This window comes from Panthera tigris, chromosome D2, assembly GCF_018350195.1.
Source record: "Panthera tigris isolate Pti1 chromosome D2, P.tigris_Pti1_mat1.1, whole genome shotgun sequence".
NCBI lineage: Eukaryota > Metazoa > Chordata > Mammalia > Carnivora > Felidae > Panthera > Panthera tigris.
Window position 1 is genome coordinate 17,451,949 of NC_056670.1, and position 251,330 is coordinate 17,703,278.

At 48.6% G+C, this 251,330-nt stretch overlaps 1 protein-coding gene, 2 long non-coding RNA genes and 1 pseudogene across 4 annotated transcripts; 2 read left to right on the forward strand and 2 right to left on the reverse strand.

The window, feature by feature from the left end:
* Window positions 1-10,084: 10,084 nt before the first annotated feature.
* On the reverse strand, window positions 10,085-16,080 carry LOC122231847. Its single transcript, XR_006209105.1, has 3 exons — window positions 15,779-16,080; window positions 11,740-12,269; window positions 10,085-10,965 (listed from the first exon to the last, which is right to left on the reverse strand). It is a non-coding gene; the product is annotated as an uncharacterized LOC122231847 (long non-coding RNA).
* A 46,527-nt stretch (window positions 16,081-62,607) lies between these two features.
* LOC102964538 lies at window positions 62,608-64,510 on the reverse strand. Its single transcript, XR_006209243.1, has 3 exons — window positions 64,416-64,510; window positions 63,986-64,092; window positions 62,608-62,802 (listed from the first exon to the last, which is right to left on the reverse strand). It is a non-coding gene; the product is annotated as an uncharacterized LOC102964538 (long non-coding RNA).
* A 48,356-nt stretch (window positions 64,511-112,866) lies between these two features.
* PGBD5 (piggyBac transposable element derived 5) lies at window positions 112,867-219,240 on the forward strand. 2 transcript variants are annotated; one of them, XM_042960947.1, is made up of 8 exons: window positions 112,867-113,188; window positions 186,197-186,624; window positions 194,037-194,171; window positions 209,534-209,714; window positions 213,617-213,814; window positions 215,640-215,745; window positions 217,194-217,313; window positions 218,897-219,240. In XM_042960947.1, the coding sequence occupies exons 1-8, from the start codon at window positions 112,867-112,869 to the stop codon at window positions 218,898-218,900; spliced, it is 1,494 nt and encodes a 497-aa protein (XP_042816881.1). In that variant the 3' UTR covers window positions 218,901-219,240. The 2 variants fall into 2 exon arrangements, with proteins under 2 accessions (XP_042816881.1, XP_042816880.1); XM_042960946.1 differs by having other exon boundaries at window positions 217,194-219,240.
* Window positions 219,241-223,494: 4,254 nt separating this feature from the next.
* On the forward strand, window positions 223,495-231,533 carry LOC102967134 (annotated as a pseudogene).
* Window positions 231,534-251,330: the final 19,797 nt, after the last annotated feature.

Sequence of the window (251,330 nt, forward strand, 5' to 3'; positions counted from 1 at the left end):
AGGTCTAAGGAATTTTGAAGCAAGGCTTTTAGGACCTTGAGGGGCGAGCTGTTATTAAGATAAGGTGACTCGGGGTGCTGGGTGGCTCAGTCGGTTGAACGTCTGACTTCAGCTCGGGTCATGATCTCATAGCTTGTGAGTTCGAGCCCCGCGTCGGGCTCTGTGCTGACGGCTCGGAGCCTGGAGCCTGTTTCAGATTCTGTGTCTTCCTCTCTCTCTGCCCCTCCCCTACCCACGCTCTGTCTCTCTCTCTCTATCAAAAATAAATAAACATTTAAAACAATGTTTAAAAGATAAGGTTACTCTTAGCCTTTAATAAAATATAGATATCAAGGCACGAAGGCAGCCGTGAGTTGCTTGCGGAAGGTCACGCTCTGCCTGTTTCAGGTGCCTGTGGGCTGCAAGCTGGAAGGACATTTCATTTAAGCTACATTTCTCTTGCCTTTGCTTTCCTCATCAATACATACCACTTCTTTATCCGTTCATCAGTCAGTGGACACTTGGGCTGCTTCCATAGTTTGGCTGTTGTAAATAACGCTGCCATAAACATAGGGGTGCACATATCGCTTCGAATCAGTGTTTCTGTATTTTGGGGGTAAATACCCAGTAGTGCAATTGCTGGATGGTAAGGTAGTTCTACTTTTTAACTCTTTGGGAAACCTCCATACCCTTTTCCACAGCGGCTGCACCAGTTTGCATTCCCGCCAACGGTGCACGAGGGTTCCTTTTTGTCTACACCCTCGCCAACCCTTGTTGTATCTTGTGGTTTTTATTTTGGCCATTCAGACAGCTGTGAGGTGACATTGGCCTTGTTAATTTTAAAGTCCGGAGCTAGGGGAGGTTCTAGGAAGCTTGGGAAGTCCGACTGGTTCTCGCACGGGCCCCAGCTCTCTGCAAATAAACAGAGCACGGAGTGAACGATATGGGCGTTGGGAAAGAAGGATGTGTAGGCACAATCGGGGTATAAAAGAAAGAGAAATCAGATCCACTTGGCGAGAAGTTCAGGAAAAAGTTTTTTCTATGAAAAAATTGTACAAGAGTCTTGACTGAGTCTTGCAACATGGATATACAATCTTCAAGAAGCCAGAGGGCCCAGCAGAGTAAGAACGACTTAAAACTCAGACAGGGGCGCCTTGGTGGCTCAGTCGGCTAAGCGTCCGATTTCAGCTCAGGTTGCGATTCGGCGGTTCCCGAGTTCGAGCCCCGCGTCCGGCTCTGTGCTGACAGCTCAGAACCTGGAGCCTGCTTTGGAATCTGTGTCTCTTTCCCTCCCTGCCCCTCTCCCCCTCTCAAAAATAAATAAACATTAAAAAAAAAAAAAGCTCAGAGGCAGTCCTCATGCTTTTACCCATAGAGTCCTCCAGGGTTCTGTGAAATATTTGTAAAACATATAGAGTGTCAGCGGGATGTCTGACACCTAGTAAACACTCCGTAGATGTAAGTTGAGGCTGCTGTCGCTTTTGGCTTGCCATTATTGTGGTTACCTCCGATCCCCTTGAAACACGCCTCTGCTCCAGCCAGCTCAGCCTTCCTATCTCGCTAGTGGCCTGGCGGATAGCGACCCCCTACCTTCTACCTTATCATCCTCTATCACATAAGACTCTGAGACACGTATTCTCCTCCGCGCCCGTCACATAAAACCCAACTCTACCTCCCACACCCCCGTCAAGGTCAGATGAAACCAAGGTGCGTAAAGCTGCTCACCCGGCAGAAAACCTTCTTCCGAGAGATCTGTCTACTTCAAAAATCACATAGGATTACTTCTCGGGGGTCAGATGTCTCATACATGCTGTGGTCTGGGGGCACTTTCTTTCGGGCAAGGAGGTAATGCTCACAAAATGGGCCTCTTGTTCTCAGGCCCAAGGCGTTCAAGAACCTTGAAAGTGTTCTGGCTCAGCCCCGGGTGATGCACGGCTCACTCTCGTGTCCCTCCTTTTCTTCCTACTTCCGTGAGGACATCTGTGCCCGTTCCCCTCTGGGAGTTGTTATTCATAGCTCTAATGTGGCTGATTGTTTCTCTGTCCGGAGATTTGAAATACACAAAACATCCATACCTTAGATGTTTACCCTCTGGGGAGAAACTGTCTGCCATGTAACCTTAGGTGAGTCCGGTGGTCCCAAACCCCAGACAGGGAGGGAAGACCCAGGCTTGAAGTGGGTTTGCTTCGTGCTCTGGGGGAGAAGAGGTTGGGCCGTAGAGTTTTGCAAACAACGTTCTAGGGTCTTGGCTTAGGATACTGGGATTATCTATCTGAAATCTACATTTATCCGTGGGCACACACAAAATAAGTTTAGAGTGCCAACGTAGCTGGAAATCTCAGCTCCATGTTAAGGAGCCAACCTTAACTTCCATCCCAAAAGGTGAGGTGGTGATAGAATCCAAGCTTACTTACCCCAGCAGACTAGTTGCACCTCTCTGTCTCTCTGTCTCTGTCTGTGTGTGTCTCTCTCTCACACACACGCCCCTCTAGACATAGCCTTCATTTCCTTTCAGCCTATGGTTATTTTTCAATTTAACATTGATAGTGGTCCTCTGAGACAGTAACTTGACTTATCTCCAAAGAACCCCAAAGGACAGATGGAAAATAAAGATCGATAACACACCCAGATAGGCTCATATTCTCTAAAAGCAGAAAAGTGATGGGTTTCGTCTGTAGCCACATGAGTGGCAGGAACGTGTCCACACCCTGACTTGCCTGTTGCCCCGTTTCCAGTCCCTTCTCTCACAGGGACTGAATGTGAATTTTTGGTGCATGAAATTCACTGAGCTTATCTTTACTCATCTGATAAGTCTTTAAGCTTGCAAATGAAAAATCATCGCTTCCCAGTGAAATTATAGTTCCATAAGAAGCCCTTATTCATTTTTAGAATTTTGATATTTTGGAATTTGTGGGCTATGTTTTTCTTTACCGACGGTAATCCAAAAATAGCTACGCACGTTCTAAACAGAGCAGGTATTCGTGGATGCTTATTACTGAGGATGACTGCAGTTGTGTTTCTGGAGCACAGTGGGAAGGGTTGGAAACTTCCCTGGCCCGAAGAAAGACACACGGGACCTTGAGAGAACAAAGAAGAAATGTGTTTCTCTCCTGTATTCTCTAAATAGTAGAGGGCACCATCATTCACCCAGTTACCAAAGCCAGACAGCCAGAAATCACAATAGTTGCTGAGCGAATCCCTGATTCGTCTCTATTCACGCCACAGGCACTGAATCACTGGCGTTCATTGATTCTACCATTGCATAATGGTCCAGTTCACCCCTCTGTTATATCTCTTGCCCCTACCTCTTGGAGTTAGGCTCTTTCCCCTCTCTCTCTTGAAGACAAGGGCAGTCAACCTTCTTGAGCATTGTCTGTGTACCAAGCACTGTGGTCGGTGCAAGGCATACAAAAAAATAAGAAGAAGAAGACATGAATTTATGCATTCAAAGGAAAAGAAAAAAGTACTGAAAACATTACTCAGGTATTTAGTATGTGCCAGGTGCCATGTTAGATGCCAGGGGTGGAGGGAGTGAGGGGACAAGCGCCACAACATTTCTCTCCTCTTTTTAAGAACAATAAACCCTCCTCCCCAAAGCAGGCAGACAAACCTGCAAAACCCAGCCTCAACTCGCTTGGGCTCACAGAATCTGGGGAAAGTCTCAGCAGGCAAAAAGCAAGAAAGGTAGGTTGTATCCAAGCCTCAGGAATGCAAATACCCCGCACAAGATTCTCCACCTCCTTTCTCTACGTGTTGGCTTCATTTGGAAGCCTCCACGTGGCAGCCGCATTCTCTAGAGTCTCATCGTCTACGCCCCTCTACCCCAGAAAGCATCCTTCCTTAGGTGACCCGGTTTGTGGCTTGGAGTAGGTCTCTAACTGGCCTCGCTTGCCCTGAATGCCCACCCCCGGCAAATGAACTGTGACCCGGGGGGCAAGGGCAGAGGAGCACGGCAGTTCCTGGACAGCCACACACGGGGGTGGGCGGGGGGCCAGCTCCTAGCAGAAGAGGAGGGGGACGTGGTGGACACAGACGTCCGTCACACTGGGGACCCAGAGGGCTATAATGCCGTATGGTGGGTGCAATGGGATGGGTGTTCCAGGACACCAGGGGGTAACGAACGAAGGAAAACCCCGGGGTGGTGAGGTCTGAACAAAGACCCGAGCTGACATTTTTGCAGAACGTCCATGTGGAGATCAGGGAAGGTTTGGGCTCAAGATAAGGACCTGGAGTCATCAAAGCCGACGTCCTCAGATATTAGCTGACTCTGGGGGGTAATGAAATTAGCAAGAGGGCAAAGGAAGCAGGGAGGAGATAACTACCTGTCAGTCTAGTGTTGGGAGAGCCCAGACCTAATTTCCATATGAAACCCTGTAAAAGTGCTTCCTCATTATTACTTTTCAGAGAAAGCAGAACTTTGACATTTTAGTGGCTAATAACCATTCCCGGAGTTCTCCTTGAATCCCTTTATTCAATAAAGTAGGCGATTCAACTGGAAAAAAAAATTGCACTTTTATGAAGCTCGGTGAAGTTATTTTTATTTTTGGATGAAAAAAAGAAATCTCAGCCTTAAGCCAGAATCTAGGCTGAAGGAGGTGACTCCCATGGTCCACTGGAACCCAGGAACGGGGGGGGGGGGGGGCTGTGGGGCGTGGGCGCAAGGGCCTGGGGGGGTGATGACGTTATCGGCAACGGAGTGTGAAATAACCCGAGGTCCAGCCAAGACCCTCTCTCGAGACACAGTGAAGGGCTGTGGAAAAGCTAATCGAAGGAGGATTTAAAAAAAACGGTGGAGGCATAGGAGTGTGGGAGGGACAGGGTGTGTTAGTCACACTTCTTTTGTGCTCCCCTGAGACCGTGTGGCTCTGCTGAGGAATGGAAATACACTGAGGGGGGCGCCCAGTGGCTCAGTCGGTTAAGCTTCGACTTTGGCTCGGGTCATGATCGCGCAGTTCATGAGTTCGAGCCCCGCGTTGGGCTCTGTGCTGACAGCTCGGAGCCTGGAGCCTGCTTCAGATCCTGTGTTTCCCTCTCTCTCTGCCCCTCTCCCACTCATGCTCTCTCTCTCAAAAATAAAATAAACATTGAAAGAAAGAAATGGAAATAAGCTGAGCTGACTGATAGTAATCACTACTGTGCAAACCATACATTCCCAAGGGTCTCTCTCCAGGTAATAAATGCTTCCCCACCCGGAAACGGGGGAGCCTTGTGGATTACCTCGGGAAATATCCTGGGCTTCGGTATAAGGGGAATTATGACTGGTGTTTCAGAGGTTATATCCCAAAGGGCGAACCTTGGTTCCCTCAGATGGAAACCCTTCCCAGAGGACCCAGGATTTACTAGAAAACAGCCTCAGGTGGAGGGACAAATTTCCTGTCGTCACATCCACAACTCTGTCCCTGGTCGCCTTGAAGCAGCACGTACATTCGCTAACCAATGCCACGTTCCAGCCGAGAACACCCATCAGGCTGGGCGTAGCCAGCGAGCGGTATTTGGTGGTCAATTTTCTCAGCGTTCTCCTGGAGGTAAACTTCCTATTTTCCAGACTGATGGGCTGCAGGCTGTCACTCTAAAGAGACGTGACAACTTGTCGCAGGCAAGTCTGGCATGTTCAGCAACCCACAGTGACAGGATGGTTTGCACTCAGACGCTGGGCAGACGTTTTGCTCATAACTGAGCGCCGTGGGGCGCTCGCTCCGAGAAGGTCCCCTCCCCAGGGGACAGCAGGGAGCAGCAGCCTTGCCCCTCCCCTGGCTGGTTACTAAGGGCTTCTGGAAAGACCTAGTGAAGGTCTGGCATCCGGATCCTTTGAGATGCCTTAGACTTTTCCTACATATGTGGTTGTGAGAACAGAAAATTGAGGGGGACCATGTGTGGCTTCTATTGGGAGCTTGAAGTCCACCGCAGAAAAAGGACAAAGTGTTTCTGAGGAACATTCTCACCCTCCCTTCACCCCTCTAATTTCAATATGCAGAAGGTGAAGGACAGAGAAGTCCAGGTGTCGCACAGTGGGTGTCAAGGGAACAGTCAGAGAGAGCAATGGCCCCGACTGGGGGCTGGTGGGCAGGGGCTGGGTACTCTTGAACTTCGGCAGAGGCCCGGGCACCCACTGATTTCTGAGATGCGCCAGCCCGTCGGTGACCTGGGAAACCAAGAGGCACGTGGGCCGTAGGGGAGACAACATCAGGCACGTTACACCTTGCAGCCCGAGGGCCACATCCTTCTCTTCTCCTCAGCCATCGTTCTCTGCCATGGGGAGGGCTGCGTGTGGAAGGGACACTGGCAGGCCAAGCTACGATCCAATCACTTCACACATGGTGACCAAAGAATGTGCCAAGAAACGTGCCAGGCAGTGGAATGTCCTGGTGGCCATTCCCGTGGAAATTACGTGTCAGTGGGGCGATTTGCTTCCAAACCCCAAATAAATAAGTACATTAAATAATCATGAATCACAGTAGGTCATGAAGGAAATAAACAAGGTGTGGTGGAGAATAATAGGGGAGGGGTGTCTCTTAGAGATCTCCAAAGGGTTGTGGAGACAGAATGAGAGGGAGCACACTGTGCAAGAGAGAAGGGGGAGGGGAGGGGAGAGGGAAGGAGAGAGCAGCAGGTGCAGGTGAGAGGAGAGTGGGAACAGAGCCCTTGGTGAGGTCGCAGAGAAGAAAGCAGTGACTGATGGAGAGGGAGCTGGGGTAGGAGTGGCTAAGATGATGCTGGATAGACGGGGGCCGGGTCGTGCAGGACCTTGGAGCCAGGGTGAGAAGTTTGGGTTTCATTGTAAAGGCAGTGGGATGCTGCTGAAAGGGGGTCAGGCTGGAGAGAAACTCCGTATGGTGCATGAAACAGAACGTAAGAAAAAAACCAGGGAGATGGCAAGGGCTGGTGTAACAATGGCTTCGTGTTGATATCTCAATGACTTGAGACGCTGCTCACTTCTTCCGGTTCCTGGTGCCTACTTTATTCTTTGCACCGGTGGCTCTCAACCCTGGCTGATTAGAATCGGTTGCTGGAGCTCTGAAACATTTACTGATTTTGCCCACCCTTTACCAATTAGGTCGGAGTCCCCATCACGGTGGGCAGATAAAGGAAGAACCGGAATAAAACACCGTGACTTAGGGAAGACAAAGGTTTAGCATCCATGAACTAGACACGCGCCTTCTCTTTAGAGTCAGTAAGAACGGGGTTTTTAAAACCTAATAGATGAGGCCAGGAGATCTTTCATAAGGAAGAAACAGATATGGCCAGCAAGGTTCAAAAGACACTCAATTCCTCCAGCGATTAGGGAAATGCAAAACGAAATGGCAATACGGGGCTGTTTTTCACCCCCAAGATGGATTTTTAGAAGGAAAAGGAACACAATGGGTAAGGAGGCATGGGAACTGGTGTGTTTAGATCCTGTGGAGGCATAAATTGGTCCAGCACTTTTATTTTATTTTTTAATATTTATTTATTTATTTAATGTGTGTGTGTGTGTGTGTGTGTGTGTGTGAGAGAGAGAGAGAGAGAGAGAGAGAGAGAGAGAGAGAATCCCAAGCAGGCTCCAAACTGTCAGTGTGGAGCCTGACGTGGGGCTCGAACCCACGAACTGGGAGATCAGGAGCCAAAATCAAGAGTCGACGCTTAACCGGCTAAGCCACCCAGGCGCCCCAGTTCAGCACTTTTGAAAGAGTTGGCAATACTCATTTAATGACAGAGAGCATATGCCCACCAATCTAATCTAGTCATTGCCCTCTGGGTCTCTCCTCTACAGAAATACGTGTGTGTGCACTTAGAGGTACGCGGAAACTGCGGCATAGCAGGTGTTTTTTCTGAAGGAACCCCCACATCCCCATTAAGAGAGAAATGGCACAATGACTTAGGGAATAAAAAAAAACTGCTCGTTTTGTTTGAAAAAGGAGATGTTGATGTAAAGATACTGGCAGAGAAGCATGTCTCGGATATTCTTCCGTGAAAAAAGCGAGCTAGAGAATATTACGTACAGTGGGAGCCCTTTGTGTGATCCCGTTATATTCGTGTGTGTGTGTCCTCGGCGCCTGGGGGCCCCAGTCAGTTAAGCATCTGACTTCAGCTCAGGGTGTGATCTCATGGTTTGTGAGCTCGAGCCCCGAGTCAGGCTCTGTGCTGACAGCTTGGAGCCTGGAGCCTGCTTTGGATTCTGTGTCTCCCTCTCTCTCTCTGCCCCTCCCACATTCTCATTCTGTCTCTCTCAAAAATAAATAAACATCAAAAAAAATTTTTTTAAAAAGAATTAAAAAAAAAAAAAAAAAGAAGCAAGAGCCGGCACGAACTTTCCCGCCATCTGAAAAGAGCAGAAGGTAAGGGTTTGGAAGCAGAGGAAAACCTGATACTGCCCCAGGGATAGCAAACATCAGCAAGGATGGATCCCCATGGGCCCTGCGGGGCTCGACCCAGGGAGTGGGTACCTCAGTGTGCCAAAGATGCCAGTGCTCCTGAGACACAGAATCAGCGGGCCACTGGATCTGAGAGGACCCCTGGGCTCACGATGGGGGATGTCCTCCTTGGCTGGCACGGGATCCCGGGATCCCTGTGTCATTCTTGGGGCGAGGAAGCCCCAGTGACGGAGGATGAGGGCTTGGCGTCAGATTTAAATTTGATTAAAAAAAAAAAATAAAGGAATGTAACATTTCAAGTGACCTCTGATTTGGGAGGAAGAGGTCTCTACATGTTTCCAAATACCTGGAGAAAAGACCAGAGGGTATGTGTTTACTGCTGGTAGCTCATAGTGGTTACCCCGGGGAGAGGAGAGAAAGGAGAGAAATTGCTTGAACAGGAAGGCGGGGACTCAACCCCTTCCTGTTTTACTCTCCCCCTTCTCTGTTGTTTGAATTTTTGACATTGAACATCTATCACTTTTGTGTGTGTGTGTGTGTGTGTGTGTGTGTGTGTGTGTGTTACAGTTGAGAGTTTTCCAGTTCTGGACAGTCCCAAGTTACCCCAACAGGCTGCCTGGCCCCGGAGACGCTCCTGACCCCGTCTCTTGGGGCCCTGAGTCCTGAGATTCGTTTCGTCTCTTCTCTAGCGCCCCAGGTGTCTCTCCGGGGTCTCTGGTCCCCTGTCCTCGGCTGTTTTCTGTGCCCACACCTGCCGCGACAGCACCAACCGCAGCCGCCACCGCTTGGCATCCTCTCGGTGTCTACTCTGAGCCACAGAGACTTGACTGGCTTGTGTTGGCAACCTCTCTCCCTGGGTCTAGTCAAGTTAGTTAACAGCTGCTTTCTCCCGCTTGGGGGAAAACATCATCTGCACAGGCACTTCTGGAAAGCAGTCGTGGGGAAAATACGGGATTGGGAGCTTTGATATCAGAACCCCAAAGATCAGAAGTCAGGGCCCTTTGGGGCTTGGAGTAACTTAAGGAAGGCAGCTATCAGCTATCATATAACCTCCTCTGGCTCCCAGTCTCAGAGAGGATTATGTGATATCACTTGTTGGGGTGGACATGATTGGACCTAGGGTTTGGATACTTGAGGAGGTATTCTGAAGTCAAGTACGTACGAAAGAGAAAGCCTACTCCTTATTTCCTCTCCAAATACCACGTCACTATGAACAGCGTAAGCACCCGCACTGCCCGACGCCGTGCTAACAACCTTGGGAAGGATCGGAGAGGGTGGCCTGGGAACTTCGCCTTTCACTTAAAAGCGTTTGTTGTGGGAGATTCCTTCCCAGCTTCTCCTGGGGAACCCTTGCTTTCTGGGGATATTCAGCCTGCCCCCTTGGCATTTGAGTCTGCCTTGTAGCAAATTTGCAGAATTACAGGGATCCCACATTACCAAACAAGGGAAAGGGTCAACATCCTTTGCAGAGGCAGGGTCTGTGACGGGGGCGCATTTACGGAGGAGGAATGAAACCGACAGGACTGGAGCACGTTCAAGCCTGGAATAGCTGTGAGGGCGGATTTTGCTGCCCCGTTTCTGAGGGGGCCAGCCTCAGTAGCATCAGATTTTTTTTTTAAGTTTCTTTATTTATTTTGAGAGAGAGCACATGCGCAGGAGAGGGGGGAGAGGGGGCGCGGAGAGAGAGAATCCCAAGCAGGCTCTGCGCGGACGGCGTGCAGCCCGACACGGGGCTTGAACTCACGGACCTGAGCCGAGATCAGAAGTCAGATTCTCAACTGGCTGAGCCACCCAGGAGCCCCATCATCAGACAGACTTATGGTTGGCCTCTACCTCCTAGCAGGTGTGTAACCTCCAGACGGTTCCTCAACTCCCACAACCTCAGTTATCTTAGCCTCCTGAGATAGGTCGTGGGTACGCTTCTGGGGTGTTTGAGGGTTAATGAAGAACAAAGAGCCTGCGTGCCTACGTCTTTGATTGCAGTATTGAAACAAGAAAGCACCGATTGTTTCCTTCAAATCCCTGATGGGCTGGAAGGCTCTCACCATCCGTCTTTCTTTCTTCATTTTGTTTTATTGTGGCCGATACAGACAACAGACAATTTTCTAATTTGACCCTTTATGTGTACGTTTCAGCGGCATCAGGTACATCGTTGGCCACTGTCACCGCCGTCCGCCTCCAGGACTTCTTCTCAAACTGTAATTATGTACCAGTCAACGAGGATCCCCCTGCCCCGTCTCAGCCCCTGGCTTCCACCATTCCACTGGCATCTCTATGAATTCGGCTCCTCTTGGAAACTCATGTAGGCGGGACAGCACAGCATGCACCCTTTTGTGATGGGTTTATTTCACTCAGCATAATGTCCTCCGAGTTCATCCAGCTTGTACCGCGTGTCAGAAATTTTCTCCAGCCACTTTTGCAAGGAGAAACTCCCTCCCCTCCGCATTAGCTCTCTGTTCCCTTGAGCAGTCAGGAAAGAGGTGTGGAGGAGGAGGGTGGCTGATCCGTGCAGGCCTGTCCTTTTTTGCCAGTTGTGAAAGGGTTACCTTGGCAACGAATCACTTCTCTAATGTCTTTAAGGTTGTAAACAGATGATCAAATCACAAGAGCCAAAGATTATGAAAGCTGAGCGTACCTATAGGGAGGGGAACATTGAATTAATTAAACAAAACAAAACAAAACCAGAAGGCGATCGTGACATGGTTCCTACACTTCACCCTGAGTCCAAGAAATATATTTGAGGGGCGACTGGGTGGCTCAGTCGGTTAAGCGTCCGGCTTGGCTCAGTCGGTTAAGCGTCCGGCTTCGACTCAGATCATGATCTCACGGTTGGTGGTTTTGAGCCCCATGGCGGGCTCTGTGCTGACAGCTCGGAGTCTGGAGCCCGCTTCGGATTCTGGGTCTCCCTCTCTCTCCGCCCCTCCCCTGCTCATGCTCTGTCTCTCTCGCAAAAATACATAAACATTAAAAAATTTTTAAAGAAGAAATATGTTTGAGCACTCCACTACGTCCCAGGCACTGTGCTGGATCGTGGGGTACAATGGGGAGCAGAATGAGACGCAGCGTCCATGGAGCCCGCAATCGGGGTGGGGGGGGAGGGGGGAGGGACACTGACGCAATAATTACAAACACAGCTAACTCTTGGAGGGAAAAGATCATGTCTTCACAAAAGCAGAGACCAAAGGGGCCTGACCTCCACCGGGGCCCTGAAAAGGTTTCCCTGGGGAAATTAACACGTAAATGGAGACCAGAAATATGAGTAGGCTTTGCGCTGGCAGCTTGGGGAAGGGACCCGCAGTCTGAGGCAGCTCAGCGAGCCCCCCCCCACGCCCGCCCCCGGCACCCGAGAATACTCATCCACTTCTTAGATCAGCGATTCCAAGTCCTCCGGGAACAAAGGCCACCTTACCTCGCCCGCCACGGACGGAGGCCAAGGTAGGAATAACACTTGGCTGGAAAATCTCTTCCTGAGGTTTGAGGTTTAGTCGATGCTGCCCCTGGCTCCGTATGTTTCAGAGGAGGGGCTCCGGGCTGGTTGCCACCAAGGCAGGGACCTGGAGGCATGTGCTAGCGGGCAGCCTGGATCAGGGGCGCTCAGACGGGGATGCATGTCACTGGCCAGGAGGTCCCTGGGGACGTGGAGAAGAGGGTCCGGCTCTCGGGGAAGACGGGAGCCACGGAGTAAGAACAGAGTCTGGAGGTCAGGGCGCAGGGGGCGGGGTAGACTTGAGTATAACTAGAAAGTCAAAGAAGAAGCCACCCGCCTGACGGACGGGCTGTGCCTGGTGGGACATGGGTGCCCTGGCCTCACAATATTATCCTTGGGGGGCGAGATTAGGCTCGCTCACAGCAGTGCACGCAGACACCCTGGCCGCTCGGTCAAGGCTGACGCGGGCCTGGAGGGGGCTCATCTTTGATTCTGCAGGATCCGGAGGCCAGCTGGACAGCGTGGAAGTGATGAAAGAGAAGGAGGGAGGGCAACGTATTTCACGGTTATCTGGGGGGCTAGTGGGAGGAAGATGGTCTGTGCTGGCGATAAAACAACATCGTGGTCAGGGGTCTCCGAGACCACCCTCGAGATAAATGGAAAGACCACACCTTTAGACAGAAGGTGTGCCCGCGATTCGCCAGGAGGACTTAACGGAACCCGGCAAAACTGTTAACTGTTGCATCCACACGACTCCTGAAACAGAATGCTACGGGCACCAGTGACAGTCACAACAAAGTTTATTGCAACGAGAGGCAAGGCCGACCGATCGGGACCAACACTCTTGATAAGAGTGCGGCCCAGAACAGCCGGGGGACAAGAGTTTTTATAACCGATCACATCGTTTTATCACCTGGGAACAGAACAAAGAAACAGGTTCCAGATGAGTTAACAGTTGCCTAATGAGGTGTTTACTTTAGACTTTCTGCCTCTAAGTTGCAACCAGTGGATCTCCTTGACCCTGCCTCTGATGCTCTTTTCTTTGAACTTTTGTTTCCTTAATTGGTGAAGCCTAATTTACAAGGGTATGAGGCATAGTTTACCAGAGCAAAGCAAGGCTGTTATCTCTTAACCTTCAGTGTCAACACAAAGCTGTTATTTTTCAAGCTAAGCATTAGCCCTACACTACAATTTAACCCTTACATTAACAGTCACAGTTATGGTTCGCTGCGGTGAAAAGATGCAGATTCAAAGCAGCAAAGGGAAAAGGCGTGAGGGGATGAGGTCCAGGAGGAGCCAGATTCAAGCTTTCAGGTGTGCTCTGTCCCCGAGCTGTGTAGACAGCAGTTACTTCTGCCAGCGATGACCGGTGACAGCACGCATGGAGCACTGACCGTGGGGGCTGGTCACATCAGTGTGGGACACCCACATGGCCGACCTTAGTCCTCCGTCTCCAGGACTCAAACTGATATGGCATGGCCCAAGGTCCCCACCACAAATCCTGCTGTTACTACCATGGACTATCTGCTGTGGCCAAAGCTCTGGGTATACAAAAGTAGTCTTACCAGGCGGCATATCCGAAGGGGCTTAGAACCCGTCTCCAAGGGCTAGTTTCTTTAGAATGTGTGAGGTTCGAGCCCCCTCCCCCCCACCCCAGACCTGCTGAACGGCCACAAGCATGAACAGCCAAGTCAACAGACTGAAGAAAAACCTCCGCCAGAAAAAGGAAGAATTCTCATCATCACTTTCAAAATTTTGCTTTGCCTCACCCTTGAATCCTGGCCCTTTCAGGCCTCCAGAATGCCAATCACAACTTCCCTGTGACTTCGGCCAGGTGCCCTCACCACCCGTGCCCTCCCCTTGGCCGGGAACTGGGCCGGGCTGGGGTGGGGCAGGGAGGCATGAAATCCACCAGGATCAGATATTTTAGGCCCCCGCTCTCCGAAGTCACCATCAAACTAGCCTGGCTCTGCAGGGATGCATATGGAAATCTGTGGGTTTCTCCCAGGGTTCATTCCAGCATTTGCCACACCCACACAGATGGTGTGAGCGAGGTGTTTTATCCCCCACCCCGTAATCACTGCGAAGCTGGGATACGCACTGTCTGGCCACCTCGCCCAGCATGCTCTCCCGTCTCCCTCCCCCGACCCCCACCAAATAACGCTTATTTTAGGATGAAACAGATTTCTTCATTAACTTACAGGCCTCAGCATTTTACCAAACTGTTTCTACTTGCAACTTCTTAAAGGCATCTAACCAAAGAGAAAGTATCTTCCCTGGGAAGGTTTCAAATATATCCAAGCAAAACAAAAAGGGTTTCAGACGGAATGAAAAGTAACTTTGCCCACCCCACCCCCCCCAAGGTGATTTTTACCAACAAGCCGTGTATCTCCTCGTGACAGGAAGCCACTTTACAGTGAGGTCCTTTTCGGTAGCAAACATGCCCATGACTCTGCCGTGGACTTTATCCTTTCTTTCAGGTCGAGCTTTCTAGAGATGCTGTAAAGGTTAAATTGTAGTGTAGGACTAACCTGTAGCTTGAGAGATAGCAGCTTTGTGTTGACACTGTAGCTTGGAACATAACAGCTTTGTTTTGACACTGAAGGTTAAGAGATAACAGCCTTGCTTCCTACTCTTGTAAATTAGGCTTCACCAATCAAGGAAACAAAAGTTCAAAGAAAAGAGCATCAGAGGCAGGGTCAAGGAGATCCACTGGTTGCGACTTAACGGCAGAAAGTCTAAAATAATCACCCCATCCGGGAACTGTTTCTAACCCATCTGGGAACTATTTCTCTGTTCTGTTCCCAGGTGATGATAAAGCAATGTGATCGGCTGTAAAAACTCTGCACCCCGGCTGTTTGAGGCCGCACTCTGATCAAAAGTGTTGGTCCCGGTGGGTCGGCCGTGCCTCTCGTTGCAATAAACTTTGTTGTGACTGTCACCGGTGCCCGTAGCATTCTGTTTCGGGAGTCGTGTGGATGCAACAGTGCGATGCCATCATTGACACTAATGACTGCTGTTCCAGGAATATCTGGGCTAAGGACTTTTGGTATTTATCAAATCATTTTGCCTGTTCCGTCTAAAAGCCGGGGCCACAGGTCAGCGCTGAGTGGAGACGATATTCAGCAGGGGCACACGAGGCTCCGTGCTGGTCCGGGTCGGTATGCCCGGTGACTGCTCACGCCAGCTGATTGTTAAATGCTTTGAATGTCACATCAAATTCCACGTGGGAAGTGTGAGCATGGGAGGCCCTGAGTCATACCCTATTTGGCGGAGCATATTATAAATGGATAACAAGATTTTCTTAACCAAAAGTGTGCAGAACAAAAGGCTTAATTCTGGGCACCATCGGCAGATCCCAGAACAGTAACACATCCGAGCGCTTTCATGAAGCTAATCTTAGTATTTATGATGGCCTACTTATTCCCGTTTTGTTTTAGAATCTTTGTTCACCGCTCGCAAAAATGTATATACCCGCAGCATTTGTTCTGTGATCAGGGTGCAATTTCCTCCAGGACACGTTGCTAATCAGGGCTTTAAGTTATAAAGGGCAGAAGGCTGTGGGTATCTCCCCCCGCCTCCCCGTGAAGTGAATATTTTTCTGTACCAGCCTTTCTCAAACCCATGCTCGGTAGGATGACAGGTAAACCGAAGAGAAAACTCACACCCAAAAGTGTTTGCAACCCAGAGCCCCGTGTCACGGCCGGCTCACATCTGCCCACGCCCCAGACCTTGACTCTGCAGGTACTGGTCACATGCCTCTGCCTCAGATCCCAACACCAAGAGGGGTCTCCTTGGCTGTGACTACCCCTTGCCGAAGAAAAGGGGTGCAGGAGGACCCCGGCAGTCCTCGCCTCCACCGCAGACACCCACAGCCTTGGCCACTGAAGACCGGGAGGCTGTCCGCAGCTGATCGAGCTACCCCAAGTCTATACTGCTGAGTTCCTCTGGACAGGGGCCCCCAGGCTCCCCCCCGAAGCGGGACCACATGGACCTAACAGGCCTATACAGAACTTCTCACCCAACAGCAGAAGGACGCACATTCTTCTCAAACGCACATGAAACATTCTTCAGGATAGGTCACACGGCTGATCTCAAAACAAGCCTTGACGAATTTAAGAGCTAAATCATTCCGAGCAGGTTTTTGGACCACCGTGGAATGAAACCACAAGTCCAGTGGGAAAATTCACAAATACGCAGAAACGAAATACCACACTCTTGAACGGTCACTGGGTCAAAGAGGAAATGGAAAGAGAATTTACAAAGTAGCTCGAGACAATGGAAAACGGAAACACATGTATCAAAGCCTAGGGGATGCAAGGAAAGTGTTCTCCAGCCCCCTCGCCCCGACAAAAACATTCCACCAACAAGATACAGGAACATTTCTACATTCCTAATTCCAGGAAAACAACTCCAGGCTTTAACCAAGGATGCCCCACAAAGGGCCATCTGCAGGCTGGCCCTGGCTGGATGTGGGTTTGACAGATACAGTTGCCCCCTTCTGTATCTTTTATCTCTTTCCCTCCTATCAGGGACCGGACTCATCAAATCCTGCTGGAAGGATCTGGTATCAGACCATTCACGTCAGTATGAATGTAAAGCCATAAGCCCCTGTTAGTTCCAGGTGTATCTTCACCCCCAAGCAAGTCCTCAAATTGCAACTGAATGGTTCTTACCCCTGGAAAGGAAATCCTCTGTTGTCCAAATGCACAGCTTTCCCAGCCCTGCTGAAAATGGCTCGGACAAGACCATTAGTAAATAGGACGATACTTTAAAACACAGAGACCGGCTTCCCTTCTCCCGGACTTGTTTATCTTCAGCCGGGTTCACTAGCACCAGTGCTGGCCTGTGCCGGTGTGGACGAGGGAATAAGGTCAGGGGACAGATGTAGCAGATTCCCCCGTGACCTCTGACGGTCACCATGAATGTTCCCAAAGTTACGTTTTGAAACCTACACCAGGGACGGGCCAGACACACGTTACACCAGGGATGAACAATTTCATGCGTGAGCTCGCTCCTGCACCCGCTTCTGGCTTTCTGATTTAAAATTTTTTTTTAATGTTTATTTACTTTTGAGAGAGACAGAGTGTGAGCAGGGGAGGGGCAGAGAGAGAGGGAGACACAGAATCGGAAGCAGGCTCCAGGCTCCTAGCGGTCAGCGCAGAGCCCGACGCGGGGCTCGAACTCGTGAACCGTGGGATCAGGACCTGAGCGGAAGTCAGACACTTAACAGACTGAGCCACCCAGGTGCCCCGGTTTTCTGTCTTTTTCCGCTTGGTGGCAGAACATCCAGGACAGGAAGTTCTGTGGGAATAGAAGACAGAAACATTGCTGCATCCTGGAAAATGCCGTTGGTGGCACAACGTCCGTGGTGTTTCTCTTGTGGGCTTGAGGAGAGCGGGAGCTGTGTACCCCACCCCTGCCCCCCGGTGGAAAGGGCTTCCCTGGGCTTCCCTGAAGAGGCAGACAGAAGGGAGTCTGGCCGAACCCCTCCTCCTCTCCTGGGTGGAGGTCACCTCTGGTTGGAAGCGCGGCTCTCCCAGTTGTTAGCGTCTCCAATCAAAAAGGAGAAAAATGGGCAGACAGAACACGTATGTCCTGATGGTAATAGGAACAGAGGCTCAGCGATACGGGAGGGGGCAGGGCCGCCGCGGGGTTGTTGACTTGTTCCAAGCCGGGGTCCCTGATCGCTGGGCCCCAGATGACTTGGGCACGTGGTCAACAATTTCCTGCATTCTGTTGATCTTTGCCAAGGGGGACGCACGCGCTGTCGTTCAGAAACACAAGCCCGGATGAGCCGCTCGATGGGTGAGGGTGCGCTTCGAAGGAGGCCAAGGAGGAGGCTGGGTCCTGAGGGGACAGCGCTGAGTCTGTGCCACCCCCCGTGCTCACCCCTGCTCGGACCAGCGCTTCCTGACAGCGGCTAAGCAGCCGCTGTGGGCACACGTCTGCGCCAGCCCGTGTGCAACTGCATCGTGGTCCCCTTCTGTGCTTGGTGCTGTTCCCTCGGGCAAGGGAGGCCATGCGGGCACCGGAGTCCTGGGATCTGTTCCGAAGTTTCCCCAGGGAGTGTCCCCCCACCCGCTGGCCTTTGAGGAGCGGGGCCTGCGATGCCCTCCTCTCTCCCCGTGTGCTGCCCAGCGCACCTGGCTGCCTTATCCTCATCCGGCTGCCTTATTTAATCCCAACCGGTGACGGCTATTTATAGCTGCTCCGAAGGGCAGCAGCCACTTTCCTGGGAAAGTGGATCATGGAGACATTAAAGAGTATTTTCAGAAGAGAGAGAAACGTTCTCTCACGGACTCAGGAGGTGGCTGTCCCCATGCCTCCTCCAAAAATAGGCCTCCCGGCTCGTCTGGTGCCAGTTCTCTCTCTCTCTCTGCGTATCTCATCTGCCAGCCCCAGGCTGAAAGCGCGAAATCCATGAGCCACTTTGTCGCTCTTCCAAAAGGGTCACTTCCAACGTTCCAGCTCTCCTCCGAACCCAGAAAGATCCCAGTGTTCTTCCCTGAGTGGATGCCCATCTGACTGAAACGGATGGAACCAAGAGAAAGAAGAAAATGACAAACGTCCCTTCCGCTGCAAGGAACCGATGATTCTGGATGCTCTGTACCTGTGCCCTCCGTAGGAGCCCAAACCCATCTTGCTTATTTATGTTTTTAAATGGGTATCACTCTTATAACCGCTTCATTATGTGCGTTTTTAAATCCTTCTCTCTAAGCGTCACAAAATGGCTGTTCTATCCATCCCCTGAAATAACACTGTTCTCAACGTAGCAAGTAGCGAAACCCATTTTAAATATCACATCTGTAAGGTTTTCAGTCTTCTGGGAAGAAGCCCAGACGCAGAGATTTGCCTAAAGTCTCACAGATTCACATGATGCTGAATCAGAAGGCCATGAGTCCAGACGGGTTCTCAGGCCGGAGCCAGGGAGCCCAGGCAGCTTGGGGCTGGCCGGAGCAAGCGGGGCTGTGGAAACAGGGCCGAGTGTAGACATGGGGGCGGGGTACGGCTGTGACTCCACCTGGAGATTCTGGGGCAATATGTTCCCAAAGTCCAGGGGTCCTTACCGCACACGCATCACATTGTTAGGGTACTCAGGAATGATGTAGGTGCTGTGCCCGATCCACGGGAAGCATGCGTCATGGCATTCCAGATGAGGAAATAGGTGCATTGAGGATCCAAGAGACTGTCTACGGCCACACAGCCCAGGGATCAGAGCCAGGACCCGTGATTCACAGCCTGGGCTTTATTTTTCATGATTGATCGATCGATCGATTGATTGAGGTACCAAGCATCTCCTGTAAGAGGGGAAAACAAGACAGGTGGTCGAAAGTCCCAGGTATCAGTGAGCCCTAAGGAATGGAAGTAATAAGGAAGATTCCAAAAAGGCACCAAAACCAAGAAGGGTCTTAGCAACTCGGTGTCAGCTTAGGATGGTCTCCTCTCTTTCCTCTCGTGGAGGGAGACAGTCCCCAGCCTGACTGATCTGAGGCCTGCAGGGAAGTAGAAGGGAGGGTTCCTAACTGCAGAGAAAAGGAATGCCAGGAAGCTTGACACACAGGGACCCTGACAAAAGTGGGGCATCAGGAACGCCTGGTCCTCAAAGTGCTGATAAGCTGGAGAAGACAAAACATGAAAATCTAAGAGAATAATGCAAGATCGAAACATGCACAGAGGCATATGACACAGACAGTCGGAGAGGAGGATCGATCATCATATTCGGCTTCATAAAGATAGCAAGGCTTGAGTTAGACTTTTGTGTTAGCTAGGACCTCTTGGTTACAATGCTCAGAGCCTCGATGCAAACGAGCTTGAACACTAAAGGGATATTTTTTTAGGACAGGGTGGTATCTTACAGACTTGTGATATAAATGAACCATAGAGGGGCACCTGGGTGGCTCAATCGGTTGAGCGCCCGACTTCAGCTCAAGTCATGATCTCGCGGTGGGTGGGTTCGAGCCCTGCCTTGGGCTCTGTGCTAAGCTCGGAGCTTGGAGCCTGCTTCAATTCTGTGTCTCCCTCTCTCTCTGCCCCTCCCCTGCTCACACACTCTCTCTCTCTCTCTCAAAAATAAATAAGCATTAAAAAAACATAAATAAAATTAAAAAAAAAAAAAAGAAAACTGAACAACTAGATCCAAGGAAGGAAGGAACCAGAGGATCTGGGATACCCCAAATAATGACTTCAATTAAGACTCTTTTTAAAAAATGTTTGCTTGTGTCTGTGTTGCCTTCATTCTTATTTATTGAAAACTGGCTTTCCCTACAAGCAGGAGACAACAACTCTCTATTTTGGGGTGCCTTTACACCTCCCTATTTCTGGCACCTTTGTGCCTCCCTATTCTCAAAGTGTCTTTGCACCCCCCCCCCCATTCTTAGAGTGCCAATCTGGTTTACCCAAAGTTGGGTGTGAGCATTTTATGACTTGGTATTTCTTTGTGCCTTGTTAACCCATTGGTGTAAGCCCAGGGGATTCCTAAGCTTATCCCCTACGCATTAGAACTGGCCACAGAAGAAACAAGAGTCTCCCTGTAGAACACACAGATGCTGAGTGTGTTTTCCCCTGCTCTCTTGTGCAACATTAGTCCTACCTCTTCCTAATGACCACATCAATAACCCCTGCAGGGATGGCGACTCTTTTCCTTGCCAGGAGTAATGGAGGCGGGAGGCCCAAACTCCCAAGGTGGGTCACTGAGAGTGTTGGTAAGTGTGGCCACTCCTATTCAGCCTTGTGGGACACATCACCCTGTAATGGTGATTGATTTAGGCCGTACGTGCTCCCTGGAGAATGACACCCAATCTCACAGGGTGTCATCTACAAGCAGCATCTTCGAGAGGCATTCTCTCTCAGGCTTCTGGGTGGCACAGTATGTAACAGGACAGGTGGGTTATTTGTGACCAGACCTTCCTTCCTTTTCTATAAAGTAAGTCCGTTGGCCTGCCGTAATGTTGATAGGATTCTTTGTAGGCGGATGAAATAAATGCTTTGTAAGCCCGCAGATAATGGCCAAGGTCCCACGGCCAGGCCAGGCCAACCCAGACTGATGATGTGTGTGGTCCTGGTCAAATCCAACTGTACCAAGTGGACAGCGGCCTCCTCATGTGAGGGTGCTGTGTCAGGGCTCAGGGCCGGTCTGTGGCTGGCAGGATGGACATTCGGCAGCAATAGCAGCTAAATGAGAACTGGTGAGGGGAAGCTCTTGCTCTCGCACCATGTATGACCTCCATCTTTGTTCATATATCCCTTATCCCAGCTGTGGAGTGGTTAACATGAACTTGTAGAGTCATTCGGTCTAGTTTGTTGTTCAAACCCTCTTCCACAGTGGACACTCTTTGGTGGGCATCAGGGTGTGACATTCTTTTGTGGTTCCATCCAGATCTCCTTGTCCCTTTCTAATCTTTCTCCTTCCAGGCCCTGACTAACCAGCTGGGCCACTCGTGGTTGCCCAAGATCTTTGTATATTCTTGCCTTGGGCCTCTTCTTTGTCCATAATTGGGTGACCAGCTGCGCTGCCTGGATCTCTCGATCCCTGAGAGAATTTTCCCTCCCGGCTATTTCAGGGATGCTCCCAAAGAGCGTAGCTGCCATCTTGTTTTTGACGCCCTCTGACGTAAGCTGAGCCATCCAGGAACTCGGCCCTTTCCTCTCCCCTGGTCATAAGGATCCTCCCATGCAGCCCATGGAGGTGGAGGAGAGCCAGTGTAAATGGGATGGACCCCAGGGGATATGGACCACCCGTTCACACATTCGCACAACCTACTTGTACCTTCTGACCCTACTTGTGCTTATCTAGATGTATAATTTCCACCTTTAAAAACGTTTTTTAAATGCTTATTTATTTTTGAGAGAAAGAGAGTGACAGAGCGTGAATGGGGGAGGGGCAAAGAGAGAGAGGGAGACACAGAATCCCAAGAAGGCTCCAGGCTCTGAGCTGTCTGCACAGAGCCTGATGCGGGGCTCGAACTCACGGACCGTGAGGTCATGACCTGAGCCAAAATCAAGAGTCGGACGCTTCACCGACTGAGCCACCCAGGCGCCCCTATAATTTCCACCTTTTGATGGATTCCTGCTGGCCCACCGGACCTTATGACTCGGTGAGTCCACAGAATCCAGTTCAGGATGGGCAATTCTAGCCGTGTGGTCACTTGATCTCCATGACCAGATGTTCCATTCGCCAAGGGCCAAGAGTGTGCCTGAATTGTGTTCTTGTGTGTGTGTGTTTTTCCCCAAATGGTGTTGCATTCTCTACTGCGTGTAGCATGGCCATGTTCCAAAATCTTAGAGATCTACCTTGTGATTCTCCTAATAAGGACTAGCATAAACTCCACAAAAGCAGCCATTCCCACCATGAATAACTTTAGTATCTGGGCCTTTTGAATCACATGGTCCAAGGAGCAGAGCTACATCCATTTTGCCTGGACCTGCTACAGAGCCCTCTTCTGCCTTGGGTCCTACTCAGATCTCACGGCCCTCCATGTCACCCAGCAAATGGGTTGGAGTGTGGTATTTTCTCAAGCTGCCAAAAGAACCCCAAAGGGCCTACCAAGCATTGTACTTCTTTAATAGTGGGAGGCACGAACTGCAATAAATCATCCTCTGCTTTAGAGGGTACCCATGGGTGGGAGGGGACTGGATCTCCCTATAATTCTTTGCCCGTTTTTTGGAATGAACGCCCTGCTGAGCCCTCCCGTGCCACTTTTTTTTTGCTCACCTGGTCGAACTAACATTATGCCATCAACATAGTGGACTAATGAGATGTCCCAGATCCCTTTGGACTATGTTCTGATAGAGAGCAGGGAGGTTAACATAACCCTGTGGCAGGACAATGAATGGAAGCTATTATCCATCCCATGTGAATGTGAGCTCTTTCTCATCCTTTTCCCTAATAGGGGTGGCAAGAACTCACCCAGCAGCTCAATGGCCACATACTACATGCTGGAGGTCAATCCAGCGAAGAGGCCACATTCAACACAGCCGGTGCGCTTGGTGAGACTTGTGGTTACCTGCTGTCATTGGCCACGATCCACCGACTTTTTGCGGAGGACGGACTCGTGAATTATATTAGGTTAACGCAGAACCGTCACTCCTGCGTTCGTTACGTTGTAAAGTTAGCACTCGTCTCTGACAGTCTCCGTGGAATGGGGCGTTCTTTGCCACCTGCTGCCCTGGCACGAGGTGGGAGGAGTTTAGAGCTTCTTGGTCTTCCCGACGTTAACACCTTTTACCGTGCAGGTCGAGAAACCAATCTGAGGGTTTTGCCACCCACCAGGGGCCCCAGGTATCAATGTCAATCCAGACCCTGTGTCCAACATCCTTGAGTTTTTATGGTTGTTTGACTTTACACTTCCCTAGTTATTATGGTTGGAACACTTCTTTATACATTTCTTGGTCTTTTAGGTTTCCTTCAGTGAACTGCCTGTTCACATTCTTCCTTGAGCTTTCAACCAGGTTCTTTTTATCTACTGATTTGCCAGAGCCCCTCGTGTAAGCTGAACATCCATCCCTTCTAATAGCTTGTTGGGCACACATTCTTTTATTATTTTTAAAATGATTATCCTAAATAAATATATACCCTTATTGAAGTCTCCTATAAATTATTAATTTTGTCACTTCCTGGAATGTGGAGACCTTAAAATATTTTAGCTACCTTTATCCATCTTCTGCTTTTCACGCTATTGTTATTGAGTATTTTCTTTCTTTCTTTTTTTTAGAGAGAGAGAATCTTAAGCAGGCCCCACACCCAGCATGGAGCCCAGTGCAGGTCTCGATCCCACGACCGTGGGATCATGACTTGAGCTGAAATCAAGTGTCAGATGCTCAACGAACTGAGCTATGCAGGCACCCCTTGAGTATTTTATTTCTACTTGTATATATTTAAATCCCACAAGACATTATTATTATTGTTAGAGTCAGTGTTCATTTTTATTTATGTACATTCTTTTTCCATTGTTAACCTCTACCTGGGACCACTTGCTTCCTGCCTAAAGACTCCCTGTAGTACATCCTTCAGTGTAAGGTCAGCTCAGTACATGTATATGTGTGATGTGTGTCTTAAAACATATTTGTTTCACTTTTATTTTTTAAGGTTAACCTCACTGGGCATAGGATTCTAGCTTAGTAGTGTTTTCTTTCAGCAATTTGAGAATAACATTGTCTTCTACTTCCATTGGTTTTGTGATTAAAAAAAGCTGTCAGTCTTACTATTGATTCTTTCAAGGAAATCTGTCTTTTTTAAATGTGCTTTAGGACTTTGTCTTTTTTCTCCCCCCCCCCCCGCCATAGTTCCAGGAGTATTATTTGCCTATGTGTGGCTATCTTTTTATTATTATTATTACTAATTTTATTTTTTAAATTTACATCCAAGTTAGTTAGCATAGAGTGCAACAATGATTTCAGGAGTAGATTCCTTAATTCCCCTTACCCATTTAGCTTATCCCCCCTCCCACAACCCCTCCAGTAACCCTCTGTTTGTTCTCCATATTTAAGAGTCTCTTATGTTTTGTCCCTCTCTCTGTTTTTATAATATTTTTGCTTCCCTTCCCTTATGTTCATCTGTTCAGTGTCTTAAAGTCCTCATATGAGTGAAGTCCTGTGATATTTGTCTTTCTCTGACTGACTAATTTCACTTAGCATAATACCTTCTAATTCCATCCATGTAGTTGCAAATGGCAAGATTTCATTCTTTTTGATTTCCAAGTAGTACTCCATTGTCTCTCTCTCTATATATATATATATGCCACATCTTCTTTATCCATTCATCCATTGATGGAAATTTGGGCTCTTTCCATACTTTGGCTATTGTTGATACAATATGCTGCTATAAACATTGGGGTGCATGTGTCCCTTCGAAATAGCACACCTGTATCCCTTGGATAAATACCTAGTAGTACAATTGCTGGGTCATAGGGTAGTTCTATTTTTAATTTTTTGAGGAGTCTCCATACTGTTTTCCAGAGTGGCTGCACCAGATTGCATTCCCCTGTGTGTGGCTATCTTTATATATATCTTGCTTGGGATACATGGAGCTTCTTAACTCTGTGATCTGATGTTATTCATCAGTTTGAAAAATCCTTGGTCATCATCCCTTAAAGTATTTAAAAATTTTTTTCTAACATTTATTTATTTTTGAGAGAGATGGAGAGAGACAGAGCATGAGCAGGAGAGGGGCAGAGAGGGAGACACAGGTTCTGAAGCAGGCTCCAGGCTCCCAGCTGTCAGCACAGAGCCCGATGCGGGGCTGAAACCCACAAACCGCGAGACCATGACCTGAGCCGAAGTCGGACGCTTAACTGACTGAGCCACCCAGGTACCCCTCTTCAAGTTTTTTTTATAAGTCTGTTCCCAGGGTGCCTGGGTGGCTCAGTCAATTAAGCATCCAACTCTCAGTTTTGGCTCAGGTCATGATGTCAGGGTTTTGTGAGTTTGAGCCCCACATCGGTCTCTGTGCTGACAGAACGGAGACTGCTTGGGATTCTCTCTCTCCCTCCCTCTGTCTTTCTCTACCCTTCCCTCGCTCGCACTGTCTCTGTCTCTCTAAAAATAAATAAACTTAGGATAAAATAAGTCCATTCCCTCATCTTCTTCAGTGACTTAATTTACATATATACTGTGAACCAAATGACTTTTGTGTCTTTCTTGTATTTTTAAAATCCACCTATCTTTTTATACTCCTATCTGGTTACTTTCTTCTGGTTTGACTTCCAATTCACTGTTTCTCTCTTCAGCTTTGTCTAAGGTTCTGTCCAGCCTATTCAAGAAGTCCTTAATTTTAATTACTATGAATTTCAGTTATAAAATTTCCATCTTATCCTTTGTAGCTTGAATTTATATGGACTAAATTCTCCATATGGTTTTTAAACTTTTTGAATGTATAAGTCCTATTAAATGAAAGTCTGATTCAAATCATTTCAATATCTTGATCACCTTTGAGAATATTTCTATTATGTGATTATTTTTTTCTCTTGGTTTTTGGTCTATTCTTGTATTTTTGCATGCCTGGTTATTTTTAACTGAATGTCCACATTTTGTACAACAAATGTTTTGAGGCTCAATGTGTTATCTTCTACTTACTTATGCTAGGGCCAAGCAGGTGGGTAAAGGGCAGATGACTATAAAACAACTCAGAATTGAGCTGATCTGAAGTTGAAGGTTAGCCCTTTTGAGAACTGGTCTATTTCTGATTCACTCTTATTTCTAGGTGTAGTCCTTCAGGGTCTCATGTGAAAGTTTGGGGTGTTCGTTGATGCCTCTCTTTCTTGGTTGTTCTTGAACATCAACTTTTTCCTCAAGCCTCATGTGTATGTCATAAGTTCTGCTTAGCTTCCCGGGCTCAAGTCACTGCTTTCACTTTTGGAGTAATTTATCACCTCAACGGAAGGTACAGCACCAAACAGGGCTCGTCTTTCTGTATTTCCTTTCTCTCTGGAGTTTTGGCTCCTCAAGTCCTCATTGTTTCAGTATCTCTAATGTTAGCAAACCAATTTCTTAAAAGCATTTTCTTTCTGGCCTTTTCCTTCTTGCTCAGTAAAAAGGTAGGTTTGAAACAAGCTACTCTAGGGGTTCCTGGGGGGCTGTTGGGTGTCCGACTTTGGCCGAGGTCATGATCTTGTGGTTCGTGAGTTCAAGCCCTGCATCAGGCTCTGTGCTGACAGGTGGGAGCCTGGAGCCTGCTTCAGATTCTGTGTCTCCCTCTCTCTCTGCCCCTTCCTCACTCGCACTCTCTCTCTCTCTCAAAAACAGAAACAAAAAAACAAAAAACAAGCTACTCTACCTTTGCCAGAACTGGAAGTCCCCAGCATATTTTAAATATTAAACAGAATACCAAAAAATATCTGAAAATATTAGAATATGTCATATGTAGAAGTGTTAGCCTTGCTCCATATAGCTTTTGTTTCAGTTATGCATTTATTTATGTATTGTGTATCAGGTGAAGGTCTAAAACAATTCTTAATATGGGTCATCATCAGGACAATCTGAAACATGTGATTTTATGCCAGACCCAAATTTGGGCTCTGTGCTTTATAGTCAGTATGACACGTGGGAAAACACACTGGCCCCGGAATAAAAGACTTGGGTTTATATCCTGACTCCGTCTTTGCAGAGTTGTGTTAAGTAAGCAATACACTTAAGGTCTCTGGCCTCTATTGAAGAATTCGGATAAAATGTTCTGTAATGTTCTTGCCGTCTTTTTTCTCTCACCTTCTCTAATTCAAAAGTTGCTTAGACTCTCTGTTTCTCACCTGCAAATGCAAGTAATAGAAATAATAATAGCTCACACAGAGGCACATTTCTCACATTTTGAGGTCCCTGCAGCTGGTGTGCCTTCCCTGCTACCCATGTTGAATTTAGTGGCCGTTTAAACACTCTTCAGAGAGATAACAATCGGTTTCGGTGTTGCAACTCAAAGTCATTATGAGTGGAGAAAGGCCCGGAAAAGAAGAGTGGCGTGTACATTGGATATTAGTGTAGGCAGCGGTGGGCTGAATCACACTAAGTGAGAAGTATGTGTCCTAGAATCTCTAGCCCTGGGAGGTTTCAGGTTACAAATGACCGAAAGAGGAATCTGCAGGGGATTTGTGAAGTGGAAAATGAAGCAGCCGCCATTACTGTTGGATGGTCCTTGTGGTCAGATGCAACGAAAGGTAGATACAGAAGAGCCTACAGATCCCAGATCTTTGTTTGCTCAGCTCCATTCATGTTTTTTATTCCTGCTACTGACCTTGCTGATCAACAGTGGCCGTAGTCCGCCATTCAGCTGCAGATGCAATCACTATGCAGAGGTGATAGCTTCCTGCAGACTTCTCCACTGGCTCCCATCTGTGGTGACCTAAAAACTCTGACTTGTCCCTCCGAACTGGCATTTCAGGTGGGCTGGCTACAGAATCTTCTCTGATACTGCTACTCTTTCTGGACCCTTCCTTCCTCAATGTCTCCCAGAACCGTGAAAGGTCTTCTGCCATGCTTCCTCACTGGTTTTGCTCTCCTAATTGAACCTGGACTGGTACGTGCAGCAATCCCAACATTGCACGAGTGTTCAAAATTCTCTATTTGCGTGCGAAGCAACAACCAAGCGCTTTACAGATTCTAGGAAATGAAGATGCCCACAGTGGATGAAGCTGTGCTACGTTTTGTACAGAGATTTATGCAAAAGCCTTGGCTCTCTTCCGCCAACACCACAATGGAAAGTGGGAGAAATTACCAAATCCTTTTGAGTAGACGCAAGATGTGAGCAATGAGAGGCTGCAAGGACCCACGTGCATATCCTGTGGGTCAACCCTTAAGGTAGTGACTATGGTAGTCAGAGACAGCCAAGTCCTTTGTCCTTATGCGTGCATGCTGTTCTCGCAGCAAGAGGGGAGTCTAATTTCTCCCTCTTGAATCTGGGCTTGACCAATAGAAGGGAGTGGAAACGTTGCTCCGGGATTTCTGAGGCGACATTATAAGAAGCCTACAACTTCTTCCTTTCCAAATACTCATTCTTGGGGCACTCCTTCTGGAAACACAGTCACCATGCTGCGACAAAGTCCAACTCACATGTGGAGGCCGGTTGCAGCGTTCTAGCCAACGGCTCTGCTGAACTTCCTGCCATCAGCCCCCTCAACTCCCAGGCGTGTGAGGGAGCCATCTTGGATGCCCAGCCCATCCAATGTCAGAGGCCTCCAGCCCCCAGCTGACCCCTGACCCCAGCGGCACCACATGAGAGACCCTGAAGGAGAGCTACCCAGATGAACCGTGAGATACCATCACACGATGATTGTGTTAAGCCACTGAGTTTTGAGGTAGTTTGCATTTTGGCTGTGCAGCAATAGAAAAAGCAAAACAGTGTCAAAGTTTAACTGGCAATTTTTTCCTGTTTTTAACGCTAAAAATAATGTGCATCTTAAACTATTGGCCTCGTAACATTTGATGAAATGCAGTATTAGCTTTCTCACTTATTTCACAGGGTTGCTTTGAGAACCCAATCTTTTAACTAATAAAATCTATTATTACTTTCAGAACTTCTAAGACTATAGACTTAAAATAGATTTCCTCCATGCTATTCTCCTGCCTCTGTCCTCACTTTTCGTGGACCTCTCTTCTCTACTCCCCACTGTGGCTTTCTCTAGGGACCCGATTCCATTCATGTTTCTGGCTCTCTGTTTCCTTTTCCCTTCGCCGTGGCTCTTTTCCTTCTCTTCATGAAAATGCCACCATCCGCCGGGCTCCAGGAGTCTGTAACTTCAGAATCAGGTCACAGACCCAAATTTGACAGGCTTACGCACTCCCTCACTCACACAGCATCTTCGACCGCCTTCCTGAGTCGTCACGGTGTTTCATTCACTTAGGAGTGGGCTCCCCGCAGCCTCCCTTGGTGACCTCCTTATCCAAGCACACTAATATCATCTCACCTTTGAGGGACCCTGTCTTGCTGATGACAGCTGTCTGCCAGTGCCACCAGCCTGGACCGTCTCGGCCTTCACCATGGGACGGAGACATCTGCTGTACCCCTTCTGCTCCAGCTCACAACTATGCTTCCTGTTCCCCAGCACAACTCAAAACAGGCTGCCATTTCTCTCCATACGGGTGGTTTCTCCTGCCTCTTCTCTTAATGTCAAATCGACTTTATTTTTATAAGAGCTTTAGGTTCGTGGCAAAGTTGAGCAGAAAGTACAGAGAGCTGCCATCTCCCCCCACCCCCTACACATGCACAGCCTCCCCCCCCTCCGGAGCGGTGCACCTGTTACCCACCTGATCGACACATCATCATCACCCAAGGCCATAGTTTACATTAGGGCTCGCCCTCTGTGTTGTGTGTTCTACGGACTTGATAAATGTATAATGACATGTATCCATCATTATAGTATCACACAGAGTCGTTTTGTTGACCCCAAAATTCTCTGTGTGCTGCCTACTTCCCCTCAACCTCTGGTGGACCACTAATCTTTGTACTGTCTCCGTAGTTTTTGCCTTTTCCAGAATGTCATATAGTTGGAATCATACAATACGTCGCGCGTCCAGATTGGCTTCTTTCACTCTGCAATATGTATTCAAAGGTTCTCCATATCCTTTCCTAGCTTTTCAAAGATAGTTCATTTCTTTTCAGTGCTGAATAATAATCCATTGTCCGGACAGACCACAATTTATCCATTCATCTGGTGTCTTGGTTGCTTCCAAGTCTGCAGTTATGAATAAAACTACTATAAAACATCTGTGTGCAGGTTTTTGTGCGGACATAAGTTCTCACCGCATTTGGATAAACACCAAGGAGCATCACAGCCGGATCGCGGTACAGATGTTTGTTTAGTTTTGTAGAATTCCTCTGGCTCCACGTCCCCATCAGCGTTAGGCGGTCGGTTTTGGGGCCTGGGCACCAATTCAAAACACATAACTATTTTCCAAAGGTCTTTCTGTTCCTTGAACCCTCCCAGAATGCACCCACAAACAGTACAGAAATTGTCCCGTGCGTCAGCCGTGGAATGCGGATGATGCCAAGGTTGCGGGAGCTCAGAGGATGGCACCACCAACTTCAAAGGGACCAACTCCTATGCAGAAATTCCTAAGTTTGCAGAGATTTCTATCTGCCCAAAGCCAACCCTCAAGCAGGATACAAAGGCAATGATTCAGTGCTTCCCAAACCCAAGTGGCTGAGCCCTTTGCGGGGGCGTCAGCGGGGGGGGGGGATTGGTTCTTTACACAACAGCCACATCTACTTCTTAAGAGAGTGTGCTCATGCTGTGACCTCAGGGACAGCCAACAGCTAAGGGGACCACTTCCCAAAACTTCCTGCAAAGCCACAAACTCATGCTCAAGCACCTGAGCGGTTTATCACAATATACAAAAAGAACTAAGACACCCAAAGGGGAAAGACAAGCTTTCCTCCTGCTTCTGGCTTCTCTCTCCTACACATCAAATGTTGACCACATCTATTGTGAGTCATGCACTTGCCCTCCCTCACTGGCTGTCCTCTAAGGGACTGGGAATTAGGATACAAATTATACCATTCGACTGGATTTGTCAAAGGGTTTAGATGGTGAAGAAAAGGCACCGGGTTTGTTTCCTTTTTTTGAATCGAGTCACATTGCACGAAACCTCTTTTGTTCCCCCAAAGACTGCTTTTTAATCACCCCACCCCCACCCGCTCTGAGCTGCCAGGGAGAAGTGTTTTCCTGCCATTTCATGATTGTTCTCTCCCCCCTCCCACCTCCCCTAGGGAGGCTGCCCGGGCCAGCGTCTGTTTCCAGCTGCCACTCAGTTTGGAACAACTCAGCCAGCCCAATCCAGGCAGCGGGGGTGGGGATGGGGGGGTGGGGGGGTGGTCAGGGGAGGAAGGAAGAGGGGAGGTGGGGTCACAGTGGGGGGTGGGTGTCCAAACAGATGGCAGGGGTGGGCTGGGATCGTGGGAGTATGGGCACCCTGTTCATGCCCCTTCCTACACACGGCCCTTCAATTACAACACACACACACACACACACACACACACACACACACACACACACAGTATTGGTTTGCTGGGCGGTCATAACAAAGTACCACAGATCAGGTGGCTTCAACAGCAGACGTTTATTTCCTCATAGTTCTGGATGCCAGAAGTCCAAGATCAAGGTCAAGATCAACATCAGGGTTGGCTTCTCCTGAGGTCTCTGTTCTCGGCTTGCAGATGGCTGCCTTCACCCTGTGTCTTCGCACCGCCCTCCCTTTGTACACATCTGGGTCCTCACCAGCAGGACCCACCCTCACGACCTCATTTTAACTTTATTAGCTGTTTAAAGACCCTATCGCCAAATAGAGCCACATTCTGAAGCACCGTGGGTTAGAACTTCCGCATGTGGATCTGGGGGGAACACAGTTACAGCCCATACCTCACTCATGTCCGTTTAGACACACACATACACACAGCGTTTCTTTCTTCCAGGATTTCGATATTGCTAAAGCCACGCAGGGAAATGTCACTTTTGAACTGCAGTCTGTCTGTGGCAGCACTTTAGATGCTATACTCAGGGGGTCACCAAACTGTTCCTATCCCCAGTTAACTTGAGAGCTGAACCTGGCTCTGGGTTTTGAGGGACCATCATGTGTTTTTCTGCACTTGTGATTTGAACACTGAGGGAATGAACAGGGTGGCCGTGTGTTTGTGTTGACGGGGTCTGGGGTGGTAGGCTACAAAGTGAGGCCTGGGACTGCTTGTCTTGAGATCACCAAAGATGCTTGTTAAAAATGTGTTCTTTTTACGGTAATAAAAGGGAACAGAGTATTGCCATACTTAGCAATACCGATGAATCCCTCTAGCGTAATGCTGAGCCAAAAAAAAAGCCAGTCACACAGTAATACATTCTGTATGATTCCATTTTTACAACAGGGCGTAACTAATCTATGATATCAAAAGGTCTAGACATGATCGTGAAGAAGTTCAAGGGGATTCACGGTGGTAACAGTCTATTTGGGTGGTGGCGATAGACATTTTCTCAAACCACGTACTTCTGACTTGGTACACTTTCCTTTGTGCATGTTATTCTTGAGTTTTGAAAAGTTTAGAGAAGAAAATATCTCCAGGGGCACCTGGGGGGCTCAGTCGGTTGAGCGTCTGACTTCAACTCAGGTCATGATCTTGTGGTTCCTGAGTTCGAGCCCCATGTTGGGCTCTGTGCTGATAGCTTGGAGCCTGGAGCCTGCTTTGGATGCCGTGTCTCCTTCTCTTTCTGCCCCTCCCCCCGCTCGTGCTCTGACTCTGTCTCTCAAAAAATATAATAAAACGTTAAAAATCTGTTTTTTTTTAAAAAAAGAAAATACCTCCAACATTTCCCCTTTTACTTTCCAAGCCACCATTTCTTTTACTTTGAATCTTACTACCGTCAAGCCGCAAGGCAATCACTTCTCTTTCTTTTCCTTTAGCAAATTGAAAACTCCTGAAGTTTCCAAAAGAACTTCACCAAGGACTAGGACGATGCCAAGCAAATATCAGCAAAGAAAACTTAGAAGGCAGAAAGACCCAGGTTTATTTAGAATGATATGGCTTTTAGCACAGTTTGGGGGTCTCCTGCCCCCTTCATTTTGTCAGCCAGGGGAGGAGAAGAGGAAAGAGGGAGAGAGACGGGGAGAAAAAGGGAGAAGAGAGGGAGGGAGGGAGGGGGGAGGAGGAGGAAGGGAAAAAAGCCGACCTTTGGTGAATTCTGTAAAGTAGGAGAGCCTCCCGTCATGATATAAATGTGCAACACCTCACCATGCTGGATTTCAGGGGATGGTTTACTTCCCACAGCAGTGCACCTCTCTGTCTTGTTAGTCTCTGGCATTCCTATTTCCCTTAAACTTGGCAAAATCTTGCATTTTGCAGGTGTCCCTTGGAGCGCGGATGGCAGAGCATAGGGCTCTGAAGGGTGGTTCCTGGGGGAACAGCCCAGGCTGGGAGGAGGGCAAGGGGGGGGGGAGGAATGAGTGCCCAGGCCACACAGCTCTCTCTCCTCTCCAGACCTGGGATTCTGCATTCTTGAGGACACAGGCATGAGAAGGTCAAGTGTGACATCTTCCCTCTCCCCCAAACAACCTGTACTTATCACCCCAAAGCAACTAGTCCCCTCAAGGATGTTCTAAGTTCTGTTTAATTGAACTGAATGACTCTACTAAGAAAATGCATGGACCCATGAAAGAAATCAAAGATGGCACGAAGAAATGGAAACACATTCCATACTCATGGATAGGAAGAACAAATATTGTTAAACTATGTATAGTGCCCAAAGCACTCTACACATTAAATGCAGTCCCTGTCAAAATACCAAGAGCAGTTTTCACAGAGCTAGAAAAAATAATTCTAAAATTTGTATGGAACCACAAAGACCCTGAATGGTCAAAGCCATCTTGGAAATGAAAAGCAAAGCTGGACGCATCACAATTATGGACTTCAAGTTTTATTATAAAGCTGTAGTAATCGAAACAGTATGGTACTGGCACAAAAATAGACCCATAGATCAATAGAACAGAATAGAAAACCCAGAAAACCCACAACTATATGGTCAATTAATCTTTGACAAAACAAGAAAGAACATCCAATGGGAAAAGGACAGTCTCTTTAACAAACGGTGTTGGGAAAACTGGACAGGAACATGTAAAAGAAAGAAACTGGGCCACTTTCTTACACGATACACAAAAATAAATTCAAAATGGGGGCACCTGTGTGGCTCAGTTAAGTGCCTGACTCTTGATTTCAGCTCAGGTCATGATCTTGCGGTTCATGGGATTGAGCCCCACGTCAAGGCCCCCAGTCAGGCTCTGTGCTGACAGTTCAGAGCCTGCTTGGGATTCGCTCTCTCTCTCTCTCGCTCTCTCTCTCCCCCTTCGCCACTCCTGCATGGTCTAAATAAATGATCTAAATGTGAGACAGGGAACCATAAAAGTCCTATAAGACAACACAGGCAGTAATCTCTTTGACATTGACCATAACAACTCTTTTCTAGATATGTCTCCTGAGGCAAGGGAAATAACAAAAATAAACTATTAGGACAGCATCAAAATAAAAAGCTTCCACACAGCAAAGGAAACAATCAACAAAGCTAAGAGGAAACCCACAGAATGGGGCAAGATATTTGCAAATGACATATTCAAATATAAAACTCCACGCTCAAAAACCAGATAGTCCGATTAAACAATGGGCAGAAGACGTGAAGAGACATTTCCCCAGGGAAATACAAATCAAAACCACACTGAACTGCAACTACACACCTCTCAGAATGGCTAAAAACGACAACACAAGAAACAACAGGTGTTGGTGAGGAGGTGGAGAAAAAGGAACCCTTGTGCACCGTTGGCGGGAATGCGAAAAGGTGCAGCCACTGCGGGAAACAGTTTGGAGTTTCCTCAGAAAGTGAAAGGTAGAACTACCCTACGATCTAGCAATTTCACTACTAGGTATTTACCCACAGGATACAAAAATACTGACTCAAAGGGATACATGCACCCCTGTGTGGATATCAGCATTATTTACAACGGCCAAGACGTGGAAGCAGCCCAAATATCCATTGATTGATGAATGGATAAAAAAGATATGATGTGTGTGTGTGGTATTCAGCCAAAAAAAAAAAAAAAAAAAAAGAATGAAATCTTGCCATTTGCAACAGCATGGATGGATCTAGAGAATATCATGCTAAGTAAAATAAGTCAGTCAGAGAAAGAATAATACGGTATGATTTCACTCATATGTGCAGTTTAAGAAACAAAACAAGCGAGCAAAGGGAAAAGAGAGAGAGAGGCAAACCAAGAAACAGGCTCTTAATTATAAACAACAAACTGTGGTTACCAGAAGGGAGGAGGTGGGGAGTTGGGCGAAATAGGGGTGGGGATTAAGGAGGGCACATGACATGATGGGTATCAGGTGTTGTATAAAATTGTTGAGTCCCTATATTGTATACCTGAAACTAATACGACAGTATGTTAATTAACTGGAATTGAAATCAAAACTTTTAGAAATAAAAATAATTAGGAAAAAAAAATGTATGGACCCTAACAAGCCAGCCATCCTACCCCAAGCAGTACGATACTGACAGAGGCAATATCCATAGCTACGTGACTTTTTGCAATTTGGAAATCCTATATTCTTTTTAAAAAACTGTTTTATTGAATTTTTTTTATTGTGAAGTAGCCTTTCCATGTTTCTTTTTTTTAATTTGATTTTATGCTTTATTTTTTAAAATTTACATCCAAATTAGTTAGCATATACTGCAACAATGATTTCAGGAGTAGATTCCTTAGTGCCCCTTACCCTTTTAGCCCATCCCCTCTCCCACACCCCCTCCTGTAACCCTCAGTTTGTTCTCCATATTTATGAGTCTCTTCTGTTTTGTCCCCCTCCCTGTTTTTATATTATTTTTGTTTCCCTTCCCTTATGTTCATCTGTTTTGTCTCTTAAAGTCCTCTTATCAGGGAAATCATATGGTATTGGTCTTTTGCTGACTAATTTCACTTAGCATACATAATCCCCTCCAGTTCCATCCACATAGTTGCAAATGGCAAGGTTTCATTCTTTTTGATTGCTGAGTAATACTCCATTGTATGTATATATCACTTCTTCTTTATCCATTCATCCACGATGGACATTTGGGCTCTTTCCATAGTTTGGCTATTGTCGATAGTACTGCTATAAACATGGGGTGCGGGTGTCCCTTCAAAACAGCACACCTATATCCTGTGGATAAATGCCTAGTCGTGCAATTGCTGTGTCGTAGGGTAGTTCTATTTTTAGTTTTTTGAGGAACCTCCATACTGTTTTTCCAGGGTGGCTGCACCAGTTTGCATTCTCACCAGCAGTGCAAAAGAGATCCTCTCCGCATCCTCGCCAGCATCTGTTGTTGCCTGAGTTGTGCATGTGAGCCATTCTGACAGGTGTAAGGTGGTATCTCATTGTGGTTTTGATTTGTATTTCCGTGATGATGAGTGATGTGGAGCATTTTTTTCATGTGTCGGTTGGCCATCTGGATGTCTTCTTTGGAGAAGTGTCTATTCATGTCTTTTGCCCATTGCTTCACTGGATTATTTGTTTTTTGGGTGTTGAGTTTGATAAGTTTTGTATAGATTTTGGATACTAACCTTTTATCTGATATGTCATTTGCAAATATCTTCTCCCATTCTGTCGGTTGCCTTTTAGTTTTGCTGATTGTTTCCTTTGCTGTGCAGAAGCTTTTTAATTTTCATGAGGTCCCAGTAGTTCATTTTTGCTTTTATTTCCCTTGCCTCCAGAGACGTGTTGAGTAAGAAGTTGCTGTGGCCAAGATCAAAGAGGTTTTTGCCTGCTTTCTCCTCGAGGATTCTGATGGCTTCCTGTCTTACACTGAGGTCTTTCATCCATTTTGAGTTTATTTTTGTGTCTGGTGTAAGAAAGTGGTCCAGGTTCATTCTTCTGCATGTCGCTGTCCAGTTTTCCCAGCACCACTTGCTGAAGAGACTGTCTTTATTCCATTGGGTATTCTTTCCTGCTTTGTCAAAGATTAGTTGGCCATACGTTTGCGGGTCCATTTCTGGGTTCTCTATTCTGTTCCATTGATCTGAGTGTCTGTTCTTGTGCCAGTACCATACTGTCTTGATGATTACAGTTTTGTAGTATAGCTTGAAGTCTGGGATTGTGATGCCTCCTGCTTTGGTTTTCTTTTTCAAGATCGCTTTGGCTATTTGGGGTCTTTTCTGGTTCCATACAAATCTTAGGATTATTTGTTCTAGCTCTGTGAAAAATGCTGGTATTATTTTGATAGGGATTGCATTGAATATGTGGATTGCTTTGGGTAGTATCGACATTTTAACAATATTTGTTCTTCCTATCCAGGAGCATGGAATCTTTTTCCATTTTTTGGTGTCTTCTTCAATTTCTTTCATAAGCTTTCTATAGTTTTCAGTGTATAGACTTTTCACCTCTTTGGTTAGATTTATTCCTAGGTATTTTATGGTTTTTTGTGCAACTGTAAATGGGATCGATTCCTTGATTTCTCTTTCTGTCGCTTCATTGTTGGTGTATAGGAATGCAACTGATTTCTGTGCATTGATTTTATATCCTGCAACTTTGCTGAATTCATGAATCAATTCTGGCAGTTTTTTGGTGGAACCTTTTGGGTTTTCCATATAGAGTATCATGTCGTCTGTAAAGAGTGAAAGTTTGACCTCCTCCCGGCCGATTTTAATGCCTTTTATTTCTTTGTGTTGTTGGATTGCAGAGGCTAAGACTTCCAATACTATGTTGACTAACAGTGGCGAGAGTGTGGACATCCCTGTCTTGTTCCTGACCTTAGGGGGAAAGCTCTCAGTTTTTCCACATTCAGGATGATATTAGCATTGGGTCATTCATAGATGGCTTTTATGATCTTGAGGTATGATCCTTCTATCCCTGCTTTCTTGAGGGTTTTTATCAAGAAAATATGTTGTATTTTGTCAAATGCTTTCTCTGCATCTATGGAGAGGATCATATGGTTCTTGTCCTTTCTTTTATTGGTGTGATGAATCAGTTAATTGTTTTGCAGATATTGAACCAGCCCGGCATCCCAGGTATAAATCCCGCTTGGTCGTGGTGAATAATTTTTTTAATGTATTGTTGGATCCGGTTGGCTAATATCTTGTTGAGGATTTTTGCATCCATGTTCATCAGGGAAATTGGTCTATAGTTCTCCTTTTTAGTGTGGTCTCTGTCTAGTTTTGGAATCAAGGTAATGCTGGCTTCATAGAAAGAGTTTGGAATTTTCCCTTCCATTTCTATTTTTTGGAACAGTTTCAAGAGAATAGGTGTTAACTCTTCCTTAAATGTTTGGTAGAATTCCCCCGGAAAGCCATCTGGCCGTGGACTCTTGTTTTTTTGCAGATTTTTGATTACTAATTCGATTTCCTTACTGGTTATGGGTCTGTTCAAATTTTCTATTTCTTCCTGTTTCAGTTTTGGTAGTGTATATGTTTCTAGGAATTTTCCATTTCTTCCAGATTACCCATTTTATTGGCATATAATTGCTCATAATATTCTCTTATTATTGTTTTTATTTCTGTTGTGTTGGTTGTGATCTCTCCTCTTTCATTCTTGATTTTATTTATTTGGGTCCTTTCCTTTTTCTTTTTGATCAAACTGGCTAGTGGTTTATCAATTTTGTTAATTCTTTCAAAGAACCAGCTTCTGGTTTCATCGATCTGTTCTACTGGTTTTTTTGGTTTCGATAGCATTAATTTCTGCTCTAATCTTTATTATTTCCTGTCTTCTGCTGTTTTTGGGTTTTATTTGCTGTTCTTTTTCCAGCTCCTTAAGGTGTAAGGTTAGGTTGTGTATCTGAGATCTTTCTTCCTTCTTTAGGAAGGCCTGGATTGCTATATACTTTCCTCTTATGACCCCCTTTGCTGCGTCCCAGAGGTTTTGGGTTGTGGTGTTATCACTTACATTGGCTTCCATATACTCTTTAATTTTCTCTTTAACTGTTTGGTTATCCCATTCATTCTTGTAGGATGTTCTTCAGTCTCCAAGTATTTGTTACCTTTCCAAATTTTTCTGGTGGTTGATTTCGAGTTTCATAGCATTGTGGTCTGAAAATATGCACGGTAGGATCTCCATCTTTTTGTACTTACTTAGGGCTGATTTGTGTCCCAGTATATGGTTTATTCTGGGGAATGTTCCATGTGCACTGGAGGAGAATGTATATTCTGCTGCTTTAGGATGAAATGTTCTGAATATATCTGTTAAGTCCATCTGGTCCAGTGTGTCATTCAAAGCCATTGTTTCCTTGCTGATTTTTTGATTAGATGATCTGTCCATAGTTGTGAGTGGGGTGTTGAAGTCTTCTACTATTATGGTATTACTATCAATGAGTTTCTTTATGTTATGATTAATTGATCTATATATTTGGGTGTTTCCACATTTGGCGCGTAAATGTTTACAATTGTTAGGTCTTCTTGGTGGATAGACCCCTTGATTATGATATAATGCCCTTCTGTGTCTCTTGACACAGTCTTTATCTTAAAGTCTACATGGTCTGATATAAGTATGGTTACTCTGGCTTTCTTTTTTTGACCATTAGCATGATAGATGGTTCTCCATCCCCTTACTTTCTATCTGAAGGTGTCTTTAGGTCTAAAGTGGGTCTCTTGTAAACTGCATATAGATGGGTCTTGTTTTCTTATCCATTCTGTTACCCTGTGTCTTTTGTTTGGAGCATTGAGTCCATTGACCTTTAGAGTGAGTACTGAAAGATATGAATTTATGGCCATTATGATGCTTGTAGAGTTGGAGTTTCTGGTGGTGTTCTCTGGTCCTTTCTAGTCTTTGTTGCTTTTGGTCTTTATTATTAATTTCTTTTCTTTTCTTTTTTTTCATCTTTTCTCCCCTCAGAGAGTCCCCCTTAAAATTTCTTGCAGGGCTGGTTTAGTGGTCACAAACTCCTTTAATTTTTGTTTGTCTGGGAAACGTTTTATCTCTCCTTCTATTTTGAATGACAGCCTCGCTGGATAAAGAATTCTTGGCTGCATGTTTTTCTGATTCAGCACACTGAATATATCCCGCCACTCCCTTCTGGCCTGCCACGTTTCTGTGGATAGGTCTGCTGCAAACCTGATCTGTCTTCCCTTGTAGGTTAGGAACTTTTTTTTCCCTTGCTGCTTTCATGATTCTCTCCTTGCCTGAGTATTTTGTGAATTTGACTATGATATGCCTTGTTGATGGTCGGTTTTTGTTGACTCTAATGGGGGTCCTCTGTGCTTCCTGGATTTTGATGTCTGTGTCTTTCCCCAGGTTAAGGAAGTTGTCTACTATGATTTGCTCACGTAACCCTTCTACCCCTTTTTCTCTCTCTCTTTCTCTTCTGGGACCCCTATGATTCTGATGTTGTTCCTTTTTAATGAGTCACTGATTTCTCTAATTCTTAAATCGTGCTCTTTTGCCTTAATCTCCCTTTTTTTTCTGCCTTGTTATTCTCCAATTTTGTCCTCTATATCGCTGATTCTCTGTTCTGCCTCATCCATCCTTGCCACCACTGCATCTGTCTATGATTGCAGCTCAGTTATAGCATTTTTGATTTCATTCTGGCTATTTTTTTCACTTCTTTTATCTCTGCAGAAAGGGATTCTAACCTATTTTCGACTCCAGCTAGTATTCTTATTATGATTCTAAATTCTGGTTCAGACATCTTGCTTGTATCTGTATTGGTTAAATCCCTGGCTGTCGTTTCTTCGTGCTCTTTCTTTTGGGGTGAATTCTTTTGTCATTTTGAAGGGAGAAAAGGAATTAATGAGGTAGAAAAATTGCAATTAAAAAAAATTGATATTAAAAAAATATTAAAATTAAAGATTAAAACACACATACACACACAAATCGAATAGATGATGCTAAATCCTAGGTGTGTTTTGGTCTGGGTGTTGAAAGTGGTTTGACAGATTAGAGAAAAAAAGCAGGGGGAGAGAAAAAAAAGGAAATCCTTTGAGAATTTGAAAAAATGAATACACTGAAGTAGACTAAAATGAGATGATGGGGGTAAAACAGAATTTGAAAAAATATACACAAAAGTAAAGAATATAGTAGAAAAAAATTAAAGAAAATATTTTTAATAAAAATTAAAAATAAATATGAATTCTTTCTTTTTCTGTATTTTAGAAAAAAGAAAAGAAATGAAAAAGATAAAAAAAGATAAAAAAGATAAAAAATAAAAAAAAAGAAATCATTTGAAAATTTGAAAAAATGAATACACTGTAGTAGACTAAAATAAAATGATGGAAGTAAAATAGAATTTGAAAAAATTTACATAAAAGAAAAAATATAGTAATAAAAATTAAAGAAAAATATTTTTAATAGAAACTGAAAGTGAAAATGAAGTTTTTCTCTTTCTGCATTCAAGAAAAAGAAAAGAAACCAAAAAGAGAAAAAAGAAAAAAGAAAGAAAAAGAAGGAAATTGTTTGAAAATTTGGAAAGGTGAATACACTGAGGTAGACTAAAAAAAAATGATGGAAGTAAAATAGAACTTGAAAAAATTTACACAAAAATAAAAAATATAGTAATAAAAATTAAAGAAAAATATTTTGATCAAAATTGAAATTAAAAATGAATTTTTTCTCTTTCTGTATTCAAGAAAAAGGATTGTAAAAGAGAAAAAGAAAAAAGAAAAAAAAGAAAGAAAATTGAATAGATGAACCTGCTAACAGATTGAAGTAGGACTGAAATTGCTTCATTTTCCCCTAGAAGTCAGTGTATGTAGCGCTTTCTAGTCCGTAAACCAAGCTGGCGGTGAGACTTGTGTTCTTGAAGAGGGAAGTTGGCCCAGTTGGGCGGGGTTGAGTGTAACGGCTCCGCTCTCCACTAGATGGCGCTGCGAGCCTACTGGGGTGGATTGTTGAGGTGCTCGAAGGTGCGTATGCGCATGCGTGGGAGTGGTAAAAATGGCGCCACCCAGCTGCCCAGTCTGTTCTCCCAAATCAGCAATCGCGCACCCATCCTCTGTCTTCAGCTCTTGTCAACTCCCTGCTTCTTTACTCTTCGTGACCAGGCCCCAGGCAGCACCTCTCTCCCGAGTTCTGTCTCAGATGCAGCTGTTTTCTCCAGCCCCTTACTTCCGAAGGACTGCGGCTTTGACCGGTTCTGCCCCTCTGCGGGAGGGTCTTACCGAGCAATGGCCAAATGAACAATGACCAAGTGTCGGCTGCAGCCAGGAACGCTTGCGGGACCCTGCTGCTGCCGGTGCCCCGAGACTGCGGCCAGGTGCCACCCGCCCCAGAAAAAGTTCGCGAGACAGTGTAGCAGCAGTGTTTCAGGCAACACACATCTGGCACCAGGCTTCAGCCTTAAGGACCTTGTCCCAGCACCAGCGAATGTGGCCGCCTTCCAGGGTCTGCTGGGACCAGGTGGCTTCAACGGTCTCCGCCAAATGTCCTTCCAGCAGTGGAACCGTTTCTCCCTGTGTGGCCCGAGAACCTCCCGGACCCCACTCTGCTCCTGGGGATTCGCCCTTCCCACCAGAGCACCGCCAGGTAGGGAGCTGCGGAGTCGCAGCCTTTGCGCTCCCCTTGTTTCCAGTCTTAATGGAATTTAAACCCTCTCCTTTCTCCCTTTTTAGTTTAGTCCCTGCGGCTGCTTCCAATTTTCCACTTTCTCTCCAGCTGCTTTTGGGGAGGGGTGCTTTTCCCATATTCTGCCCCCCTCCCCAGTCTCCATCCTCTCTCCGCCCGCAAAAGCAGTTCCCTACCTTTCATGGCTTCTCGCTCCCCAAATTCACCTCTCTGTGCCGCGTCCCTGCTGAATTCTGTGGTTCAGGTTGTGCAGATTGTTGTGTGAACCCTCCAGTCAGTTTTCTAGGTGTGTAGGATGGTTTAGCGTTGGCCTGGCGGCGTTTCACGGACGTGAGACGCACAAAAAACTTCCATGCTGTTCCGCCATCTTGGCCCCTCCCCCCACATTGAATTTTAATATACATACAGAAATGCACATAATCGTAAGCTTACAGCTTGATAAATTTTACCAACAGAGCCACCTGTTCCACATCGAGGAACAGAAGCCCACTCGGGCTCCCCACCACCACCAGCCCCTTCCCCAGCAAGGGCGTCCTGCTTTCTGACACCCTCGGCTACTTTTGTACCCAGTAGGACTCTGTCATGTGTGCCTTCTCCACTCACCATTGTGTTTGTGAGCATCGCCCGTGTCTGTGAATGGGGTGTGTTCATCCTCGGCCCTGTGTCGTATTCCGTTGTGAGGATATACCACAAATTATCTGTCCATTCTCTTGTTGGAGGACGTTTAAGTTCTTTTCAGGTCTGGCTTATTAGGAGTAATGCTGCCTTCAACATTCTACTACATGCATCTTGGTGCGTGTCTATATGCATTTGTTGGGGCTGCAGCCTATATGGAATTCTGGGGTTATAGGGATGCATAAATTCAGCTTTAGTGAATATCCCCAGGGTCTCAAAGGGGTGGTACCAGTTAACACTCCAGGGTATGAGTGTCTGGTATTCTGCGTCCTTGCCAATGCTTCATATTTTCCACCTCTCTCAATTTCGCCAAAGGCAGCTCACTTTTGTTGATCACTTACGATATGCAGGGAACTAAGCGTTCGCATGCATGGTCATTTAATTTTGCAACAGTCCCATGAAGCCCTCCTCATTTTCACAGATGTCTCAAGAGAAGTGTTCAAATCCTCAACCCGTGTGGCCTGCATGGGACCAGCGCTGGCCGATCTCCTGGCCCTTGCTCTCTCCCGTGCACTGTTTTTGACTTGGGTGCATAAAAAGCCAATGCCAATGCCCACCAGCCAGGAGCACGCTCTTCAGGAGTGCATCTAAGGTCACACCTGCATCTACTGGGCTGGTGCCAGGTTTCCTATTCAAGGGTTTCCGGCTTTTCGTGTAACCTGTGTTTGAGTGCCGGAACCATATAAGAAAATGTGCACTGAGAGGACAACCCAAGAGTGCAAAGGGGGACTCGTCCCCAGACTGCAGCTCAGTGACACCTCCTCCGGGTGGGCAGGGAGAACTGGGACCCCCACACTGGCTAGAACAGACACAGGACATTCTACCGCTGTTCTTCGGGCAGAAGGACATGCTGATGTGGTTTAACAAGCTCAGACTTTAACTTTTGTGTTTCACCCAGATAAAAATAGACTTCCAGATCTTCTTCAGACTATAAAAGTAATGCCTGCAAATTTTACATTTTGAAATAAAACCGAAAAAAAGGGATAGAGAGGATATAAAACATTTATAATCCCACCAAAAGATAATTTGTTTAATCGATATATTTGGTATATTCTTCCCAATGTTTTCCTGTTTTTCTAAATGTGTGTGTATACGTGTGTATGTACGTATATATTGAATATATTTATGTGTCTATGCATGTATATGCATATATATATATATATATACATACATACAGATATGTACATTTACGTTTTTTTTTTTAAACAAAAACGTTGTCATCCTATACATACTATTTTGTGGCTATGGCACTTTTTGTTTTGTTCCTCATGGTGGGAGCTGGGCCTTCTTTGGAGATGACCAGAGGTCCCTGAGACTCCTAACAGGAACTGCATCTGCCAGTGGGGGCTCTGTGTTAGGCCCTGAGCATGGAAAAATGGGACCAAGTCATCAGAGAAAAGGATCCCCTTATAAAGCACTGAATGACCTTCCAGTTGAGAGTTGAGACCACCTTGACCTCAGAAGATGGTAAGCTTCTTCAGGCAAGTTATAGTCTAAGATCAATCCAGTCGCACAGGGGCCCAACTGAGGGGAGGCATAGACTCCTCACCATGGCAGGAGAATCTTGTCATGTAGGAGGTTGACTTTATTATGAAGCCACTGCTCCTATGAGATGCTCCTCTGTGACTCAGGGGTAAATAGGCCCTTCATCTTTGCACTGCTCATCCAAGAAGCCTTAGTGGAAGCATCCAAGGACAAAAATGCCTAGGGGACATGTCCACACTGGGTTCCAAAGGCATAGGGAAAAGGTTGAGGCCCACTTTGGCTCCCTACTGAGGCACCCATAACAAGGGCTTCTCCAAAAAGTGACAACTCCCTACACCTGATGGTCAAATCTCTATCTCTAAAGAAAATTGTTTTTTTATTTTGCAATCATTATAGATTCACAGGAAGTTGCAAACATCATAAGAAGAGGTCTTGCCCCTTCACTCAGTTTCCCTAAATGCTGACATCTTACATTACGATGGTGCAATATAAAAACCAGGAGACTGATGTTTCATAATGTGCGTGTAGAGATTTCCACAATAACCATCACAATCAAGATACAGAACTATTCTGTCACCGGAAAGGTCTGCCTCGTGCTAATCCCTTTTAGTCATATAAACACCTTCAACTCCACCATCTCCATCGGTAACAACCAATAGTCTGATCACCATGTCAATAATTTTGCCATTCTGAGAATATTATATAAATTGAATCGTACATTACTTGATCTTTTTTTTTTTTTAACATTTATTTATTTTTGAGACAGAGAGAGACACAGCATGAACAGGGGAGGGGCAGAGAGAGAGGGAGACACGGAATCGGAAGCAGGCTCCAGGCTCTGAGCCATCAGCCCAGAGCCCGACGCGGGGCTCGAACTCACGGACCGCGAGATCGTGACCTGAGCTGAAATCGGACGCTTAACCGACTGAGCCACCCAGGTGCCCCTACTTGATCTTTTGATATTTTATTCACTCACTAGAATGACCTTGAGATTCATCCAAGTTGTTGAGTGAATCAATAGCTTATTCCTTTTTCTTGCTGAGTAGTATTCTATTCTGTGAATGTTTTGTTAGCCATCACCCGTTGGGGGACATTCTACTTGTTTCAGCGAAATGTCTCTTCATGTCTTTTGCTCAGTTTCAGACTGGATTGTTGGATTTTTACTGTTCTTTATATATTGTAGAGTCACGCTCATTTTAGATACATGTTTTACAAATATTTTCTCCCAGTGCATAATTTGTCTTTTTAGCCTCTTAACAGAGTCTCAGTGAAACATAAAAGTTCCTAATTTTTATGATGTCTAATTTATAGATTTTTTTCTTTTATGAATCATGCTTTCTGCCATGTTTAGACTCGATTTCCTCACCAATTTCCAAGCTCAGAAGATTTTTGTTATCTTCTACAAGTTTTATGTATTTTATTGAGTTCATTTAAAATCAATTTTTGTACAAGGCGTGAGGATTAGGTTGAGGGTGTTTTATTTCGGGTCTATGGCTCTCCAATTGCTCAAATATCATTTGTTGAAAAACAATCTTTCCTCCATTGTATTTCTTTTGAACCTTTGTCAAAATCAGTTGGCTGTGCTTATGTGGGTCTATTTCTGACTTCTCTATTTTGTTCCATTAATCTATATGTCGACCTCTCAGCCAACAACACCGGGTACCTATTACTGTGGTTGTATTGTAGTCTTTAATATTGGGTAGTGTAATTCTTTAAAAAAAAATTTTTTAGCTCCAGGAACGTGGTGTGGTACAAATTGTATGCATGTTTCCTTAGATTTATACCAAAGTCAACTTTTTGAGAGGTTGTAAATGATATTTAAAATGTAATTTTAGGGGCACCTGGGTGGCTCAGTCGGTTGAGCATCTGACTTCGGCTCAAGTCATGATCTCACAGTTCGTGGGTTCGAGTCCTGCTCTGTGCTGACAGCTCGGAGTCTGGAGCCTGCTTCAGATTCTGTGTCTCCCTCTCTCTCTACCCCTCCCCCCTCTTGAACTCTGTGTGTGTGTGTCTCTCTCTCAAAAATAAATGAACATTAAAAAAATTTTTTAAATGTAATTTTAATGAACCACAGTTTCATTGAGAATATGTAAAAATACAATGGATTTTTATATGATTACTGTTCATCCTGTGGCCTTACTATAAACGCTTAATGATTCTAGGGTTTTTGTATTTTGGTAAATTTTTTGGAATGATTTAAGTAGACAGCCATATCATCTGATAGGTTTAGCCCTTCCTTTCCAATATGTATGGCTTTTCTTTCCATTCCTTATTGTTTTGACTACAGCTTTCAGTATTATTTTGATTAACAGTGTTGCCAGCACTCTTGCTTTATATTTGACTATCAGAGGAACACATTCAGTGTTCTCAACATTTAATATGGTGTCAGTTGTAGGTATTTGATATGGAATAAATCAGTTTTCCTCTTAATCCCTTAACTAACTGCATTGAGTATTCATGGATGACAAAAGTGCTTCTTAACTGCATTCCTTTTCTTTCTCTAAGTCTCTCAGAGAAGCCACACTTTTGACTCTTACAATTTTGTTTTTAAAGTTTTGTTATTGGGGCGCCTGGGTGGCTTGGTCGGTTAAGCGTCCGACTTCGGCTCAGGTCATGATCTCACTGTCCGTGAGTTCGAGCCCCGCGTCAGGCTCTGTGCTGACGGCTCAGAGCCTGGAGCCTGCTTCCGATTCTGTGTCTCCCTCTCTCTCTGACCCTCCCCCATTCATGCTCTGTCTCTCCCTGTCTCAAAAATAAATAAACGTTAAAAAAAAATAAAAATAAATAAATAAAGTTTTGTTATTGAAGTATGGTGAGCACACCATGTTATACTAGATTCAGGTGTATAACATAGTGATTTGACAATTCTATGCATTTCTCAGCGCTCAGCATGATAAATGTAGCTGCCATCTGTTATATGATACGATTATAACCTTGAATCTATTCCCTATGCTGTACTTAAATCTGTATCTTTATATAAATGGCTTTCTTTCCCCTAACCTTTGGCGACATACTTAGAAAGCTATGCCTCATCTTAAACTTGTTCTATAATTCATCTAAATGAATTGTTACATAATTTTCGAAAAGCACTACTCTGACCGAGAGCGTATTATGCTAAGTGAAATAAGACAGAGAAAGACAAGTACCATATGATTTCACTTATATGTGGAATCAAAAAAAAAAAAAAAGACAAAACAAATGGAACAAACAAAAAAATGGAAGCAGACGCATAAATACAAAGAACCAACCGGTGGCCGCCCAAGGGGAGAGGGGTGGGGGAGATGGGTGAAATAAATGAAAGGGAATAAGAGACACAAGCTGCCAGTTCTCAAATGGTAAGTCATGGAGATGAAAAGTACAGCGTAGGAAATATAGGCAATAATACTGTGATAGCATATGGTGACAGGTGACTCTACTGACCATGGTAAGCACTATCTACTGTGCGGAATCACTATGCTGTACATCTGAAATGAATATAACATTGTATGTCAACCACACTTCAGTTTTTAAAAAGTGAATTTCTGGGGCACCCGGGTGGCTCAATCAGTTAAGCGTCCGACTCTTGATTTCAGCTCAGGTCATAATGTGGTTCGTAGATCAAACCCCACAGTGGGCTCCATACTGACAACAAGGAGCCTGCTTGGGATTCTCTCTTTCTCTCTCTCTCTCTCTCTCTCTGCCCCTCCTTGCCCCCCTCTCAAAATAAATAAACAAATATTACAAAAAGTGGATTTCTTATTTTTTTTAAAAAGCACTATTCTTTCAGAATTATTAAGTGATGGGGGTGGGTAGATGGGTCACCCTTACCCATCCCCTGCCACCCCTCCCCCAGATAAGCCTTGTCAGGGGAAAGGATGCTGGGGTGGGGTGAGGGTCAAGGTCTTCTATTGTGATTATTACTAACATTTTTTAAATGTGTTCCACATAGTATCTGCAACCCTTAGTTTCCTTGTGTAGAAAATTTTTTTACTGGCTTGGAAAATGTAATGGTTAGGGCACTTCTAGCTTTAAGATTCCATAAATTATATTCAGATTCTAGCTTAAAAATATATATATAAAAGCTGTTGCAGCCACCGATTAATTCTCTTCCACACAAAATGATGAAACCCACACAAAATATGCCTTAGCAGGAGTTTGAAATCTTACTAACAACAACAAAATATGATTCTACTCTGTAGTGGCCATTAAATCAAGATGGTTGCATGAAAATTCCCTGCCTCTGTCCATTCTGCTTCCAAACAGCAGTGAATAAACAGCAGCCCCCTAGGGTCCTCAGAGAGGGTGCCCCGGCCCGGCCACACAGCAACAGATCCAGTGGCTGAGCTGTGACTTCATCCTGGACATGCCCCCTCTGCCATCTCCTCTCTGTCAACATTCTCTAGGATTCCTCCGTATCCTCCCTAAAAAAAATAATTCTGTACTCCCACCATATTGATCTTGTCTCTTATTTTCTGTCTTCTGATGGCTTGACACCTGCAGTCTTGCTGACTCTGGAGGGACCGTCCCTACAGGGTTGATCCATTCCGAGATCGTGAACAACTAGCCTGAGCGCAAGCCCTTTACACACAAGCCAACCAATCCAGACCCACACGCCAACCACCTTCTCCGTGGGGATCTCACTGTCCCTCTGCCCTAATCATCCAGGACCAGAAACCAGGCAACCAGGTAAAGCCGATCTGTTGGCTTTACTACACCTAAATAATAATATAAGCCATAGGAAACACCCCACTTCCTTCCTGTTCCCCGAAGGGCCTATACAAGATGGATACCGAGGCATGCTCTGTCCCCACATCCCTAAGAGAGCTTTTGACACTGACCTCTACGTGGTCATCCCGTCGACTGGGTCTGCTGAGGCAGTGAACTCAGGTTGGCTGCACTTTTGCAGCTACCACTGTTAGTGGCAGTAGGAGACCTACACAGGTCTCTTCCTGGATTGTATTTCTCACTTTTGCTTCCACAGTAAGGCCAAAGCCCCCTCTCGAGTCTTACGTGGAATTTTGCCTCTACGTTACTTACTGCTTGGAATAAGAAGACAATACATTCACCCCCTTCTTCTCTCTGCACTTGCCTTCCTGGGTTTGCAGGTCTGGGCCCTCCATCTGAGCTGCAAATCCCTACTCAGTCCCTCTAGCAGGCCCACATGATGCCTCCTTGCAGGTCCCGCCATGTGCTCTGGGCCAGGCAAATAGCACCCAACACCCAGCATGGTAAAGAGGGGAGACCCCGCAGGTGGAGTCAGCTTCCATAGGCATGTCAAGACCTCCAAGTGGCCAGCAGGACTGAAACCTTGACTCGTTAGGCCATCAGTGAGTCAATCGCCCTCACAGAAACTCAAAGCACCAAGCACAGATCCTAGAAACACGGACTACTTGACATCCTACAGTCGGACAACTTGTTTCCATTTCTACGGCCAAAGGAACTCACACCCACCTCGTGTCTCAAGTCAACCTCTGCCCATGCTGGGGGGTGGGGGTCAGTGCACCGAGTCACTAAAATTTTACCTTGACAAGTATGGCCCTTTACAGACCGCAGATTTCTCCCAGATGCTGTCTCATTTCATCCATAGAAACAACTGGAAAACAGTCATGCGGCGACACAAAGCAATGGTTGATGACACTACTATAAAAGTTAAGTTTTCTGATGAGTTGGGCAAAATACTGAGGAAGAGAAAGAATTTACAGTAAAACCTGGGGTTGCGAGTAACTTGTTCTGCGATGTTCCGCACGATGAGGAAGAATTTCTAATTAATTTCATTTAATTTTTTAAGTTTATTGATTTATTTTGAGAGAGAGAGAGAGAGAGAGAGCAAGCACGAGTGGGGGAGGAACAGAGAGAGGGAGAGGGAAAATCCCAAGCAGGCTCTGCACTGCCAGCTGGTGTCCAATGCGGGGCTCACACTCACGAACCACGAGATCATGACCTGAGCTGAAATCGAGAGTTGGATGCTTCACCAACTGAGCCACCCAGGTGCCCCTCTAATAAATTTTTACTTGATAAACGAGGTGTCTTGCAATACGAGTAGTAGTTGATGCTGAATATCACATGATCACAATTGAGCCAATGGTTCTTCTCTCTCTCTCTCTCTCTCTCTCTCTCTCTCTCTCTCACTGCAGAGGAGGAGGAGAAAAAGGCAGAGGAATCCTTCACTTCAAATGAGATTAGGGAGATGTGTAAAATGTGGGAAACAGTGCAAAATTTTGTAGAAAAAGCGCCACCTGAGTAAGGCTGTAGCCGTGTGAGCGATGAATCTATTTAACGACAATGCAATGTCACATTTCCTCAAAATCTTCAAAAGGAGGCAAAAGCAAGTGTCATTGGATAGGTTCCTTGTTAAAGTTGCACGGAAAGAAAAAGATTCCATTGAGCCAATAGATAGCAGTGATTTCATTAGTGATAGTGAAAGTCGTCCTACACAATAATCCTCCTCTCCCGTCTCCCTTACACCAGCCACAAAAGTTTTCAAAGGGGGGCGCCTGGGTGGCTCAGTCGGTTAAGCGGCCGACTTCAGCTCAGGTCATGATCTCGCAGTTCGTGAGTTTGAGCCCCGCGACGGGCTCTGTGCTGACAGCTCAGAGCCTGGAGCCTGTTTCAGATTCTGTGACTCCCTCTCTCTGCCCCTCCCCCGTTCATGCTCTGTCTCTCTCTGTGTCAAAAATAAATAAATGTTAAAAAAAAACTTAAAAAAAAAAGTTTTCAAAGGTAAGTGCAGGTGAATTTGTTTATTTTTCTTCATGTTTTGTATTTCCTTTATTATTTTCTATTATGTTACGGTGTTGTAATCATTTTTATATGACTATTTTGGGGTTGTGGAATGAATCATCTGAGTTTCCATTACTTCTTATGGGGAAATTCGCTTTGATATACCAGTGCTTTGGATTACAAGCATGTTTCCAGAACAAATTATGTTCACAAACCAAGGTTTCACTGTATGTAGTTTTAAAAATCAATCAATTCATAATATGACAGTGGTTATCTTCTATGCAGCCCAAGTTTTTCTCAAGATCAGAAGAGTTCTTTAATAATAATGACTATTGGTTATATTTGCATAATCATTTATAGTTTACAAAGTATTTCCATGTACATTCTCTTATTTAATTCTTGCCAAAAAAAAAAAAAAAAACTAATGCAAGATTGGTGTTTTATCCTCATTTTATGAACGAGGAAATTGAGGCCCAGGGAGTCTGCATTCTTGGCTAGGCATTCATTACCGGTTTAATTAAAAGAATTGTTCTAAAGTTGGAAATGAAAAAACAAGCTCATTTATGGCCTCATTACAAAGTTCATCTCTGGTTACCTGTTTGTATGTTTGTTTTTTGAGTTTATTTATTTACTTTGACAGAGTATGAGAGAGGGAGGGGGAGAGAGAGAGGGGAAGAGAGAATCCCAAGCAGTCTCCGTGCTGTCAGTGCAGAGCCTGATGAGGGGCTCGATCTCCCGAACCGTGAGATCATGACCTGAGCCCAAATCAAGAGTCAGAGGCTTAACCAACTGAGCTACCCAGGCGCCCCCGGCTACCTGTTTTCAATCACTCCTCTGAATTCGGTCCTTAGGACCCCTTCCCCACTGCAGTGGACCAGGCACAATCTTGGGACACTCTTGTCTGAGAAGATGGAGACACGACCCCACCCCTGGTGGGAGGTGGGGGGCAGGAGAAGATGGGGAGGTGGCTCAGGCAGCAGGGGCACCATCTACAAAGTGTTCCCTCACTGAAACACACACCTTTGGGGAAAATCACACGATGCGCAAAACCCAGAAAATGCACAAAAGAAACCCAAGCTTCCAATAAAACCGAGTGAGAAAAGTAGTCTCACCCCATGCGAGTGTTTTTGGAGTATGATGTCGTTACTCGGGTTAAGGGCTTGTATCCAGAGCAACTCAAATATTTGTACATTACGCATTCATCTCCTCATCCCGTGACCGCTGCTGCCACCATCATGCTGAAGATTCACAAGGGCACACACCCTCCCCGCGGGTCACAGCGAGTGGCGATGGCAGACCCCACCGTGACCAGAGAGGGAGGATGCGTGGCCTGCCTTGACTCTCCTGTGGTGGGCAGGGAAGTGGCCCTTCAGGGTAGGAGCAAAGGTACAGAAAGGCTCAGGGCTGTGCTCACTCCCTGGAGGCGTCGCCTCTCCAGAGTTGCTCCTGGTTCAGTGTCAGGAAAGATTTTGTGTTTTGGCTTATTTTAGTGGACGGTTCCATTCTAGGTTGAGACCATTTCAATAGGCAGGCGAGCCTTGAGATGTTTGGACATTAATTATTTGTTCTCTGCACGCTTCCCATCCCCTCTGTGCCTGTAGCTATGCCAGAACCTGGGTGCCGGGAGAGATGGAGGTCAGACTGGATGAGAGGGTAAAAATCAATCCGAAATTCACATTCCCCCTGGGAGAAGGGAACCTATAATTAGGGATTTTTTTTTTTTAACAAGGTTGATTTCATGCATCACACACAGCCTGAGGCCGTGCGCAAGGTGGTTACAAGAGGGAGAGAACACACAGCCAGGGCTGTTGAGTCTTGGCCCCCCACCCGCACCCCAATCCCTCCCCACCAGCCACGGGAAAGCAGCTGAGCCTCTGGAAGCAGCAAACACCCTAAATAGAAAATTTCACACGTGTGGTCGGCAGATTTTCAAAAGAAGAAATAATAAAGTACTTGTGATAGCAAATAGCCTTCCTTGTATTATTTTTCAAAGCCCGCTGGATTTAACCCCCTGTGGCTTCCGGGCTGCTCCAGTGAACTCATAAACAATAACATTATTCTACCGCCTTAAGAGGCTTTTGACCATCTTTGTAGTAAGGTTAGGAAAAATACTCTTCCCTGAAGTTGAGGGCTTTAGCGGCCCCTGGTTCAATTTCAATTTAAACAATTAAAGCAATTGTACAGTTCCAGCTGCACTATTTGTTGGAGCGGCTGTAACAAAGTGCCACAGCCCGGTCGGCTGAAACAACGGAATATTATTGTGTCATAGAGCTGGTGGTTCAGGTCCAAGGTCAAGGTGTAGTTTCCTTCTGAGGCCTCTCTCCTTCGCTTGTTGATGGCTGTCTTCTCCCTGTCTGTTGATGTGGTCTCTGTGTATGTCTGTATCCTAATCTATTCTTTGTTTTTTAATTTTTGTAACCGTTTATTTATTTTTGAGAGAGATCAAGAAACCGAGTGCGTGTGAGGGAGGGGCAGAGAGAGAGAGAGAGGGAGACACAGAATCTAAAGGAGGCTCCAGGCTCTGAGCTGTCAGCACAGAACCTGACGTGGGGCACGAACCCACCAGCCATGAGATCCTGATCTGAGCCGAAGTCGGAGACTTAAACAACTGAGCCACCCAGGCGCCCGTAATCTCCTATTCTTATAAGGACACCGATCGTGTTGGATTAGGGCCCATCCGAAAGACCCCATTTTATACTTAATCACCTCTTTAAAGACTTTAGATCCAAATACAGTCACATTCTGAGGTCCTGGGGGTTAGAACGTCAACATATATAACTTGGGAAGGGACACCCTTTGGCCCATATCGCCAACCCTAACCTACTGTTTCACGCAATCTGTATGTTTCTCCCTCCATACAAATGGATGCCTACACAGAATCCTGCGGTTCCCCTTTGTATTATTATGAGTATTATTTGCATCTGCAAATTGCTCTTTTGCAACTTAGCTGCATTTTTCTTTGAACTATAAAAGTGGTAAACCATAACATATTCTTGGGCATTGGGGCTTTTCCAATTCCTCACCTAGTGGGCAGGCAGTCTGGCAGGGCTGTTGCCTGGCCGGGTGTCAGCCTGGGCTCTGCCAGGTGATACCGTGCAAGCTTGGGCAATCGGGACTTGGTCTTCCCAAGCGTCGGTTCCCCCTCTTCGGAATCACGCTACCCTATGAGGGCTTAAGGACCACCCAATGAGCAAGGCAATTAAAGCGCAGGAGGTGAGAGTCACATCTTTGTAAATGGCATTTTTCTGCGAACCTTCACAGTACCGTATGGCCAAAATCGACTCCACTTCCAAAAATGCTAAACGAAGCTTTCCTGCTACTGACCAGACAGGGTTAACCTTGAGACTTGCTTAGCCGTTCATCCCCAAACATAAGGTCCTCCCCAAACTGCTGTGTGAGACCGAAGTTCTTGATGTTGTGAGTCAGGGATGCCGCAGAGCACAGGGGGGATGATGTGTCTCTGCTCCCCGATGTCCAGGCCTCCAGGGAGACTTCAATGGCTGCAGCTGGAAATGTGCACAGCCATCCTCTCTTACTGAAAGTTGCCCTGCTGGAAACTTCCCACACCTCTGCTACCTAGACTGGGTAGACTGCGAAGTTCAGCTCAATGGGGCTCAGTGGGGGCTGGGTAGACACGGACTCCCCATGGGGCCTGGGCTTCCCTCGGCACGGGGGCCTCAGTGTTCCCAACCCAAGTGTCCTGGTGAACGGAGCGGAAACGGCATCGCCCCTCATCACCCAGCCACCCCTGCCATTGTATAGGTTGAAAAGCAAGAGTCACGAGTCGCTCAAATTCAAGAGGAGGGGCCATAGACCCTAACTCTCCGTGGGGGAAGTATTTACAGCAATATTTAGTAAACCACCACAAGACTGTTGGGCAGAAGGAGTGAGACGGACCAGGACACTGGAGAGAGGAAAGCTGCCGCCATCTTGGCTCGGGCAGAGGTGAGGCGAGCACCCCGGCGTTGAGGAGTGTTGCCCTGCTCTCCTGGAAACTGAATGCACTGTTTTATGCCTTCCAAATACGTGCAGGGTCCTCCACCATTCGGGGCCTCGGTTCCCCCATCCATTAAATGAAGGGGTTGAAATGGTTGATCTTTAAAGTCTCCTGGGAGGCTCAGTCAGTTAAGCGTCAGACTCCTGATTTCGGCTCAGGGCCTGATCTCAGGATCTGGTGAGTTCAAGCCCCGCAGTGGGGTCTGTGCTGACCACAAGGGGCCTACTTAGATTCCTCTCTCTCTCTCTCTCTGTCTGTCTCTCTCCACACCCCCACTCGTGCTCTCTCTCTCTCAAAACAAACTTTTAAAAAGAGCCTGGGGAAATACATTGTCTCTCACATATAGATGACATGCAGGATGCATAAGCAGCCCAGCATATTTTACTACTCGATTTGAGCACTGGGTTTCCTGTGTTTCTAAAACGCCATGCTGGCTTACCTTTTCTGAGAGATTCCAGAAAGTTGCTCACTTGGACACGGTTTCCCACTGGAGCAGCGCCCCCCATAAGCACCTATTATCTACCTCACGAGCGCAACAAATACAAAACTCTGCCGTCTGTCACAAGGATTGTCCTTTACAGGCCACGTCCCCCAGGAGGTGGGTTGGGGGGGGTAGGGTGGAAGGATCAAGCACCATGACTTCCCCAGCTTTTCAGTGCCCTCTTCCTTCCCTCTCAGCGATGCTCCCACCCCACCACTAGCATTGTGTTTATACAAGGAGCGAGACAAATGTGCATTGGATGATGCCATAGGCTTGTCACCCTACCCCTCCTCTCCTTCCCTGAGGCTCTCCCAGCCCAGCCTCCTGCTCTCCTGGTCTCAGGCTGCAAACGCCCCAGCAACTCAATTCCCGGGGCCCCGGGCTCTCACCCACAGTGAGAAGAAGCGAGAAGGCATGTACATTTCCCCCGCCACCCCGGCAGCATCCGTCACCCTGTCCGGGGCTTCCTTCGCTCTGCCGGCCACTCCTGTTTACACGGGGATAACACAGCCAGACCCTTTCTGGCACGATGCCAACACAACCACCTCGATTCTTCCAGCCCCCACTATGGATCAGCGTTGCTTGATTAAGCACATCCGTTTAAAGTCAAAGCCTCGTTAATATCCACGGTTGTAAGCCCGTTTCACTTGGATAACTGCTTGCCTTATTATTTGATTTGGTTTAGTCCTCTGCCCAGCTGCCATCCTAAGTCTCCTCTCCACTTAATTTAGCATCCAAACTAGATGTGTCTGTCTGGTCACACGTCAGGTCTAGAGGAACACCAAGTCTGGAGAGCCCTCTGGGCTCATTTTTGCCATCTTCCAAAAACGTCCGTCCTCTCTCTCCTGGGTGGAGGATATTTTAACCCTGAAAGAGGAAGGGAACAAAACAAGGCACGAAAGGGCCAATAGAGACTTGTCTCCTACTCAGGCCAGGAAGGAAACTGTCCTCAGTGCATGGAACTCAAGTCTATGCCGGGCCGGGCCTCTTCCGGGGGCTGTCACTGACACTTCACAAGATTGTTGGGACAGTCTTCCCATGGAGAGATGGGAGTGGGGGTGGGGATGGTGCTTCTCACATTCTAGTCTGATTCGTACCGTTGACGTCATCTCTGCAAGGTCACGGCTCACACCTGCCATCTCTGGTGGAATGCAGGATTCTGTCCATCTCCCTCTGGACGCCCACCCCTCTCGAACTTCTTTGGAGAACACCCCCCATGCTAGGCACTATCCTGGCTAACCTTCTCCGCACAACCCTGGGTGTCACAGTTTTCCAGATAAGAACACAGTGGGGGGAAGACTCACTCCTGGGCTGCCCCCCTGCTCGTCTCTAGACCAGTGACTCTCAAAATTATGGGGTGGTGGAGACAGAGTGCTGTCTCCTGCTAGAGGGGTCTGATTCTCCTCCCCTGGGGCTTTCTCCCTCCCCTCAAATCTCCTTAGGAAATGATTACCAAGGGGCCACCGTTCCAGGGAGAACCTGATGTGTCCTTCAAGAGTCTGGAGAACATGCGGGAGGATTCTGCAGGTGGTGAGGGGTGTATGAACTGGAGGGGCCTGTCTTCCCCCTTAGCCTGTACTCTCTAAGGACGTACTGGGGACAATGTGTAGGAAATTAATGTCCACCCATCTCAATTCTTCTGTTGCAGATATTGAGGTGAGCCCTAAAAGTCAACGTTCTACAGGAAGGGGTGGAGCACAAAAACTCTTTCTCCCTGCAGATCGATGCCACGGAAATCTAGGCAATGGAGTGGCAGCGTGTGTCCCCCCCCCCCCCCGCCCCATGCCAACAAGCCTGCCCCCCCGCCCCAAGGGACCCAAGATGGTGCTGGCGACTATGCATCATCGCAGTGCTTTCTTTCGTCAAACAATTTTTTGGCCGTTTCATCAAAATCTAAGTGCATCCATTGAGTCTCGCCACCCATGGGGACCCCATCCGTCCCGTGTGACCCAGCGGGGAAAAAGATGGTGAGGCGTGCTGGTCTAGGGAATTTCTGGAGGCTCTCTTCTGACCTGCAGTGGGGGAGAGGGGCCCGCCTTGGAGCGGGGTAGCAAGACGGTGCCCCTCACCCCCCACCTGCACACACAGCTTGAAAACCAAAACAAAAGGGAGGACTCTTCATCTCATCACAGAATCGCCTCCGGACGACCCTGAAAAGCTGCCGAAGTTGCTTCCCAGTGGTGAGGAGCAGAGAGCGTTGTATTGGGGATTGAAATGAGTCAGGGATGCTGAGACACAGCCCTGTGCTCTGCCAGAGGTGGTCCTGAGCACCAGGTCCAAAGAACCACCAGCATCAGGTTCCTTTTTTTTTTTTTTTAATGTTTATTTATTTATTTTGCGAGAGAGAGAGAGTATATGAGCAGAGGAGGGACAGAGAGAGAGAGACAGGGCATCCCAAGCAGGCTCCACGCTGCCAGTGCAGAGCCCGACGTGGGGCTCGGACCCACGAACTGTGAGATCATGACCTGAGCCGAAGTCAAGAGTCAAATGCTTAACTGACTGAGCCACCCAGGCCCCCCAGTCCTGTGTATTTTCTATGGGGATGAGAGGAGGTCGCAAACCTATTTCTCACAAACAATTCAGAAGAGATTTAGGTCAATTGTCCATGCCACTAAATGAAGCTGGGTACTGATGGAGATTATGAGAAAGCCAAAACTCCGAAGCCACAAGGCAATTTGGGATTCTTCTCTTACTGCCACCATGAGGTCTTTGATTTGACAAACATGCACTTTATGTTTCTAAGTATTTATTTAAATTCCCGTGAGTTAACATACAGTGTAATATTAATGTCAGGGGTACATATAGGGATTCAACACTTCCATACATCACCTGGTGCTCATCAAGACAAGTGCCCTCCTTCACCCCCCATCGCCTACTTTACCCATCCCCCCACCCACCTCCCTCCTGGTAACCATCAGTTTGTTCTCTATAGTTGAGTCTGGACAAATGTACTATACCCAAGAAACCACACTAAGGCTTATCCCAATGCCAAGAGGATTTGAGATTTTGCTCCATAGGAAATACGACCCTGATGGGCTGGTAGTACACCTATGCACCTGTCAGATTACCCTCTGCCTACAACCTTCCCCCCCGCCCCTTACCCTGGTAGCTACCACTGTATCCCATCTGTTCTAACACTTGCCTTTGGTCCTGAACAAGGCTTCCTGTACTGACCTTCACCACCCAGCCAGCAGGATTTCTCCATTAATGACCCAGCATTGTCTAGCATCGCTGTTGCTATGGTGACAGTCACTCATGAATACATTACAAGAAAAATAGCCCACACTCTAGCAGGTGCATAGTCCTGGCACGGCATACCGGTACTGGCTTGTAAAGTTTTCTAGTTTCCCCCAAGACTTTTCTTTCCCCCAAGACTTAAAATTAGGAACCAATGTAACTGCTAAGAACACGATTCTCCTAGCAACCAGAGAAATGCTATTCCCTCCTGTTGGGGAAGTTAAAAATAACATTGCTTGTACCACTGTAACCAGCTGGAATCTCCAAATTATGTCCCGGAACATCCTCCTGGTCATAGCAGATAGCACCTATCGTCAAGGTGACCTTTCTAAGGCACAAATGTCATTCGGCTGCACAGAATCATTCAGGCTTCCTCTTTCCCGAGTGGGAGAAAGGTCGTATTCACCTTGGGCCTTGTGAGCGGGGGCAGGGTTCCCTTCTTACCCATTCCCAGCAAGGCACCAACGTTCTAGGCATAAGCAATCGCTCGAGATTCTCTGCAGACCTTGTGCCTGCCAGCCTGGATGCCTGCCCTCTCCCCTTCCTCCCTCCCTCTTTCCCTTCCTGTTGATATAATTAACATACAATAAAATTTAAAAATCCTAAGGGATCAGTTCAATGAGTTTTGACAATTAACGTATGCAGGGCAAGATACCAAACATTTCCAGTGTTCTAGAAAGTTCTCTCGTGTCCCTCTCCCGTCAATCAACCATCCCCCAACCCAGAGGCAACCATTTTCTGACCTCTATTTCCACAGATGAGTTTTGTCTCTTCTGAAACTTCCTAAATGGGATGGTATAGAAAATATTATTGGGTGTATTCCATTGTGTGAATATGGCACCACTTAAAAATCGACTTTTCTGCTGATGGACGTTTGAGGTGTTTTCAGTTTGAGATGGTCATGAATAAGACTCCTTAAGAATATTTCTATGCCAGCCTTTTTGTGGAAAATCATTTATTTCTCTTGGGCAAATGCCTAGAAGTGGAATTGCTGGGTCATGGGGAAGCTGTACGCTTAACTTTATTACAGACTGCCAGATGGTTCTCCAAACTGCTTGTACTGTTTGACTCTTCCATCATCGTAGACAAGAGTCCAACTTCTCCACACCCCCACTAACACTTGGTATTGTCATTGTTGTTGTTGTCTTAATTTTGCCATTCTTGGTGGGTGGGTAACAGTATCTCATTGTGCTTTTAATTTGCATTTTTCTGACAATTAATAACCTGAGTATATCTGAGTACATTCTCATGTACTTACGGGCCACTTCCATATCATCTTTTGTGAAGTATCTGTCCGATGTCTTTGTCCATTTAAAAAACTGAATTGTTTATCTTCTCATTCATTAATTTGTTAATAATGTATTCTGGATATATGTTCTGCAAATAGATTTTCCCTATCTGTGGTTTGTCTGCTCGTTTTCCGAACGGTCACTTTGATGGGCAGGAATTTTTAATTGTGAGGAAGTCCACTTCATCAGTTACTTTCTTGTTACGGTTTGTCATTTTTGTGTCTTGTCTCAACACTCTATATCTACCTGAAGGTTGCAAAGAATTTCTCTTCTATTTTCTTCTAGACGATTTGTGGTTCTGTTTTTCTCATATAGACTTTTGATTCATCTCAAATTATTGTTTTATTTGTTCAGTGAGACAGGAGTTGACGTTATTTTTTTCCTCATAAGAATATTCAGTATTTCAGCACTATCTGTCGAAAGATTTTCCTGTCACCACTAAATTATTTTGGTGCCCTTGTCTAAAATGAGTTGACTGCAAAAGTATAGGTCTATTTCTGGACTCTCCCTTCTGTTCCATTGACCTGTGTGTCTATTCCTATGCAATAGCATGCTGTCTTCATTGTTGGGTTTATAGCAAGTCTTGAAATCATGTAGTGTAAGTTCCTCCACACGCTTCCACTTTGTCAAGATAATTTTGGCACTTCTGGCACTTCCTCTGAATTTCCATAAAAATTTTAGGATTAGATTTTCTATTTCTTCCCCCCAAACCTGCTGTAATTTTGTAGACACTCCATTGGAACTATAGATCAATTTAGAGCAAATTAACATTTTATTTATTTTTTTTTAATTTTTTTAACGTTTATTTATTTTTGAGACAGAGAGAGACAAAGCATGAATGGGGGAGGGTCAGAGAGAGGGAGACACAGAATCCGAAACAGGCTTCAGGCTCTGAGCTGTCAGCACAGAGCCCGACGCGGGGCTCGAACCCACGGACCGCGAGATCATGACCTGGGCCGAAGTCGGCCACTCAGGCGACTGAGCCACCCAGGCGCCCCCAGAGCAAATTAACATTTTAAAACATTGACTCTTCTAATCCATGAATATGGTATATCTCTCCACTTGTTTATATCTTCTTTAATTACTCTCAAAAATGCTTACAGTTTCCAGGGTAAAATTCTTGCTTATCTTTCATTAAATTCACTCCTAGATATTTGATTTAGTAAATGCTATTGAAAGAGTATTATTTTATTTTTCAACAAAATAAAATCATTTATTACTTCACCTGTGTACTTTGGCATGTACAGTTTCAGACACAGGGCATGCCTTCCTCCTTGTCTGCATACACACTTGCTACCCCTTCTTCCAGGCATCACCCTCTGTAGGAAGCCTGACTCTGTTTTCCTGGCCTGAGTTAGTAATCTCATTTCTGTGTTATGATAAAGATCTGTGTGGTTTCATGATAATGCAAAGATCCTGCCATATTAAACTAGGTGTTTATTGTCTGTCTCCTAACTAGACCTTGAGTTCTTTGAGAGCAGCAGCTGTGTCTTCAATCTCTTTTCACAATATCAAGTGAAACAGTCAGCCTATAGACTCACAAGTTAAACAAGGACATCTTAAAGTGGTAAAGAATCTCAGATGTTGTCATGTTCAATACTCTACATGAAACTCCACTATATTGTTGCATGGCCAGAATGCAGCGAACCTGTCTAATTTGGGCTATGGTAGATATGATGCACTTTATGTGCTCTTTGTGTCCATTAACAGTAGACCCATGGAAGAGGCTTCCATTGAAACTAAGAAACATTCTGGATTCCCTACTTGCATAGTAAAGATCTAGTGCCAAATCTACTTGGATAATACTGCCTCCCCTTTGTTCTTTGGTTGTAAGCACAGTTCAAACATTCTAATTCCTTATCTATTAACCGTGTCCAATTGGTACCATTTAATGTTTTAGAAAGTTTTATCATTACATTTCCACAATTAGTATGTAATATTTGCATGATTTTTTTTCAAATGTTTATTTAAATTCCAGTTAACATACAATGAAATATTGGTTTTAGGAATAGAACCCAGTGATTCGTCACTTACAACACCCAGTGTTCATCACCAGTGCCCTCCTCAATACCCATCACCCATTTAGCCCACCCCCCACCCACCTCTCTCCTTCAACCCTCAGTTTGTTTTCTATCATTAATATTTGCTATTCACACCAATTCTAGGTATGAGAAATTGTAGCTGCATGAAACTTCTTGTTCTGCCACTCATCAGGTGTTTAATTTTGTCTCTACATACCTAAGGAGAAATGTATGAGTGTGTTCATTGTGTAAATCACGCATTTATTACGTTGATGGAAATGTGGTTGTTCATTTCTAGGAACTGGAGGGGTGCAGTGTATTAAATGCATTTTACGGTGTACTAGACAGCAGTTAGAACTGGGGAATTAGATGCATACAATATGGATAGATCTTAAGAGCAGTGTCAATGGGGAAAAGAAATATATAACATACAAATTTTGTGTAAATTAAAAATTCATCACACATCAATAAAAACGCATCAAAGTGGCAAATTTCATTTTTGAAAAATACATTCAAACAAAAAGATCCACCAGAATTGTTTCAGGTATAGAAGGGTGCATTACAGGAGCAGAAATAGGGGATAAAGGAAAATCAATCCGTGAACCGAGGAAGAGTCCAGCAGGTCGCTAGCAATAATATGCCGTGAAATGAGGGGCTTGAGAAACTCAAGTTTCCATTTTTAACAGCTGAAAGAAGAGGAATTTAAAAAGGTAAAAATCAGATTTTGAGGGGATTAAGTGAGGTAATTCATGAAAAGCACTTAGCAAGTGCCCTAGCACATGGTAACTATTGACGAATTTTATTAAGCTAATATTAGTAGACTAATCTGTGCTAAAAAGCACCCTCCAATGGGGGGGCGGGACCTCCATTTTGTTCATGCCAGCATCTCGAGCACCAGAGCAGTGTCTGTCACGTTTGCAGGTGCTTGACAAATATTTGTCGAGGGAATGACAGGCACTGAGATACAACGATGGGCAAAAGCCACATTGCTTCCACCCTTACGGAGCTAACAGTTTGGAAGAGAGACAAACACCAATAAAAAACATACATAAATAAATACACAGTTGCAATTGTTTCTAAATGCAAGTGCTCGTGGTTCCCTGAGAGCCCATAATGGGGGTATTTAAATTGGTCAGAGCGATCAGAAAAAGCTTCCTTGAGCAAGGGACCTTTGAGTCACGGTGAGTAAGAATTAACTAGATAAAAAGAGGAAGATCATTCCAGACAGGAAATCTAGCATGTGCAATGTCCCTGTGGCAGACGAGAGCTTGGCAAATACGAGAGCCTGAAAGACAGGGCGAGGGGGCCCGGCTGGGCAGTGAGGCTGGAGAAGGAGGTGGGGCCAGACCAGGCAAGACCTCACCAGCCATGTCAAGGAACTTGCCTTTATTTTCTGAGCCGTGGAAAGCTGATGAAAGGCTGTAAGAGCAGAGAGACGCAATCAGATATTCGTTTTTAGAAGATGGTTCAGGCATCAGCTTTTAGTGTATGTGGCACTGGGCTAGTAGTGAAAGGACAGAGAAAAGTGACTAGATCGTCAACGTTGGCTGGGATTGTTAGCATTTGCGAACCATCGACCTAAGACATGGAACACACCTATTCAATGTGGTCGATTCCTAGATGTCAAGAAAAGTCTGAATCTATCTGGAATAATGCTGGGGCTCCTGGGAGGGGCTTATGGATCATAAGATGACCAAGACTGATTAAGAGCAAAGGCCGTTCCTCTGTCTCTCCTGATACTCTCCCACTGCTTGACAACTGGAAGGATTTGGGCTTGATGAACATTTTATTCCAACTGTATACTTTCCAACTAGTTGGTGATGCTCCTGGCCTTGTTGATATGCAAATTCCTCACGTTTATCAACTCACCTTGGCCTCTGGTGCTGCCAACAGGCCCTGAGGCACCATAGCCTCTGACTGCCCATTTGCAGGACTTTCTTGACCACACTGGTCCAACCCACAGGCTACACACCCACCTGCCAAGAGGAGGGAGAGAGCACATGTTCTGCAATCTGTTTGTCACTCACCCAAGGGCCAAGCCAAAGAACACACTGAGCCCCTTGAGCTCTGTACCTCCCACAACCATCCACATCTGCCCACCCTTGCCACACCCACCTGAGGCAGGGCCACACCTGGCCTCCAGAACAAAGCCCAACTCCAAGCTCTCTCAAAAATCAGATTGGGTGCCTGAACTTATGTTCTCACTTTTCTTGCTAAGGTACTTCACCCACCCCACCCTCCCCCTGAACTACACCCAGTGCAAAAAGCCGTCACTGTGAACCAAGCCATTGGCTCTCACCTTGCAACCACTCCATAAATGTTGGATCCTTCTTTGTATGCTTCCTACAGGGGAGACCCTCACTCCTTGCCACCGGATGCCTCAGTATTCGTTCTCATAGAAGGCATCTTATGACCCCGTCAGGTTCTAAGAATCAAAACTACATGTGACATCTCCTTCTCAAAAAGGCATTCCGAAGAAGGCTGGTCGCAAATAGAAAATATCAGTAACTAGGAGAGGGGTCCCCTGAATGCTGTATGGTCCATCAGATACTTCTTTTTCTTCTCTTGGGTATCAGCTAATCTTCCTCCAGTACGGAATCCATCTCACACATTCATACATTCATACCCTGCCCCCCACCCCAGGGTGTGTCATTTTCCTCACTAACTCGGTGAACACATCAGTCATTCAGTGAATCACTTGGCAAATTTCCTAAGGACCCACTGGACACAAAGCCACCGTCGTGGACACAAAACTTCTGCAGGAAGGGCATATGCCCCAAAGCTCGAGAATTAGGAGACCCCTATTTCTGCACGGCCTCTTCAAATGCAGAGAGAAACACGTTTCAAGTCCCTGCTAACAAGGACAAGTTCCAGCCAGAGCTGACCTTCAGCTCACTCACCGGGAATCCAAGTCTCTGTTAGCCATGGGAGTCAGGGGCCAAGTTCTCTGCCAAATTACTAGTACAGTCTGGCCTGAAATGCCCTCTCTCTACGTGGGGATTCAAGTAGCTCCTGTCCCACTAACATCCACATATTGCGTCCTACATTTCTCTACCTTGTACCCCACATTTGTCAATTTAAAAATGTTTAGGGGCTCCTTGGTGACTGAGTTAATGAAGCATCTGGCTGTTGATTCCAGCTCAGGTCATGATTCCAGGGTCATGGGATCAAGCCTCACGTTGGGCTCTGTGTTGAGTGTGGAACCTTCTAAGATCCTTTCTCTCTCCCTCTGCCCCTCTTCTCAGCTTGTGCTCTCTCTCTCTCTCTAAAAAAAAATTAAAATAAAAATTAAAAATTAAAATGACTAAAGTTCACAGCAGCATTATTCACACTCAAAAGGCAGAAATAAATCAAATGTCCATCAACAGATGAATGGAACAGAATGGAATATTATTCAGCCTTAAAAAAAAAAAGAAGGGGATTCTGGGGCCACCGGGGTGGCTCAGTCGGTTAAGCGTCCGACTTGAGCTCAGGTCATGATCTCATGGTTCGCGAGTTCAAGCCCCATGGCGGTCTCTGTGCTGACAGCTCAGAGCCTGGAGCCTGCTTCAGATTCTGTGTTTCCCTCTCTCTCTGCCTCTCCCCCACTCGCACTCTGTCTCTGTCTGTCTCTCTCTCTCTCTTAAATAAATTAAAAAAAAGGGGGGGGATTCTGACACAGGCTATATGTATCTCACATACACACACACATATAGAAATAGAGAGAGACCTCTATAAAGATACTGTTATATATATCATATGTATATCTCATAATGTAGATCATATAAATATATATATATATATATATATATATATATATATATATATATCTCCAGCCTCTGCCCCTTGCTTGTCGGTAACTTTCTACTCCAACGCTGAGAAACCTAGCTCCCATCAACTTCCATCCACTCACTGAAATAAGTGTTCAATTCCAGGGGCACCTGGGTGGCTCAGTCAGTTGAGCATTCCACCCTTGATTTTGGTTTTGGCCTGTCTCAGTTTTCAGCAAGCCTTCCTCACTGAGCTTAATCATTTCTAGCTTTTGATGTACAGTGAGAGACGTGTGACTCTGCCTTTCACTTGAACACTTAGAGGCCACTGTAGGGGAATTACTTGGCCTGATTTCAATATTGTGTCTCAGAGAGAGAGAGGGAGCCGTCAGAACACGCACAACATTTATCAACTAAGTTTGCCATCTGATATGGGCTTGGCGAGGCATGCCTGGATGTAACCTTTTCAGACTGACTTCTTTCACTTAGCGATATGCATTTAAGTTTCCATGTCTTTTCATGGCTTGGTAGCCCATTGCTTTTTATGCATTGTCTGGATATAATATAGTTTGTATATTTATCTTAAAGGACGCATTGGTTGCTCCCCAGTTTTAGTGATTATGAATAAAGACGCTATAAACATTCGTGTACGGGTTTTTGTGTGGTGAGTTGTCAACTCACTTAGGTAAATTGGCAGTGAGATTGTTGGACTGCATGGTCAAAGTACGTTTAGCTCTGAAAGAAACTACCACACTGTCTCTCCAAGCAGCTATACCCAAGTTCGCATCCCCGTCAACAAGGAACGAGAGTTCCTCATTCTCGCTAGGATGTGGGCCTGCCAGTTTTCCAGACTTGGAGCTATTCTAACGGGTGTGTAGTTGGATCTCATTGTTGTTTTAATCTGCAGTACCTTTAACAACAGGTGATGTTGAGAAGCTTTTCGCATGCTTTCTTTGGCCACCTGTATGCCTTGCTTGGTGTGGTGCCTGGGTGTCCATTCAGATCCTTTTTTCCTTTCGTAATTGAGAATTTTTAAATTTTTATTTATTTTTTTATTTGAGAGAAAGAGAGAGAGTGGTAGCGGGGGAAAGAGACAGAGGAAGAGAGAGAGAGAGAGAGAGAGAGAGAGAGAATGAGAATTCCAAGCAGGCTCCATGCTCATCAGCTCATCATGGGCCCGACATGGGGCTCAATCTCAAGACCCTGGGACCATGACCCGAGCTGAAATCAAGAGTCGGCTGCTCAACCGACTGAGCCACCCAGGCACTCCCATAATTGAGATTTTATTGGTTGTTCTGAGGGTCAATGCACAGACATTATGAAGAATTTGTACACAATTTCTAATGCAGGTGCCAAACATATAAGGAGCCTGTAGTTTTTGTTTTTCAACGTTTATTTTATTTTTGAGACAGAGAGAGACAGAACATGAACGGGGGAGGGTCAGAGAGAGAGGGAGACACAGAATCCAAAACAGGCTCCAAGCTCTGAGCTGTCAGCACAGAGCCCGACACGGGGCTCGAACTCACGGACCGAGAGATCATGACCTGAGCTGAAGTCGAACGCTTAACCGACTGAGCCACCCAGGCGCCCCGCCTGTAGTTTTTTTCTAAACCGAGGTTCTAGTGACATTCCAGCTTAAAATTTTCAGACAAGTTTTTCCTAAGAAGACGCTAGCTAACAATATCTTCAGGGGTTGATCAACGGTTACACTGTAAGCATCGGTAAATCACATGTCACTATTATGGATCCTACACACTCAAAATATCAATGTCTCAGGGCACAGTAACAGAGTTGTTAGGCAAACTGGACTACCATGACCAGAGGTCTTAAAGAATGTACACATCAGGGCACCCAGTGGCTCAGTCGGCGAAGCATCTGACGTCAGCTCAGGTCATGACCTCAAAGTTCTTGAGTTCGAGCCCCGCGTGGAGCTTTCTGCTGTCAGCCCAGAGCCCGCTTTGGATCCCTCCCCCACCTCTGCACCTCCCCCACTCTTGCACATGCTCTCTCTCTCTCTCTGTCTCTCAAAAATAAACATTAAAAAAGAAAAAAAAAGAATGCACATAGTTTGAGACTCAAGAGCAAACTAAGATCAGGCAGCAGTTGCTTGGAAGAAACAATTCTCCTGAGAACAACGTGGAAATAGAAGGGTCGTTTCAAATGTTCGGGACTGATGTGCGATTCATAAGGGGGATCGAGCTACAGGTCACAGGCCGGCTTATCACTTGGCTGGCTTTGGGAAAGGCAGCCCTCCACCCCCCATTTAATTACCGCGATAAGGGGCCGGGGTCAAATGTATCAGACATGGAGGCATAAGGGTAGGGGACTCCCTGACTCTCATAGGGGGCACAGTACACAGGCCAATTCAGGTTTTTCTTGGGCAAAGTTGATCACAGAGTTTCCTGCAATGGCGAACTCTCCTCCTTGTCGTCCCTGCTAGCAAATATCCACCTGTCCCACGACACAGGAACATTGGTATTAGAGGCTCCCCTAAAGAAGAAGGCCACGTGAAACCGAAGGAACTTCTGGTTTGGGGACCTGTCCCCTGCCATAAAGGCTACAGCCCATCCCAGAATTCAATACCCCAACTGAGCAAAGGCATTTGATGCTGTTGCCCTCCCGCTCTTGGTCAGGGTGGAGCATAGACACTGTGACTTGTAAAAGAACTTGTCGACAAGATCAAGAGTGAAAGAGGAGGAGGGGTCTACCGTGGGCCCATTCACTCTGTGCCTGGGATTTCTGCTATTCTGCTCTATAAATATGCTTTGTGCCCAATGATAAACTCAACTGACACTTGTATAGACTTTATTTTCACAGGCATTCCACCTTCTGACATCACATGGGGTAGATATCATTACGCCCATTGTGTAGAGGAGGGAACTGATGAGGAGAAAAAATTAGGTAATTCGTGCCAGGTGGCACAGCTGGTGGGTAAAACTAAAATTTAAACCACTGCTCTCTGGAAGGTCCCAGGGGAAAGTGATGCTATCATGGTCTCCTAAAGATATTTCTAACAAATGGTGTTTTGCGTGTGGGTTTGGATGTGTGTGTGTGTGTGTGTGTGTCTCAGAAATGGCCTCTGACAAGGGTACAACGTGGGATGTAATCTGTATGTGGATGTGAGTCTCGAGGGTGCCCCAGGATTCAATCGTGTCTTCTTTAAGTAGCTCACGTCTCCCAAAAGGAGGTGTGGCATTTTCGCGAAAGCAAATGCCATTTTCCGTGAATCATAGCTAGTTTTGTGCCTCTGAGAAGCCTTCAGAAATGCTCACCAGCTTTCTGCAGTCTCTTGAACAAGACACCGTTCACAGGATAATGAATATGTCCCCTTTACCTTCTCTGCCTGTGGTCACCACGAATGTCCCTTCATGGGGTCTAAAGCAAGGTATTTACCAGAGGGAAGGAAAAAAAGTTATGTTAGCCAAGTCTGTTCCTCGTGTGTTTCCCGCTCTTCTTTGTGTGTATTTTAAAACTCGCTTCAGTCTTGGGCCAAAATATTTCATTGCTGTCGTGGCCCACATCTTTCTCATTTCCACTTGAGGGCTGCGCCTCATGGTAAAAATCACAAGGGCAATTGTAATTACAGTGCAGACACATCTGCATTTCAAATGAACTCAATCCATTTTGGTTCTCATGATATTGGGGGATGAATAAGTCATGCTCTTTAAGTTGTGAATGGCTGCAATACCGAGTCTCAGGAGAGAGAGAGAAACTGCAGGCTCCAAAATGCTCTGAGCTATTCTGGGCAGCTAAGCTGTTGCTTTGAGGGCTCGTTATCAGCCTGGATATTATTCCCTTTGGAAAATTTTGAAATGGTCCCGAAAGGTTCATCACTGCCCTGGAGGAGTTGTATCAGGTTATCTCAACCTTCACACAAGAGCCACCCACTCTTCCCTCACTTAGAAAAGCATATCCTTCGCTCGTGACAAGACAACCTGCCAGAAATGCCACCAGCAGTGATTTATTATAAGTTGGTAATTTACTGCTTTGGTTTTCATCCAAGGGACCTGTCATGGAGGAGAGACGGAGCATGAGTTGTTTCCTGCGGGCCGTGGTAGGATTGTTTGTGTTGAGTCCCTGGGCCACCCAAGAGTTTCTGTCAAAACCAAAAGCCAAACTTCAGCTTCTGGCAGTAAAGCAGTTTGGGCACCCTGTCCAACCCTTCGGAATGAAGTGACCATATTCAATTGTGCCTTTTAAATGCATCATTGGATGGAACCAAAGCAAGGAATCCACAGAGACTCAGAGCAAAGCAAAAGCACAAACCTTAGGAGGTAAGCAAGTGGAAAGCTAGTTTTCACTTAGAAGGTTTCTCTTGAAACATAGAAAACTTGAGGTTCTGCTTGGATACGTACACAGATGTGAGAGGCCAGATTGAAATCTTAGAGACCATCCCAGGTAAAGAATCTGATACAGAATAGATGCATAAGACCGGGAACCCAGAGGGCTATAATTTCTTGTGTTAGGGTGAACCACAAATAAACCTTAACTGCAGACGGTTAAAGCCAGGAAATTACCTGTCTAGACTTAACTGCTGGGGAAAAGAACAAACATTCCCCTGAGAATACATAGCTCTAAAGGAGATATTGTCCAAGGGTTGGGACTAAATTCAGATGATCTCTGTAGCCTCTAAAAACCACTTGTAGATAATTTTATTGAAAGTAGTCCCAGATAGGGGCCCCTGGGTGGCTCAGTTAGATAAGCATCTGACTCTCAATTTTGGCTCAGATCATGATCTCATGGTTTGTGGGTTTGAGCCCCGCCTTGGGCTCTGCACTGATAGGTCAGAGCCTGGAGCCTGCTTAGAATTCTCTCCCTCCCTCTCTCTCTGCCCCTCCTCTGCTCACACATACTCTCTCTCTCTCTCTCTCAAAGTAAACAAGTAAACATTTTTTTAAAAATTAAAAAAGGGGCGCCTGGGTGGCGCAGTCGGTTAAGCGTCCGACTTCAGCCAGGTCACGATCTCGCGGTCCGTGAGTTCGAGCCCCGCGTCAGGCTCTGGGCTGATGGCTCGGAGCCTGGAGCCTGTTTCCGATTCTGTGTCTCCCTCTCTCTCTGCCCCTCCCCCGTTCATGCTCTGTCTCTCTCTGTCCCAAAAATAAATAAAAAATGTTGAAAAAAAAAAATTAAAAAAAAAAAATTAAAAAAAAATAAAGTAGTCCCATGTTTGCAGCAAATCCACGCTACTACAAAAAGCAAATGTGGGTCCTCTTTGAAAGAACTCAGCACTATCCCAGGACTCAAAGGCTTTTCGGGAATAATGGTCCAAGGAAATAAGGTGTCCGTGGCACAAGTCACAAAACCCACAAGGAAAGAAAGCACTATGTGCGAGAGCCAGCACGATCCACAGACACACACACAAAAAAAAAGTCCTGAAAGGGATCTTGAAAATATGAGCTAGGAACAACAGATCACACAAAATGAGTATGAAGATACTTTTTTAAAAGAACAATTGAAATGAAAAAACAAGCAGTGCAATGAAAACCCCATGGACAGATTAGCCAGCAGATTAGAGATGGCTAAAGAGAAATTCAGTGAACTTGAAGACAGGTCAGAAACATGTTCTACAAGGCAACTTGGTGCCACAAAGGGAAACAAAACATGAAAAAGGAGTCCGGAAACAGAGAGCCTACAATGATAGGTGTGACAAATGTCTTAACAGACTCTCAGCATGAGGAGGACAGATCATATATATTTTTTAAATTATAGATGAAAATGTATCCAGGATAGTGGACAGACACCAATTTTCAGATTCAAGGAACGAGGTGAATTCCAAAGTGACAGCAGCTGGAAGACCTATCATCTAAGGAAAAATGGCAAGCCAAGAAATTGACGAATATGTCGGTAAATCTAATGTACATTTATAATACAAGAAACATTAATAATATTAGACTTACAGGTCAAAAGCAATGTAGAATTAAACTTCTAGACAATATAAAATTCACATCGAAAGAGTATTGGTCATTTTTAAAGTTCTTGAAGGTCCTTGTATTTTTCAAGAGGAGGTTAAAGATGCTTTTTACTTTTAGTCTTTATAGGCGACATATGCGTACCTGAATATCTAAGCTTTCATAAGGCTAGAAGCTACTCTTTAAAAAGTAGAAATGGTAAACTCCACACCCAAAAAACAAATAATCCAGTGAGGAAATGGGCAGAAAACATGAATAGACACTTGCCTAAAGAAGACATCCAGATGGCCAACAGGCACATGAAAAGATGCTCAATGTCGCTCCTCATCAGGGAAATACAAATCAAAACCACACTCAGATATCACCTCACACCAGTCATAGTGGCTAAAATGAACAAATCAGGAGACTATAGATGCTGGAGAGGATGTGGAGAAAGGGAACCCTCTTGCACTGTTGGTGGGAATGCCAACTGGTGCAGCCGCTCTGGAAAACAGTGTGGAGGTTCCTCAAAACATTAAAAATAGAACTACCCTATGACCCAGCAATAGCGCTGCTAGAAATTTACCGAAGGGATACAGGAGTGCTGGTGCATAGGGGCACTTGTACCCCAATGTTTATAGCAGCACTCTCAACAATAGCCAAATGATGGAAAGAGCCTAAATGTCCATCAACTGATGAATGGATAAAGAAATTGTGGTTTATATACACAATGGAATACTACTTGGCAATGAGAAAGAATGAAATCTGGCCTTTTGTAGCAATGTGGATGGAACGGGAGAGTGTTATGCTAAGTGAAATAAGTCATACAGAGAAAGACAGATACCATATGTTTTCACTCTTATGTGGATCCTGAGAAACTTAACAGAAGACCATGGGGGAGGAGAAGGAAAAAAAAAAAAGTTACAAAGAGGGAAGGAGGCAAACCATAAGAGACTCTTAAAAACTGAGAATAAACTGAGGGTTGATGGGGGGTGGGAGGGAGGGGACGGTGGGTGATGGGCATTGAGGAGGGCACCTATTGGGATGAGCACTGGGTGTTGTATGGACACCAATTCGACAATAAATTTAATATTAAAAAAATAAAAATAAATAAAAAGTAGAAATGGTAAAGGCTATCTATTACAGTGCTGTGCATAATAGCAAAAGACTGAAAACAGCCTATATGTTCATCAGTTGGTGACTGGTTGAGTACACTATGATATAGCCATGCAGTGGAGTTCTGTGAAAAGAATGAAAATGTAATTTCCAAACAAAGTAGACAGAAAAAAATGAAATGAGTGGGTAGAAGACTTGCAATCATTCCAAAAGTAGGCAGGAAAAGGAGGGAAATAGAAATAGAAAAAGTAGACAAATGTAACCATATAATATTATAGTAATGAATAGAAACCTAGCCTATCAGTAACTATAATAAATGTAAAATGACTAAGCTCTACAGTTAGAAGGAAAGGGTGGAAGACTGAATTAAAATAATGCCGTGCATAGGCTGATTACAAGAGGCATACCTATAAGGTATTACCTTAAGTGATTAAAAGTCAATGAATAGGAAAATATGTACTAGTTGAATATTAACCCCCCAAAAGCTGACATAAAGAATTTAAAGATGAAACCAATTTGACAATAAACTTCATATTAAAAAAGAGAATTTAGGGGCGCCTGGGTGGCTCAGTCGGTTAAGCGTCCGACTTCAGCTCAGGTCATGATCTCGCGGTCCGTGACTTCGAGCCCCACGTCAGGCTCTGTGCTGACCGCTCAGAGCCTGGAGCCTGTTTCGGATTCTGTGTCTCCCTCTCTCTCTCTCTGACCCTCTCCCATTCATGCTCTGTCTCTCTCTGTCTCAAAAATAAATAAACATTAAAAAAATTAAAAAAAAAGAATTTAAAGAAAGTAAGTTTCATTGGGGATTCACTAGAGGTAAAGATAACGAGGAAAGGTTCAATGCATAAGAATGAATGCATAAGAAATTGATATTTAATTTCAAAATACGTATATCAAAAACTGACTATTGAAAAAGTGACTATTTCCTATTGAAAAAGAAATATAAAAATTCATCTTAATAGTGGGAGATTTTGATTTTAATATATCTCTCTGTAGATAATTGTAGTGGACAAACCATAACTGATAAATCGAACAAACCAAATAGGAATAAATATATAGACAATATATAACATTACACCTTGAAATTAAAGAAAACACATCCTTCTCAGGCACATATGGAATGCACATGAAAATTGACCATCTGCTTTCTGCATCAAATTTAGAAGGATTGGCATTACATACATATAAGGACCACAATACAATTATACTGGAGCACATAAACATTAGAAACTGCAAAAACCTAGAGAAAATCATACACTTAGACATTAAAAATAGTCTTTTAAACTGCTTGTTGGTCCAAAGAGATTTATAATGGAAAGGGGAAAATAGTTGGACATAAAAAATAATAAAAATATTAGATATCAAACCTACAGGAGAGCCAAAACAGTACTCTATTAGGTTAGGTATTAACATTAGGAAAAAAAGCAAGCCTCTCCAATAACGAGGTAAGCACCCAATTTTGCTTTAAGAACACAGCAGAATTAATGACAAGGAAGTAGAAGCATGGAATGATGAAAGTAGATGGTAATGATAAAAGGAACAAAGAAAAAGAAGGATCAACAGAACCAAAAGTTAGCTCTTCAGAAAGGTTAAATGAATAGAAAACCTTTGTTGAAGCTTATGAAGAAAAAGAGAGGACAAAGTCCCCAGTGAATTCTACTGGAAAAGCAATCAAGAATACATACCTTCTGAGACCAAATGGATAAGAAGATGTGATATATGCCGACACATTTAAAAATGAATTTTAAATTCATTTAAAAATGAATGGATTGGACATTTTAAAACTGAGTACATTTTAAAAATGAATGGACTGGACAAATTCGTTTCAAATGCAGTTATCAAGAAAAGAGGAATAGTCTTAAACTGATTAAGGAAATTGAGTCAGTAGTTTCAAAACATACCCTTGAAGAAATATTGAGTCCCATTGGCTTTACCACCAGTTTTACCAAACCTCCAGGAAGAAATAAGTACTATTAACTGCCAAATAATATTTAAAAAAGGAAAAACAAAATCCCCAATTCACTTTATGAGGTTGGCATACTAAAAACCTGATAAGAATGATATGAGAAAGTACAATTGTAGATCAATCTCACTCATGAGCATAAAGGCAAAAAGCCTCAACAGAACAAATGAAATCCTGCAATACATAAAAAGATTCATGTGGGGCGCCTGGGTGGCTCAGTCGGTTAAGCGTCCGACTTCGGCTCAGGTCATGATCTCACGGTCCGTGGGTTCGAGCCCCGCGTCGGGCTCTGTGCTGACAGCTCAGAGCCTGGAGCCCGTTTCAGATTCTGCGTCTCCCTCTCTCTCTGCCCCTCCCCTGTTCATGCTCTGTCTCTCTCTGTCTCAAAAATAAATAAACGTTAAAAAAAAAAATTAAAAAAAAAGATTAATGTATCATGACCAAGAAAGTCTAGTCCTGGGATTGAAAGGCAAATTAAGCCCACAATGAGATGTCACTTTACACCTGTCAGAATGGCTTAAATAAATAAATAAATAAAACCCAAGAAATAACAAGCATTGGCAAGGGTTAGGATTAAAAAGGAGTCCTTGTGCACTGTTGGTGGGAATGCAAATTGGTACAGCCACTGTGGAAAACAGCATGGAGCTTCCTCAAAAAATTAAAAATAGAATTACCATATAATACAGTAATTCCACGACTGGGTGTTTACCCAAAGAAAATGAAAACACTAATTGGAAAAGATATATGCACCTTTTTGTTTAGTGCCGCATTATTTACAATAGTGAAGATATACAAGCAACCCAAATGTCCATTGGTGGATGAATGGATAAAGACGACGTGGTGTATATACAGTATGGACTATTACTTGGCCGTGAAAAAGAATGAGGTTTTGCCATTTGCAATGACATGGATGGATCTAGAGGGTAAAATGCTAAATGAATTAAGTCAGACAGAGAAAGACAAATACCCTGTGATTTTGCTCATGCGTGTAGTTTAAGAAACAAAACAAACAAACAAAAAGGAGGTAAATGAAAAAACCAGACTCTTAAAATGCAGAGAACAACCTGGGGGTTGCCAGACGGGAGGTGGGGGTGTGTGTGAAATTGATAAAGGGGATTAAGAGCACACTTACCGAGCTAAGCATTGAGTAGCACATAACATTGTTGAATCATTACATTATACACCTGAAACGAATATAACATCACTTGTTCATTATACTTGAATTTCTAAAAAGGCTAATTTAACATTAGGAGAGTGATTTACAAAATTCATCACAATAATAAAGGATTAAAAACCATATGATCATCTCGATACATGCAGAGAGAACATTTGATAAAATTTCACTTCTAATCATGATAAAATCTCTTAGCCAATATAGTAAGGAGTGAACTTCCACAACCTCATAAAGGGCATAAAAAATGTATAAAAAGCATTATACTTAGTGGGGTCGCCTCAGAAGCTTCTTGAAGAGATTCCTAAGGGCCAAAGGCTAGGATAGTTTGAACATGAATAAAAATAATAATAGCTATGGATGTAAACACATCACATATATGTAAGTCCAGGAGTTATTCACGATGAAAACAAACAAATGAACATGTTAAAAATCTCTGAATTGGTTGCCTTTAAGGATAGCAGGACACTAACCCCTTAGTTCGAAGAGTGGTAAAGAAAAAAGGGCCAAGAGTTTACATGATCTTTTTTGCATGAATTGTTCCTCAAAGCAACCAAATAGTTGATGGGCAAACCTTTCCCTTTATCACTGCTTATAAATGAGGGAATAATAAAATTAGAATATCATGTATTTGGAGCCTGTAATGATCATTGGTATTTGTTAACATTGCATAAAGCCAAATAAGTAGATATTACGTGTCTTGCAAATTAGCAAAATCCAAAATGTGGCAAATCCTAAAGCCCAAATGACAAATAAAACTGTAAGAAAAAGTGTGGAGGAGAAAAAACGAGGACGGAGCAGCCGCGGGCCCCGATTTCATCAGTGTCCCAGATTTCTTCTCTTATCAGTTCCACTCTCCTGAGAGTGAGCTCCGCATAGTCGTGGTCAAAAGATGGCTGCCAAACCTCCAGATATCGTGCCCACATCCAGGAAGGAAGATCTGGAAAGCCTTTCTCTGATTAATGAAGGGCAGCCCTTTCTGGGGACTTCCAACCAGGCCACCAGCACAGTTAGGTCTCCTGGAACCCCCAGCTACAAGGGAGTAAGGAGAGACAACTGGTTCTCACTAGGCTCGTGGCCTCAAAGAAAACTGGGGTTAGGTCAGTTAGGGAGAGGGGGAGAGTAGATCCCGAGCAGCAGGCAGCCACTTGTCTCTGGCAGAGATAGATCTGTGTTGTCCTAGAGACACTGCTTCATCTGACAAGACAGAGAGATGACTGGGGCCCAGATCACAGCTCACGACTTGGAACAGAGGGACTCTCCCCACTTGTGAGGAAATCTGAAGCGTGCTTTTGTTAGTGCCCTAATCTAAACAAGGCAGCTGACCAGCCAGTGTGCGGTGTCATAACGAACGCAGTCACAAACTGGGCTCCTCTCTTCCCCCGATCCTGACTTCTTTGCACAGATGCTATAAGCCGGAAATTGTCTTCAAACTCTACGAGTTTTATTTGCTGCTTTCTAGACCTTGATATTCATCATAGCTTATGTTTGAGGGCAGTTTTCGTTTTTTAGTTATGTCCTATAAAAGAAGAATTGGTTCTTTTTTCTTTAGATTTCACTATTTCCCCTCTATTTCAATAGAATACTGAGAATGATATAAAATCATATTATTAATGCCATCAAGTCTTGGAGCCTATAGGTATCACTAGTCAAATATCTATGCCAGAGAATTAAGCCAAAGCCAGGAAAGTTACTTCTTCCTGTCTTCCTATCCAGAGAAGGAGAGGGGATTTTTAAAAATTAACACCCTTATTTTTTTTTTAATTTTAATTTTATATTTTATTTTTTAGGGCATGTTACAGCTTGCATTGTGTCCCCCAAAAAGATATGTGGAAGTCCCCCATACCTATGAATGGGACCTCAGTTGGAAATAGAGTGTAGGTAGATAATCAAACTAAGATAAGGGCATTGGGGTGGGCCCAATTCAATGCGACTGGTGCCCCTATAAAATGGGGACCTTTGGACCCAAACATCACATGCACAGAGCAAAGATGATAGGAAACAGGGATGTGGTGATGGAGGCAGAGATTGTACTGAAGCAGCTGTAAGCCAAGAACTCCAAGAACTGCCAGCTTCCCAGAAGGACTTCCCAGAAACTAAGAAGAGGCCAGGAAGGGGACCCCTGGGTGGCTCAGTCGGTTAAGCAACCAACTCTTGGTTTCAGCTCAGGTCATGATCTCAGGGTTTGCGAGTTTGACCCCTGCATCAGGCTCCGCACTGACAGTGTAGACCCTCCTTGGGATTCTCTCTCTTTCTCTCTCTCAAAATAAATAAATAAACTTTAAAAAAGAAGGATTCTGCCCAGAGTCTTACAAGGGGCATAGCCAGCCCTCCCAGTACCTTCATTTTGGACTTCTAGCCTCCAGAATTGCGACACAATCTATTTCTGTTGTTGTAAGTCCCCCAGTTTGTGGTCCTTGGTTACAACTGCCCCAGTAAACTAATGTATAGGACAATTTTAGGTTTACAGAAAAGTGGATCCGAAAGTGGAAGGAAGGTTCCCATATATTCCCTCATAACGCGCCCTCCCCCAACACAGTTCCCCTATTATTAACGTCTTGTGTTAGTGAGGGACCTTTGTTACAAGTGATGAGCCAATATCGATACATTACTCTGAACTGAAATCCACGGATTTTATTAGGGTTCACTCCCTGTATAGGACCTGCTATGGTTTTTGTTTGGACATAAGTTTTTGACTTAACTGGATAAATACCAAGGAACACAACTGCTGGATCATATGGTAAGGGTATGTTTAGTTTTGTGAGAAACCGCCAGGCCGTCCTCCAAAGTGGCTGCACCATTTTGAATTCCTGCTCGCACTGAATGAGAAATTATGTTGCTCGTATCTTTGCCAGAATTTGGTGGTGTAGGTGCGAAGCAGCATCTAATTTGTAGTTTTAATTTGCAATTCCCTAATGACCGGAGAGGGAGAGCAGCTTTTCATATGTATATTTGCCATCACTTTAAAGCTCAGATCTTTCCAGGTTCAGATCTTCTGCTTATTTTTAAGTTGGGTTGTTTGTTTTCTCAGGGTTGAGTTTGTGTATGTTGGATACCCTTCCTTTTTAGATATGCGTTTTGCAAATATTTTCCCCTACTCTGTGGCTTGTCTTTCATTTGTTAAACAGCGTCTTTCACAGAGCAGAAGTTTTTAATTTTAATGAAGTACAACTTGTCAGGTTTTTTTTTTTTCTTTCACTAAGCTTTGTGATCCGAAAAGCCATGGCCAAGCCCAAGGTCAACTAGATTTTTTTCGGCCATCTTTTGTGAGGTTTTACAGGTTTGCATTTTACACTTAGGTCTAAGATCCGTTTTGGGTTCATTTTTGTGAAGAGTGTAAAATTTGCGTCTCAATTCATTTATTTGCATAGACATGTCCAGCTGTTCCGGCATTATTCGTTGAAAGGATGATCCTTTCCCTATTGGATTGTCTTTGTTCCTTTGTCAAAGAGTAGTTGACTATCTGTGGGTCCATTTCTAGGCTTTGTATTCTGACACACGAGTCAATTTTTCTCTTCTGTTACCAGTACCACACTGTCTCAATTGTTGTAGCTTACATTAAACCTTGAAGTCCTATAATGTGAGTTGTCAAACTTTATTCAATATTGTGTTGGCTTTTCTGGGTCTTTGCCTTTCCATGTAAATGTTAAACTTTATTTTTTAAATAATGTTTATTTATTTTTTAAGTTTACTTATTTATTTTAAGAGAGAGAGAGAGCACAAGCAGGGGAGGGACAGAGAGAGGGGGGAGAATTTGAAGTAGGATCCATGCTGTCAGTGCAGAACTGGACATGGGGCTCGAACTCATGAACTGTGAGATCGTGACATGAGCAGAAATCAAGAGTCAGACGCTTAACCGACTGAGCCACCCAGGCGCCCCTAAATGTTCAACTTTAGAGTCAGCTTGTCAATATCCACAAAATAACTCACTGGGATTTCGACTGGGATTGTACTGAATTTATCGATTAATTTGGGAAGAACTGACATCTTGACACTATTGAGTCTTCCTATCCATGAACATGGAGTCTGTCTCCATTTATTTAGTTCTGCTTTGATTTCTTTCATCAAAGCTTTGTAGTTTTCCTCATACGAATCCTGTACATACTTTGTTCTATTTATGCCTAGGTTGCATGTGTGTGTGTGCGTGTGTGTGCGTGTGTGTGTGTGTGTGTGTGTGTGTATGCTAAGGAGAGAGGATTTTTAAAAGGTATTTTAAAAAGAAAATAAAATTAGAAAGCTTGGCAATTATAGAGAAGTAAAGTAAAAGAAGAACAATTAAGCTGCAATTCAAGGCATAATTCCAAATGCAAAATACCTAAGGAACAGAATATAGTTTGCTAAAAGGCATAAAGAAAACCCTGAAGACTTCTTTAGTGAAACAAACATGCAAAACACAAGCGGAGAGCCCGAGAACACAGTTCAGGGATGAAGCTGGCTTTCTACAGAGCGGAGAAAATTCCCCCCAGCCAGCAAGGCTCTTCTTACCACCCCCCTGCCCTGCACTGCGTCCTGAAGTTGGTCCCTGCAAGGCAAGGAGAAGAGAGAAAGGTATAGGCAGCGCCCCACAAACCCCCAAATCTCTGTTCCACTGGTCAGAAAACCAAGTCAAGCCTCTGAGATATCACCTCTGCTGAGAAAACACTGGCTCTCAGACAGACTATAGGGAAATGCCCATCCCCATCCAAAATTACACATCTCCTCTCACACATGAGGATAACTAGGACAAAAGAGAGATCATTTGTCAAATGTTTATCAAGTACAACTGCTGTAAAATTTCCTCCTGAAGAGGAAGGAGTCTTTGTTGAGAAGAAGCTTCGTGGCAGAGGTTCTGGGTTCTGAAACCCTGAGAGCCGGGGTTTCAGAAAGCAATAAAACAAGTGAGCCAATTGAACCACTCTCTGGAGAAATGAGCAGGAATTTGGGACTGTGGGGAAAATGCTGACAACACGGGGAGAAGAGAAATACGGCAGGGAAAAAAAACCTGAGGCTGAGAGCAGTGTGGTTTGTGTCAGAAGAACAAGCCTCCAGGGGCACCTGGGGGGTTCAGTGGGTTAAGCGTTTGACTTTAGCTCAGGTCATGATCTCGGGGTTCGTGGGTTCGAGCCCCATGTCAGTCAAGGCTAGGGGCTGCTAGCTCAGAGCCTGGACCCTGCTGCAGATTCTGTGTCTCCCTCTCTCTCTGCCCCTCCCCTGCTTCTGCTGTCTCTCAAAAATGGATAAACAAACATTAAAAAAGAAAGAAAGAAAGAGAGAAAGACTCGACTTCTGTGTGGAATATCCAATTTCATGGTATTTCAAAAATAAATAAACATTAAAAAATTTTTTAAGATAAAAAAAAGTCTCCTCTTTAAAAATAACGACAACTGACACAGTGTTTCTCATGTTTCAGTCCTTACATCCAAGCAATTTATAAGCATTATCTTCTTTAGCCTTAGAACCCTATGAAGTTAGGGCTCTTACGTTGTCTTTATTTGCAAATAGGAAACCTAAGACTTAGAGACAGTAATAACTTGTCCAAGGGCACTCAGCAAGTGACCAAAGCCAGTATTTGAGCCCAGACTGCCTGACTCCAGAGCCCAAAGGTCACCTACGATGGGTTAAAGCTGCTTCTTTGGTCCGCGGACAAGAATGACTCACCGCTAAGAGGTCTTATGATTCACTGAAATTCTTCTTGTCAAGGTCACCAAACCACCTTCTGGCTGCAAAACCCAAGGAGCCAACTTCTGGGTCACAAAAGAAACAGAATCCAGTTTTTGCGTTTTGGTTGTTTTTTTTAATGACACCAGCTAATGTGAATCTTGTCCAAGCCACGTGCTTCTTTCTCCCTCCTTTGAACTTTACTTTTCTCTACAGCACTTATCACCATTTGACATTTTATATTTAACTTATTTGTCCGTTGTGTCTTCTCCAGCTAGCTGTCCCAACAGCAGATATTTTTGTTCCATTTTGTTAGTATTTGGTCAGTATCTGTGGAATGAGCCCTAATATTTAACCAAGAGTATGACATTTTGGAGATGTGTTGGTAGTTCTTGAAAAAATTAAACAAGCATCTACTCTATGTCCTGGAAATTCTACTCCTAGACATTTACCTAAAAGAAATGCAAATATATGTCCTCGTCCTCCCCCCACCATAGAGTCCTATAAAAGTCCCATATAAGACCGTGCATGATAAGTCACACAGACTTATGCAGAGTCTGAAAAACAAAACAAACAAACACAAAGAGACTTACAAATTTTTTTTTAATGTTTATTTTTTCTTGAGAGAGACAGAGACAGAGTGCAAGCAGGGGAGGGGCAGGGAGAGAGGGAGACACAGAATCCAAAGCAGGCTCCAGGCTCTGAGCTGTCAGCACAGAGCCCAATGCAGGGCTCGAACTCACAAACCATGAGATCATGACCTGAGCCAAGGTCAGGTGCTCAACCGACTGAGCCACCCGGGCGCCCCTATAGGCTCTTAAGTACAGAGAGCAAATTGGTGGTTGCCAGAGGGGAGGTGGAGGAGGGGACAGATGAATACCCTATGGTATATCCCTTAAATGAACTAGCACTCAGCAATGAAAAGGAATCGATTAGTGATATAAAAAGCAGTATACATGGATCTCAAACACTTCCGTGTGTGAAAGATGCCGGACATAAAAAGACACCGACAGATCATGCGATGTATTATTTCATTCTATATGACCTTAAAGAAAGGCAAAGCTAATCTGTGGTAGTAAATATTAGAGCTGCGGTGACCTGGGGTGCACTGGCATTGCCTGGCAGGGACCGGGGCGGCGGGGGTGGGGGTAGCTTTCTGGAGTCACGGAAGTGTTGTGCTCAATTGAGTTTTAGGTAGTGGTTACAGAAATGTAAACAAAGTGCCAAGATGTATCACGTGAATCCCTTAAGAATCTTAGTAACTGGCACAAAACAGGTGCTCCAAAGATGTTAATTCTCTGTCTTGCTATTGAAAATAAAAGGCAGGACCCCTGGGTGGCTCAGTCAGTTAAGCATCCAACTTCAGCTCAGGTCATGATCTTGCGGTTTGCGAGTCTGAGCCCCGGATGGGGCTCTGCGCTGACCGCTCGGAGCCTGGAGCCTGCTTCCGATTCTGTGTGTGTCTCTCTCTCTCTGCCCCTCCCTCTGCCCCTCTATCTCCCTCTGCCCCTCTGTCTCTCTCTCTGTCTCTCTCTCTCTCTCTCTCAAAAATAAACATTAAAATTTAAAAATAAAATTAAAAAAAGACAATTCTTTATCCTGATCGCTTCGCTCCAACTAATTCAAGGTTTTTGTTATCTTTTATGCCCATTGGCAATTTTGTGAGCCTGCCCTGTGTTCTTCAGAAATTGAAAAATACAGTCCCTAAGACCGTAAGTGCTTTTGACCTTGACACAAGGCAAAACTGGGTCAAATTGAATCGATTTAGATAATGGCAAGGTTAAAAGTCATTTCGGAAATGTATTCCCTGAACGTCAGATCATTTTTTTTTTTTAAGGCAGTGAATGATAGAAGGGGCTCGTTGACAAAAGACTTTAAAAACTGCCATTTTGATTCTCAAAGTAAATGTCTACCAAAGGTCGTGAATTTGGTTGGTGCTGTCATTTTATTAGCATGGAAAATAAAAGTCATTATTGGTTGATTTTGCATTATTGACTTTCGTAATGATTTCTGTCGCTGTGAAGCGGTGCCCCAGGGATTCTGTGATCGTTACATCTTTGATGGGGCTCCCTTCATCCATTTCCCTGAGGGGCATCACGACAGCCAGGTCAGCAGGATGTCAGTTCAGAGTCAGGCTGCGGGAAGGGGCCGCTCTCCCCTGCAGGAGCCGCAGTGACAGCCCCGGGACTCTGGGAGGCTGTGGGTGGCAGGCAGATCCGAGGACCTGAAACCCACATCTGAGAATCTGCAGGAGGTAGGAGGTAGGAGGACGGCGACCGCTCAGAATCTGGTCGCCCCAGGCTGACCAGAGGTGCCCTGATAACCCACCTTCGGAGGTCATATTAAAGTGACAAACCAACACAGCCCCACCCTCCAAGACTTTGACCCTCCCTGCACCTTTGTCCGGGAAATCCCTGTCCGCGTAACTGACTGTGACCATCCAGCTGGAACAAGCAGTCTGTCTCCTTTATTCTCCCTTCATGATTAGACTTGATCAGAGGCTGGGAGCGGTCTGCGCACATCTGGAAGCAGCGAGAAGCAGCTAATGTTAAACTCCACCCTTTCCGGGTTTGCACGGCCTGTGTTCCCTTCCACCTGAACCAGCAGTCCCAGGACCCTCGGCCAACCAAAGCCCCCACGATCTGCCTTCTGCCTTCAGGTTTTCCTTGCAGATGGGCATCATTGGACGTTATTGGAATTCAAGAAGGGAAACGTGGGACGCTCCTTTCTCCCTGTCCCATCAGTGCCACATGGGGTATTTTATGGATTAAGATGAATATTATAAAGCCTCCGTGACCCTGGGCAAATCTGTCTTTCGAAGCCTCATTTCCTCTTCTGGGAAAGTGGGGATGCCACTACTTACCTTGCAGGGCTGTCCTGGGGATCGAACGAAGAAATGAATATAGTTCCTGGCACACCGCCTTCCGCGTAAGTGCTCAACAGATGGCAAGTATCGCTGAGTGTAATTAATTTTATGATAGTATCATAAAACCTCGCTCTCTCCTACTCATAGTCCCCAGTTAGAATGTTCTCCAGGCCTCGCTACTGCACTGGGTGTCTCCGTCCTGTTGGTCTTCCCAGGGTGTTTTCCCTGGACGCTTCTGCACCCGCTGTATCAGAGAATCTCACCTTTGCTTAGGTGTCCCTTCCGAAGAGATGGAAAAAAGGAGTCCGAGAAGATGGGATACTTTGAAAATTCTTCTGAAATCCTGGAAAGTCTTTGTTTTCTCCTATGACTCAGTTTCCTTAGCAAATCCTTAGCAAATGCAGAACTGCTTAGCACCCATCAGGCGAGCAGAAATGTGGAAACTAACAAGTTCACGTTAGTAAAATCGTTTGGTGTCATCGGACAGAAATGTTCCAAGATGACACGGGCAATTCTACTTTTTATTTACTTTATTTATTTTGAGAGAGAGAAAAAAAGAGAACACACGAGTGGAGGAGGGGCAGAGAGAGGGAGAGAGAAAGAATCCCAAGCAGCCTCCCCACTGTCAGCACGGAACCCAGTGTGGGACTCGAACTCATGAACTGTGAGAACATGACCTGAGTCGAAATCAAGAGTCGGATGCTCAACCCGCTGAGCCACCCAGAGGCCCCTTGCCTGTTGTTTTCTAATTCCTTTAGTAGGATGGTCGCCACAGAATGATCATGACCTCTTCTTGCTGGAATGGTCCACAGAGAGCTAGTCCATGGTGCCCTGACTGCGGTCCACAGAAAGCCTTCAAGCAGGGGCTGTGACTCTCTGTAACTTCACCTAATTTTTGTGGATATGCGTGTTTTTGGAGAGACGTCCACTGCTTTCATGGCTTCTCAGGGATTCAGGTCCCAACCTCCTGATCTTATACATGGAGAAGCTAAGGCCCATGGAAAATGGAGGGGGAGGGGCGTCCAAACTAATTTAAACATGGTTATATGTAAAGGAAGACTACTGAGAAAAGCCATAGCGGGGCGCCTGGGTGGCTCAGGTCTGTTAAGCATCCAACTTCGGCCCAGGGCACCATCTCACGGTTGGTAAGTTCGAGCCCTACGTCGGGCTCTGTGCTGACAGCTTGGAGCCTGGAGCTTGTTTCCGATTCTGTGTCTCCCTCTCTCGCTGCCCCTCCCCTGCTCATGCTCTGTCTCTCTCTATCTCAAGAATAAACATTAAAATTTTTTTTCTTAATTTTAAAAAAGAAGAAGAAGAAGAGCCATAGGACCACTGCTTTATTTCCCTGTATCTTTTCAGCCTGCCTATCGGGCAAATTGTTTCCAAAACCTCCCTGCTATCCATGTACTATGCTCTGCCTTGGAGAGAGGGTTGCCGGATTTCCAAACAAACCAGCAGCAATGACAACAACAAAAAGGATGCCTGGGTCTATTCAAACCTCACATACACAATAGATAATGTTCAAGTATAAACCGATCCCATATCTGAAATCCACATTTAACTGGGCAGCCCTCTGTGGGGATACCAAAGCCACAGCCCTGACCTGTATAGCACATTTAAGAGAGGGTCATCTGGGAGCAGAGACCGGGGCCCCTGAACTGGCCGACAAGTCTGGAAGGAGCCCAAGGGAAGGGCATAGATCCATGACCCAGGGGTTAGGTAGTAGTTTTCCTAGGCTAAGCGGGGTGAGGGAGGCCCCTTAAAACTGAGGAAGACTGAAACTAAGGAGTCAAAATACAGTCTCCTCCTGACCTAACGACAGCAAGAGGTATGGCAGGGGCTCCCCCTCTCCTGTGAAGGAAAGCTGGCAGAACACAAGGCTGGTATGGGGTCTCATGACACCTTGCAGGACATTAGAAGAATGCCCCTTCCATAAGGAAAAAGCCATAAATTATTGTGTTTTTTTAAATTTTTTTTAAATGTTTATTCATTTTTGAGAAACAGGGAGAGACAGAGCATGAGCGGGGAAGGGGCAGAGAGAGGGAGACACAGAATCCGAAGCAAGCTCCAGGCTCCGAGCTGTCAGCACAGAGCCCGACACAGGGCTCGAACTCACGAACTGTGAGATCATGACCTAAGCTGGTCGGACGCTCAACCGACTGAGCCACCCAGGCGCCCCGGTTTCTTAATGATAATAATTACCAAAATAAAGTCAGTCTGTGTAAATTTTGCAGATTTAATTATTAAATACAAAAGCATAGAAAATGGAAAATTTAATCACAAATAATTAGAAACTCAAGAAACCAGACTATTACATAAGTACACGTCAACATTTTGCTTTCGTGGTGACATCGCTACGATAATTTCATTGCCTAATTGTCCCACTATCTTGCGTCCTGTAAGAATCGTTGCTAGATTTGACTGCTTTAGTTGTGATATTTTAGGCCTTACGTCTTTGGAAATAAATTTGAGTTCTGAGAAACTATATTGGCAAAGTTAAATATATCCTGAGAGCTTCAGAAGTTTGCGCAAAGGCATCTGATAAGCTATAGCTGCAAATACATTAAAAGACACTAACAGATGACAAAGTGGATTTCAGAAAGTCACCTGAGGCTTTTGGATCCTCATATGTTGATATCCCCTGGATATCACACTGCTTATATAGATCAGATCTATTTCTTTAATAAATTACACCGTGAAGCACTACATGTTCATTATAATTCTCAAATACATGGCATTTAAATCCTTGAGAAGGTCATAACACTGAGCATCTAAACCTGTCTTAAAACATGATATTGTTGTAAGAAATATAAAGCAATTTTTTTTCAAATTAATTTGTAGTATAGTTGGGCTGTCATAGGATTTGGAGATTAAAGGGTTTTCATTTGCCTTTTTCTCGTATTTTCTACATGGAGTGATTGGCGTCAGTGTAAGAGACCCTACAATTTGTTTAGCATCAATAATACGTATTTGATAAATACTCTTTGTTTTTCTTCAAAACACTCCTGAATCCCTTTGATCCTTTGGGGATCACTATGTACATTGAATTTTGGTTCCTATAACTATCTGCTAATGATATTAATTCTACTTAAAATGCTGTGCCAGGGGCGCCTGGGTGGCGCAGTCGGTTAAGCGTCCGACTTCAGCCAGGTCACGATCTCGCGGTCTGTGAGTTCGAGCCCGAGTCAGGCTCTGGGCTGATGGCTCGGAGCCTGGAGCCTGTTTCCGATTCTGTGTCTCCCTCTCTCTCTGCCCCTCCCCCGTTCATGCTCTGTCTCTCTCTGTCCCAAAAAAAAAAAAAAAAAAAAATGCTGTGCCAAATCAATCCTGAGCAAATACATTTAAAAGTGGATTTCGAATTTGTTTTGAATTTTATTTTAATTCCAGTGTCGTGAACATACAGTGTTATGTTAGTTCCAGCTGTGCAATATAGTGATTCAGCAATTCCATTTATTACTTAGTGTTCATCAAGGTAAGTGTCCTCTTTTTAAAAATAAATTTTTTTAATGTTTATTTATTTTGAGAGAAAGAAAGAGTGGGAGAGAGAATCCCAAGGAGGATCCTCACCGCCAGTCAGAGCCGGATGTGGGGCTCAAACTCATTGACTGTGAGATCGTGACCTGACCTAAAACCAAGAACCAGATGCTTAACCGACTGAGCCGCCCAGACGCCCAAGGTAAGTATACTCTTTTTTTTTTTAAATATAATTTATTGTCAAATTGGCTAACATACAGTGTAGACGGTGTAGCCTTGGCTTCAGCGGTAGATTCCCATGATTCATCACTTGCATACGACACCCAGTGCTCATCCCAACAAGTGCCCTCCTCAATGCCCATCACCCATTTTTCCCCTCTCCCCTGACCCTACCCCCATCAGCCCTCCTTTTCTTCTCTGTCTTTAAGAGTCTCTTATGGTTTGCCTCCCTCTCTGTTTGAAACAGGTTTTTCCCCTTCCCTTCCCCCATGGTCTTTGTTGAGTTTCTCAAATTCCACATGAGTGAGAACATACAATATCTGTCTTTCTCTGACTATTTCACTTAGCACAATACTCTCCAGTTCCATCCATGTTGCTGCAAATGGCATGATCTTATTCTTTCTCATTGCCAAGTAGTATTCCATCGTATATATAAGCCGCATCTTCTTTATCCATTCATCAGTTGATGGACATTTGGGCCCTTTCCATAATATGGCTATTGTTGAAAGCGCTGCTATAAACATTGGGGTCCATGTGCTCTTCTGAATCAGCACTCCTGTATCCTTTGGATAAATACCTAATAGTGCAATTGCTGGGTCGTAGGGTAGTTCTATTTTTTTGTTTTTTGGGAACCTCCATACTGTTTTCCAGAGTGGCTGCACCAGCTTGCATTCCCACCAACAATTCAAAAGAGATTCTCGGGGAGCCTGGGTGGCGCAGTTGGTTAAGCGTCCGACTTCAGCCAGGTCACGATCTCGCGGTCCGTGAGTTCGAGCCCCGCGTCAGGCTCTGGGCTGATGGCTCGGAGCCTGGAGCCTGTTTCCGATTCTGTGTCTCCCTCTCTCTCTGCCCCTCCCCTGTTCATGCTCTGTCTCTCTCTGTCCCAAAAATAAATTAAAAACGTTGAAAAAAAAAATTCAAAAGAGATTCTCTTTGTCCGCATCCTCGCCAACATCTGTTGTTGTCTGAGTTGTTAATGTTAGCATTCTGACGGGTGTGAGGTGGTATCTCATTGTGGTTTTGATTTGTATTTCCCTGATGATGAGTGATGTGGAGCATTTTTTCATGTGTCGGTTGGCCATCTGGATGTCTTCCTTGGAGAACTGTCTATTCATGTCTTTTGCCCATTGCTTCACTGGATTATTTGTTTTTTGGGTGTTGAGTTTGATAAGTTCTTTGTAGATTTTGGATACTAACCCTTTATCTAATATGTTATTTGCAAATATCTTCTCCCATTCTGTTGGTTGCCTTTTAGTTTTTCTTATTGTTTCCTTCTCTATGCAGAAGCTTTTTATCTTTATGAGGTCCCAGTAATTCATTTTTGCTTTTATCTCCCTTGCCTTCAGAGACATGTTGAGTAAGAAGTTGCTGCAGCTGAGGTCAAAGAGGTTGTTGCCTGTTTTGTCTTCTAGGGTTTTGATGGTTTCCTGTTTCCCATTTAGGCCTTTAATCCATTTTGAGTTTATTTTTGGTATGGTGTAAGAAAGTGGTCCAGTTACATTCTTCTGAATATTGCTGTCCAGTTCTCCCAGCACCATTTGCCAAAGAGACTGTCTTTTTTCCATTGGATACTGTTTTCTGCTTTGTCAAAGATTAGTTGGCCGTATATTTGTGGGTCCAGTTCTGGGCTGTCTATTCTATTCCATTGGTCTATGTGTCTATTTTTGTGCCAATGCCATACTATCTTGATGATTACAGCTTTGTAGTAAAGTCCAGGACTGGGATGCCTCCCACTTCGTTTTTCTTTTTCAACATTACTTTGGCTTAGAATTGTTTGTTCTAGCTTTGAGAAGAATGCCGGTGCAATTTTGATTGGGATTGCATTGAATATGTAGATTGCTTTGGGTAGTATTGACATTTTAACAATATTTATTCTTCCAATCCATGAGCATGGAATGTTTTTCCATTTCTTTGTGTCTTCTTCTCTTAATTCCTTCTACCTATTTCACCCATCTACCCCCCCACCTCCTCTCTGGTAACCATCAGATTTATACTTAAGAGACTAGGGTGTTGGTTCATTGGTCTGTTTTGTTTGGTTTTTGGTTTTGGTTTTTGGGTTTTTTTTGGTTTGTCCCTCTTTTATTCCCCCCCCCCCCACCAATCAAACAAAAACTTTGTTCATTGTTTTGTTTCTTAAATTCCACATATGAACGAAATCATATTATACTTGTCTTTCTCTGGCTGACTTATTTTGCTTAACATTATACTCTCTAGCTCCATCCATTGTTGTTGCAAATGATAAGATTTCATTCTTTTTTGATGCCCGAATAATATTCCAGTGTGGGGGAGAGGGTATATCATATCTTCTTTATATTATCCATTCAATCAGTCAATGGACACTTGGGCTGCTTCCATGTCTTGGCTATTGTAAATAATGCTGCAGTAAACATAGGGGTACATGTATCCCTTCGAATTAGGGTTTTGGTATTCTTTGGGTAAATAACAGTAGTGCAATTACTGGATTGTAGAGTAGTTCTATTTTTAATTTTTGAGGAACCTCCGCACTCTCTTCCACAGTGGTCACACCAATTTTCATTCCCACCAACGGTACATGAGGGTTCCTTTTTCTCTGCATCCTCGTTTCTTGTGTTTTCAATTTTAGCCATTCTGACAGGTGTAAGGTGGTATCTCATTGTGGTTTTGATTTGCATTTCCCAGATGATGAGTGATGTTGAGCATCTTTTCACGTGTCTGTTGGCCATCTGTACGTCTTCTTTGTAGAAATGTCTGTTCGTGTCTTCTGCCCATTTTTAACTGGATTATTTGTTTTTCGTGTGTGTGTTGAGCTATATAAGTTCTTTATATGTTTTGGATACTAACCTTTATCAGCTTTGTCATTTGCAAATACCTTCTTCCATTGTCTTTTAGTTTCATTGGTTGTTTCCTTTGCTGTACAAAGGCTTTTTGTTTTGGTATAGTCCCAATAGTTTATTTTTGCTTTTGTTTCCCTTGTTTAAGGAGACATATCTAGAAATATGTTGTTATAGCTGATGTTAGGGACATTACTGCCTGTGCTCTCTTCTAAGATTTTTATGGTTTCAGGTGTCACATTTAAATCTTTAATCCGTTTTGAGTTTATTTTTGTGTATGGTATGTAGCTGTCCAGTTTTCCCAACACCATTTGTTCAAGAGACTATCTTTTTCCCATTGCATATTCTTACCTCCTCTGTCTAAGATTAATTGACCATATAATCATAGGTTTATTTCTGGGCTCTCTATTCTATTCCATTGATCTGTGTATCTACTTTTGTACCAATACCATACTGTTTTGATTAGTACAGCTTTGTAATATAACTTGAAGTCTAGAATTGTGATACTTCCAGCTTTGTTTTTCTTTGTAAGATTGCTTTGGCTATTCGAGGTCTTTTGTGGTTCCATACAAATTTTACGATTGTTTGTTTTAGTCTGTGAAAAAATCCTCTTGGTATTTTGATAGGGATTGCATTAAATCTGTAGGCTGCTTTGGGTAGTGTGGGCATTTTAGTAATATTTGTTCTTCCAATCCATAAGTTTGGAATGTTTTTCTATTTGTTTATGTTGTCTACAAGTGGATTTTTAAAAAAAAGTATACCTTTGGCTGAAATCTAGAATTTACATCTTTATTAAACGTGAAGAATTTCTAGAGCAAAATTGTGTAATTTGCTTTGCATGGCACCTAGGACATCAACTCAACCTTCCCACTTGGTATCCAATAATGTTTCAAATTTATGTTTGGTAAATTTGTTTTCAATACGCTCCAACATTTCATTAAAGTTGAAAAGAGTTACATAGTTTTTGGATAGTATAAAAAATGCCTATAGTTCAAAAGACTTTTTTTGTCTGCATCATTTCTTACCAAGTTTAAAAAATGTGTGGAACTTGACATGAAATGTCAGAGACCGAGTAGAGTGAAAAAGAGTGTTCCTCTGTCACCTCAGCCCAGCATGGGGCCTTGGACTGGAGCAAGGTGAGGAGGGTATCCGCTTGGGGTGTGATTGGAGAAGCCTACATTGGGGTAAAGTGGGAATCCCCACAGAGGGGAAGCCTAGCGAGGCATCAAAGTCTGAGCAGGAGGATGGGGTGTCCACATGAGTAGGGACAGCGCAGCACAGAGAATCTGAGCCAATGTGAGGTGAGGTGGACATCTGACAGGGGAGATACAAGTTTGGGCACATACAGGGTAACTGATCAAATCGTGTAAGAATATTAAGGATAATGAGAGCCAGGTTTCTTACATTTGGTTACAAGTATGGAAGGGGAAAGAGCTAGAATTAGACCTATGTGTTGGATTGGGATTGAAAGTAATTGTATGAACTCGATATATAGATACATAGAAGTAAACACAGATGGAAATGTGTGTAAGTATGCTCACAAACACACGTGTGTGTACATACACACATATACATATATTTAACATTGTTCGCTAACTTGCTTGGAAACAATGACATCCCAATGGCAATGAGCACACCTAGGGTGCACATCTTGGCTTCTAAACTCCATTTTCCACTTAAAAGAAGCAGGAGAAGTTAACTGATTCTGGGGCTGGGCAGGAAAAGTATGAGATAAACTTGGAACATCTCATGTTGAAGTGCCCAAAGAATGATAAATACTTAAGGACACGGAAGTCAGCTTACAGGGCCCCCTACTGGTCAGGTTGGGGACAACACAATCATCAGAATAAATAAGGATGGTAACTTTTTTAATTCATTAAAAAATAGAAAAACGAATGTCAATACAACTATTAAAAATAAATAATAAAATGTTGGATGAGGAATGGTATATTTAAGTAGTATATTTTATTTTATTTTATTTTTTTATTTTTTTTTCAATATATGAAATTTATTGTCAGATCGGTTTCCATACAACACCCAGTGCTCATCCCAAAAGGTGCCCTCCTCAGTACCCATCACCCACCCTCCCCTCCCTCCCACCCCCCCCCCCCATCAACCCTCAGTTTGTTCTCAGTTTTTAAGAGTCTCTTATGCTTTGGCTTTCTCCCACTCTAACCTCCTTTTTTTTTTTCCTTCCCCTCCCCCATGGGTTTCTATTAAGTTTCTCAGGATCCACATAAGAGTGAAAACATATGGTATCTCTCTTTCTCTGCATGGCTTATTTCACTTAGCATAACACTCTCCAGTTCCATCCACGTTGCTACAAAGGGCCATATTTCATTCTTTCTCATTGCCACGTAGTACTCCAGTGTGTATATAAACCACAATTTCTTTATCCATTCATCAGTTGATGGACATTTAGGCTCTTTCCGTAATTTGGCTATTGTTGAGAGTGCTGCTATAAACATTGGGGTACAAGTGCCCCTATGCATCAGTACTCCTGTATCCCTTGGGTAAATTCCTAGCAGTGCTATTGCTGGGTCATAGGGTAGATCTATTTTTAATTTTTTGAGGAACCTCCACACTGTTTTCCAGAGCAGCTGCACCAATTTGCATTCCCACCAACAGTGCAAGAGGGTTCCCGTTTCTCCACATCCTCTCCAGCATCTATAGTCTCTTGATTTGTTCATTTTGGCCACTCTGACTGGCGTGAGGTGATATCTGAGTGTGGTTTTGATTTGTATTTCCCTGATGAGGAGCGACGTTGAGCATCTTTTCATGTGCCTGTTGGCCATCTGGATGTCTTCTTTAGAGAAGTGTCTATTCATGTTTTCTGCCCATTTCTTCACTGGGTTATTTGTTTTTTGGGTGTGGAGTTTGGTGAGCGCTTTATAGATTTTGGATACTAGCCCTTTGTCCGATGTGTCATTTGCAAATATCTTTTCCCATTCCGTTGGTTGCCTTTTAGTTTTGTTGGTTGTTTCCTTTGCTGTGCAGAAGCTTTTTATCTTCATAAGGTCCCAGTAGTTCATTTTTGCTTTTAATTCCCTTGCCTTTGGGGATGTGTCAAGTAAAAAATTGCTACGGCTGAGGTCAGAGAGGTCTTTTCCTGCTTTCTCCTCTAGGGTTTTGATGGTTTCTGTGAATGGTGTGAGAAAGTGGTCTAGTTTCAATCTTCTGCATGTTGCTGTCCAGTTCTCCCAGCACCATTTGTTAAAGAGACTGTCTTTTTTCCATTGGATGTTCTTTCCTGCTTTGTCAAAGATGAGTTGGCCATACGTTTGTGGGTCTAGTTCTGGGGTTTCTATTCTATTCCATTGGTCTATGTGTCTGTTTCTGTGCCATTAAGTAGTGTTAAAATACCATCCCACAAACCACTTCTGAATTTTGAAAGGAAGAAGTGTACCTTCACAGGGTAGACTGGAAAAGTCTACCTTCACCGGGGGATCAAAATTAACATCATCAGTGACAGGAAAATCAAATCCTATGCCATCTACGATGCAGTGAGAAGAACACAGAGTCACTTATAACCTGGATCTAATTATGAGGAAACATCAGACAAGCCAAAATGGAGGCACACTCCAGAACATAACTGGCCTGTAATCTTCAAAAGTGTCAAGTTTACAAAAGTCAAGAAATGACTAAAAAATTGTTCCAGACTGAGGGAGACTGAGACCAACGAATGCGTGTATCCATCATAGGTTATTGGGACAATTGCCAGAATGTGAAGGGGGTCTGTGGATGAAATGATAGTTATCTATCCATGTAGATTTACTGATTTCAAAATCGGCGTGTGATGTGGTCATCTGGGAGACTGTCCTCATCTGTAGGAAATCCACACTAACGTGTGCGAGTGTGATAGAGACTTGGGTTATCAAGGAACTCTCAAATGGTTTAGGAAGTAAGCTCCTCATTATCCGAGTTTTTGATTGTTTCAAAATAAAAAATAATAATGCGTAGCCTTCTGTGGAATATAAAATGTCCCACAATATGTTTTAAATGTGTTTTAATCTACTGTGTTTTCTGTGCACATTTGCAGCACAGCTGTATTCCTGGCCCAAATAAATTTTTTTACTAAATTTAGTATCTGTGTTTCGCACACTTTGTAAGTGTTTTAACTTAGAATTTACAAACGTGCAAAGTAATAAAATTTTTAAGTAAATTTAATTTAATTTAAATATAATTTAAAGTAATTTTATATTTTATTATATAAAATATATATATTATATATATATATATATTTATTTATATACCAACCAAATTCCCATGTCATTGAAAGTAACTTCCATAATACAATTAATGAAGCATTTTGCAGGAATTTCTAACTTATTTCTGTGTAATAGTTTGTGGCTTATTAACGATCAATGAATATTAGCTACTAAAAATGATTGTGCCATAACAAAAGCACATACAAATTGGAAACCCCAAATGCCATTCTGTTTTCAGCAAACAAATCTCAGAAGATACGATCAACAAATCAACTTCAAAAGATCAAATTTAGCTAGTGTCTAATGTCAATGGTGTCTCATTTTTAAGTTTAAGATACAATTGGTATATGAATCAGAAAAGCAGCTCTCTGTCTAGAAGCAGCTTGGGCAAAAAGGTCTTTCCTTCATCCAACATGTTTTTATTTCACAATCAAAGCAGAACAATACAGAGACATCTCCCACTGAACATAGTTAATCCATTCTTGAAGCTCGGATGCTCTGAACCACAACAAAAATAGTCTTTGGCCCGTTATTTTTGATGGGGAAATTTATCATACATTGCACGTCAACAGAAAATCCCAAACAACTTACGAAAGACATAACTAAAACCCAGTAAAAATGCCTGCATGTAAGTAACAAACTCATGAAGGGATACGAAATGCTTAAAACATTTTTCCTGATCACCTAACAATTAATATGCTTGCCCTGTAGCCAACAGCATGTAGAGTTTGCATGCAATGTTACATTTGCAATGCAACCCAGCAAATAGCGGACATCGACAGACGAATCTAATAGAGAAAATGCAGACGGAAGTTTGCAATGAATTAAGGACATTTCCTGCCATGCTACTTACCAAGGGAGGCGGACACTTGGAGCTAACGAAACTTAAGCAGCTCCTGCTGTGGATATGCTTGGCTCCTGATATATTTTCAGAGAAGGTAGGTGACACTACGGGCTGGAAAAATTAAGGAGCGCGCGCTTACACTCTCGGCATTTATTTGTATAAATTTCACTATAGGGTGCTACTGAGACATGAGGCCATTTTTATTTTTATTTTTTTAGTATCTATTAATTTTGAGAGAGAGAGAGAGAGAGAGAGAGCATGAGTGGGGGAGAGACAGAGAGAGAGGAGAGCGAGGGAGAATCCCAAGCAGGCTCTGTACTACTTGCTAACATACAGCCTGATGCGGGACCCAAGCTCACCAACCGTGAGATTGTGACTGGCGCTGAACTCCAACCCTTAACTGACTGAGCCACTCAGGCCTCCCTGGAAGGAGGCACTTCATTTCCATCTCTCAGAAAATTGTTACAACGTACTGATTTTCACAACCAAGGAGGCAGTTTTACGCGATCAAAAAATTGTCATGATAAGCAATCAACTGCCTCTTTGGAGTCAACGAATAAAAAAATATATTTTTTTAAATATTTAAAATAACAAAGATATAAAGATGTCTGTAGTGTTAAGGGCATGCCTTTAGTTGAGGTGCATTGTGCCATGCACAACCCGAGCAGCTAGACATGGCTGCCGGTAATCTGATTTGTACATCAATTCGTTTGGCAGTCCGTTTAGAGAGCCTTGCCCATAGATGCTGACAAGACAGCAGGGAAGCCTCCTTCCCTGGCTTTTTTGGGTAGCCATCCATCTACCTAACTTACCTCACCAACTCGTGGCCGTCCTTACTGGAATAAATTCATTCTCTTTTCCTCTCCCATAGGAGATGGGGAGAAGAGCTGTTCACACACGTGTACGGGCTTCTCATTCCCTCTTGCTCTGACCCCACACAATGTTCTCCTCTCCACCCAGAAGTTCCCAGGGCAAATTAGAAAACTCAGACAGTTTTTGGTCGCCACGTCCCTTTGTTTTTTTCCCTCTACCTTAAGCCTTCCAGTAGGGCTCCCTAAACAGCTCTCTAAAACTAATCTTGTCGCCATATGCTATGATCCTGCTTCCTCCTTCCTGTAAAGTTAGGTTTTGTTTTTGTTTTTGTTTTTGTTTTTGTTTCCCTAAAGTTTGGTTTCTCCATATTGTTAACCCAGAAGGAGGCTGCAAACGTTTACTTTGATTTTTGGAGCACGAATGGCTACAAGAATTTTGTGATGATAACTGATTTTAAGTGAAGTGTATTTTTTCAAGTTTTGGGTTGGCGGGTCTGGGATGAGAGGTCCAATTCTAGATCTGTAGTTTCAAGACTCGGATGGATGTATCACGGGCCAGCAGAGCAGGAACTGATGGTCCCTGTCTTCTTTCAGAGCCGTTGGCGTATTTCTTAAGAAACCATCTCCATTTTCCATCTCTTTAGAGATTAATCCTAGGAATTGGTGGTACAAACTGAAGTGTCCTGTGTCTTTGAAAAAATCTTTTCCAAAGTGAGTGGGAGAGATATAGTCCGATAAAGGACAGGAAGAAAATACTAGATGGTTGATTTGTATTTCTTGTCATCCATTTAAATGTTTCCTTTTGTGGGGCGCCGGGGTGCTCAGTCGGTTGAGCGTCTAACTTCAGCTCAGGTCATGATCTCACTGCTCACGGGTTCGAGCCCCGCGTCGGGCTCTGTATAAGGAAGTTCTCAAGGGGCGCCTGGGTGGCTCAGTCAGTTGAGTGTCTGACCTCTGTTCAGGTCATGATCTCGCAGTTCGTGGGTTTGAGCCCCACGTCGGCTCTGTGCTGACAGCTTGGAGCCTGGAGCCCGCTTCGGATTCTGTGTCTCCCTGTCTCTCTTTGCCCCTCCCCTGCTCATGCTCTGTCTCTCTCTTTCTCTCTAATATAAAATAAGACATAAAAAATTTAAATGTTCACCTTTTGCATATCACTTGTAATGTACATAATTTAATATAGTACAGGCTATAATTTATAAATAAATATACTTACGTTGGTGTTATGCCCTCAAAACATTTTTTATTTTATTATTGATTGATCGATTTTTTGGCAGACGAGAGGTGCACAATAATAAATGTTTGGAGATCACGGCTCCAGGAACTCAGATCTTTCCCTAGGTCTGTTCATTCTGTGCATCATTAGACCCCCTTGACCACACGTCTGCTCCCCGAAATACGCCCTGGGCAGCACCCAGCTCTCACCCTTCCCTCAAGCAGTCACAGCGGGCTGCGCTGGGGTTAACTTAAGGGATAAGGGCGGCCTCCTGGGTTTGCTGTCACCCCCATGCATGGTCCTTCCTACGGAACAGTTAGTGCGGCCCACGTTTGCAATCACAGGCTCTGGAACCAAAGTGGGCGGAGATCCCAGCTGGCCCCTCGGTAGCAATGTGGCTTTTGGGAGTGTTGTGTGACTTCTCACCAAGGCTTAATGCTCATCCATAATATGGAGGAGAAAATAGTGTGATTCTCAGAGGGCTGTGAGACCCACCATTCCCCTCGGTGCTCAGCAGTACCAGGCACCTAGTGGGCCACTGATAAAAAAGAAAATTGATATAAGGGACAAAACATAAGTGACTCTTCAATATGGAGAACAAACACAAGGTTGCTGGAGGGGTTGTGGGAGGGGGGATGGGCTACATGGGTAAGAGGCATTAAGGAATCTACTCCTGAAATCATTGTTGCCCTACATGCTACCTAACTTGGATGTAAATTAAAAAATAAATAAATAAAAAAAGAAAGTTGATATTGTAGTTATTACTCGTACTAACAAAACTCGTAATCGAGAAGACTTTTTTTAATGCTTATTTATTTATTAAAAAATTTGTTTAATGTTTATTTATTTTTGAGAGAGAGAGAGAGACAGCGCGAGTCGGGGAGGGGCAGAGAGAGAGAGAGGGAGATACAGAATCCGAAGCAGGCTCCAGGCTCTGAGCTGTTCAGCACGTAGCCCAGCGCGGGGCTCGAACTCACAAACCATGAGATCATGACCTGAGCTGAAGTTCGATGTGCAACCAACTGAGCCTCCCAGGTGCCCCATAGTGTTTATTTATTTTTGAGAGAGAGAGAGAGAGGGAGGGAGGGGCAGAGAGGGCAGGGGGACACAGAATTTGAAGCAGGCTCCAGGCTCTGAGCTGTCAGCCCGTAGCCCAGCGCGGGGCCCGAACTCGAGAACCGTGAGATCATGACCTGAGCAGAAGTGGGATGCTTAATTGACTGAGGCACCCAGGCGCCCTGAGAAGACTTTAAAGCAAGGTCTCTTTGCCTAGATTTCCAAGATTAACCTGCTGCAGACTGAATTCTGCTCTCCTGCGAAGAATGAGTTAGCCAGCGGCCAGTGGGTTTCTTCTGGATCTTTTCTGAACTTTTTAGGGTCTTCCCTGGAGAAAAGTTCTAAAGGAAGACAAAGTGGAGAAATACTCTCACTCTCACTTCAAAGGACGTGTAGGAAGTGGTTACTTTTGCCAAAAAATTAGTGCCTGGGACATACAAGACACTCAGTGAAGCCTGCTGTAGACGGAATGTTTGTGTCCCTCCAGAATTCATATATTGAAAACCTAATGCACAAGGTGACAGTATCGGGAGGTGGGGTCTCTGGGAGATGTTTAGGTCATGAGGTGGAGCCCCCATGGACAAGATTAGCAACTTCCTAAAAGAGACCCCCGCAGAGATCCCTTGCCCCCTCCACCACGGGAGGTTACAGGGAGAAGATGGTCATCTGTGACCCGGGAGGTGGCCCTTGAATAGACATGGAGTTTGCCAGTGCCTTGAGCTTAGACTTCCGAGCCCCGGGAGTGTGACAAATAAATGTCTGTTGTTTAAACCACCCAGTCTATGATGCTCTTGTTACAGCAGCCCAAAGATAAGGCCTGTCTCTTACATCTAAAAATAACACAAATACCAACAATAATAAAAAAGGCACATTGTGGCCACTGACGTGTAATGAACATCATCTCTCCTCTATGGCGCCAAGAGCTCAATCAGGTTTGGACCAGGAGGCAGAGTACGATTAACTACAAACACCGGCAAGATGTCTAGATGTTCAATTCCTCTTCCTGTTACTTTTCTGCTAAAACAAAAGGAAAGTCCTAGGCAGGCTTAGGTGGCCACTGAGCCTAAAACAGCCAAATCCCCAATTAGAAAGCTTTGGGGTTTGTCTGAATTGTGGGTGTGTGAAGTTACCCAGAAGCTCTGTTTGATCATTCCAATGGGTGTTTTGCTACAAGGTTGCAAATACATCCTAGTCTAGCAACTAAGGTGCACAAAAATACACGTTTAGCGTTTTAAAATGTGTCTAAATTTCTGTTTCAGTTCCAGTTTTGCCTATTGTTTTGGGCTCAGTTGAATGTAACCTCCCCCCCCCCCCCCCCCCCCCCCCCCCCCCCCCCCCCAGATTCCGATGTTGAGGTCCTAACACCCAGCACTTCAGAATGTAACTGTATTCAGACCCTAGATCCTTGAAGGGGTGATTAAAGGGGGCACCTGGGTGGCTCAGTGGGTTAAGCACCTGACTCTTGCACTCAGCTCAGTCTTGATGTCAGGGTTGTGAGTTCAAGCCCTGCATCGGGCTCTGCCTGGGCCTAAAGCCCACAATCAATTAATCAATCATTCAATGATTAAGGTAAAATGAGCTCATTGGGGGTAGGCTCTAATTCAACATGACTGGTGTGCTTATAAGAAGAGGACACTAGGACACAGACAATACACACTGAAGGGCAATGTGTCGTCTGACGACACAGCAGAGGAGACGGTTATCTGCAAGCCAAGGAGAGAGGCCTTGGAGAATTGAACCCTCCTGACACCTTGACCCTGGACTACCAGCCTCCAGAACTGTGAGAAAATAAAGTGTATGTTGCCCACGCCCCCCAGCTTTTGGTATTTTGTTATGGCAGCCCGAGCAGGGCACCTATGATTCAGAAATTTGAGGACCTCCCCCCCCCCCCCACCCCCATACCCTAAAGCTCTCTTTTGTCTTGAGAGGCTTGTGTGATGCTACGGGGTCCGGGAAGGAGGCTCCCGGCATTCACGCCACTAGGTCATAGAGACGCTACACAGCTGTTCCCAGGGCTGGCTACATAATTTGCAGGCCCAGCACAAAATGAAGATATACGGCCTTTTGTTCAAAAGCACAGATGAAGAGTTGTTAAAGATACTAAAATAGAAAGCTCATTTCCTCCAAGGTCTGTCTTTCCACGTGCCATGGCCGGTGTTTTCGCTTTGCATTTAACGTCATTCCAAGTAAATAAACATTTACAAACCTAGTTAGGAGCATGAATTTTACCACCCATCTTTGTACGGTGCAGTGTCAGTTTTAAATAATCCGCACGTGGACGCGGCAGCTGGTCCGGGCACATGCACCCTGTTCTCACCAGGACGGTGGAAATCCTGCGCTCGGCCAGCTCAGCTGTCTTTACTCCACCTGGTGAGACAGGCCGTGTTCCACCAACCCTCCCGCCCTCAGCTTACTGATGGGTAAGGAACCCGAAAGGACGGGGGGCAGGGGGGTCGCCCCTTCTTTCCCTTCTTTCGCTTCTAAGTCACCGCTTGCAGCCTAAGTGCTTGGCTAACACAGGGAGGTAACGTGAGTGAGAAAGGGTATGACCCGGTTCTGGGTTGTTCACCAGAGGCCATTGCCTTCTGTCTGTGCTCAGAGCAAGCTCTGCTTCGTAGGGAAAGGGTGCTCCTGTTGACTCAGTCATCGATGTAACGCTTAGCTTCTCTTGCTGAACCCCAGGCACTGGGTGTCACCTTCCAGCGGCACTCGCCAGGCGGGAGACCAGTATTTGAACATGAGGAGGCAAGGGACGGTGGACACGCATACCGGGCGGTCTCCTCGGCTCATGCGCGTGCTCCGCTGTCCCATCCCCCCCACTCCCAAAACACAAGTTCAAAAATAAAACTGAAGAATTACCAGACAGTGACAGCAGAGCATTATATCGGCCATGGCATCCTTCCGGGGGCGGGGCCTTCCGGGGGCGGGGCCTCCAGGAAGGGTCCCTCAGCAGGCAGGGCTGTGCCCAACTGCGAGGCTTGGCCTGCGGTGAGTCTGGCCCAGCTTTTTCCTCCGCTCCCTTTCCCCAAGGACCTTCATGCTTTGAAGACCAAAATCGAAACCAAAAAAATGCACCTAATTGGTTAGTGTTTTTTCAATATTAATTGACTGGTTTTCTCAGTAGTTGTCAACCCCTCCCAACTGAAGCCTTTCTCTTACAAAGCGGTCCTGGCCGGGCTGGAGTCTGAGAGCAGACTAAATGCCCCATCACCAAGGAGAGCTGGTTTCTCCTTCATACAAACATCATTGGCTCCTCCCACCTGATAGGTTTCTGCCCACTAGTCATCACCCAACTCCCGCCCTGTAATAGCATTCTCGGGGAAGGGCTGATAAATACATTCAACCTGCAGAATTACAACAAAACATCTTGACCCATCCTGGGAGCTTTTGATTGTTAGGAGGGGCCGAGTCACGCTAGGGCAAATTCATACATTTCAGCACGAGTAAAGTGACTCCAAGAGTAACATAAGGGCTAGTGATCATTATTGGTCCAGGAACCAATTTCTGGGAGTCCCTCTTAACATCGCCACTCCCCGCCTCCCATCATTTCTTCTTGTCTCCAAGTGAATGCTACTTAGGTTACATGAAAGAAATATGGATGCCATAGTAAACCGTGCATGACCCCAGAAGCTTAATTCATCCCTGAACAACAATTAATACTGATGCTTTGAAGGATGGATACTTTCCTGGGCAGAAGAAAGAGCTGACGCAGAATGTATGAAGATAGAAATAATTAAAGCCAGTGGCCACCCCTCACGCACAGCCACTGTGCTTTAGGCATTACTGATTGTCCCGAAACGGGAGTGGAGCGGGGGAGCAGGTGACAGTCACAAAACTATGGTAGCGGCCAGGAGGGATCTGACCTGGAATTAGACTGCCTGCGTTTGAATACTAATCCCATCATATACTAGCTGTATGAACTTGGAAAACCGAGCTCACGGCTTGAAGCATTCGCTTTGCCATGCGTGGAGTTAGAACAGGGAGAACATTGACCTCAAAAGGCTGGTTTTTAGATGTTCCCAGTAAACCATTTAGCACAGCTTCTGGCATACGGAAGGCACACATAAAAGTTGACTGTCATTGTTATGGGCCTCCAACTTTTAGCCTTCTATAAAGAACCGAATGATATCTTTGAAAAATACCAATTACTTGCAATGTTATGGGAAAGTGGTATCTATGTTGACCTGATTAGAATAAAGTGGAAAATCCTTTTTGTTTAAACCTTGTTGAAAAATTTTCTACACTTTGTCAGCTCTTCTTTTTTTTATTTATCTTTGAGAGAGAGAGAGAGAGAGAGAGAGAGTGTGTGTGTGTGTGTGTGTGTGTGTGTAGCATGAGTGGGAGAGGGGCAGAGAGAGGGGGAGAAAGAATCCCAGGCAGACTCTGCATTGTCAACGCAGAGCACGATGTGGGACTTGATCTCACGAACGTGAGATCATGACCAGAGCAGAAATCAAGAGTCTGTCACTCAACCCACGGAGCCACCCAGGCACCCCTGTCACCTCCTCTGGTTTAGTAATTAGAACAAACGTTTGAGACTGTTTTTCTGATAACTGAGTTGCTCGTTGTAACTAAGGGTATTTCAACAGTAATGTTTATTTAAAAATTACTGCAAATAAAGATACAGAATTGGTGAGAGGTTGCACTAAGATTAATGAAAGCCCCGACATGAGTGTTTCTTCCCATGATTCTCTATTTTTTCTCCTACGATTAAAGTGCACATTACGCTCTCCTTAGGGGAAAGCTCTGCTGTGCTGCATGGTTCTGTAGGGCGCCCAGCCTTTCACAGACAATCTTATAAGAAGCATCACTCTCACTGTAAGAAAACTGAGGGACAGATGGGGCTTTCACACTAAGCCTACAACAATGCATCAGTTCAACAATCTACGTAGAGTTTGACCCTGAACGTCTAATTTATACTTTCAGTTCCGCCAGTGCCAGCTACAGGAATGTGACTTCAGAGATGCCGAGAAGGTCCCCTTTCTAGCAGGGAACATCCGCTCCCTGTTTCTTAGAATACCTGAGTTTCTGTGACTAAGCAATCCATTCTTTTGTGTAAAACACCAACTGCCCAGGGCTGTTTCTCCTTTAAAGGTGATTGAACTTCAAGGCTGTTACTTGGATCCCTTTCTTTTATTGGAGAACAGGGGAGTGGGGCTTGGGTGTGCTTCGAGAGGGAAAAGGTCACCAAGGGGGACAGAAGAAAGGACACGAAGGTACAAAATTCTGGTTTCTAAGAATGGGAAAAGCCCGCTTCCAATATGTATGTTTCTCTTTGCTCTAAATATCTCACAATGTCCACTTGTTGAGAGCAACTGATTGCAACCCTGGGAAGAAAATGTAGGTTGAAGCACTAATCAGAGTTGTTTGTGCTGCTTGCAGGGGTCTGGCTGCACTAAATATTTCGTGGAAATACTCATTAGCGAAACCACTCAGAAGAAGCCATTTACCTACATCCTTTTCAACGTCCCTTAATTCTTCCCCCAAATTCTCACATGCCTCCTTAGCTGACACCGAGCCCAGGTCCATGATTATAATCACTGTCCAGTACTCTCACCGCCATCATACATACCTGAGAAAAACCTACCTCGGTAAAACCCAACCCTCTGTCCACCCCGTGTCTGCCCCTGGCAGCTGAACATAGTTGGAGAAAAATGAAACCATCCTGGGACGCCTGGGGGGCTCAGTCAGTTAAGCGTCTGACTCTTGGTTTTGGCTCAGGTCATGATCTCATGGTTCATGGGTTTGAGCCCTATGTCCAGCCCCTTGCTCAGAGCCTACTTGGGATCCTCTCTCTCTCTCTCTGCCCCTCCCCTGCTTGTGTGCTCTTTCTCTCTCTCTCTCTCTCAAATAAATAAAACTTTGGGGAAAAAATGCAACCATCCTGGCAGGTTTCGCATTGAATTCTCAACCACAAATCCAAGTATGTTGATCTAATTGACTGAGTCTCCACTCTACTGGTGAAATATTTTGACTACCTCACATCTTCCTTCCTCAGACCCCTAACCCGGGGATTCTCAACTCTGGCCACACTTTTGAATCACCCGGAAGCCTTTAACACATTCCAGGGCCCAGGTACACCTCCAGAGAAATCCGATTAAATTGGCGTAGGGCCCGGTTAGGAGTGTTCTCTTAAGATTCTCCAGGTGATTCTCATGTACAACCAGGATTAAGGACTGAACACCTCTCTCAGATACAGCTGATGACCCCTCTGAGGACTTCGCTGAGAAAATCAAAGCAGGAAAGGAAGAAGAGTACCTTTATGAAAAGTGCAGCACGCAAAGCAATCTTGAGAAAGAAAAACAAAGCTGGGGGTATCGCAATCCCAGATTTCAAAATCTACTACCAAAAAAAAAAAAAAAAAAAAAATAGACACACAAATCAATGGAAACAGGATAGAGGGCCCAGAAACAAACCCACAATTGTACGGTTAATTAATCTTTGACAAAGGAGGCAAGAATGTATAATGGAAAGATGACAGTCTCTTCAAAAACAGTGTTGGGGGGCGCCTGGGTGGCTCAGTCGGTTGAGCGCCGACTTCGGCTCAGGTCACGATCTCGCGGTCCGTGAGTTCGAGCCCCGCATCGGGCCCCTGTGCTGACAGCTCAGAGCCCGGAGCCTGTTTCAGATTCTGTGTCTCCCTCTCTCTGACCCTCCCCCATTCATGCTCTGTCTCTCTCTGTCTCAAAAATAAATAAACGTTAAAAAAAATTAAAAAAAAAAAACAGTGTTGGAAAAACTGGACAGTTACGTGCAAAAAATGAAGCTAGACCACTTTCTTTCACCATACGCATAAACTCAAAATGGATTAAGGATCTAAATCTAACTGCATGGACCCCTACCCCCAATGCCTTCTGAGTGAGGACCAGCCCCTCCACTCGTGCATTCGGATTCACTGCCATCCAAGCAAGGAAGGACCTTGTTTTAGTAACTGTTCTCTCTCTGTCCAGCTGTCTGGCATCTCTCCTGCACCCTTCCTACTGAATCCTCCCCACCCTCATTCAAATATCACCCGATCTTCAGAAATCTCCTTCCAACTTCTAACCCACCTGTCACCTCCTTTTCTCCCTTCCCTTTGTAGCAAAAATCCTCAAAAGTTCTCTTTACTCAAAACCCCCGTTTCTTCTCCCAGGTTCTGAAACCCACTCTCGAATCCCATTTTTAGCCCCCTTTCGTGAAACCTAGTGGTCGTTTCCCAGCCCTCACCTTACCAGATCCCTCCGCCGCATTCACCGTGGTTACTCTCGAGATCCTTGAGATACTTTCTTAGCCCCTGCAATCTGGCTGGGTTCCTCAACTTTCTCAGTTTCCTTCGGGGTTTTCTTCTCATTTCCCTGATCTCTATGAATGTGCTCCAGGACTTGTCCTCAGATGTCTCCCCTCTCTATACTCAATCCTTGGGGACTTCATCCATTTTCCTACCATCGATCTGCTGATGACTCCACCTTTCTCCCTCCGATCCAGACCTGGTGCTTCAACTCTCTTCAACTGTCTGCTTTCCAGATCCACTCAGATGTGTTAAACCCAACATGTTCAAATCCAAGCTCTTATTTTCCTCCAACTCTGCTGCACTGGCAGTAGTTCCAACAAGACAACCATAGAGTCATTCTGGATTCATCTCTTTCTCTCGCTGCCCATATTTAATTCTTTGGTCAAAGCTGTGGGTTCTACCTTCAAAACGTATTCACAATCTGACTGGTTCTAATCACCTCTATCACTTCTAATCTGGCCCCAAACACTCCCTTCTATATAGTCTGGGCATTTGTCACGGTGTTCTCTCTGGCCTCCCGGATTCCATTCCTGCTCTGTTCTAGTTTATTTTCCACGCAGCCGTTACAGCGATCCGTTGAAGACCCGAGTCAGATCTCGTTATTTCTCTGCTCTAAGGTCTCCAGTGGCTCCCCACTTCGCTCAGAATAAAATCCAGCCTTACAGAATGGGGCACTCAACTTCCTTTTCAATTCATCTCCTACCAAGTCGCTCAGCTCTCTGCTTCAGCTCCGCCAGCCTCCTTGGTTCTATAGAGTCCAATGGGTGTGTGCCTGCCCCAGCGGCTTTGCACTTGTTTCCTCTTCCTAAATGCACTTGGCTCGTGCTCTTAAGCCATTCAAGGATTCTTATCTGAGTAACTTCCCTTGACCACACACACAAGCAGCATCACCACCACCACCATCCCCGTCACCACCAACGTAATGTCTGTCCCCTACTTTTTACCCCTTGTCAACAGTTGACATATTGCATATTTATTGTTTTCTTTTTCTCTTCTCTCTACTTGAGTATAGATGTAATAAAAGCAAGGTACTTGTGTTTTTTTCTTTTCTGATTTAGTCTCAGTGCAGTGCCTAGAAGAGGATTCGGCACATAATAAGTATTCAGTACGTATTTGTTGAATGAATGAGTGAATGAATGAACGAATCGATCAACCAATCAGTGAAGGGTATCTCAATCCCAACAAGAGAGATTTTTCCCAAAAGTTTTCTATAGCTTTGTCCTACTTTGTTCTCCCTCTCTGCATGTCTCTTTGACTAGTAGATACATTCATCAAAAAAAAAAAAATCATTTTGAGCAAGATTGGATCCTTAAGTTTCTATGTCAGATGTGACTCAAATGTCACGCTGTGCCATGCACATTTGTCTCCAGCATTCTCCCCCATATGTCGATCATGGTTCAGCAGCTGTAGCTCTTTCTTTTCCCTTCCCCTATCTCAGTTCCAGGAGATTCTGTTTGGTTCTGGCCCCCTCCTTGTGGGCAATGAAGGCACTATAGGAAGAAGCAGCAGCTGCCGTGACCCCCCCACCCCTGCCTTCGCTATTCATAGTGACCCAGCAACACAGAGACTTCCCAAGCCTGGTCTAGCCTGTGCAGTATGGGGCTGGCCAGGTCAGGCCCTGCCACCTTAGGATTTTTGTTCATTTTTGTTCCCTACGGTGGTTTGGCCATTTGCAAAATCAAAAATTGCAAAGTACAGACAGGAAGCAATATACTATATTTTACAGATTCTAAGATGCCCCTGCTCCCATGTTCTTTCACATTCACATCTCTATCTATCTATCTATCTATCTGGAATTGTCTTATAGTTGGTGCTGAGCAGGTGGAAGGGTCTATAAAGTTACCACAGCCTGAGCCTGTGCCAACTTAGTTACTAGTCCTAGGATGTGCCTGGCCATCTATACCTCTCAGCATGCCAGGCCACAGGCCTTTTGAGGACCATTTGAAGAAGAAAAACAAACTGGTTATTATATGAAAATCTTGGATAAGTTAAAAAAAAAAAAAAACCCACCAGCATCAAGCCAGGCAGAATGGAGGGACAGCAACTTGGATGACCACAGAGTACTTTTATAAAAAGTGCAGCATGCAAACCAATCTTGAGAAAGAAGAACAAAGCTGGGGGTATCGCAATCCCAGATTTCAAAATCTACTACAAAACTGTACTAATCAAAACTGGCAATAAAAAAAAAAAATAGACACACAAATCAATGGAAACAGGATAGAGGCCCTAGAAACAAACCCACAGTCGTAAAGTTAATTAATCTTTGACAAAGGAGGCAAGAGTATGTAAAGGAAAGATGACAGTCTCTTCGAAAACAGTGTTGGAAAACTGGACAGTTACATGCAAAAGAATGAAGTAGACCACTTTCTTTCACCATACGCATAAACTCAAAATGGATTAAAGAGCTAAAAGTGAGATCTGAGGGGCACCTGGCTGGCTCAGTCCATGAAGCACGCATCTCTCGATCTTGGGGTTGTGAATTCAAGTCCCACATTGGACACAGCTTACTTAAAAAAATAAGTGTGAGACCTGAGACCATAAAACTCCTAAAAGAAAACAGGTAGTAATCTCTTCGACATTGGCCTTAGCAACATATTCATGGATATGTCTGCTTGGTTAAGGGAAACAAAAGCGAAAATAAACTATTGGGACTACATCAGAATAAAAAGCTTTTGCACAGCAAAGGAAATCGACAACAAAACCAAAAGGGAACCTATTGAATGGAGAAGATAGTAGTGAATGGCACATCTGATAAGGGATTAATATCCAAAATATGTAAAGAACTTAATACAAAAACCCCCACAAATAATCCAATTGAAAAAATGAGCAGAGGACCTAAATAGACATTTTCCCCAAAAAGTACATATAGATGTCCAACAGACGCGTGAAAAGACGTCCAACATCAGTAATCATCAGGGAAATAAAATCAAACCATAATGAGATCTATCACTTTAGACCTGTCAGGATGGCTGGTATTAAACAGACAGGAACGAACAAGTGTGTTGGCCAGGAGGTAGAGAAAAGGGAACCCTTGTGCACTGTTGGTGGGAATGTAAATTGGTACAACCACTGTGGAAAACAGTATGGAAGTTCCTCAAAAAATTAAGAATAGAATTACGGGGCGCCTGGGTGGCTCAGTCGGTTAAGTGTCCGACTTCAGCTCAGGTCATGGTCTCACGGTTAGTGGGTTTGAGCCCCACGTCGAACGAGGCGAATGCGTCGAACGAGGTGAGCCCTGAGTAACGTGCAGAATTGTCAAATGACTATGTTGTACACCTGAAACTGACACAGCATTGAAGGTCAGCTATATGTCAATAATAAGAAAAAAATTGTTTTAAGTGCAGCATGACGGAAGCTCTGGGTGGCTAAGAGAAACATACTGTGGGGAAAACCTGGGCATTGAAAGCAGAAGGTAAATAAGAATAGAGAGGTTCTGAATGTCAAGTCCTGGGAAAACATTAACCAACGATTTTAACTTTCATTTTTATGTATGCATTAAGGTGATACATGATAAAAATCTAAATATTTACCAAAGAGACTTTCAATGCATTTAAATTAAAATGTTAATGAAAAGAAAACATTGTATCATAGTTTGAATGGTAGCATTTTTTTTCTTTCTTATTAAAACATACCAGGAAAGGAGGCCAGGACTCCATGAAAAATGGCTACCAGTCCCCGTTACATAAAAAGCACACACTCCTGGCTTAACAAAACCTAAGGACTCTACTACACAAATGGATTGCCTTTACTACCCGGAGACCTTTGTGCAGAGTAGAAACCATCTAAATAATATTCATCTAAAGTTATTTAATTATATTACAAAATTATATTATTTGGAAGATGTATTTAAATGACTCAAAGTTGAAAAGATCTCAGTGTAATACTGCTTCCAAATTATCCTTACAGATAACATTACTTAGAAAAGTTAATGATGTAAAATCATAATGGTAGTAGGTTGCCAAGCAGATGGGGAAGTTTTTTGGTTTTTGTTTTCCAGTTTTTTTTTTTTTCCTTTTTCTCTCTTCCTTCCACAAGGAGAATCAGCCACCTGTCTTTAAATAAAGGCTGACATATTTTTACTTTTCCTGGTTGGCATCACTTGCTTAAACAAAGTAACCCTTGGTTGCTGAACACCTGATTCTGAACTGAAATAGCCATCTGATTTTTGTTTGACAAGCACTTGGATAACAATTTGATTTCCCAGTCTGTTTCTTTTGTGACCAAATAATCCTCTCCCCAATGTTGCCTGCTGTATGAGCTACAAGTACTTACAACACAAAGGCTCTAAGGTTTCCTTGGGATTAGCACCATGCAAATGCAAATTTGAGACAATGGGAGACTGTGTCCATCCATCCTTGTAACTGTTATTCGTCTATTTTGTGCTTCCTATGGGTAGCAAAGCAAGCCATTGTTTTTAAAACACACACTCACTTGAGCTGCTGACTTTTTCACTGGCTACCTGGAGAGAAGGAACTCTTGCCTACAGATTTCACCCTCTAGATCCCATTCAATTATTTTTTTTAAGAGATAACATAAAATTTTACAGGAGTATAACAGAATTCCTAATTGCAGAATTCAAACTTGAGCTCTGGAGTCTCATTTTGTGTCTTCGATCTATGCCTCATTGGTCTTTTGTGGTAAGTCTGACTACCTGTATGTGCTCTTCAAAATCTTTCACTGGTTAGCACAGTATACAGATATGCTAGAAGCCAGTTTTTTTCCTGTGGCATAATTCTTCCAACAGAGTTGAAATGCTTTGCAAACAATTTCACATATATCAGCCAATCCACATAGAAAGCAATGCCATGTGAATCCCTTCCTTTCTATATATTTTCTTTCAGTGATTGTCAGGAATTCATGCCTGTACAGAGGCTCTGGTTGGGAGGAGGAAACACGGGCCTGGGAGGGGAGGGTAAGAGCAGAAGCTGCCGGCCTGCTGTTGAATTGACCTCAGTTGGTGGCAGAATGGTCCCATCATCTTCATCCTTTATGCACGCTTAGAAATAGCAACATGCCTTTCCCTCTTGTGCAATTATCTTTTAGTTAATACCCAGTAGGATTTGTAAGCCCTTCACATCTCTGTGGATTTATTTTATTTCTGAGTGCAAGTGACTTTATGGCCCAATTACCATCATCGTGACTTATTGCACCATTTGTGGGAGGGAGAGGGGAGCAAGGAGACAAGACTGATCATATGTAGCGCCATCAACAGAATGAATGCCACACACTCTTGGCCGAGGAAGAGGGGTGGATGAAGCCTTTCTGTGCCATTGTTTATCAGAGCCCTGACGCCTGGGTGATTGTGCTATATTTTAATAGACGAGTGTGTCAAATGTGTAAGTAAAGATGTGACAACAGTGGTGCCAGAGTAATCAATATTCGGGAGGTAATGAATATTTTGAGTTTAAAAGAGGTGAAACGTCAAAGATGAGAGGAATGACTAAGACCAGATGCTGCCACCCTCGAATTACAGGGCTACTCAAGCGAGACTGAGTTAGCATCTGACCCCAGAAATGGACCGGCGAGGCCGGCTCCTAATTAGAGCAAGATTCCCGGAAGCCAGACAGCCCTCGTGCTCATAGGAGCAAGGGGCGCAGCCGGCTGTGTGCCACGGGAAGCAGTAGCAGCAGCAGCGGCAACAGCCCAGGGAATTGTGAGCCTCGGGCCCGCCGCCTACCTGGAGTTTCTGCCGCGCCTGGTTCAGAACCACGGGGGCGGACAGCTCCCCGGCGCGGGGCGCCTCCTGCGTTAGGGGACGTGAGCGCCGGGTCCCGCTCGGGCGGCAGGAAGAACCGGCTGCGTCCCGTGCCCCCCGGCACCCCTTCGGCTCCTCCCTTCCCGGCGCGGAGCAAGCGCGGGGCCTGCGGGTGGCCGTCCCGGGCCGCATGTCCCTGCAGGCGAGGGGACGGGCTCGAGCCGCCGCCTGCCCTCCCCCTTCCCGCCCGCCGCCGCCGCCTCTGCCTCTCTCCTCGCCCCGCCCGGTGGAGGGAGGCGGGGCGTGCCCCGCGCCGGCCCCGCCCCGGCCCGGCTCCCGATTGGCCGGCGGGCCGGAGGTGCGAGGAGGCGGGGCCCGCCTCTGGCGGCTCGCGCCCGGGAAGGTCGGCCGGGGAGCGCGGGGTGCCGCGGGAGGGCGCGCGGGGACGCGGCGGCCGCCGAGGAGACGCAGCGGCGGCAGTAGCGGCGGCGCCTGGGCCCGGCCGCAGCCCCAGCCTCCCGCCCGCGCGCCCTGCCTCCAGCCGCGGCCCGCAGCCTGCGGCGCCCGAGCTCCGAGGGCGCTTCCCCGGGCGCAGGGCCCGAGGCGGCCAAGACGGCGGGCCGGCAGGGCGCGGGGCGGCGGGCGCTGTGCTGCGGGCTGCGCTGGTGGGGGGCGGCGGGCCGCGGCGCGGGCCCGGGGCCCGGCGCGTGCGGCTGGGAGGCGCTGTGGGGGGCGGGCGCGCGGGCGGCGGCCGGGGCTATGGCCGAGGGCGGCGGGGGCGCGCGGAGGAGGGCGCCGGCGCTGCTCGAGGCGGCCCGCGCGCGCTACGAGAGCCTGCACATCTCGGACGACGTGTTCGGCGAGTCGGGCCCGGACAGCGGCGGGAACCCCTTCTACAGCACGTCGGCCGCCTCGCACTCCTCCTCGGCCGCCTCCTCGGACGACGAACGCGAGCGCCCCGGCCCCCCGCCGCCGCCGCCCGGTGCTCCCGACGCGCAGGAAGCCGAGGAGGACGAGGCTGGCGCGGGCTGGAGCGCCACGCTGCGGGACCGCCCGCCCCCGCGCTTCGAGGACACCGGCGGTAAGGCGCGGCCCGCAGGGGCGGGGGCGGCCCGGGGAGGCGGGAGTGCCGGGCCGGGAGGACACCAGACGCTCCGTGGGCCGGGGGCAGCTGTGCGATTCTGGACCCTAAGGGGGCCGCGGCGGCGGGGATTTAAAGTGCTCTGACTGCGTGGGGGGCTCCGACTTCCCCGTGGGTGGAGAGGAGGAGGCGGAGGCCGGCGCCGGCACCCTGCGGTTGGCAAGGACGTGGAGGGTGGTGGGGAGTGTCTTCCCTCTCTGGCTGGGTGTGGCCAAGCCAGTCACACCTGTGGGGTCGCACCTTAGGGGTGCGTTTGAGTGAGTCTAGGTAAAGGGCTTCAGAAACGCTGATACAGCTTGGATGTGTGTTTTGGGGGGGGGGGTGGTGGTGGTGGTGGTGGTAAATCAGTTTGTATCGATGGCCCCATGGCAAGCCTTACTCAGGTGCCAGGGCTGGGACAAGTAGCAGTGAGAACCTCGGGAGAGGTCCTCCGGGGTGTCTTCACTGGCGTGTGTTTTCTCCAGTTAATCCGAGAAACTTTCTCTGTCCGTGCCTTTCAGGATCTCTTGCCAAGAGCAGGGAAAAGTGAAATGACAAGTTTCCCCCCCGCCTTAAGGTGTATGCTCTTATGCCGGAAGGCACTTTTGTGTGTGTGTGTTCCGCTTACCGCTATGGTCATGGTCAAGCTCCTGATGTCTGGAGGTCGCTCGTGCTGGCAGCTGTGGCTGCCCGAGGTCCCCTTTTACTGCGCCCCTTCCTGGGAGTTGGTTTTACAACGTCTCTACGTACCCTGCAGAAGCTCTGTGGCCTCTGTCCCCCGAGAGAGGTGGAGACCAGCCGGTTCCACCTGCCCCTGATGCTTTTGTTCCTTGCATCCTTCTGGGGCAGGCCCTCGTTTGTGCCCACCGTTTTCACAGGGGGAAGAGTGTGCAACCGGTGTTGTTGAGGACCAGGGAGTGGCTTACTGGGCATGATGCGGCTTTTCCCGTGGCTCTCCCTGATCATTGTTCAACCAGCCAGGAATACAGCAGGTACAGGGGACCCCCCCCCAACCCCTGGCTGGTGCCCTCACTTGGATCTGGGCATAGTGCTGCAGGCTGCTGGTAGGCTGGTGGGGTTGGCCGGACTCTGTCAGCAGGGAGTGGTCTGCAAACCTCCAGCAGACAAGCTGCAGTGTAGACAGGCTGCAGTGTGGACGCGCTGAGCTCCAGCTGGGCTTTGCAGGGTCCAAGTGAACTGTGCAGTGTTTTGGAACGGAACGTGTTCTCGTTTAGGCTTCGGTTAAGAGTTTGGGAATTTTCAAAGTCCCGTCCCTCTGCATAATCCTTTGAAACCCCCTACGTTTTCCAGAATGTCAGAAGGGCTTCCTGTCCCAGACAGCGGTTGTCCATTAAATTAGCTCTTTAAGAATTGTGTGTGCCCGGAGCTCTGGTTTAGCAGACTTTATGCTGTGAGTGCCGTGATCCAGGTTTCGATCTCGGAACATGAGCTACATGTCTGCTCGTTTCCCTGCATCTCCAGGAAAAACAGGGGAATTGTGTTAGGTGAAGCCTGGTTATGAATAAGATTCGTGACTGTGTTGGTGTGAGAAGGGTGAACACACCTAAGTAAATTTTAAAGCAGTATTATGTTTCTTGGTAACCCATACTTGGGAGAAATTCTGCATCAGAGCAATTTAATCTAGCCACTGCAGCACCGACGTGGTCCTCAAGTACCTGATCGTGTGTCATTTGGCATTAGGTTCAAATTCTGCTTCCTTCGGATGGTCACTGAAGTCCCACCTGGACCTAAGAATCACAGTCCTGCACTTTAATCAAAGACATTAGCAGTTGGTTATTTGATGGTTTTTAGACCCAGGTTTGTTTTTCTGTTTTGTGCGGAAGCTTGCTTTTCAAACCCAGCCCTAATTAAGAATTTGCTTTTCTCCTGGAAACCGTCTTTCCCTGAGGGAGATTTGGGGTGGTGGCAGAGGGGTGAGGTTGATGGTTTATTAAGCGTGAGTTCAGATTCCCTGAAACAATGGAACATGATTTATGGGGGCTGAAAATAGATGCTGGGCAGAGAAAACCCTTGTGCCTAGTGGCGGGGAGAGAGGCGGACTTGTTTATTAAGAGGCTCAGAGCTGCACCCTGGCCACTCTGAGAGCGAAGAGGTTCAGGCTCTGAGGTTTATCAAAGTATAGAATCTAACCCCACTTTCAAGGAATGCAGCTTGGGTCTCTCTTCCCTCTTTGTTCCCTGGATTGTTAACAGATCTCACTGGGCTGGTAGAGTGGGATGGGGAGGCACACCGGAGGGGTGGCATTTTGGTCTGGAATCGGTCCTCACAGGAGAAAAAACTCGTAGCAGAAATGGCTGTTGCTGCTAGAATCAGATGAGGAAAGCAAAGGATTCTAGACTCGGGGAACAGGCTTCCTGCCTGCCTTCTGCTGTAAAAGCATATGCATGTGTATGTGTGTAAATAGGCACATATGTAAATGTGTGTGTTTGTGTCTTATACGTACTTGTGTATTGCTTGTGCTGGTTTGGGCTGGTTAGGGTTTTTTGTTTGTTTGTTTATTTTGATTAGAAAGAGATTACAGCTGCTGTCTAGGGGCCCTCTGATGACTGAGAATCCCTGTGCCTGAGAGTGGTGTAGATACTGGGCACCACTGTGCTTTGATCTGCATTTGGAGTGCACACAGTAGGGAGCACGTGATGCCCAGCTGGGAGGAGGAAGGGAAAAGAGGCAGAAACATTTCTGTGCCTAAGGTTGAGATTCCTCTAGCTGCTCTCCAGGGTATTCTAGTCTTCCTAGGCTCTTTCTTCTGGTGTCCCCCTTTTATTTAGCTTCCTGGGTCAGAAGCCCAGCCAGCGATTATGGGCGGAAGGGTCCTCTCTGTCACCTCCCTTCTCTCCCCTCTCCCAGGCTCTGGTCGTGCCTGGAGCTGTGGGTCCCCTTGAGATGATTTAAATACAAAGACCATGCTTGCTGGGCTGGCTGACAGGCTCTTAACCCCTGTGTGAATGGAGGGTCAGCTTGGGAGCTGAAAATGCTTCCCGGGAGCTCAGGGCCCAGAACCTTCTCCAGGAGAACACTTGCAGCTGTCTCCCTACAACAACCCCCTCAAGCTGTCAGCCTCGCCTGCCGCCTGCCCGCTGTGCAGATCACCGACACAGCCTGCCAGCTCACTCTCTGGAAACAGCGTGAAATTCAGGCCCGGCTGCTTCCTGGGCTTCTGCTCTTTTGGTTTCTTATTCTGAGCAGTCTTGTGATCCGTCCTGTCCTCTCCGAGGAGGCAGAACAGGCAGATATTCACGGATGCTGGGGGGGGGGGGGCGGCGTGTGTTCGGCTTTGTCGGTCCTTTGTCGTGGCTGGCTGGCATCTGAGCTGTTTGCTCTTCCTATTAGAGGTTGGACTTCATAGGACTGTTTTTCCCATGTACCATGTCAGCACCCCTCTGGAATCATTCAGCGGGGAGGTGTGACCTTGAGAAGCAGGAGGGGAGCACAGGGCTTTGAAAATTAACATTGTTAGATGTTTGCGCTCAGGGTTTTGTTGTGGACTTCTTTGGCTGAAAGCCTTTTTGACCTAACAAGTAAGGAGAGAAACAGCTTGCGCTTTAAACCGGAACGAACCCGAGACTCTCAGGATGGATTTGTGAGCTAAGGTGCCCCCCCGCCCCCCCCCCCCCCCGCCCCCATCAGCGGTGTCAAGTTTGAGCAGACGCTCCCACCTTTAGCTCTGTCGCGCGTCCCGTGGCTCCAGGAGGAACTCCGAGGCTGGGTGAGCTACAGGGTAGATCGTGCGGTGCCACATAATAATGGAGCATGTGCTGCCACCAGCCGCCACGCAGGATTCGGAGAAGGGAGCTTCCTGGAGAAGAGGTTTTGTTCAGGTGGTGGGGGTGACGCGGCTCACCAGCCGCGATCCCCAGGTGCAGCGCCGTCTTCCACCGTTGTGCCACATCTTTGCGAGGACTCTGCCACAGAAGGGATCGCTTCCACTTGACACAGAAACACGGACAGGACTTCTCGGTCGGGGTCTGGGCTGAGAGATTACCTAGGCAGACTGGATCCTTCAGGGAAGGTCATGCCTTTTTTTTTTTTTTTTCAATTTTTTTAAGTTTTTGAAACATGTATTTATTTTTGACAGAGAGAGAGTGCAGGCAGGGGAGTGGCAGAGAGGGAGGGAGACACAGAATCCGAAGCGGGCTCCAGGCCCCGTGCTGTCAGCACAGAGCCCGACGCGGGGCTCGAACCCACGAACTGTGAGATCATGACCCCGGCCGAACGCTTAACCAGCTGAGCAACCCAGGCACCCCAGGGAAGGGGGTGCCTTTGTATTGGTTTCCTTTACAGCAACTGAAACCTTTTGCAGTCAGAAATATTTATTTTCATATTTTTACGTGGAATTACCTTTAACTGTTTTCAGGGGGAGGTATGAAGCTCTGTGTGGTTCCATGAATGTATGGGTTTGTGTAACCTATCCCACAATCAGACAGGAGACAGAAAAATCTAGAATTTTATCTTTTTATTTAATCCCTGCTACACCGCAGCCATTGTGATGAGACTTTAGAGTTCTTCTGCAGGTAGCGGGGCTTTGAATACATTGGCGACCTGGGGGTCGTGTGAGGTCTGGTACACAGTTTTAAAATCTAAAACTCACCTTTATTTATTTTTTATTTTTTTATTTTTTAAAACTTTTTTAACGTTTATTTATTTTTGAGACAGAGAGAGACAGAGCATGAACGGGGGAGGAGCAGAGAGAGAGGGAGACACAGAATCCGAAACAGGCTCCAGGCTCTGAGCTGTCAGCACAGAGCCCGACGCGGGGCTCGAACTCACGGACCGCGAGATCGTGACCTGAGCCGAAGTCGGACGCTCAACCGACTGAGCCACCCAGGCGCCCCAAACTCACCTTTATTTTTAAAAACTGTGATTGTATAATTTTTTTTTCTTATTAACAAGTACATATGTATATTTTAGGGGGGAAAATGATAGAAATTTTAAGAAATCCCATAACCTCTCATTACCCTAGATAATCATAGTTAACATATTGAGTGTACCCTTTGTTTACCTTAGATTACATCTTGTCGGGTGATCTGCTTTTTAATTCTAATTAATATATTGTAAATGGCTTCCATTTAAATTTAAAAATGTCATTTTAATGAATCCATAGTATGACACAGTTCCCTTTGGGTGGGCATTGAATTCAGTGCCCCCTCCCTCTTACATTTATTATGCTATGATAAATATTCCGGAAGCTTAGGTTCGTGTGTGCATCCTTAGCACATTCCTTAGCATAAAATGACCAGACCAGAATTGAATTAAGGACACATTGTAAGGTTTTTGATATCTGTTGTGAAACAGCTTTCCAGAAACGCACCTACATACATTCCCGCGGGCGGTATACCCGGAAGTCTGTTAGAAAACCTGGCTGATAGGGCAGCGTCCCTGTGTGTGATTCCTGCCGGTAGGGCGCTCTTAGAGGACTGTTCATTGAATAAAGCTTTTGGAGGCATAATACACATTCAGCGCATGAGTCATAGTGCACAGCACAGTGTGTGTGACTGACTGCTCCCCAGATGAAGATCAGGAACGTTCCCAGCACCCCAGAGATTCCCTCCTGCTCCTTCCCAGTCACCAGCCCCCTGTCTCCAGGGGTGACCGTTATTCTGACTTCCGTTCCCTCACCATCGATGAATTTTGCCTGTTACTTTGGTCCGGTTGTTTAGTTGGTCAGTAGATCTGTGAGATCCATTCTTCTTGCAGATAGCAGTCTTTTATTTCATATGGCCTGTAGGATTCCATCATTTGACTACTACGGTCTTTTACCTTGTTTCTAGTTTGGGGCTTCTGTAGGTACGGCTGCTACAGAGCTTCTTGTGTTTTGGGTTGTTTTTTTTGTTTTTTTACTTCATTTATTTTGAGAGCGAGAGAGACAAGGCACATGAGTGGGGAAGGGTCAGAGAGGGAGAGAGAGAGAGAGAAAGAGAGAGAGAATCCAAAGCAGGCTCCGTGCTGTCAGCGCAGAGCCTGACTCGGGGCTTGATCTCACGACCACGAGATCATGACCTGAGCTGAAATCAAGAGTCGGATGCCCAACAGTCCAGGCGCCCCGAGATGTTCTTGTGTTTTTGATGGACTTACACGTCATTGCCCTTGGGCACGTGTACCCTGGAGTAGGTTTCCTGGTCAGAGATTAGATGCGTGTCTCAGCCTCCGCACTACTGACCTTACGGGCTGGGTAACTGAGTGAGGGGGGCCTGTCTTGTGAATCGCCAGATGTTTAACAGCATCTCCGACCCCTACCCGCTGACTGTCCAGGGGCGCCCTTTCCTCTAGTTACGACAACCGAGCATTTCTCCCGGCGTTGCCACACGGCCCCTGGGGACCAAACTCACCTGCCGTGGGGAGCCACTGCTTTCGTAGGCACCGTCAAACACTTCTCCGGTCCGCGCGCCCACCCACGGCGTACGAGACGTGGCGTGTATTAATTCCGCGAGCAGATTGGACCCGGCTGGGCTAAAACGATAAAGAAGGCACGTCGCCTGGGGTCCAGCAGGAGAGACAAAGTGAAGAAAAGGTGGAAGAGTCTCTGGCAACCACTGCGATCCGGGTAAACGTGGGTATGGGATTCCGGAGGCGCGCCCCTGAGCCAGCTGGGCCGGGGGAGAACAGCACCTCTGGCGGCCGCGGCCCCTGAGCTGCATCTTGAAGAACAAATGAAGTTCAGTCAGGTGACGAGGAAGGAGCAGGGCACCCCAGACGAGGGAGTAACTGGGGCAAAGGCCAGGAGGGGAGAGAAGCCATTTTGCCCATGGGCAGTCCCACTCTTTCCCTAAACTGAGCGTCCTTCCTTGAGGCCGTCTTCGTGACAACGCCTTGAAACTTGACGGTGTGTAATTGTCACCGTTGCCATCAACGGTAGCTGGAATCTGAACCCAGTCGTGGATGTGGATTCACCTAGCAGATGCTGGATCCCCTGGGGAGGGGAATTTGGCGGGTCTGGGGAGAAAGGAGAACCTAGAGAGGGTTGAATCTGTGGAGAAGCACTGAGGCCTCTCCTTAAGGAAGGAAGAGGGAAAATGACAACTAAAGGTAAACTGGTAAAAACCTTTACTGGCCAGAGGAGGCCCGGTATTACCTTGGGGTTGGGGATGCATTATCCTGTAATATCAAGATGATGTTCTGCCTTTCTCCTTTTTGTGAGTTTCAGGAAGAATGATTACAAAACTATGAACCTCTGGCCATGTTTAGGTGTATATTTAATAAACCACTCTAGTAAAAAATTTAGAAGCACGAATCTTCACACTTTAACTGGGACAACATCACCCCTTACCCGGATGTTGGAAACTGCATCTGCTTGGATTTCCAGCTTCCAGGCTTGTTGGCACCCCCCCGCCCCCCACACCAATCCTGTTCCCATTTCCCTGGTAGAAGGAGAGTGATCTTTTACCAAGATTTAAACACCTCTGCTTAAACACTCAAACCACTTAAAACACTTAAAACATTTAAACCTTTGAGTGGCTTCCAACTCAGGCCAAAGGGAATCCTGGAGTCCTTCGCAAGGCCTCCAGCGCCCATAGGTGTTCTGCAGCCTTCCTTTTTAGTGACCCTTCTTGTCACCTGTCCGGCCACCCGCACTCTCTAGCCACAAAGTCTTTCCATCTCAGCACCTTTGTGCCCGTGGGACCCATGCCAGGAAGGTGCTTCGTGGCGGCCCTTGCTTGCTAGTTCCGTCTTGGTTCAAATGTCACTGTCGCCAAGCATCTAAAATCACTGCCTTCCCTCTGTCCCTCTTAGCAGCCACATAAGCTAAATCATTTTCCATGTGGGCTGAGACCTGGGACGTCGTGGTCACAGAACGTGGTAAGCGCTGAACAAAAATTCAGTGTTTGTTGAATAAAGGAGTGAAGAAAAGAACAGATGGACACAACTAGGTATTTTTTTTAAGTTTATTTATTTTGCGAGAGAGAGAGTGGGGGAGGGGCAGAGAGAGAATCCCAACCAGGCTCCCAAGCTGTCAGCACAGGGCCGGACATGGGACTCGAACTCACGACCTGTGAGATCATGACCTGAGCGGAAACCCATAGTCAGATGCCTAACTGACTGAGCCACCCAGGCACCCCGGAACTAGATTTTTTTTTTTTTAATGGGGACAGGAATCTGCACCATTGAAATGTCTACAAGGACATATTCCACATCCAAAATAGTGGAAGAGAGGTTGGGGCAGCTCTCGAGGGAATGAATTCTTTACTAGGAAGGCGCTAAATCAAGTCTGGGATGTATTTTACAGGGCTTTCCCTCCTGCATGGAAAACTGAACTTGCCTCGGAGGGAAGTTGCCTCTCCAACCCTTGGGCTTTTGCAGTGTGCCCTCTTCCCAAGAGACAGAGACCCCCAAGACAGGAGTCTATTAGAACTTTGCAGGGAACCTTGCTTCTTGTACCCCTTTATTTGTTTATCAGGTGCTTGTATATCATGTACCATGTGCCAGATCGTGTTCTAAGCTCTCTCTAATGTGTGTAATCCTCAAAGCAATCTTGCAAGGTGTTATCCCTATTTTTTTTTAAATTTTTTTTTAACGTTTATTTATTTTTGAGACAGAGACAGAGCATGAACAGGGGAGGGTCAAGAGAGGGACACAGAATCTGAAACAGGCTCCAGGCTCTGAGCGGTCAGCACAGAGCCCGACGCGGGGCTTGAACTCACGGACTGCGAGATCATGACCTGAGCCGAAGTCAGCCGCTTAACCGACTGAGCCACCCAGGCGCCCCTGTTATCCCTATTTTTAACATAGGGAACCGAGTCACGGGGAGGTTAAGTGATCTAGGGTAGACTGGTTCCTTTGATTAGGGGACAAGGATGCATCCTGCTTAGAGCATGGGAGTATGGAACACAGGATATGCTGGTCAGATCAACTTAATTAACGGGTAAGTCCCTTGCAAGGGGCTCTTGAATTGAAGACCAGTGTCCTTTTCTAAATTTATTTCACCTGTTCCCTCTCTTCGTGGGCAGTGGCTGTACCTAATTTCCCAGCACCCCTTGCAAGGAGATGGGGCCACTGCCTGGGTTCAGGGCGGTGGAAAATGAGCCAAAGTGTGGACCCCACTCTCAGGCCTGGCCATGTGGAGGCTCCTTTGAGCCATGTGTCAGAGATGTTGGGGGCCAGCAGATGAAAGGATCTTGTATCTAAATCACCATTGGGCATCCGATTTCGGCTCAGGTCATGATCTTGCATTTGGTGAGTTCGAGCCCTGCGTTGGTCTCTGTGCTGACAGCTCGGAGCCTGGAGCCTCGTCACATTCTCTCCCTCTCCCTCTCCCTCTCCCTCTCCCTCTCCCTCTCCCTCTCCCTCTCCCTCTCCCTCTCCCTCTCCCTCTCCCTCTCCCCCCTTCACCCGTTTGCACTCCATCTCTCTCAAAAATAAACAAATATTAAAAAAAAAATAAAAATAAATCACCATTTGGGGAAAAGCCACTCACACATCAATCCTGCTTGTCATGGACTAAATTTCAGTGGGCAAGAGATGAACTTCTTTCCTGTTTGATTCATCGTACATTTGTTGGGGGATGGGGGGTTGTTAGAACAGGCAGCTTAACGGGCACAGACATTAAAGAGGATTGATGGGGGAAAGCAGATTCAAGGCAGTGGGGGCCACATGCTGAATCGCTGTGTGAGGAGGACGCATGAGGGGAATGATGGAAAATAACCTGGAGAATAAAAATGAATTCTTTGGGGGCGCCTGGGTGGCTCAGCTGATCGAGCGTCTGACTCTTGGTTTCGGCTCAGGTCATGATCTCACGGTTTGTGAGTTCAAGCCCCACCTCGGGCTCTGTGCTGCCAGCGCGGAGCCTGCTTGGGATTCTCTCTCTCTCCCTCTCTCTGCCCCTCCCCTGCTCACACACAGGCTCTCAAAATAAATAAAAATGTAAAACAAAAATGAATTCTTGGAATGCTGTCCGTGAAATCCTCGCGGTAACTCTGGAAGCGGACAGGTAAGATGATGGTGGTAAGCCACGTGCATGGGGGTGTTCTAGATGCAGTTGCTGAATTGCACACCAATGGTTTGAAGCTGTGGATGGTTTGAAAGGGGCTTGATGGTCCGTTTGTGGCTGGAGGGGACCCGGGGCGGAAGGCCTGGGTTCTGCCGAGCGTTCGCCCTGTGATTTTGGGCAGGTGGCCCCGTGGAGTCTGGCGTCTATGCAGGGAGCTCCTTCCCCGAGTTGTGAGAATCAGTAAAGACGTGTGTGGAAGCCCAGAGCTGGTGCTTTGTCACAGGCAACTTTACCTCGATTCCTTTAAACTCCTTTTGTCTCGCGAGGCCCAAATGCACAGGATGGATGTTGGGCCACTTAGGAGATTTTCAAAACTCTTTAGCAGCCAGGAACTGTAGAAGGGACAAACCCAGGGTACGTACATGCACCAGTGGAAATCAGGCGGCTGTCTTTTTTTTTTTTTTTTTAATTTTTTTGAATGTTTTTTTATTTTTGAGAGAGAGACAGAATGCAAGCAGGGGAGAGGGGCAGAGAGAGAGGGAGACACAGAATCCGAAGCAGGCTCCAGGCTCTGAGCTGTCAGCACAGAGCCCGATGTGGGGCTTGAACTCAAGAACCGTGAGATCATGACCTGAGCCGAAGTCGGATGCTCAACCGACTGGGCCACCCAGGCGCCCCAGGCGGCTGTCTTTGAACTGGAGGAGGAGGGCCCCGGAGCCCACCCTCCCCGGCAGTTGGGAGGGGGGTGGGGGTGTACCGCGTAAAGATTGTGAGGTCCTGTGAGCGAGTAAACGTTCGCTTCAGAATTCGCATAACAAACAGTCTACACCTCCTTCCTCATTTGAAACTTGTTTTCCTCGGGTCCCAGCATTCAAGGCAAATAAACGTGTTCCCTTTGGTTTGCCCTTAATTACTAGTATTTCAGCAGAACGTCCGATGTGTTTTCTTGGGCTGGCTGGGAAACTGGACCCCAGGTTACGGCATCCTCGGGGACATGCTTGCAGAATTCCAGCGGAATCCTGGAACAGAACCTAATTGGAAAGCGCAGACAACTGTAGTGAGCAGCTTTTCGTCAAGATTGAAAGAGGCGCGTGTTATGCAAATATTAGCAAGAGCAAATTCCCGCTGTCGAAAATTTATAGGCTCGTTATCTTCAAGAAGGCCGGCAGATAAGAAGTAGGTTCTGGAAAAGATACAGGTAAATTCAGGGAGATGGCAAATGACACCAGAGAAACTGGAAGGGGGAGAGGGCATAGCCCAGACCTCTGAAGCCGGCACGTGGGATACTTTGGTGGGGAGGAATGAAGGTCTGTCTTTGGTTCTGCTTCTCAGAGGGCTCCGGAGACTTCCATCTGTAAGCACAGGAGCCCAGTGCGGGGCTCGATTCCCCCAACCGTGAGATCATGACCTGAGCGGAGATCAAGGGTCGGATGCTTAACCAACTAAGCCCCCCAAGCCCCCCCAGGAGGTGCTTTATTTTTAAACATTTTAAGTTTATTTCATTTTGAGAGAGACAGAGAGGGAGAGAGAGAATCCCAATCAGGCTGTGTGCTGCCATCACAGAGGCTGACATGGGGCTCGAACTCACAAAACGGTGAGCTCCTGACCTGAGCCAAGGTCAAGAGTCTGATGCCCAACCAGGCGCCCAGGGGGTGTCACTTTAGAAGCAGAGTGGGGACAGGCACCCGAGCGTGTGTCTGTCTCCACAGCCCTGGCACACGCTTGGGTGCCTGTCCCCACTCTGCCTCTAAAGTGGCAGCTCCTGGGGGTGCTTGGGTGGCTTAGTCAGTTAAGCATTCGACTCTTGATTTCAGCTCAGGTCATGATCTCACAGTTGGGGGATTGAGCGTTGCACTGGGCTCCAGTGCTGACAGCAGGGAACCTGCTTGGGGTTTTCTCTCTCCCTCTCTCTGCCCTTCCCCGGCTCATGCTTGCTTGCTCACGTGCGCATTCTCTCTCCCTCTCTCAATTAAATAAACTTAAAAATAAAGTGACGCCTTCTTGAGGGCGGCTGCTGCTCAAATCTCTGCTCCCTAACAGCTCCAGGTGTCCCCCGTCAGAGACCATCCAGAGCTCGGCACGTCGGGAGTCCGGCTCTGGGTGGGCGTGGGGGTGACTGTGCCCAAGTCCTGCCCCTGCAGCCCCTGGTCTGATTCACGTTCCATTGTGTTACGTAGCGCGACGTCCGCGACCGAGTATCTCACCCGGCACCTTGCTACGGGGAAGGCACCTGAGGGCTGTGGGGTTGGCAACAAGAGTATCTTTTTCCTTGGTGGTGCTGGGCCCGCGAAGGTATCCAGTTTTTATAAGGCATGGCTGCTAAACTTTGATCACGTGGCTCTATTTTCATCAAATGCATTTGTTTGCTATGGTCTTAGAGGTTTTTCACCGTTCATTTAGTGACGAAGTACATTTTATTGATTTTCTGGTATTGAGCGCTCTTTATTTTCCTGGAGTAAATCCAAGTTGGTCTCAGTATATATCCCTTCGATAGATGGCTGACTTCTGTTATTTGGTAATACTAGTTCAGTTTCTGTAACTAATCTATCCTAAGCCAGATTCGTTAATAGTTTTCCTTCTCCTTCCTCTCAGGTTTGGGAATTAAAATTAGACTCAGCTTCACAAAATGCATCGGCTTATTATTTTTTAATTGCCTGTTGCCATTTAACAGTAGAATGACAGGGTATGCAGCTGCAAACCTGTCTGGTTTTGGTACTTATTTTCTGAATTTTCCACTTTTTTAAAAAAAAAATTTTCTTTTAATATTTATTGATTTCTGAGAGACAGAGAGAGACAGAGCACAAGCAGGGGAGGGGCAGAGACAGGGAGACACAGAATCCGAAGCAGGCTCCAGGCTGTGAGCTGTCAGCAGACAGCCCGGCGTGGGGCTCGAACTCACAAACCATGAGATCATGACCTGAGCTGAGGTCGGACACTTAACCGACTGAGCCACCCAGGCACCCCTGAATTTTCTACTTCTTGAATCATTCTGATGATTTTGTTGTCCTAGGAAATGATCATTTCTTCTAGGTTATCAAATTTGTTAACATAAAATGCCATGAAGCTTAATGATTCTTTTATTTGCTTTTATATCGTGCGTTTGCTTTTATATCTGTTCCAATCCTCATTTCGCCTGTTTTGCACACATTTGTCTGTCTCTCCTCGAAACCCCTGTCTCTCCTTCTCTTTCCCTACCTTCCCTATCCCCCCATCTTCCGTCTCTCATCCTTAATATGGCGTATGTGAGATCTTTTATTATTTTGTTTGTCTTTTTACAGAACCAGCTTTGAGTTTATTTGTCCCTCATATTTTTTATTAGTTTAAAATTACATCTTTATTACAACCACTTCCTTTCTTTTGATTTATTGAGCTGCCCTTTTCTAATTGGTTTAAATGAGTACAAAGCTTCTTTTATTAAAAAAAAAACAACTTTGGAATTGAAAGCATTTGACACGAACATCTCCTTGGAGTATAACTTCTAGTGTCTTCTGTAAATTTTGGTACGAAATATTCTTTCCAATGCTTTCAAGATTTTCTTTAGTACCTTTGATTTCTTCTTTGATCTAAGAGTGGATGTCTTAATTTCTATGTAGTTAAGACTTTTCATTACCTAATTATTTAATTCTGGTTTGATTGGATTGTGACCAAAGAACTGTCCTTTAACTCTCTAATTCAAAAGGCTTGTAAAGGTTTTCTTTGTCGCCAAATAGGCAATTAATCTTTTCATATGTAGCATTCACAGGTATAAGAAAAAAATGTATGTCTTATTACTTGAAGAAGTGATGGTATCTATTTTATTATGTGTGTTTTTGTTTTCTCTGTCTCTAGTAGGTGTTCCCATTTGAAGAGCTAAATTGTTACCATGTTCTTGTAGTTTTTAGTCTTCAGCCTGCCATATTGTTTGGTGTATATATAACTATTCCTTTTATATCTTCTCTCCAAACTGTGCTTTTTTAAACATTTATTTATTTTGAGAGAGAGAGGGCAGGGTGGGCACAGAGAGGGAGAGAGAGAATCCCAAGCAGGCTCCACCATTGGTTCGGAGCCCTGCACGGGGCTTGAACTCACAAACCGTGAGATCACGACCGGAGCCGAAACCAAAGAGTCAGACGCCTAACCGACTGAGCCATCCCGACGCGCCCAAACTATGACTTTAATCATGTCACTCTTGACCTTAGCACCTTTAACCTTAGATCCAGCGGGTCTGCTGTTAATTTTGGCATTCCTTCGTTCTCTGCCGATACCGCCTCGCCTGCTACATTCAACACATTTGCCATTTTAAGTATGTTTCTTGAACAGCACAGATGTATATTTTCAACACAACCCGATAGGCACTTGCATTTAGTTGGAGAAATCCGTCTGCATACATCGAACGTAATGACAAACAGGCATGAGTTTATTCGTTCCATCATATTTTCTTCTGCTTTTCTTGTCTTTCCCCTATTTTTGACATTTTAATCCAGTTCATTCTTCTTCTACTTGATAAATGCAGAAGTTCTTTCCCTTTTTTCGCCTCATTGAGATATACTTCACATGCCGTAGGACTCACCCGTTTAATGTGTACGTACAATTTCGGGGCTCACGGGAGCAGGAGACTCTTGATCTCAGGGTTGTAGGTTCAAGCCCCATGTTGGGTGCAGAGATTACTTTAAAATCTTAAAAAAAAAACCAAACATGTCACATCATTTAATAGCTTTTATTAAATCACAGTTTGTGCAGCCCTCAGTGCAGTTGTAGGACATTTTCATCACCCCCTGAAGAAATATTTAGCCACCACCTCCAGCCCGAGGCAGCTACTGCTCTCCTACTTTCTGTCTCCATAGATTTGTCTATTCTGGCAATTTCGTATAAATTAAATTCTGCAATATGCCGTCTTTCAATTAGCATATAGCAATTAGGCTGGCTCTTTTCAATTAGCAGAATGTTTCCCAGGCTCATCCGTGTTGTCACATGTATCAAAATTTCATTCCTTTTTAAGGCTGAATAATGTTCCATTGACTCGATAGATCACATGTTACCTATCCGTCACTTGATGAACATTTGGGTTGTTTTTGCCTTTTGGCTATTATGAATAAACCCAAAACCTTCACATGCAAATTTTTGTGTGGACGTAGCTTTCATTTTTCTTGGACATATATCCATGCGGGGTATTGGTGGGTCCTATGGTCACTCCGTGTTCAACATTTTGAGGATCTACTGAAGCGTTCCTAAAGCGGCTGTTACAGTCCCCCCAGCAATGTACAAAGCTCCCAGTTTCCCCGCATCCCTGCCAACACTTGTTTTTTGTTTTTGTTTTTGGTTTTTTAGACAGTAGTCCTCCACATGGGCCACAGGTGGTGTCTCATGGTTTTGATTTGCATTTCCCTAATGGTTAGTGATGTTGAGTATCTTTCCATGTACGTATTTGTATATACCGTCTATATATTTGTATATCGGAGAAATGTGTATTCAAGTCCTTCGCCAATTTCTTAGTTGTGTTATTCGCCTTTTGATTATTGAGTTGTGTAAGAATTCTTTATGTAGTCTGGGTATGTGCTCCTGGTTGTTTTTTAAAAAAAAATTTTAATGCTTATTTTTGAGAGAGAGACAGCATGAGTGGGAGAGGAGCAGAGGGAGAGAGAGGGAGACACAAAATCCAAAGCAGGCTCCAGACTCTGAGCTGTCAGCACAGAGCCTGATACGGGGCTAGAACCCATGACCTGTGAGATCATGACCTGAGCTGGAGTCGGATGCTTAACCGACTGAGCCACCCAGGCGACCCTAGGTATATGGTCCTTGTATGAATAAGTTCAAGATCACTAACATTTACCCTTATGTTTTCTTCTAAGAACCTAATAATTTAGTTCTTACATTTATGTCTTTGATGCATTTTGAGTTATTTTTTCTGTATGGTGTTAGGTGGGGTTCCAATTTCATTCATTTGTGTGTGGATCTTGAGTTATTCAACCACATGTTGAAAGTTCAACCGCTTACTGAAAATACTGTCCTTTCCCCATGTAATTGTGTGGCATCCTGGTCGGAAATCAAGTGACTATAATTTACTTTTCCATTTTAATAATATTTTGTCTCTTTGTCCTTCCCTCTTTCATAATTGAATGTGTATTTCTCTACTCTCATTTGAAAACAACATACTGTTTTCCCACCTCTTCCCCAGAACAAGAGCTAAATTTGAAGAGCTAAATTGTTACCATGTTCTTGTATTTTTAGTCTTTAGCTGCCATATTGTTTGATGTGTATATAGTTATCCCTTTTATATCTTCTCTCCAAACTGTGCTTTTTAAAAAATTTATTTTGGGGGCGCCTGGGGGGCTCAGTCGGTTAAGCATCTGACTTCGGTTCAGGTCACGATCTCACCATTTGTGAGTTTGAGCCCCGCATCAGGCTCTGTGCTGACAGCTCAGAGCCTGGAGCCCGCTTCGGATTCTGTGTCTCCCTCTCTCTCTGCCCCTCCCCAACTCACACTCTGTCTCTCAAAAATAAATAAACATTAAAAACAAAACAAAACAAAACAAATTTATTTTGAGAAAGAGAGAGAGAGAGAGAAAGGGTGAGCATGGGCAGAGAGAGAGAGAGGGAGAGGGAGAGAGAGAGAGAATCCCAAGCAGGCTCTACACCAGAAGAAAACCTTTTGTATCAAGAGGCTTCATTTCACTTTTACTATACACAATGCTAAAGATTTATTACTATCCTTCTATTTTACACATGCATGCGCATGTGCACACACACACACACACACACACACACACACACACAAAGCACCAAATATAGATTTTGTCCAAATGGCCGAATGTTTGCTTACGACCGAATCCAGTTGAAGGGTGAGCTCGTAGGATAAAGATAACAATCTGAAGGTGTTCTTTAAAAAAAAAAAATAAATAAATTATATTTTATTAAAAATCCTAGGTGTCAGAATTCAAACAGTTGACCATATAGCACAGGAATAATAATTTCTCAGGCTGCTACTGTCTCTCCTGTACCTGTAGTCAGTCTGCTGCACATTTGTGGAATGACATGTCTGCTTTCAGTCGAGCTCAAGGAGGGGCAAGGTGTTTTTGGCTCTCCTGCCACTGGAGGGACTTCTGTCAGTGTTGTCTGGACCTTCCTTCCTAGTAGCAGCTCTGGAAGGTAAAGACTTCCCTCCTTCTCATCTCCTAGACTCAAGGATTTGGCCAGTCCGTGGGATAATGCCGTTTCATGGACACAATCCCATGAACTAAACCTTGGTTAGTAATACTCACAGGTGTTCTCTGGATATTTTCAGGAATAAGCTTCAGATGTGGCCCTCAGTTACAATTTTTAGTCCTTATTCCTGACTGCAGTTACTACCTCCTGCCGTCCCTTGAGGCAAAGCTAGGAACGTGGCATCGGGACAGTGTGTTTTGCTTCCAAGATAACAAGATCACTTCTTAACTTCCGTGTGCATCTCAGATTTTGGCATACGAACATGGGTTTTGGTGTCCTGCCTGAGGAGGCGATACGTATTGTGCAAGGAACACTTGTACTCTCGTGACACGTCCGTTTTGGTTACCCAGGGTTCTCTGAGCCAGCCAGAAAGGCAGAAACACGCATGAATTCCTCATTACTCCAGCAGCCTGTCGGCCCTCAAAGGCCTTCTGGATATGTTTGCACATCCAGATGTCTGCTGTACAAGATACAGAAAAGAGCACATTAATTCAGGGGGAAAACTTTTCAGTAACACATTTTCCAAGAGGATCATTGTAACCGGTATTCATAGTTTGGGTAACTCTTGACAATTTTTCATCCTCTGACTACTGAAAGTGGTCGTTAGTCTATCGTAATCATGTCAACATGCATTTGGAGTGTAGCATGAGTTTCCATTGACTTAAAACCACAAGGGATTGTCTTCTTCAAGGGCATTCTTAGAAGGCTTGCTATTTTAAAGTGTAATTAATGAAAACAGAACTTTCTGCAATCCTTTCTTCATACACTATATAGTATTTTTCAAGGCTGGATTGCAAATGATTTATCATGGATGGTGTTATACATGATTGTGGATTTTTTTTTTTTCTGTTCTCGGATTTTTTACGGTGACAGAGTTGACTTTCTGATGTTAATTTATCTTCACTAGATGAAGAATTCCCAAATAAGACTTTTTCTTGAAATACTTATACCCCAAACTAAATTAAATGACTAGAACATCAAATTCTTCAGGGTATTTGCCTTAGTATGATGAAAGCTAGTACATGAAGTAATTCTACAGAGATTATAATTATGATATATCCCAAACTCTATTATTCTGCCTTGTATCATTACTTAAATTTTATAACTGTCAGTTCTAACTTCTGACATTTTAATTACGATATGTCTTAGTGTGGCTCTCTTTGGGGTTCATCTTTTTTGGGACTGTCTAGGCTTTGTTAACCTGGATGTCTGTTTCCTTCCCAAAGTCATGGAAGTGTTTAGCTATTATTTCTTCTTTTTTAAAAAAAAATTTTTTTAATGTTTTTATTTATTTTTGAAACAGAGAGAGACAGAGCATGAACAGGGGAGGGGCAGAGAGAGAGGGAGACACAGAATCCAAAGCAGGCTCCAGGCTCTGAGCTGTCAGCACAGAGCCCGACGCGGGGCTCGAACCCACGAACCGTGAGATCATGACCTGAGCCGAAGTCGGACGCTCAACCGACTGAGCCACCCAGGCGCCCCTAGCTATTATTTCTTCAAATGAGTTTTCTGCCCCGTTTTTCTCTCTTTTCTTTCTGGAACCCCCATAATGTGAATGCCATTCCATTTGATGCTCTCTCAACCTTTCTTCACTTTTTAAGGTTATTTTTTTCTTTGTGCTGCTCTGTGGGTGAGTTCTGCTGTGTCTTCCGGGTCACCGATCCTTTCTTCTGCTTCATCTAGGCTGCTGTTGAACATTCTAGTGTATTTCTCAGCTGACAGTATTCATCGGTTCCGTGACTTATGTTTGGTAACTTTCTTATATTTTCTGTGTCCTTATTGAAGTTCTCACTGTGTTCATCCATTCTTCTCCCGAGTTCAGTGAGCATCTTTAGGACCATGACTTTGAACTCAGGCAGATTACTCATCTCAGTGTTATTAAGGTTTTTTTTTTTTTCCCTGAGGTTTTATCTTATTGGTTGTTTGGAACATATTCCTGTTTCCTCATTTCGCCTGGCTTTCTGCGTTTGTTTTCATGTATTAGGCAAAACAGTTCCCTGTCCTAGTCTTGAAGGAGTGAGCTTGTGTGGGAGGTGAATCTCGTAGGTCAGCATTGCCCTAGCTCTCTGTTGTCTCTCGAACCTTTGTGATGGCCGAAGCAGTCCAATTTGCACTTGATAGACCTGGAGCTGTTCCAAAGCGGGGCGGATCTCAGTCAGCTCCTACTTTCAGGCTGATCAGAACCTCAGACTGCAGCTTTTAAAGTAAGCAAATATAGACAGCCCCATGGGACTGCAACTGTAAACCCTGCTGGCTTCCAGACTAGGCAGTCTAGAGGTTTACAAAGCAGGAATTTCTCCCTGAGGAGTGGGGGGGTCTGTGCCCCACAGCAGGCACCCCAGCCCTTGGGACCTGAGTAGCAGGTGCAAAAATCGGGACCCCAGACGAACGTATCAGCTCTCTCCTGGGAGGTACTGGCGAGCTATAGCAAGGGCTAGGGAGAGTGCAGAGGTGGTGTCCCCGGGGCCATGTTCCCTGGGAGCACCTTCATAGCCTCTAGGTGCGTGGCAAACCTGAAGTCTGCCTCTCCAGCTGAAGCTCTAAGGACAAGGAAAGAGGCTTTTTTTCACAGGAAGACTGGGGGTGTGTTTCACTTGACTATATGTACAGTGGCCTGGGGTTGGTAGCCTGCCAAGGTTGTTTGATTGTTTCAGTCTGGTGGGAGTCAGAAATATAAGCAGCCCCCCCCCACCCCCACCCCGCCCCCATCCCGCCCTGGGCCACTAGAGCCAGGCGATTTTCAAAGCCAGACATTGTGGGTGCTCATTTTGGGCTTGCTCCCCCAGGAGAAGCTCCTGACGTGGATTCCTGCACTGGGGTGGGGTTTGGGGCAAGACCACGTCTCTGCCTCCCCTGCCCACCTCCACATGGCCTTCTCTCCTCTGCTGTGGACGGGCTGTGCAGCCAGTGCTCAGGTCTGTTTCCAAGGGAACTATTTTATACCTGGCTGTAGATTCAGTGCGTGAAGAGGAGGAGGTGAGTTCACGGTCGTCCTGTGCCTCATCTTGGACTGCCTGTAACGGTCAGTTCTAAAGGGAAGAGTGTTCTTTCTAAAGTGATCTGGACAACACACTCTTAATATTTGTCATGTTTGGATTAACTGTCATTCCGTCTCTTAATGTAAGTATTCGAAACCTCTGAATCTTCCTTCTCTGTGTGTAAAGTTATCGGCTCTTCCGATCTTTATTGCCGCATTTTACCGTCACCGCAATAATGACACGTTTATACTTTAACTTCTAGAACTTTAACATGGCACGTAAGGTTGTATTTTCAGCCCAAGTTACACCCCCGATGCCAAATGGAACGTGAAAGCGAACACTCAGGTATTAATAACACATCCGAAGTACAGGTGTTGGGCACATCACTGAGGTGGTTACTGCTCAGGCATGGTGGGAATTTACGTGATCAGATGCCAGTGATCACCTGTCAATTCTCGGGTGTCAGAAATGACCCTGAAGTAGGCACCAGCCATTCAACCTTGCCAAGGCCATCGGTTTTCTCTCCGTGAAGTCTTGGTTTGGGTAGATAGATCCTTTCCTTTCTTGTTTTTCTCTGCTAGGATGCTAGGTGCCTAGTGCTATATACTCTGAATTCTTTTCTTCAAATGTCTTCTCTTCTCTTTTCTTGATAGCGGAACATCTTGCCTGAGGAAGCTGTTCTCACGTTCTGTGGGTGCACAGAGCTGTCTTGCCACCGAGGGCTGCCCTCACAGCTTAGTGCGTTGTCCTCATTCCATCCTGGGTACGAGTTCATTCTGCCTGAAGGATTGTCTTTTGTTGTTGTTGTTTGTTTTCCCTTCCCCTTTATCCTTCGGCTCAGAAACTTCACTAGCATTTGCCTCCGTGTATTTTTCTTATCGCTTCTGTCCAGAACTGATGCCCTTTACTGCCTTTTCTTCATCTATCCCTTTTCTCTCGCAGGCTCGGGAGGTAGCCTGAGAGTCTCCCTATCTGATCCTTTACGATTTCCATCCCTTGATACTTGTAATCTCTGCTTTATTTCTTGGACCTGATCTTCTGAGTCAGTGATTCAGGAATCGTGTATGACTGCCTTTACCTTGTCTTTGTGTGAAGAGTTTAGTTGGAAATTCATGGTGTTTTTTCTTTCGTTTTAGTTCCAGGAAATTTTTTTTTTTTCCCCTGTGTGTGTTGCGCTTGAATCTCTTTGAGTCCTTTTATTATTGTGTAATTAAGATTCAAGTTGCCCATAGCTGTCTCTTGTTCTGTTTCTTCTGAGCCATCTGACTCTTTGCTGTGAGACCTTCGGAAGGGGGCTTATCTTTCTTTGTGCGCTCGTGGGGCTGGGTCTAGTGCAGTATCCGAGGGGGAGAGTGAAAGCCGCCCTCCCTCCCCGTGTCCACAGCTGACACCTGCAGATCCCTCCTGGCGCCCCTGCTCATTTTCTGAGGCTCCAGGGCTGGTCGCTCTAGCTAGGCAGCAAAAGTCTGCTGTCCTTCCTGTCTGGAGCCACAGCATAGGCACCCAGGTGCCTGTGGTTCTCAGTGCTGGAGAGGCAGAGTGGGGACAGATGTGAGGAGAAGGCCATGCTGGGGTCGCCGTCTTCTTTCAAGGAGAAATGTGAAAGCCTTTGTCTCCAGGAAAAGAATAAAGATTTATTAGGCAGCACCCCACTGGAATTATTGTATTTCACACTTAAATAAGTATCGTTGTCCCCATTATACCTGTGAAGCAGACCTGGGAGATGAAGTGGCTGACCCAATAGGTGGTAGCCGTGGACCCAGGAGGTGAACCCGTGGCCCTTTTTCAGCTCCCCGTGTCTCTGAGAGGAGAGGCCAGGGGGCGCCTGGCATTCAGGGGCCGCTTAATGTTAGCTGTTATGTTTTGTGGTACTCGGCCGCCTTCACGATTACAGACCCTGGGTGCTTTGGGGAAAATGCTGGAATGAGGAGTTTCTTTCCTATGGGATTTACGTTCAGGGCTTCCCTTATTTCAGACTTTCTAACAAGGACTTGGTCCGGTAGTTGCGTGGATGAATACAAGAAGCCACCGAGGGCAGAAGTCTCGGTGAAGAACGGTATTCTGGAATGCCACGTTCAGTGACCACGTAAGCAGATGCTTGAAGCTGCCGTTGGCAGGGGGTCACATGTGGTCTGCTCAGGCTGAATATTCCGTAACTGAGACGTGTTAAAACGTCGCTATTGCTATCACAAAGGGCTTTGGCTTTGGTCTTTTAGGACAGCTTGAAATTGTTCTTGCCCTATTTTCCTCACTTTCCACCTGGAGATTAAAAGGCCGGATCCTCAGAGCCAAGAGGAGATGGGCGTGGTTTTTCTGGAGCTGGCTCAGCCAGGCCCCGAGACCTTTGCCTCGCCCGTGCGTCGGCATCTGCCAAATAGCTTAGCAGGTGCCACATCTGAGAGAACCGGGGCGGTTTCTGACGTAATGTTGGGTTAAGTGTGAGAGTATAAAGAATGGACTTTTGAGTCAAAATTCCTGAGTCTCCTTTGAGTCCAGGCAAATCTTCGAATTCTCAGACTTCCCAGCCTCGGCTGAGTCACTTGGCAAAGTAACTTAACCTGAACCTCAGTTTTCTAATCTGTAAAATGGGAGAATAGTAGCCACCTCACTGCCTTGTTGGAAGGGATCACATGTTTGTAAAGCATCAATCATGTCGAACCCTCCATGAGCGTTAGTCCCTTCTCCTTCCTCCCCCCATCTGTCTCTTGGATCTTCTGGGCTTTTCTTAAGGGTGACGAGAAGAGGTGCTGGGCCACGTAAACTGTGTATACAGGGCTTGCTTGGTCAGTGAGCACACCGCAGGCTCACTCCCTTTGAGGTGGTTACTGATGTGTGTATGTGGGCGTCGCTGTCTCTCAGAGTCAGTTCTCGGGGAATCTGTTGCTTGTGAGGTTTGGTTATAGAACATGAGTAGGAATGGTTGGCGTTAATCATTTCTTTTTTCCAGAAACTGGAAAAAAGGGGGCAATCTGAGAAATCAAAGGTTTTCGCTGGGCCCCAAAGCACACCCCTCGCCCTCCCATCGGCAGTTGCTCCTGGCCCGAGCTGCGGTGGCTGGGCACCTGCTGTTTTACAGCGTGGGCGCCCTGGCCCCCACGCCCCACCCCAGGCCCTCCTACACCGTGCTCCTGTCCAGGTCACCTGTCCTGTCTTGTCTGGGGCCGCCAGGTGTTAGCGCCGTGCCGTGTGGGCGAAGCGAGCACTCTGGACCCGAGGGCTCCGTACCCAGGGGAGCCCCGGCGCCGAGGCGGCATGCCAGTGACTGGCGGCAGCAAATGTGGCTGGAGGCCTGACGCGTCTAGTTTGGGAGACGCCCGGGTCAGAAAGCGAGGAAGTGTGAAACCCGATTGGCGGTTTCTGGAGACGAAAGGAGAGTGAAAATCTCATCCAGTGTTGTTTTCCTCCTGGGTCCGGCAGCCACCTGCACCTTCAGAAGGAAAGTACCTTGTGCTGCAGCCGTGGGCTCACCAATGTGGACACCCCAGGCAGCCCCCCAGCCTGCCTGTGGCGGGGCCCGCTGGCCCTGACTGAGCCCCTCTGGCACTCCTGCTCTGCTCTGCCCTTTGACCTGGCTGTGCCACGGCGATCCGCTCTCCGTGCTTTCTCGGAGCCGCCCCTTAGTGCCCTTTGATGCTCGCCCTCCTCTCTTGCCCCAGCAGTGGGCGTTTGGTCCTGAGGTCCTCCCTGGGACAGTCAGGAGTCCCCTGTGAGAAGAGCCATCTCAGCGTCAACAGCGGTCACGGAGCACCTCTACGTGCCGAGGACTGTTACCCCCGTACCCCCCACGGGCGATCGGCATTGCCATGTCTAGTATGCGTTGTCTGCACCCTACAGTCGCGCACCGCTGTGCACCCGTGACCCAACCCACAGTGGGTGCCGCCAAGATGTGCACCCGTGACCCAGGGGCACCCACAACCCGAGGATGCTCGTGGCCTGGGGTGCCTGTGACCTACTGGGTTGCTCCTATGATCCAGGGGTGTCCGTGACCCAGGGGCACCTGTGACTTCGGGGCCAAGGCCAGCGTACCGTACGACTTCCCTGAAAGTGAGCACGGCCCATTCCCTGGCAGTCTGCACAGAGCAGACTACTGGTGGATGCCAGGAATCAGGTGGCAGGGACAGAAGTGCTGAAGGGGACAGTGGTGCTTCCAAGGCCGCTGTGGACAGTACGCATGTTTCTCAAGGTCACGATAAAAGCGCCTGGTCTGTGTCAGAATTTCGACCCTGTTCCCTCGCAGCTGGGTGACCTCCCTGAGCGTTTTCTCATTTATAAAGTAGGCAGACGCTAACCTCACAGGATGGCTGGGAGCATCAACTTGTCTAACGTTTATGAAGTCTCTTTCCTGGTGCCTGGCACGTTACGAGGTACTCAGTAAGTGTTGGCATCCGTGAACAAAGCAGGCTTCTTGCCTTCCAGAGGGGGAATAATCAGGACCAACAGATGGCGTCTTACAACGGAGGTGTTTCAGAGGAGAGGAACACTAGACAGGACTGGGGAGGGGGTCGGGGGGCTTGGGAAGGATGGAACAGGGCAGGTGGGTACTTCGTGGAATTAAATAGGGCACCCAAGATAGGCCCCATTGAGAAGATAAGATCTGAGCAAGGCTTTCGGGACAGGAGCGAGTTGGCCAAGAGGGTATCTGGGAAGTGGGTGTTCCTCCCATCCAGGTGGGGGCGTGGCCAGTGTAAAGGCCAGGTGGAAGTGTGCCTGGAGGGTCGGTGCCCGGAGAAGCAGGTTGCTGAGGAGGGGGGCAGGGAGGAGGAGGAAGAGGAAGAGGTCACAAGGGTAAGGGGTGGCTCATGGGGGACCTTCTGGGCCATCATAAGGACATGGATTTTACTTTGAGTGAAATGGGTGCCTTTGGAGTGTTTTTAGCAAAGGCTAACGTGGCCCAGTGTAATTTTTTTTTTTTTTTTTTTTTTTTTTTTTTTTTTTTGAGAGAGAGAGCGTGTGCATGTGCACGAGCGGGAGAGGGGCAGAGGAGAGTGAGAGAGAATCTGAAGCAGGCTCCACACCTCGCCTGGAGCCCGATGAGGGGCTCGATTCCACAATCCCGGGATCGCGACCTGAGCTGAACTCAAGAGTCAGACGCTGAACCGACGGGCCACCGAGGCGCCCCTCGGCATAACTTTTGAAGGGCTGCTCTGAGTGCAGGTTGAGAACAGAGCACAGGAGGGCGAGTGGACGATCTGGCCACTGCCATAGTCGGACGAGAAATGGTGGAGGGGCGGAGGCTGTGAAGCGTGCACATTCCAGATGTGTTTTGAAAGGAGATCCAGCTGGGTCCTCGGACGAATTGGGACGATCCACCCCTGGGAGCTGAGTGTTGGAGGCATCTCCACCGATATTGCCGGAAGAAATATGCCTCACTTTGCTGAAAGTTTGGATTTAGCATCGGGTGAAGATGCCGTCGGCAGCATCCAGCATCCCTCTCTGACACTGTCCAGTCATTTACCCTCTGCCTCCCGCGTATTATTATTATTATTGGTGATGGCGGTAGTGATACTGATCACGGCCGTCTGAGGACCAGTATAGAAGTTCTGGTGGACGTTGCCCGTTAAGGCTGACTCCCTAGGCATCAAGGAGATGGGCTTATCTTCTCTGTAAGGTGATCACATGCTGGAGTCACTGGACCCGTGGGAGGGGCTCTGGAAGAGAGGCCAAGGAGAGGGGTTAACTGTTGATGGACCTCTTCTGAGAAGAATGGGTCCCCTGGGCGTCTCTGGGCCGAACCTTCTGCACATCAGCAAGACAAGGAGGGTTGGTTTTTGTTGTTGTTGTTGCTGTTTTTGGATTAGGGTTGCCAGATAGAATATAGGATGCCAATTCGCTGTGAATTTCCGAAAACGAAGAACGTTTCATTGTGAGTGTGCCCCGAATATCGGGAGGGGCACGTTCACATGAAAACTTAACTGGTCGCCTGCCTGAAATCCACTTTGAGCTGGGCCTCCCGTATTTCAGTTTGCTAAATCTGGCCCCGCTGTCTTGGCCTGTTGTCGCTAATCGACGGGCTGCCCCTGAGACCGAGTCTGCCACCTTAGTAACCTGTCAGGGTTGCCGGGTAACGAGACCGAAAGAACCGTTTTCGTCTTGTGGGGAAGGTGTTCTGCCAGGCTCCTGGCTCAAGTCAGGCTCCATTGTCTGGGCTGAGAGTCAAGGCCTCGTCCTGAGCGCTGATTGGAGCACCGTGTGCGTCCTGCCCTTCCCCTCGTGTGTTTCCTGGGTAGGTTGCTCCGGGGGATGAAGTGTTGGCCCACTGCTGGGTTTTAAGTTCTACCGGCCGTGACATTGCTGGCCCCCAGGGAGGCGGTGCTGAGGGCTGAGGCTTCAGCCCCCCTGCAAACCCAGTACCGACAGCTGTAGAGGGTGGAGTCAGCTGCCAGGAGCGCAGGGGCCGTGGGCTGGCTCTGCCCTCAAAGGGCTTATGTCTGTTCTGCTGGGGAGACCTCGGCGGCTTCCAGTCCTGTCCTGAGCATTCATTCTGCTAGATCTCACCCTGCCGTCTGTATGGGCTGATTACGTCCCCCCCGCCCCCAGATTTGTAAGTTGAAGTCCTCTAATTCCCAGCACCTCAGAATACGACTGTATTTGGAGATGGTCTTGAAAGCAATGATTAAGTTCAAATGAAGGCATTAGGGTGGGCCCAGATCCAATACGACTGGTGGTGTTGTTAGAAGAGACTGGGACGCAGGCAGAGATGGAAGACTGCACAAAGACACCGGGGACAGACGGCCCAGGAGAGAGGCCTCAGGAGAAGCTACCCCTGCCAAACACCCGGATCGTAGACTTCTGGCTTCCAGAACTGAGGGACAATAAACTCCTGTGGTTTAAGCCCCCGCAGTCTGTGATACTCCGTTGTAGCAGCTCCAGCAGAAAATAGACCATCCTGCAAGGAAATGGGACAGACAGGTGAGTCGCCAAGGCAGGCAGGGCTGGACTCCAGGGTTGAGCTCAGGTGGCCTCCGCACCGTGTGCCATCCAGCCCTTTGCCGTCTGGGACTGTCAGGAGCCTGTGGGATTCCCCGGGACCAGACGCACCGTGTCACAGGTGAAGGTGATCCGTAGGAGGCGAAGGACTTCTGTCCGGTGCGCCGCCCCTGGCCCGGGAGGGGCTTTTGGGCGTTGGCGGTTCCTGACTGGAGAAGCCTGGTGCCTGTGCTGGGGACTCCGCCCTCAGAGCCGGCTCTGTGTTTCCACGGGCTCCCAGCGTTAGAGCAGGATTCTTCCTGGCAGCATCTTGAGTTTAAGCGCTACAGAAGGCAAGTCCCATAAGGAAAATGTCACCCAGCTCAGCTCTAACTTCTTTACGTGTTCTAGCTGTATCATCCCTGCAGGAGATGTATAATCTCAAGTCACAGCTCAGTGGATTTCTGCATATGTATACAGCCGTGTGTTCCTGGAGGAGGTTTTGAAGAAAAAAAAAAAAAAAAGATTATCCTAGAGCGGTTTCTATCGCAGTGACATCTTTGGGTAATTATAATTCATAAATACGTCCCAGCCAGTCAGAAACTAGGAATTTGAAGACTTGGGTCAATTTGAGGGAGGAAGAACACAACTTGATTTTAGGTTATTGGTTGTGTTACGCTTTAGAACTTGAGGGGCGCCGGGATGGTGCAGCCAGTTAAACATCCAGCTCTTGATTTCGGCTCAGGTCGTGATCTCACAGTTCATGGCATGGGATTGAGCCCCGTGTCAGGCTCTGGGCTCACAGCGTGGGAGCCTGCTTGAAATTCTCTCTCTCCCTCTCTTTGCCCCGCCCCGGCTCACGCACTCACCCGTGCTGTCTCTGAAAATAAATACACTTAAATAAAAAAGAATGTCAAACTATAGAATTTCTGCTTTTTCCACGTGAACGTTATTGGGGAGCGGCCGCTTTAGATTCCAGAGTTAGGGAAACACTCTCCCGAGCTTAAATCGGGAAGTTAGCTGGTGAGATTAGCAAAGCCGAATGGGAATTCTACTCAGCACATCAGTGCAGCTGGAAACCTGGGCCTCCCCGGCCTTACACAAGCCTGGGCTGGCACAACTGGTGGGGACGTCACCCGCAGAGGCCAGGTTGAAGGTTTCACGGGAGCATACAGGCGTGTGCGTGGGTGGGCAGCTATGTGGGTGGCTGTAGACCTCAGCAGAGTCTTGAATCTCTCTGTGGGCCATAACTGAAGATTTGGCATAAATCACAATGAAACTCTGTCTCCGGGAGCACCAACGTGTTCCCAGCCATCATCTTGCAAAGGACCCCAGAGTGTGACTGCAGACCCCTAGAAATGGTGCGTAGGTGCGTGAAGTTTCAGGACACCTTTCCAATTTACTGATTAAAAAAAAAAATTTAATGTTTATTTATTATTGAGAGACAGAGCATGAACATGGGAGGGACAGAGAGAGGAGGAGACACAATCTGAAGCAGGCTCCGGGCTCTAGCTGTCAGCACAGAGCCCGACGCAGAGCTCGAACTCACGAACTGCGAGATCATGACCTGAGCCGAAGTCGGACGCTCCACCGACTGAGCCCCCCAGGTGCCCCGATTTACTGATTTTAAAGCCTGAGTGATTGTTTTACATAGTACCTTATAAACACGCTTGCTACACTAATCTGTCTGCGCCTCACAAGGGTCCCGTGGGTAGGCTGTTTCGATGATGGAGGCTCACGTAGGCCCCGGCAAGTCAGGTGCACCCTGGGTTTTGCAACCCCGAAGCGCGGGGTCTTGTGTGACCCCTCGTGGGTGCTGCCCTCTGCCTGCGTGGAAGCTTCTCCGGGAGCGTGTGGAAGGTTACCAGCTCAGTGTGACTGTGTTTTGTTGTGGGCATCCCGAACACACCTTAGCCACGGAGGCTTAGCACCCCCTATTGCAAAAACAGCCCTTGGAGCCCTAGGCCGGAGACCCCGATGGGGGCGGGAGCTTGGGGACTGGAGGGGGAGTTTAGGGAGAGAAGAGGAGCAGTGCGGAGACCAGAGGAGTCGGGGAGGAGCTGAGGGGCCCAGCATCTGCCCCCTGGCCCTCAGAAACACTGGCCTTGAATTCGGTGAAGGATGGGGGCCTTGGGTCCCTGTGGCAGTTCTACAGGCAGGTAAGTGGGGGGGGGGGGGGTGCGGGCGGTGGGCGGAGCTCACCAGGCATGCTGTCCCGGGTCACAGGCGCAGAAGGGAGGGGGCACCTTACCTGTCATGCCATGGAAATAATCCTGACCAAGGGGTCAGGGGTCTCCAGGGGGAGAAAAAAAAAAAAAGCTAGTAGCATGTTTTGTTGAAGAGCTGGGTAAAGGATGTGGGATTGGCCCTTTTGAAGAGCCACAGGTCAGATTTGAGTAAGAGAAGTCTGAGATTATGGACGATGTATAGTCCAGCTGGGGAGACCGAGTAAGAGAGGAAGAAACCTGCGGAAGCCAGGGGCCCTGGGGATGGGGGCCAGGGGTGGGACTGGGGCTGCCTGCAGCCAGGAGCCTGCAGGGACAGAGCAAAGCCTTTATTATTTTCTTCATTTAGATTTATTTATTTATGTATTTATTTAATTTTTTTAATTAAAAAAATTTTTAATGTTTATTTTTGAGAGAGAGAGAGAGTCAGAGCGTGAGCGGCAGAGGGGCAGAGAGAGAGAGGGAGACACAGAATCCAAAGCAGGCTCCAGGCTCCGAGCCATCAGCACAGAGCCCAACGCGGGGCTTGAACCCATGAACCCTGAGATCATGACCTGAGATGAAGTCAGATGCCCAACCGACTGAGCCACCCAGGCACCCCTCTTAATTTAGTTTTTAATTAACAATAATATTTTTATTTTGTTTTAAATTACCATGTCAGCATGCTTCCGATTCTGTGTCTCCCTCTCTCTCTGTCCCTCCCCCATTCATGCTCTCTCTCTGTCTCAAAAATAAATAAACGTTAAAAAAATTTTTTTTAAATTACCATGTTTATCGTGGAAAAACTAATACAAAGATTTACTTAGACAAAATAAGTCACTCCTAATTCCCCTGTGTATATACAAACAAATAAACTTTGGGTGTCTTTCCTCCCAGACAAAATTTTCTGCAGATAGCTACAATATCTGTTCATAAAGCTAGGATCACAATGTATCATAATGCACTTTTCGTGTAATAGCCTCTGCCTGGGATCACATTTAAAAACTTTTTTGTTATAGAAATTCAAGCATATTCCAGACTGGGGAGAATAATGTGATAAATCCTTACCTGCTCCAATTCCACAATGATCCACTCATGGCCAGTCTTCTTTCATTTTCACCCCACCCTCCCCATCGCCCCTTAGATTATTATTCAGCAAATCCTAGATAGCATGTCGTATCACCCGTAAATACAGCTGATGCTTGATCAATACAGGTTTGAACTTCATGGGTTCAAACTTAAAGACAGGTTGTTTTGTTGTTGTTGTTTTATTTAATGCAGTATTTTAAGTGTATTTTTCTCTTATGATTTTCTTTTTTTTAAATATAAGATCTTTTATTTTTCTTACTCTTTTTTTACATTTATGTATATATATATTTTTTTTCAATAGGATTTAGTGATCCATCACATATAACACCCAGTGCTTATCCCAAGAAGTGCCCTCCTTAATGCCCATCACCCATTTAGCCCATCCCCCCCCCCCACCCAACACCCCTCCAGCAACCCTCAGTTTGTTCTCTGTCTTTAAGAGTTTCTTATGGTTTGTCTCCCTCCCTGATTTTACATTATTTTTGCTTCCCTTCCTTTATGTTCATCTGTTTTGTATCTTAAATTCTGCGTGACTGAAATCATATGGTATTGTCTTTGACTGACTTATGTCACTTAGCATGATACACTCTAGTTCCATCCACGTTGATGCAGATGGCAAGGTTTCATTATTTTTGATCAAGAAGTAATATTTCATTATATATATAAACCACATCTTCTTTATCCATTCATCAGTCGATGGACATTCCATAATTTGGCTGTTGTTGAAAGCACTGCTATAAACATTGGGGTCCTTGTGCCCCTATGAATCAGCTCTCCTATATCCTTTGGATAAATTCCTAGTAGTGCTCTTGCTGGGTCGTAGGGTAGTTCTATTTTTAATGTTTTGAGGAACCTCCACACTGTTTTCCAGAGTGGCTGCACCAGTTTGCATTCCCACCAACAGTGCAAGAGGGTTCCCATTTCTCCACATCCTCTCCAGCATCTGTTGTTTCCTGAGTTGTTCATTTTAGCCACTCTGACTGGCGTCAGGTGGTATCTCAGTGTGGTTTTGATTGGTATTTCCCTGATGTTGAGTGACATTGAGCATCTTTTCATGTGTCTGTTAGCCATCTGGATGTTTTCTTTGGAAAAGTATCTGTTCATGACTTCTGCCCATTTCTTCACTGGTTTATTTGTTTTTTGGGTGTTGAGTTTGGTAAGTTCTTTATAGATTGTGGATACTAACCCTTTGTCTGATGTGTCATTTGGAAATATCTTTTCCCATTCTGTCAGTTGCCTTTTAGTTTTGCTGCTTGTTTCCTGTGCTGTGCGGAAGTTTTTCTTATCTTGATGAGGTCCCAGTAGTTCATTTCTGCTTTTAATTTCCTTGCCTGTTGAGCAAGAAATTGCTGTGGCTGAGGTCAAAGAGGTTGTTGCCTATTTTCTCCTCTAGGGTTTTGATGGTTTTGTGTCTTACATTTCGGTCTTTCATTCATTTTGAGTTTATTCTTATGTATGGTGTAAGAAAGTGGTCCGGCTTCATTCTTCTGCATGTTGCTGTCCAGTTCTCCCAGCACCATTTGCTAAAGAGACTGTCTTTTTTCCATCGGATACTCTTCCCTGCTTTGTCAGAGATGAGTTGGCCATACATTTGTAGATCCAATTATGGGTTCTCTATTCTATTCCATTGATCTATGTGTCTGTTTTTGTGCCAATACCATACTGTCTGAATGATTACAGCTTTGTAGTAGAGGCTAAAGTCTGGGATTGTGATGCCTCCCACTTTGGCTTTCTTTTTTAACATTACTTTGGCTATTCGGGGTCTTTTGTGGTTCCATACAAATTTTAGGATTGTTTGTTCTAGCTTTGAGAAGAATGCTGTTGCAATTTTGATTGGAATTGCATTGAATGTGTAGATTGCTTTGGGTAGTATTGACATTTTCACAATATTTATTCTTCCAACCCATGAGCATGGAATGTTTTTCCATTTCTTTGTGTCTTCTTTAATTTCCTTCATAAGTTTTCTATAGTTTCCAGCATACAGATCTTTTACATCTTTGGTTAGGTTTATTCCTAGTATTTTATGGTTCTTGGTGCAATTGTAAATGGGATCAACTTCTTGATTTCTCTTTCTGTTGCTTCATTATTGGTGTATAGAAATGCAACCGATTTCTGTACATTGATTTTATATCCTGCAACTTTGCTGAATTCACGTATCAGTTGTAGCAGCCTTTTGGTGGAGTCTTTTGGGTTTTCCGTGTAGAGTATCATGTTGTCTGCGAAAAGTGAAAGTTTGACTTCTTTTTTGCCAATTTTGATGTCTTTTATTTTATTTTGTTGTCTGATGGTTGAGGCTAGGACTTCCAACACAATGGTAAACAACAGCAGTGAGAGTGGACATCCCTGACGTGTTCCTGATCTCAGGGGGAAAGCTCTCAGTTTTTCCCACTGAGGATATTAGCGGTGGGCTTTTCATATATGACTTTTATGGTGTTTAGGTATGTTTCTTCTATCTTGACTTTCTTGAGGGTTTTTATTAAGAAAGCATGCTGTATTTTGTCAGATGCTTTTTCTGCATCTATTGACAGGATCATATGGTTCTTATCCTTTCTTTTATTAATGTAATGTATCACTTTGATTGATTTGCAAATATTGAACCAGCCTGCAGCCCAGGAATGAATCCCATTCGATCATGGTGAATAATTCTTTTTATATGCTGTTGAATTAGACTTGCTAGTATCTTGTTGAGAATTTTTGCACCCATGTTCATCAGGAATATTGGCCTGTAATTCTCCTTTTTTGTGGGGTCTCTGTCTGGTTTGGGAATCAAGGTAATGCTGGTTTCATAGAATGAGTCTGGAAGTTTTCCTTCCATTTCTATTTCTTGGAACAGCTTGAGAAGAATAGGTATTAACTCTGCTTTACATGCCTGGTAGAATTCCCCTGGGATGCCATCTGGCCCAGGACTCTTATTTGTTGGGAGATTTTTGATTACTGATTCCATTTCTTCACTAGCTATTGGTCTGTTCAAATTTTCTATTTCTTCCCATTTGAGTTTTGGTAGTGTGTGGGTGTCTAGGAATTTGTCCATTTCTTCCAGGTCGTCTGGTTGTTGGCATATAATTTTTCATAGTATTCTCTGATAATTGTTTGTATTTCTGACTGGTTGGTTGTGATAATTCCAGTTTCATTCATGATTTTATCTATGAAATTGATATATACATAACTCTACAGGAACACAATGGCACTAAATTCATATCTTTTGGCACTTTATACTTACATAATAAAATGGAATAAAATGAGATAAAGAAAATTAAATAGAATAAAAAGTGCAAAAAAATAGAAAAATTAAAAGAAAATAAAAATAAAAATTTTTCTTTCTTTACCCAAGAAAAGGAAGGAAAAAAACCAATTTAAACAAAAACAGGAAAAGGAAAGAATGAACTAATAAATGAACGAGCAAATAGAATGAAACCTAAATGAAGTTACATCCAGTCTTCTCTAGAACTGAAACTATAAAACACTCTGGTTCCTACACCAAGCAGGTGGAGTGACTTGTGCTGGCCTTCTAGGGGGTGCGCTTGGAGGGCACAATTGGGTGGGGCTTGATGTAACGGATCCCGTCTCCACGAGGTGGCGCTGCTTAGCTTACTGGGGTGGATCAGCCTTGCACGCATGCGCATGTGTGGAGCGCTGGAAATGCCTTCACCCAGCTCCCTAGCCTCTGGCACAGGAACTTTCTCAGGAACCCGCGATCAAGCACCCTTCCTTTGTCTCAGGCCGCTGTCCACTCCCGCAATCTACTCTGTTTGTGTCCAAGCCGTCCGCCTGCCAGGCAACACCTCCCTCCAGAGTTTTATTTCGGCGGAGGTTGTGTTTCAACACCCCACACTTCAGAGACCCCCGAGGGTTGGATCCACGTTGACTCCCTGGGGGAGGGTCTCCCCGAGCAATGGCCAGGTGCCGGCTTGCCCCAGAAGACGTTCGTTCGGGCGATTGCACGGTGGCAGAGGTTCAGAGATTATGGCAAAGCACAACACACGGCCGTCGCCAGGTTTCATCGCCCTCTGGCGTCTTTGTGCCAGTACCAGCAGATGTGACTGCTCTCCAGGGTCCCGTGGGACTTTTGCCTGTGGGGAGGCCGTATGGCCTCTACCAAATGCTCTCCGAGCAGGGGAACCGCTTCTGCCCGTGTGTGTGGCACATGGACCCCTCGGACCCTGCTGCCTGCTCCTGGGGATTTGCCCTATAGCCTCACCAGAGCATCGCCAGGCACTGAGCTGCGGAAATTCAGAGTCTGCACTCCACTGTTTATAGAATCCTGGTGGTATTGAACCCCCTCTCCTTTCTTCCCGTCAATGGTTTTGGGAAACAGAGTTCTTGTTCAGTCCCCTGCGAGTGTTTTCACGCCTTCTCTTTCTCCCCAGCTACTTTCAGGGAAGCGTTTTTCTTGCACGATCCCAATGCGCTACGCTCTCCCCCTTGCTCTGTCCCCTGTCCGCAAAAACAGCTCCCTTCCCTCCGCGGCTTTTCTCTTCCCCGGTCAACCTCTCTGCACTGCGTACCTGCTGCGTTCTGTGGCTCAGGGTATGGAGATCATTGTGTTAATCCTCAGATCAATTTCCTAGGTGCGCAAAATGGTTTGGCGCTGATCTAGCTGCATTTCGGGGACGAGACGAGCTCAGCGTCTCCGTGCTGTTCCGCCGTCTTCCCCCATCCAGAGCAAAGCCTTTAAAAGCCACCTGGGTTTCTAAGCCAAATGTGGACTGGGTGGGGCCCCGGGGGGGGACAGCTCCGCCTTTCTGAACTGCGTTCCTAGCCTGTCGTGGATGCTGGGATTGGGCCAGAGCCTCTGAGAGCAGGTGTAATCCACGCTCTAGGACTGCCAGACCTGCCTGGCTGGGTGGTGGGATGTCGCAGAGTGGGTCCCTCAGTGTGTGTGTCTTCTCTTCTTCCACCTCTCCTCCTGTGTGCCCCTCGCTCTCCGGAGTTCTGGTGTCCCCTTGCCACAGCACTGGCCTCGTACCTGTCCCAGAGCACACACACGCCTCCTCTCTTTTCCTCCCCAACCCCTCTCTTAGCTCCCAGCATCACCCTCCTCCTAGCATATGCACCTCCTTCCTCCTTGCCCACGATCTATTCCCTCCCACACCCCGTCCACCTCCTTCCTGGCCACACCCTCCTTCCTGCCCCCCTCTAGAACCGAGGGTCCAGCTGTCTGTCTCTCACCACCTACCTGCTGCTCCAGACTCTTTGGCTGAGCTCCCCAGCTCTGCGGAGTCTGGCACACTGTTCTCCAGGCCCTATGGGGTGGATGACAAGGCTGTGGCGGGGGCGGGGCGGGGGGGGGTGGGTATTTCTGTGCATGGGATCCCAGGGCCGATACCCTAGGGCCTCCTCCTTGGGGGCCGAGCCTCCAATGACACCAGGCTCTCTACACCTTGAAGCGCAGCCTGTGTGTAGAATAGGGGCCAGGGGGCCAACTGGAGTGGGTGTCCAAGACCAAGTCCAAGGTGCATCTTCTCTTCTTTCTGAGTTTTCTCTTCTTCCCACCTCGCAGCAGTCAGCACATACCACAGGTGTGGACTTTTCTCAGTGATGCCTTGAGTTCTTCGATGGGAAGTCCTGGCAGAAATAGAAGGGGCCGTTACCTTCTCTGCTCCAGCTTTCAGGACCCAGGGCATGTGAACGGAGACAGGATGTAGACGGGGAAACAGCGTTCGATGCCGATGCAGATAGGGGTCCTCTGTGCCCCAAAGGCATCTGTTGATTGGCCCCAGCCAGAGTGCCACCCTGCAATCCCAGGGTGAGGGAGCGGGTCGGGCGGGCGGGGGCGGGGGTGGGGGGTGGGTATACCCGATTAGAGTACAACCAAGAAGAGGAGCTATTGCTTGTGTGCTCAGCCTGGGATCGGGTGTCCAGCATTCAGTGTATCAAAATAGAAGCCCGTCATTTTACAGGTAGCAGGGACTGGAGGCCCAGAGAGGGTAAGCGCTAAGTGCAGAGCCGGGCCTGACTCCACGGCTCCCTGCCGCATCAGTGTGTGGGTGTGCCCACGTGGTCCGGAAGGCCACCCAGGCCAGCAGGAAGGGGGCACGTATTGCTTCCTGCGAAGGATTCCCACGTGCCAGCTCGCAAACCACTGCTGATCTACAGTGAAGTTACTGTTGGTCCATAGTTAAGTGGAAACATAGGGGGGCGCCTGGGTGGCTCAGCTGGTTAAGCGTCCGACTTTGACTCAGGTCATGATCTCGCGGTCCGTGAGTTTGAGCCCCACGTCCGGCTCTGTGCTGACAGCTCAGAGCCTGGAGCCCCGCTTTGGATTCTGTGTCTCCCTCTCTCTCTCTGACCCTTCCCTGCTCGTGCTCTGTCACTCTCTCTTTGTCTCTCTCTCGAAAATGAATAAACATTAAAAAAAAATTTTTTTAAAGGAAGAATAAGAACCCTGGGGTGATGCATGAAACTGCTGTTTTGATTACAGTTCCATTCTACCTTTTTTATGTTAAAATGATTAAAATCACAGTTGAGGCTCGGCGGCGGTGGGGACCTACCGCAAAATAATCTTCGGAGCCTTTTGGATTCCCCTGTGTTTTTTAAGTTGTCATCCATGTGTGAAATTGAAAAGCCCCTGAACATGAGCGCATTTAGCAGTCTCCTTCCTCCCACTGACTGGGAAGGGTCCTCACTTGGCCCAAATTGGGAACGTGCTCACTCCCCATCTCACGGCACCAAAGCCTCCTGGTCCCATTCCACGTGGGCGCTCCCCTGAAGCCTGAGGAGGGCCAGCTGTTCGCCTGGGCTCAGCCCCTTGGAAGCTCACCAAGGCACTTTAAAAGAAGACATTCAAAGGAGGTAAGATTTTCATATGGGTTTGAGATCTAGGTATGCGCCTCACTGTCCCGGGAAGCATCAATCCTGCCTTTGCCCGTATAAAGTTCATTTCATCTCGGCTCTTTTCTAACCGCATTGGTAAATGAGCGAATGCCCGGCAGGACGCCTGCCTCTGCCTCCCGGTGGCCCCCTTCTCTGGGGCAGGCTCGGGCTGCCGCTGGGCCGGGAAGAAAGGCATGCAGTTTGTGGCGTCATTTTTTCTTTTTTTTCTTTTTTTTTTTAATCTGATGGTAAAATGAAGATCAGTGCCAGGCATTCGGTGCTGCTTAATAATAGTAAGGCTCATTTTATTTACTGGCTATTAGAAATGGTGAGGGTGACGTTTATTTCTCCTGGGAATAGCACCCTTGCTTCATTGCACCAGAAGTCCCGCAGGGGCTGTGTCCTGTGGATGACCAAACTCTGCTCCCTGGTTTGTTTAGAAGCAGTTCCAGTACAAAGAGGAAAGCATATTGTGACTTAGCGCATAAGGTGTTGACCCGGAGGAGAGGGGTCTGATGTTAGGTTTGTATAAGGTGTGATACTTTTCACGGATGCCAGCATCCTAGGGGGATGGCACCGTAGGACATGCCATTTTATAATGGTGCCATTTGAGCAGTTGTCCGCCTGGAAAACCCCTATTACATCCCTGTGGGGAAGGACAGAGCCACCGTATTTTTTCCCTAGGGGAGAAAATGTGGGGGCAAAATTGGAAAATTGCTAAACTCTATGTACCATATGCAGTTTCTGAAGCTTTCCTAAATGTTTTGGTGACTAGAGGAGAAAGTGCGTCAGGACCCTGTTATCAGGCCCTCACTTTGCGCTGTTGTGGATTAACCCCCATCTGCTTTGTGCCAGATGTCTGCTGACGGCGACTGACAGGCTGGCAACAGCTCCCACCCCACCCCCCCCCAACACGCGCGCGCACACACACACACACACACACACACACACTCGGGCCAACCCTGCCCTTGGCGATGTGCCCCAGTGCCCTCCTAATGGACTAAGCCCAGTCCTAATGGACTATGACCAGTCAGTATGAAACGGAGGTGGAGAAACTGGACCCGAGCCCCTGCTGAAACCCACACCCGGTGAGTCAGCCTCCTGGGTGACTGTGCGGTGCAGGAGAAAGTTGGCCTCCCTGGAGTGGGCAGGTAGGGGGCGGGTGGAGTTTGGAAACGCTCTGCCAGTTCTGAGACCAAATCCCCACTCGGGGGGAGATCCCGGCCTTAGACTTGGTTTGCCCTCGCTCTTGTCAAAGCCCAGCGGCGAAGACGGCCCGGAACACAACTGTCGCCAAAGACACGTGGGCTGATTTAGTTTGCTTCAGTGAGAATGTGCGCCAGACTGGATGACCTGTTGAGCGGGGCTTGGGCTTCTGCTGGGTGATTCTTTTTTTTTTTTTTTAATTTTTTTTTTAACATTTTTTAATTTTTGAGACAGAGAGAGACAGAGCATGAACGGGGGAGGGACAGAGAGATAGGGAGACACAGAATCGGAAGCAGGCTCCAGGCTCTGAGCCATCAGCCCAGAGCCCGACGCGGGGCTCGAACTCACGGACCGCGAGATCGTGACCTGAGCTGAAGTCGGACGCCTAACTGACTGAGCCACCCAGGCGCCCCTGCTGGGTGATTCTAAGATGGCTTCGAGGGAGCCGAGGCCAGTTCTGGACTGGGGGATGTCCAGACCCATCAGTGATAGAGTGTCCCGGTCACTTTATCTAGAAGCTAGAGGATTGTCCTGCTGGAATGGCCTCCAGTGGTAGATGGAGCACGGGGTATTTAGTTATTCTCACGTTTGCAGAGCGCCCCTCTGGCTGGTGTTTCCCTGGGTTACAGGGTGGCTTCATGCGATGATTGTTACGTTCTAGGGCATCACAAGTTCATTTGGGAATATCCCAGCCTGGGTGTCAGCCACGTCAGGGCTCTGCTCTATTTTCTCCCCGTCCCACCTCCCCCGGACCCCCAGTTCCCTCCTTTATAAAAGGGGCTGGGGGTGACTCCCTGGGGCTGGTCGGAAATCCAGACCTATGGCAGATGCGGCCCCACCCCAGACCCACTGGCGTCATGAGGTCCCACAGAGGTTTCCAGGCACACGCAAGTTTGAGTAGCACTTTTCATCGTGCAGCTGTGTATTCAGTGATGGGAATGTGTCTGAGGAACAGCAGGCGTGTTGGGTAATAGGCCCTGTCTGTCCTCCATTTCCCTTGGTGCCCTTTTGAGATAAGACAGCATGCGTAAAATCAATGAGTGTCTCAGCCATCCTGCTTAAAGCGGGTGGTAAGTAAAATTGTATTATTGTGAGGTAGGTAGGATTCGTGTTGGGAGCCCAGGTCACACACTGACCTCACCCTCTTACGAGCCATTTCTTTTCCCTCCCGCTTTTTCCCTACGAAAACTTGCCCTGACACTTAAGAGAGATCTCACGAAGTCGTTATGCCAAGGATTTATTTCCCTACCAGAGCATTCCGGGGTATTTTACTTTTTAACCAGGTACAAGGGTCTTGACCCAAAGAAGTGAAATTCTAATGATGGAATTTCTAGAATTTCTGGTAGTGAGAAACTTTCCATGGTTAAGAAAAGAGCCGTGAGTGCCAGGCTTTAGTTGACCGCCTGTGGGCATTTGAACAAGATGGAACACGCTCCACTGATGATGGCCAGGTGAAGCTCTGGCTTTTATAATCCAGACACCTCTTATCTCATGGGGTTGGTTCATTGATCCATTGCCTGGAGGGCGATAGGGTAAGCAGCCATCCAGATTTGCATGAGACTAAGGGGTTTCCTGGGACACAGGACTTTGAGCACTAAAACTCGGTCAGTCCTAGACAGAGTGGGATGGTTGGTCACCAGCAGGTGAGAGATGTGCCAGTTTTGAAAGCACGAGCAAGGTATCAGATGTTAGTTCTGCCTCATTGCAAGGATAGTGGCCTTCTGTTTAAACTTGATCTGATTGGAGTGTGGTGGGGCGCTGTCTATGCTTTTATGCCATCTCGATGTCTCTTGGGAGAACTCAAGGTGCTTGAGCTTGAGAGTGACACAGGGGCAGTGTCTGGGACCAGGGGACCCTTGAAGGGGTCTGAGCTCTGTGGATATTGGAGAGCTCCACTGCTCAGAGCCTGGCAGGGATGTAGACACTCGGCCATCAGCTGGCTTTACCTGGCTTTTGCCTCCATTCTGGGCTCTCAGAAGAAACATATTCCTTGGGAAGGCATTCTATGTGCTCCCGCCTTGTGGACCAGAGCCTTTGAGGGCTGACGGGGTGAACAGAGGTGGGAGTGGAAGCCTGGCAGCGAGAGGACCCAAGGTGGAGATGGGTGGAGCAGGCTCAGCCCCCACGTGATGTCAGGAGCTTGGGGAAATGGCAGCAGGGTTGCCCCTTCCAGGCCAAAGTACCTTTGTGTCCAGTCAAGCGGTTGAAAAGCTTCCTGACTTAAAAGGAGCCAGTTTGTTTCATGGGCAGGAAGAGTCCTGATTTCTCTGGGGAATACTTTTCGGAAAGAGGGTTTGGGAAATGGAAACCATCAGTAGGGAAGCATTGGATCACATCTTTCAACCACTTAGATCCAATTTAAGATTATTATTGAATGCCGTGCTAATAAAAACAAGAAAGCAAAGTAGTCACAGGAGGGAATGTATGTTAATAGTTTTGATGTTTTGACTCTGGATAGTTTGGTGAGATGTAGGTTTTTGACCTCATGGCTGGGAGTTGGGGGAAGGAGAGGGGTTCTGAGGGATATGTGTTTTGGAGACTTGGCCAGGTTTGTATAGCACCATGCGAGGAGAGCATGTGCAGCGATCCTGGATGGACCCAGGACCATCCTGTGCAGCGATCCTGGATGGACCCAGCGAACCTGGATGGACCCAGGTTCAAATCCTGCATCTGGCATGTAGATCCGGGGTTCTTGGGCAAAGTATGATCCCTCCTTTTAGTTTTTCCCTCTGCTGAACACACACGTGGTAGGCCCTCAGCTAGAAAATCACCATATGTGCCCTCAATTCAGCTTCACAGGTATGGGTAGTAGTTTTATTATGTACATTTTATAAATAAAGAAACAAACTTAGAGGAGAAAAGTTGACTGATCCAGGGTTATACAGGTGGTAAGGGCAGAACAAGGATCTCAGGTCCGTTGGTCATTTATCATTTTTTGGCTTCAGAATAGAAGTGGTTCATGGGGAAGAACACTCAGGTTCCCTTCCCCATCTCCCTTTGTTCTTTTAGTGGTTAACCAGTCTTCTGAAAAGCTGTTTCTAGAGGGCAGTTCAAAATGGAGGCATAAGAAGACCCTGAACTCAGCCTCCCGTCACGAGCACACCAAATCTACGGCCGCGTATGGAACATTCCCTCTGAAAAAGACTTGAAAGCTAGCCGAACAGCTGTTCTACAACAGAGAATGAAAAGGCCACACCAGGATGGGTCGGAGAGACAAAGGCACAGTCTTGCCAAACCTCCATCCCCGGCACAGTGATCCATAAGTGGGAAGGATCTCACAGACCACAGATCGTGGTCCTGAGGAGTGAAGGGTTTGAGCCCTACAGCATGCACCCCAGCCCTTGGGACCTGCACTGAGGAGAGCAGCCCCCCGCCCCGAAACTCTGGCCTTGAAAACCAGCATGACTTACGCCCAGGAGACCCACAGGACTGTGGGAAACTGAGACTCCGCTCTCAAAGGGCTCATGCACAGACCCACTCTCCCTGGGACACAGTGCAAAAGGAACATGTTTAAAAGTGCTTCAACCATACGTGAAGGGGATTTACTGACTAATCTCAAAGCATCAGCTAGAGAGGTAGGATTGTGATGTCAGTCTCTCCGGTGATGGAGGCACCGGTGAGCGCCCCTTTTACACACTTCTGCTTTTGCTATTTGCTTTGACCCAGTGCTTCCCTATGGCCCCACACCACTAAGCCTGTCAGGCGGGCCCCAGCCTGGTGCTCCCTGCATCCCTGCCAAAGTCAGTGAGTGGATCTGTGGCTCTGGCGCCCAGGGGGCTTGTGTTTCTGGGCCCCATAGAACTGAAACAATTGGAGAGGCGGTTCTTGGCAGGGTACCATCCCCAGGACACTGCAGAGACAGCCAACCGAAACGCGCCCCAGTCTTTCCGTGACCACCCTTTCAAGACTGGGATTGACCCCTCTTTTGCCTAATACATACAGAGTGAAGCAAAATGAGGAAACTGAGGAATATGTTCCCAATGAAAGAACGAGATAAAACCTCCGGGGGAAAAAAAAAACCTCCTAATGAAATGGAGATAATTTACCTGATAAAGAGTTCAAAGTAGTGGTCATAAGGGTGCTTCCTGATCTTGGGAGGAGAATGGATGAACAAAGAGAAAATACAGGAAAGTGCCAGACAAAAGCCTCAGAACTGAAAATACAATAGGTGAATTCAAATACACTAGAGAGGTTCAACAGCAGACTAGATGAAGCAGAAGAAAAGATCAGTGACCTGGAAGATAGGGCAGTGGAACTCACCCACGGAGCAGCAAAAAGAAAAAAGAATTTTAGAAAGTGAAGAGAGCATAAGAGAAGTATAACAGAACATGAAATGGAACAGTCCATGATAAGTCTCCCAGAAGGAGAACACAGAGAGAAGGGGACAGAAAACGTATTTGAAGGAATAATGGTTAAAAACTTCTTAACCTGGGGAAGGAAGCGGACCATTCTATCCAGGAAGCCCATGTTGTAATTAAATTGCCAAAAGGTAAAGAGAGAATCTTAAAAGAAGAGAAAAACAACTTGTTTCGTATGGGAGAATCCCCATAGACTGTCAGACTTTTCAGCAGAAACTTTGCAAGCCAGAAGGGAATGCATGATATATTCACATTACTGAAAGCAAAAACAAAACAAACAAAAAAAACACCCAGCCAAGATTTTTCTGTCTGGCAAGATTATCATTCAGAACTGAAAGAGAGAGAGTTTACTATAGACAAGCAAAAACTAAAGGAGATTACTACCACTAAACTGGCCTTACAAGAAATGTTACAGGACTCCTTTAAGTTGAAAAGAAAGGGCACCAGTTAGTAACAAGAAAACATATGAAAGTAAAAATCTCACTGATAAAGTTATAGTAAAAGTAGTGGACTAATCACTTTAAACGTTAGCACGAAGGGGAAAAGACAAAAGTAATAAAAATAACGACAACAGTTAGTTAAGAGATACACAAAATAGGGGTGCCTGGGTGGCTCAGCCAGTTAAGTGTCTGACTCTTGATTTTGGCTCAGGTCGTGATCTCTCGGTTCTCTGTGCTGACAGCATGGAGCCTGCTTGGGATTCTCTCTCTCTCCCTCTATCTCTGCCCCTCCCCTGCTCAGAGTGGTACTGTCTCTCTAAATAAATAAATGCTAGAAAAAGAGAGAGAGAAAGAGAGAGATATACACAAAATGGAAAGTAAAATGTGACATTGAAAACATAAAACATGGGAGGGGGAATTTAAATGTAGAATTCTAGATGAGTTCAAAATTAACTTGCTATCAAAATAGACTGTTGCGTGTATATATAGAGGCTGATATATGTAAGTCTTGTGGTAACCACAAAACAACCTCAAGTGGAAACACAAAAGAGAATGGAATATAAATGTAATATCAAAGAAGGGCATCAAGCCACAAAGGTGGAGAACAAGAGAAGCAGAAGGGAACAGAGAGTAACTGCGAAACAGGCAGAAAGCAATGAACCAAATGGCAATAAGGACATACCCCTCAATAATTACTTTAGATGTAAATGGACTCACTTCTCCAATCAAACGAAGACCCATCTGTATGCTGCCCACAAGAGACGCACCTCAGTTGTAAAGACGCACACAGACTGAAAGTGGAAGTTCAGGAAAAGATGTTTCATACAAATGGAAACCAAAAGAAAGCTGAGGCAGCTGTACTTAACAGCAGACAAAATAGACTTGAAAATGAAGACTGTGATAGAAGACCGTGATGGGCATTCCACAGTCAAGGGATCGATCCAGCAAGAAGATAGGACATTTGTAAACATTTATGTACCCAACATATGAGTGTTTAAAGCGAACCTTAACAGACCTAGAGGGGGAAATCAAAAGCAATACAATAACAGTAGGGGACGTTAATACCCCCCCTTACATCAATAGATGGACCATCCACATTGGCATTAAAGGACATTTTAGACCAGATGGACTTAATAGATATATGTACAGAACTTTCCATTGAAAAGCAGCATATTCTTCCCACGTACACAAGGAGCATTCTCCAAGATACATGTTAGGCCACAAAACAAGTCTCAATAAATTTGAGAAGATCCTATCAAGCATCTTTTCAGGCCACAGTGATATGAAATTGGAACTTAATCACAAAATGAAAACTAAAAAAATCACAAATACGTGGAGATTAAACAATGCTACTGAACGATCAGTGAGCCAGTGAAGAAATTGAAGGAGAAACAAAAAATTCATTGATCAAAATACAACATTCCAGACTCTATGGGAGATAGCAAAAGCAGTTCTGAGAGGGAAGTTCATAGCAATACATACTTACCTCAAGAAATAAGAAAAATCTCAAACGACCTAACTTTACACCTAAAGGAAATAGAAAAAGAAACACAATAGACTAAGATGGTGATAGAAAATATCAGTGAAACTAAGAGCTGTGTTTTTAGATAAACAAAATTAATAAACCTGTAGTTAGACTCATTAAGAGAAAAAGAGGCCCCAGTAAATGCAGTCAGAAATAAAAGAGGGGAGGTTATAGCCGATACCAAAGAAATACAAAGGATCATGAGAAATTACTATGAATAATTGTAGGCCAGCAAATTTAACAACCTAGAACAAAATGGATACATTCATAGAAACAATCTTTTAAGACTGAATTATAAAGAAATAGAAAATCTGAACAGACCAATTATCAGCAGAGATTGAATCAGCAATCAAAAACCTCCCAACAAACATAAGTCAGGGACCAGACAGCGCCACTGTTGAATTCTACCAAATACTCAAAGATTTAATCCCTGTCCTTCTCAAACTCTTCCAAAAAATGAAGAAGAAGGAATGCTTCTAACCTTCCTTTATAGGGCCAGCATCTCACTGATACCAAAACCAGATAAGGACACAGCTAAAAAAGAAATAAAAGGCCAGTAACTCTGATGAACATAAATGCAAAAAAAAAACTTCTCCAAATATTGTAAACTGAATTCAGCCCTACACGAAAATGATCATACACTATGATCAAATGGGGGTCTATTCCAAGGATGCAAGGATGGTTCAACACCTGCAAATCCATCAGCATGATACACTGCATTAACCAAATGGAGGATAATAATCATATGGTCATCTCAACAGATTCAGAAAAAAGCATCTGACACAGTTCAGTATCCATTTATAATAAAAACTGTCAACAAAGCAGGTATAGAGGGAATGTACCCAACATAATAACAGCTATATGTGACAAGCCCACAGCTAACATTATATTCAGTGGTGAAAAGCTGAAAGCTCTTCCACTGAGATCGAGAACAAGACAAGGACGCCCACTCTTGCCACTTGTATTCAACATAGTATTAGAAGTTTTAACCAGAGCAGTTAAGCAAAAAAAAAGAAAAGACATCCAAATTAGAAAGGGGGAAGTAAAACTGTTATTTGTATATGATGTGATTTTATATATTAGAAAACCCTAAAGACTCCACCAACAAACATTAGAATTAATAAATTCAGTGAAGTTGCAGGATACAAAATCAGTGTACAAAAAGCTGTTGCACTTTTTTATACAGTAAAAATGAACTTTCAGAAAGGGAAATTAAGAAAATAATCCCATTTACAGTTGCATGAAAACGAATAAAATACCTGGGAATAAATTTAACCAGGAAAGACCTATACACTGTAAACCACAAGACGCTGATGAAAGAAATTGCAGATACAAATAAATGGAAAGATATTCTCTGCTCATGGCCTGGGAGAATTAATATTGTTAAAAAGTCCATATTACCCAAAGCAATCTATACATTCAATGGCAGTCCCTAACAAAATTCCAATGGCATTTTTCACAGAAATAGAACAAATCTAAAATTTGTATGGAACTGCGAAAGAGCCTGAATAGTGAAAACAGTCTTAATAACAACAAAGCTGGAGGCATCACACTCACTGATTTCCAATACAAAGCTGTATTACAAAGCTATAGTAATCAAAACAGTATGATTTTGGCATCTAGTCAGAAGCATAGATCAATTGGAACAGAATAGAGATTCCTGAAATAAAATCCAAGCATGTATGGTCAGTTAATTTAGAACAAAGAAACCGAGAATATGCACTGGGGAAAGGACAGTGCCTTCCATAAATGGTGTTGGGAAGACTGGGCCACTGTTTCACTCCATACACAAAAATTAACTCAAATTGGATTAAAGACTTGAATATAATATCAGAAGCCGTAAAACTCCTACAAGAAAACATAGGCAGTAAGCTCCTTGACGTTGTTCTTGGCAATATTTGTTCGGATCTGACTCCAGAGGCACTGGCAACAAAAGGAAAAATAAACACGTGACCTATATCAAACTATACTGCTTCTGCACAGCAAAGGAAACCGTCAACAAAACAAAAAGGCAACTTAATGAGAGAAGATATTTGCAAACCATGTATCCAATAAAGTTAATATTCAAAATATATAAAGAACTCCTAGAAATCAATAACAAAAAAACCAACGTGTTATAAAAATGGGCAGGGAATCTGGGCATTTTTCCAAATAAGACACACAAATGGCCGACAAGCGTAAGACAAGATGTTCAGCATCTCTAATCATCATTTGATTGGCATTGGGAAATGCCAGTCAAAACAACAATGATTAGATATCACCTCACACTTCTCAGAATGGTACTTGTTATTATGAGATAGCAAATGTTAGCAGGAATGTGGAGAAAAGGGAACCCTCGTGCACATTTGGTGGGAATATAAATTGGTGCAGCCACTGTGGAAAACAGTACGGAGGTTCCTCGAAAAACTAAAAATAGAACTACTCTATGATCCAGCAATTTCACTTCTGAGCATTTCTCTGAGGAAGATGAAAACATCGAGAAAATATGTGCATTCCTGTGCTTATAGCGGTATTGTTTACAACAGCCGAGATAGGGAAGCCACCTAAGTGTCCGTTGATGGCTGGCTGGCTGAAGTTGTGGTATATACCCACAATGGAATACTACTCAGCCACAAAAAAACAATGAAATCTTGCCATCTGGAACAAATGGATGGAGCTTTATGGTATTACGCTGAGTGAAATAAGCCAGAGAAAGACAAATACTGTATGATCGCACTTATGTATGGATTCTAAAAAAACAAAAACAAAGACAAAATCAATCTCATAGATGCAGAGAACTGACTGGTGGTTGCCAGAGGAGAGGGGATTTGGGCGGTGGGCAAAATGGGAAAAGGGAGTCAAGAAGAACAAACTTGGCAGTCAAAATAAATAAGTTGCGGGGATGTAATATACATCATGGTGACTGTAGTCAATAATCGATTGCACATTACGTGACTTTGTGTGGTAATGGAGATGCTGGACTCACTGTGGTGATCATTTTGCATCGTACGCAAATATGGACCCATGTTGTAAATCTGAAACTGATGTTATGTGTCAGTTACACGGGAGTAAAAAAACAAACAAAACAAACGCTGTTTCCAGAGACACAAGTGTTGGTCCAGAGCCTTTCCAAGTGTCATGGCTTAGTTACTCTTTCCTGAGCTGTAGCCAGGATTCTGGTTGAAGGACCATTGTTGAATAAATATGTTTTTAGTCCCCGAACTCAACTTTGCTTTTTGCAAAGATGACAGTTATAATTTCTGTGTTTATTTTGCCCATCAGCCCAACAATGCAAATGAAACAGGCTTTCTTTTTCTCTTATGATATATTCATTCCCAGCTTTGGGCTTGAAATTTTAGTCTCTGGCACATGAGACCTCAGGATTTGGATATAGATTCCCCCAGAGCTCACTCTGTCCTCCTGTTTGCTGAATCACAGTGTCTTCTGGCTGTGGGACCTTGACTTTGAATAGAGAGACAGATGCTTGGTAATTACAAGGTTCCCTTCCTACAGTAGGGGATTGGCAAGTAATTGCCTTGTTTTTTTAAGGGAGAAATTGAAGCAGCATTTTAAAGAGCCAGAGCCACGCTTGTACGTGACAGGAAAAAATGAACCGAACTCTTGAAATACGTCCACCTCCCTTCCCAACGCAGAAGAGGTTTGGGAAAGGAAACTTGACTGAGATTCCATTGAAGCCAAGGCAGGATAGGAAAGACTGGAGCGATCGTTAGGACCATCGCGGATGGGCACCATGCATTGTAAGTGTGCTGAGTCAGAGTCACTTTCTGCCTCCACCCCTTTCTCGGTGCCCAAGGAAGACTCATTTCTCGTAGGGAAAGTTAGAAAATACAAATAAGCAAATTTCCCACCACTCTGAGCTAAACACTGTTTGCGTTTTGGCAAATATCTTTCTAGCTGCTCTGTGTGTGTGTGTTTAAGGATGAGCTTTTACTCTATTTTTTGTAAGCTGATTCCCCTCCCCCTCCCCCCCCCATTTAACACCATATAGTAACCAAAGTGTTTTTCAGTAAATATACATCCATCCTTACTACTCAAAGCATGGTCCTTGACCAGCAGCAGCAGCACCTGGGAGCTTATGGAAATGCAGATTCCCAGGCCCCAGAGTCCACATTTTTTCACAACATCCTAGTGATTTTTTTTTTTTTACTTTTGAGCTTAAGGAATATGGAACCACCTCATTTTATTTTATTTTATTTTATTTTATTTTATTTTATTTTATTTTTTAAGTTTATTTATTTATTTTGAGAGAGAGAGATGGTGTGAGCAGGGGAGGGATAGAGACAGAGGCGGGGAGAGAGAGAGAATCCCAAGTAGTCTCCACACCGTCAGCACAGAGCCCAATGTGGGGCTCAAACTCGTGAAACCGTGGGATCATGACCTGAGCTGAAACTGAGAGTCAGATGCTTAACCTTAACTGAGCCAGGTGCTCCTGAACCACATCATTTTAAGTAGCTGCCTAATATTCCATTTTGTAAATGTGCTCTAGTTTGGATAACCAATCTCTTATTATCTGCGCTTGTAGATTTTTTATGAATTTTCACTTTTGTAATTAGTACTGTGATGAACATCATTATACCAAATGTCCTTGTCTCCTTGTCTGATTATCTGCCTGGGATGCGTTAGTGGAAGATCTGAAGATCCCTCTGAAGATCTCTGATGAAAGTTGCCAAATCAGAAATAATGGGTGTCCATTTTCCTATGCCGATTCTGGCAGTTACCCTTTATTAAAAAAATCTTCGATGGTTTGATAAAAACAAATGGCACCTCATCACCAGTGGTTAATTTGTCTGATACTTGTGTGGTTAAACATGAATTCATTTACTTGTTAGCCTTTTGTCTTCATTATGTAAATTGTTTAGGTCCTTTGTTTTTCCTTTGAGGGAGGGTTTGTCATTTTTATACTTGATTTGGTAAGAACTCTTTTTATATTTAGATATTATGTCTTTGAAATGTGTTACAAGTAGAGTTCCAATTTCCAACATGGTGTTTTTAACCTGCACTTGATTATGTCCCAAATGCAGGACGAGATTTGGGGGATTGGAAGCCTGAATTGGGAGAATCTGTGCAATGTAACTATAGAGCGGTTCCTCTTAAACCAACATGAAAATCACTGCTTATGGAAGAAGTGAGTTCAGCGTTCTGACTGAACAAACCTAAGGCAAGACAGTCTGTCCCTGGTGCCTTAGGGACCCAGAGAACCTCACTGAACTTGGCAAAGGAGCATGTCCCATTTTCTTCTATTGCTTAATGCTGGATTTTTTTTTTTTTTTTTTTTTACAACATGGAGCTGGAAGAACTTTACAGTTTTTATGTTTATTTTAATTTATTTTGAGACAGAGTGAGTGAGCAAGTGAGGGGCAGAGAGAGAGAGAGAGAGAGAGAGAGAGAGAGAGGGAGAGAGAGAGTACCAAGCAGGCTCCATAACTCCGTGCTGAACCCGACATGGAGATGAGCCATGGGATCATGACCTGAGCTGAAATCAAGAGTCGGACACTTAACTGACTGAGCCACTCAGGCGCCCCAAGCTTTTAATTTTTAAAGTAAACTTTATAGCCTAGCAGATAAGTAGTAGTATATGTCTGTGTGTATAGAGTATCATTTCTATAAAATTTTAAAATTTCTAAATGGAGAGCAGGTAGGGACAAGAAGTGTGCTCTAAAGACATTCATGTTTTCAAATGACCTTACTTATAACCTCATTTCCAGGATTCATTATTTCTGAGCCAACAATAAATTAGTCTTACTGAAAGTACTTTTCTCTCTTGACCCTGATTCAGTTGCTTTTTAAGGAGCTGGTGTGGTTTAGATTCAGAAGTAGAATAAAGGACAAAACAGGCAGAATCCCAGCTGGCCCCAGATGGCCCCTGGGCTCCGGGAGGAACCCCTGACTTCACAGCGCCCAGCAGGCTGGCTGTGTGCATGCAGGGCAAGCCAGAAGGCTGTGGGCCCGCAGGTCAGGTGGCTGAAGCGGGGGCTGGTGGGGACAAAGAAGCTCGCCTCCCTTTTGGCAGGAAAGAAGCCCTGGGCCAGTTCTGCCCTCAGCAGTATTTTCCACCTGCTCTGGGACCCACAGGAGCTGTGAACGGGATGTGCTCCCAGCACCTGCTTGAACAACCGGACGGTCTTCCTGCACAGGCACGTACAGGGCTGACCCAGAGATTTCCCGGGGACATGCTGAGGGCTCCCAAGGAAGAAGTGGGCCGGACGGAGGCTGACACCGTCACAGTAAATAAAGGAGGCCACAGTGAAAAAGTAACATTTGTATGAGAACGAGACCAAGTGCTTGGGCATCCAAAAGAAGGAGTGCATTTTGTTTAAAGATGAAGATCCTGAGGAAGGTCCCAGCCGAGCTAGGTTCTGCAGGCTGTACGGAGAATGGATGTGTGCGGTGGGAGGGAGCCGGAATGGGCGCTCTAGCCTGAGGGAGCCGTGTGGGCTCAGGGCTGCACAGCCCGGGTCCAGCGCCAGCCCCCTGGCCAAGATGCAGAGACTGGGTGTGCCCGAGAAGTGCCACCCGGCTGTGCGGTGGCCATCAGGAAGTGGCAGTGACCTCAGCACCGGGAAGGACCCAGGATCCAGGTTGGGGCAGCACGTGCCTCTTTCCCCAGGGACGCTCAGAGGGGAGGCCGATGGCATCTGCCGACCCCAATCTGTATTAGGAGCACTTGCGAGCAGCAGGATTATTCTATGGCTGAGTGTGTTCGCCATTCGAGAAGGGAAGCACTCTGGACTTGGGAGACAGAAAACTTGGGATTAGTTCTAGTTCATGTAAATTTCTCAATGTCATTCCGCTTTCCGCTTCCTGGTCCGTGACATGGGCAAAGCAATAGCTGTTTTGGAGGTTCCACGTGAAAATGGTAGGAGACCGTGTGGGCGACAGCAGTTTATAAACTGTAAAGCACTGTGTGCACAGAGGGCGTGTTCCTCATTGTCGTTCCTCTCTGCAAGAACACCCCAGGGGCTGTTCTGGCAGTAGATAGACAGACAGACAGGCATCCACCCGCCCCGGGGCCACCCACCTGCAGCTCTGTGCAGAGCCCTCTGCAACCATGGGGCCTGGTGTTCTTTCTTACTTTTCTGTCGTCTGTTCCTGGCTTGATTCAACCATTGCTGTCTCGGGCCACGTCAGCGCTCTTACCTTTATTCCACGTAAGCTCTCTCTTCTTCCTAATGTTACGGAACCAGGCTGGAACACTGGGGGAAAAACCAAGCGGCACTCGGAGATCTTGGTGGATCGGAGATTTACTTAACACTGGCGGGCTCAGAGGAGACCGTTTCTCCAAAGATCTGAGCCCCGAATGCGAGTGGGAAGGGTAATGTATAGTTATCAGCCTCCATACTTGTGTGTGTGTGTGTGTTTTTTGGGGCGGGGGGGGGGCTGTTTCAGGCGCGCGGCAAACCAAAGGAAGAAGAACCCGGAGGAGGGGTCTCTAAGCTACAGACCAGAGTTTGTTTTAGCCCCATCAGCCATCTTTGGTGTACTTTATCCATTTCTCCAACACTAACAGCCTAAGCCCTTTGCAAAAGCAGAGACTGCACCCCTGGGTCTTGGGTACAGGTGTGGGTGCTGGCCAGCACAGCCTCCTTCCCCGCTGGGTGGGCATTTGCTCAACAGGATGGTCTCTGGGAACCCTAAAGCCCTCACCCACGCTCAGCATGGCCATCACATCCCCTCTGCTTTCTCCTTTCTGCTGAAGCACAGTCTTGGCAACCCGAGTTAGAGGCAGGGATGAGGCTGGGGGGTCTGGGTGGAGTTCTGGCCTGGAGGGGTGCTGCAGGGTGCAGGCCCGACCTGGGTGTGCCCTGACCTCCCCTGCCCTGAGGGCCCAGCACAGTGGGGCGGAGCTCCTGGCCGCGGGTGGTCTGAATTAGGAAGTTGCAGCAGGGTTAATTTCTCTGTATAATTAAGTAAAGGAAAATGGCTTGAAAGAGTGCTCGTTTCCTCCACAAGGCACGTTTCCTCATGGGGCTTCGTTTTCCACGCCTCGATTACAAGGGCGGGCCATTTGGTTTAATGATCTTGGGAGGCATCAAGCACACGCCCCGCGCTGGCACTAGGTTCCCGTCTTCCCTGGGACAGAGGCTCCTTGAAAGACACTCGCTGGACTCTGGGTCTGCATCCCAAAGAGCACGCGCCCTCTGCCCTGCAGGACTGCCCAGCCCCAGGCAGCAGGTGAACCGGAAATCGGTAATTGCAATCAAATGTGATAAGGGTGGAAATTCAGAACTGAAGCCCGGGAGCCAGCCTCTCTTGAGTTCACTCCAGCCACATCAGCAAGTGGGGTCAGTCTTTGCATCTGTAAAATGGGGAACAATAATAAAATCTTAAAGGGTAGGATGAAGATTCCGTGATGAACGAATACGTGTCCGTGCTTAGAACAGCACCAGATACTACTGGGAAATGCTGAGGAAATGCTAGCTTTTTAAAAGATAAGTGGAAGTATCATTGGCATGTAACATCAGTTTTCAGAAGTACAAGATAATGATTTGGTATCTGTATATGTTGTGAAATAATCAACATAAGGGTAGTTGATATCCGCCTTACATAGTAGTTTTTTTTCTTGCCATGAGAACTTTGAAGACCTACTCTCAGCAGCTTTGCAGGATATACTACGGTATTATTATTTTTTTAAATGTTTTTTTTTTACTTTATTTATTTTTGAGAGACAGAGAGGGACAGAGCGCAAGCGGGGTGGGGCAGAGAGAGAGAGGGAGACACAGAATCCGAAGCAGGCTCCAGGCTCCGAGCTGTCAGCGCAGAGCCCGACGCGGGGCTCGAACTCAACAAACCGCGAGATCGTGACCTGAGCCGAAGAAGTCGGACGCTCCACCGACTGAGCCGCCCAGGCGCCCCTACTACGGTATTACTAACTGTAGTTCACCATGCCGTCCATTGTATCCTCAGGACTTAAATTTGTCTCGTAACTGGAAGTTTGTGCCTTGACCTCCTCTGCCAGCTCCTTTGATCATAGGAGGAGAATGGAATGCAAATGATAGAGTAACTGACCTGTGGTCCTGAGGGGCTGGTTGGGCTGAAGGATTGAAGGATAGTAGGAATGTCTGGAAGTGGGCCTGAAATACAAGGCATGTTGGTGAGCACGAGTATTTGGTGAGGAGGGTTCTTGGAATAACAGGTACATAAGTGAAAGCAGGCGTGCAGTGGTGAGGCAGAACAGCCCTATAGAACCTTCCAGATGAAGGCAACCTTTATGGTGTAGGCACTGTGGGGCTAAGGGGCATTTCCAGTAGGGTTGTAGCATGATGAGGGGCACGTTTTAAAAAATTAACTCCAGGGACGCCTGGGTGGCTCAGTAGGTTAAGGGCACGATTTCAGCTCAGGTCATGATCTCATAATCCATGGGTTCAAGCCCCGCATCGGGCTCTGTGCTGACAGCTTGGAGCCTGAAGCCTGCTTCGGATTCTGTGTGTCTCTCTTTCTGCCCCTCCCCTACCTGTGCTCGCTCTCTCTCAAAAAATGAAAAAACATTTAAAAGAAATTAACTCTAGTGATAGTGAGGGTGGAGACAGAGTGCCCACAAGCCTTCCCTGGGGAGGTACAAGCGAGCCTGGTGGGTGCAGTCTTTCTGGGAAGACTGGAGAGAGGGATTCAGGATGCGGGCTGGAGGGCGGGGTGAGGCAGGTTGAGAGCAGGGCCCCCCAGGGTGTGGCCACCTGCAGGGATAACAGGAGCTTCGAGGGTTGAGTGTGTTGCCAGGGAGGTGCTCCCAGAGGTGGGCAAGTAGGTGGTCAACCCCGAAGGGCGGCTGTCGCTGCGGTGAGAGGCAGAGGTCGTGGAGCGTGGGCTGTGGGCAGTGGTGAGGCAGCACGCGGGTTCCTTCAGGGTCCCTCTCCTCCCTGGATGGCTTTATGGATCAGAAAAAGGACACCTTGGTGGCTTGGCAGTTGGATCCTTCCAGTCTTGTGCGTACGTCACCGAGGAACCCTGGGCAACTGCTGTCTCTTCCGGTAACACCACGGGGGTGGGGGGGGGGGGAGGTTGGCAATAAGGGACACTTTGCTTCCTTTGCACTCAGCATCAACTTGACAAGTCTTATTAACGGAAGAACCGCCTGATGACCCCATTTAGTATAATCCCGGCAAAGGAGGTGTTGATGTAGTTCCTTAGCGATGTGTTAGATCCTGTCTCTACAGAGAGGCGGTGGAAGGCGGGAGCAGAAGGAAATACCATTTCCCGTGTGGTCATTTTAAATCATAATCAGAGCTGGGAGGTGCATGAGCAACACGTCCCCCAAATAATTCTGTCGCTCTTGAGGCCAAAAGTAAAGGTACGTCTGGTGTTTGTTCAACCCTGTGATGTGCTCTCTTGCTGAGCTCCCTGGGCTCCTTGAACTCGGATTGGGGAGGAGTAGCCAGAAAGAGATCTCAAGAGTCTCCGAGCATCCGGCAGCCGGCGTCATAATGGTGACAGGTGCCGTTTCCACGCTTGGTGCGTACCGGGTGCTGCGCTCTGGTTTACGCGCCGCATTTCATTTCGTCCTCAGGACTGCCCTTTGAGGCAGGTGCTGTAATCGTCCCCATTTCACAGGTGGGGCAAGTGAAGCTTTGCGGGGCCGTGGACCTTGTCCCGGGCACCCGTTTGATGGGTCAGATCCGCCCGACTGCGCCCTGGTGCTCCCAGCGCGCAGAGCATTCTTGGAGACTTACCTGTGGCTCAGCCTCGTGCCCAGTTGGGCTCTGCGGTCAGGCGATCCGTTCCCAGGCAGAGCTGACTCGGAAAGGCCCTTCCGCGTCTGGGAACCAGGTCCTGTTCGGCGTGTTGTTGGCGTAGGCCTGGTGCCACTGGCATCGGCCTGTCTCTGGGTTCCCATTTGGTCTTTGGGCCCGTTGCTGTGCCCGCTCGCCTCTCTGATTCCGCCACCCCAGCGGCCCACCGCATCGGGACCGAGATGGAGTCGTCTGTGCGTTTGGAGATCTAGCACCATTCCCCCCCCCCCCCCCCCGTACCTCAAAGAGTTTGCCGCAAGGGGATTCAAACCCAGCACCCTGCGCCTGTGCGTGTAGGGTTTCATCCCACGGCAGGGTGATTGCACTTGGAGTTAGGGAGGGGTTTTCCCTTTCACAACCAAAGGCAAGGCAGCTCTTGGCCTCACTTCTAATGAGATTTCCTGTGGCCGAGGGCTCCTCTCCTTCCTAGCTGATTGTCACTGTGGTTGTTATTAGTGATGCCCGGGGCTAAGAACTGTGCAGATACCAACTCAGCCCTCTTTCTGAGCGTCCTGTGAGCCGGAGAGGTTTATCCCCTTCTTCTGGCAGTAGCAGCAGGAACAGGGAATTTAGGGCTGACTTCTTGACTAGGGACGACAGTTAGGTGTTTGAAAGAGCCGGAAAGAGCCTTAGAGCTCTTCTATGGCCTTCTATGGTCTTCTAGAGGTCCTTTATTCTGCCCACCAGGAAAAAACACGTTTGCCCAGCATCAGGCTGCTGATCAGGGCTGATGTGCGGACTGGGGGCCTTTCTGTCTCCACCTGCTGCCCCACGCTCTACTCTGCCCTGCTGGGGTCTGCACACACCTCCGGCGCCCACCCTGGGCAGCCGCCAGTCCTCACAGTACCAGGTCCTGGCCCTGCGGCGTGTGTTCAAAGTGACTCTTGGGGTTAGCACGGACAGGCTGAGTGATGGTAATGTGGTCAGATTAAATGGGAACGGGGACAGCCCCGGGGACAGCTCCGCAGAGGGCAGGGGCCACCCGATGGGGAAGCCAGGGGCAGAGGCTCCCTTGGCCCTCTTGTCAAAGGGGCTGCTGGTTTGGATGCCGACTCTATCGTCTGTGGTCAGTCTGGGAAGAACCCCCGCGCGTGGATCGAGTGGGTAAAAGGCAAGCCGATCCAGGAGGATGGGACCCCTCATGGACGCTTCAGACAAGCTCCAGGTTCGGTGGGAGACAGGGAGCGCCCAGGGAGCTGGGCGGTTGGAATTCTCTCCTTAGCGAAGCGTGCTAATAAAATGACACAAAACTTCTCCTCTCCGAAGTATTCCTTGGGACTGCGAGTGCATAGAAAGGAAGGAATCTGTGCGTTCCAGGGTGACGTCTCCTGGCGCTCTGCCCGTGTTCTCTATTGATTCCACGTCGAGCCAAGAGGCTGTGGACAACAGCGGCGGCGACAGTGATAATAACAACATCAGAAGCAGGAATACCCCATAGTGCCTGAGTGCATCCTGATAGATTCCTAGCTTATATAATCCTCCTACTGCGCTACTGGGTAGGTAGCCTGAGGCTCAAGGTCACATAGCTAACAAGCAGCAGATTCACACTCAGGCTGTTGGGCTGGAATCTGCACTGTCCACCACGAGCTGTCTGGGGAGGATGGCAGGATTTAAACAAATACGGCGTCTGATGTGGAAGGGTCCACAGCAGCTCCCGACGCTGGTTTGCCGAGGGAAGAGAGATGCTCTTTCTTGCTGTCTGCCCACGTCCTCCTGGGTGTTTTCCTATCTCATTGTGAGGTTCTTCCATCTAGAGAGAGAGAGAGAGAGAGAGAGAGAGAGAGAGAGAGAGAGAGAGAATGAGCAAGCTCGGATGAGCTTGTGTCTTTGAAACTCCCAAAGTCTGGCCTGGCCATCTATTTATCTCGGACGTAAGGGATTAGGAAAGACGGGGAGTTATTTTCCTTGGTACATCTCAAGGATCCGGGAGGAAATTTCAGCCTGCCCACCTGCTTTCTGGGTTTAGGACCAACTCACAGTTGGAGCATAGTGTGGGAGGGGCTTCCCCACCTCTTTGGCATTTAGCTGCCCCCTCCCCCCTTCTGCTGGCTCATTAGTACCCACAGCCCCTCCAGGCCGGGCTCTCGCTTGCATTTTGCCCGCAGCTGCTAACAGCTGTTTTTCCTTCCCAGAGTCTTGACAAACAAGACCCCTGGTCACAAAGAGGAATATTTATAACCGATGGAAAGCACAAATAAGTGTTTGACTGCCATATTAACATTTTGGGGACCCCTAGAGCCCCCTTCTTCAAAATATCATCTGCTGGGTTTTTTTTTTTCTGCTTCTAAAGGCCATTCATTTGGTTATATCATCTGTTTCCAGAAATCATATTCAGAAAAGCATAACGAAGAAAATGGAAGTCACTTATAACCCTACCGCTTAAAGATGGTCATGGTGAACCCTTTGACTTAAATCTTTTCAGCTGTTTAGAGTTTACAGGCACGCTTTTTTTTTTTTTAAATTTAAGTTTGTACCAAACCGTTTGTACTGCTGTCTTATCTTTTTAAAGATGGTCTCCTGAACGTTTTCTTACGCTCTCAAATACTCCTCGAGAACATTCCTTTTTAACGTAGAGAGGATTCCACATCATGAATATTCCCTATTTGGGGACATTTAGTGTATTTGGACTGTTTTTCCTCTGCAAAATACACGTGCATCTCTGAACATTCCCTTAGAATAACATCAAAGCTTGTAAACAATTTGTAAAGGCAGATTTCCCCCTTGGAAATGTTATGCCTTTTTATTCTTTGATAAACAGAGAGATGTTTCTGTGAGCTCTAAGTAATACCGGGCGCTGATCTTTTAAGAGGGCTCGAATGTTTGGGGGAGAGTGCCGTCCTGTTTTGCCCTTCCCCACTAAGCGGGGCAGATATGTGACCCCTTGCTGCACCCTGGCCACCTTCACCCCCAGGAAGCGCTGCTCGTCAGTCACGACCCTACCCTTCCCCCCAGCCACAGACTTCAGAATCCTCCTTAACACGGGTACAGGCAGCTACGAGCCACGCGAGCTGACACAAGAGCCCGAGCCTATTTGCCATCTGTGGGTCAAGGATTGATGCCTGTTCTGAAGAGGCGTGCAGAGTGCTCTGTTTCATTCATTCCTGGAGAATGGGCTGGGGGCGCGGAAGCACCTGCACAGATTGGTTTTGGAAGCACCGTGTGCCGAATTTCAGTAGGCATCTTGAGCAAGACCAAGATCTACAAGGCACCTGGGGTGGCTCCGTTGCTTGAGCATCCAACTTCCAGATCTCACAGTTTGTGAGTTCGAGCCCCACGTCGGGCTCCGCGCCGACAGCACGGAGCCTGCTCGGGATTCCCTCTCTCTCTCCTCCTCGTGCTCCAAATAAAGAAAGTTAAAACAAAGGAAGATGTGAAACAATCAGGGTTTGTTTGGAAGTATGCCAGCCTTTCCGTATCCACCCCGATTCGAAGGGTGTCAGTTGAGAGGTGCACTCTGTGTTCTTCGTGTTTCCGTGGGTTACTCTCCAGGCCCTTTATCAAGTAAGAGAACAGTCGTGGGCTGATGGTGGGCAAGACGTTTATGGCATTTGCCGGGCACAGCTTAGTGTTCTGTGTCTCCTTACAGCTTTCACTTCGGATCCCTCGCGCTGGTTTCTTTGTCTTTATGCGTGAAGATTAGGGATGGTCGCGTATGTGCTCTGCAATCGACCTGTCTAGCGCGGCGTCGCCTTGCCCAGAAAGGAGCGCTAGAAAAACCCGAGAGCTACAAAACTGCTGGCTAAACGTGGTCACGGTGCAGCCCCATGTGGGTAATTCGATTTGTCAGACGGTGAGCCCTGAGCAGCAGAGGACCCTGCTTTTTCCTGGACTCAACGGCATTAGAGACACAGCTGCCTGTGTGTCACGGGCAGTTCTGTCCGGAAGGCCCGCCCCCTGTCACTCTGCTATGAGACACCTAGCTACGCACCTTGGTCGCTGCAGCTGCACCTCGGCTGGCTAGGGTCGCCTCCCAGTGGGAAGCGTTTATCCCCCTCCTCACCCCCCCCCACCCGGTCCCCCTCCTCCTCCTCGGTGCTTAGGCAGCTGGTGCACACGGCTGTGATGAGCCCTTAGGGCACTACACTTGGTCGTGTGCTTGCGTAGGAAGGCAGCCACCTGGGGCATGGAAGCAGCTTGGGCTCCTACTCAAGCTCCGACCTTGAACAGTTGCTCCAAGCCCTGGGCCTCCGCTTACACATCCGTAAAACTTCCCTTAGAAATGAGACGCCTGCGCTGTTGGTGGGAACGCAAACTGGTGCAGCCGCTCTGGAAAAACAACGTGGAGGTTCCTCACAAAATTAAAAATAGATCTACCCTATGACCCAGCGGGAGCACCGCTGGGACCTTATCCAAAGGACACAGGAGTGCTGAGGCATAGGGGCCCGTATACCCCAATGTCTATAGCAGCGCTTTCAACAATAGCCAAATTACGGGAAGAGCCCAAATGTCCGTCGACTGACGAGTGGATAAAGAAGATGTGGTTTCTATATACGATGGAATACTACTCGGCCATGAGAAAGAATGAAGTCCTGCCGTTTGTAGCAACGTGGATGGCACTGGAGGGTGTTAGGCTAAGTGAAATAAGTCAGGCAGAGAAAGACAGATGAAAACATGTGTTTTCACTCCTATGGTGAACTTGAGAAACTTCACAGAAGACCATGGGGGAAGGGAAGGGGAAAAAATAGTTACCGACAGGGAGGGAGGGAGGCAAATACAGAGGACACGCTGAGGGTTGATGGGGGGGTGGGGGGGAGGGGAAAATGGGTGATGGGCATGGGGGAGGGCGCTTGTTGGGAGAAGCACTGGGTGTTGTATGGAAGCGATGAATCACGGGAATCTACCCCCCCAAACCAAGAGCACACTGTACCTCCTGTATGTTAGCCAACTTGACAGTGAATTATATTAAAAGGAAAAGAAGAAAGAAAGAAATCTGGTGCCTGCGTACATTAAAACCCTAATGGAGCCCTAGGCACAGCATCACCTCTGAATCAAGGTTAGTGTCCCCTCCCCACACTGGACGCCCCAAACTTAGGTACCTCGTGAAATTAAAGAATGTACCTCAGGGGCGCCGGGGTGGCTCAGTCGGTTAAGCGTCCGACTTCCGCTCAGGTCGTGATCTCACGGTCTGTGGGTTCGAGCCCCGCGTCGGGCTCTGTGCTGACGGCTCAGAGCCTGGAGCCTGCTTCCGATTCTGTGTCTGCCTCTCTCTCTGCCCCTCCCCTGTTCATGCTCTGTCTCTCTCTGTCTCAAAAATAAATAAATGTTAAAAAAAATTTTTTTTTTAAAGAACGTACCTCAGTGGCTCCCTTCCTGAAGGAGTTATCAGGCCTTTGTCCAACTCCAATGGATCTGTCGGGCACAGAACAACACACTGTGGGTTCCCACTCTCAGGTTCTTTGATGCGGTGGCCAGGGGCTAAGTGGCAGTCACCCCTGTGTCTTCCTCAAAGAGCGGGTGTTTCTTCACCATCCCTGAATTCTTTGGAATTCAAGTCTCAGCTGGTTCTTTCCGCTGGCCAGAAGCTGGTCCCCAGGACGGATTCAGTGACAGCCTGACTCTCCCAAATGAAAAGTGCCTCTCTTGCCCTGGAGCTCGGTCTCGTCCAAGGGTATTTTGTTGACGTTGACGGCTGCCATTTTGCAACGTCCTGAAGCTGCGTTAACTTGAGCAGACAGCCGGGGGCCTCACTGATCTGAGCTGGGCTGTGACTCTGGACGTCTGGTGTCTGTGAGTGCCTGGTCCCATCCAAACCCAGAAGGGAAAAGGAAGTCTCGGTGACACCCTAGCAAATGTTATTCAGCCAGCCAGCTCTTACTGGGATCCAGTAATGGGATTCTGGAAAATAAGTAAAATGAGCCCATGTACTTGTGAGGCTTGTGTCCTAGCTAACGCTGGGGGGTCAGATCACAGGTGGGCAGCCTGGGGGAGGCTGCTGGCTTCCTCTCCCTCATTTCTATAGAGGCGTCTGCTATTGTCAGCTGTGTGTGTTGGGGCTATGAGGTCGTGTGGTGGGGGGGCACTGAAACTGGAAGAATCTTCCGTCAAGATTTACCACAGTGCGGTGGTCAGGGGCATGGACTCAGGCTGGGCCATCAGGGGTGGCTTCTGGTCCTGCCCTTTGCTGGTTGTGTGACCTCAGGCAAGTCCCTTAACCTGTCTGTGACTCAGTTTCCTCATTGGATACATGGAGGTTAGTAGTGGTGCACGTGTCTCCGAGTTATCATCAAGGAGGAAGGGAGTCAAACTATCATTTATAAAGCAGAACACATATACAGCATAAGTGCCATATACACGTATGCTGAATAAAGTATGTAAACGTTCTTTTATGTTCACGGAGAAATAAATAACCTACCCGGCCCAGCTACACTTGTGGAACGGGGCTCTGGATGTGTGACCCTGAGAAAGGAAAGGCTCCAGGAAGAAAAAGGATAGGAGCCTGAAGGCCAGAACCGCCCCCAACTCAGTAACCATAACATTGACCTCCTCTGGTTCCTTGTTTCCTCTTGGGGAGGCGAGGCTGCAGGTGGCTGGTGGGACGGGGCCAGCCTCTCCCCACAGTCCCCTGGATGCGGAGGTCGGCACCTCCTTCCACCGGCTTGACTCGGTGAGTCATAGCATGAATGTGGGTCCTCTCTCAGGCTTCCCGGCCAGCTTGGCCAGGATGTACTTCTTTCTTGCCTGGTCCCTGGTCCCTGGTCCCTTGCCTTCTCTCTCCCGGGGCCTGGAGGGCTGTGCAGGGCATTAGAGGGATGCAGTTAGGGTGCGGGGATAAAGCCCCTCCGGCCTGCCTTCCTTCTTCTTGGCCCAGCTGAGCCGAGACAGCGCCTGGTCCCATCCTCCACGCACAGGGTGCCATGGGTGTCCCCGAGTACTAGAAATGAGGATGAGAACTCCACCGGAAGCCTTTGCTCTCCCTCCTCCCTCCACACCCCAGCGATCCTGCAGTCCTGCACTCGGGTGCCCCCGGGGGACACAGGCACGCAGAGCAAATACAGACGCCTGGTGGAGGGAGACAAGGAGCATGGCCTGGGGTCCACACACCCATGCTGGGCTGTGAAAGGAGGCAGCGGGTTGCACCAGCGATGCCAAGCCAGGAGGGGAGGTGCCCGAGAGTCAGCTGTCAGCAGCGGGGAGGGTGGCCAGCCCCTGTGTCCTAATAGGTTTTTCGAGGGAGGGAGTCCAGCCCAGTCCCACGCAGTGGAGTCTGATGTTCCTCGTTGACCTAACCACCATCATGTCAACACAGACCCTTGTCACTGCTGCTTCTCAAGCAGGGCTCCTGAGCCCCAGAGCAGAGGTCCAGGCCCCACCTCCTGGTGCCACCGACTGGGTTCAGGATGCAGTGTGGCCTGTACCTTCTCTTTCGGGTTGGAAAGGGCCGGACCCTTTCTGGGGCCTCCCAGAGCCTTCTGGCCTCTTCACCGACTCTCTCATTCCCTCTGGCCCGTGGCGAAGCCATCTCAGAGGTCATGATGGGCCTGTGCTGGTTGCTTTTTGTCCCCTTCCTTGGGCTCCCAGTATTTTTTTTAAATACTAAGACTGGTTTGCAAACATGGCACATTTTATGTGCCCGGCCCAGTCTGTGCATCTCCGTAACTCTGTGTTTAATCTCTCTTGTAGATAGGCACAAAGGGCTAAACCCAGCGTCTTGAGGAACGTAAGGTGTGGACGAGTGGGTCCCGCCCGAATCCCTACTCCCTCTTCAGACACACGCATGCGCGCACGCACGGGGTGGTCCTGCCCATACCTCGGGCTGTCTGCAAGGGGTCCCTGGCCCTACATCCAGCGCACACGTTGTGGATCCCACCCTTTGTCTTGTCTACTCTCCCGCATCATGTTCTAGTGAGCACCTTGGTGCCCTTGACCTTCTCTGTGAGCTGCAGGATGCTGCTGTTGACCTTGAGACCTGGAGGGTCATTAGCCTTTGAACACATCCCTTTTCCCTGGCTCACTCAGCACACCTCAGTGGGCCAGACACTGTTCTAGGCGCCTAAGACCCAACAGGGAACCCAACAGACAAAACTCCCATCCGTGTGGACCTTCCACAAACCCCCTCTGGACCTCTCCCAAGGGATTCGCCATCAGTGATAAAATCCCTATGACTTCCTCCAAAATTATCCAGGATTTCCGGTTTGCGCTCCAGCAGCCGGACCCATTGGTGGTGCGCGTGCTCTGCGGGGCCCTGTCGTCCCCATCGCTGCTCGTTTTGGAAGCGGGGGGGGGGGGGGGGCGTGGGTGGTGCCTCAGCTCAGAGTTCCTTCTAAGAATTTATTTCAGCCAAAAAAAGAAACTCCCAAGTCCATATATATTTAAATAGCCCCCTTTTCAGCTCCTGTCCTGTCTCGCCACAGCCTCTGTCCTCCTTCCTGGGCCGGCCCTCTGCCTCCCCTCACCCTCCCCAGGTCAGAACTGCATCACGCGCCTGGGAAATTGGAAGCAACCACAACGCCAGGAAGACTCAGCCATCTGGGGAGTCCACGCCCGCGTGTGTGGGTGGCGCCTGGCGGGGGGAAGAGACCGTCGGCTCCTTCATTCACCAGCCGGGGTGACCTGGGGCAAGACTCTTGCTTCCGCGGCTGCAGAGCGGGCGTCCCGGCGCCTCTTGGGTTGACCCCCGTGAGAATCAAGTGTGGTCAGCTAACTGCTTGTTGTGGTGCTTTATGCACAGAAGACCCTCCGTGAGGCACACCAGAGTTTTCTATATGCCATCAGGTGCATGGCTTGGAATACGCTTCTTGAAGCCCAGGGGGACTGTCCACGCTTTTCATCATTCGCACTCTCCTGGAGTGCCCGGGGTGCGGTCCCTTTCTCTTGCCTGCCTTGGAGGAACATGCACCGTGATGCTACGCGGGACTGGCCAGGGCGGGCAGCAAGCTGGGGACACCAGTGGGCTCAGCGGGCGCCCGGTGCGCGGGAGGAGGAAGGTCTGGAGAAGGAGCCTGAGGAAGAAACAGCACCCAGGCACATGGAAGTTGGCCATGAACCTGGTTTGGTTCGGCATGAAGAACCAAGGTGGGTGTCCTTGGCACAGCAGGAAGCAAGGGAAGCAAGAAAAAGCTGTGAGGTCACGGAGGAAATGAGCAAATTCTCTGGGTGGCCCGTCCCCGCTGGCCACTGCGTGTGACACGGGGCCTTTGAGGTGGGGCCGGCCCCAGACGGTGGCCCCGTAGCTCCTCAGCTCCCCGTCCCCTCCCCATCGTGTACTTCCCAAGCGGGAGACAAAAATCTTGCCACCCTTTCTGTCTCCAAGCACAGGCTTTAAAAATACAGCCTCCTGTGAAAAATAGACACGCTGTCTAAATGAACTATCAACTGTGGTAGCTAAGGCTGCTCTTCTGTAATAGCCATCTGGTAAGTCAGCTCCGGGAAGTGGGACAGGAGCCGGGGGTAGGGGACTGGCGGATGCTGTCGGGCACGTGATCAGATCCCATCACTGGGCACCTCAGCCTCTTGCTGGGCGTCCTCCCTCTCCGTCCGCACCCTGACTGTGAACCTCCTGGGACCGTTCTCTTTGTCTTCGCTCTACCAACACGGAGACCGTGGGTCGCCGAGGACTATAGACCGAACGTTTGCGTGGCCCCCGGAACTCCCACCCCGTCCCCAACACGACGGTACGAGGAGGTGGGCCTGTGGGAGGCGCCTAGGTCATGAGGGTGGGGTCTCATGGTGGGATTAGTGTGTCTTAGGAAAGAGACCCCAGAGATCTCCCTGGACCTCCCCCTGCATGGAAACACAGCGAGAAGACGGCCCCTTGTGAACCAGGGAGTGGCCTTCTCCAGACACCAGGTCTGTCAACACCGTGATCTTGGCCTTCACCTCCAGAACCGTGGGAAGTAAATTGCTGCCCTTCAAGCCGCCTGTCCCACGTGCTCTAAGATGAAGTGATGAAGCACCTTGCCCAAGGTCACGCGCCTCGTGCGTCACGGAGCTGGAGGCCAGTCCCAGGTCGTCGACTCTGCTGGCCGGCAACTATTTCCGAACCGTGCTAGGTGACTTTTACATAATTATTTACATTCCTCGGAATGGTTCCGTCGTTGGCTCTACCGTTTCATCGGTCTTGGAAGGGGGAGGAGGAGAGTTACCCGTGAGGAACTGAAACCCAAAGACACTGGAGTTTCACAGAGGCTCAGTTAGACAGGGAAAGAGCCGGGAACAGAACCAGCTCCCTCCCGCCCCCAACCCCAGCTGCGGCCAACTCCGCCTCTCATCCTTAACGGCCACCTACCTCTCCCCGCTATGCTTTAGCTCAGCACGAAGGAAAAGTGAAATCTGTGCTTTGGGTGGGGAAGTGTCCTAGTGGAGAAGCCTGGTCCGGGGGCACAGGGGATGCGCGTGGTCCTGGGCGTGGGGTCTGAGCCTGGACCAGCCGTTCTCACAGGCCGCACGGACTCTTAGCCGTGGGAGGACTCACGGACTCATGGATGCCATGGAATAGCCCCGTCACCTGGCCTTTAGGCTACTGCCACTAAGGGAGTCACATTCGCAATGAAGCTTTGCGACTGGCAGTGTTCGTTCCTTCCTTCGACACCTGAGCTGTTGGTCAGGGTCACAGCCCCTCCTGTGTTGTCACCTTGCTGCTTACATCAAAACCGGATGCGGCGGGAGCAGTAGAAGTTCCCTGTTCTGCCCGTCCAAGCGTGTGTGACCTGATCTCCGTTCGCTAACAAAGTCCAGAGAACAGTCTGTGCGCGTGACCTGAAATGTAAACGACCAGAGCTCCAGAGAGAGAGGACCCTGGGAGGGGGTCCGCAGGCCCAGGCGAGAGCAGATCCGTTTGGTTCCAGCTGCTCCCCGTTAGCTCAGTGCACGTGGAGATGGTCAGGGTCCCTCCCCACCCCCCCCCCCGCCCAGCAGAGCACCCCGCCCCCCCCTCCCCCCACTGCAGGTGGCAGGCCCTTGAGCTGGCCGTCACACATAGATGAAGACTGTTCACCTTACACAGTCGTGTAAGACTGTTCCTTATAGGTGTATGGGTGCCTCGTTCTTGAAGTTGGGCTGTCTTGAAAAGCTTTTATATGTCAGGCATGGGTGCATGCCCCCCCCTTCTCTGCAAAGCAGTTCTTTGTCACGTGACATCTGGTCAGGGGTGTAGCTTTAACGTCTAGACCAGCCAACACATTAGCCCTCTTCTATAAGAACTACTCCTGTGAACGGCGTCACCTCAGGCGTCCCATCCCAGAATTGTCTCTGTATTGCCGGTGTCTTCTCCCGCCACTGGGCTGGATTAACATGAGGGAGACCACGCATGGGCACACGCGTGCATGTGCACACACACACGCACACACACACGGCTTGCCCTTACGTGCTCCTGACAAAGAGGCCTTGCAAGCGATAAATTGCGTGACTGATGCTGTACTTGGGTTTCCCGGCCGGGTTTCTGCATGTTTTCTAAAGGCCCTGGAGAGCGGCGAGGAGTCTCACGTGTCCTCCGGTGGGAAGGCACCATTTCGAGGACTTAACGCTCATCTGAGCCTGTGTTGGTATGTCGTGGGTAAGCGTTGCAGGTCGGCCACACCTAAACTCACTGGACGCGGCTCCCAGCTGCCCAGTGAGACAAGTGTGCATTACCCCATCTGGCCACACGGATGAGGGGCCGAGCCCCGGGGAGGTGAGGAACACGGCCTGGACTGCTACCCAAGGCTCCCGCCCCTGTGTGGACATTCCTTGATCTGGCTGCGAAACGAATTTGTTCCCGGTCACGTAGCCATGAGCCACGAGGTTAAACAAGGAAGGAAGCCTTGGAGGTCTCGAGTGGCCGTGTGGCTGGATTCTGCAGCCGAGACCCGGGCCTCGGCAGCTTGGCAGACAGACAGCTCGTCAGACAGACAGCTTGTCCTGCACGTCAGCCATGGGCAGAGGGAGGAAGGAGAGAAACGGAGAAGACAGGAGGATTAGTTCAGCCCAAGATAAAGGCCCAGCTGCAGCCGGCACTGAGCACAATAGCTTGGCTATTTCCTACGTTACCTTTTTACAGAATATAATATCTTGATTTTTTTTTTCACATCTCAGCTGAGAGGAATATTTTTGTGATCGCACAGGATGTTCTTTTATATTTTTATATCTGCTTGATTTTGCCTGGGGAGAATCATTTTGTTATTTTATTATTTATTTTATTAAACATTTTAATGTTTATTTATTTTTGAGAGAGAGAGAGAGACAGAGTGTGAGTGGGGCAGAGGCAGAGAGAGAGAGAGGGAGACACAGAATCCGAAGCAGGCTCCAGCCTCCGAGCCGTCAGCCCGGAGTCCGACATGGGGCTGGAACTCAACGAACCGCGAGATCGTGACCTGAGCCGAAGTCGGCCGCTCAACCGACGGAGCCACCCAGGTGCCCCTCATTTCGTTATTTTAAGCCCTTAATTCAGAATACGAAGGGATCCTTATCTGTGTCACAAAGCTGCAGACGATTGCTGCCCCACGATGCCGGTTGATGCAAAATGCCCTTCACATCTCAAAATGACTGCTTTTGTCCCTGGAAGGTTGGACTTGAGAAAACCACACTTTCCTTCCAGACGGTGTGAAGGAGGGGATCAGGGCCACATGTGGCTGTGGCCGTGAAGTGGGCACCGTGAAAGTGGGCGGCGGTCGCTCCTGCGGGACCCTCACACCAAACGGGGCTCATGGTGGACCGGCCAGGACGGGCCGTGGCCTGTGGCTTTCATTCCGTGGTGGTTCTTACCCCCACTGGCTGGGGAAGGAAACCAAGATGCAGAGAGGTTACGTGGCCTGGCCATGGTCACGTAACTAGCAGCTGCAGACCCCGGCCATGTAGGCTTCCGCCTCCACACAGATGTTTCTGGTTGTCCTTACCTTTTTTATCAGACATCGACATGGGCTGCTGTCCACGAAACCGGATCCCTTCCATGGGGCTCAGCAAAGAGGCCCTTCCTCCTGCGTGGGCCGTGGAATCGGCTCTCCCCACTCACCCACTCTATCCACCTTGTCAGCGGGGGCGTCCGGCATACCGTGGGCCGGGCTTAGAGCACCGCGACCGCCGGCCTTTACCTCGGCGGTCACACTGCGGTCGGGTCAGAGGGCGGGACTGCAGAGGTGGACCAGAACGGGTGTGTAAGTCCCTAACAGAACAACCGTGGCCTATGATAAATGCAGGAAGGAAGTGCAGTCTGGATGGGGATGGGCAGGACTGGCTCTCTGCTTGTGGTTGGGGGCACCTCATCAAGGAAGGCTTGCTTCCTGCGGACGGGTCTGCGTGGGTGCAGGCCCTGGGGTGGAAGGAGCGTGCCAGAGCCCGGGCCTGACCCCAACCCTACCTGCACCCCTTGTGCTCAGCTGCCCTTGGAGAGCGGCCTGGGATGGGGGTGGGTAGCTGTGACCCGGCCCTGCAGGGCCGCGAGCGCTTGGTCAGGAATGTGGGTTCGCTTTAACGCGGTGGCAAGTCCCGGGAGTGTTTGAATTCAGCAGGGGACTGTAGCGACCTGGTTTATATTCTTTTAACGATTTTTCCTGTTGCTGTGAATCCTTCGGGCGGAGACCGTTTTTGCCTTCTAGGCCAGGGGTGGTGGCTGCCTGGGTCAGAGCAATGGGTGGCTGATCACACACTCCAGCAACAGGACTCAAGGATGGGCGGGATGCGGGGCGCCAGCAGCAGAGGAACCCGTGGTGGTTTTGGTGTCTGGGGGGGGGCTGGCGGGGAGGAGCAAAACGGGAGAGGACAGTGAGGCATCTGGAGTTTCAGCCTGGACACGTGTGTTGTAAGATGCTCTGGTAAAAGTGGAAATGACAAATTGATGAGGCCCCAGGGTTCAGGCCGCCTCCGGTCCCCGGCTCGCCCGCAGTCCGCTCCCCCTGCCCAGCACACCTGCATGGAAACTGAGCACGGCGCCGTGCGTAGAGGTGAGGGAGCCAGGAGGGGAAGCCGGGTGGCCACCCCTCAGGTCCCCCCGGTGCTCACTGGCTTCAGGAACAGCCCCAGGCCCTCCCCACACACCACCTGTAGTGATTCCCCCTAAAGCGGGAGCACGATCTGCGGTGCTTACAGCCCTTCTCGCCTCGCTGCGGGGAGTCCGGGCCCTGCCCCCAGTGCCTGCAGCCAGCCTTCTCTCTTGCACAGTCTGCTAAACTCAGGGCCTTTGCGGGAGATGTTCTCAGTGCCTGAGATCTTCTGTAACCTCCCGGCCGCCATCCCTTTGCAGCCGCCAGTCTCGAGAGCCGTCTCACGCGGCTCGTCCATCCCCCCCGCCCCCACTCCCAGGATCTGGACTCGGGGTCCCTCTTGTGAGCACCGGCCTCCCCCGAGCCTGACATCACTGGTCACTGTCTGCTGCCTGCTCCTGTCCCTACACCGAGAACTTCCTGGGGAGAGAGCACTGGGTCTTACTCCTCTCTTCCTAGGATCCATACGACACCTGTGAGTGTTCTCGGAATAAGTGGTTTCTGCTAACCGCCCTTGCGTTACAGTCCACCCCCTGAACGGGACATCTGCTTTTGTAGATGTCGCTCCTGGAAAGAGGGGGTTGGTTTCTACCTTGGGGTAGTGGTTCGGGGTGGGGGGGAATCTCTTCAGGGAATCTGAGCATCACTGGACCATTCTTAATGCTACCCTGGGCCCATGGGCCTGCTGTGGCATCCTGGGATTGAGGGAGCAGGTGATCCCCGGGGGGCTGAAGGAACCAGGTGGGCGATGGTTGAACCAAGCCCTGAAGAGTGACTTGGTGACATGGTGGGGCGGGGAGGGGGGGGAGAGCACCGGCCTCCCCCGGCCAGGAGATGACTGTATGAGTTTATAGCCTGGTCATGCATCATCAACACGCAGAGCCCTGTCTCCCTTCGGCAGACCCGAAGGTAAACTCGGGCATTACAGGTCCTTCCTACCACCCTGCCCCCACCCCCACCCCCACTTCCATGCCACCTTTGCGGTTTTTTTCCCTTCAGAATTCCTTCTGGCTGTGTGCATTGTAACCCTACATAGCCCACCATGAAATGTGTGTGTGCCAGAGGTAGAGGGAGCTCGGGGGGGTTTGAGGACCATGCACCTGGCTTAAGCCGTGTGTATGCACTGTGTGCAGGACAGCCACATCCCTTCTTGTCCACTCTCGAGAGCAGAAGTGGCACGTTAATAATTACAGCAGCAGCAGGTGCTCTCAGACTGGTGCTGGGCCAGGTGGGAAGACGGTCGCCCCAACGATAAGGCGCTTACAAGTGAGTGACCTTGGGCTGGATCCCTATACTTCTGAGCTTCTGTTTCCTTCCCTGCAAAAGGGGACGAGGCTTCACGAGGATCTTGTAAGGATCACGTGGGGTAATAGCCGGAAAAGCTCCTGTGAATGAATCAAATGTAAGAGAGTCTTGTCTTGGCTGGGGGTGCTGCCCACCCCCAGAGCCATATTATTAAATAGCCCTATTATAAATAAGGTTGGCGATATGGGTTGAATCTACTGAATAGCATTTTCTCCCTCCCTCCTTCCCTCCATCCCTTCCCAGGGACTGGCCTGTGCCAACACTTTCCAATACGAAGAATCAGAACAGCTGGGACAGGCAGTGGAGGATGCTTGTAAATCCAAACTAAACAGATAAGAGGGAGCCAGCTACTTCCCCGTTTCTTCATTAAACAGTTGGCCAGGGCAGAGTTTGCTGGGAGAATTCATTGCGAAATAGCCCGGGAGGCAAAATTGCTTTAAAGATAACTTTTGGAAGAGAAAATTTCGTTCTGCTCACTCAGCATGATGTAGCAATTAAAATGCTGGTTTTTCTCCTCTTTGAGAGCTACCCCTGAATAATTTATGGCTTCACCCACCGGAGGGTGCAAGGCTTCGCTGAAATAAGATGATTTCCACTAAAGAGTGGGTGTGGGGCTGTAGGCCGCAGGCCGCTCTTACTCACCGGGGCCCCGCTGTCTCCTGGCCTCGCCGTCCCTGCAGCCAGGGCCACCTGCTCCGAGAGCAGTTAGGTGCCAGTGGCACCAGGACCGCCTGGTGCCCTTCCAGTAACTGGTTGGTGACAGTGAGTATGGTGGTCACTTCACTCTCCGGGCTTCAGGGTTTTTTTCTACAACATGAGAGCAATTGAGCATTCCAAAGCCCAGAGCCTGGGGCAGTGGATTTCTGCTGATAACATCTCAGTAAAAGTCTCTAGGTTTTCACAACAGCCTTGTGAAGCAGGTGTTCCGCTTTCCTTGTGGGAAAGAGGGAATTTATCTAAGACTGTGCATTTAGCTAGATGTGAATTCAGGGTTTCACCTCCCCACTCTATCCGATCTGAAACCTGGGCGGTTGGGTGTACATTGTCTTATTTTGCTGTGAAAAAACGTGTTTTTCAGAGACTGCCTAAATCAGTAGTAGAGAAAGGTTTGGGGGGGTGGTTAAAATTCTGGAGAGCGTGCCCGGCTTTGATTAGAAATTGCAAAGCTGGTCTCCTCAGGGGGCACTTGGCTGGCTCCGTCGGTCGGTGGACTCGGGGTCTCCGGTCGTGAGTTCAAGCCCCAAAGTTGGGTGTAGAGATTACTTCAAAAAATTTTTTTTAACGGCTTTTTTTTTTTTTTAATTTATGTTTGAGACAGGGAGAGACAGTGCATGAACAGGGGAGGGTCAGAGAGAGGGAGACACAGAATCGGAAACAGGCTCCAGGCTCTGAGCGGTCAGCACAGAGTCCGACATGGGGCTCGAACTCATGGACCGCGAGATCATGACCTGAGCCGAAGTCAGCCGCCCAACCGACTGAGCCACCCAGGTGCCCCCCAAAAAAATTTTTTTAAATAAAAAAAGCTTGTCTCCTACAAACCTCTACATCTTGTTAGCCTGACTTAAGACACTGGGATTGAAAGCCGTATCTCTTATGGGTGGATGTGTGTGTATGTAGTTCAGAACGCTGTCCCTGCATTAGTCAAAACTGTGAGATTTTTTTTTTTTAATTTTTTCTTTTTAATGTTTATTATTTTTGAGAGAGACAGAGACAGAATGCGAGTGGGTTGGGGCAGAGAGAGAAGGAGGCACAGAATCCGGAGCAGGCTCCAGGCTATGAGCTGTCAGCACAGAGCCTGACGCCGGGCTCGAACTCAGGAGCTGTGAGATCATGACCTGAGCGGAAGTTGGACGCTCAACCGACTGAGCCATCCAGGCGCCCCAAAACTGTGAGCTTTTTATTACCTTGGTGAAATTATCTGAACAAGCCCCTTCAGATGTATTCACCAATAAATTCCAAATTGCCACGTGGAGAGCACCAGGAGATAAACATTGCAGCCTCTCCTGGGTGGAAATTTTCAGGCCCCGAGGGGTGAAAGCATTCTTACTTACAGAAGTCAATTTACAAGAAAGCGAAACGAAAGGCAGAAAGCCACGGCGGAGCTCCTGTGTTAAGTTCAGTGTGCCCTTGCGTGGGTCTTTTCCCACGGCTCGCGCGTCCCTTTCTCTGAAGTTGCTGGACAGGGAAGAACGCGGGGCCCCGGGGTGCACGGTGGAGGGAGGACCTGCAGGTGCGGGGCCCGGGCGGCAGGGGGCGCGCGTGCCGCTGTCCAGGGAAGGGGACCGAAGTTCATTGGGGGGGGGGGGGAGCTCAGGCCAGCCAGCTGCGTTGGGAGGGGGCGGGGGCAGGGTGCACCCTGCGGTGGTGGTTGCGGCAATGAACCCCCGGCCTGCCTTCGTTTTAGGTCCAACCCGAAAGATGCCCCCCAGCGCCAGTGCCATGGACTTCTTCCAGCTCTTTGTCCCCGACAACGTGCTCAAGAACATGGTGGTGCAGACGAACATGTACGCCAAGAAGTTCCAGGAGCGCTTCGGCAGCGACGGCGCCTGGGCCGAGGTGACGCTGACGGAGATGAAGGCGTTCCTGGGCTACATGATCTCCACCAGCATCTCCCACTGCGAGTCGGTCCTCAGCATCTGGAGCGGCGGCTTCTACAGCAACAGGAGCCTCGCCCTGGTCATGAGCCAGGCCCGCTTCGAGAAGATCCTCAAGTACTTCCACGTGGTGGCCTTCCGCTCCAGCCAGACCACGCACGGCCTCTACAAGGTCCAGCCCTTCCTCGACTCCCTGCAGAACGGCTTCGACTCTGCCTTCAGGCCTTCCCAAACCCAGGTGAGATCGGCCGCGGGGGTGCCCCGGGACCGCCCCCCGGCCCCCGTCCTGCCTTCTCCCGCCCTCCTCGGAGTGCAGGGGAGCGATGGACTCACGGCCCCACGCCACAGAGACCTCAGAGAGCGGGGTTCTGCCGCTGCCTGTCCCCTTTCCCGTACCCCCCTCCCCGTAATGGCGCTTTCTTTCCAAATAACGTGTTTTCCAGGCTCGTACGTTTCTTATATATATATATATTTTTAAGTTTATTTCTTTTGAGAGAAAGAGAGAAAGCACGAGTTGGGGAGGGGGCAGAGAGAGGGAGAGAGAGAATCCCAAGCAGGCTCCACACTGTCAGCACAGGGCCCAGCGCAGGGCTTGAACCCGCAAACCGCGAGATCACGGCCTGAGCGGAAGTCGGATGTTTCACAACTGAGCCACCTGGGCGCCCCAATATTCTTAGATTAAGAAGAACCTCTGATGGTTCACTTTCCCGTGTTCTCTGAGTGGGGATGTACTCCCGGGTTGGTGGTGGAAAGGGCTGAAGCCTCGTAGGTGGCAGAGGGAAGGAGGCCAGGAGGCCGGATCTCAGTCGCCCTGCAGGTAACCCGGAGTCACTCAGGTGGGGGGCGGGGGGTCCACCTGGCACACTGTCACCAGCGGGGCCTCTGGACCAGGGTTCCATAGAGCCCCAGGTCTGTTAGGGCCCCCTGACACCACCCCAACTTCCCTAACTGGTTCTAGAAGGCTCCGTGTGCCCTCAGCTCCTGAGCGGCTGCCTTCTGGTGTCGACCTGTGGCCAGTACACTTGGCTGTGGTGAGATAGGCGTTCTGGAATCGTCCTCCAAACTGCTCTGCTGGCCTCGCAAACTGAGGAGGCAGCTCATTCCCGAGCTGCCTCTAACCAAAACTTTAGGACGTGTTCGGCCCACGTGAGCCCAGTTCCTTTTGGCCTGTGCAGTGTGGAAACCAAAGTTGACGTCATTTTTATTTATGCGTTTGAGTAGCCATCCATCTACCCACTCTTCCTCGTGCGTTTCCTCCAAGGGCCTTCTTCATAAACCTCAAATTCTTTTCGATGTTTTCTCCTTCCCTGTCTCTGTATCTTGCCTTTTTCTCTGCGCGGCTGAAAATCACAGGGCTTTTGTGGGGGAAGATCTCACTCTATTTCAGGTCTGTGGGAGCCTTAAAACAATTTCTGGAAGCGTTCCCCCCGCGGTGCTGTGAATGTGCTGGGCTCGTTATGATTTCCAGGTGTTTGTGATGCTCTTTCTGACGCCGAGAAAGCTCTTCCCTCCTCTCTGCCTTAGCAGACTTACCGAGTCTCCTGGGCCCAGTGCAGGGCCCATGGGCCGTGGCGGTTCCCGCTTTCCTCCCCCCCCTCCCCCCCCCCACTATTTATAGGGCAGCCGAGTGCCAGTCTTTCTTGTCCCCAGTTGTGTCTTGACCTTCCAAACAGGAGGTGGGATCCTTTGGGGACGCAGGCCCTGCCCTCCACAGGCCTTGCAGGACCAAATACAGGGCCGGGCACATTCGTTTTTGCTGCGCTAAATATTTGCTTGGTTGAAAATGAACCAAACTGGGGCCCTTCCGGCTGGATGCAAGGGGTAAAATACAGTATTCTGACCATCCTTGGGGCCAGACATTCGAAGAGCCCCTGGAGGAAGCTGTGGGCTGAGTATCTCTCAAGAACCAAACAGCCGGCTGCTTGGATGATTGCTGTTTAACAGCTGCAAGATAAGGTTGCTGAAGATCCTTCTAGTCCCGGGACCAGGCCAGCCTTAGCCAGGGTTATATTCATGTGTGTTGTGTGCTGCTGTGAACTGGCCTCGTGCTGTCTGCCTTCTGAACCTGCAGGATCGGATACCCTGAGACCTGTGCCCAGGGCGGTCACCATGTGTGCGTGTATCTCTGGAGCCCGGGGTGGCTTGGGGGCACACTGTGGCGCCTGCTAGCCAATTCTGAGACTATAGGCCTGTCCCTTCCCAGCCAATTCTGAGATTATAGGCCTGTCCCTTCCCAGCCCAGGCATGGGTGCCCTGAGGGGGCCTGGCACCTTCCCGAGCCAGCAGTGGCTGGACAGCAACCCGCGTGGGCAGCTCGGCCTTCCTCCCTTGCGTGGTTCAGGTGCGCAGTGAGGAGACCAGGACCGCTGAGAGCCCGGGGACAACGTTCGCTTTATTCTTGCCCCCACGTCTGTTCTTTGTTTCCGGGTTGGCGAGGCCGAGAGAAAGAAGAGAGTCCCAAGATAAGTCTTCCTTTGGGGAAGGGCTCCTTGGTCATGTTGGAGGGTTTTTTCCCCTCTCTTCTTTTTTCCTTTTTTTTTTTTTTAACATATCCTTTGTGTTTGATTTTTTTGTGTTTACCTTTGTGTTTGTGAGGTTGTGTCTTCTTTTGGGTTACCGTCTTGGTATCCAGTGCCTTTTGTGTTGGTCAGGATCCCAGCAGGAAACGAGTCCTGTGTTCTAGAAGGGCAGTTGAGGACGACCGGATGCGGGGGACTGTGGATGGCGTGTGGTCAGGGTGCAGGGACGTGACAGGACTGGTAACAGCAGTGGGAAACTGGTATCAGCCGAGGGCCGAGGAGAGGGTGTGGGCCTCGGAGCCCAGAGGTGAGGGCACGGGCAGGCAGGGGGCCTCCTCCTTCTCTCGCTCAGGCCTCCAGGTTGGCCAAACAAACCCAACGCTGGGAACAGAGGCCTGGATGGTGTGTGGTTTATAAGAGGGGTGGAAAGGCGTAGGAGGGGTGGAAAGTGGGTCTTGGGGGCAAACAGAACTCCCAGTACACTCCGCCCAAAGGACAGGAACCCGAGGCAGAGGGAACGTCCCAGGGCCCTCGGATCCGTTTTCCCGTTGGCTGATAATCAGATGGCATTTTCCTCTCCTTCTGCCTTCTCCTGACTGTGGGCACCGTTGAGTCAGCTCTGTGTCCGTAGGCACGAGAGAGTCAGGCGAGGGGGATGAAATCATGAACTGCAGCGTGTGACTGATTTTGAACATGATTAGGTCTTCCTGTTAGCTGGGGGCTCCTACAAGTCCTTGTACCCCCTTCCTTTGCAGAGAAGCAGCTGGACCCTGCGTGCCCTGGAAAGCACTGGCCTTGCTGTGTGGGGCGGGACCTTCCGTCCCACGGGCCTGCCGGGGTGAGGGGCGTCTTCCCCTGACCTCCAGCATCGGCCACGGTATGCTTGGCTCCCACACTGCTTCTCTTCTCAGCAATGCATCTGCCTCCTGGAGAGGCTTCCTGTCCTCCTTGACTGAAGAAGCTAGAATTTCTTTCTTTTTTAAAAACTTTTATTTAAGTCCCCCCTTAGTTGACATCTAGCGTAATAATGGCTTCAGGAGTAGAATTTAGCGATTCATCCCTTACATATAGCACCCAGTGCACATCCCAGCAAGTGCCCTCCCTAATGCCCATCCCCCATTTGCCCCCCCACCCCACCCCCGCCCCCTGCCGGCCTGCCAGCAGCCCTCAGTTTGTTCTCTGTATCTTATGGTTTGTCTCCCTCTCGGTTTTTATCTTATTTTTCCTTCCACTTCCTATGTCCATCTGTTTGTTTCTTAAATTCCACATATGAGCGAAATCATACGGTTATTTGTCTTTCTCTGACTGACTTATTTCACTTAGCACAATACACTCTGCTTCCATCCACGTTGCTGCAGATGGCAGGCTTTCATTCTTTTTGATCGCCGAGTAATACTCCACTGTATATATTTACCACATTCTTCATGCATCCGTCGATGGACATCTGGGCTCTTTCCATACTTTGGCTATTGTCGATAGCGCAGCTGTAAACATGGGGGTGAGTGCATGCGCCCCCTTGAATCAGCAGTTTGTACCCTTTGCATAAATAGTCGTGCAATCACTGGGTCATAGGGTAGCTCTATTTTTAGTTTTCGGAGGGACCTCCACGCTGTTTTCCAGAGTGGCCGCCCCAGCTTGCATCGCCACCGACCACGCAAAAGAGAGCCTCTTTCTCCGCATCCTCGCCAACATCTGTGGTTGCCTGAGTTGTTCATGCTAGCCTTTCTGACGGGTGTCAGGTGGTATCTCACTGAGGTTCGGATTTGCATTTCCCTGGTGATGAGTGATGCTGAGCATCTTTCCATGTGTCTGTTAGCCATCTGGATGTCCGAAGACGCTAGAAACCCTAAAGGTGTCCTGGTTTTCCAGCTTTTCTGCTCCGTGAAAAGTCCCTGCTTGGGCTCTGGAACGGTCATTTGGATGGAAGGTGATGGCCCAGTGAGTTTGGCCATCTGGCACCCCAGAGCCTCAGGGCCCCTCTGAAGGGTCTACACGCTGCCTGCTGAGGGCGGTCGGAACAGTTCTCCAGCACGTGTGGGTGGTTCTGCTCCTGGCTGCCAAGCGTCCCTTCCACGTCCTGCTCCCTCACACATACTCTGCCCCCGACACGCACCCTCTGCCCCGCCATCTCTGGAGCCTTTCCCTTCCAGCAAATTGCGACCCTCCAGGATGAGTTGAAGCTTTCGCAGAGCCTTCAGAAAGCTGACGGCTCTCAGTCTACCGGTAACCCACGCAGCCACAAGTCGCGCGCACGTCTGTCCGCACGCGTGTGTATACCCGAGTGCCAAACAGAGAGATGCGTCATGTCCTCAAAAGTGGGGACAGGTTCCGTAGGAGGATATTTTCGGGGAGGGATTATAGAAGTAAATAAATGGATGCTTTGCCTTTCCTCTCCCCTGACCGACTGCCACGCCCCAAAATGCGCTTGTCATGCACAGAAGGGGACTCAGGAAGTACACTTGGGGAGCGGAGAGATGCTGGCCGGTGGGCAGCCCGGCGGAGAGAGAAGTGGTTTTCCGGCATGGGTAGTTTTCACGCAGAGGTTGCTTTGGTGAGGCCTGCGATGAAATACCAACGCGCCCCTGAGTTTGGGTAAACGCACACAGACTGGAGGTACGCTGGCTTTCTGAAGATGAGGGAGGGAGGGCAGTTTTCTGTACTGTGGCTTCGGAGGGGGTGAGTAGGACACGCTTCTCCAGTAGGCCTGATGGCGCAGGGAATACGCGGGCAGCGAAAGGACTCCTTTCTGCCCTTTTCCCCTTTCCCCCTCTGCTCAAATGGAGCACCACGGTGGTGGGGGAGGGGGTGTCCATTTTGCTACAGTGGCTCCAAATGGGGTTTCGAATATTCTATGAGCCCACAGAGTCAGCAAGGCGTGAGGGCCCGTGGCCGGCAGCCTCTTCAGCCCTCCCGTTCATAAGCGTAAGACGGGCAGGGCCAGGTGTAACGTCCACGTGCGTCCCAACAACAGAAAAACTGAAGGGGGCCACACTGAACCCTTCCAGTCTGTTGCTGTTTTAAGTGGAATTCCAGGTAGCACTGATGGGAGGTTGAGAGGATAGCGTCCACATCGCAGTCGCTAAGTATTGTCCTCCAGTCTGCCCTTGTCAGACCGTGTTCTGACGTCACCTGGGAACTTGTCGGCAACGCAGAAACTCCGGCCCTGCCCCAAACCCGCTAAATCAGAATTCACCCGTCGGTAGGATCCCGGGTAACTAGTTTGTTCACTAAGGGTCCCAAAGCGCCGGTGGAGAACGAGTTGGTACACTTTTTCTGCCAATGGCCAGACGGTCGGTACGTTAGACTGTGCGAGCCATACGGTCCCCGATGCATCTTGTCGTTTTGGCGTTGGAGTCCAGGAGCAGCCGTGGACAATATGTGAGTGAGTGAGCATGGCAGGTCCCAGTAAAACTTTAGTTACAACAGGTGGTGGGCCAGACTCCAGCGTAGTCTACTGGCCCCTCATCTAGGGCGCTGGGGAGGGTTCTTGGAATCCCGTCGCTTCCCACAGTCTTCATTTCGATGAAATTCAGCCACACCCCCCAATTCACAGTTGAGCTTGACCTTGGACTTGGCGGAGACGTGTAGCAGATTCCTAAATTGAGCCAAAAGTCTCCTCCCAAAAGCTTTGGCTTTTAAAGACGCAAAACTTTGAGCACTCCTTGGAGCCTGTTTTTGTTATCCCATTTCTTTCTACCTTAGAGTCTTGTCATTGAACGCATCGTAATAAGCATGTCATAAAGAAATAGAGATAGGTGAAATAAGTGTGAACATCGCCTCGGGAATCCCGCGTCTGGAAGGACGTGACGATGTGGAGGAGAGCCAGAGGCTGGGTGTCGGCCACAAGGCCACAGGCGTCAGATTCACGTCAGGGGCGGATTTTAAAGAGAGATTGTTCGGCCCGGGATACGAGGAGGTTGTGGGCCAACATGAGCACGGTCTGGAATACCTGCAGAAATAGTGTGTGTTTTCTTTTGTTTCTCACAGGGACAGAAGGCAGATCAATAGGCTCAGATAGAATGTAGGTAAATTTTGAGTCCGTGAGGGAAAGAACTTTTTAGCGGTTGGGGCTGCCCAGCAGGGGAGAGGTGTTCCCTGAAGACAGGTGGGCATGTCTAGCTAGAGGTCAGGGCCCCTGCTGGAGATCCCTCCACCAAGTGAGAGTTTGCCCTGGGGACCTTCGGCCACTAATAATAATAATTATTATTATTATAATTATAATATATAATTATATAATATAATTATAATTATATTATAATTATATATTATAACTATATATATTATATAATTATTATTATATATTATATATTATATATAATTATTATTGTAATAAGATGATTATAAATGTATTTAACATATATAAATATAGAGATTAAATGTGTATCTTATAAATATATAAAATAAAAATTAAGTTACTGTTTATTTTTTTTTATTTTTATTTAAAAAAAAAGTTTTTTGGGGGGCACCTAGGTGGCTCAGTGGGTTAAGTGTCCCACTTCAGCCCAGGTCTTGATCTGACAGTTCGGGGGTTCGAGCCCCGCGTCGGGCTCTGTGCTGACAGCTCGGAGCCTGCTTCGGATTCCCTGTCTCCCTCTCTCTCTGCCCCTCCCCCCACTCACGCGCGCTCTCTCTCTCTCTCTCTCAAAAATAAGATAAAAAAATTTTTTTTTAAGTTTTTTTTTTTTTTAATGTTTATGTATTTTTGAGAGAGAGAGAGGGAGACACAGAATCCGAAGCAGGCTCCAGGCTCCGAGCTGTCAGCACAGAACCCGGTGCGGGGCTCGAACTCACGGCCTGTGAGATCATGACCTGAGCTGAATGCAGACACTTAACCGACTGAGCCACCCAGGTGCCCCTTCAGTTACTTTTTCAAATTTCCATTTACTAAATACCTACTATATGTCAGGGCCTGTGCTAAGTGCCTTGCCTACGGCTTCTTACTTAGTTCTCCCCAAATCGCTGGCGTAAATATTGAAACTGCTACCCTTTTATAGATGAGGAGACCCAGGATCAGAAAGGAAACGTGACTTAGCCAAGGTCACACAGCTGGTCAAAGGCAGAGACTAGGATTGAGCCCAAATCTGATGACCCCCCCCCGAGCTCAGCTTCTCTGCTCCCTCGTTCCTGGCAGGTGCTACACGAACCCCTGATTGACGAGGACCCTGTGTTCATCGCCACGTGCACAGAGCGGGAACTGCGAAAGAGGAAAAAGCGGAAATTCAGCCTCTGGGTCAGGCAGTGTTCTTCCACCGGCTTCATCATCCAGGTGAGCCCCGGGCTGGGCCCAGGGAGGCCAAGGGAAGACGGTTCTCGCAGTGACTGATGAGCCGGCTCACTCCCCCTCCTCGTGGGCCTTCCCCAGAAGCTCCGGTGGGGCTGCTCCCCCCTCACTGGGGCAGCCGGCACCTCCCTGCCCGCCCTTCCTGTCCTGTCCGGCCCTTCTGGTTCAGTTAACAGCAGCAAACACTGATCAAGGCTCGGGCCCTGACAGCGTCGGCCAGAGACTTCACCAAAAGAGTGGGGCACACGAGGTGACTGCCGTCTCTCTCGGGAACTCACCGTGTGGTGGTCCCGGAAGCCCCCTCCCGCCCCCGACCTGCCAGGTGTCTGTCCTACTGCCCTGTATTGAGGAAGCCTTCTTCACAGACCACCAACAGCCAGCTGCTTAAATTACGCTTGGTCAGGAACGCGGGCGGCCCTTCGAGCCGGCATTGCCACCTGCTCCCTGGCTCTGCCGTGGTCCAGGCAGGTGCTGACACGGGTTTCAGAAGCGGTGGCCGAGCTCCGCTACAGGGGAGGTGTGAGGTGTTCGCCTGCCGGGATCGGCCAGGGTGCGGACTGCACAAAAGGAGGAGGTGGGGGCCGGCGAACACCGGATGTGGCACCCGAGGGACAGATCCCGGCTCCGGCTGGTTTCTCCGGCCGCGCTGTTCGGGATACCTTCTCCCAGCTGTCAGGCCCGCTGGCCCTGCGGTCACGGCTGACCCCGCCTCGCTGCCCCTGCCTGGCTGCGGCCCCAGGCCCCAGGCACAGGGGTCTTGCCCTCCCTTCTCCCCCTGAGCCAGAGGAGGATTCATGGGAAGATTCAGTTGAGCATCCCTTTGTCCCAACAGGGAAAGTGCATGTGCTTCAGGCAAACATATCTGCTCAGAGGGACCATCCTAATCTCCCTGCGGGCTCGGGGGACCCTCAGCTCAGCCTGGGGCTGGGATCTCCAGCTGGACCCCAGACCCGAGTGGGCTTGAGCACAGGCTTCGGGCAGTTGCCAGAATGGACCTGTCCCACAGCAGGATTTACTCTGGATGTGCAGCCTGGGCCCTCTGTCCCTGCATAGCCTCTGGTGGCCCGTGCCACCTCAGTAGTGTCCTTTGTAGTGAGGCTCCCTGGGGACAGGGGAGGGAGGTTCACTCTGTGCAACCCCTCCTCGGGAACATTCAGTTGTTTGAATAGATACTTCCTGAGAACCTGTTGCCTGCAGCACTGGGCCCAGCGCTGGGACGTGGAGGCCCAGTCCTGCCTTCTCAGAGATCTGGCACATTCGGCACTGTGTCTCCAAGCTCATGACGCTCCCCCTGGGCAGCTTGGCCCCAGTCCCCAGCCGCTGGGTCTGTGGAGCCCCAGTTACAGCCGAGTGATCAGGATAGTGGCTGTGCTTCGTAATCCTCGGCCCCACTGCCGTCTGTCTGCATTCCAGGTGGAAGCGGCACTTTCCGGCACTTTCCGGCACTTGTACGGCTCCCAGGGCGGTCTGTCGTCAGCTCTGCAGGGTGCGAGGTGCCAGGGGTGGGGGGAGCGCCCGCTCTACCTCACTCCCTTCCTGACTCCGGCCTTTCTGGTTTTACCCCCGGACATCAGCAGGGCTCAGAGGTCGTGATGATTCGTTTTATGTGTCCGTTTGGCCAGGCCACAGTACGGAGATATGTGGCCCAACACTATTCTTGATGTTTCTGTGAAGGTGTGTTTCGGATGAGATTAACAGATGGGTAGACTCTTGAGTAAAGTAGATAACTCTCTGTCAGGGGTGGGCCTCATCTAATCAGTCAAAGGCCTTAACGTGGGGGTGGGGGGGTGGGGAACCTGACCTACATTAAAGAAGAGGGAAATCTGCCAGAAAAGTGCCTTTGGATTTGACCTGCAACTTTTTCCTGGGTCTTCTGGCTCACCAGCCTTTTCTACTGGACTTACCGTGCCTCTCTAATCATGTGAGCCAATTCCTTAAAATAAATACCCATCTCTCTTAATAGAGAGAAGTGACACACACACACGCACACACACACACACCCCTACTTCCAACTGGTTCTACTCCCGAGGGTTTTCCTGCAGTCCCCCTGGCGTAGAGGTGAACGTTCTAGTCGGAGAGACAGATGCATTAAAACCACTCGTAAATACAGCGTGACAGGTGCAGCATTAGAAATGTGCGTACAACGTTATGGGGCCACGGCCGGGCACCTGGGGGCCAGGAGAGGCTCCCCGAGGCGGACAGAGCAGGGCGTGTGATGTGCCCGCGCAGAAGGCAGCGGGTAGAAGGGCTGGGGCAGGAGCCAATGTCACTCACCGCAGGCCCGGCGCTGAGGGGCGCCCGCTGAGCCTAATACGACACTCTGAGCAGTACACGTGGGAAGACCCAAGCTCCCAGACAGTAAGTCGTTTGTCCCAAGACCCAAGGCTGAGAGGCTGTGGGCTGGCGGTCCCCCCGCACTGTGGCCTGTCTGCAGCCCGCGTCCTGCTCCCCAGGGCCCTCTGAGGAAGGGAGGAAGAGAGAACAGCCCGGCGCGGGGCGTTCTCTTCCCTCACATACGGGTGTCTAAATGGAAAGGATTTCCACGACTCCCCTTTCGAGCGCCCATTTCATCTCGGCAGTGGACACCCGTCGAGGCTAAGGGAGGCCCGTTTTCTCCCTCGCGAGCCCGCACCCCGCCACGTACTCCAGCAGTCTCGTGGAGGATCCGGAGGCTTTTCGACTCCAGGTTTCAAGAGCAGTGGAAGGAGCAGGCAGGGATCGAGATCCCGAAAATCCTGACACATAGCTGCCCCTGGGGTCCCAGACACGTTGTAACCACATGAGACCGCAGCGAATGCCTTCTTTTTTCGGTACAGCCACCGCCGTTTCCAGGCTAGAGGCTTATGGGGCGCTCCGGGGTGTATACTCTGTGTCCCGTGTCGCAGGCCGGCCAAGAACTGTCCCCAGCCCCAACACGCCCTCTAGCCGAGGCCGTTTGCAGAGGGTCTCTCAGAAAGGGCTCCAGCCAAGGGGACGGGCCCCACTTACCCTTCGTGTGCACCCTCCCTGTGAGCGGGGGAGACTGAGGAGATTCATACAGACGATGAGACTTCCGGTTTCAGGGGACAGTCAGTCCTGTCATTGAGAGGTTGGAATTCCTTAGTCTGAGACATTAAGTTAGCTCCTCTTGGAAGCCCTGTGGCCTTTCTGTGGGGTCAGAAGGAGACTGTCCGTGCAGAGTGTTGTTCTGTCTACTCCGTCAGAAGGATTGGGAATCCAATGGGGAAAAAACTGGCCAACGCTTCAGTTAATGTTATATTGACCCGTGAGATTCTTTGAGAAAAGCAAGGGTCTACTAATTTAAAAAAAAAAAAAATGTAGGGGCGCCTGGGTGGCTCAGTCGGCTGAGCGTCCGGCTTCAGCTCAGGTCATGATCTCACGGTTTGTGAGTTCGAGCCCCGCGTTGGGCTCTGTGCTGACAGCTCGGAGCCTGGAGCCTGTTTCGGATTCTGTGTCTCTCTCTGCTCCTCCCCTGCTCATGCTCTGTCTCTGTCTCTCAAAATAAACAAACATTAAAAAAAAAATTTTTTTTAAATGGTATAGTCAAAAAAAGCAGATTTCTCTTCTTTGAATGTGTCGATCTAGCCACCTGCCTCTGCGGTGTGAGACTTGGGGTTCCCCGTAAGGATGTTGGCAGGCAGGAGAGCCCCAAGAAAGGGGTGGCAGGGCACCAAATGCCTGCCGAGTGCGCTGTCCGTGAGCTTCAAGGGACACAGGGATGCTCTGCCCAAAGTGGAGAGGCCAGACCGTCCCCAGGGGGTCGAATGACTGCCGTGTTGAGCAGGGACAGAGCCGTTCTAAATGACAAGCCGCGGTCTCCTGCTGACTGAACTAACATTCACTGGAGGTGGACGGGCTTCAGAAGCCAGAATTCAAGATAGAATCTCCCAGATGAAAGGACCCCTGGTTCCCACCCCCTGTATGTCTCTGAACGTGTCCAGGCAGCGCCCCGATGCGTGTCGGTGAGGGGTACTCGGAAGGAGGTCCTCTACCCTGTGTTGTTGGACCAGCTGATCTGAAAGTGTCTCTCCTCCCTTCAGCCCGATGTGTGGATTCACGACGATGGCCACCTCAGGGCTTCCGGAAAGGGTACTTTGCTTCGGTGCCAGGCTCTCTGCCCAGGCCCTTTACCGGCTTTACTCGCTTTCTCTTCACCGCAGCCTTACGACACAGGCAGTGTTCCTGCCCCTTCCACGGTGAGGAACTGAGGCACAGGGAGGGAAGCTACCTCGCCCAAGGGGTCAGCCATAAAGCGCCAGACCTGGGATTAAACCCGGCCTTTCTGGCCCCAGACCCCACCTTCTTAACCACCAGGCGGCCTGGGGGAATTTTCTCACGTGAGACAAAAACCTCGCATCTCTTCTCTTACCCAGCTTGCTTGTTGTTTCATTGATGGTTTTAGCATCAACTGTCCCCCATCTCCCTTAGTTTGAGACCTACTTTTCATGTGGAAAGGACTTGAGGAACTTGCAGGAAGGGGTGTCTCTTCTTATTTGGTTTTTAGTCTTTTAACAGGATTCGCTCGAAATGCCAGGATCCGAGTGGGATTAATTAACCAGAGTGGATTTTGCTTCTGGAGTCAAAAACCGGGCAGCACAGGGCCCTCGTCCATCTGTTTCCTTGTGCGCGCTGGGGACCCGCTCTTCCGTCCTGGCCACCTTGGAGGTGGTTATGTCACAGGGTGGAATTGGCTGGGGTGCGAGACATCTGTCACATCATCTCTGAGTGTCCTTGAGCAAGTGGCTGAGAATCATCTCCTCCTCAGTCTTCCTGAGTGGGGTTACTTTGCCCTGCCCTCCTCACCGTGTAGGGGTTCAGAGGTGACAGTAAATATCCAGTGGCCCTGTACGTGCATCAGGCACTGACTGGACCAGACTGAACCCTGGCTTTCTCCGCAAGGAGCTTAGACTCTACAACCACACGGAAGTGAACGGGCGCAAAGACCCACAGGATGCTCGCCCCCACCCCCCACCCCCCTGCCCGCAAGCCTCCCCAAGATTTGTGCTTTGGAATGAAACAAAAGCGAGTTTCTTGCAAGGGTCAGTTGTGCTGAAGGCGCACAGTTAGAGAAGAACCACCTTGGCGCACGGGCCTTTCCCAGCCGCAGTCGAGGTAAGAGGCCACGTGAGAGGAAATTGGTAGCACAAGGCGGCAATAAGGGGACGGGTGGCAGACTTTGCTGGAAAATAACCGGGCTGAACAAACCGAGGGTGGCATAAGGCAGCACCGTCCAGTCGGACTTTCCATGACAGCGGCTACCAGCCCACGTGACTGTTGAGAACTTGAAATGCGACGGGTGTGACTGAGGAATTGCATTTTTCATTTTACTTAATTTCGGTTAAATAAAACCAGCCACACGTGCCTAGGGGGCGTAGAGCGCGCGCATAGAGCTTTGCTATTTAAAAAAAAAAAAAAAAAAGATTTTGACATACACAGCTTTCATCACAGGCAGTGGCCTTTTGCGAGGTACATAGCGTATTATTATCCTTACAAATGAGGAAACCAAGGCTCAGTGCAATTAAGTTACTGGCCCCAAACCACACAAGCCAGTAAACAGCGGAGCCCCAGCCCATCAAACCCAGCACCGATGCCTTTACCGTTTCCTTGCAGTAGGCCCCGTTCCTCCCCTGGTAAGGGAATATCACTTCAATTTTACGGACACCAGTGGCTGTCCCCTGTCCAACCCCCGGGGTGTCCCACATCTCCATATGCTCATTCTGCATAATTTCAGCCAGTGCACACCATGCCCTCCCGCACTGCTCCCCCCACCCCCGACCCCATGAGGAGTCCACCCTCCACCCTCTCCAAGCACAGCTTGTCAACTGGAGGTTCGAGCAAAGGATCACAGACCCCGATCCTGAGTGACTTGCCATTCCCCGGAGATGCCCTGCTCCTACAGATACGCCACGGCAACAGGGGAAGCCTGATTCTCTTCCGTTCTGGAAAAGAAGTAGGGCCAGGGATCAAGACCAGCAGAGATGAACCAGGTTCTCCCTGAGACGGGGAGAGTGCCAGAACCCCAGTGACAGCTTCGTGGGGGCGTCGTAATGAGCTCTGAATCCATCCGTCGTCATAGCTGTCACCGGTGTGCTGAGAAGGTGCGGTGGGGGTGGGGCAGGAGAGCTGGGCCCCCCTGCTCCAGGTCTTGAGGCCTTTCAGAAGCAGGCTGAGACAGTTACGTGTTATGTGTGTCCCCCAAGGTGGTTTCCTAAGGCCCTTTCCGTTGTGGTGACAGCATGAAACACGCCACGTTAGCAGTCGCATCCCGGGGCAAAGCGTCCTGCCGTGAATTGACCGATTTTCTTTTCTTTTCTTCCTGTATATATCTGAAAGTTAGTTAGTTAGTTAGTTAGTTAGTTTCTTGCTCCTAGGAGCAAGAAAAACTTTTGTTAGGAGGAAATGAAAAGCTTGGCAATGAAAACATAACAGTTTTCTGCCCTAAAGACCTTTGTCAGACGAGCTCGTGGCTCAGATAGTAAAGCGTCTGCAGCAAATTCACATTCCCAGGGGCGGGCAGTGCCCTGTGCTCTCCGTGCTGCTGGGACTATTTCAGTGTAATGATGCTGTCTCCACATGTGTCCAGGGAGAGACGGGACCCCTTGGGAGCCACACCAGCCTGCAATTACACACCTAAATGAAGGCTGTTTCCTCCGGCGCTGCCTCTCGGAGGCTCTTACGGAAAGTGCCCGGCACAGTGTAGGAGTGGGTGTGTGGGTCTCCAGCGATGCTGCCTTTCTCAGATTACTGATCTTTAGGGCAGACTCGCAGATCCGGACACAATCCATGTGTGTGTCTTCAGCCGTCACAGCAGTGGCGGAGTTGGGATGAGATTCCATTGGAGGCTCTGGGGTTTTTTCATAGAATCACCGATTTATTCGTTCAGCTAAGGAGTCTGAATTGATTATCTCTGACCCGCTGAAGTAATTCAGTCCAAGCAAACCTAGGCCAGTGGGATACTGGACCAGAGGGCCCGTGGGACAAGCAGCACCTGCCAGGCTGGGCCCTTCCTCTCTTGGCCAGGTTTTAACTGCCCAGCTGACAGTTCCTTCTAAATTGTGCCCCTTGAACCTGTTGGGATGAGCACCGGGTGTTGTATGGAAACCGATTTGGCAATAAATTTCATATTAAAAAATAAATAAATTGTGCCCCTTGACTGGGACTTTCGAAGTTACATTTTTTATGTTACTTATTTAAATGTAGATCCTAGTATATAATCAGTTTTTTTTTTTAAATGTTTGTTTGTTTTTGAGAGACGGAGACAGTGCATGAGCGGGGGAGGGGTAGAGATAGAGAGGGAGACACAGAATCCGGAGCAGGCTCCAGGCTCTGAGCTGTCAGCACAGAGCCCGATGTGGGGCTTGAACCCACGGGCCGCGCGATCATGACCTGAGCCGAAGTCGGACGCTCAACCGGCCACCCAGGTGCCCCTGTAATCACTTTAAAAGTAAGCTCATGCTGGGGGGCGTGGGGGGATAGATATGGCGGAGGGAGATTAAGAGGTACAAACTTCCGGGCACCTGGGTGGCTCAGTCGGTTAAGCGTCCGACTCTTGGTTTCGGCTCAGGTCAGGATCTCCTAGTTCGTGAGTTCGAGTCCCGCATCGGACTCTGTGCTGAGAGTGGACAGCCTGCTTGGGACTCTCCCCCTGTCTCTGCACTTCCCCCACTTGTGCTCACGCTTTCTCTCTCTCTCTCAAAGTAAACTAAAAAAGAAAAAAAAAAAAAGGTACAAACTTCCAGTTATAAAATAAGTAAGTCATGGGGATGAAAAAGTACAGCATAGGAATATAGTCAGTAATAGTGTAATAATTTTGGATGGTAACACGTGGTGGTTACCCTTCTCGTGATGATCAGTATACCTAAAACTAATACCTGTATAATGTCAACAGCCACTAACTTAGATCTGGGTTGTCTTGGGGAACAAATCCTGCGAGTTCCAAATGCACCCGTGCGTGAGTGAGCCCAACAGGGAAGTTCTTCTGTAGTTATATTTCGTCTGTTTGTGATGAAATTATAGTTTAGCATCCCAAAACGTAAACATTTCAAAATGTCTGTGATACCAACGTATAGAGATAGCCACTTGAGGATACAGCCAATATATTTATATAAACACACACGCACCCCATTTTATAATGTAGATACTTAATTAGAAGGGTATCGTGGACCTTTTTACTATGTTATTAAATAATTTTTGGAGATCATGATTTTAAAAGACATTGCACTGGATTCCACAATACCGACAGGTAGTAATTTTAATCAGCCTCCTTTTCGTGTAATTAGGTTGTTGCTAATTTTTTTGCCGTTATAAAAAAAATTCTGGGGCGCCTGGGTGGCTCAGTCGGTTGAGCGTCCGACTTTGGCTCAGGTCATGATCTCACGGCTCATGGGTTCGAGCCCCATGTCGGGCTTTGAGCTGATGGCTCAGAGCCTGGAGCCTGTTTCGGATTCTGTGTCTCCTTCTCTCTCTCTGCACCCCCCCTCACACTCGGCCTGTCTCTCAAAAATAAATAAACATCAAAAAAAAAATTCTGAGATACATGGTTATATATATGTGTGTGTGTGTGTGTGTGTGTGTGTGTGTGTGTGTGTATACACACACACACACACACATATATGTAAATGTATACACACACACGTATATATATATATATGTATATATATACATAAATATACGTATATATATAGGCAGGCCCTTGGGTACATTTCTGATTGTTACATTAGATCTAATCTGCATTTCTGATTGTTATGTTAGATTTAATCTCTAAAAGTGGAACCTATCAGTAAAATAGCAGGTTTTTACTGGTTTTTACTTCGGCTCACATTTTTCGTTCATGCTACAGAATCACCCTGCAAAAAGATTGTACCAGCTTAACATTGCCAGTGGTGATGAGTGGTCTGTCACCAGTAACGGGGGGTTTGAATGTAAGGAAGATGGTGTATTGTTGGTCCACACGTTGTATGTTGAGATCAGTCTGTCTTCCAGGGAATAAAGCCAACATCATCTCCACTCTGCTGGTCTTTTTTTTTTTTTTTAATGTTTATTTATTTTGAGAGAGAGAACAAGCGAGCAAGGGAGGTGCAGAGAGAGAGGGGGAGAGAGAGAGAGAGGTTGAGAATGCCAAGCAGGTTCCACGCTGTCCGTGCAGAGCCTGATGCGGGGCTCGAACCCATGAACCATAAGATCATGACCTGAGCCAAAACCGAGGCAGACACTTGACTGACTGAGCCACCCAGGCGCCCCTCCATTCTGCTGGTCTTAATAACATAGGCCAGCACTCCGTCTATCAGCTACGGTGTCGGAGGTCTTGGGAGCCTTAGAAATGATGCTTTTGTTTTTTGTTTTTTGTTTTTAGAAATGCTGCTTTTGAAGTTAATATGTGGGTAGTAGGCACAACTCTTAAGACGCTCAAGAGATTCCCGCCCCTGGTATGCACATACCTTCTCCACTCAAACACTAGTCCAGGCATTGCCGAGGGAGTTTTGATTTTGTGGGTATAATTATGGTCCCAAATCAGTTGATCTGAAAAAGGCAATTATCCTGGTGGGTCTGACATAATTAGGTGAGCCTTTTAAAGGAAACAGCCTCTTCCCAGCGAAGAGATTTTTGCAAGGAGGGATTCATCCTGAGGGAGGGTTTGCAAGGCAGGCTTTGAAGGTGGAGGGGCCACGTGGTAAGGGGCGCAGGTGGCCCGGGGGAGCTGAAGGCAGTCCCTGCTCGCGGCTGGCAGGGAAACAGGACCTCAGTCCGCCAGCCACAAGGGAACAAGCTGAGTGAGCCCGAAGGAGGATCCCAACTGCCAGCTTGAGAACACAGCCGGCTGACACACTGATTGCGGCCTTGTGACACCAGGAGCAGAAAACTCCCCCGTGCCACGCCCGCACTTCCGATCCACAGAACTGCGAGCTAATGAATGGGTATTGTTTAAGCCACTAAGCTCGGGGGAATTGTAATGCCACAAAAACAGATCCAGGATTTCTTCAGCTAGGTTGTGGGACCTTCTGGATCATTTCCTCCTCCTTAACACATTTGACCCCTTTACCACTCTCTTCTCATTCTCCTTCTCTGACCCTTCCTTTCTGTGTTTCTCTGGGAGCCCCTTGCCCGTGGCCGCCTCCCCCCCACCCTAAATGCTGGGGCTCCCCAGCTCAGCCACTCTTGGGATTTCATTGCACCTGTGCACTCTGGACTCTTACCCGTGTGTCCTCATCCTTGACCTTCTCCGATGCGTGTCTCCGATGCCCTGTCTGTGGCTGCTGCTTGCACCCCAGACTCAGCCTGGTCACATGCCGGGCTAGTCCCCACCTCCTCCCGCTGCCGCCACGTTCGTTACCTTTTCACGTCCTATCTCCAAATTTTAGAACGCGTTCCTCGCATCACTGCCTGGATCTGACCTCTCCATAGAGCGGGAATGGTGTCGAGGGCCCGCAACACTTCCAGGCAAAATGTGAAAATGTTTGTTTCCCTTCGATCGGAAGGGGAGAAAACAAGCTTTGAAGTTGAAGAACGTGCTTTAATACATTATATTAAGGTATCCGTCTGCCTTGACGCCCGTGCAGTTGTAAAATGTGGTTTTAAATATTTGCGTGTGGAGGAAGAGAGGCCCATGGAAGCAGAAGGGCCCGCGAAAGTCACAACACGGTCCTGGTGTCACCTTATTTCTAGAGAAGCAGGTGTTTGCATTGATGGTGGCAGGCATCGCCCTGTAAGCGGGGAGGATGCTTTTTGAGGTGATCCCGGTGGATAGATGTCTTCCGGCTTTGGTGACTGGGAAGGGTGGCACATCACCGGTGATTTGGGGCCACTGCCGTGGCCTCCTCTGCCGTGGCAGGGGGTCGTTTGAGCTCAGAAGTCCCTCCCTTGCCTTCAGCTACTTGCCCCGTGCTCTGGGACTTCCCTCGCGACGAGCAGACGAGGCCAGTTTCTGGAGCGCGGGTGAGGGATTCTCTGGCACCCTGGATCCAGCAGGATCCTCTGGTGGGTCCGTGCAACCCCTGCGTGGCACCCCACACCCGTCCCCGAGGTCATCTGTGCTTCCAGAGAGTCAAAGAGGGAGGGAGAACACACGGCTCTGAGCAACTGAATCTAGTCTGGAAATCAAAGAGGTGATGTTTTGAGGGTGCACCATGCTTTGGAGCCCAGGTTAGCCAGGCACGCGGACAGTCCGCCTTCCAAGGGACCTACCGCAGTGCTGTAGCGATTAGATGAGGCTTCGGCTCACCCAGTGCCGCATCTGGGAAAGCTCCCGGCAGGAAACTATTAGCAAGATGTGATCCTCTCTAGGTTACGATGAGATCCAGGAGAGAAGCAGGATTCTCTGAACCCTTTGCTGTCGGGATTCAAGCAGGGCAGTGTTTTTACTTATTTATTTATTTTTATATTTCATTTATTTATTTAGAGACAGTGGGGGAGGGGCAGAGAGAGCGAAGGAGAGAGAGAAAGAATGCCAAACAGGTCCCACGCTGTTCAGCGCAGAGCCCGACGCGGGGTTCGAACTCACAAACCACAAGATCGTGACCTGAGCCGAAGTCGAGAGTCGGACATTAACCGACAGAGCCACCCCGGCGACCCTGGGGGCAGTGCTGCTCTGATGTAGGGGTCAGACCGGCTCCCGCCAGGCTTTCGTCCTGTGACAGATGATGGGCTGCATGTTCATCAGGACGGGCCGTAGTCTCCTGTGCAGCTCTGTTGGGGCGTCTGAGGTTGGCGTGTGTGAGGCTCTGGTCCACTCTCTGATTGCCGACGCACTTCGTCTGCATCTGAAGCTCAGACCCAGCGAAACACGAAGGGCTGTGAAGGAAGTCTCACAGTCTCAGCACCTGTCGAGTCTGGCCTTCCGTAGGTGTTCATGCCTCCCACCTGGCTTGTCCTGGGGCCTCTCAGTGCCACCCATTCAGAGTGTGGGTCGCGCTGAGTGTTCGTGAGGGCCCTGATGCTTCACCAGAGTGTTCTCCAGCCATTCATGTTCAGGCATCCTGGTTCTGCCCTGGGAAGCTCTTTTCTTTTTTCTTTTTTAATTTTTTTTAACGTTTATTTATTTTTGAGACAGAGAGAGACACAGCATGAACGGGGGAGGGGCAGAGAGAGAGGGAAACACAGAATCGGAAGCAGGCTCCAGGCTCTGAGCCATCAGCCCAGCGCCCGACGCGGGGCTCGAACTCTCGGACCGTGAGATCGTGACCTGAGCTGAAGTCGGACGCTTAACCGACTGAGCCACCCAGGCTCCCCTGCCCTGGGAAGCTCTTAATTGTCATTTCACCAGACAGTGCTCTGGCCCAAAGAGGCGCTTCTTGGGTTCCTGATCCAGGTTTAACGCCTCCCCGTCTGTTACGGGCTGAATTGTGTCCCTCAAATTCGTGTGTTAGTCCACACACACACACACACACACACACCCGCCCGCTCCCAGGACTACAGAATGTAACTGAATTTGGAGATGGGACCTTTAAAGAATTAATTAATTCGTGTTAAAAAGGTGTCATTGACGGGGGCCCTAGTCTGACATGGCTGGTGTCCTTCCAAGAGGAGGAGCTAGGACACAGACGCACGCAGAGGGACGACCGTGTGAACACGCAGGGAGAAGACGGCCGTCGACGAGCCAAACGGAGAGGCCTCGGGAGAAACCAGCCCCGCTCGCTCCTTGACCTCAGACTTGCAGCGTGCAGGACTGTGAGGAAATACGCTTCTGTTTAAGCCGCCAGGTCTGGGTTAGCGGACGAACCCGCCAACCCCTCACGCCTCTCACTAGCCTTGTAAAGAGTGGCATCAGAAGAACCGGGTATGATTTGACCAGAGGAGATAAGACGGTCGCCACCCACGTTATGACGAAGCCAAGATCCCATTGACTTGGCCGGTCATGGCATCCAGTGACCGTCTCCAAAGGCGTTAGTGTTCATTTTCTCAAACTTTCCTTGCCAAGTCACGTTGCTTGCATCCTTTGCTGGAACGCTGTTGTTTTTTGAACTTGATTGTGGGATTTTACATTTAGTCCTGCTGTGGCTGCCCCCATCCCTCGGGGGGAGGGGCCTTTGGAAACCACGTGGGGTGTCACGGTGGGCCTGAGGGGTTCCAGTGACACATTTCTGATTTCCTGGTGACAAAGCTGGATTTGGGTGGAGGACTTACTTTTGGATGACACTTGGGACAAAGCTAACTGTCCCTACGGTGGATTTCAGGGCACACGGTGCCCAGCGTGGGTATGAGGGGATTTCAGGCAGGATATCTGGGAGAGGCAGGTCTGAATCCGAGCCTCAGGTGGAGAAGTCCACGGTAGTGGCCACGAGAGTGGGGCTTTGCTGACGGAGAGAAGACAGGTTCTGAGAAAACGTCCTAGCTCTGCCAGAAACACATGTGACATGTGACAGAGATGGAGATTGGCTTCTCTGTCCCTGTGTTTTCCTGTCTATCAAAAGAGACTCCTTCTGGGCGTTGAGGTGGAAAAGGCATAGAGGCCCCCAAACGAAATGTCAGCGTTGTGCCAAGTTATCTACGAAGACGTTCTGTATCATCAAGGTGTCAGTCACCTGCCAGGCTGCAAGAAAGTAGGGTCCTCCCTGAGGACCTAGGATCTAGGGTGAGCTTTTGGGACAGGATTAGCCCTCGGAAAATGAGCTGCTTTTAAAATTAGACTTACCCGGGGGCGCCCGCATGGCTCAGTCGGTTAAGCATCCGACTTCGGCCCAGGTCATGATCACATGGTTCGTGAGTTCGAGCCCCATATCAGGCTCTGTGCTGACAGCTCGGAGCCTGGAGCCTGCTTCGGATTCTGTGTCTCCCTCTCTTTCTCTGCACCTCCCCAGCTCATGCTCGCACTGTCTCTGTCAAAAATAAATAAACTTAAAAAAAATTTTTTTTAATTAGACTTACCCGGGGCACCTGGGTGGCTCAGTCGGTTAGGCCTCCGACTCCTGGTTTCAGCTCAGGTCATGATCTCGTGGTTTGTGAGTTCAAACCCCGCGTCGGGCTCTGTGCTGGCAGCATGGAGCCTGCTTGGGATCCTCTCTCTCCTCCTCCCTCTCTGCCCCTCTCCTGCTCTCTCTCTCTCACTCCCTCTCAGAATAAATAAATAAGCTTTAAGATAAATAAAATTTGACTATATTCACTTTTTCTTTTTCTTTTAATTTTTTTTTTATTCTTTATTTTTGAGAGAGAGGGACAGTGAGAGTGTGAGTGGGGGAGGAACAGAGAGAGAGGGAGGCACAGACTTTGAAGCAAGATCCAGGCTCTGAGCTGTCAGCACAGAACCTGACACGGGGCTTGAACTCACGAACCGCAAGATCGTGACGTGAGCCGCAGCCGGACGCTTAACTGACTGAGGCCCCCCAGGCGCCCCTATACTTACTTGTTTTTCATCTGCCTCTGGAACATCAGACACTGTATTTTGCAAGTGGTTCTCTGGCCAAAGACAGGTATTGTGGACGCGCCCAGGTCCTCCCTGGGGCCATGTTGGTTTTGCAGTGCAGAGTATCATTGGCCGTCCTCACGGGCAAGCCTGCTCTCCGCAGTTCGGTGCACTATTCGCTTGTGAAATGCTGCCAGTAAAGGCACCTAGAACATTCCCCAAGATGATCTTTTCTCCCTTAAGGAGAGCAGCAGTTAATACCCATGTGATAGATTCTTCATGACTCGGTCAGTCATTGGGAGAACCATACTTTTTCTTGAATCTATTCCCGTTCCCTGCGATGAGCCCCTTGGGGATGTCCATGGAAGATGTTCATGGCACAAAGAGTTGAAGAATTGCTTGCTAATTCCGGCCCATCCTCTTTGCTGGTCCTGGCAGCTCAGGTGAGTTTTTAATCCCCGATCCTGTCTCCTTCTCTGCCATGGGAGGCGAACACTACGTCTTCTGCCTGTGCCGTGGCTTCTGGAAGGAATAAGGAGTAATTGCAGATGCACTTTGTGAATTAGAAAGCCGTATTCAAATGGAAAGGTCACAGATAAGTTTATCCCTTACAGGGGAGGTGGCCTTTACCTTGTATTTACTGTAAACTCAAGTCCCTCCCGTGCTTCCGGACTGGGGGATGTTTGCATTGACCTCAGCTCCCAAATCCATCACGTGTGAACGTTTGTCCCTTTTTTTTTCTCCTCCCTTGACATTTGCAAACCGAAAAGTCTGGGCTGAGCCACCAGCTAGCTGCCTAGGTTACAGGGTGGCCTTGGGAGTGACTTGGGGCCTCTGCAGGCTGAGGAGGTGATGATGGTGTCATAGGGACCGTGGAACCAGTGGCTCAGGGAAGAGGTGGCCTTCCCGCTCATTTCTGGCTCGGCGACGGCCACCCGTGCCTCCCCGAAGCTTTGGGTCCCAGGCCTGACCCTGCCGGGAGCTCTCTGACTCCTGTGTGTGTCTGTTCAAGATTTACGTCCACCTGAAGGAAGGCGGGGGCCCCGATGGGCTGGATGCGCTGAAGAATAAGCCCCAGCTCCACAGCATGGTCGCCCGAAGCCTGTGCCGGAATGCGGCGGGCAAGAACTACATCATCTTCACTGGGCCCAGCATCACCAGCCTGACCCTGTTCGAGGAGCTGGAAAAGCAAGGTTTGTCGTGTGGCGGGCCCGTCCGAGAGGGGCCCCTCGCCCCCAGAGGAGTGATGGGAGAGGTCTGGGGGTACAGGTGCATAGCAACCGGCACAGCCCATGGGCTGCTGGGCCAGGAGGGAACACGTTGGTTTCAGCCCTCCGTGTGCCTGCCACAGGCCTGGACCCTGCCAGGCGCTGGTGATCAGCAGGGATACGGCCACAGGCTTGCGGTCTGGGCGGGGGCGTGTCGGCACAAAGCTCTGCCCAAGTCACATTTGCTTGTGTCGTTTGTTGGGAGACCGTGGCCATTGAGGGGTTCTCCTAGTGTCCTAGTCCATTCGGGCTGCTCTGTCAAATTACCACAGATGGCAGCTTATAAACAGCACACGTTTATTCCCTGTAGGCCTGGAGACTGGAAGTTCAAGATCAGGGCACCAGTGTGGTTGGGTGCAGCTCTCTTTCAGGTTGCCGATCTCACGTGACCGAAAGGATAAGGGAGTTCTCTGGGGTCCCTTTCCTTTTCTTTCTTTTCTTTTCTTTCCTTTTCTTTTCTTTTCTTTTCTTTTCTTTTCTTTTCTTTTCTTTTCTATTTTTCTTTTCTTCTTCTTTTTTTAAAATGTTTATTTATTCTTGAGAGAGAGGGAGACAGAGCGTGAGTGGGGGGTGGGGGGTAGAGAGAGAGGGAGACACAGGTTCTGAAGCAGGCTCCAGGGTCCAGGCTGTCAGCACAGAGCCTGACGCAGAGCTTGAACTCACGAACCGTGAGATCATGACCTGAGCCGAAGTTGGATGCTTAACTGACTGAGTCACCCAGGCACCCCATCTGGGGTCCCTTTTCCTTTCTTTCTTTTTTTTTTTTTTTTAATGTTGATTTTGAGAGAGACAGAGAGACACAGTATGTGAGCAGGGGAGGGACAGAGAGAGAGAGACACAGAATCTGAAGGAGGCTCCAGGCTTCGAGCTGTCAGCACAGAGCCCGACGCGGGGCTCGAACTCACAAGCTGTGAGATCATGACCTGAGCCGAAGTCTCTTGCCCAACCAACTGAGCCACCCAGGCGCCCCGGAGGTCCCTTTTCTTAAGGGCACTGCTCCCATTCATGAGGGCTGCACCCTCATGACTCAGGCACCTCCCAGAAGCCCCACCTCTTAACACTATCACCTTGGGCATGAGGCTTTCAGCAGAGGAATTTGGGGGGAACGCACACATTTGATCTGTAACACCTAGTCCCAGCTCCTACAAAGGCTCTTAAGTCTGGACTCATCCCCATTTATAATGTGGCCCCTCCAGTTGACACAGATGTCACAGAGAATTATGTAGAATTAACACAGTCAGCAGGACAGTAGGCCTCAGAAAATTCTTAGTGCGCTATGGTGCTGGGATGCTTCGTTCATCTGTTCAAAGGTTAGGAAGCCTTCTGTGGCTCCGGCAGAAATGGGGGCTGCAGAAAGAGGTCTGGACCAAGTCAGGGAGCCTGACAGCAAGCTGTATATCCTTTGCTTTGTCCTACATTTGGGGGATTTATATCTCGTCCACTCAAGAGAAACATAAAAAGCCTCTCCTCTGCTATGGCAGCCACTGAAATCGCAGACCGATTGCTTAGCAACAGATCAGACATCCGGCCTTAAAACAAAACCCTCTCAAGTAATGGAGGGCCAACAGCTTCTGACCTTGACCTCAGCCACTGCGGCAAGGAAGCAGCCCTAGACCGGGTGCTCTGCTGGCCCTGGCTGCGTCTGACTCACCTGCAAAGTCCAGTGCCCAACAGGGCTCCGTGCTTAATGGCTGGGAGAAGTCAGGGTGGAGAGATCCGAGCACGCGAAGAGGGGCCGTGGAAGTAAAATTGGAGAAAATGGACCCTGATGCGCGCTAACCGAACCCCTCGGAAGAACGAGGGGTTCCTGTGTTAGAGCAGGTGGCGAGAGCCAAGGCTGCCATCCCCACTCGCCCCCTCGTTCAAGTCCGACTGTGGGTGCAGGGCCGTGAGCCCTGGGGTTCCTAGAACCTCCCAGATAGCATTTGCGTGCTGTTGGGGCCACCCGGCGTCACACGGTATACGCTCCCATCACCTAGACCAAGAGTCAGGTGGTGCAGTCAGGTGGCATGTTGTCCCGGTGGGGCTGGTGTCAGAGTGCGGGTGCCCAAGGACTGTCACGGGCCATCAGTGCTGCTGCCCTGACAGCTGGCCATGCTGGCCTGTGATTCTGGGAAGAAAAGGACGCTCCCCAGCTCAGGGAATTAGGGAAAGGACGGAAGAGAATCTTCTACTGGGAAGAAAATAATTACACATGGGATTTAGCTTTTCCCGAGAACGAGCAAAGATTTCATTGCCTGTTGTTTGGAAGCTTCTGGAGCTCCTGTGCACTTCTTGCGTGGCTCCACTGTGATGATGAGACGCTGGGCTGGTGGTTCTCCGTTGTCCCCACACTGGTGGCTGCGTGCCCCCCTCCCGCCCCCAGGCTGCACTGGGCTGGGCTGGTGCCCTCCAGGACATTCTCACGGGCAGCCAGGATTGAAGAAGGGCATCGTAGCTGAGTCTGGCTGTCCCTCCGTGGACAGAGTCTGCTTTGTAAAACAGCCAGAAGAAGACACTGATATATAAACGCTATTTTCTTAAAGGGGCAGATTCAGGAGACTTGGTTGCTGTTTGGGTTTTCTCCTTCCCCTCTTACAAAATTGCACCTGCTGTTTTTGGCTGATTGTGTGCACGGAGCCTCGGATGGAGAATTTAAAACATCCTTTCTCCTTGTTCATCTAAGGCTCCCCGCTGTTTTAAAAACAGTTCCTTCTTCTTAAATATTAAGACGAGGGGTAGCTGGAGTTCGAGCTACAGAGGTGCGAGCGGCCAGCAGCCCTCTGCTTCTGAGCAGTAAGGCTCCATCATGCCACCCAGTGGCTCTTCCAGTGCACCCACTGGTGCTCATTAGGCAGTGGGACCCGGGTAGTTCCTCCCGTTCCCCCCCTCCCCCACCCCCCGTGCCCAGGGCGGGCCGGAGATGCGCGCGCACAAGGTCATAGAATGTTTCGAGTTACTGATGACACCGCGTCCGCCTTCAGGGAACTTCAGTCTGTGACGGGAGACCCCGGATGAGACTTTCCCCAGCGACTTCAGTCAAAAGTGCCGCTTCACGTCCCCTCCAGGCATCCAGACTGAGGATGCTGGCTGCAGGGAGAAGCCGTGGCTCTTCGTGGCCACCTGGCCCGCTCACTGGGGCAGGCCAGAGGGTGGGGAGGGCCGGGAAGGACCTTGAGCCCAGGACGGAATTTAGCAAAGCCTCCTTGTCCACGTTGACCTCCTTTCACAATCCCTCCTGCCTCCGTGGGACCGTCTGTGCATTAGTGGCCGCCCAGTAGCTGCTTCTCCCTCAGAGTGCAGAAGTTTCTAGAAGCAGATGAGCAGATGGGAGGACAGGTGCACATGCTCGGCCCTGAGCCTGGCACATAGCCAGCGCTCTGAAGAGACTCCTTACTTCTTACTGCTGATTCACTGCGATGGTCTCATGTAAAATCTTAAATGCTTATTTTTTTAAATGCTTATATTTTTTGAGGGAAGGGGAGGCATAGAGAGAGGACGGGACAGAGGATCTGAAGCAGGATCTGAGCTGTCAGCACGGAGCCCAGTGCGGGGCTCGAACTCCTGAACCGCGAGATCATGACCTGAGCCAAAGTCAGACGCTTAACCAATGGAGCCACGCAGGCACCCGGTCTCACATGTAATCTTGAACGTTCTTCTAGAAGTACTGGGACAGAACACCTCTGGGATAGAAGTCCCCAGACTTCAGGGGTCTCCCCTGCAGGGACGTCTAGAGGGCCCATCCCCCAAGCATCAGCCCCAGAACAGGGCAGGCCCGTCCTTTCCACCGGCGTGCGCGGGGCCTCCCTGACCGTGTGGATGCGGTTTTGTGTCCGTCTCCCCCGCAGAGATCTACTGCTGTGGCCTGCTCAGCCCCAGGAAGAGTGACTGCACCGGCCTGCCCCCGTCCATGCTGAGCAACCCGGCCACCCCCCCGGCCCGGGGCCAGCACCGCATCAAGATGAAGGGGAACATGTCTCTGATCTGCTGGTACAACAAAGGGCCCTTCCGCTTCCTGACCAATGCCTACTCGCCCGTGCAGCAAGGTGGGCCCGCAGGGGGGGCTGGGGAGGAGGGGGGGTTTGTGCAGCTCAGGTGTCCGGTGACCCCATCACTGTAAGCTTCTGGGCCGGGCACTCGGTGCCACTGCACCTGACTGGTGGCGGGGGGGGGGGCGACACCAGCTCCCCGTTGCTTGTCGGCGGCCGAGAGAAACAGGAAGCGACCAGGGTGGGGTCCGCAGGCCGCCAGGGTTGTCTGTGGTCGCTCTGAGTGCTGTACGTGGCCAGCACTCACGTGGTCACCTCGGCATCGAGGATCTGTTCTGACGGGAGGGGAAAACATCAGCTGTTTTTTTATTGGTTCGGCGTCTTCCTCCGAGATGAACCACTAGGATTTGGGGGTGGTCAGGTGATTCTGTCATCAATTTTCCTCGGGGTCTAAAATCCATAAGGCGTCTACAGTTAAAGTAACTACAGCCCCCACCTCTTTAAGCCACTGACAGGGGAACTCAGATGACAGAGGGCGCCTCACCGAAATTGTCCCGTCGCGTCGTGTACTTGCAAATCCCCTATAGTTGTCTGTATCAAGACATGTTTCCCCTTTCCTGCTGAAGGAACGCTGCGGGGCGCTCGGTTGTGTTGGAGGGTGTCTGTGTGTGTGATCGGTGTGCACGTGTGGTGTATGTGAATGTGTGTCTCGTGTGTGTGTGTGTGTGTGTGTGTGTGTGTGTGTGCGTGCTTAATTAATGTCTGTTCGTTTATTCCCACCCCTCACCCCGCACACACACCTAGGCTCTGTTACATTTCAGTGGAGATGACAGTCTAGGGACCCAAACCCACGGGACTCGGGGTTAAGGAGGTATGGAACGCCGCCCGTCACTGTGTCACTGTGTCAAGGGCACTCGGGGGAGATGTTTGAAATTGACCTTGCAAGCCAAAGGGCGAGTTTGAATTGGACTTCCACACTCTGGTGATTGGACAAGGGCTCTCACAGGGAGAATGTTCGAGAATAGGGCGTAGGAGCCACCTCCCTCCAAATTATGCGTGACAAGTTGCAAAGTTTGCGATAGGATTTAAGAGGACAGGGCCTTAAAAGCCCCAATCTCAAAGGTCGGGAGGCTTACATCCATCGTCAAGGGAACCAGCAAGGAGGATATTTGATGGGGAAGAAGAGAAAATTGGTAGGGTTGATTTTTAAGTATTCTAAAACTTACTGTTTGTCTTTCCTTCAGTTATAGTTTCCGTTTCTAAAGTATTCGGTTACAAATCACAAAGTCCCCATTCTGAGACACCCTTAAAAAGCCCAGGTCGTATGCCTTTGGCGTGGCCCCGGCCCCTCCCGCAGCGCCTCTGGAAGCTTCCCAGGGTGGATGGCATGGGCACCTGTGAGCCAGGCCCGCCCTGGAGCAGACAGAGCCCCATGGGTGGGCTCCCAGGAGGCGCCAGGAGGCAGGGAGGCAGCGTGGAGAGTGGCAGCTGGGTGGCCACAGGAAATCTTTTTTACTCACATTTTAGAGTATTTGTTTTCGTGTTTGTTTATTTAGAAGAGAAGGAGGACACAAGCGGGGAAGGGGCAGAGGGGTAGAGAGAGAGAGAGAGACAGAGCGTGAGCAGGGGAGGGGCAGAGAGAGCGAGAGAGGGAGACACAGAATCCGAAACAGGCTCCAGGCTCTGAGCGGTCAGCACAGAGCCCGATGCGGGGCTCGAACTTGTGAACCACAAGATCATGACCTGAGCCGAAGTCGGACGCTCAACCGACTGGGCCACTCAGGCACCCCCTCCACTCCCTGTTTTATGTCAGGATAGCCAGGCAGGGTGGGGAGGCGCACATTTGTCCGACGGGGGGGTTTATCGTCTCTGTTCTCCTCAGGAGTGATCATCAAGAGGAAGACTGGGGAGATCCCCTGCCCCTTGGCCGTGGAGGCGTTCGCTGCTCACCTTAGCTACATCTGCAAATACGACGACAAGTACAGCAAGTAAGTGGAGGCAGCCGCGGGGCTCACCGGCACGGCATGGAGATTGGTGGGTGGTCAGCAGTGCCCCGGTGTCCGAGTGGACAGATGTAGCCCCTGTGAGACAAAATCCCGAGCCCCGTCCTGGTCTTCCAGGCTCACCCGCACAGCCCCCTCACTTCTGGGCGCCCTGCCTCCTTCCCTGTCACCCTTGCCCCTGGACGCCCTTCCCTCCGCTCACCCGGGGCTTGCCATCTCTCAGCACTCAGCGCAGAGCCTGCTCCCTCTGTCCTCTGCCCAGACCGCTCTCCTCCCCCACCCCGGCACCCACGGACCACGCAGCATCAGCCCCCGGTGTCCACACGCTGGGCCCTATGTTCTCCAGCCCAGGTTACTGAGCTGTTTCACCTCTGGGCACCTGCTCCGGGGGTGGCCTCGTCTGAAGCACACGCGTAGCATAGACGGGATGCGTCACCCACGGCGCGGTGACAGGAGCTCGGGAGTGATGGCTGGTGAACCTGAGCGGGACTCTGAAATTGGTAGGGTTGAGCCTCCCAGCCTAGAATGAGGCTGGAGGAACCCGCAAAAGGCAGGTGGGCGCTTACTCCGCCCACTTGGAGGGTAACGTGCTGGGCTTCTCCGTGGCAGAGAAAACCGAGGACCCGGTTCCCCCTGGAAAACTCAGCCCAGGTTCGAAAGGCAGCCCCACGCCACCGGGAGTCATTGAACAAATGTTTACCGCGTGCTCTGCTCAGCACCTGCTGAGTCCGTGAGGTTATTACAGAGAAATCTGCATTTGTATCGCAGACGCGTTGGGTCCGCTCTGCGCCGGCCGTGGCGGGGATGCTGACCCTCAGGCACGTCTGGGGGGCTGGGGCAGAGACAAACGTGCAGATGGGAGGACACGGCGTGGGCCTGAGTCGTAAGCCGGCTCTTGGCCCTGGAGGGACACCATCCTCCGTCTCGGGGCAGAGGCCTCCCTGACGTGACATCTGTCCTGGATCCGAAGGGAAGGTGGGGGTGGCCAGGAGACGTGCCCTCGGGAGGAAGGGGACGCATCGCAGGGGCCTGCCGCTGAGGGTGTACTTGACCTTGGGGAACGGAAGCAGTTCAGGATGCACGGGACGCGGCAGCCGAGAGGGTCCCTTAGCAAAGAGGGAAGCCCCCCAGGCCCTCTTCCCTTGGAGCTTCTGAGCCATCGGAGGCCAGGCTCCCGGGTTCGGCATCTCTTCTGGTGGCTTCCTCCCGCCGCACCTAATCCTCTGCTAGGAATTGTCTTCATCTTCTTTGTCTTAAGTGAAGCTGACCGTGACTAAGCTGCAGTGAGAGCTGACCCCCCGGCCCGGTTCCTACCCCCGCGGCCCCCCTGCGGCGGCCCTGACCGTGATGGGGCCTTTTGGGGGAACATCTCCCCTGACCCGGGCGCCCACGAACCATCCGGCTGAGCCTTTCTTACTCCTCCGCCCCCGCAGGTATTTCATTTCTCATAAACCAAACAAGACCTGGCAACAGGTGTTCTGGTTCGCCATCAGCATCGCGATCAATAACGCCTACATCCTGTACAAGATGTCAGACGCCTACCACGTGAAGAGGTACAGCCGGGCGCAGTTCGGCGAGAGACTGGTGAGGGAGCTGCTGGGTCTGGAGGAAGCCTCCCCAGCCCACTGATGCCAGGCGGCCAGGCCTAAGTGAGGACCAGGTCCGGGAGGCCGGAGGAGGGAGGGAGCGGGCCATTCTGACCTGCCCAGCCAGAGCCCTGCGGGTGCCCCCCCCACCCCCCTTCCCGGGGGTGGCCCCAGCCCGGAGGGGTGCCCACGGCTTCCACGGGGACCAGGGTGGGCCTGGTCAGAGGACGGCTGCCCATCCCGGTTCCCATTCGAAGAAGAGCATGTCCTCCCTCCAGAAGCGGCCACCCACCCGGTGCCGGGGCGGGCGCCGCACCCAGACTCCACGTGCCGGCGGGCGCGCTGTCCGTGGCATTGGCCCAGCAGGGCGCTGCCTCCTCGTGACACCCGTGGAGCTCAGCTCGGTACAGGGGCCCTGGGAAGGCTGTTGCCGCCGGAGGCGCCAGGGATGGGATGAGCCGTAGCACGTCCTGCTAGAAATGCCTGCTCTGTAAAGACGTAAAGACGTTTGTGACGAGGTTCAGTTTCCTGCCGTGTCCCGATGGTGACCAAGGCAAGCAGAGGTGGGGCTGTGCACCGCTAAGGCCGTGCCGGTGTGGACAGGAGACCCGAGCGTCGCCCCGCACCTGCCTCACGCAGGCGGCTTGGAACGGGCCTCCTGGAACAAGGAACGCAAACTGGGTGCCATTGACACGCAGGGATGAAATGGGGCAGCGATTGCCCGTTCTGAGTCAAGGATGAGGCGTTCCTAACTCATTTCATCTCCCTGGCTGGTGGACGGGGGAGAGAGGGAAAATGCCAACGGAATCGCAGTGACGTGTGATGCTGTTTTTTATTTTTCAATATATCTTCAGGTTATTTTCTTACCGTTGCTTAAGATCTTCTGTAAAAGGAAAATGTCCCCCTTCTTTTCCGCCCCCTCCCTTCGCCCCAGCCGTGGCTGTTTGCGTGGTCACAGTTCGGTATTCTGGGCCCTGTGACTGTGCCAGGACCGGAAAGGGCAGCTTGCTCCCAGAACGGACGTGCTTCCACTCCATCAAGGGGCACGGGGGGCCCTGTGGGCCTTAAGCGTTGCCGTAGACCTGATCGTTGGCAGAATCACTTGTTTGGGAAAACACGGGGCGTTGCTGCAACGCACGCCAACACGTCTGGGGGTGACACTGGCCAATTCTCGCGCCCCGTGTGTGGTCACCTGGCTGGGTGTGCCCTCTGACCCCATTGCCCCAGAGCCCCGCGGCTGGCACGGGCAGACCCGGGAAGGTGACCGGGTGACCAGCTTTGTTGGGGGAGATCTCCCCGTAGGACCGCGAGAAGTACATGCCAAGGCCGCTGGCATCTGGGGCTCCTGCGCCCAGGTCCGCGTGCCTCCGGGAGAGAGGTCCCCTGGTCTGACTGTCCCCCGCAGACAAGAAACGAGCGATTCCTGGAGTTACACGATCCCCCTGCAGCCTGGTTTACGTAGCCCCCTCATTTTTTTTTTTTTTTTTTTTTAACAAATGCAAAATCTATTCTACTCAGGCTTTGGGACGTTTTTCTTTGTTCACACTCAGTTAATTAAACGTGTTGCTGGCCGCATGCTCCTGAACTCCACGCCATTCCTGCAGCCTGCGTTCGTGATGATCCCCCCGCCCTGTGGTTTGAATCCGACGCCACGGATTGTAGGCCAAATTTTAAATTGTGTTTCCAAACACCTTCGCCGTGTCCTTTAATTGGATTGAAAGCACTTTTACCACATGGAGAAATATATTTTTAATTTGTGATGCTTTTCTACAAGGTCCACTATTTCTGAGTTTAATGTGTTTCCAACACTTAGGGAGACTCTAATGAAAGCTGATGAAGTTTCTTTTCTGTCCAAATAAGTAAAAGAAAAAATAAAAGTCTATTTAGATGCTGATCCTTTGCGAATATGCGAGTTTGTTTCAATGGTCAGGGACAAGGAGCGCCCGGCTGGCTGCGTGGGTAGAGCACGCGGCTCTTGATCGTGGGGTCGTGAGTTCGAGCCCCGCGCTGGGTGTCGCGTATGCTTACTAAAAAAAAATAAAAGATCAGGGACAAAACCACGGGCTACTCTTTTAAGACTTCTTGGTGTGTGAGCTAGTGTGCATGATCTTAAACTGTTTTTAGCGTCCTACGCCCCTGAGCAGTTTAAAAAAGAAATTCAGTAAAGTCTTGACTTAGAGAAATAGATATCGATACCCTGGTCCTGTGAGTCAAGCTGTATCTTGGGTGCCTGTGCCATTGAAGAAAACTCCCACCTGCCTTCCAGATGGGGGATTCCTCCTCCCTTCTGCCAGTTTCCGTGGTCGTCCGCATTAACCCAGAGAGACGCTCTTGCAACAGGCCGGTGGGTGGCTTTGCGTTACCGAGTAATCAGAGGGGACCTACACCAGTTTAGCGCTCTGGTTTTTAAACGGTAACCACCTGTTTTCAGATACGTGCTTGAAGCAGACGGCAGTTCCGCCGGGGGTCTCTTGGAGCCCCTGCAACGCCGGGACGAGTTTCTGTTCTTCCAGAAGGAGGACAGAGGGACCTAGAGTACTGATTAGGAAAGCCTGTAGGACCCCGTCCTGCAGATGTGAGTCTGAGAGCCTTGGAGAATTGCTCCAGTTCAAATCCACCTGGCTCCAGTATTTCCAAGGGTTGGAGAGACTGGTTGCCCCTGGATTGGCTCAGTTAGTAGCTGGCCACTGCTGGGGTCTGGGGAGGGCCCAATAAGTGTTTCTCACCACGGGGGGGGGGGGGGGAGGACAGCAGGTGGCATCCCAAGGCCAGCCACCGCTGTGGGATGTCTTTGCTACAGAGTCTGAAAAAGAAAATCAGAACAAGGAGCATCCCGACCCTTACGGAGAATAAAACAACAAATACCTAGAAGCTTCTCCAGAGCAAAGCTCTGTTAGGCCAAATGCACTGAGCTTCACGTGGTTTGGGCCGCAGTCCCAGGGCTGTGGCTATAGTTAGAATCGGGTAAGGTAATCCTTCAGGGAACGGAACGTGGGTGAGTTTCTGTTTGTATTTGCTGCCTTCCTTCCCGGTTTCTCTGTTTCATTCACATTGTCTCTTGTCCCCACACTCTGCTTCCTAAAAAGCCTCAAGTTTGAACAAGGTCTGACTGTAGTCAATGGAACATTATAATACTAAGGTCATATTTCAGAACTCAAGTGGGTTATTGGGGTGGCTCAGTCGGTTAAGCATCCGACTCCTGGTTTTGCCTCGGGTCATGATCTCACGGTTTGTGAGTTCAAGCCCCATGTTGGGCTCCACACTGACAGCACATAGCCTGTTTGGGATTCTCTCTCTCTCTCTCTCTCTCCTTCTGGCCCGCCCCCACTTAGTCTCTGTTGGTCTCTCAAAATAAATTAAAAAAAAAAAAAACCTCAAATGAGTTACATAGGAAAACTTTGGTGTCTGGATCATTCTGGACAAGGACATTCAGTTTATTGACTCCATTAGACAAGGCCCGGCCACCAGAATCGAATGAACTCTACAGCTGTGCCAGAGAAGAAGTTCGCAGTCGCCAGGAGCCTGGAAGGCTCTGGCTCATCGTGTGTGACCGTGCACCGCCGTTGTCCTGGGTTCTGGGTTCCTCAGGGAACCCAGCCTCAGCACCAGGCAGTGAGGGAGGCAGGCAGACCCACCCATGCCCCCTCTGAAATGTGGGGCACTTGACCCCGGCGGGCACCAGATGCACCTGGTGTGGCAGATTCTAGAAAAGACAGAATCGCATCCTCTGAAGAGGCTGAAGCCAGACCATATCTGACCCAAAATTGCCTATTTGCCATGCAGCCAATTATGCGTAAGCTTCTCTGGAAAGCACTGGCCCTGAGAGCCAACTCGACCTCAGTGTTTCTGGAACGTGCTGCACCACACGGGAGCAGCTAGTCAAAAAGGGGTCCTACGAGAAGTCCTAGCCAAGCGAAAAGAAAGTTTCTCATCTCCTAAGTACCAATCTGCAGCTACAAAAGTTTTATTCCTTCCATTCCCCCTGTGGCTTATACTTGGTTCTAATTTCCTCCAAGGAAATGGGGTACTGACCTCTTCAACCTGACAGCTGGTGTGAGGGTTTGCTTGCCCCCAGTTAACTTCTAATGTCCCACACTCCTCCACTAGGAAAGAGCCACAACTTTAGCAAAAGCAGCGCTAGAAAAAAACATTCACTGGGAAGATGAGATTTTAGCTACTTTAATTAGCTTTTTCACTAGCCCTGGCCGTCTTTTTAAAAATGCGTCTGTTCCTCAAAAAATTAAACATAATACTACCAGGTGTGCCTGGCTGGTTCAATCAATAGAGCATGTGACTCTTGATCTCAGGGTCATGAGTTCAAGCCCCGCCTTGGGCCTAGAGATTACTTAAGGAAAAAAAAAAAAAATTACCGGATGATCTAGCAATCTTTTTTTAAATTTAATTCCTTTTTAATGTTTATTTTTGAAAGAGAGAGAGAGAGAGAGTGTGAGTGGGGGAGGGGCAGAGAGAGAGAGGGAGACACAGAATCCGAAGCAGGCTCCAGGCTCCGAGCTCTGGGCTCTCAGCACAGAGCCCGACGCGGGGCTTGAACTCCCAAACCGCGAGATCACGACCCGAGTCGAAGTTGGACGCTTAACCGACTGAGCCACCCAGGCGCCCGTGGCAATTCTGCTTCCGGGTATTTATCCAAAGAAAATGAAAACGCTAATTTGAAAAGGTATGTGCAGCCTCATGTTCATTGCAGCATTATTTATGATAGCCAAGACGTAGAAACAACCTAAGTGTCCATCAGTGAATGAATGGATAAAGATGTGGCGTGTGTGTGTGTGTGTGTGTGTACATATATATGTGTGTGTGTATATATACATATATATGTGTGTATATATATACGTATATATACACATAAATATATATACATACATACATATATACATGTATACATATAAATAATATTCCATTGCCTATACATATATATGTATAGGCAATGGAATATTACATTATTTAACGTTTAAGAAGGATGAAACCCTTCCATTCGTGACAACACGGATGGACCTCGAGGAAATTAATGCTAAGTGAACTGAGTCAGAGAAAAGCAGATATTGTACGATCTCTCCTACATGTGGAATCCAGAAAAATATACATATACAGTATATAGAAAACTAAGCTCGTAGAGAACAGATTGGTAGTTGCCAGAGGTAGGGGAAGGGGGTTGGGAGAAATGAGTTGAACTGCTTGGGTTTTTTTAGTTAAATTGATACCAAAAAAAAAAAAAAAAAAAAGCATCTAGTTTCATACTTGAGAGCTGCCTCCCCGCGATAGAATATAGAAGGAGTGAACAAAAGAAGGAAGAAGGAGATGTGGTTTCTATTATTTCAATAGATTAGAAAGAACAGAACAGTTGTATTCATTTTTTAGGTAGAAATTTAAGATCTGGAGTGGTGGGATTGTGGGATTTTTTTTTATTATTATTATTAGTGAGGCATGTTGGAGTCATTAATGCCATACGTAGTCTATTGTGGCTTTTTAAAGTGTGTCCCCTCATCAATGCTTATCAGTGCTTATCAATAGAAGTACAGTGTCCAAAGTGGGACAAATGCTGTTTTAGTTCCTGTCCCCGTCAAGCCGTGAGTCTAGTCCTGCCCACCATCCTACAAGAAGAGACTTTGACCAGTGAGGGGGTCCCGGAGGCTGTTAGGACAGTGGGTCCACATAGAAACCAAATGGTAAGAGGGGCGGTTGGGAAAACAGGGCGATTAGCTTGGTTGGTGAAGCACTGACTCAGGAGGGAACGTGACATTTGTCTCTGGACTGCCTAGTCCCCTTCTCCATGTGGTGCACGTCACCAGGCTTCCGCTCAGTGGGGAAAGCAATTTCCAATGCGTACAGCTGCCCAACATTGGGACAGGACACCCCAGAAAGCAGGGAACGCTCTGTCAGTTCCCGGATGTCTCCAGCCAGGGGCAGCTCTCAACACAGGAAGGTCCCGGAGGGCATCCTGTGGGCAGGAGGTGGCCTTAACTCCGGGCTGTGGGCTGGAGCGGGACACCCCTGCTGGCAGCTGTCATCTTAACTGAGGAGGAGTGGAAAATAGCCATGAATCGAAGCCCTGACTCCTGGGCTCCTGGGGAGAGGTGATTTGGGATGAAGAAGGAACAAAATTACAAAGACGACTGCCTCTCTCCAGAGGATGCCGGCAGCCAGCTCCCAGCCGCTCACCTTCTTCCTCTTCCTCAGGTGGGGGGTCCCCACTGACCCCAAGTTCAAGGGCACCAGCCATCAGCAACAGGGAAATCCCTGCCAAAGAATCTGGGAAGATTGCCGTTTTATTTGAAAATGCCTTTGCACCATTCCATTATTTTGCTTTTCCTTACAGTTTTCAGTTAAGAATCTTTAGGAGGGGGCGGCCTGGGTGGCTCCGTCAGCTAAGCAGCAGACTTCGGCTCAGGTCATAATCTCGCGGTCTGTGGGTTCGAGCCCCGTGTCCTGCTCTTTTGCTAACAGCTCAGAGCCTGGAGCCTGCTTCGGATTCTGGGTCTCCCTCTCTCTCTGCCCTTCCCCCACTCATGCTCCGTCTCTCAAATAATAAACATTAAAGTTTTAAAAAAAGAATCTTTAGGAGGAAATTTGTAATCTCGTGAACTGCACATATGTAGCCCTCAGGGGACATCACACAACTACGTCCCCATCCCTTTTGTGAAGATAAAGCCTACCCTTTTGTCAAGACTTTGATTTCACCCTAAGACATGCTTGCAATACATTTTTACAAATTTTGTATGCCATGAGCTAATTTCTGAGTTCTAAAATGTGAAGTATGGCATATACATACATACATGTGCATATATATATATATATATATATATACAGTGTAATTCAGACTTCTCATGTGATTTTTCTTCAGTTTGTCTACAGTCAGCAACTTTGAAATACAATCAAATATATTGCATTTGCGGGGCGCCTGGGTGGCTCAGTGGGTGGAGCGTCCGACTTCGGCTCAGGTCATGATCTCACAGTCCGTAAGTTCGAGCCCCGCGTCGGGCTCTGTGCTGACAGCTCGGAGCCTGGAGCCTGCTTCAGATTCTGCGCCTCCCTCTCCGCCCCTCCCCTGCTCATGCTCTGTCTCTGTCTCGAAAATAAATAAAAACATTCAAAAAAAAAAAAACTTTTTAAATACATTGCATTTGCTTCTCTCTGGTGGTTTCTTCTGGGGGAGGGAGGGTATGATGAAGGAAATTCGTGAAAAGCATCATGGGATCTGTTGCCAGACTAGTAGAAGAGGTTGGGCAAAGCCTGGTGAGCCCACCCTAGGGACGCTCCCAAAGGAAAAGAGTGTTGGCAGATAAGGGGGCCCCGGGGGCCGCAGGCATGTCTGGACATCTGAGCCTTCTCAACTCTGCTGCTAATCCTGGGGAAAGTCAGAGGGGTTCCCGTGGGGGCCTCCTCAGGCTCCCCTCCCATTGTTCATGTTGGGGGTGGGGGGGCAAGTGGGAACAAAGGGTCTCTACCCATCAGAGGCCGGATTGTGCAGCCTGCCACTTGTCAGCTGCTGCCATCACCACAGCCTGTCATTCTCCTCCCCCTTTCCAGAAGGTTCTAGAATTGGACGCATGAAACGGGGGTGAAGTTTCTCAGAAGTTAGGTCCTTGTGAATGAGGGAAAATGGGAGGTGGTAGGCGTGGGGGCAGCAACAAAACACAGGGGCCGTGACTTTGGCTTTGGTGGCGATATCCTACAAGGCCACAAGATGGGGCTCGTCGTGAACACAGAAAATATTTATGAGGGACGAAATGTCAGATCCCAGTTTCCAGTCTTCTTTTGACACATCACAGAAGAATGGAAAGATTTGGAGAAGCGTGTGCTTGTGAACTTAAAATCCGAATTAAAACATCCTCACCGCACGCACTTGGCAACGTCTTAATTTTTGAGAGAGAGGGAGAGAGAGCGGGAGCGGGAGAGGGGCAGAGAGAAGGGGGGACAGAGGATCTGAAGCAGGTTCGTGCCGACGGCAGAGAGCCCAGTGAGGGGCTCAAACTCAAACCTTGAGATCATGACCTGAGCCAAAGTCAGACGCTTAACTGCCTGCCACCCAGGCGCCCTGCTCGCCAAACGTTTTTGTAAGTGATGAATTTGTCTTTACTTCATGATGTCTTGTTGACCCCTGATGTGATTATTTTCTAACCTCCACCATCTTTGTATCCCTCCCTCCATTTTTCCTTTCTACATCTCTCTGCCTCTGACTCCTCTCTCTTCCCCTCTCCATTTTCTCCACCCTCTTCTACCCTCCCCTTCTCCCCTCTCCCTGCCCCTTCCTTCCCTCCTCCCTTTTCCTCACATAACTTTGGTGAGCCCTGAAGTCGTTCCCTGATTGTCCTCTCTGAGCACAGGGGACATTGTGGGATATTCCTGCTCTATCTGGGTTCTTCCTTTCTGTTCTCTCGTATCCTGGTTTTCAAGTCTCACTGCCCCACAGGGACTCTTACCTCCTCTCAAGTAGGGGTGGGGGGGACGTGACCCTCTGTACCAAAGACATGAGGGCAAGACACCCCAGAAAGAAGACATCCAACAAGGTGGGGCGCCTGGGTGGCTCAGTAGTTGAGTATCCGACTTCAGCTCAGGTCATGATGTCACGGCTCATGAGTTCGAGCCCCGTGTCGGGCTCTGTGCTGACCGCTCGGAGCCTGAAGCCTGCTTCAGATTCTGTGTTTCCCTCTCTCTCTTCCCCTCCCCCACTCACATTCTGTCTCTCTCAAGAATAAATAAACATTTAAAAAAAAAAAAAAGACTTCAACAAGGAGACAGAAGACCCTTTATAGCCGGGAATGGATGACAAAATTTATTTTACTGATACTAGGGTCCCAGCCTTCCCTGCCGTCTCTTGGGGCTCATGGGACTACTCAGAAAAGCTAACAGCTGCTTTCTGGTTTGAGAGAGAGGAAAGCTGAAGGAAAGCGGAATAAAAGCCATTCATTGAAGAAACTTTTATTGAACTCTTCTAATCTACTAGCTACTGGGGGCGAACAAGAACGCTCTCTTCCGTCATGGGTTGCCAAACAGTGGGAGACACACACACACACACACACACACACACACACACACAAATACCTCGTGACCAGAATAATAATAGTATGTTAAAAAAATAATCAAGGAATGGGGTACCTGGGTGGTTCCGTTGGTTAAGCATCTGATTCTTTTTTCTTTTTAAGTTTATTCATTTTGAGGGGGGGGGGGAGAGGGAGGGGCAGAGAGAGCGAGAGAGAGAATCCCAAGCAGGCTCCAAGCTGTCAGCACAGAGCCCAAGGCAGGGCTCAGACGCATGAAATGTGAGACCTTTGGCTCATGACCTGAGCCAAAGTCAAGACACTTGACCGACTGAGCCACCCAGGTGCCCCAAGCATCTGACTCTTGATTTCAGCTCAGGTCGTGATCTCATGGTTCGTGGGTTCGAGCTCCATATCGGGCTCCGTGCTGATAGTGCAGTGCCTGCTTAGAATTGTCTCTCTCTCTCCCTCTGCCCCTCCCCACCCTCAAACTATATTAGCTTTTCTTTTAAATTAAGAAACAATGACTATATTTTCTCACCCACAAATGGGGATACATTGGCTGAACCGTGTTCTGTCACTGGGGTAGCATATTTTTATAGGATTTATTACAGGAGATCTATACGGGCCAGAGAGATGTCAGGTGTGAATATGACTTCACAAAACGAATCGTGCTTGTTTCATGGAGTAAAACTGGGTGACACTGGTTCATCTTGGGCCGAAGGCTCTGGGATTTGCCATGGGGAGAGTCTTGGACTAATAGGTACAAGCCCAACAACTGTGCGCCGGTTTAATCACCCTGACGCCACAGGGCAAGAGAACGTGAGATCCGTCCATGTTAAAACTTACGCTTAGAGAAGAAATATTCAATCTGGAGGGAGAAACCTGCTCCTGAAGGAGTCAAAGTTGATTGAACACGGACGCTCTGCACCAGGCACACCCTGATTAGGGGACAGTGGCCGACTCAGCCTCCCTGTCCCCCTCCCCACCCTCTCCCAAGTCCCAGGAACTAGAAAAACATGGGGTAAGACTTGTCATCAAGACTCCCTCACCCGGTTGCCCCCGCCCTTAGCCACCTGACCTTGGACACCTTGTGGTAGCAGTCACTTTTTGGTCACATTCACCATCCAACCGGGGAAAAAGTCTAGAGACCATGAGTAATAAACCCCCCAGTCGACACCCATGACCTGCAAGTATATTCATGGAGATAACGGGATGGAATATTTAAAAATCCAGAAGGATTGTTGCCCACGATTGGAGTTCTGGAAGAATGAAATGGAGGCGGCTTTGTCTGATGTCAACAGTGTTAGAATGAGAAAAAGAGGAATATTTAACAACCTGGTCTGACCTTGATTCCATCACCTTCCAGACCCAATTTTTGGTCTGCCGCCCGTCCCTCGCCCCGCGCTCCCCCCACTGCCCTCCCGAAATTTGTCCTCCTTTGAGATGACGCCTTTCCCATGTCTGTCCAGCAGAGGGCAGCAAAGTACACCTTATGAGCCTCAACGAAGGTGAAACGTACAGAGCCTTCGTTCAACAAGTATGTTCCGAGTTTGGGGTCCAGGGATTATTCTAGGCACTGTGGATACACAATAAATAGGACACACAAAGTCTCCACTGGTCCAGAGAAAGGAGAGAGACAATACACAAGTCATCAAGACCATAAACCATGATGCCATGGGGCCAGGAACGGGGAAAGTCCTTGCTGCTGAATTCGGCATTCATTCAACCAGCAAATGTGTACTGGGTGCTGATTAGGCACCAGGCACTGGTAGAGACGCCTGACAAATCTCTGCCCTCCTGGGGCTTACGTTCTAGCAGTTGGGAGAGGACGCAGGAGCCTTTTTAAAAGATGTCAGGTATGTGGAAGAAGAAGAAATAGGTTTTGCAGGATGCTGGGGTATGAGGCAGAGGGAGGGTCAGGTTAGGTTCAGAGGCTCAGATCAGAGAAAGTTCCAGGGAGGAAGTCAGTCGAGCAGCATCAGGGACCCACTGCGGCTTACGCTCAGGCTTGCTGTGCTGGGATCATGTGGGGATGCCCGGCCCACCCCAGGCCAAGTGGGGGACCACTGGTCTAGAGCAAGCGGTGCCTGGGGCAGAGCAGGGCTGCAGGGCTGTGCAGGGCTGTCGTGGGGAGAGGAGGGGCTATGGTTAGAGAGGCCCCAAGAGGCCCAGCGGGACAAAGACAGTTGACTCCAGTGCTGCGGGAAAACCAAGAACATGAGCACAGACAAGCAAGGAGCAGTGAGGGGGGAGGAGGGGGGAGGGGGGGGTTACCTGGCCTCAGGGATAAGGACAGGAAATGGTTACTAGACTAGGGGAGGGACGGGGAGGAGAGACGCGGAGGGAGAGGAAAGGGTGGGGTGGGAGCAGCCTAAAGCCCATCATGCAGTGGGGCCAGGGGAATAATTAGCCCCATATCTTTCTTCCTGCCCCTCAGGTCCTGCCATGCCCCCAGGGGGCCAAATCTGGGCAGAGGACTGAGAGGCTCCCCCAACCAGGGGGAGGGCGGGGAGCGGCTCCGCAGAGGGGTGTGCAGCCCCCGGGACCGCGCCGGGGGTGAGGGTGGGGGGAAGGTGGAAGGAAAACAGGGCTGCAGTGTGTATGGAGCCCAGCTCTGGAGGGGCTGGGATTCCAGGGCCTCCCCGGAGTACTGCCCGGAGGAGGCCGAAGGGCCCTGGCTTCTGATGTGAAAATGGGACCCTATCTGCTTCCGTTTGGGGGGCCGTCCCGAACAGCCAAGGGGAACGCAGAGTTGGTGGGTTGGACACGGGGCTCCGACGCGCCCGGAGGTTGCCAGAGGGCCACACAGGGTTTGCAGCGGGTCCCCTGGAGTCCCTGCGGCTCGGCCGCGCAGTACCTGCGCTTCACGGGAGAGGGCAGCCTGGAACAGCAGGAAGGTCCTCCCGGGCCAGCTGTGCTCAGAGCCCAGGAGGCCCAGAGTCCAAGTGACCAGAAAGGCGGGGACGACCCTGGTGCAGGGGAGGTGTGCGGGTCTCCCTAGGCCCCACTCCTCCCCCCAGAGCAGGGAGCCAGACAGACCCAAGGAATCCCTGCTGGTCCTGTTCCACCAACATGGCCTTGCCCGCTCCGTGGGGGTCCCAGGTATGTCACACGGTCAGCCTCTCCAGGGACAGGCTCTGCTCTTGTGGCTTCTGGGGTAAGAACACCTGCCTGGCTTCCTTCCCAAGGACCCGGTGACGACACTGGGGATGTGAACATCCGGGCACTGCCGTCCTCATTACCAGCACCACGGCCTCAGCCCGCTGAGTGACAAACCCAGGGCACACGGGAAGTCAGCACTGTCGCAGGCCACCTGCTCTCTGTCACCCAGTTCCTTGTACACAGGTGGGAGGTGGGTGCTGGTCCGAGGACAGTCCTGCAGCCCAGCCAGATGAGTCCTGCTTCTCACCTCACCAGGCCACCCGTGTCCGCGGGGGCTCCAGCTCTGTCTGGTCCACCTGTCCCCCCGCTGGCCAAGGAAAGCCTAGCAAATAAGACATTAAATCCCTAACAAACTTGCTATAATTGCACATGCAGATGGATGACGATAGAGAGATAGATAGAAAGCTGTTTTTGGGGGGCGCCTGGGGGACTCAGTCGGTTAAACGTACGACTTCGGCTCCGGTCCTGATCTCGCGATTTGCGTGTTCGGCCCCGTGTCGGGCTCTGTGCTGACAGCTCAGAGCCTGGAGCCTGGTTTGGATTCTGTGTCTCCCTCTGTCTCTCTCTCTGCCCCTCCCCGCTCCCCCCCCCCCCCGCGCCGTCTCCCTTTCCCCACCCCCCTCTCTCTCAAAAATACATAAACATTAAAAAAACAACGTACAGACCTTAATTTAAAAATACTTTATTGCTAAAAGTGCCGTCATCATCTGAGCTTTTGGCGAGTCGTAATCTTTTTTGCGAGGGGAGGGTCCCGCCTCGATGTTGTTGGCTGCTGACTGATCAGGGTGGTGGCTGTTGAAGGCCGGGTGGCTGTGGCCATTTCTTGAGACAACAACGAAGTTTGTCGCATCGATTGCCTCTTCTGTTCGAGGACGATTCCTCTGTGGCCCGCGATGCTGTTCGATAGCATTTTACCCCCAGTAGAACTTCTTGGAAAATCGGAGTGGATCCTCTCAAAACCTGCCGCTGCCTTCTCAACTAAGCTTATGTGATATTCTAAATCCCTTGTTGTCATTTCAACAGACTTCACAGCATCTTCACGTCCCTAAGAAGCGACGCCTCATCCGTTCAAGTCTGATCGTGAGAGGCAGCCCTTCAGTCCCGTCTTCGGGCTCCGCTTCTGAGTCCGGCTCTCTTGCTGTTTCCACATGCGCAGTGACTTCCTCCGCGGAAGTCTTGAACCTTCAGCCCGAAAAAAAAAAAAAACAAACAAACCCAAAAAACAACAACACCCAATATCTGCAAAGCGCAACAAGGCTAGATGTCATAAAACGAGGCATGCCCGTCGAAGGTGCATACGGCGGTCACGTTCACAGAATCAGAGGGGGCTGGCGGTCGCCGGGGGCCGGGGGAGCGGAATGGGAAGTTACTAATCAATGAGCATAGAGTCTCAGTTACGCAGAATGAACACGTGCTAGAGATATCCTGTATAACTTGGTGCCTAACGTACTGCGTTGACCTTTAAAAACCGGTTCGGGGGGTAGATCTTTTGTTGTGTCCTTACCACAAATAAAATAAAATCGAAAAAAAAAAAAAGAGTCATGAACCAAGAGGGGTGTAGCATGAGCGGCTGGAGGGGACCGTGGCTGGCAGCGAACGCCCCTTCCCGGCCATCAAGCCTGCGGGGACCCGGCGCAGGCTGGCGGGAGAGATCCTCAAGCGTTTTGAGCGAAACAGATCCTGTCTCCATCGCCCTGAAATGGATCCAGGCTTCTGGGGACCTTCCCAGGGAACCCTACACTGACCCGGAGGGCCGTCCGTTCCGTGGCGACCTGGGGGCCTGCGTGTCATCAGGGCCTGGGGTTGTCGTGGTCTGGGAGCGGCTGGATGCGGTGAAGCCCGAGTGACGCTTGGGGAGACCATCCCTGCGGACTCCAAGCCTGGGGCCGTCCGTGGGGCCTTTCGCATCCAAGGTGGCAGAAGCATCATCCGCGGTGGCAATTCCGTGGAGAGTGCGGAGAAGGAGACCGGCTTGTGGTTTCAGGCTGAGAAGCTGGGGGAGGAGGAGAGCCGGATCTCCGAGTGAACTAGATCTCCCGAGTGGCAAGAGGGCAGACCCCAATGCCTCGCCCACTCTGGTCCCTCTTCCTGGCATGGGCAGGGGCCAGGCTGTAGCAAATCCATTCGTTTTTGAGAAGTGCCTTAAATTTTTTTGTGTTTTTTTTTAACATTTAGTGTTGAGAGACAGAGACAGACAGAGCATGAGCAGGGGAGGGGCAGAGAGAGAGAGAGGGGGAGACACAGAATCCGAAGCAGGCTCCAGGCTCCGAGCTGTCAGCGCAGAGCCCGACGCGGGGCTCGAACCCACGAACTGCGACATCATGACCTGAGCCGAAGTCGGACGCTCCACCGACTGAGCCACCCAGGCGCCCCCTGAGAACTTCCTTATAATCCGGAGGGGGACGCGGAGCTCCCTGCACGGTATTATGCGCTACTCTCAGATTCAAATGTTTCGTCCGATAGAAAAGCAAATGAAGGAAAGACAGGAAGGAAAACGGAACCGTGAGCTGGTCCCATGGCGGCTGGACACGAAGCAGGCAGTTCGATTCTGCCTGGCTTGGTCAATGAATCAGCAAGGTGTCTCATCTGTGCACAGGTCAGGCGCCCGGTGTGGAGCCAAGACATCTGTTTCTGGACATCTTCGGTACGAGGATAAACAAACGGCAATCTTTCCAGAATGGGGGGTAGGTTGGGTAAATCTTTCTGTATAGCTGGTGGATTACTCTTTTTTCTTTAGTATCTATTTTGTTGAAGTGAAATCCGAGTTCACTAACATATAGTACAATAATGACCTCAGGAATGGAATGAAGTGACTCATCACTTAGAACACCCAGCGCGCATCCCAACGAGTGCCATCCGTCACGCCCCTTTGCCCCTTTAGCCCATCCCCCCCACCCGACACCCAGCCAGCAGCCTTCAGTTTGTTTTCTGTATTTAAGAGTCTCTTACGGTTTGTCTCCCTCTCTGGTTTTATATTATGTTTGCTTCCCTTCCCTTATGTTCATCTGTTTTGGCTCTTAAATTCTGCATGACTGAAATCGTATGGTATTTGTCTTTGCCGGACTTATTTCACTCAGCGTAATACACTCAAGTTCCATCCACACTGTTGCAAATGGCAAGATTTCATTCTTGTTGCTCGCCAAGTCCTACCCCATTGTGTACATATACACATCTTCTTTATCCGTCCGTCGATGGACATTTGGGCTCTTTCCATACTTTCGCTACTCTCGACAGCGCTGCTATAAACATTGGGGTGCCCGTGCCCCTTCGAATCAGCACTCCTGCATCCTTTGGATAAATACTGGGTAGTGCAATTGCTGGGTCATAGGGTGGTTCTATTTTAATTTTTATCTTTTTTAAAATGTTTATTTATTTTTGAGACAGAGAGAGAGAGAGAGAGAGACAGAGTGCGAGCCGGGGAGGGGCAGAGAGAGAGAGAAGGTGACGCAGAATCCGAAGCAGGCTCCAGGCTCCGAGCTGTCAGCACAGAGCCCGACGCGGGGCTCGAACCCACAAACCGTGAGAGCATGACCTGAGCCAAAGTCGGACGTTTAAACGCCTGATCCACCCGGGGGGCCCCAAACTATTTTTAATTCGTTGACGAACCTGGTCCACGTTAATCTTGCCAAGAACTGGCAGCAGAGATGGAGGGACCCCTCGGGGTCTCTCTCCATGATCTGATGATTGGCACTGAGTGCGTCGGAGTATCCTTTCTCTGCTCCTGCTGGCAGGGACCCGGGGGTGGGGGCTGCCGGCCCCATGTGATCTGGAAGCCTCGGCAAGTCCTCCTTTCCCACATCACTCATACCTCAGAAAATGCCTGCTTTGGTCTTCTGAGCATCTCCGATGTAAGATACCAAGCCCCCACCACTCCGAGGGTGATAGCTAAACCGTCTTCCATTAATGGTTTAATGTGAATTAGTTAATTGCTATCATTCATTTTAATTCATCTCAGCCGGTCTTTCCAGAAGAATCTTCCATAAATCAAGGAGGCGGGTTTTAACTATTGCCCGGATGCCAGCTTGCAAAGACCAGTGAGACCCAGGTCCCGGCCTCCCCAGCAGTCGAGGGGGGGGCGGGTGCAGACACAGTGAGCCACCGCAGACCCAGGGGACAGTTCCGCACAAAGCGCTGTGGAAACCTGAAAGAACATTCCAGAGAGCTGGAGCAGTTGAAAGCTAGGACTTCGGGGAAGCTGAGCAGAGCCCTGAAAATAGAGCACATTCCAGGGAAGGGCCCAGCAATGAATGGGCCGGAAGTGGTTGGGAAAGGGTCCAGGAGGTTGATTGAGACGTGGTGATGACAAGTCAGGGCAGGAACACGTTTTCCTTTGTTTTGTTTTGTTTGTTTGTTTTGCTACAGGGCAGGCGTAGAGGCTCCAACTGTAAAGAAATCATTGCTCTGTGAACGTATATGCGATTTTTCTTTTTCTGGGAGGAAGGTCCACAGAATTCCTCAGATTTATAAAGCATATATAGAGGCACCTGGGTGGCTCAGTCCGTTGAGCGTCCGACTTCAGCTCAGGTCGTGATCTCACGGTTTGTGGGTTTGAGCCCCGCGTCGGGCTCTGTGCTGACCGCTGTTTCAGGTTCTGTGCCTCCCTCTCTGTCTCTGCTCCTCCCCCCACTCGCACTCTTTCTCTCTCTCTCAAAAATAAACAAACATTAAAAAAAATTATAAAGCATATATAGTCTGAATAGTTGGGCCCCCTGCCTTCCTCAATGGCAAGACTTGGAGAGCTTTTTAAATTTTATTTCTTTTTAGGGAGAGAGAGAGAGTGTGAGCTGGGGCGGGGACAGAGAGAGAGAGGGAGACTCAGAATCGGAAGCGGGCTCCAGGCTCCGAGCTGTCAGCACAGAGCCCGACGCGGGGCTCGAACTCATGAACTGGGGGATCACGACCTGAGCTGAAGTCAGAGGCTCAACCGACTGAGCCACCCAGGTGCCCCAAGACTTTGAGAGCTTTTAAGCAGGGGTGTCTCTCCACGGGGACGCGGCTGCGCTCTGGCCGTTCCTCCTTCGGCCACGGGGACCACTGGGCACACACTTTCTCCACTTGAGAGGAGCCAACATTGAAATGGATTTTTTATAAAGTTGCTGCCAGCATCTTCATAAAGGGAAACATTCAGCAGAGCGCCTGGCTGGCTCAGTCACTACAGCATGCGACTCTTGATCTCAGGGTTGTGGGTTCAAGCCCCACATTAGGGGTAGAGCTTACTTTAAAAAAAAAAAAGAGAGAGAGAGAGAAACATTCATTCTTCATGGAGTTCCTTACGCCTCTTCGATAGACTTGACATTGTTCTGGGCATCGGATGTCCCTGTTCTGAAGGATCTCATGTGCCGGGGGAGAGAGACATACAGTGGACGTCACACAGAAACAAGAACATTGCAGAAAATGTCATGGAAATAGAAGAGAGGAGGGGCAGGGGCATGAGAGCCATCACAAGAGGCATCTCTGAGGAGGGGACATTTGAGGCTTCTCTGCCAGTGAGGAGGCGGGTCCTTCAGATTGGGGGGCAGAACATTCTAAGCAGTGGAAATGACCAGAGCAGTGGAAGTCAACTTTGTAGCTAAAACGGGCAAAAAAAAAAAAAAGACGGGGCTGGAGGGGCCAGAGTGACTGGGGGGAGCTGGCAAGTGGCAGGGCTGAAGGCGGGGGGCACAGGGACAAAGCCCAGACTGAGCGGGCCCCGGGCGGGAGGGACTAACACTAACAGTATTTCGAAGCCTTTGCAGTGTTTTCGTTTTGTTTTTTAAAATGCGAAAGCTGGGGCGCCTCGGCGGTTCAGTCGGTGGAGCGTCTGACTCTTGATTTTGGCTCAGGTCATGATCCCAGAGTCGTAGGATCGAGCCCGGCGTCAGCGAGGAGCCCGCTTAAGATCCTCTTTCTCTCCCTCTCTGCCCCTCTCCCCTGGATCATCCTCTCATCTCGCTAAGATAAAAACAATAATAAAAAAAATACAATGTGGAAGTAACCTCATCTGATGTCTTATTTTATTTTTTTTAATTAAAAAAAATTTTTTTTTAACGTTTATTTATTTTTTTTGAGACAGAGAGAGACAGAGCATGAACAGGGGAGGGTCAGAGAGAGGCAGACACAGAATCTGAAACAGGCTCCAGGCTCTGAGCTGTCAGCACAGAGCCCGACGCGGGGCTCGAACCCACGGACCGCGAGATCATGACCTGAGCCAAAGTCGGCCGCTTAACCGACTGAGCCACCCAGGCGCCCCTGATGTCTTTTTTTTAAATTATTTTTTATTTTGGGGCGCCTGGGTGGCTCAGTCGGTTACGCGTCTTACTCCCGATCTCATGGTTCATGAGTGTGAGCCCCGCGTTGGGATTCTCTGTCTCCCTCTCTCTCTGGCCCTCCCCTGTTATTTCAAAACCAATCAATCCACTTTACAAAACACTGACATAATTGTTTATTTTGAAGTAGCTCAAGACTCACAACGAGAAGTGGCAAAAGTAGTCAATTTCCCATGTACCTTTCACAGGGTTTTGGGTGGACAGATATTTCCCTTTGTCTCGGGCAGGTGCCTTGGGGGTGGAATTGTGGGGTCCCGTGGAAACCCTAGGGGCCAGCATCGAGAAGGTGCCAGGCTGTTTTCCAAGGCAACTGCGCCACCTCACGTTCCCACCAGCCACGTGTGAGCGTCCCAGTTTTTCTACATCTTTGCCGACGTCTGTCCTTTCCGTTACAGCCGCCCCGGTGGCTGTCACTTGGAGCCTCATCGTGGCTTCAATTTGAACTCCCCGCCCGATTACTGAGGTTGAGCGGCGTTTCACGAGTGATCTCTTTTTTGAACGTGGCTTTCGCTCTCGGTGGAGACAGCACTGGGGGAAGGCGATCGTAGACACGAAGAGGCCAGTCTGGGGGGCGGCGGGGGAGGGGGGGTGCCGCCCGGCACCGGAGGGCAGGAGCGTGTTCTGGAGCAGCTGAGGAAGACAGGAGCAGCCTGTGACCTGGGATACATCTTGGAGGAGAGAGTGAGACATGACTCTCAACCACATGTGGACCACAGGTCAAAAAACAGAGCCTCTGTTTTCCGGGTTCCGTGAACTTGGCTATGGGGCCCCGAGTACTTCACTTACTTAAATCACTTCTTCTTGCCTCGTAACTTGCAGCGCCACTCTGGGCCCTTGGAAGAGTTCCCAGTTGTCGAATATTTGAGGCGCTGTCAGGACAAACGGATTTATCCGCTACCGCTCAGAATCAGGGCCAGCGCTGGGCTCCATATGAAAGGGCTTCTCCTAATAATTTGAACAACCTGCAGCGGGTTGTGCCGCCCCGGCGGCTGGGAATCCGTTCACTGGACGGCAAGCTGCTGGTGCGTCTTAAATTGGCAGCCCTCGGAGACGGTGCGCCCTTGACGAAGGGCAAGGTCCCAAGCCCTGGATGCTTTTGGACTCTAATTTCACCACTTGTAGAGTGAGAGTTGAGACCGGGTAAGGTGGAAAGGCATGTAGGTGCTTTCACACCGGTGCTCTCTCCGGGTCTGGAGGCATGGGGTGTCCAGGACAGTTCTGGGTGGCATGGGGGGGGCCCGACGCAGGACTCAAACTCATGGCCTGAGCTGAAGTCGGACGGTTACCTGACCGAGCCCACCCAGGCGCCCCTCCATTAGCTCTCTTCGACCCTGACACTAACCTTATGAAGCAGGCACTTTTATTACCACTAATCTGCAGATGAAGAAACGGGAGCACAGAGAGGTTAAGCCACTCGGTCAAACCTCACAGCGCGTGGGTGATAAAGCCAGGGTGTGACTTCCCACAGCCCCGCCCCCCGAAAGCCCAGTCTCTCAGTCATGACATCACATCACTGTCGCATCAGTAAAGTGTGGCTTCCGGGAGACTTTGAGCCAACTGGGGACAATCTGATTTTACCAGGTAAAGCTGTTTCGAAAATACGCAAGGCAGCATTAGAGTTCACGATCGTTGTTATGGCTTCTTCAAGTGGCCGCTGAAGGTGAGAGAAAAGAATGTTCGGAGTACGAACCTCTCTCCTGCCAAGCTGGTTTTCCCTGAGAGGAAGGCTGAGGACGGTGGGGAGGCTGTCCTGGGGGTATCCCATCTGGAAAGCAGTTCCATGAAGGGGGAAAGCTGGGAGAGCCTTGCTGTGGCCTTAAAGCAGCTCACCAGCGCTCCAGGGAAGGTTCTGGAAGGAAGTCAACAGATTGTGGACAGTGATAGCTCTGGGAGGTGGGTGCTCCATTCACTCATTGACTGGGGACACCCCATTTTTAGCAGAGAACTTGCAGAGAAGGGGTTTAGTGCCTTCCCACCATGCAGAGCTCGCACCCCAACGAGAAGCTTCCGTCCCGATGTCCTGCTGGCCTGACCCTGGCGCTCGCTACTCTCAACGGCACGGGAGCTGGCTCACTCTGGGGCGTCTGAGGGACACGGCCCCCAGGCAGGCCTGCCTGGGCCGCCCGACAGTATGTAAAGCAGCCGGAAGCCCACAGACCCTCAGAGATGCTGAGTCCCTCTGAGGCCGCCACGGGTCCAAGGTCAGGCCAGGAGGTCAACCGCGCTCACCGGAGAACGTGCCACGGGGCTGGTGGACACTGAGAACCCGGTCATAGCCCCGAGGTCACTCTGTGCCGCTGCAGACACGGTACTGACAACAGTCCACCCCAACAGGTGACTCACGCTGAACTGGGCACATTCCTTGGGGGAAGAAGCTTCATGCAGAAAACAACCCCAGCTTTTTTTTTTTCTTTTCTTTCTTCTTTTTTTCTTTTCTTTTTTCTCTTTTTTCTTCCTTCTCTTTTCTTTCTTTTCTTTCTTTCTTTCTTCTTTTCTTTTTTCTTTTTTTTCTTTTCTTTTTTCTTTTTTCTTCCTTCTCTTTTTTCTTTTCTTTCTTTTCTTTTTTCTCCTCTCTTTTTTTCTTTTCTTCCTGTTTTCTTTTTTCTTTTTTCTTCCTTTTCTCTTTTCTTTCTTTTCTTTTTTTCTTTTTTCTTCTCTTTTTTCTTTTCTTTCTTTTTTCTTTCTTTTCTTTTCTCCTTTCTTTTTTCTTTTCTTTCTGTTTTCTTTTTTCTCTTTTTTCTTCCTTTTCTCCTTTCTTTTTTCTTTTCTTTCTGTTTTCTTTTTTCTCTTTTTTCTTCCTTTTCTCTTTTCTTTTTTCTCTTTTCTTCATTTTCTTTTTTTCTTTCTTTTTTTCTTTTCTTTTTTCTTCCTTTCCTCTTCTTTTCTTTTCTTTTCTTTTTGTCAAATTGGGAAAATAAAGCCATCAGCCGCTTGGTCTTCCCTGTGGAAGTTCAGAGCTCAGGGGCGGGGCCCCGCCTCCAGGGAACAGAGGCTGCAGGAATGGGGGGGCACTGAACTTCTGGGGGTTCGGCCCCTGGGGATGGGTGGTCTCCCGGTCTCTGGGGCACGCTGCCTTCACTCCTCCCCGCACGGCCCTGCCAGCCCTGCAGCCTCTCTCAGCAGTCATGGTCACGGTCACGTGTCTACACTTGCAGGGCGGAGGCGGTGTCCCCATGGGAAGGCCGGCACCTTCCAGCCGGAGGGTGAGGAGGCCCCCGGGGCTCCCGACACTGGGGAGCGGCAGTCAGCGCGGTGGGGGCGCAGCTGGCACGGTGACTCCCTCTCTCAGAACAGCTCATTTGCGAATAGCTTCACCTGCTCCTTCTCTGGGGTTTTTCTGGAGCGGGTACCTCCCTCTGCTGCAACATCACCCCCGAGGGACTCCCAACGTTTCAAAGCCCAGAGGCTCTCGGTGTCTCTTTCCTCCAGCTGCATGGACACCACGGAAGCCCCCCTTCCCCCTGCCAGCCTCCTTCCAGGATCCCCATCTCCATAGCTCTCTGGCCAGCAACCCTCTCATGACCAGTGGGCCAAAGGGCACGGGTGGTGAATGTGTCACCCTTCCCTGGGGACACCTTCTCTTTAGTGATGCCCATCAACACACGGTGTCTTTTTTTTTTTTTCTTAAGTAGGCTTCCACACCCAGTGTGGGGCTTGAACTCACGACCTGGAGATCAAGAGTTGCATGCTCTACCGACTGAGCCAGCTAGGCAAGCGTCCCCAAGACACGATGTCTTAACAGAAGGAGCAGTAGAGAGAACAGTGACCCTCAAAGGCGTCTCTCCCTGGAATCTGTGAATATGCCACCTCACGTGGCAAACGGGAACTTAAGTGGCACACGGAAGAAAGGTTGCTAAGCAGCTCAGCTGGAGACGGCGAGCTGGATTATTCTGGATTATTCTGGATTATCCCAGTGGGCCGGTGTCATCCCCAGGGTCTTTATCAGTGAGCCCCTTCCCCAAGTGTGTTCTCAGGGGAGGAAGAAGGGTAAGAGGTGCGGTGCTGTGGCCGTTGAAGGCGGAAGGGGCTGCACGTCGAGAGGCGTGAACAAGTTCTAGAAGCTGGGGAAGATGTGGCTATGGGATCCTCTCCCAGAGCCTCCAGAAGGGAGCACAGCCCTGCAGACACCTTGGTTGTAGCCCAGCGGACCCCAAGCCAGGCTCGGACCTCCAGACTATAAGACTGAGCCACCGGGTTTGAGGTCACTTGTTTCAGCCCTGGAGAGACCTGAGGGCAGTCGGGACATGGAGGAGTTTCTCGATAAGCACAGGGTGGGTGGCTACCCAGCCTTGCAGGAGCTCCTGGCCTTGCAGGAGAGCAGAGGGAGCCAGTTTTCCTGGAGAGAGTAAGAACCCGGAAAGACAAGAGCATCTGACTTTTGTCCCTTCCGAGCGCACGCGCGGAGGCCAGCCTCGAGACAGACTTCTGTGTTTCTGATCCGTGGGGGCAACGAGCAAAACGAGATTTTAACAGAACTGCCCCAACGGCCAACCCACGTGATCACGGCTGTTGTCTCAGGCGAAGCCCCTGCACGGAGCCCGAGTTTATCGCCACCGAAACCAAGGAAGACTGTAACACAGGCGGGTCAGTTGTGATCGGGCCAGGAAGAGGCCTGGCCCTCAAGTGCCACCTGCCCGGACGGGACGGGACGTCACGCCTAGGACGGAGACGCAGCGGGCAGCGTGGAAGGACGTAGAAGGCAGGACCCTCCCACCAGGGGAACACCTCCAGCCCTTTTCCTGCCTCTCCCACCCCGTGTGCCTCAGGCTGACCCTGCGTTTAAGGACAGAGGCAGGACCTGGGCCTCACAGTGAGAGGCCACATGCCTACGAGAGGAGGCAGCTCCCATGTGGTGGGAAGTGTGGCAACGGAGCCGGGACTCTCGGACTCTCGGACTCTCGACTGCATTTTTTAAAGTTGATTTTTGAGAGAGAGAGAGAGAGAGAGAGAGAGTGAGCGGGGGAAGGGCAGAGAGAGGGGGACAGAGGATCCAAAGCTGGATATGTGCTGACAGCAACGAGCCCCACGCGAGGCTCGAACCCATGAACCGTGAGATCGTGACCTGAGCCGAAGTCGGACGCTCAACCGGCTGAGCCACCCAGGCGCCCCTTCCTTCCCTCTTCTAACTTCTGGTGGCTGCTGGCGTTCCTTGGCTGGTGGCCAGTTTCTGCCTCTGTTTTCTCATTGACTTCCGTTCCGTGTGTATAGCTCCCTCTGTCTCTCTTTCATAAGGACACTGGTGATTCGATCGAGGCTCCACTTGGACAATCTCGGGTCATCCCTCCGCATCAAGATCCTTAGGTTAATCGCAACTGCAAAGATGCCTTTTCCTTATTTTTAGGCCCCAGGAATTAGGACGTAATATCTTTGGGCGGCCATTTCTTTTTTCATTTTTTCTTTTTAATGTTTATTTATTCTTGAGAGAGAGACAGACAGAGACAGAATGTGAGTGGGGGAGGGTCAGAGAGAGAGGGAGACACAGAATCCGAAGCGGGCTCCAGGCTCCGAGCTGTCAGCACAGAGCCCGACGCGGGGCTCGAACTCACAAACCGCGAGGTCACGACCTGAGCCGAAGTCGGACGCTTAACGGACTGAGCCACCCAGGCGCCCCTTGGGGGGCCATTATTGAACCTACCACCATTCCACACTCTGGCGGCCAGATATTCACGTCTCTCCCACGTGCAACGTATATTCACCTCATCCCAACATCCCTGAAAGGCTCAACCCACGACAGCTTCAACTCAAGTTGAAAAAAATCTCATCTTTATCTCATCGAAAGTTCCAAATCACATCATCTAAATGGGGTATCGGTGAGACTCTGGATATGGTCCAACCCGGGGAAAATTCCTCTCTCTCTCTCTCTCTCTGGGCCTATGACACTAGGAAATAAGTTAATCTATTCCCCAAACACAAGTGGTGGGCAGCCAGAGAATAACAGTTACAAGATTCTCATTCTAAAAGGGCAACAGTGAAAGGGAAAGGGGGTCACCAGTCCCAAGCAATTGGGAAACCCAGCAGGGCAGATTCCCTTAGGTTTCAGGGTCTGGGATCTCTCTCTCTCTCTCTCTCTCAAAAATAAACATTAAAAGAAAAGAACATAATACTTTTGGGGCGCCTGGGTGGCTCAGTCCGTTAAGCGTCCGACTTCGGCTCAGGTCACGATCACGCGGTTCGTGAGTTCGAGCCCCGCGTTGAACTGGAGCCCGCTTCGTATTCTGGGTCTCCGTCTCTCTCTGCCCCTCCCCCACTTGTGCTCTGTCTCTCTCTACCAAAAAATAAATACAATGTAAAATAAAATAAAAAGAACATAATACTTTTAAGCACGATTATATCTTAGGTACAGGGCAAGCTTGCCTGATGACCATCACTCAGGGCCCTTACTGAACTTTCTTTCCAGGCCCTTCTTTCTTCCTGGCCTGGAGGTCTGGCGGATGGCCGGCATGAGCGGGATCATGACGAGGACGGGCAGAGCCCGTTCTCTGGGGCAGCTGTGCACAGCTGGTTCCTGCCTCGTTTGCATCCCCTCAAACACGGCGGTCTCGGCCACTATTCAGGCGGTCACGCTGGACGGTGACGAGCAGGACAGGGGATAGAGGGCGCCAGCCTTTCCTGAAAATGGGTTTTACCGACTTGCTCACGGCAACACGGGAGGCAAATCGCTTCACGCAAGGTCGGCCGTGCCAGCCGACACGGGCTGCTTCTTCCATCACCGTGCCCTCCAAAGAGCGGGCTTTCCTCAGGGGACACCACGGATTCCTGCGTGAACAGCGTCCCCGCCCGCAGCCTCTCGCTCGGCCTTTCTGCCAAGTCGTCCCACACATCGCACCGGGAAAGGCCCAGACGTGTATGCGCTTTGGAGACGCCGGCAGGACCGGGAAGAGGCAGGTGGGGACGTGGCCTCGCGGTGCGAAGGTTCCCGGGAGCAGCGGGACCTCCTTCGGAACCACAGATCCGTCTCCTTCCCTCACGAGGACCAGGAGGTCCCCAGACAGAGGAGGAGGATGGGGCCGCAGTCCGCGGCCCAGCAGCCTGGGTGCCAGCGTGGCGTTTAGGTCAGCCGGGTGTGCGGCGAGAATCCACCTGTTTTCCCATAATACAAAATGTCTTAAGAAAAAAGGACTTAGGAGCTCACTGGAAGGGGCAGGGGGTGCTGGGGGGCTCTTCGTATCCACAGCAACGGTGGACACAACACAGAGAGCCCTGGGCCAGGCTTGGGGAGCACCGGCATCGTCCCTAGAGACCCCCGCTGCCCCGTCTTTATATGGACGGTGGACCTGGCTTCCTCGCAGGCGTCTGCCCCTCTGGCTGCCCATGAGGCTACCATTGCTCTTCTGGAAAGCTCTGACATCCATGGGACAAACGATTTTAGTGGTAACACGGCAGGTGGTGTGACAGATTGACAGGTGGCGACCGTTTGGAGAAGGGGGATCTGTTGAACTCTCTCAATCCCATCACCCAGGCAACCTCTCTTCATAATCACTGGCCCTGGACCCCGGCCGCCGGGAGGCAGGCTGTGTCTGTGAACCTTCCCTCCGGCCCTCGCCTCCCCGATGGGGCCCACGGATGTGCCAGAGACCGTCCCTGCTTTAATGGGCTTCTGGACGTGGAGACATCTTCCGCGATTTGGATCTTCTGCCTCTGGGGCTAAAAGGACAGCAGGGCAAGAGAAAGGAGGAAAAGCTGAGCTGTCACCGGCGTGGCTGATGAAATTCGGGTCAGGTATGTGACAGCCGCGGTCCTGAGCAGTTCTTTCCCCGGAAGTGTCATCAGGGAGAGAGACTTTTTTGACAGCAATGTTTATCACCCTGGCGACTCTGCTCCAGGCCCTGCCTTGGCGGGAGCCACGGGTCCTCTCGGGGACCCCCAGCAGCGGGAGGACACTGTGCGTGTCCCCGGGAGGCAGCAGTGTGCTCACTGCACAAAGCGAGGACTCAAGAACCCGCTCCCCACCCTCCACTTCCCCACCTGCTCCTGGCAGCCGAGAGCAGGCAGAAAGGCTGGGACTTTGTCGTAATAACAAAGGGACAGCTTGTGGGGGTGGGGGGTGAGGTGGGGGGTGAGGTACAGGCTGCGAGCCTTGCCTCGGGAGTGAGGTGGAGAGATCTGTCACTCACAGGCTCCTGAACCCAAGGATCCCACACCGAAATCGTGAAGTGAGGATCCGTGATGTTAAATCCTTTCGAGCAGCAGGTGCCCGGGGCGGGGGGGTGGGGGGGTGGGGATGGTTTTCTGGCAAAGCAGGTCCAGGTCAAGGCCGAATTGGAGGACCCCACCATCTCGTCCCGGCAACTCTGTTACTATCATATCCCCATTTTTACCGACGAGGGAACAAGAGTACGGAGAGGTGAGAACACTTGATCCAGAATCCTACAACCTGGGTTGGTGTGGGCATGGCCTTTTGCGTTTTTGCTTTTCAGCTCCCAAAGGAATGGCAAGATGCAGCCAAGGTTTGAGAATTACGGGTGTCAGACTCAGAGCAGGAGGTCTGGGATGTTGGGAAGCTTGTCATCTGCTGTCACCTTTTCACGTTCTAACGTACTGGGGGTTAGCACTGCAGCAAATGAATTGCGGGGGAAGGGCGGACGTAAGTCCTTTGGGGCAGGGATAGAACACCCTGCTTCGTGACTCCCCACACGATGTCTTTCTCATACGCAAAACACATTCACCCCGTCCCAACAGCCCCAAAGGTCTGGACCGATCCCAGCATCCACCGCAGGTCCAAAATCTCATCCAAACAGCACCCGAATCAGGCGTGGGTGAGACCAGAGGTAAAGGTGTTCTCGACGGTCTCAAACTGGGGTCTCAGAGCAGACCACAAGTTGAAAGAGGACTTCATCCACCTCCATTCGGACCTCAGTCGGCACTAATTAAATTCGTTTCAGCTTCTCTCTTCACTCAGGCAAAAGACCCCCGACAGGCACAGCATCCCGTGATGAAACTATCCCCTGGAGAAGCAGGGCTGCTCCGAGCCACAAGACCCCGCGTGCTTGACCCCGAGACAGTGGTCCTCCACCTGACCTTCATGCCGGGGCCACTGACCTTTGTCCCCACGTTCTCCAAGTATTTTCAGCACTTTGGAGAGTCTTTGAGCCGCCAGTCGGCTGTCTTTCCGGTGTTGGCCTCACGGAAATAAATTCCTTGTTCTACCACCGCTCGTGTCTCTGACTTTGGGTTTTGCCAGCGGTGAGAGGCTGAAGCTGGTCTGTTTGGGACCCCCCTGCGCCCCGGGTGAAGTTAGTTATCTGTTTCCAAAATAGAACAGTGGATCAGAGGACAGATGTCCCCAAGCCCAAAGGGAGAAATTGGAAAGAAGAAAGGGGTGGTGGTCCCAAGCACGTCTGAAGCCTACAGGGCGAGTTCCTCTAGATTTTAAGGCTCAAGAATAACCCTCTGGCTCCAGGCTCTGCCTTCTGGGCCCACCAGGGTAGTGACCCTGACCCTTAGCCCTGACCCCTCTGAAACGGAGGAAGAGTCAGCTCTGTGCCCCTGGGGCTGTGCCCTCGGGCCGGTGTGGCAGTGAGGAACACCTGTGACCTTTGAACTGTCTTCAGGGTCATCCTTCTCTTGGCCTGAAGGGCGAGGCATGCTCACAGCTGGATGACTGTGCTGTGCTGTCCCGCAGAGTCCCAGAAGTCCGACAGCCTTCCTCCGTTTTGTCCCGTCTCTGGTCCCCTTGGTCTAAGTTGGCATTTCTGCTGGTGTACAATTCTTTCAACACTTGAGATGGGTCTCAGGAGTCCTAGCCCTCAGACAGGAGGCTCGTCACAGACCTGGATAAGCCTGCTTCTATTCCCAGCTTCTGCGGAGATGGCTATTGGAATCCTCGGGTGACAGGCCTATATTCTCTTTAGCAAACTTGGCCCTGCCTCCTGTTGAGAGATCTCTCCAGAACACGCTTTCCCACTCTGGGAAGTGCAGATAGGTGGGGAGTTTTCCAAATCTTCAAGTTCTGATTTCTCTTCCAGTTTGTCTCCTTTCTCTTGCATTTTTACTATAAATAGCAAGAAGAAGCCAGGCTGTACTTGCAACCATTTGCCTGGAAACCTCCCCAGCTCCGTACCCGGCTTGGTCACGTTCTACTGTCCACGAAACACTGGGACACGTTTCAGCCAAGGTTGCGGCCACTTTTTGACAAGGTCTGCCTTCCTCCAATTTCCAGTCAATGGTGCCTCGCGTCCATCTGAGAACGCTTCGGGAGCATTTCATGGTCTTTAACTTTTTTTCTTTTTTAGTTTTATTTATTTTGAGAAAGAGAGAGAGCGAGCGAGCGAGCATGTGCAGGAGAGGGGCAGAGAGAGAATCCCAAGCAGAATCTGTGCTGTCAGCAAGGAGCCTGACTTGGGGCTCGATCTCTCGAACCATGAGATCATGATGTGAGCTGAAATCAAGCATCGGACGCTTAATCGCCTGGGCCACCCAGGTGCCCTGGGAACACCTTTACTGCCCATATTGTAGCAGCATTCTGTGATGATATATGCATCTCCCTAAGGCGATGTAAGCCTTTTCTTTTTTTTCTTTTCTCTTCTCTTCTTTCCTTTTCTCTTTTCTTTTCTGTTCTCATTGAGCCTTCAAAAGAATTGCTTTCATGCCTGTATTTCTACCAACTGTTTCTTCAAGGCAATCCAGGCTTTGTCTAACATTCTCCTCAAAACTCTTCCAGCTTCTACACACTACCTAGTTCTGAAGCCATTTTCATACTTTTTAGGTATTTATTACGCAGCTCCTGGTCCCAAAATCTGCGTGAGTTTGCTGGGGGGGGGGGGGGCAAAAAAAGAACCGCAGACCGGGTGGCTTAATCAATAGAGATTTATCTGCTCATAATTCTGAAGGTGCCAAGTCAGAGACAAGGTGTTGGCAGTCTTGACTTTTCCGGAGGCCTCTCTCCGTGTGTAGACAGCCATCTCCTCCTTGTGTCTTCATCCGGTCTTCCTCACGTGTGTCTGTGTCCTAATGTCTTCTTCTTTTAAAGACACTAGTCATGGGGCACCCAGGTGGTTCAGTCGGTTAGGCATCTGACTCTTGACTGTGGTTTAGGTCACGATCTCACGGTTCGCGAGTTCAAGCCTCACATCGGGCTCTGCGCTGACAGCGCGGAACCTGCTGGGATCCTCTCTCTCTCTCTCTCTCCCTCTCTCTGCCCTCCCCTACTCATGCTCGATCACAAAATAAATACGAACTCAAAACAAAATAAATAAAACATTAAAAAATAAGATTACAAAGACACTGGAGCCTACCCCAATAACCCCACTTTAACTTATTCACTCGTTCCAAGACCTTACCTCCAAATATAGTCACATCCTGAGGTGGTGGGGGATAGGATCTCAACATGAATTTTCTGGAGGTGGAGGAAACATAAATGGAGGTTCCATAATGAGCCTCGGACACTTTTTTTAAAAAATTTTTTTTAATGTTTATTTATTTTTGAGACAGAGAGAGACAGAGCATGAATGGGGGAGGGTCAGAGAGAGAGGGAGACACAGAATCTGAAACAGGCTCCAGGCTCTGAGCCGTCAGCACAGAGCCCGACGCGGGGCTTGAACTCACAAACCGCGAGATCATGACCTGAGCCGAAGTCGGACGCTTAACCGACTGAGCCACCCAGGCGCCCCAAGCCTCGAACACTTTATTTTCCACTTCCTAAGACCTGACCCACGTGGCTTAATGATGTCGCTCTGTGGCTGTGCCCTGCCCACCCCCCACTGTTGCCCCCTACTGGAGAGACGCGGGCCATGCTCTCACCGGGTCTCGCTCCTGGCATGTGGCTGGGGGAGGGGAACACATAGGATGGAGAGGTGCTTAGCTGTCCCTCTTCTGAGGCCCCTGGCGCCACTCCCAGGATGTGTAATGTGCATGGAGAACTCAGCGTCTCTAGCGCGGATCGCCTCGGTTCCCCTGTTCGGTCGCCCTTCCCTCTGTGGCCCCCACGTGCCCACAAGCCCGCAGCAGAAACCACGCTGGCTGGTGGCTGGTGGCAGCCGCCGCCCCTGCCCGGGAGGGAGGCGCTCTTCACGACTCCCCTCTTCTTGGCAATCATCCCGCGTGAGCCGACTGTGCCCATTTCACGGCCCGGGTTAAATGACGCGCCTTGGGTGACAGAGGTGGTGTGAGGAACCACGCCCGCCCTCTGTCCCCTCAGCCCCCTCCGGCCACCGCCCTATCCCCCCACAGCTCTGCGCTTGGGCTCCACGCTCCCCTTTAACCACCCGCGGCCCCTGTCTCTTCACTGCTCTTGTGAGCAAACTGGACGAATGGCTTGGCTTATGGGAGCCTCAGTTTCCCCGATGGTGAAATGGGGGTGACAACTGCTTTGTGGGCGGTGAAGGTTAGAGGGGATTCGGAGGATGGCGCTTTGGTTCCAGGGCCTGGCAGGTCACAGCCAGGCTTCTTGGGGTCACCCCGTTCCACTTGCCTTTCTCGCTTCCCCTCAAGCTTTACTCTCTATCCTGAAACTCCCGCCCCGCGTGGCACCCGGCAGTGGTGTTCCGTCGATCGCGCACCTCGCCCGTGTCGAGCGCTGGTGCGGCCCCGGGCGGGCCTGCGGTGAGGAGCTCCGTGGAAGCAGGTGGACCGTCCACGCAAGGCGGGCTTGGGGGTGACGGGTTCCCGGAAGAGGCCGTGCCAGTGGCGGTCGAGAAACCTCTCCATCCCTCTCATCCCGAAGCACTTCTACAACATCCCCATTCTGCTTCCTTGCTCCCTGGACGATCTTCTGCCTCCTGCATTTCCCGTGTGGATCCAAGAGAGTGAGAAGTCGGTCAGAAAACCCCAGGCCCCTTGGCCCACAGGTCATAGGTTCAACCGGCGCTTGGACGTCCTGAGGACGAGGGGGCCTCCCTGCGGCCCTTCCTGGGCTCCCTCCCTCACCCGCCCGAGGCATTTATTACCTATTTTTTCTCAACACGAGTGCAAATTCAGTGACCGTGAGTCTCGGGTGCGTGGCTCACACAAGTCTGTCCCCAAGGGGCACCTCTTCTCACTCGGCCTTCAGCATCAGGGCGGGGGCCCAGGTCCAAGGTCAACGTCCGATTCTCCTCTGCTTCGCTCTGCCTCACACACTGTTTCCATGTGAGGCTGCAGCAAGGAGACGAACCCCCCGAGGCTCAGAGATGGTCCCAGATCGCAGACGTAAGTCGCGAGTGTCATCTACACTGGGGTTCTTAGAATTCAGGGCATCCGGAAACTTCGGTGGGGCAAAAAATGACATCTTTATTTTCACGAACCTCCAGTTGAATTGGAGAACTCCAACTGAACCGAGAACTTTGTCACCAGTTAAAAAAAAAAAAAGGAAGAAGAAGAAGATCACAGGGGCATCTGGCTGGCTCCGTCGGTAGAGCTCGTGAGTCTTGATCTTGGGTGTTGTAAGTTCGAGCCCCGTGTCGGGTGTCGAGATTACTTAAAAAAATAAAATCTTTAGAAAAAAAGATCACAGGTATTTTCATATCACGTTCATTATTGCAGATTTTTGAAAATCGTGCTCATGCCCATCACGATTTTGAAATAACAGTAGCTACGAGATTAGAAGCCTCGTTATTTAATGCGTTAAGAAGCACATATCACAAAACATTGTGATAACTGTGTCTCCGTCTAATTAGTCGTCTCTGTAATCCCAGGCCACGTGTTTTATTCATTTGAAAACCTCAGAAGAAACCCCACGTTGCCGGCAGACATCAGACACCAGGAGACCCAGAAGCCACCGCTCTCGAGGATGTAGGGACGCTGCGACCACATGGCCGTCCAGCTGTCCACAGGCCCCGCCTGTCCAGCTGCTTCCAGGACTCTTGCAGGGATGAGCAGTTCTCCCTTCCTGGTCCTCCTTGCCAGCAGAACCAATTTCCATGACTGAGGACAGCGGCCCTGGGATAGGACCATTGCTGGCTGACTAAGCACCTGAGTGCCCGGTTCTGCAGGGGTGGGGTGGGGTGGGGTGGTCACTGGGAAAGATGTGTCTTCTCCAAGGAGAGAAAGGAAGGGAAAGAGAAGGGAGAAAGGAAGGCAGGCAGGACAAAGAAGAAAGGAGGGAGGAAGGGGGGGGTGGGGGAAGAGAGAGAGAGAGAGAGAGAGAGAGATAAAGAGAGGGAGAGAAGGAAAGAAGGGGAGAAAGGAGAAAGAGCCTGGGTGGGAGGGGGGAGGCGGGCAGTCAGGCAGAAAGCGGTTCGTTTTGTTCACGACAACGTCAAGCCCCAGGATTGACCTAGAACCCTGTCACCTGTGGATTTCTTGTTATACAAGGTAACGAGGGTCTCTTTTAATCTAATCTGTATGTAACGAGGATTTCTCCCACCCAATCCAAAAAAGCGCTCTGACAGAGAATCTTCTGCAATTCAGCAGCAACACGACAGCTCATTTCTGAAAGCCCTTCGGTGGCCCGCATCGGCCACTCCACGGTCTCACATCTTGACCCTCACCTGGTGACCCCTCCCCCAGGCAGTTGCTCACACAGCGGTGAGGCGGCCCGGCCAATAAAGAGACTCAGTCTTTATTCTCATGACTGTGTTCAAGGTCTGGTTCAAAGTCTGACTCCCCCGTGGGTGGAACCCGGGATGAGGACCACGGTGGTCCTTTCTGCAGCCCTGGCCCAGCAGGGCCCGGACCCCCAGGAGCTCAGGCAGGAGCCGACACGCCAATCTTTCTCATCACTGCTTTGAGACCCTACGGTTTTTTGGAAATGACGTACGTCATTTGCAGGCACACATAATACAGAAAATCAAGCATCTATACACTGTATTATTGGTAAATTAGTTAGGGATATTGGTAAATTGGTTTCGGGAGAGAATTTTCTTTCTTTCAGGTGCGTCCATAGACGGGAGAGAGCATAAAAGCTTTTATTTTGTTGGCTGAATGTTTTTTTAAGGTTTACTTATTTTCGAGCGAGTACAAGTGGGGAAGGGGCAGAGAGAGGGGGACAGAGGACCTGAAGTCGGATGCTCAACGGACTGAACCACCCAGGCGCCCCCTGGCTGAATATATATGTATATTCTTTCAATGTGATTGCTGCAGAATCAAATAGCTGGGCCAAGTCACATACTTGATTATAAAAAAAATGTTGCAGATCTGGTCCTCTTGCTCCAGTCCAGAGCTCATAGAGCTCCCCTCCCCCTGGACCAGCCCAAACTCCTTCCAGAACATTCCAGAGGGCACAGCTGGCTGGACTACCCGGTCTCGGTCTCTGCAACGACCCCACTCAGAGGCTACAAAGCGTGCTGTCCTCTTTCCTGGCATTTAATGTTTCCTCCCCTCCTACGTCTTCGGGACTATCAGGACAACATAGTTTCTCAACAAATAACGAATAAGCTCTTCCCTGATGTCAAAGCAAGACCCCCGCCCCCAACCCCACCATTCCTAAAGGACTCTGAGGGATACTGCACAACTACACTAACAGCTCTTTTTAAAAGACGGCAGGAGAACCAAGTTTTTGGTTGTCTCGAATAGTGGAGAAAGGGGATGCAGAAATGTGGCTTCCGGAACATTAAAAAGACTCATCTGTCCAGCCTTTTCAGTGACTCCCCACACCCCCAATC

Excerpts from the sequence above, each read along its gene's own strand:
- PGBD5 (XM_042960946.1), top strand. The coding sequence starts at position 112,867 with ATGGCCGAGGGCGGCGGGGGCGCGCGGAGGAGGGCGCCGGCGCTGCTC. Across the intron at positions 209,715-213,616 it reads CGAGGAGCTGGAAAAGCAAG|AGATCTACTGCTGTGGCCTG; the intron begins GTTTGTCGTGTG and ends TCTCCCCCGCAG. Across the intron at positions 213,815-215,639 it reads CTACTCGCCCGTGCAGCAAG|GAGTGATCATCAAGAGGAAG; the intron begins GTGGGCCCGCAG and ends TGTTCTCCTCAG.